The sequence below is a fragment of the Pogoniulus pusillus genome, chromosome Z (assembly GCF_015220805.1).
Source record: "Pogoniulus pusillus isolate bPogPus1 chromosome Z, bPogPus1.pri, whole genome shotgun sequence".
In the NCBI taxonomy this organism is placed as follows: Eukaryota; Metazoa; Chordata; class Aves; order Piciformes; family Lybiidae; genus Pogoniulus; species Pogoniulus pusillus.
The window spans coordinates 70,663,525-70,938,417 of NC_087309.1; the positions used below are offsets into that span (position 1 = coordinate 70,663,525).

Here is a 274,893-nt window from a genome sequence, read left to right on the forward strand (position 1 = left end):
CCTTTCCAGCGATGGAGATGAGGCTGACTGGCCTGTAGTTTCCTGAGTACTCCTTCTTGCCCCTTTTAAAACTTGGAGTGTCACTGGCTTTCATCCACTTCTCAGGCACCTTCCCTGTTCTCCATAACCATATCAAAAGTGATGGAGAGCTCCTTCTGCACTCATGGGTACAGCCCAATTAACTTTACTTAAGAAATGAATTTCACATTTTCATGAAGGCCATTCCCTGTTCAATACTCTCCACTGAGCCCAGTCTTTCTTTACCCTCATCTGGTCAAATGCAGGGAAGTAGAGCATTCTGTATTTTGGTACTGACTTTTGAAAGGCTAAAGGAAGGGAATGAGATTGTCATTTCCTTCTTAAGCACTGAGACCCTCAAACTGAAGATACTCTGAAGGCTATGGACAACTCCCAGCTGCACAGCTGATTTCTCTCTTGGTTGTGGCACTGGATAAGAGAGTCTTGCTCTTGTATTTAAATTCCTGTCACAAAACTTTTTTATGTTTAGAAAATAACCCAAGTGTATAGGCTAGCAAACAGAAACCCAGCTTTTTCAATTATGCCTTAATGGATTTAAGTGTCTCAAGAAAAATGCTCATTAAACACTGTCAATTTAGCATCAAAATTGATGCACCAGTTGAAAAGTTTGGGCTACTAAGAACAATGTGACGAGACAGAAGATCTTAAAATGCCTGCCCAGTTTTGGAATAATTTACTCTGACAGAAGATGTTGGAAAATCCTGTTTGTGGTATCCTGAAGATGAAAGTTCCTTTTAAAGAGATTTAAAAACTAATGGCATAATCACAGAATTAGCCTCATCCAGCCTGGCCTTAAACACCTCCAGAGATGGGGCCTCAACAACCTCCCTGGGCAACCCAGTCCAGGCTCTCACCATTCTCATCCTGAAGAACTTCCTCCTCATGTCCAGTCTGAACCTACCCACCTCCAGCTTTGCTCCATTTCCCCTAGTCATGTCACTCCCTGATAACCTAAAAAGTCCCTCCCCAGCTTTTTTATAGCTCCCCCTCAGATACTGGAAGGCCACTGTAATGTAACCTTGGAGCCTCCTCTTCTCCAGACTGAACAGCCCCAACTCTTTCAGTCTGTCTTCATAGTAGAGGTGTTGCAAGCCCTCTGATCATCCTCATGGCCCTTCTCTGGACATGCTCCAGCACGTCCATGTCCTTCCTGTAATGGGGGCTCCATAACTGGATGCAGTACTCCAGGTGGGGTCTCACCAGGGCGGAGCAGAGGGGGAGAATCACCTCCCTTGATCTGCTGGCCACACTTCTCCTGATGCAGCCCAGGCTCTGGTTGCTCTCTGGGCTGCAAGTGCACATTGCTCGCTCATGTTGAGCTTCTCATCCATGTGAGAAATATATGTTTGATCCGATCAATTCGTGGCAAGAGGTCACAGACAAGGAGGAAGGGGGGTTTGAATTAAACTGCATTCCTGCTTGCACCACCATCACAAAGGTATGCAATAGGCTTAAGATAAGAGTAATAAGATTGGCGAAGGAGGGAGGCATGTGGAAGAGATAGTCTTTTGCATATTTGAATGGAAATGCATTCCTCCTGATGCCACCTTTCTGTATGAGCAAACAGAAGAACAACAAGGACTTTGAAGTTCATGAGGAAGACACTTAGGCAAGACCCCTTACTTCATCAAAGATTACCAGAGGGACCACCGGATAGAAGGAGACATTCGTGGAAGAGACATCTCACATTCCTAAAAACTGATAAAGAAAACCCAATCTTTTCTTAGAACTTAGTAATGAATATGTAATAGACTAGGGTATAAAAAGAGAAAACTGAAGGCAAAGGGTATGCGTTAGGGTAGAGCAGAGTCTCCCCTCCTACCCAGGCCTGTACATTGCTTGATTCCTGCAACTCTATTAAAGCCTTATTTTGCATGAATGCCAATTTATGCCTGTTATTTATGACATCCACCAGCACTCCGAAGTCCCTGTCCTCAGGGCTGCTCTCCAGGCAGCCACTGCCCAGCCTGTAGTTGTGCTTGGGATTGCCTCGACCCAGCTGCAGGACCTTGCACTTGGTCTTGTTGAACCTCGTGAGGTTGGCTTGTGCCCACCTCTCCAGACTGTCAAGGTCCCTCTGGATGGCATCCCTGCCCTCCAGCTTGTCTGCTGCACCACACAGCTTGGAGTTGTCAACAAACTTGTGAGGGTGTACTCAATGCCTGTGTCCATGGCACCAACAAAGATGTTGAACAAGACTGGTCCCAGGACTGATCCCTGAGGGACTCTGCTTGTCACTGGCCTCCGCTTTGACATGGAGCCATTGACAGCCACTCTTTGGGTGTGGCCATCAAGCCAGTTCTTTGCCTATCTAGTGGTCCGCCCATCAAACCCATGTTTCACCAGCTTGGAGACCAGAATGTGGTGCAGGACAGTGTCAAAGGCCTTGCTCAGGTCCAGGTAAATGACATCAGTTGCTCACTCCTCATCTGTTAATGTGACCTGTTCATAGAAGGCCACCAGGTTTGTCAGGCAGGATTTGCCCTTGGTAAACCCATGCTGATTGTACTCAATAACCTCTTTACTATTCTCCTGTCTCAGTAGTGCCTCCAGGAGGATCTGCTCCATGATCCTACTAGGCACAGAGGTGAGACTGACTTGCCTGGAGTTCCCTGGCTCCTCCTTCCTACCCCTTTTGAAAATGGGAGTTGTGTTTCCCCTTTTCCAGTCAGTGGGGACTTCGCCAGACTGCCATGACTTTTGGAGTAGAATAGAGTTGGGTGACAAGTTTTCTGCAACAGGAGTGTAACACCTTCATGCCCACCGCCCTCCCCTCCCCCAAAAAAAAAAAACCCAGTGTTTTCACTTCTCTTGTGACCAATAAGCATCATCAATAAGCATTCCTGATATCTGTGCCAGGAAATATTTCAAAGTATTACCTGTCACTTTTTGCTAATTGTCTCAGTTCTAATTTAAATTTCCCAGAGACTCAAATATAGTTGATAGAACCAATAACAATTTATAGGATGCCCTTCCTCTCCCCCCATCTTTCCCAAAAGAAAAGGAATTAGATGGAGAGAGAAGTAAAGTATGCAGACCCAAATAAATTATCTCACTGCGATTTGGAAGTTAAAAGAAGAAAAGTTTAACAATAAACACAAAGTATATGAGGTAGGGAAGTTACAAAGGTATAGGGAAGGGCAAACAAGATACAAAACATGTAAATATACAGCCAGATTTGATGGCAATGGGTTTTGTCCACCTCGTGGTGGTGATGGCCACGTGATAATACAAAGAGAGCAGGAAACAGGAATGGTGATTTCTCGTGAGCAGGAAGGCAGGAGAGGAAGAGAGAGAGGGAAAAACAGGAAGCCCCCCTGCTTTTATGGATCTTAGACAGGAAGGGAGAGTGGACTAACCACCATCTGGTAGTGTTCAGACCCACCCCTGAGGAGGGGTCAAGACCACCTGGAGACAGGGTCAGGACCACTCCCCCAGGTGGGCTACACTAACCAACAATATAAAAAACCTGCACCAGAAATGTATAAATAAAATTGGCAGGAGGGAGGGGGAGGGATGGATGACAGAACTGGACAGAGGACAATTTAATCAACCCTCCCAAAATAACCAGCTATTTCAGATACTCCATTCATATTCTGCAGGATCCAGAACCATCATCCACATCTGTTACTAGGGAAACCACTCTCATTAATTTTAAAAAGCCATATATGAAAGGCACATTCTGGTAACTTTTCCCCTGCTGATAACAGGAAATATGATTAAGAATAAAAGCTTTGCAATTTTCAAAATGAAGTTAACAAACAGAAAAGTTCCAAATATGTTCTAATATGCATCATCGGAAGGTATGTAGAGAAAAAAAACCCAAACTTTAAAAAACATTATTTTTAAGTTCATAAGGGCTACTGGTATGCACATAACTAAATGTTTGCTTCTGCACTGGCACCACTTACCTGTCATGTACATAATTTTGTTCTTTGAGTATTATTTCTTCTACTAAGAAGAAATGTGGAAGTCACAATATAGCTGCAAATAAAATTCTTAGAAATCAGCATGGCTTTACCAAGGGTAAATTGTGCCTGACAAACCTGGTGGCCTTCTATGACAAGGTCACAGCATTCATAGATGAGAGCAATGGACATCATTTATATAGACCTGAGCAAAACCTTTGACACTGTCCCACACTGTATCCTCATCTCCAGGATGCTAAAATATGGGTTTGATGGGTGGACCACTCAATGGATAAAGAACTGGAATGATGGCTGCACCCAAAGAGTGGCTATCAACGGGTCCATGTCCAAGTGGAGGCCAGTGGCAAGTAGAGTCCCTCAAGGGTCAGCTCTGGGACCAGTCCTGTTTAACATCTTTGTGAGTGACATGGACAGTGGCATCGAATGCACCCTCAACAAATTCACTGACAACACCAAGCTGTGTGGTGTGGCTGACATTCTGGAGGGAAGGGATTCATCCAGAGAGACCTTGACAGGCTGGAGAGGTGGATCCATGTCAGCCTTATGAGGTTCAACAAGACCAAGTGCAGGGTCCTGTGTCCGGGTCAGGGCCATCCCAGGCACCAATAATGGCTGGGCAGTGACTGATTTGAGAGCATGATTTGGTTGGGGTAATTAATTAGCTGAGGCAGGAATTATAAAAATACAGTTATTTTTATTTCCCTGAAAGCCCACCCCCAAAGTATATACAAACTAGTTACATTTTATTTAGAGTTCTAATTCAGTTGGGGATCTTCACAAGGAGGTTTATGGGCAATTTTAGTAATTTAGGGAAGTCAGAGAATGGAAGAGGCTAAGCTACAAGATAGCTTTACCCCACTTATAAATCAGGATAAGCAGAGAGCCTAGGGAAAGTTTTATTTACTCACAAGGTAGGAGTAGGAATTTAGACATGATCCCTGCTGGATCTCTTCTGCAGCAGCCTCAGAACCAGCAAGTTATAATCCAGCTGCAGATCCACTTGGCAAAGTCCAATGCAAATAAAGCCTGCCAAAGTCAAAAGTGTCTCAGACACAGCTTCCACAAGGCAAGTCTCTGCCCTAGCTACGTGGGGAAAAAGACTTCTGGTGTGTTCCTATGAACAGCAGCAGTGTATGACAGAGGTTGAGTCGTTCCAGCAGGAAGCCAGGATACAGTGGTCCAAGGAGAAGCCAGGTTCGGGTGCTACTGGCAGCTCTCTCTCAAATGGACTTGCCAGACTCGCAGGCTTGAGGAGCGAACTGCACAGAAAAGTGCAAAAGTGGGAACTGTGTGTGCTTTCTTGTCACTCTTATTTAAAACCCTCCTAGACAATGTGTCTGGTGCCAATATATACTTCACATGCAGAGTCCAGACAATCACCAGCTCAGATTCTAGTGTGGGCTAACGAGAGTGCACAGAAAAGGATGCCTTTTGCTGTTCCACATTCAAGACCCCAGGGGTGGGGGGAAAGCAGTTTCGTGTCTTCTTCCCCCATTCAAACCTCCAGAGACGGAGTGTGGGGAGGTGAGTTTGGAGTGCCCTGACACAGTTTACCCTGCTAGCAACGGGCAGATTTGTCTAGGAATTCAGAATTTTGGAAGAGAGGGCAGTCCTCTTTATAATTCTCTCATGAGGGCTATAAAGATGTAGTGAAGCTATGCAGGGAGAAAATTAAGAGAGCCAAAACACGAGTAGAGTTTAACATAGCCACAGCTGTTAAAGATAATAAAAAATGCTTCTATAAATTCATTAATAGCAAAAGGAGGACTAGAGAAAAATCTACTTCCCCTATTGAATGCAGAGGGAAAACTAGTGTACTAAAGATGAGGAGAAGGCTGAGATGCTCAATGCCTACTTTGACTCAGTCTTCAGCATTGGATCCAGCAGTGCTCTGGGCACCCACCCTCGTGAAGTAGGAGTCAGGGAGGGGAATCAGAATGAGGACATCACAATAAACAAGGAAGTGGTCACTGACCTGCTGCACCAATTAGAATCATAGAATCAGTCAGGGTTGGAAAGGACACAAGGATAATCCAGTTCCAACCCCCCTCCTGTGGGCAGGGACACCCTAACCTAGATCAGTCTGGCCAGAGCCCTATCCAGCCTGGCCTTAAACACCTCCAGGGATGGGGACTCAACAACCTCCCTGGGCAACCAAGTCCAGGCTCTCACCACTCTCATCCTAAAGAACTTCCTCCTCATGTCCAGCCTGAACCCACCCATCTCCAGCTTCATTCCATTCCCTCTAGTCATGTCACTCCCTGGTATCCTGGAAAGTCCCTCCCCATCTTTTTTTGTAGGCCCCTTCAGATACTGGAAGGCCACAAGAAGGTCACCTCAGAGCCCCCTCTTCTCCAGACTGAACAGCCCGAACTCTTTCAGTCTGTCTTCATAGCAGAGGTGTTCCAGCCCTCTGATCATCCTCATGGCCCTTCTCTGGACATGCTCCAGCACATCCACATCCTTCTTGTAATGGGGGCTCCAGAGATAGATGCAGAACTCCAGATGGGTTCTCACCAGAGCGGAATAGAGGGGGAGAATCATCTCCCTTGACTTGCTGGCCACACTTCTGATGCAGCCCAGGATCTGGTTGGCCCTCTCAGCTGCCAGTGCACACTCCTGGCTCGTGTTGAGCTTCTTGTCCACCAGCAATAGATGTACGCAAGTCTTTGGAGCCAGATGGGCTGCACCCAAGGGTGCTGAGGGAGTTGGCAGATGTGCTCACCAAGCCACTTTCCATTATTTACCAGAAGTCCTGGCTAACCGAGGAGGTGCCAATGGGCTGGAGGGTGCCAAATGTAACACCTATCTACAAGAAGGACAGAAAGGAAGATCAGGGAAACTATAGACCTGTCAGTTTGACCTCAGTACCAGGGAAGGTCATGGCGCAGGTCATCTCAAATGCCATCAAATGTCATACAGACAACAACCAGGGGATCAGGCCAAGTCAGCATGGGTTTATGAGGGGCAGATCCTACCCGACCAACCTGATCTCCTTCTGTGACAAGATAACCTGGCTACTGGATGAAGAAAGGCTGTCAGTGTTGTATTCCTAGACTTTCAAAAAGCCTTTGATACTCTTCTCCACAAAATTCTTGTAGACAATTTGGCTATTTGTGGCTTGGATGAGCACACTGTCTCCTGGGTAAAGCACTGGCTGGACAGGAGGGCCCAGAGAGTGGTGGTTAATGGAGTTAAATCCAGTTGGTGGCTGGTCACTAGTGGTGTTCCTCAGGGGTCTGGGTTGGGACCACTTCTTTTTTAACATCTTTCTTCATGACCTTGATTCAAGCATAGAGAGTGTCATCAGTAAGTTTGCAGATGACACCAAGTTAGGAGGCAGTGTTGTTTTGAATGAGGGTAGAGAGGCTCTTCAGAAGGACTTGGATAGGCAAGATCAATGGGCCAACATTAATGGGATGAGTTTCAATAAGGTCAAATGCCAGGTCCTAAACTTAGGTCACAGCAACCTCAAGCAGACTTATCTTTCCCTTCCCTTACTCTTGATTCTAAGTTTGGTAATTCCATTATGATCCAGATTCACTGGTTTTAGATAGTTCTGAAGTTTCAAACTTACATTGCAACTAATGCGATATTTAAGTTAGGGGTTGACTTACTGGAAACAAGTTCCACAAGAGAGCCAATGGCATCCTGGCCTGCATCAGGAACAGTGTGGCCAGTAGGACAAGGGAGGTTATTCTTCCCCTGTACTCAGCACTGGTCAGGCCACACCTGGAGTCCTGTGTCCAGTTCTGGGCTCCTCAATTCAAGAGAGATGTTGAGGTGCTGGAACATGTCCAGAGAAGGGCAACAAAGCTGGTGAGGGGCCTGGAACACAAACCCTACGAGGAGAGGCTGAGGGAGCTGGGGATGTTTAGTCTGGAGAAGAGGAGGCTCAGGAGAGACCTCATTGCTGTCTACAACTACCTGAAGGGAGGTTGTAGCCACGTGGGGGTTGGTCTCTTCTGCTAGGCAACCAACAACAGAACAAGGGGACATAGTCTCAAGTTGTGCCGGGGTAGGTGTAGGCTGGATGTTAGGAGGAAGTTCTTCACAGAGAGAGCAAATTGCCATTGGAATTGCCATCCTGCCCAGGGAGGTGGTGGAGTCACTGTCCCTGGAGCTGTTCAAGAAAAGCCTGGATGAGGCACTTAGTGCCATGGTCTAGTTGACTGGCTAGGGCTGGGTGCTAGGTTGGACTGGATGATCTTGGAGGTCCCTTCCAACCTGGTTCATTCTATGATTCTATGATCTATTATTCTTCAGTCTTTCCCTGCATAAGAGGGCCCTGTTCTAGATCAGTACCTTAAAATTTCACAGGTTTAGTTCAGTACCTTTTCCAGATGAATCCATAAACAAGTGAATGTGGCAGTTAGCAAAGAGTAAAATGTTATTAGAACAGCATAGAATCACAGTTCCTGATACAGGCCGGGCTGCCAGTATCCCCAGGTCCCTTTCTTCCTGGCTGCTTTCCAGTCTGTCCCCAGCCTGTAGTGCTACTTGGGGTTGTTGTGTCCAAAGTGCAGAACCCTGCACTTGGCCTTGTTACATCTTACCATTTGCCTCTGTCCACCCATCCATCATGTCAAGATCCCTCTGACAGGCTCTCCTACCGTCCAACAGATCAACACCTGCTCCTAAGTTGTTGTCCTCTGCAAACTCATTGATGCTGGACTCAATCCCTTTGTCCAGATCATCAGTAAAGATATTGAACAGGACTGGGCCCAGCACTGATCCTTGGGGAACACGACTAGTGACTGGCTGCCAATTGGATGTGGCACCATTCACCACCACTCTCTGGGCAAGGCCCTCCAATCAGCTCTGGACCCATATCAGAGTGAATCTGTCCAAGCCATGAGCTGCCAGCTTGGCCAGGAGCTTCTTGTGGCAGACAGTGTCAAAGGCTTTGCTGAAGTCCAGGTAGACTACATCCACAGCCTTCCCCACATTCACCAGGCAGGTAACCTGATCATAAAAGGAGATCAGGTTGGTCAGGCAGGACTTGCCCTTCCTAAACCCATGCTGGCTGGGCCTGATCCCTTGGCCATCCTGTAGGTGCTTTGCGCTGGCACTCAAGATGACCTGTTCCATGACCTTGCCTGGCACTGAGGTCAGGCTGACAGCTCTGTAATTTCCTGGTTCCTCCTTCCAGCCCTTCTTGTGGGTGGGCATCATGCTGGCCAGCTTCCAGTCTCCAGGGACCTCTCCAGTGAACCAGGACTGTGAAAAATGGTGGAGAGCATCTTGGCCAGCTCATCTGCCAGCTCATCTGCCAGCTCTCTCAGCACCCTAGGATCACAGGATGTTAGGGATTGGAAGAGACCCAAGGAGATCATCAAGTCCAACCCCCCTGCTGTAGCAGGACCACACAATCTAGCACAGATCACAGAGGAGCACATCCAGACAGGCCTTGAAAGTCTCCAGAGAAGGAGACTCCACAACCTCTCTGGGGAGCCTGTTCCAGTGCTCTGTGACCCTTACAGTAAAGAAGTTCCCCCTTGTGTTAAGGTGGAACCTCTTTTCCTGCAACTTACACCTATTGCTCCTTGTCCTATCACAGGGAACAAGTGAGCAGAGCCTATCCCCCACTCCTGGCCAGCCTTCAGATCGTTATCAGCATTCATCAAATCCCCTCTAAGTCTTCTTTTCTCCAGACTAAAAATCCACCGGTTCCTTAGCCTATCCTCATAAGCCATGCCCTGCAGTCCATCCTTACAGCCCTCCACTGGACCCTCTCCAGCAGATCCCTGTCCCTTTTAAACTGGGGAGCCCAAAACTGAACATAGTATTAAAGATGAGGTCTCACCAGGGCAGAGTAGAGGGTGGATGGATTCCATCTTGTCCCCTGAACTTGTGAGGACCCAAGTGGCTCAGCAGGTCCCTTACTTCTTCCTCCTGGATTACAGGGGGCCTATACTGGTCCCTGGCTCCATCTGCCAGCTCAGTGAGGCCAGTTGTCCTGGAGACAACCTGTCCCACTATTGAAGATTGAGACAAAGAAAGTGTTAAGTACCTCTGCTTTTCCCCCATCCTTTGTATCTAATCCCTTTGCATCTAATAAGGAGTGGAGGTTGTCTTTGCCCCTTCTTTTGCCATTAACATACTTAGAGAAACATTTTTTATTCTCCTTAACAGCCGTGGCCAGCCTAAGTTCTAAATGGGTTTTGCTTCTCTAATTTTTTTCCTACAAGACCTAGCAACATCCTAGAACTCTTCCTGGGATACCTCCCCTTTTTTCCAAAGGTGATACACCCTCTTTTTTTTCTTTAATTCCTTCAGCAGCTCCTTGCCCATCCACTCTGGCTGCCTCCCTCGTTGGCTTGTCTTCTGGTACGATGGCACAGCTGCTCCTGTGCCTTCAGGAGTTCTTTCTTGAAGCAGGTCCAACCTTTCAGTACCCCTTTGTTTTTAAGGGCTGTTTCCCAAGGAACTTTTCTGAGTTAGTTCCTTAAATAAGATGGAGTCTGCCCTTCAGAAGTCCAGTGTGGAGGTTCTGTTGATGCCCCTCCTGGTTTCACCATGTATTGAAAACCCTATAACTTCATGGTCACTGGACCCCAGGCAGCCTCCAATAACCACATCTCCCACTAGCTTCTCTCTATCTGTGAACAGCAGGTCAAGCAGGGCTACATGCCTGGTAGGCTCATGTAACATCTCTGCAGTATTTAAGTCCCAGCAGATGTCTGGTGGGTTAAAGTCGCCCACCAGAATAAGGGCAGGTGATCTTGAGGCAGCCTCCAGCTGCTTAAAGACTAATAAATCAACCTCTTCTTCCTGATTGAGTGGTCTATAACAGACTCCAACTAGGGTGTCAGTCTTGTTGGCCTTCCCCTTAATTCTCACCCACAGGGGCTCAACCTGATCATCCTTAATCTCTACCTCCATGACATCCAGAGCATCTCTAATATACAGAGCCACTCCTCCACCCCTTCTCCCTTGTTTGTCTCTCCTGAAGAGTCTGTAGCCATTGATTACAGCACTCCAGTTGTGCAAGTCATCCACCATGCTTCTGTGATGGTGACATCATAGTTTTCCTCTTGTACCAAGGCTTCCAGCTCCTCTTGTTTGTTACCCATACTGCATGCATTAGTGTACATGCACTTCAGCTGGGCTGCTGCTTTTACCCCTAGCTCTGGCCTACTGTCATGGAGGCAGAGAATTAATGTGTCCAAGTCAGGAATTATGAAAACAGATTTTTTTTTTTTTTTTCCTGAAACCCTGCCCCCAAACTATATGCAGAACTAGTTTAGGTTTATTTACAGATTCTAATTAGATTGAGAATTCTTCAAAAGGATGTTATGGGCAAATTATGAGATTTAGGAAGTCAGGAAATGGAAAAGACTAAGCTATAAACACAGCTTTACCCTACTATCAATCAGACTGAGCAGAGAATTAAGTGAACAGCAGGTTTTACTCACAGAGGTGAGATAGGAAATTGGAAATGATCCCTTTCTGGATTTCTCTGCAGCTCTACTGCTTCTGATGCTGTAAGCAGTATCCAATAGTCTGGATCCGTGAGGCAGAAGCCCAAGGCGAGTGGCAGAGCTGCCAAACTCAGGAACGTCTCGAGGCATGGCTGCCACAAGACAGGGATTCATGGAAGCGATGCTGCCTCAGCAGCAGCAGGTGAAAGCCAAACTGCTAGGGTCTCCCCAGTCCAGAATGGCAGCCAGGAAGTTGGCTGTGCATGGTGCAAGAGTGGCTGGGTCTGGGTGCCACCGGCAGCTCTCTCAAAAGGACCCCAGGACTTGCCAAGCTTGCAAGTTTACACAGAATTGTGAAAAGTGGGGAGAACCATCCCAAAGCAGAGACAATGTAAAGCTGAGAGCTGTGTAACAAGGTAGGAGCCGTCCAAAAGTGGGGACGGTCCAAAACATCAGCAGGTCCTTCTGTCAGTGGGAACCTGTCCTCTTGGGAGCTCTGTCAAGGCGGAAACCATTTTGCCTTCTCCCTTCCTCTGTTTATCCTTTTCTAGACAAAGTATCCATTTGCCAGTTTATACTGAGCGTGAAAACCCAGCCAACCACTCGCCTGACCCCAGCGTGGGCTCCCACTCCTGCCAGCACACAGTGGAAAGATGCCTCCCGCTGCTCCCCCTCAAGCCTGCAGGGTGTGGTGGGGGAAAGCAGATTTCACACCTTCTTCTCCTCCCCATTCAAACCCCTGGGGTTGTGGGGGGGAGAAGGAAGGAATCTGGAGTATTCTGGAACACCTACCACTCTCAGGCTCCTCAGCAGTAACAAAAGGCTGCAACCTAGAGTGCTGTTGTAAAATAGGAAATAAGCTGTGTATATGCACACATTAGTACAAAGCCCTTCCAGCAGGAGCAGCAGGGGCCACTTCACACAACAGCCATCTGCTCCTGCCGCTGACTTTAAATGTGGGAAATCAATTAAAAATATAAATTAGCTATTAATCCAAACCCCTGGCCCCACATAACTATATGAAATTTAAGAAAACTTAACAAATTGGTGTTTGGTTGGAAAATACTTTTACAATACAGATATAAACAGCAAGAAACAGTTTAAGGAACAGCAATTGGAAAAAGATAATTCCACAGGCTGAGGCTATTCCCGTACTGACAAGAGGCAGGCAGTTCCCTGAAAACTCCAGAAAATATTTCAGTTTACTCACAAGGTGTGTTGTAATTGAGAGGATACCTCTTGTGGTCTCCTGTTTTCTGGGAAGCCTTCTGGAGCTACAGTTATAATCCACAATTCATGATACAAAAAGCCAGACAGAGCAGGAGTTGTTTGTAGCAAGGGAGCACTTCACAGTGAGAGAGAAGCACTTTGCCACTAGAGAGCAGCTTTACCTCAGGCAAAGCATGTGCCTTCAGATCACTCCTTTTTAATATCTCCAAGAGTAATTGTGTCATAATGTGACCAAAAGATGTGGGAAACTCAACCTATAGCATCCCAGGCTTACTGAAGGGCAGGGATTCTGACACGTGTAGTGGGGAAGGGTCCATGAGCACCAACCCCAGCCCTTGGTGGGAGAGGTGCCTTCTGCCCCTTTCCTGTGCTTTTCTCCTTCTCCCATCACAGCTCCGTGAGAGGGAGGGGGAAAGAAGGATGTTGAGCACACTACTAAACTTCACCCCACTGATGTTAGATAGAATTAGTCTTGGATCTTGGAGTGGTGGGTAATTTTCCTTGCAGTTCAGTGAGATTTGTTTGTGTTCCTTGTGGATTATCATTTTCCCATACAAAACAGAGTAGTAATATTTAACACTGTATCAGCAACTTTACATAACCAGACAGTGCAATAATTGCTCTGTGTTGAATCCAGTAATAGAGCATGAATTGTTCTAAGTCCTTGTCCAAGGTAATATACTCAGGACTCCTATGATAGTCTTTAATCACCACCCAATTGATGTACCTTTGTCACTGAAGAGTAAGTCCTCACTCTTGCAGGCACTGGGCACTCCACTGGAACCAAGTCTTGAACCTGGTCTATGTCCTGTAAAAAATAAACCAGGCTTGGCAGTTAGTAGCTGGGGACTATCCACTGTACACTGATGTGGTGTGTCTTCTCATTCCCACCAAAGGCTTCCTAAGCATATAAGCCTCTGGGTATGGTCAGTGTCATGGGCACAATACCATAGGATGGTAGCTTTACCAGTACAGGTTGGCCCACAGTATCTGGTTTAGAAGTAGGCTTTGGTCCATTGGCACGTGGTCAGTATCCACTACAGGTTCAGTAGGACAAAATGCCCTGATTCTGGGGCTTCCGTAACTTCCTTGTTGGTGGTTGACAGTAAAAACTGCCTGGGCCAATCACATGTCCCAGTTGTTTCAGGAGACATTCACATGTTTCTTGATAAGGACATTTGTCCTTTTCCACAGTGCCATTTGCCTGTGGGTAATATGGGGCACAGAACACCCATTTAACTCCCTCACCATGAGCCCAGTCTTGTCCTGTGGTTGCAGTGAAGTGTGATCCATTGTCATTTTGTGTTCACTCGGGCATTGGCAAGGCAAAACCATTGTTTTAGAGCTTCAGTGGTTTGAGCTTCTATGGCAGTACGGGTACCTGTGGCTGTGGTTAATCCTGAAACTACTTCTGCTTCTACTAGAATAGTAGAATACGTTTTTTCTATGTGATGTCTTCAGAGGACCAACATAATAAATTTGCCAGGCACTCTAGAGAGTCTTATCCTGTTTGAAAAGTTGGGCTGGGGCTTGGTTTGTATGTCTGGCCTTCAGCCTCATCCAACACTGTGGACAAGTTGTGATAATGGTTTCATATGTTATCGTGGGAACACCATCTGCAAGACCAACACTCATGATAGCGGTCTGTGTTTCCTGAGTGGACTCATTTAATGTGGAGCAAACCAGGAAATCTCTCCCAGTCTTTTCCCTCATTATTCACCATGTTGATTCTTGCCAGGTAATCAAGCTGCTGGTTCCATTTAGAGCAGGAATTTCCTTCTTAGAGTGTCCTTTTACTCATCCTACTTTAATGGGTGTTGACCAGCCTGTTTCTAACAGCCTTTGCTAGTCCTCAGCCCTCCAGATTTGGTGTGGCCTATTTCCTGCTGATTAGCTTCCCACTGACAAATCCATTCAGTGGCACCTTTAAAGGTGGCATAGGAATCTGTGTAGATGGCCTTGGCACCATTCTCTACAGCCAACATGAGTGCATGTATCTCTCCTACCTGTGCACTGCCTTCACATTCTTCTGTGACTATCTTGCCCATGCCAATCTCCAATGCTTTTGATTTGTAATGCTGCTGAGATCCCACACAGTTGCATCTGTGAATGACACTCCTTATGTGTTGGAGTCCATGGTCACTTCTGGTGCTACCTTAATTGAAGAAGGTCTGTAGGACTGAGCTAACAGAACTATGTCTGGATTTAAAGGCTGTTGCAATTTGGAAACCTTTGCCGGACCCTCCTTCAATGGCATTATCTGTCCAATTGCTTCTAAATTCCATGGGTGCTACATGCTCCCTTTCCATCAGCTGGCAGTAAAGAAGCAGCTGTGCACTTGTAAGCAAATCTCTGTGGGCCATGAGTGCTTCAGAGGTAATACAGGCTTCACATTCCGTTATGCTTAGCTGGGACAATGTATCTGACAGAAGAAATGCATATTTAAGGAAGAAGAATAAAAGCCACATTCATGTATTTTGTTTGAACCAAATTTCCTAGCTTCCCTGGACTTCTCAATCCTCATGATAACATGTAGCTTTTGGTATGGAAATGCGATTATTTTAATTTAAACTTTATATATTAATTTATTTTTAAATTTCCTTTTTGTACTAAATAAAAGGAAACAATTATGAGGTTTCCTAATGGAAAATCTTTTGTTACTGCAGGACGTCCTGGGTGACACCAGTAGCAGTTTATATTCTCAGTGTTGTGTGTGTAATAGGAAGTACTGTAATAAGCAGGAACAAAAACTAAAGAAAAAGCTTGTTTGAAACTGACAACATCCATCAGGCCATGTTTTCTTGTCTTGCTAGATTACACTCTGTCAGCACAAGGTTTGGGTCCAGTGCAAACCCAAGTGCCAGAACAAGCTAGTTGCGTGTCTCATCTATAATAAACGAGAAAATGCCAACAAGAGTAGTTCTTTAAGGTTCATCTCTTCTACACTCTCTAGAGAACTATCCTTGATTACTACAAAGACAACTATTTCTTAAATTCAGTAGTAGGGTAATACTTTTTCATCTCAAATGTTCATCTCACCAGTTTAATTTGAAATTGTTTGCAAATTAGTCATAACATTTCTATAATGCTGAATACTTTCAGTAACAGCAGAAAAAAAAATCCTAACAGCCAACACTGATACTATCATAGTCCCTGAAATCCACATCTGAATTCTAGAGGCAGAAGCCTTCCAACACCAGTAAAATGGCTTTGCTTAGAAAACCAGAACTCCTTCCATTCATTGTTACAATAGGCTAGTCAAAACGATGCATCAGTGCTCAAGGAGTCACTGCCATGGTATATAGGGAAATGGAGGCAGGGGATATGGCCCCCCTGCTCCTAATTCATAAGCTTTCTAAGGACAGTGAATGCATATGATATTTTACATAAAAAACCTAGGGTGTTGCAGCAGCTACTTAGAACTTCTGAATATTTTTAAAGCATTTAATCAGGCACACAAGTTATTAAAGCTGGCAAATGCAGAAATGTACCACTGTTCAAGTTGCTTAGAACATGCAATGCCCTTTTTTTTTCCCTTGAGGAGTTGCAAGCTCAACACTTTTTCCCCGCTTTCTACAAAATCAGTGACAGTCACATCTACCTTTTGCATTGTACAGAAATATGCAAAACTTTGTCACTTTACAAGGCAAACCTCCACTACAGCATCTGTGAGAGCCACACAGAATGTGAGGACCACTGTCTGGCATACCAACACAACAGCAGCTTCCTGCTGCAAGGACATTGGGAAGCTACCACAGTTGAAATGTTTTGTGCATCTCTTCCTTCTTCATGCACATCATGCAGCAGCTTTAAATATGCATTTAATCTTTCATCTCCATGCTCTTGCTTTGCATACTTCAACCATCCTCTTCAGATTCTAGGGCAAAAATATCTCCAAATCCTTCAAGTTTTCTCTGCTGTTGAGGAAAGAGAAAGCATGCAGCTACTCCAATCTATATCATCATCAAACAGCTTGAATGAGGCATCTCTTACGTGGTACTCAGCAGCAGTGCATGCTAAGAGCATCCGTCATATGAAACTCTTTATGTGGCAAACTTTCCAAAGGACATTGGAAGATTTGTAGAAGTTAAATACACTCAAGTGTCATCTGCAGTCACCAGAGATGCTAAGTAAATTATTAATAATTTGTGATGGAGTCTATCTAATAGGATTTTTAAAAACAATTTATAGTTTTTAATAGAACATTTTGTAAAATAAACTTCTTTCCACAAGAATTCAACTGACTGAAACAGAACACAGTACAGAAACTCATAAAAAATGTCTGATCTGCTGATCAACTGACACTAACTTTTTGACAATTCAATTTTCCTCCTGTCATTGAGTAACATAATATTGTATTCTGAGCTAAGAAACCCATTTGGTGCAAAAGCTTTAAATTTGCAGGTTTATATCTGATAATTCAGTTCTATTTTTCACACTCTCTGCTCCCCCAGAACTCAACATATCATAGTCTGCTATCAGTTAGAAGAAACACTGCAACTCCACTTATGTAACCAAGGGATAAATACCCCTTATCATTTTGATGTTCCAGGGTACAAACACTATTCAAAGAACTATAGCAACATCTTATATTTTAGGAAGAAGTTTAATGTGAAAATGGCAAGTGTAGCAGTGTAAGATGTTTCCTCATGATCCACAGTGTTGAATGGCAACTTCAAAGATGAAAAGGAAAACAAACCAACAAAAGTAGTCTAAATACTTAAAAATATATCTAAGATTATCCTAACTTTACGTGACATAACAGTAAAGTTCAAAAATATTAAGGCTCTTCTGCTCCTGAAGGTTGCTTAAAGAGAATGTGGCTGGAAATTATTTGCTTCATTTTGGACTAAAAACCTGTTGAATGTATTTGGTTTATTAATATCTCCCCATTGTGTGCCTCTATTTTACTGTTGATGGAAAATCTTCCAGTTGTCTAAGAGATGTTGAATACATTTCCTTTTAAATGTGAAGATCATAATTCAACAGCCATCACCTTTAAGATCTTCCACTGATGATTTCTTGGAGGCTGGCTGGTACTTCCACCTAATTAATCCAAAGAGACTTTGCCCTCTAGCTCAAGGAAGAAGAAAAAAAATCCAGATGTTCAGCGTTTGGAAAGCTGCCTTTCACAGGACATAAACTTACCCAAGCAGTCAGCTACATGAAAAGAAATTTCTGATTATACTTTGCATCAAGTTCAATAATGGATTTTTATATTAAAACAAAAGCCAACTTTTTAAGAAACTGCTGACATTTGAGAACAAAGCCCTTTAATGATTCCTTTCGTTTTTAGAAATGCACCCTGAAATAAAAAACCTCTGATGTTACCTGAACATGCAATTTCAGCCAAATTTCACTGGGCCTACTGGCAGTATATACAAGACATACTTCTAAACTTGCTTTAACTTGAGTTTCATGAGGTAAACAATTTCAAGACAAGAACAGAAGTTTGAAATCTCTTTCTCTTGTGGTAACACAAGGATAACAGGCAGCTCTACCCTGAATGAACTGCCATCCTGAGATTTACAGGGCCTTGATTTCTTCGCATGAGAAATTATGACTGATTTAATCTTATGGACAGACTGCCAGTGCTCAGGTCAGCTCATAATTCTCAGCAACATGTTTGCTTCCTTTCACCTTAGCCTTAAAAAGTGGACTTGTCAGGTCTTATTTTGTAGTAACCTGCCAATACATCCATGCTGCTTAGTGACTGCATACATGCAGATAGAAAGGATGCATGAGTGAGATGGTGGGAAATAATTTAGAAGTCTTGATGCTGCATAAGCTACTAAAGGGAAAAAAAATAACCAGTGAAGGCTTTCACTGAAATAAACTTTGTTTCACCTACTCACTTTTCACACTTCTTGTGACTTGCAAGGGAGAAAGAAAAAAGTAAAAACTGTAGTACACTATTACACAAGTTAACACCTGGCAATCCTACACCATGGATTAGCAGGAACTCCTCACAAACACAGGTTTACAAACTCCTTGTCTTGACATCTGCTATCACAGTATCACCAAGGTTGGAAGAGACCTCACAGATCATCAAGTCCAACCCTTTACCACAGAGCTCAAGGCTAGACCATGGCACCAAGTGCCACGTCCAATCTTGCCTTGAACGGCTCCAGGGACAGCAACTCCACCACATTAACTATGTTAACATTTAAGATTTTCAGCTGGGAATTTCAGCCTTACATGTCTGTTAAGTAAAGATATTAGCTTCTTCTTGAAAATCAGCTCCTGCTTGAAAGTTATATTGCACACTGTCACAGAAGGTGCCACCTCAGAAAAAACACATGTAGGCACCTGGCTTTCAGATTGTGAGTAACAATAAAACAAGTTAATCACAAAATTGTTCTGCTTGAGTAATGAATGCCAAGTTTTTATACAAAACACATTTTAATTTCATGCACAAAGCTAGGAATTGTGAAATGGATATGTTCTAAGGGCTAAAACTTATTGTTTGGCCTTTTCTACCAAAGAAAATACAGCAGGAGAACTTAAGTGCTTTGTAAAATGTATGTTATGGATAAGCACTTGGCACAACTGTTTTGGAAACAATTAGGTCAAAAAGTATTTACTTTTATGTTTAAAAAAAAAAAGGTAGTTTACTTTAAAGTAGTTTACTTTTCAGTTAGTGTTCCGTGCAATTCCTAATCAAGTGGGTAAACACAGATATTTCCAAGATGCTCTGCATAAAGTTCCAGTGTGTTTGAAAAGATGGGCACAAGTACAGGCACCACAAAAATAATCACATTTAAAATAAATTAACTGCAGGAAATCTGAGACTAGCAGTGGAATCACAAAACGTTGCATATATGCATTGTACACAGAAACCACTTCTCCTTTTAAGCACTATTTTATAAGATTTTTTTTTCTTTCACTGAATGCCTTTGGTCTGAAGACAGCAAATTAAGGTATCTTCAATAAACTGTCTCAGCTTTAGCTCAACATCAAGAGAGAAAAGGATAGAAGGGTCCAACTAACACTTTAAAATGGGATGAGATTTAACAAGGCCAAGTGCAGGGTTCTGCACTTTGGCCACAACAACCCCAAGCAGCACTACAGGCTGGAGACAGAGTGGCTGGAGAGCAGCCAGGAGGAAAGGGACCTGGGAGTACTGGTAGATAGTAGGGTGAACATAAACCAGCAGTGTGCCCAGGTGGCCAAGAGAGCCAATGGCATCCCAGCCTGCATCAGGAACAGTGTGGACAGTAGGACAAGGGAGGTTATTCTTTCCCTGTACTCAGCACTGGTCAGGCCACACCTTGAGTCCTGTGTCCAGTTCTGGGCTCCTCAATTCAAGAGAGATGTTGAGGTACTGGAACATGTCCAGAGAAGGGAGACGAAGCTGGTGAGGGGCCTGGAACACAAACCCTATGAGGAGAGGCTGAGGGAGCTGGGGTTGTTTATCCTGGAGAAGAGGAGGCTCAGGGGTGACCTCATTGCTGTCTACAACTACCTGAAGGGACATTGTAGCCAGGTGGGGGTTGGTCTCTTCTCCCAGGCAACCACCAATAGAACAAGAGGACACAGTCTCAAGTTGTGCTGGGGGAAGTACAGGCTGGATGTTAGGAGAAGTTCTTCACAGAGAGAGTGATTTGCCATTGGAATGGGCTGCCCAGGGAGGTGGTGGAGTCACTGTCCCTGGAGGTGCTCAAGGAAAGCCTGGATGAGGCACTTAGTGCCATGGTCTAGTTGATTGGATAGGGCTGGGTGCTAGGTTGGACTGGATGATCTTGGGGGTCTCTTCCAGCCTGGTTGATTCTATGATTATTATGATTATTATTAAGTCTATGATTAATAGCAGAAATGGTTATTTCAGATCATTAGGGTGAGAAACACAAAAGAACTTCAGTGATGAAATACCTCACTGGATTCCTGAACTTTAATGAAGTTTTATTAGTGCAGTTTTTATTACGAGCTGTTTTGGTTTAACAGAGTCTGCTCTAAACTAGACTCATTCCCACCATCAAGAGCAATCAAAACACACAAAAAGCTCTGTGGATTGAGCTAAGGTGCTTAATGGAAATGACAGGATGTACAATTACCTCATCTACTTCACAGAAAAAGCAAAATCCAAACCAGCACCAGCAGCTAGCCATAAAACAACCCTCAGGTCCCCCAGGCCAGTCCAGCAAAATGGACTAACAGCCCAAAACCAGAAAACAAGCCTTTCATGTTACAATCTGAACCTCAAGCCCCATGATATTTTGCTCCAGCCAGCACTTTTATTTTAATTCTAGCATGACATCAGCATGATATTCAATGCTCGTCATCAACTGGATAAACTCATGACATAAGCACACTCGATTTTCTCTTAGAAAGCTGGAATGCTGCTTTGAAAAATAGTTGTGTAAGTTAAATTCAACTTCCCAACAGAACTGCACTGAAATTCTGTAATGATGAGAGGAGGCAATGGTAAAAGCCTCTCTGCCATACTACTTCTGATATAGGCCAGCATGCTGTTGGCCGCCTTGTTCACCTGGGCGCTCTGCTGCCTTTTGTTCATGTTGATCTACTGATCAGCACCCCCGGGTCTCTCTTTGCTGGGCAGCTTTCCAGTCACTCTTCCCCAAGCCTGTCTCATTGCCTGGGATTGTTGTGAGCAAAGTGCAAATTTTAACTCTGCTTTTAGCACGCTGAAAATGGTAGTTTGCACAACATTACATACTGTCAGATAGAAGCATAAACCCCAAAGCACATTTTGAGTAAGCTCTCTCAGTGTTCAGGTTTATAAACAACTAAGACCTGTCTTCAGAACCTATCAGCATGTTGATGGCTCTCTCCAAAACTAGCCAAAATGTAACTCTTAATACCACTGAGGTATTTATTCACATAAATTTTTGAGTACTGTAATTAAAAATAATTGGTGCCTGACACAAAAAAGTTTTGATTTTTTTCCACAATTTTATCCTTAAATGCTATTGATCAAAAAAAAATTTTTTTTTTGCTTATCTTTCATGCCATAGTTTAATTCCCAGAATCAGATGAGCCTCTGATGACTTCCTGCAGCACTTAGAAGTCTGTCACTCAAAATCTACATGCTCAGGCTCACTCTCTCTCTATGTATAGGACACTTCTCTGAGAAATGTAAAAAGCATTGCTGGTCAATTCCTTTTCTGGCTCAGAAAGTATCACATGGTTCAGTATTACTGTTGCGTAAGGGGATTCCCAGTACCTATGCCTATTTGGCAGAGGGGAGAAATTAATTAATGCAAAAGAATATTTATAAAAATATATTTATAAAAATATATTTATAAAAATATATTTATTAAACTCCAATATTTTCACTCTCGCCACCCCCAACCACTGAACTTTAATATTAAATTGTTCTTTACACGATAATGAAGACATTATGGGAATATATATATATATCTACAGAAACTAGCAAACATTGAAACTATTAACAGAGAGAGATTTTTCCCCAAGGCTTAATGCCACCTGGGGTCTTACACTATTTGCCCAGCAAAGCTGAGCTGAAAGCTGCTCTCTGCTTTATGGCAGAGGTAATAGAAATTACAGAGGCATCTACTCACAATCCTTATCAATCACCCTCTGGGGCTGCGTCAGCCTGTGCCTAGTGTCCAATTCTTCAGGGTCTCTGCCTATGGCCTTTGAGGTTGGAATCCTCCGGCATCAGGGGAAATGGCAGTCTCTGGCCTTACTGCTGCTGGATCCTGCTGGCTGCTCTCTCCAGGGGTACACAGACAGGGACTCCAGGTGCAGAGGCAGGATTCCGTGCAGTCTGATCATGGGTCTAACGCTTGCTCCTCAGGCTGATTGAATGCAGACAAGTGGGTCTGCTCCTGGCAACCCACAGCAATGTGCACACCAGACACTCATACAAAGGCAGGCATAAAGCAGCAAGGAAGTGTGCAGGCAGGCAAGCAAGCATGTGGCAGAGCTGCAAGTAATGTGGGGAAGGCTGCACGTGAGCCTGTGCACCCCCATTTATCAAATGTGGGCCGAGAGTTGATGGTCTCATTGGCCACTCGAATGACCAATCAGGTTGGCAGTCAGCCAAACCTTACCATACTAGGCAAAACCCACAGGCCTGGACTCCAAATATGGGAACCACGTGGGCCCGGCACCAGGCAGGCACGAGCTGGGCATGTGGGGACTTACACAATCAGGTGTCCTGGGCAATTGAGTTTATGGCCCTGGTCTGTTGTGCCCCTTTGTGCTTGTTTATCCCTGGTGCAGGCAGAGAGACATGTCCAGGCAGAGCAGGCATAAATAGGTCTGCTTTCGGGCCTACAGGCCCTCCACAACAATTACAGAGTCATTATTTCATTCTGTTTAACTTGTTTTAGACGGGAAACTCATTAAGTGACTGCAGTGTCCCAGGTGTGATGGCACAGCTTTTAGTAATGCCTCATTCTATTTCCTGCTCTTTTTGTTTGCCAAAGCGTAGCATAAAACTAGAATGAAAGAAAGAAAGAAGTGCGCAGAAAATCCATATGTGATACAGTCAGTACAAGCTTTAACCATTGCTGGAGAAAAAAAAAGCCTGTGACAGTATGTCTATCACAAGTGCAATCTTATCTCACCGAAATTTGTAATAGTTTTGGCTGGTTGAAGATCTTCCTATTTCCAGGTCAATGTACTGCCGGTCTACCATCTTTATAGAATTTCTTTAAACTGCTGTGAATTACTGCCCCCAGATGTTTCTCTCTGCATTAACACAAGACCTAGAAGATACAGCAGCTGCTCTATCTCAACATGGCTTGTGGCAGAGAATTGTTAAACATGATACTTTCCATACACAGCCATTGTGATGATTCAGGCCGGAAGAAAACCCACTTGAGATGGCCTCAGTGGGACTTTGGGAGGAGCACCTGAGCTTGCCCACACAGTTCACAGTCTAATGTTTATGTGTGTACAGGCTAGGGAAAAGAGAGATGTCAGGTTTGTGCCATTCCTGCATCATTCCATGAAGATACAGTTTTTGATGTCAAGACATTTGTGGTGGTAGGCCAAAACAGGCCCCACACAAACCCAGCACAGGTCCTGGCTCATCCAGACACAACTCCCCTCTACCCTACCCTTCTTGTCACGATCTGGGGAGTACAGTAGGTGGACAAAGGAGCCTGGAGCCATGAAGTCTGGGTCCTAAGGATATGTCCTCCCTTTGTGGTAAGCCTAGGCAGGTGTACCAGCCATGCTTTTCCTCTGCTGGGCCCTTACACAATTAAGGCCTAGCTTAGTGCTGTTCTGTTAGCTGATTGTGCTGGTCGCTGGGATTCCCTTCTGGCCAAACTGGTTCTTGGGCAAATGATAAATACAGGACCAAAATGGTAAGGCTTGCCTTGCCTTGTACTGCCCAGAGACACAAGATCCACCACCGAGGTTGCAGCTAAAAAAGCCTCTCACAGCAAGCAAGTATGCAGCTGCCATGCCAAAGCTGCAGGGACAAGAGGTGCTCCAGACCCCTGAGCCTCTCCATGCGCACCAGCAGCCATCTGGAGCGCTGGAGAAAACCCCAAGCCGCAGGCTGCTGGCCAGCCACATCCCCTGCTTGCCTGCCACGTGCCAAGGGGACACGTCCCTTGTCAAAGCAGCCTGGCCACGAGCAAGCCTGGAGATGTCACCTGGAAAGTCTCTCATAAGGGTTCCTGCTGTCCACCTATAGCTGCTTTTTAGCAGAAAGGTTCCTCTCGAGTCCCCCTAGTGGGCAAGAGGCATAATTACTGCTGCCAGTCTCTGTCCACTTTAAACTGACGTTTGCATTTCACTTTTTTCCTTAGCTGTTTAAATGGCCTCTTCACTGTGTGAATACCCACAACCACGCATCCATACCTTGTAAACAAGTTTTCTGGTGAGATCTAATATAAATAAATAATTTTCATAATCCATCTCTCATCAACGTTGCTGGATGGATAGTAAGCAGAATAACCACCTTTTTATCTGTCGTGTAAAAGACTTAAGATCTGCTAAATTTGCCAGACAAGAAGATACGTTTTTATGTTTCACTGAGCAGAACAATGTGCTTCAAATTACATGCTCTAAAGTGTATTTGCAATCTCTGAACATGCATGGTGATGTGAAGGGGTTTTGTTTGAGTTTAGGGGTAAGATAAGAGGCCAAATTTTTGAAAGGTTTTTAAATAATTTAATATTATATACAGAGATAATTCCTCCCCCAAACTCACATACAGTTAACCCACACAAGTTTTTTTGTATGGGGTTGTGAAATTATTTTACAGAATGTCTATTTACAGTAGGATTAAGGAATTTAGTAGAGGTTTGGAAAGGTTTGGATAGAGAGGCTTGTGCATGAAAGTGCCACTGGTAAAGTCACTGAAATTTCTAAGCTGCTCAAATCGAGAATGTTCAATTACTCACTAATTGGAGTCACAGTCTCTGTGGTCCCAAATATGTGTAGAGAAAGCCACGCTGTTGATCCTTGTGGACCTGAATAGTTCAGTTTGGATATTGGGGCACATTGTCTGAGAAGGCTCCATGGGCACGATCGGGCTGGGAATAACAAGCTGGGATGGCAGCTGGCCGGGAACACCTTGGTCGATCGTTCCTCTGGACCAGTGCAAAGTACTGTGGGCTGGAAACCATGCAGCAGTAGTGGCCCCAGGCGACGAAGAGGCTAGGAGTGGTGGGGGGAGAAGGGTGGCAGGAACACTGAATTGCCCTATTTATGAGATGTGGGCTGAGATTGATGGTCCTTTGGCCACAATACTGTCCAATAAGCGTCTGGCAGCAGGCCAAAACATGCCAAATAAGGTAGAGTCCACAGGTCTGGTAGCCCCAAATATGGAGAGGGCACAGGTGGGCCACACACTAAGCGCGTGACCTTATGCAACCTGTTTACATCAACCTTGCAACCAGGACAAGCCAGACTTGAAGGCGACAGGCTTGTTGTGCCCCTTTGTTCGCTTAATTTGTTTTCCCCTGGTTTAGATAGAAAACATGTTCAGGCAAGTATAGACTCGTAAACAAGGCTATTTGGGCCTATGTGGCCCTCCACCAAACATGGCTACACAAATAAACAAGAAAATCTCTTAACTGATTCCATACACAAGTTACCCTTGCTATAGAATGACACATGCTGCTAATGTCCTAGCTAGGTCAGACAGAGTTTTAGTTTGTTTCAACAGGTGGTTTCAAAAAAGGCTTAGTATTTCCCTAGGACCCATGACCACTGCCACAAGTGACTGGTTTCAAAAGGTCTCTTATTTGAAAGCGTACTGCTCCTTTGAGAAGTCTGCGGTCTTTTTGCATGAGTGATCAATATTATTGCCCCACCTCAAGGTTTCTATAATGATTTTGCACTACAAACACAGAAAGTAATTTTAAAAGCAGCAGCTCACTGGAGTGCAATCAGCAGATGAACACATACAGTAGTCAACTTTTGCCATCAAAGTTACGGCATCACAACTGCTTTCAAGTTCAAACCTGGACTCAAACATTGTAACAAATTGGCCCTCAAACCAAAGCAATGGGTTCATTTGACTACACCATTAATAGAGACATGAGATTTCATGCTTGTTTCTCTATCAAACTGAAGTCATAAGTTGGCCAAAAGATTTCATTTGAGACATCTGTGGGAAATGTTGTCATCTAAATAAATGAAAGGATGCAGAAATTCAACTTGAGAACCAAGCTTCTAAGGATTGTTCATTCATGAGCTCTCCCCAACTGGAACAACTTTGACAAACCTGCCCACAGGAATGGAGCCAGGAATTAACCAGGAGTTACTGTGTCAGGGCACTCCAAAATCCTCCTTACCCCCCTCCTCTGTCTCTGGAGGTTTGAATAGGGGAAGAAGGTGATGCAAAACTGCTTTCCCCCTACACCACTGTGGGCTTGAAGGAAGAACAGCAAAAGGCACCCTTTCCACATGTGTACTGACTCATGAGAAAGCCCACGCTGGAATTGGCTGGATTCTTTGTGCCCAGTCTATATATGGCATTGGACACATTGTCTAGGAAGATTTTAGAGTGTGGGGAAAAGCGCGCTCAGTTCCGCTCTAGGCCTGCTCTTGTACACTTCATTCTGCCCTCCCACAGGTCTGCAAGTCTGGCAAGTCCATTCAAGAGAAGAGCTGCCAGTGGCATCCTGACCTGGCTTCTCCTCGACACTGTATCCTGGTTCTCTGCTCACTACTCTGAGCTGGAGAACGCTGCCTCTGCTGTACACTGCTGCTGTTTGTAGGAACATGCCAGCAATGTGGCTTTGGAAGCTGTGTCTGGCACACTTCGGACTGTGGTGGGTTTTATTTGCATTGGACTTAATGCTGCATGGATCCACAACTTGATTATAGCTTGCAGTTTTAGAGGATGCCACAGAGATTCAACAGGGACTATCTCTTAAATCCTGCTTCACCTCCATAAGTAAAATCTACTGTTCCCTAGGCTCTCTGCTCAAACTGATTTATAAACGGGCTAAAGCTGTCTTGTAGCTTAGCCTTTTCCATTTTCTGACTTTCCAAAATTATTGAAATTGTCCATAAGCTTCCTTCTGAAGATTCCCAACTGAATCAGAACCTGTAAATAAAACATAGCCAGTTTTATATATAGTTTGAGGGCAGGCTTTTGGGAAAATAAAAAATAACTGTATCTTATAATTCCTGCCTTGACCAATGAATTGCCCCAACCAAATCAGTTACTTCAACTCTCAGTTAAAAATTTTATCTCATCTCTGGTATGAAGGTATGAAACTACCTGAAGGGACATTGTAGCCAGGTGGGGGTTGGCCTCTTCTGCCAGGCAACCAGCAATAGAACAAGGGGACACAGTCTCAAGTTGTGCTGGGGGAGGTATAGGCTGGATGTTAGGAGGAAGTTCTTCACAGGGAGTGTGATTTGCCATTGGAATGGGCTGCCCAGGGAGGTGGTGGAGGCACCATCCATGGAGGTGTTGAAGAAAAGACTGGATGAGGCTCTTAGTGCCATGGTCTAGTTGACTGGCTAGGGCTGGGTGCTAGGTTGGACTGGATGATCTTGGAGGTCTCTTCCAATCTGGTTGATTCTATGATTCCATTTCTTGATGCAGCAGCTCCTTACAATTTGTCTGCTAGGTTCTATCTTCTCATTTAATTTCCTATATCTTTTACTAAAACTGCACTACAGATCCACTATTTTTTACTTAACAACTATGCTGACACTAGGCTCTAAGTATGATTTGTATATTCTGTTTTATGTTCAAAGACCCAACTTGTCCAACAAAATAATTCTTTATATTGTGCACAACATACATTAATCATACACTACAGCATATAGCTGGAGAAGATGGGGGTTTAAATTATGTCAACATGAAATATAGTCATAGCATGTGGGGTTTTTTTGGTATGTGGAAGTTTTTTTGTTACTCCTATGTTGTTCAAACCTCAACTGCGCTCATGGTCACCTGCTTTCCTGGTAAAAACAATAAATCAATACAGAAAAACATACTCGGTGTTTTCAGTGAACGTAAAGCAACACTACATAGTATGCAATACCCCAAAAGCAAACAGAGGATTTAGTGTGAAAACAGTGAACATTGAAACACCTAAATCACAGAAAAACAAATTGAAAAAAAAAAAAAAAAGGTTACTTTCCAAACTTTTGTGATGTCATCATCAGAGATAAAACTCTATGCTCAAGGAGCTTTTAATGCACAAGTCTTGTAAGTATCCACTGCAAAATCCAATAGATATCAGTTTAGACTGCTGCATCAGCCAACCATGGATTTCTGCATGGGTAACAGGCAAAGGCAACAGCAAATCAGACAGACAGCAGTAAGGATGAGTCAGAATTCTGGGAGATTTACTTTGAAAAAATCAGCTTCATGCTAAAATAATTCTGTAATTCAACACCGAGAGTCTCCTTGCTTGACATTAGTTTCTGATCTACAGTTTTGTTCAATCTTCCTAAACAATCTTTGAAGCCTGGTTATTTGGTGAGGTACATCATGCAAACTGTTCTATCTCTGTCTGCAGCACAGACAAAAGGCAAGTTTCTAGCAAGGGAGTGGCAGCACTAGCACATACTATGCCAGGTCTTCAGCCGAATGCGCTACAGAGAGAGACTTTTCCCCTGGCACAGCAAGGGATGCTGTTCCCACACCAGGAGCTCTGACTCCTGAGAGCTTCTACACTGAGCTGGATTGTGCACAAACAGCTGCCACCGAACTGTACCTTTCCCAGACTAAGGCTGCATCACCTTAGTTTAAGATCTGTACCAAGTTTCTTGTTTTCTTTCAGCAGTTGCTGTAGGTTTACTTTCCCCCGCCTCTGCTTGTATCAGAGCGTCAGGAACTGCATCACCGGTTTGTCAAGCAGGACTTGCCCTTCATGAACCCATGCTGACTGAGTCAGAGCACCTGGTTGCCCTGCGTGTGCTGTGTAATGGCACTTATGCTTATCTGCTCCATGACCTTCCCTGGCATCGAAGTCAAACTGACAGATCTGTAGTTCCCCAGAATTCTCTTTCCAGGCCTTCTTGTAGACAAATGTGATATTTGCCAGTCTCCAGTCAGCTGGGACCTCCCTGGTTACCTAAGGGGTTACTGTGCAGGAGCGAAGTTCTCATGTTTGTGATGACACTGTGCGTGCATGAAGAACTACTGAACTTTCTCCACCTTCCCACTTCCCCCCCCCCCCCCCCCCCCCCAGCTTTTCTCACTCTGCTAGTTTGTTCTAAAGAAACCAACATTTGTAATGATAACTGAGCTTTTGAACTTGCAGAGCTTTAAATGCATTTAACAACAAGCAAAGATCTTTTTGCTCGAAGCTTATGCAAAAATGATAGGTGAAAAGATTCAAAAAAACAGAAATACAAGCAGATGTTTATTTAAACAATCATAAGTGGTTGATTATGTTGATTTCTTCCTGAGAGGCAACTGCATGTATTTTCGTTGTGAATGCAAAATACTAGTTTAAATCAAAGCTTAGTAGTCCTAGGACCATGGAAAAAAGATTGTCTCCACTTTTACTAATTAAGTTAGTAATTATTTATGCAGCAATTTGAAAGCTTTTTTTTTTTTTTTTTTTTTTTTTTTTTTTTTTTTAGTGATAGCAACTTTTTGAATACCTCCCTGAGATTAGAAAAAAATGCAGGCAGGTTGGAAGGAGTCAGGATCCTCTGAGTTTGCTGATCCCAGAGTTCCACACAAATGTCACTGTTCTCTGAATAGTATGACTCGTTGCTAGTGTGAGTAAATGTTTGCCATGTCTAATAGTGTTTGATTATCAGTACATACAGTTTAAGATAAGTGTCAGAATCAGGGAGTTTGGGTGAACTACAGAGAGGTGTACACAGCAGTACCATTCCCACTGTGCTAACAACTTTGAAAATTCACATTGTATCTCTGTTCTCATGTTACCAGGGAGGTGGTGGAATCACCATCCCTGAAGGTGTTCAAGAAAAGCCTGGATGAGGCACTTAGTGCCATGGTCTAGTTGATTGGACAGGGCTGGGTGCTAGGTTGGACTGGATGATCTTGGAGGTCTCTTTCAACCTGGTTGATTCTATGATTAGGACTGATTGTCCAAAGGAAAAAAACAAAACAAAACAAAACAAAACCCCAAAGTCCAATTTTATTTTTACAGTGTATATCTTACTTTTATTATCACTATCAGAAAGCAAAAATAAGCATCTACAGATTTTCCAGAACTGTACTATAGTTTTCCCTCCATAACTCCTCAGAAGTACATCATCCATAAAAGTTCCTCCTTCAGTCCTGGTTTACTCACCAATGATTTTTTAACAGTGTCAAAAAACAAAGAGCATCATAATGCATCAGTCAAAAGAAAGGAAAAGGAGCTACACAGATGTGTGTCTCTGATGTGTAGTTAGGCTTCTAGGTGAGGGGGGTTGCTTAGTGACCGTTGATTTCCCTACCTATGAATTTTTCAGCGGAAGGAAGAACTCTTCACAATGTATTAAACTGTATTCTACCTATTTTGTAATCTAATAACAAGTTACTATAATATAGGGAATCATTTGGGCAATTTATTAGCGGTGTGATCTAAAAGTGCTTAGAACTCAAATAGCTGATTGTCTGACCTGCATGGTGCTGGAAAGTTGCTGAAAAAGCTGTGGTTACATTAAGTTGGGAAAAGTTTTAAATCACTCAGGTGTTTTTTAAGTGGAGTGACAGTTTTGTCTGACTTCATTCAGGACAATAGGAAGTAATTTTCGGGAATATATCCTGTAGCAAAATGATAAAACAGCTACAGGTGCTTCTCTCCATTTTTTCCTGCCTGTACACTGTTATTCTTCAAAAGTGAAGTTGTACAAAACCATGTTCTGCTGGTCAGGTTGTCACTGTTGTCATGTTTCAAACCAGGAAGGTACCAGCAAAAATGACCAAGAAACAGTTTCTGTAATGGCCTGGAAGAGAGTGGATGTTGCAGTCTGGAGTAAAAGTAACTCTTAGGTATTCTATAATCTCATGTTCTATTATGTGTTTTACGTGGAAGTGGTTGGTTGAACAAACAAGTAAGTATAGAAGCGGGGCAGATCATGCCTTAGAAAAAACTTGAGCGAAAAGAAATCTGTCAGTTAAGGTTCAATGAGGAAAGTAGCTTCAGATTTGCTATTTTTATAAGTCTGGGGTTTTTTAGATGATCACATTGGCTTCTTGGTTATTGCTGATATGCAGAGAGAACTTCAAGGCAGAAAACTTGATAGCACAAACATTTCAGTGTCACTCCTAAACTGCATATCCAGTCTTTCTTAACTCTTTCTAGCTAATCTGTTCTTATATACTGTGAGTGACAGCAGCAGTACAAGAGCACTGAAAATCCTCCTGTCATTCAATCAAGAAGTAGTGAAAAAATGAGAAGTCATTATTTTATGGGCCTGGTCATTTTAACGTGTGTAAAAAATGGTTACAGGACTTTTATTTGGTAGTGGTTCATAACTACTTTTCTTAGGAGTAAACAGCTATCTAGAGTATAGAGATTCAAAGAGAAACAACCCCCAAATGTTATGCATATTTCAAAACTGGGAGATTAAAATAAACACAATTTTGCTCTAACAGTTGTGTGCCGTTCTCTCTAGGGTGGGTGGCGCAGTTTCTATTTGGTTTGTTATTTTACATGGTGATAAAGTTTTACTCCAGCTGACTTGTTTATTTTCTTTGCCACTCTGTGTACTTTGTGCATGTCTTTACTCAATAACTCACAGTAGCTGCGTTCCTTTAAAGGAATGTATTCGGAGAAAATTTCTTACTGGCCCAAGCAAGTCTGACAAGTTCAATGACCTCAAATACTGGTGCAGTGAAAAAATATCCCAGATTCAACCATCCTCCAAGTTCATGTTATTTAATATGCTCCTTACCCCTACAACCAAAATCCCTGGTCTAAAGGATACCAATTACAGTGGTGCTTCAAAAAGTTAACAATTAATGGGATAAAAATCACAAACCAGTCTAATTCTCAAAAACTTGTCATTTCAGTACTTTGAGTACTTTGAAAACAGCTCAGTTTTCATTCTAATGGGTAACAGAGGTGTCATAGTCAAATATTGCTATTTTTGCTAGCATGGTTTCACCAAGGGCAAGTCCTACCTCTCTAGCCTAGTGGCTTTCTACATTGGAGTGACCAAATCAGTGGATAAGTGAAGCACAATGGATGCCATCTATCTGGAATTCTGCAAAGCTTTTGATAAAGTTCAGCTTTTGATAAAGCACAGCGTCCTTCTCTCTAAAGCTGGAGAGACATGGATTTAATAGGTGGACTGTCGAATGGGGACTGAGTGGCTGGAGAGCAGCCAGGAGGAAAGGGACCTGGGGGTACTGATAGATAGTAAGCTGAAGATGAGCCAGCAGTGTGCCCAGGTGGCCAAGAGAGCCAATGGCATCCTGGCCTGCATCAGGAACAGTGTGGCCAGTAGGACAAGGGAGGTTATTCTTCCCCTGTACTCAGCACTGGTCAGGCCACACCTTGAGTACTGTGTCCAGTTCTGGGCCCCTCAATTCAAGAAAGATGTTGAGGTGCTGGAACATGTGCAGAGAAGGGCAACGAAGCTGGTGAGGGGCCTGGAACACAAATCCTATGAGGAGAGGTTGAGGGAACTGGGCCTGTTTAGCCTGGAGAAGAGGAGGCTCAGGGGTGATCTTATTACTGTCTACAACTACCTGAAGGGGCATTGTAGCCAGGTGGGGGTTGGCCTCTTCTCCCAGGTAACCAGCAATAAAACAAGGGGACAGAGTCTCAAGTTGTGCCAGGGTAGGTATAGGCTGGATATTAGGAAGAAGTTCTTCACAGAGAGAGTGATTGGCATTGGAATGGGCTGCCCAGGGAGGTGGTGGAGGCACCGTCCCTGGGGGTCTTCAAGAAAAGACTGGATGAGGCACTCAGTGCCATGGTCTAGTTGACTGGCTAGGGCTGGGTGATAGGTTGGACTCGATGATCTTGGAGGTCTCTTCCAACCTGGTTGATTCTATGATTCTATGATTCTATGGATAAGAAATTGGCTAGATGATTGCATACAAAGGTCAACAGCTTGATGTCCAGGTGGAGACAACTGGCAAGTGGTGCTCATCGGGAGTCCATATGGGGACCAGTGCTGTTCCATATCTTCACCAAGGCATAGACAATGAGATTGAGTACACTTTCAGCAAGTTTGCAGATGACACTAAGTTGAGTAGCACAGCTGACAAAAAAGCATGCAAGGGTGACAGCAGAGAAGGACAGGTTCTTTGATATGATCTGTTAAAATGTGTAGATTTTAAATATTCTGTTCTTGTAACAACCTATAAATAAATAGCAAATGTGTCTAAGATTGCTAAGCTTACCCAAAAAATGCCTAACTTGATCTATTTATGAGGTGCTTCATTAACTCATACACCTTCAGCATTTTTGGTGCTTTATATGGTTAATTTTTCTGCCAGGAAGAAAACTTCCCCATATTTCTGATTAGATTTTCCATCATCCTAGTAGCGGGAAGTGGGCAGCTTTCAGTTTTGTATGGAGATGCCATTTGCTTGCAACCTACTGGTGACATTTCAAAATTACTCAAAATTAAATTCATGCCTGTGATGGTTTGAGTATTACCTGTCCCCCCACACTTAAGAAAATCACCCAGAGTAGACTCAGCCAGCCTGAAAATTAAGAAATGAAACTTTATATTTACAGTGTAGCAGAATATACAAGCAGATATTTACAACATACACAGCTGCAAACAGAAATACACAAGTTTTAAAAAGCAATACAGAGACACAACAGCCCTCCCAGAAACCAGAGTCCCCAGGAGGGGCTCCCAACCACCCTTCCAACTCCTTTCCACCCCTCTACCTTATCCCAGACTTTGCCTTACATTCAAGGTGAGTTTGGAGAATTGGCCAGGGGGGTTAGAAAGCAGAAGGATTAGTTAGGCAGCAGGTTAGGGAAAAAAGTGCAGGCAGCCAGAGCCAGAGAGCAACTCTGTTATCTGTCTTTATGTTCTTGGTTTTTATACATCTCAGCAAGCCTATGAGTGAAGAAGACATCACCATTGTTTCATTTTCACAGGCTACAATCAAATTCTCACCAAAATATTCCACCTAGCTTCAAACTAGCACAATGCCCACTGAGAATAGAGAGGAAAAAAATGTGGAAAAAGAGTACTAGAGGCCTGAAATAACCTCCATAACAGCATCTTTAATTTACTTTCAACAGGCAGTCAGTTGTTTAGCTACTTGAACTAGGAACATTCATCCACAGCAAAGCAGTCCACAGAACTCCTGCAGAAATTAGAAAACACCTTTGGAATTAGTAAATAAATTGGAATTTTGCAAATGCATTGCTAAAAAGCTTATGAAGGACCTGTTACATACAGTGATGGATGACTCATTAGCATGTATGTAGGCTACTAATCTTTTTATGATGTGTTTTGTCTCTAAACAAAATTGACTGCATTTGTGTAAAGTTATCTGCTTATGGTTCATTCTCTGAGGAACTATAGCAAATCCACAGGTATTAAAGTCCTTGGGTAATCACAATGAATTGCAAACTTCAGAACTAGGTATTTGGATTTCTGCCCCAACACAAAAAGAAGTAAATAAATGATAAATGAAAGTCATTTTGTTTAACTGTCAATCCACAGAAGATATAAATTAATCCAAGAAACAGTATAGTTTTTTTTCTTCTGAATTTGACATTCATCTGTGCTGTGACACTGTAACTAGCACTCAGGCCTGAGAAAGGTGCAAGCCCTTTGCAATGGCAATTCATGCATGAGAACTACATGGCTTTGAGAATTTGCTAAGTGCATGTTTGTTTTTAAAATGGCCACTGTGACAAGTGTTTGTTGTGCTACAACATGGATGGTGAGAAAAAGTTACATTTCTTTCATGAATAAATACATATCTATTAACATTTTTCTTTGAACACAAACTAAATTTTATAGTAACTGCTAATGAAGATGGATGAAGTTGATTATAAAATATGTTAGCTCAACTAATTCCAAATTAATTCAGTATAGTTCTAAACAACAACAAAAAAGGTTAGAAATCAACACATGTAGTATTAACACCACAAGCATCTGAAGGACATCTGAAGAACACTAAAATCCCAAATTATGAAGTTTAAAGTATGAAATATGCAAAGAGATTTGGAAAAAAAAATTCTCACTTTTTTTTCCCAGACAGGTACTTCTGGCCTCCTGACCACATAATACTCTAGCAACCATGATTTTCTCATGACTGTTGTAGCTTGCCAAAACTTACTACTCTTCAGCCTATAGAACCGTTGCTGTACTTACACATAGGATGATAAGAAAATCAGATTCTTGCATAAAAACCTTTTAAAATAAGTTTAAGGTAAAAATCCCAAATAAAGCAAAAAAAAAAAAATCAAAACAAACACATAAAATAAAGCACAACTTTCAATTTTCATTAAAATCCATGAAATTACAATGTTTTTTCAACATCTTTCTGGACATTCTTTAGGTAGTTAAGCATTTGTCGTGAAGGGGTTTTCTCTATTCCTCCTCGGTTAGGGGGAGGTAAGAAATTAATTTGAGGCTGTATTAATTTTTTATAATTTTTTAAATTAAAATTAATATTTACAAATTTGTACCACCCCCAACCAATATGAAATCAGGTTTGTATTGCAAGATTACGAAAACAGCTTGGGATATATTTACAGGGATTGATTATTAAATGGAAATATCAAATTATCAACAACTATAGACAGAGAGAAAGATTCCCTTAGGCTTAATGCCTCTTAACAACTATACTGTCTGCCCAGCAAGGGCTGAAACTGTGTCTGCTCTTCAGAGAGGTAACTTATATTACAAAGGAGTTAAAGCTTGCTTAGGGGTGTTGCTTTTGAGTATTAATCATTAATCACCCTCCCAGAAATGTGTCACAGTGTGTGCCCAGTATTTGGGGTCTTGGTAAAGCTGGAATCTGTCCCAGATTGCAGGGAATGATAAGGGTTCCCAGTCTCTGGGTAACAGAATTTCTCTAACCTTCTCTACTGGGATGAAGTAGTCTCTGCCTTGGAGCTGTTGCTTCTTCTGGATGCTGTGTCCAGGGATGATCAGCTGGCAGGATTTCCCCGGTGCAGAAGAAGGATCTGTCCATGCAGCTTCCAACACGGTCTCACAGCTAGCAGGCTGTGTTTGCAGGTTAACAGACAGTCTGAGGGTCTGCTGGGCCTGGATTTTTCCAGACTTACAGAATAACTGGCAAGCAGTATCTATGCCAGGCTAGCAGGGTCTATGCCGGGCTGCGGGGAGACTTAACTCCGTAGATAAATCAGGATAGCTCTAGGCTTAGGCAGGGGGCTCTCAGCTCCCCATATATGTATGAAGTGCAGGTGTGCATGCGCTCTGCTCCTCAAAGGGTTCGCAGACAGCTTGAGTGCACCTTGAGATCAATGCATGGGGTCTGACCCTCAGTAATGCTTGCAAGTGAGTAAGGCCTGATCCCGTGTCTAGGCCATGCAAGCAGGTCAGGGCAGCAGGGTGCTGCTGTGCGTCAGAGCTGAGTCTGAATGCTCTAAATGCTTTGACCTTCTGAACAGTCTGGATGGCCTGACCACATGGTGCTGCTATGCACACCACTTTATAAGCTCTGGGCCGAGATTCATGGCTCATTTGGACAATTGGGGTGCTATTGTCTAGGAGGGGCAGGAGAGTCCTGGCAACGGAGTTGGCAGGGCTCATTAGGCAGGCTTTAAACTAGGTCTGAAGGGGGTGGGTGAGGCAATTACTCTCTCTGAGAAGGAGAGAGTGGGAAGGAAACTAGGGACAACTGGGGAATCGAGAGCCCAGCAGAAGTGCATCTACACCAATGCATGAAGCTTGGGTAACAAGCAGGAGGAACTGGAAGTCCTGGTCCACCAGGGTGACTATGATATAGTTGCCATTTCGGAAACTTGGTGGGATGACAGGCATGACTGGAGTGCTATACTGGGGGGATATAACCTCTTCAGGAGAGATAGGCAAGGGAGAAGAGGAGGAGGGGTGGCTCTGTATATTAGGGAGTCACTCCTTGCCACTGAGCTTGAGGTGAAGGATGAAGGGCTTGAGAGCTTGTGGGTTAAAATCAGAGTGAGGACTAACAAATCTGACATCCTGGTTGGAGTCTGTTACAGACCACCCAACCAGGATGAGGAAACAGACGAGATATTTTACAAACAGTTGGAGGCTGTCTCAAGATCAGATCTTGTCCTTGTGGGCGACTTTAACCTGCCAGATATCTGCTGGGAAGTTAATTCAGCAGAGAGGAGGCAGTCCAGGAGATTTCTAGAGTGCATGGAGGACAGCTTCATGACCCAGCTGTTAAGTGAGCCTACTAGGGGTCAAGCTCAGCTTGACCTACTACTCTCCAACAGAGAAGGGCTGGTAGGAGATGTGACAGTGGGAGGCTGCCTGGGGTGTAGTGATCACGAGTTAGTGGAGTTTTCAATATGCAGGGAGGTAGGGAGGCACTTCAACAAAACCTACACCTTGGACTTTCGGAGGGCAAACTTCAATTTGTTCAAGAAACTTATTTCCAAAGTCCCCTGGGCAGCAGTCCTTGAGAACAAAGGGGTCCAGGATGGTTGGACCTACTTTAAACAGGAGCTCTTGAAGGCACAGGAGCTGGCAATTCCCATGTGCCGAAAGATGAGCCGGCAGGGAAGGCGACCAGCCTGGATGAGCAAACAGCTCCTGAAGGAATTGGGGGGAAAAAAGAGGGTGTATCACCTCTGGAAGGAGGGGAAGGCTTCTCCTGACGTGTTTAAGGAGGTATCCAGATTATGCAGGAGAAAAATTAGAGAGGCTAAGGCCCAGCTAGAACTTAGGCTGCCACCTCTGTGAAAGATAACAAAAAGCACTTTTATAAATTTATCAACGCTAAAAGGAAGGGCAAGAAGAGCCTCCACTGCTTACTGGACCAGGAGGGGAACACTATAACTGATGATGTAGAAAAGGCTGAGGTCCTGAATGCCTTCTTCGCCTCAGTTTTCAACAGTAAGGAGGGAGGAGTTCAGGGCAAGTGGCCTCTTGAACTGGGGGATGGGGTCAGGGAGCGGTGTGTTCCCCTGGAAATTCATGAAGAATTAGTTCAGGACCTGCTGAGCCACCTGGACACCCACAAGTCCATGGAACCAGATGGGATCCATCCCAGGGTGCTGAGAGAGCTGGCAGCTGAGCTGGCCAAGCTGCTCTCCATCATTTTCCAGCAGTCCTGGCTCACCGGAGAGGTCCCAGGAGACTGGAAAATGGCCAACGTGGTCCCCATCCACAAGAAGGGTCGGATGGAGGAACCTGGGAACTACAGACCCATCAGCCTGACCTCAGTGCCAGGGAAACTGATGGAGCAGGTTATCTTGGGGGTGATAAGAGCGCACCTAAGGGATGGCAAAGGGCTCAGGTCCAGCCAGCATGGGTTTAGGAAGGGCAGATGCTGCCTTTCAACCTGATCTCCTTCTATGATCAGGTGACCCACTTGGTGGATGTGGGGAGGCCTGTGGATGTGGTCTATCTGGACTTCAGCAAGGCTTTTGACGCTGTCCCCCACAGCAAACTGCTGGCTAAGCTGTCAGCCCACGGCTTGGATGGCAACACTTTGTGCTGGGTTAGGAACTGGCTGGAGGGCCGGACCCAGAGAGTGGTGGTGAATGGTGCCACATCCAGCTGGCGGCTGTCACTAGTGGTGTCCCTCAGGGATCTGTGCTGGGCCCCATCCTCTTTAACATCTTCATAGATGATCTGGATGAGGGCATGGAGTCAGTCATCAGCAAGTTTGCAGATGACACTAAGCTGGGGGCAGATGTGGCTGGGTTGGAGGGCAGAAGGGCTCTGCAGCGGGACCTTGACCGCCTGGACAGATGGGCAGAGTCCAGTGGGATGGCATTCAATAGCTCCAAGTGCAGGGTGCTGCACTTTGGCTACAACAACCCCATGCAGAGATACAGGCTGGGGTCGGAGTGGCTGGAGAGCAGCCAGACAGAGAGGGATCTGGGGGTGCTGATTGATACCCGCCTGAACATGAGCCAGCAGTGTGCCCAGGTGGCCAAGAAAGCCAATGGCATCCTGGCTTGCATCAGGAATGGTGTGGTCAGCAGGAGCAGGGAGGTCATTCTGCCCCTGTACTCTGCACTGGTTAGACCACACCTTGAGTATTGTGTTCAGTTCTGGGCCCCCCAGTTTAGAAGGGACATTGAGATGCTTGAGCGTGTCCAGAGAAGGGCAGCGAGGCTGGTGAGAGGCCTTGAGCACAAGCCCTATGAGGAGAGGCTGAGGGAGCTGGGCTTGTTTAGCCTGGAGAAGAGGAGGCTCAGGGGAGACCTTATTGCTGTCTACAACTACCTGAGGGGTGGTTGTGTCCAGGGGGAGGTTGCTCTCTTCTCTCAGGTGGCCAGCGCCAGAACAAGAGGACACAGCCTCAGGCTGCGCCAGGGGAAATTTAGGCTGGAGGTGAGGAGAAAGTTCTTCACTGAGAGAGTCATTGGACACTGGAATGGGCTGCCTGGGGAAGTGGTGGAGTCGCTGTCCCTGGAGCTGTTCAAGGCAAGATTGGACATGGCACTTGGTGCCATGGTCTAGCCTTGAGCTCTGTGGTAAAGGGTTGGACTTGATGATCTGTGAGGTCTCTTCCAACTCTGATGATTATACTGATACTGTGATACTGTGATCTAAAGTGACCAATCAGGCTGGCAGTAAGACAAACCTTACCCCAATAGGCAGTAGGTGTTTGCCTGAAGCCTCCCAATAGGGGATTACCTGGGCAGACCCCGGGGTACACAGGCTGGGCGTGTGTGGGTTACACAACCTGTTTACTGCCTCATGGGTCCTGGCAGAAAAGCATGTCCAGGCATGTAGAGGCATAGAAAAGCCTCAGTTTTGGGTCTGCTGCCCCTCCACCACAGCATTATCTATAAGACTACAGCGCTCTCAGACGTCATAAAATCATAGAATCATAGAACAGAAGCAGCCAAGTTGGAAGAGACCTCCAAGATCATCCAGTCCAACCTATCACCGAGCCCTAGCCAGTCAACAAGACCATGGCACTAAGTGCCTCATTCAGGCTTTTCTCGAACACCTCCAGGGACGGTGACTCCACCACCTCCCTGGGCAGCCCATTCCAATCCCAATCACTCTCTCTGGGAAGAACTTCCTCCTAACATCCAGACTATACTTCCACTGGCACAGCTTGAGACTGTGTCCCTTTGTTCTATTGCTGGTTGTCTGGGAGAAGAGATCAACCCCACTTGGCTACAGCCTCCCTTCAAGTAGTTGTAGACAGCAATGAGGTCCCCCCTGAGCCTCCTCTTCTCCAGGATAAACAACCCCAGCTCCCTCAACCTCTCCTCATAGGATTTGTGTTCCAGGCCCCTCACCAGCTTTGTTGCCCTTCTCTGGACATGTTCCAGCACCTCAACATCTCTCTGGAATTGAGAGGCCCAGAACTGGACACAGTACTCAAGGTGTGGCCTGACCAGTGCTGAGTACAAGGCAAGAATAACCTCCCTTGTCTTACTGGCCACACTGTTCCTGATGCAGGCCTGGACACTCTTGGCTCTCTTGGCCACCTGGGCACACTGCTGGCTCATCTTCAGCTTACTATCTACCAGTACCCCCAGGTCTCTTTCTTCCTGGCTGCTCTCCAGCCACTCAGTCCCCAGCCTGTAGTGCTGCTTGGGGTTGTTGTGGCCAAAGTGCAGAACCCTGCACTTGGCCTTGTTAAATCTCATCCTATTGGCCTCTGCCCACCCATCCAGCCTGTCAAGGCCAAATATTCTTGCTATACTAACAAAAACTCAAAAGTGTGTGCACCTGTCTGTGGTGAAAGATGTAAAATTGTATGGTTTGTAGTTGTCCTTTCTTTCTGTCATTACTTACACATGCTTTAGGGACTGAACTCCGCTGTATGCTTCAGACCCTAGATGAAGGAGAGGAAGCCTGGAAAAGGGAATGCTCCCCTCTGGCCAGTGCAGACTGAGTTAGGGATCAGTTGTACAAATTGAACACTCACAAGTCCATGGGCCCTGATGAGATGCACCCAAGGGTGCTGAGAGAACTGGCTGATGTTATCGCTCTGCCACTCTCCATCTTTGCCAAATTGTGTCAGACAGGAGAGATGCCTGAGGACAGGAGAAGAGCCAATGTCACTCCAGTCTTCAAAAAGGGCAAGAAAGAGGTTCCAGGGAGCCTCACCTCAGGAAGTGTGGGATGGAAGAGCAGACAGTGAGGTGGATCAGGAACTGGTTACAAGATAGAATTGAAAGAGTGGTGATCAATGGTGCCAGATCCAGCTGGAGAGCTGTGACCAGTGGAGTCCCCTAGGGATCAGTGCTGGGGCCAGTCCTGTTCAACATCTTCATCAATGACAGTGATGAGGGCACAGAGTATCTGCTCAGTAAGTTTGCTGATGACACCAAGCTGGGAGGCTTGGCTGAGACAGCTGAAGGCTGTGAGACCATCCAGAGAGACCTGGACAGACTGGAGACCTGGGCACAGAGGAACCAAATGAAGTTCAACAAGGACAAGTGCAGAGTCCTGCACCTGGGGAGGAATAATAAACTGCACCAGTACAGGCTGGGAGGTGATCTGCTGGAAAGCAGCCCTGTGGAGAGGGACCCGGGGGTCCTGGTGGATAACAAGTTACCCATGGCACAGCAATGTGCCCTTGTGGCCAAGAAGGCCAATGGGATCCTGGGGTATGTTAGGAAGAGTGTGTCAAGCAGATCAAGGGAGATTATCTTCCTCCTCTATTCTGCCCTGGTGAGACCTCATCTTGAATACTGTGTTCAGTTTTGGGCTCCCCAGTTTAAGAGGGACAGGGACCTGCTGGAGAGGGTCCAACAGAGGGCTACGAGGATGATTGGGGGACAGGAGGGCATGGCTTATGAGAGGCTGAGGGACCTGGGACTTTTTAGTCTGGAGAAGACTGAGAAGGGATTTAGTGTTTATAAACATCTGAGGGCTGGTCAGGGGTGGGGGGACAGGCTCTTCTCACTTTCTCCCTGTGATAGGACAAGGAGCAATAGGTGTAAATTGTAGCACAGGAGGTTCCACCTCAACACAAGAGGGAACTTTACTGTAAGAGTCACAGAGCACTGGAACAGGCTCCCCAGAGAGGTTGTGGAGTCTCCTTCTCTGGAGACTTTCAAGGACTGTCTGGATGTGCTCCTCTGTGATCTGTGCTAGATTGTGTGGTCCTGCTATGGCAGGGGGGTTGGACTTGATGATCTCCTTGGGTCCCTTCCAACCCCTAATACCCTGTGATCCTGTGATCCTAAGTGTTGTAGCTCCTGCATTTATAGCTAGGTAGGACATGGTTGTAGTTACATTCTGAGCTTGGGCTTTCTTTGGCAGCCTCAAGATCTTGTCAATACAAGTGGGATTTTAACCTTTTTATGTTTTCAAAAGAGTTTTAGTGGTGTGATGATTCCTGTGTTGCTATTTTCAGTATACTTTTGCACTAATCATAAGCAATTATTCAGTTAGTTTTCCACAAAAGAGAGTTGCCTCCTCCTGCATCAGTGTGTAAATACTTCATAGTCAGTTGTCCTCCTTGTTTTCACTGGTGTCTTTGTACACTGTTAATGGTCATCTATTGTCAAGTACTTTTCTGACCACTTGAGGAATTCTAAATTTGAAAACAGCTTTTACAGTATCACTGAGGACTTCTTCCTAAATAGCAAGAGGTATCCACATGCTGAATGCCACCAGATGTTAGAGGCTTGATGCCATAATTACAGGCTCAAAATTAATAGCCAGTGATCATATTCATAAACCTATTGGTCTCTTCTGGCCTTAAGACCATTGAAAACTGCTCTCTGGAATGTGACTGTAGGATGTCATTAACCTTCCTGGTTCCTTTGGTAGTTTTATTGGTACTGGTGGTGGTTGGGTTTTGGTTGGGTTGTTGTTGGTTTTTGGGTTTTTGTTTGTTTGTTTGTTTGTTTTTTTGTTTTGCAAAAATGAGAGAAGGAAAGAGGGTAAGGTACTTACACAGTAGAGGAATTCTGTTCCACTAAAGCAGAACTGCTCTTGCAGAAACATCAGACACAGACTTTCCACTGAAATTGCCACTCCTCAGGATCTTGCACTTACAGGCAACACAGTGGGTCACAGTGACAGCAGTGTACCAAGTGGGAATTTTCGTGTTATTATGAGCATTTTAAATAATGCCACATTGGCCTGAGTCATTCTGCTTAAGTGAAACTACTGCCAGTGGTGGGAAATGCATGCATTAAAGAAAGCATTAGTGCCTTTACACTACTGCTTCTGCATCTATTACTTACCAAGTAAAGTAGGTAATGCTGGGAAATTTCAGATGGTCAACTCAGTCAGAAGCCTCCTCTAAGACGCATCAGTTTTTCGTAGATCTCAGTGAAATTTTTACTCAAATACCTCCAGGCAGACAAGCACATTCATTTCCCTTCTACTAATATGTATGGAGCACAGAAATACTGAAAGCAAACACTGTAGTATTACAAATAGATTGCAGAAAATAAAGTCTGCAGCAGCTAAATTTGTCTGCCACTTCATTAACTTCTGTCTTTTTGTTTGCTGTGCAATAGAAGACTAAATAAAGGTTGTATTCGTGGCTCTTGAAGACTGCAAACAGTACATTTTGTGCTGGAGGGCTGGGGAAAGGAATTGACTTTGTTTTGCAGTCTGTAAGACAACCGTTCTTTCCTATTTCCATTAGAAGGACTGAAGAAGCAAGAATTAAAAAGCTCATCAGCTGGCTACTGGAGTCTCAGTAACATCTTCTAATGCTGGAACATAAATAATTGAATGATATGTATTTTGCAAGTCAACTAGCAAAAAGAGTTTCCCTTGACAGATGCATAAACAATCTCCTAGCAATACACTAACATAGGAGCTCTTACTTATTTATGAACCTCGAAGAGGTGAACATTCTACCTTCTGTTTACTTCAGCTTTTCTCTGCTTATGAAATTGTGCTTATTTACACTCCTAACACAATCATCAAGAGTAAGTCCTTACAGTCACCTTCTAGAGCCATGTAACGTTTTGCTCTTCTGCTTTTAGATCAAGAATTACCTTTTACTGTCTTCACTGGAGTTGCTTTTATTTCGTATTAGCAGAAATTCAGTCAGTATGTATGAATGTGAATAGATATAAAAGGAGAATTGTTAAATCCATAACTACAGAAATCTTCCACTTCTGCCACCGTTTTCATATTTTCCTACCAGAGATGCGAACAGTTTCTACACCGTATTAAACACTGCTAAAAACCAGCTAATCTGTTTTATATTCGTCCTAACATCATTTGAACACTGCTGACATCTGGTAAAGAATCTGAATAATATGAGTACATAAATGAGGAAATCTGATTCTTTCTTACTCTCATCATAGCACCCTGCAATTCAAGAGGAACAGCTCCATCAGCTAAATTATAAGTGATATTACTGATTTGTTAGACGTATTATTATGCAAGGGATATATCCAATCTGATCACATTTTTATCTGGTCTTTTGCCTTTTACTTGCACTTAGGCTGCTTAATGTAGATAAAAGCAGTGCAGTTCTAAAGCACTTGAAAAAGGGAATAATGGATTTTACATGGAAATAAATTTTTAAGTGAAGTCAGCTCTTATCTGCAACTCTGTTGGTTCTTCTAAGCCACGATGAGAAAAGTACCAATTAAGATAATGACACAAAACATTGTCCTGCTTTTCTGAAATCAGCATTTAAAGCAAACCAAGTATTTGACAGTGTGTAGTAACAATTTGATTAATCTCTAGCATACAGTAATCACACTTTTGTGCAGTTAATTGTTAAGAGACTCCAGATACTTCATCTTCAGATACATGGAATTTTATTTGTAGGGTGTGAGTCCTCTTTATAATAAATGTATAAAAGTGCAATATCCAAGATATTTGCTGCATGCAAGTTGTCTTTTTCTGTTAGTATCTTATAAAGTAATCTTATGCAATAACTTGTCTCAGCGAGAATACAAGGTAATTTATTGTTAAACTAATGCATATCGTGTCAGTTTTGTTTGTTGCATTAATCACCTTATACAAGACTGCATGGGGGGGGGGAAGCATATATTCAGGAGTATCTTGGCAAACAGTTCTCTATTAATGCAAATGACATATTAGAATGGGTATTTTGGCTCAGTTTGGCTCACACTAGCCTGCTATACTCTTCAGTTGAGACTGTATTACAACTAAGTGTGTTACAGTTTTTGATTATACTGGCATATCCAATTAGTTGAGACTAACTGGATATGCCAATATAATTAATTCTGTCATGGTTACCAGAACCAAATCTGATATGTCAAGCAGTCTTCTTCTTATGGAATCACAGAATCAACCAGGTTAGAAGAGACTTCCAAGATCATCCAGTTCAACCTATCACCCAGGCCTATCCAGTCAACTAGATCATGGCACTAAGTGCCTCATCCAGTCTTTTCTTGAATACCTGCAGGGACAGTGACTCCTTCACCTCCTTGGGCAGCCCATTCTAATGGCAAATCACTCTCTCTGTGAAGAAATTCCACCTAGTATCCAGCCTATACCTCCCCCCAGCACAACTTAAGACTGTGCCCCCTTGCTCTGTTGCTGGTTGCCTGGGAGAAGAGACCAACTCTCTCCTGGTTACAGCCTCCCTTCAGGGAAACAGGATAAAGATAAAAAAAACAAACCAAAACAAAAAATCCAACCAAAACAACAACTGAACCACCACCAAGTAAAAACCCAAACAAAAAGTCCCAACAAACAACAAAAAACCCAGAACAGATAAACCCAAAACCCAAAGCCAACATAACAAGATGTCAGGAACACAAAAGGGGTAGTCTTCAGCTGTATTATACTTCATCAATTGTTCAGTTTTAGTAGACCAATTTACATTTAATTCACAAGGATCAGAAAGTATTCCAGTGTGTACACACAGAAAGCAGTACCATAAAAATACTTTCTTTAGATGTCAGGAAGCAATTAATTGGTGTGATAGATAAGTATGAATGGAGAAGGGAAAAGTGCTTTGGAAAAAGACAGAGTAAACCTTCAATGGCATTTAAAACATTTTAAGAAAGAAAACTTCTTTATTTTTTTTTCCTCCCATGGGAGAGAAGTCTTCTATTTTGCCATCCCCACCACCAAATTGTCAGCTTTAGTCTATGTTTTGGGTTAATCCATATTTACACGAAGTCGTCATTCTTAAAGAGGAGCAGAAAAGAGTTTCACATGTCCTATCATTTTTTTTTTCCAGGACAAAGCAATGAAGACCTTTCAAAGACAGAAGAGCAATGCTTCCAAGTCAGAATAGCAAATAGTCCATGAAGTGCATAAAATGAAAATTTTAGATACTACAAGCTGCTCAGGATTAGTTTTTGACAGCAAGGAGAGTAATTCCCTTTCCCCCTAACCTCTGTGCCTTTGGCAACACTATTTTACCTCTTTCCACTTAGTCATCTTAGCACTTGTCTGAACAGCAGATTTGCTAAATCAGCTGGAACCCTTGAAAATTAGACTACTAAACCAGTCAAAGGTGACTGGGTTTATTCACCTAATTTATTGGCTGGCAAAGTGGTAGGGCTGATGTGAAGAGGGAGAACTCCACGCAGCTGAGAACTAGGGACTGAGGAGGTCTTGGAGGGTAGTTCCTTTCGTTAGCAATGAGCTATGTGAGGAGGACAGCTGCTTTGATACCAGCTGCTGATGCCAGATGTGCTCCTGAGGAGCTGGCCACCGTGTGTTTTGTGCAATCTACAAATACTCTGGAGCTCCTAGATGTTTTGGATAGTATTTTATAAAGCAGTTGGCAACTAGGTGATGTGATTGTAGTATGTAAGGTTTTGTCACAACTATGCACAATTTATCACACAGATACAGTTTCTACATCTATTTCACGCACCTAAATATCACCACTTACATGGTATTTTTGTGGACATTATCTTCACTGAGACATAAAGACAAAATAAATCCTTCCCCACTGACCCTTCTCTTCCTTACAGTCTGTAAGAAAGAAAAATCAGTTAACTATTCACTCAAGCTGTTGCTTAGGTGAACTTTTTTGACTCCAAGAATCTTAGGTAAACTGCTGTGATCATACAGTAGAAAACACACTCATTTCTGCAACTGGCCTAAAATTCTATTTCTTCACTAATAAGGATCTGACATCCACTGACTGTTGGTCAGGTATGAGCCAAACTCCTGGAAAGCAACACATGGGCATCCTTCCATTATTCCTATCATCACAAAGGTGAACAAGACAAATCAAAGACATATCCTGCTCTTGCAATACTACTGCAGTCAGACAGAATAGATGCTGAAGAAATTCACCTGTCTACAAATTCTGAACATTTTCTATTGTTGAGATATAGACTGTGGTTTCTTCTCCCCATGCTTCTGAGTTCCCACTGTAGCACAAGCCAAGAAAGCCCTTTAGTAATACTGTCAGGTGACTGTCTCTTTGTAACAAACCTTTTATGTTTTGAACATTCTGGCTGTAAATGTTAGTATTTAGACAATAATGACAGAGCACATATAATTTAAAAGTAATAATGGAATAACAGATCTATCTGTCACTTATCACAGAAAGAAGCATTCTGTGAAAACAGTAAGCCCAAAAGGATTTTTCAGAAAGGCTACATTTCAAGGAATGAAGATACTGTAGTACCGGGTTATAGTCAAAATTGTATTTTTAACCAGCAACGTTTTAGAGGGGCAGCAACTGTACAACATTAAAAAAAAAAAAGAAGCTGTCCCTCAAACACCACACAATACATGCATTTGACACTCTAAGAACAGCAAATAAGATTTTTATTTTTGAACACTGTGAGTTTAAAAGTGTGTCAGACACACCCTCTCAAAAGAAAATTCAAATATTGGTCAAATAAGAATTTCCTGCAGCATGGTAAATAAGGAATCCAACAACAGACTTAAACTGTACTTTGATATAAAAAAATCAAACCAATAGAATTACAGCAAGATTCATTTGGTTGACTTATTTTTTACACTATCTTAAAAATCCCCTTCTATTATTTTTTTTTCCCTGCAGTATGGCTACTGTGAAAAAGCTTGAGTGGAACTGTAGAGTAAAATCCATTAAACTAGCTAAATAGTGACCCTCAATGTAGTCTTCACTACCTAGAAATGTTTCTGATTGATAAAACTCTTAAATGTTATAGGTAATCAAAAGCAAAAAAAAGAGGAAGTGTCAGTAGCTCCTCTTCTCAAAACTAACCACGTTTTTGCAAAACCTCTACTAAGCTAACAAACTGGACAGGGACAGATGGGTTTAGTTGTTTGATGCGTATTAGACTTTAGAATTTATGGTCTATGTCAAACGAGGGACTGTATTTACAAAAGTGTGTACTTCTAAAATACTGTGTTAATTACCTACACCAGAGAATTTTATTTCCTAACTTACAATGGTCTCTCCAAAACATATTCACTTTACTGGTCTCTTAGCTAGAGGTAGGTAATTTGTAGGTTTTGTTAATATGCAGTGCACACTTCATCACTTCACTAATGCAATGGTCTGCAGGATAACCATGCACAGAGCTCCAAGAACAGCAGCACATATAATAAATTAATTGGCTAAATTTATTCTTCTTCATGTGGGGTAACATGTCTTTGTTTTCTCCTAGTATTTCACTCTTTTGTGAAGCACGTGTAATAAGGAAAGGATCATGAGGTTGAGTGATCTGAAAGTCTTCTGCACCTCACAACCAAAAGCTGGGGGGTCTAGCAATGATTTTATATGCAGCCCTTTTTCCCTCCATTTAGAGTTTTTGCAAATGTAGTCAATTCTGACTGATAACCAGCATAGAAGTCTCTTTTCCACTCTCAAACTTAAAAAAAAGTGATTCACAATCATGTGGCAGTATGATTAAAAATTACAGTCCATACACCTTGACAATCAAGAGAGTCTGAATTACAAAAAGTAAACTGCCCTTATAGCTGCATCATCCTGCATATGTTAAGGACAGCGCCAGTTAGATTTGTGAAAAAGGCAAGTTTAAGGTTTCTGTAAAACATGTATTACAGCTTTCTTGTGCTAGTGAATATTTAGAATACATGGATTCCCAAGACATTTTCCCTCCCTCCTCCCCCACGTATGACATTCAAAGAAATCACATTGTTTTGGCAAAGTTAAAAAGGATTCTGTCTTGATGTTTTTGCCTTCGGCTTCATATTAGAGGCACAAGCTTCTGGACTTAAGCACTGTAAGGCATAGTAGAAACCACCAGTTAAAACAACAGCACCACCACCACAATGGAGTATACTGCAGGCAGGAACAGCTGTGTCACATGAAAAGGAAATGTTTTTGTAAACTGTCACACCGCAATGCTGTGTCAGGTGATTCATGTAAAGCTTGCCTTGGCATGCTGATTATTTTTTCCCCAGAACATGCTCAAATTACCTAAAATACCAGAAGTAGCCCAGTGATACGTACTCTTGAAAACTTTTGCTATCACTATATATCTGTAAAGCATGAATAAACTGGTTTTGTTTTTACACAAAACTCAGAACCACATTTCCTTCTCTCTCATCTCAAACCCCATAAGAAAACAAACCAAACCAAAAACACCCAACCCAAACCTTTGTTAGGCAGCACTGTCTGGGTTTTCTTCCTTTTTTTTTTTTTCCTCTTTTTTGTTACAGTTCCTTTTATTACAATGAATCCAGCACAGAAAATGTATTCCCAGGGTAAAGGAAGGGATATTTGTCAACACTGGAACTGAGAAAACAGCAGCTCTGATGCATTTACACCAAGTTTAGGACCAATTTTGTTATGCTGTGTGCAAGAGCTACTGCTCTGATCCCCTATTCAGAAAGTCAGTGTTGCTTTTTATAACCTAGATCTACCTGCTTTAGTTTTATTAAATAGAAAACCTTAATTCCTTAAAATCATTAACAATAGTGACTTTTTGCTTGTTGTTGCTATATACTTAAGATTTCTGCAGCTTCTGAGAGACTGTTTCATCAATTTGATGTTCTGTTATTTTTCCATGATATTTTCAGGGCAATAGTATATGCTGATTAGTAAATATGTACAGTGGTTTGAAATATCTCTAAATTTACTTTTATAATAAAGCCTATCAGAAAAGTAACCTAAAGTGAATCTGTCAAAAATAAATTAAATTTACATTTAAAAGCTTGTGTTCCAATCTAGACACAATGGCATAAGTGTTTCCAGTAAGACCTGCTTAAAGCCCTGACAAGATTTAAGCATTAATTTGAACGTGCATGGCCTCTACCTGGGTGTCTCTAATTTACTTCTACTCAGGAATGTGCAAATGATTTTATACAGCACGATGCTAGTACCGCTCTGTACTATAGTAATTTTTTTTCTTTTGTAAATAAAAAAACAACAACAGATCCCTAGTCAGAAATAAACTGACAAATTTTACATTCTTCTCTCTTAAAAAAGTAAATAACATTATTTAAAATGTGAATTAGCTATAAGACATACAATTACATAGATACATATCAATACAGCACATTCAATTTGCCAAAAATTAATGATTACAAAGCCAGTATGGATGCTGCCATATATATATATGTGTGTGTATATATATATATAGATAGATATGTATGTATGTACAATGATTATAGCACTCATAATTGCACTATACCTACAACCAGTTTTAAATTACAAGGTGTTTCAAGAGGGAGTGAAAAATAGCAACTGTTATTATTGTTGTTTTGGAGTTGGGAGGGTTAAGGATGAAAAACGTCTCATTAGTATTTATTGTTAACTTTGGTAATCAACTAACAAGCCATTCTTTTTTCCATCTCCCATCTGCTGTTTATAAGGCAGTAATTTCTGTGTGACATACTCTATATTGCTATTTGATATTGCAGATAATCGATCCAATCATGTCTCAACTCTTGAGTTTTCTAGAGCTTGCTATCCATCATGGACCCAATCAAAAATGACCTTTCAACTTAAGCTGCAGAATAAAGGCCCATCAATGTGCGCTGCATTTCTGTTGTTAAAAAAATTGCACATTTAAATTTCAAGCAAAATTTTCCTCACTGTTTCACCTTGCTGAAGTGTTCCGAGAGAGGCTGTTCTGAATGAAAGCCTAACAGATGTCTGAGAATCAGTTAGCTAACAAGCAACCTTGTAAAGAAAGGCTCCTAAAGGTCATCCTCCATAAACAATTTTCTTGCTTTACAACTAAAAGTGCCTTGGTATTACAGAAAACAATCTCATGCCATATCTGACATAAGGAGAGATTTAAGCTGTCTTTACATCAGTAGACCACAGGCATGTGCATGGTGCACCTCACAGCTTACTCACTCACACTGTTGGTTATGACATTAGAAAATAGAACACTTTCTTAAAAAGGGAACACATAGGCTGAAACTCTGTTTTTTTATCATTTGGCAGTTGACTCAGTCAGTCAGTTCCCAACCAATCAGTTTGGCATTTCAATCAGTATCTTCTGTTTCAAGAGCACTGTTTTTACAAAAAAGCCAGATTTGGCAACAATAATTTTATACAATAAAAATAATTCTTCTACTGTGGAAAAAGAACACTTAAAAAAGCTCTAACTTAAGGAAAAAAGCACACACAACTGAAAAAAACACCCCCACTGTTTCAGGCTGTAGCCACTGGGGAAAATGTAGTGTCTATGACATTTCTATTTGGCATTCGTGAATAAAAGAGAGAAAAACATGGCACATGGCAATTAAAAACAGATTCTAACATATTACACATACATCCCACATTGTGTCTTAACTATTTCATTTCTGTCTTCTGTGCTCCTTCCCCAAACTGTGAAAATATGGTTAATATCCTTAGACATCTGTAACTCTACTTTCAATTCCAATATTCTAGTCTCAAAAGTGGAGACAGAATGAAGATACCCATAGCAAGAATTTAAAAATCACAGTATCAACACTTTTGATCATTCAGAGAAAGTACATACTGTAAAATTACAATGACTGATGACTTAAACTGTGATGATAGCATTTCCCTGACCAAAACACTCAACAGAATATATTTCACCCAGGAATGCAACTGGGGAATTAAAAAAAAAAAAAAAAAAAAAAAAGAGAGAGAAAAGGAAAAAAAGCAAAAAAAAGCAAGCCACTGTACCTTGTAAAAGGTATGACGGGAAGAAGGGAGAGAGAAAAGGGTCAGGGAGAGGAAACCAGCTTGGTTTTGCTTCAACAGCGAAAACCTGCTATCCTGTGTAAATGCAAGACTGAGAATTTAAAACACATTGAGTCACAAGGTTTTGCCTAAAAAAATGAGGAAATGTGCTGTGAACGTACTTCAGCATCTTTTGTTTTTCCTCAGTATATTTTAAATAAAATCATAATATTAACTACAAACTCTGTGGACATTCACAGAGTCCAGGCCAGCAATAAATTAGTATTATGCAAATTGTTTTCACAGATAATACAGTCCCTCTTGTGTATCTTCAATCCCGTGAAGTTGGTTTTGGAGGGCCTCTTAGGCACAGTCAGACCAGGTTGTACTCTTTCAGGTTTAACTGTAGGATCGTGTCCTTGACAGCAGCAAAGACGAAGCGGATGTTCTCTGTGTCTGTAGCGCATGTGAAGTGGGAGTAGATAATTTTGTCACTGTCAGGATTTAGGTCCACGAACATCTTCAGGATAAATTCTCGTGCCGCCTGTGCATCTCGTTGTGGTCCTGATAATTAAGAAGAGAATGATACTTTTCTAAAGGTAGATTCAGTATTTGAACTTCTTTAAGAGAAACTACAAAAGGCTCAGTTGGGGAATTTTTTACTAACCAATAGTATCCTATATTTGCTGCTTTCTTCCTAGTAGGAACAACGGAAAATAAAGATGGAAGGTAATTTTAGCAGGACAAGAGGTCAAAGATATCATGGCAAAGCTGCTCTTTCCTTGCTGACTATTCTCTTTCTTTGGTACGATAATGTTTAAAGCAGGTATTTATAACTGCATGGAATGAAAGAGCATCTAATACATCTTTGACAATGTTAATAGAATTCATGAATGCTCATTCTACATCTACTATATTTAAATTATACTTAGGTTAATTTATCATTGCAATATTTACTTGTTCTATGAGGATTTTACCAGAGAGTCAATTATGTTATATCATGAACTGGTCTGACACTGTCATCAACAGAACTCCACTTATGTAGTGACAGTAAAATACCTGTGCAGCTGTTTGATTGCAGAATGCTTGTGTTCTAACACATCTCTTGTTATCTAATGCAAGATAATGGCTCTACCAGATCTAAATTAAGGTTGTAATCCTCAGGAAAGAGAGTAACCAAACCACACGTTCAGCTTTACAGAAAACCAAAGGTAATGAATTCCAGCCTGATATAGTGAGGATTCATTTATGTTCACAGATGAAAGAATGATGCAGAATCAAGAACACTAACTACAAGGTGTTGAATGCTTTTCCATTACTCCAGTGCTGTTTCCAAAGAACATTATTCCTTTGCTTTCCTATTTATAGAACACATTTCTACAGAAAATGCATGTTTTCTGTGTTGCCTCCTCCTCCCTTCATTAGTTGTGTCATTGCATGACAACATAATTGAGTGTTCAACTGTTACATGTAGCTCTGTGCTTCAGTAGTTAAGAAATCTGCCCTTCAGGAGTTAGCACATGCTCACATATTTTTCAACAACTGCAGAATAAGCCTTATTTTTAATACTTCAAGTTTACAACTGCTAACATTTCAAATCTGGATAACTCTGTACAATTTAGGCAAAGAATGCATAGAAGAGAGATCACGTAACAGTCTGGTGTGCAGTAAACTCTTGTGGAGGAGGAGCGAGACTCTGCAATGTATGGGTGTCTGCACGTGAGCACGGATGTGCACAGACATATTTGGGTGACACACTGCCTGAGACAGAGCGTAAACTCCATGGAGCAGGACAGAAGATTGCTCAGCACTTCTACAGCTTCTAAAACACAAGAGGCTCTGGCCTTTGGCTTGGTCACCCAGACTCTATGGAAATGGCAACCACGGTAAATCTCACACTACCACAAATAAATGTGCAGTGTTTGTGAGGAAAATTGTTGAGATTTTAAAATACCATGATTTCTTCACAGTAAACTGCTTATTGTTTAAACTACTTAGATTGTCAGGGAGTTTCATGTAGCTAAACACAGTGCTCCTTCAAAATCTGCTGCACTGTTCACAGCCATACCCAGGCTTACCTAATGACACCTTTCCTGACAATCACTTTTGTATTTTTAACTGCAGGTCAAGTATGGAAAACTGAAGTCAGAAAGCTCTTTGTTCCAGTCTGCAAGTCAGTCCTCTAGCGCTAGCCATGCAAGGATGGCTCCAAGACTTCCAGGTCTTGACTCCAGTAGCCCTATCAGTCCATTTTTTCAGCCTCATCAATGGCAAAAGGACAGAAGAAACAGAGTTTCTCTGAAATGAACGGTTGAGGTTTTTTCTGTTCTTTTTGGATAAGCATTTAAAACAGTCTTTATTGTTAACTAATTGGTGACAACAGAGCTGGCTCTCTTATCTTCTCAAGATGTCACCAAGGGAACTGTCAAACAAACTTGAAAGAATGAGTGTATTTCTGCTCAACTGCCAGTCCTCTTCTGCACAGCATTATGAAACTAAACTTACACTGACTCATAAATAATACGGTCTAATACTGCACCCTGTTCACTTTCTTCCTTCCTCTTAAACAGGTAACAAAATGCACATTTTTCCTATTATTACTTCCTGTACTTGAACATGAGAGATCTGATCTTTTATTCACCTTTCAAATATGCTATTCACTCCCTGGTGGAACAAGTTTGGGCTTTTTTTTGAAGTAGGAGCATTTAGTTTTTTAGAATTCTTATTATATGGTTTTGATTTTCCTCTGTTACCAAGACCTCCACATATTTACCTCAAAATAATTAGTTTTTTACCTCCAGAAAACCTGCTGAAAGTACAGTTTTAGTAGAAACAGCTGTACAATCTTCAAATTGTTTTTTAATGGATAAGAACATTAAGCTTAATATAAATAATGTAAAATTAAAGGGGGAAAAAAGGTACACTAAAATAATAGGAGTGATACTGTTTTGTATGAGCGCCATAGAGAACTTAGGACACTTCCTCTCAAATGAATCATAGAATCATAGAATCAACCAGGTTGGAAGAGACCTCCAAGATCATCCAGTCCAACCTATCACCCAGACCTATCCAGTCAACTAGACCATGACACTATGATGAGTCTCACAGAAGACCAAACCTCAAAAACTCGGGATGGCAATGTGTAAATGTGATAAACATATTTTTATTTATTCTTAGCTTTTATATTTACACTTAAATCCTTGCCCCAACTTATGAAAAAGGACATAATAAGTCTAATTTGAAAATATTCATCTACAAATCAACAGTTTCCTGCGACAGGTTCTGCCATCCAACTCATGGTTACTTCAGCATAAAAAAGAGCAAAATGTATCAGAGGAACTATCTGCCTACCATTTGGACATGGGTATTACAATTTGGCATGACTGCAATGTAAACAGATCATAAGCTCTGAAGTTACGCTACTTACCATCATACTCTGGAAAATAATCAACTAGATGGGAGTACATAATTTTCTCCTCTAAGAGATCTTTCTTATTTAAGAACAGAATGACTGAAGAGTTCTGAAACCATGGATATGTGATAATTGTCCTAAACAGTGCTTTGCTTTCTTCCATTCGATTCTGAAACAAAAAAGAGGGCAAAATTTTGATGGTTGTGAAAATAATAGATAATTAAAAACAAGAATTCATGCAAATCACTTTATTTGCTAAATGCATCATCTGTTTCACGTTTTGCCTTCCTACCACCTTTCTACTAATACGCAAGGTTTAAGTAACTAAATTATAATCAGGGAGTTAACTAAATGTGCAGGCATTTTCCTTTTGTAAATTTAGCTGCTCAGTCATAAGCATAGAAAAAGTCCACCACTGGGCAACTGACCTGTCAGATGCAATGTGAAGGAAGTCTTAACAAAGCGAAGAATCCAGCCTAGTTATAATGATAAGCAACTGCAGTCAGCTTATGCTGCAGTAGCTGACAAATACCCAACACAAGTTCTAAAGATAACATTAAGATAATTAATTTCTCATGCTATTAACGCATGAAGAACCCAATACTTCAGCAAAATTCTAGCTAAAATACACATGTACTTCTCAATGCTTCTCTTCTGCTTATCATTAGGTTTAAGACCAGATCCAGATGCTCTGCTAGAAAAGGAGGAGGAAAGTATTATCACACACTCTTCCACTTCTAAGTAGCTTTTCCAAAGACCCACTCTCTACATTTTCATCACTAAGGCGTTGAGACCCTGATATTCAGAGGAATTTTGCCTTTATGTCACCATAAAATACTCTATCAAATTTCTGACAGTAATTTATAGTGTAGATCAGTCTTTGTACTGCTCCTACCCAATACACATTCAAGGTCTGGCTATCTGAATGGCTTCTGAGTAAGGGCTAGGTCTACCAGTGGTAAAACCACTGCAACTGGATAACTGCAGCTGCTATTACAACCTAAGAGGACACAGAGAGCATGACTATGTACACACACATCAGCAGGGATGCTGCTGCACTGCGGATACCATTAAGGACCAGCATAAACGAGTAACAAAATGACTCTTGATTTAAATGCAAGCAGCTATTAAGTGTCAACAGTGGCTGTCACACATTTTTCACTGATAGACAATTTGGGGGATGGGAACCCCGCCAAGCTGGGCACAAGAGACAGTGCCACTCTTGATTTAGAGGAGTCTGTTGTGCCTATGCCTGTGCTGTGAAAAGCTAACAAATCATGCAAAAAGTCCAGGTCCAAACCAGAGAGGGACTCCCCTGTAGCGAGTGGAGAAGAGAATTCGGGTGAGGGGGACACTATGGGACAAAAAAAGCATGCTGCCAGTGACTAAACTCCACATTTCAGACACCAAGGGTGGCAAGCGCGGCGCTGTCACCACTATTAATAAGCTTTATCAAGTCACTCAGCCGAGTGACTTGCAAATCAAATACGCACGGGAGCGAGGTGACTCGGTGACAGAATGCATCTGTAGAGTCTCCTGAGCTGGCAGAGATAAAGTCTTCTTAGACTCCAAAGAAGCAGCGGGGGACTGGGGGGACAATGTGTTCCTGACTCACGAACCCGAGGGTTCCTGTGGCCTGACTGCGCGGATAGCTTACTGGGGGAGCAGCTTCTGTCTGGCTTACAGAGGGGAGCTGACGGAGTTAGAAGTCACCAGCTCTTCTGAGTTAGTTACAGCACTCAATAAACTTGACTGTGTGCAAGCAATCTATGATAAGGGAAAATATGATGGTCCCTTAAGGGTCCTAGTTGACCCAGAGAGACTTCAGCCTCTCATGAGGGGTTGTCAGCAAGTTTGCAGGTCTGAGCATCAGCAAACATAGAAACAATTGAAAGGGTGACTGCGGGATCAAAACATGCACAGCAGCACGTCACAACACAGGCTGAACTCTTAATGGACTTAAACGCTCACAGGCTCCAGTTTGGGTTTGGCTCTCACAGACACTCTGGGGTGAGACATTCTAGTGGGTCCTGCACAGACAAAGCTGCAGCATGCACGAATGTCCGACAGGTAAAAGATTGTCCTGGTGGCACAGGTTCACCAAATCCCCAAATTTCCCCTCCCTGAAGACGTAGGGGGAGAGACCAAAACAAACGAGGTGACAGGACACGTCAATCCAGACAGCTGCAATCCCCGAGAAGCGGGTGGTACAGGCAGGTGCTATCTCTAGGAATATCCAGAATCACCTTAAAGCAGCTGGCAAAATGGCAGCTAAAAGACTTGGTGCTGTGCGTCTACACCGATCCAGGAATCTGCCTGATAAAGCCAAGCAGCCTCGGTCACAAAGTCATGGCACGCCCAGAACCAGCAGCTGCCCAAGGTGGATTCTGCCGCTCCCCCAGCCTTGTTAAATATTGTTGGGGCTACTGCTAAGTGTTGTTTAACATTGTTAGTAATTGGTATTACATATGGGAAGGCTAACCTATATACATAGAACACACAGCTTACTGAATTGCAGGGGGTTATTACCCATCACTGAATTTCTAGACAAAACTGCCCATTACCACCAGGGTGGAATGTTCCAGAGTACTCCAAATTCCTTTCTTCCTCCCCCCCTCAACCCCAAGTGTTTGAATGGGGAGGAGATGGCCTGAAACCTGTTTCCCCCGCCACGCCCTGCAGGCTTGAAGGAGAACAGCAGGAGGCACCTTTCTGCATGTGTGCTGACCCGCGTGGGAGCCCGTGCTACAGTTGGGCTGGTGGCTGGCTGGGTTTTCACACCCTGTATAAACAGGCAGATGGACACTTTGTCTAGAAAAGAATAAACAGAGCAAGGGAGAAGGCAAGGGGGTTCCTACCTTGAAGAGTTCCTGACAAGTCAGTTTCCTGCTATGACATAACTCCTGTTTTGGACTGTTCCCACTTTTGGATGGCTCCTACCTTGTTACATGGTTCTTGGTTTTACACCATCTCTGCTTTTGGGCAATTCTCTCCACTTTAGCACTATTCTGTGCAAACTTGCAAGCTTGGCAAGTCCTGGGGTCCTTTTGAGAGAGCTGCCATTCTGGACTGGGGAGACCCTAGCAGTTCGGCTTTCACCTGCTGCTGCTGAGGCAGCATCGCTTCCATGAATCCCTGTCTTGTGGCAGCCATGCCTCGAGACGTTCCTGAGTTTGGCAGCTCTGCCACTCACCTTGGGCTTCTGCCTCACTGATCCAGACTATTGGATATTGCTTACAGCATCAGAATCAGTCAAGCCTCAGTGAAATCCAGCAAGGGATCACTGCCAAATACTTATCTCACCTCTGTGAGTAAAAGCTCCTGTTCACTTAATTCTCCCTTAATTCTCTGCTCAGCCTGATTGATAGTGGGGTAAAGCTGTGTTTAGGGCTTAGCCTTTTACATTTCCTGACTTTCTAATCTCTAAATTTATCCATAACATCCTTCTGAAGAATTCTTGATCAAATTGGAATCTGTAAATAAACCTAAACTAGTTTTGTATATAGTTTGGAGGCAGGGTTTTCAGGAAAATAAAATAATTCCATTTTTATAGTTCCTGACTTGGCCACATTAATGCCCTGACTTCACAACAGAGGGATTTGTATTAAGGATGATGTACTGATATTTTGTTATGTTTTCTTTCAGAGGTGTACTCTGTAGATAGCTTGCAGGAATAGAAATACGGCCTAGAGATTTTGAAGTAGCTTTTATAAGCTTCAGCAGATAAAGCAATGTAAGTTCTGAGTTTACCATCTTCAGAATTATATATTCTGCCCTCACTATTTCACTTTAAAATTATTTAAGGATTAAATAAAAAATAGAAAACTTTTTTCTGACTAATCAATCTCTGCTTAATCTTCTGCACTCTTTCATCTCCGATTATCTGATTTCTAAGAACAAATCACCTTTTATGGATGTCATGGCAGATATTTTTGCTCCAGAATTAATGTATCCAACTGCTTACTATTCTCAATAATTTATCATAAAGAGGTTTTCTATTCCTCATGTTAGCTCATACCATGGCATGGTCACCAATTTCCTTTACTGAACATACATGCATCAATATTGCCATGATATTTTTAGTCAGTATAACTACATTGTACTAGTTCGAAGTTAGCTAGAATGTTTTGGTGAGAAGAACTAGATTACAGTCTGTGAAAGGGAAACAATGGTGATGTCTACTTCACTCATAGGCTTGTTGAGAGGTATAAGAGCAAGAATCCAAACATAGATAAGGGAGCTGCTCTCTGTCCAGGCTTTGAGATGGATTTCTCTCTTTAGCCTAACCTGATTAATCCACTTGCTTCCTAACCCCCCTGGCTGACCCTTCATTCTTCCTTAGGCACAAGGAAACATCTGGGGTAAGGTAGAGAGGTAGGAGAAGGTGGAAGGGCAGTTAGGAGTCTTGGGGACTCAGGTTTCTGGGAAGGGTGTTGTGTTTCTGTATTACCTTTTACCTTGCATATTTCTGTATATAACTGTGTATATTGAGGTCTCTTCCAACCTTGGTGATACTGTGATACTGTGACACTGTGATATTGTAAATACCTGCTTGTATATTGTGCTATGCTGTAAATAAAAGTTTCATTCAATTTCCAGAGCTGGCTGAATCTAGTCTGGGTGATTTACAAAGTGTGCGCGTGTGTGGGCGGGTAACACCCAAACCACCACACTACATGCTTGGTAAGACAAAATTGTTGGGTTATGCACTGTTCTGAAAATACTTCAACAGGATGCACTTTTCCTTATGTAATGGACTGTTCCCTATTACAGTATTTTTGATGGAAATAAGGATAGGATTACAAGTATAGGAAAGGGCCACCATTGTGGCCTTCTATCAGATGCAATGTGAAGAAAGTTTGCCAAATCAAGCAAGACTGTGGCTCTTTGAAAAGAGTACAGGAACAGTGGGGAGCTGGCAGTATTATACAGTTTACTCAAGCACTTGATCTGATTTTCTAAGCTACCTCTAGCTCACTAAGTTGCTTCCAGAAAAGCTTTATTTCAGCTTCGATGGAAATAAACTTGTGAATAACTAATGAGCAAGCTGGAGCTTGCTCATGGTTTTCTTAGATGACAGCCATTCTCAGCAGTGATGCCAACCTTGACAGCCAACAGCAGCAACAGACTGTAGTGGCCTCCCTGGCTTTGCAGACATTTGGCACAAAAAAAAAATAAGCAGCAGGATCACTGTTTTTACCCTTCCCCAAGATCTGATGGCTTGGGCAACTTCCCTGCTCTACTTATGCCTGCATTCACTTGCAGACTGCAGAGACATACTGATATTGCCAGCCATCACTCCATTTTTCTCATGGTAATATATAAATGCCAACACAAAATTCTCCTTTCTTCCAACAACCTCACACAGTCACCAGTACAACATAAAAATATGGTTATGAATAGAATACTATCATGAAGTAACAAAATACAGCAGACAAATCCCATAAAGGAATAGAATTCTTGTAGCTATAAACAGATCACGTATACAGTCTAGGACAACATTATTCCAATTTCTTATTAAACACTGTACTGATTTACAAACTATAGAACTGTCCTGTTTTATGACTAGAAACCCAGGAGTTAATGTTTCAGAAGTTGAGTATCACATAAATGGACTATATAATCTTACCTGACAAAGACTTTGTGCATGTGAATGCTTTTTTCTGCAGAAGTGTATATTAATTAAGAATGTACTCAGCTCTCTAAATAGGACTCCTATAAATTAAAAGCGTTGTCTGGCTGCACAGAAAACTCTACCTTGTATTCCTTAGCTAGAAATTTACTAAGAGCTGCCACATTAAAGGTGGCAAAATACAGAAGAAACCTGGAAGTGTAAGGCAATTCCTCCACTATATAAAAAAGTAAATACAGAATCAAAAGTGGATATGCTTCACATTCTGGCCACTAGTATGAAGTATGATCTTGCACCTATACTACTGTAACTAGCCATCTAAGAAAAAAAATGAAACAGTTGTACAAATATTCTGATGAGTAATTCAAATGCAGCAAGTGACAACTCCAAATACAGCTGAGGAATTCCTCTGTTTTCTACACTGATCTTGACTCTTTCTGCAAACTAGTCTGACAAATAAAGCTGCTGATACATGACTGGGAAGATAGCTCTGTAGGTGAAAATTGTGTTTTTAAATCACCTGGGAGATGAACTTCTACCTCTCCAACAATTTAAATTTGCAACATGGCATTCACAAATATACAGCAATATTTAGGGTACCCAGCAGAGGGACAGATGAGAAAACACGGTTTGTATGTTTGTTGCTATATTCAATGTCTAATAATGTTTAACCATCATATAGAAACCTAACAGCATGACACCTGAAATCCATCACTGACACGTTCAAACACACAAAAGTAGAAAAACACTGTCTTAAAAAGCGGCTGTTAAAAGTAATTCTGATGGAATAACATGAATGTCAGAATAACCATTTTCCCATTAATACCTACATTATTTTTGAGGGAAATGGAGGAAAACATTTTTAAGTCATTGGAAAAAGCCCTTTCCTGGACAGTTTTGACACTGGCTATTGAAAAGGATAAGTAGTAGTTGTTTTTGATAGCAGTTGCTGCCAACAGCAACATTTACCAGCATCAATTCTGGTAGCCTTTGTAAATGGGGGTCACAATCTCCTACTTCCATTACGAATCATCCAATTCAACAAAAGAGAGAGGTTTTGCCTCTTACACAATACCTCCCAGTTCTAATACTTCACATTCAAAAGGTTCTTGATGCACAAGTAGAAAATACGTATGTGCATGTGTGAACAGATACAAAAAGGTACAGTACATACATCAACAAGGTTTGACACATGTAGTTGATGTATTATTTTCTCTAGTTTCCAAACAAGAGGTTCTAGAGTTTGTACTTCTACGGAAATAGCACTGCTAAATGGTTATGAAGACCATTTAAGAGTTTTTTAATTCTATCTGGGAGTTCTTATTATCCCTCTGCCCTGTCGTCAGTTGTTCTGGATTGCTAATTGCTGAAGCTGATTTAGTAAGATAACTTAAGTATTATGTTTATTCACAATATAAAGAAAGAAAGCACTCTGATCTCAGCTTCATTCTTTCAGCCTTCATGCTAAACTATGTAGGACTAGTCTGTGAGTAAGGAACAGAAAGTGCTGGAAGAGATGTGGCAGCATGCCCAGATCTGAACAGCAAGATAGTTCTGATGAAAAAACGAAGTATGTGCTTAAGATAATTGTCTCCATAAAGAAAGTATTATGAACTCTGTGGCCTCATACTATTTCTTATTTTTGTCCCACTTTAAAACAAAGTTCATCTGGAACACTGTACTGATCTGTCAGCTATTAACAGACTGCACTGAGGAGCACGAGAGTTTCCACCTGGGTCTTGGATACTCATCTGTTTTGCAGATGTGTTTGTCCATATTAATAACATGAACACATACACCTGCACATACATGCCTTTATACACACACAAATGAGTTCACAGTAAAAATATCTATTCTGGGCTCCATATAATCATTTTCATGTAATTTTAATACATTAGACTTAAACTGCAGTATTTTTTAACAAACAAAGCAATGCTGATCCTTTTTGTGTGGGACAACCTAAGAACAGTAAAATTTTCCATCAAAGAACTGCTACCCTTTGTAGAGTGCTTTTATTCTGTACTTGAGGCACAGAAAGCCACCATGTGAAGTTCCTTCAACTTGCAGCTGTGGGTAAGGCACTGAAGCCTTAGTTTTCTAAATATTGTGTTTTGCCTTCATACAAATGTTACTTCTGGTAAAATTACATGACAGATATTCAGTGTAAATTAAGTACTGAAAAGGTAACTACATCAATTCAGATACCTACCATCAAATAAAGGAGGAGTCTTCAGAGTTTTAAAGAGGCTATGGTAAAACCTTACATCATGACCACATAGAGGCTACTCAAAAAACAAACATGAAAGTCTCTTTTAGCTGATCAAACTATGATACTTCCACTCATAATCACAAACAAATTTATGCTGGAATGAACTTGTGGAAGTCACTTGGTCCAACTCCTTGCTTCCAGCAGGGCTACCTTTGTTATCAGAGAAGCTGCTCATGGCCATGTGCAGACAAGCTTTGAACATCTCCAGAATGAAGATCCTACCCCTTTAAGCAACAATTTCTACTTCACTCACTCTTATGTAGCTATCATTCTTCAGCCCTAATTATTTAAGAACATCAAGCCATAAAAGCTTTACTGAGAACCAGGATATCTGCACATCATTCAGTCACCAGACAATGATCCTCTAGTAGTCATGTTTTGGACAAAGCATTTTGTAGCAACAAATTTCTTCCCAGTTTATTTAACTCCCCTGTGCACCCGTTACTAGTTCCATGTCCCTTCTTTTCTTCTACTTCATCTGCTCCACTTGTCTGAGTACCCATTGAATTCCTCAAGGTTTATGCAACAGAATCATAGAATCATCCAGGCTGGAAAAGACTACTGGGATCATCAAGTCCAACCATTAAGTTCTACAAAGTTCACCCCTAAACCATATCCCCAGACACCATCTTTAAACGACCTTTAAACACATCTAGGGATGGTGACTTTTGGAAACGCTAATTGAGTTACTTCCCAGATTTGCTGGTTCTGTTCACATCTTAAAGATTTTGTGCTTTCCGACTACTAGCATAATGCAAATGTCTGCTACTGGCAAATGAACCTGCTATTCCACACTTACAAAGCTTAGAGACTTGACAAAAGGTTACAGCTACGCTTGGTTCCCGTAACAGCCACTGTTTTGCAAGTTTAAAAACTCAGAACAAATCTGTAAGACAGTAAGATGCTAAGCACAGTATGAGAGAGCACCAAGCTGCAGCAGCAGAATTCTCAACAGCCTTCATGTAAGCCTGGCTGCTACACCACTATACACCACCCAGCAGCAATGGAGCAAGTTCAAGCACATTTCTAGGGAACTCCTGTTCAAAGTGCAAAGAATGGGAACAGATGCAAAAATATTTGTTGGAATGTTTTAAAAATGGCCACTCAAACAGTCACAAAGATGAAATCTCATTATCGTATCAGGATAGATTATTCAAGTCCTTAAATCAGGTGAGCCATTTATTTCCACTTGGTAAGGAAGTCTGAAAGTCTGAAAGTCAGTGGACAGATGAACACAAGGCAAAAGCAAGAAACCAGGAAAATTATTACATCACTTTTGTAGATGGCCTCTTGAGCAATATGGCATTTGCCAAGATGGCAGAAAATACAGATGCTAGACTACAGTTTAACATGTTTTCTTCCATTAACTAAGAAGCAGGGTCATAAGTAAAATTTCAGCCCTGGACTGTAAGAATAACTCTGCCCTCTTCAAAACTCTATTTACAAGTATACAATGTGCTAGGTCTCCAGAAGAAAGGGTGGCCCAAGAGAGATGGTTAATATTCAAACATTACCTACTCCAAGATCAAGAAAAATGTGTTCCCATGGAAAAAAAAACAAAACAAAAAAAAACCCCAAACCAAACAAGCAAGGGAGGCAGAAGACCTGCACGGATAAGCAAGGAACTCTTGGAAAAAGATAAAAAAGAGAAAAAGGAAGTTCACAATACGTGGAGAAAATGTCTGGTCAATTGGAAGGATTATAGAATTATTGCCAGAGAACACAGAGATGCAACAAGAAGGGCTAAGGCCCTCTTGGAACTGAGTCTTACCGGGGTGGGGGAGGAAAACAAGAAGAGTTTTTTCAAATACATCAATGCCAAAAGGAAGAGCAGAGAAAAGGTGGGCCCACTACCGAACGATGTGAGACATATGGCAACAGAGGATGCAGAGATAGCAGAGCTGCTGAATGCCTTCTTTGCCTCAGTCTTTACTCCTAAGACCAGCCCTCAGGAACCCCAGTCTCTGGAACCAAGGGAACACAACTGGAGGAAAGAGGACACTCCACTGGTCAGTCAGAATCGGGTTAGAGATCTCTTGTACCAACTGAAGACACACAAATCCATGGGCTCTGATGGGGTGCACCCATGAGTTGTGAGAGAGCTGGCTGATGCTGTTGCTGAGTCTCTCTCCATCATCTTTGAGTAATCATAGAGAACAGGAGAGATGTCTGATGACTGGAAGAAAGCAAATGTCACTCCAGTCTTCAAGAAAGGCAAGAAGGAAGACCCAGGCAACTACAGACCAGTCAGCCTCACCTCCATCCCTGGAAGGATGATGGATCTGCTGATTATGGAGGTCATCTCTAACCACATGGAAGAAAAGAGGTTCATCGGGAGTAGCAACATAGATTTACCAATGGGAGATCTTGCTTGACTTATCTGGTAAGCTTCTGTGAAACCATGACCAAACAGATAGACAGAAGAAGAGCAGAGGATGCCATGTTCCCCAGGGATCAGTTTTGTTCAGCATCTTTATTAATGACCCGTATGAAGGCATCGAGTGGCAAGTCTGTTGATGATAGAAAAATGGGGCGGGGGGGGGGGGGTGGGGTAACACTTGTCAGGCTGTCCTGCCATCCAACATGATCTGGATAGGCTGGAGAGCTGGGTGAAGGCAGAGTCTAACAGAGAATCACAAGGAAAACTGGGGGACTTGAGCATCTCCACTATGGAGAGAGACAGAGATATCTGGGGCTGTTTAGTCTGGAGAAGAGAAGACTGAGAGGAGATCTCATAAATATCTTGTAAGTATCTGAGCGGTGGGTGTCAAGTAGATGAGGCCAATCTCTTTTTGGTGGTGCACAGTAATAAGACAAGGAACAATGGATACAAACTTGAACAAAGAAGGTTTCTCCTCAACATGAGGAGAAACTTTACAGTGGGGATGATGAAGCCTTGGAACAGGCTGCCCAAGAAAGGCAGTGGAGTCTCCTTCTATGGACACTTTCAAAATCCAGCTGGAGGCATTCTGTGTAGACCACCCTGGCTGATCCTGCTTTGGCAGGACTCAATCTCTGGAGGTCCCTTCTAACCTCTAACTTTCTGTGATTGTGTGTGTGAATGGAGGGCGTGAAGGAAGTAATGGCAATATAAGAAACATCTTGAAACCATGTGCCTAGGATTTCTTAAGACAAGGAATCAATTCTATTACTATTCTAAAAACTTAGAATCCAGAAGCCATTTCAGTCTGCTTTCTACAATGTTTCTACCAAGAACTGCATTATGGAATCACAAATACACGAATTATAGGGAGGTGGTAATCCCTACAAAACTTCAATGCAGGTTGGGTGACAACTCTGACGATTAAAGGGAAGGAAATACAAGTTTAAGAGAAAGTCAGTTACACATTATGTTAAAACTAACAATTTTGGCTGCAGCTAACAAAATAATTTTAAGCTAAGAAAAAGGCTTAAAGAAATCCAAACAAAACAAAGGCTTTTTAAAAAAAGGCCATAACTCTACTTGACAAGAACTTCCCCCTTTTCAGATTAAGAAGAACCAATAGCGGTTCTTAAAAAAAAAATCTCTCATAGGGATTGCACAGGATATACAGGATACATAAATTAGTTAGACCTGAAAAGTAAAAACAGTTCTATTTGCTTTGTTATTCAAGATCATAAAAAGCCCAGCAATCAAACCACCTATGACATGAAAGTTTCTGAAGTTATAGTAATGTTACTATTTTAACGAAGGAAGAGACACTTCAAGAAACTGCTTAATAACTGAAATTAAAACAAATATTGTTTTTCTAAGGCACAGAAGTGCTTATGTAAGACATCTGTATGCATACAGGACAGATAATGTGTATTTATAATGCTGCCCATCACTGTAATTCCTCACTTGAAAGTCAAATCTGTAAATATTAGCAACATTTATCTCTCATTCTGTGAAAACTTGACATTTCTCTGATATTCTTTAAACAAACAAACAAATTACATCAGGGCTGATCAAAATTACTTAAACTGGCAATGGATATTCAAAAATACCAAGTTAGGAGTTAGTTCCAAAAATCATCTATTCCCAATGAATACTTCATGCTGCCCAATGCCTCTACATCTCTGCTGCCTCTGATGATACCTCAGGAAAATTAGCCTTTCCTTTTTTTATCCTCTTGAAAATGTCCAACTTTTACTTGGGCTGTTAATCCATTAATTTAGCTGAACTAAGGAAACTGGAGCAGGTATTTTCTGTTTTGCCTCTGCAAACACTGAGAAAGACAGACTTCTGTCTATAAAAATCACCCATTTTTGTAACTGCCACAGGTCTATAAAAGCTATTATGAAATCACAGATAACCTAAGCCTCTTACCATGCTATTTTGGAAGGAAAATATATATTAGCATTTATTCTCCCATTTCCAAGTACTTTAAAAGCACTGCAAAGATAATGAAATTTAATTACAAAAACATATTTTACAGATGTAATATGATGTCTCTAGTCCTTACCTAACTGTAACTGGTTATTTGTACTCATAAATCTGGTCTCATTTTTTTATTAATTTCATTGAGACCACTAAATACTTTTATTTTTGGAAGAGTTACCTGTGGCACGTTTAAATGTGACATATCCTGGATTATAGAATCATAGAATCAACCAGGTTGGAAGAGACCTCCAAGATCATCCAGTTCAACCTAGCACCCAGCCCTAGCCAGTCAACAGGGCCATGGCACTAAGTGCCTCATCCAGTCTTTTCTTCAACACCTCCAGGGACGGTGCCTCCACCACCTCCCTGGGCAGGCCATTCCAATGGGAAATCACTCTCTCTGGGAGGAAGTTCCTCCTAACATCCAGCCTACACTTCTCCCAGCACAACTTGAGATGAGACTGTGTCCCCTTGTTCTGTTGCTGGTTGCCTGGGAGAAGAGACCAACCCCCACCTGGCTACATCCTCCCTTCAGGTAGTTGTAGACAGCAGTGAGGTCTCCAGGCTGAACAACCCCAGCTCCCTCAGCCTCTCCTCATAGGGTTTGTGTTCCAAGCCTCTCACCAGCTTTGTTGCCCTTCTCTGGACACGTTCCAGTATCTCAACATCTGTCTTGAACTGAGTAGCCCAGAACTGGACACAGACTTCCAGCCAGTTTTTGACCCATATCAGAGTGAATCTGTCCAAGCCATGAGCTGCCAGCATTGCCAGCCACTTGGCAGACAAAGTGTCAAAGGCTTTGCTGAAGTCCAGGTAGACTACATCCACAGCCTGCCCCACATTCACCAGGTGGGTAATCTGATCATAAAAGGAGATCAGGTTGGTCAGGCAGGACCTGCCCTTCCTAAACTCATGCTGGCTGGGCCTGATCCCTTGGCCATCCTGTAGGTGCTTTGTGATGGCACTCAAGATGACCTGTTCCATCACCTTGCCTGGCACTGAGGTCAGGCTGACAGGTCTGTAGTTTTCTGGCTCCTCCTTCCAGCCCTTCTTGTGGATGGGTATCACATTGGCCAGCTTCCAGTCTTCAGGAACCTCTCCAGTGACAGAGCCAGGGCTGTGACAAATGATGGAGAGTGGCTTGGCCAGCTCATCTGCCAGCTCTCTCAGCACCCTAGGATGGATCCCATCTGGTCCCACGGACTTGTGAGGATCCAAGTGGCTCAGCAGGTCCCTTACTTCTTCCTCCTGGATTACGGGGGGACTATACTGGACCCTGACTCCATCCACCACTTCAGGAGTCCAGTTGTCCTGGAGACAACCTGTCCCACTACTGAAGATTGAAGCAAAGAAGGTGTTAAGCACCTCTACCTTTTCCTCATCCTTTGTCACTATATTCCCCTCTCTATCTAATAAGGACTGGAGGTTGTCCTTGGCCCTTCTCTTCCCATTAATGTATTTATAGAAACATTTTTTCTTTTCCTTAACAGCGGTGGCCAGCCTAAGTTCTAAATGGGCTTTTGTCTCTCTGAATTATTATATTTTAACTAGGAGAAAAAAAGAAAAGTTGATTTAAAAAATGTCTAAGTTCTAAATTGTGCTTTTAAAGTATTTTTTTTAAATCAAATTGCCAATTTCTCCTGATTTGCTGGTGTAATACAGAGCAAAAGCAGGATCTAAAAGACATAAAACATCACAAATTAGCAGAGAGATGATACCTCCTTTTTTTAATCTCAATTTTAATTCTGTCAGACTTTTCTGAAAAAGTCAAGCATCTGATAATTTAACTTACAACAGTTTCTGTCACATTTTATCAGGCAGAGGAATGACTTACTTAATTTACAGTACTATAAAAGTAATTAGACTATTATGTCCTCCGGATGAAATTCTGTCCTCATTTCCACCAATCAATCCAGGTAGACTTACTCTTTTATTAAGGGTAGAATTTGGAACAGTTTGCTATCTCTCCTTTTACATGTATTTAAAGAAGAGAAAGACATTTCAGAACCGGACATATATAAGCCTATCTCAGAATTTTCAGATTAGACTGCCTGTGCCAGTTTTTCTCACACAAAAATCACATGCTTAGTTATGTACCACCTAGACACATAACCAAGAGAGGAGACATGACTTTGTTTCTGAGTAATGCCTGTTAGAGTGCTTTTCTTCAGCACTGAAGTCTCCTGTCTTCTAGCTGCAGATCTTTGTCACGTGAGTGCAATTTCAGAGCTGTATCATCGAAGGGATGTCCTGTATGGGACTTTGAACGGGCAGTTTGAACACTTGTTTTCTGTGTATAATGCCCCTGCTTACAGAGTAGTTAAAATATATTCCTCAGAACTTCTAATACTTAACTCCTCAGAGGGCATGAAGACAGCTGTTCCCAGCTCAATCCCACAAATAACTAGTAAGAAAAAGCCCAAGAGAATCACTAGCAAAGACTATCAACTCAGTATAGCCTCTTTTGATTTATAATCCCAATCTTGAATAAGCTAAACAAGGCAAGAAATGGATTTACAAATGAGTCTAACAGGCATCAAATTTTGAAATGTTGGAGCTTAAACCAGTTTTGTAACGATGAATCATAGAATGGTTGGAACCTCAAAGATCATCCAGTTCCAACCCCTCACCTTAAGTAGGGACACCTCCCACTAGAATGGGTTACTCAAAGCCTCATCGAACCTGGCCTTGAACACCTCCAGGGAGGGAGCATCTACAACCTCCCTAGGCAATCTGTTCCAGTGTGTCACCATCCTCACTATAAAGAACCCTTTTCTAACATGTAGTTTGAACCTTCCCTCTTCCAGTTCAAACCAACTACTCCACGTCCTGTCATTATAAGACCTTGTAAATAATCCCTCCTCAGCCTTCCTGTAGGCCCCCTTCAGATACTGGAAAGCCACTATAAGGTGGCCTCTCCTCGAAGCCTTCTCTTCTCCAGGCTGAAGAGGAGAGGTGCTGCAGCCCTCTGATCATCTTCATGGCCCTCCTCTGGACTCACTCCGACAGCTTGATGTCCTTCTTGTGTTGGGGGCTCCAGATTGCACACAGTACTCCAGTTGGGGTCAAATAATCACACATGCAGTGGATGGCAAGTAATAATTCTTACAGATTTATGTTTTGTCATGAAAATGAGATTAATGAAAAAATATATTTAATTAAAAGAATACCACAGATGAACAAAAAGCAGTTTTTACTGTATAATGTACTGTGAGGAAGAACAACTTCAGGCAATAACATGCAGTGTACTAATTAGAAGAAGAAAGTAGGCCATCTTACAGAAATCCTAGTGTTAAATCAGGCCATGAAAGCAATGCAAAGGGAGTAGCAGAACACTTCAAGTTGTTGAATCAGATCTAATTTCACAAAGAGGCACACGGGTCAAGTAAAGATTAGATTCTATCATTGTATTAAATCAGTAACATACATATGAAGAAAGTAGGGCATTTACACACACTGTGCCTTTGCTGCTGAATTTTTAATACTGTTGCATGATTTGAAGATAAGTGTGACAAGTACCACATCCTCCAAGTTAAATTTCTGTCTTCCCTGCTGAGCCTGCTACAACCCAGTGAAGAATAAAAATATTTTGGGGGGTAAATTTCTTAATTCAAGATGTCAACTAAAACATGTAAAAAAGCTTTTTGTATTTCTGCCACATCCCCCACATTTGAACAAAATGTTGTTTGTTTTATGTGGAATAAATGAATCCATTCTTCTCTCACATGTTCTGGAACTGCAATCTTTAGAGACACAGGGGAGTGAAAAGGTAGGGAAGCACACAGTACTCTGGTATAACAATAAAACCTAGATAGACAGGCTACAGCTTGTTGAAAGCTAAAATTCAGCTATACAGATAGGTGTTTCACTGGATCTATCTAGCCCATAGCTAGAGTAATACATGTGTAAGGATGCAAAGTGCTACTAGTGTATGTATTTATGACTTGAAATCAAAACCTGGTCTGAGTTAAACTTAGGAACATATTTTTAACTGCAAGACAAGAAGGTTCAGATGTGTACCAGAGACATGGAAGAACCATGTGCAAGACAATGAGATTTACAGCTTTTGTCTCAAGAAGTGTTCCAAAAGGAGAAAGCTGAAAAATCAGAACAGCTTCATGAGTAAAAGTCATCTTTTTCATAGTAGCTGAAAAGTTATAGTAGTTTTAGAAGAAGTATCACATTGGAGAGCCCAAAACCTAAAAGAGATCTTCACTCAGGTGTTCTATTTACTTCACAATACATGAACCCTTTCAGTTTGTGAGAACATGGAGCAAGGCTGCATAATCCAAATTCTTCAGTCTAGGAAGATACTGCTCCATCTTCTACAGCAGGGATAACTTAAGTTATCTGGCAAACCAGAAGAAAGGTCTGCACAGGCCACCTAACTAGAACAGGATTCACTTAACAGGTAACTAGAGTCTGGTAAACTTCTCCCTGGTGAGACAGCTCCTACAAGAACTTCTCCTTGTGAAAAAGACAGTATGAAAATACAGTGGTATATACTTTGGAAGTTTATTTAGTATTGTTGAAATGGCATTTTAAACTTACTCTAGCCAGTTTTCTGTTATGTGCGTGCTGGTTTGAGGCTAATTGGAATATTTTAATGAGATAAATTAGATTATTGGCTGTGAAAATAGCAGTGATGTCTGTATTACCCATTGGATTGCTGAGAGATATATAAAGCCAAATCAATAACAAAGTATCTCATTCTGTGGCCTGCTGCTCACTGGTTAACTGTCTCTGCCTGAACCCATGTAATCAACTGTCAGCTTTGGCATCTCATTGCTTTATCAACAAAGGTTGACCACATAAGCTTTCTGAGATAAGGGAGGGGTGAGGAGGAGTTAGCTGGGAGCCCTCCTGGGCGATCTTGCTGACCGTGAGGGGTTTCAGATTTCTGGTTTCCTTCTCACCGAACCACCACAATATGATTTCCAACACAACTTATGACTTGTATAATTAAAGTGCTTAATACTTAAGCGTTGACTTTGTGGCTACAGAAGAGTTAACACATACAGACAAAAGATACCATCAGGTATTTCTGGCTTGGCTCCAAACAAGCCCAGTCTGAGCTCTCTTTTTATCTAGACATTTCCAGCTTTCAAAGCTACAAGAGCACATGTAGTTGGTGAGATTATATCATCACCTTTCTAAGTTCAGTTTTGAATGACATAGTTGGTTATGTAACTAATGCAAGAATATTTGTTTTATAAATGTAGAAGCTGACAGAGCACCCAGACTGCATTAAAAAAATCTGAGGAAATTTCATCAATGTCCAGAGATGTGTTTTAACTTTGCTATGCCAGGCTTTCTCTAGAACAGTTGAGTCAACATGGGTGCAGCCATGAGGAACTTTCAAATGTTTTCTTTTTTTCAACTAACTTTTCCACTAAGGACGTGCTAAAAGACTTGTAAACTGCAGTGTCAGTGGGTAATTCTCTAGTCCCAGCAGTAACTAGTGGGTAAGCCTGTTCTAGCAAAGAATCTATAAATTTTGTCTTCATTTCCATTGCCTGTATTAACGGCTCTGGTATCTAACACTAGATGCTCAAATAACTACATGGAGAACATTTCTCTGCATACATCTGTATTCCTCTTCAACATGAAAAAGATGTTTTTCTGAAACACAGCAGCTTTGCCATATTTGAATACAGATCCCTTCCTCCTCTCTTAATCCCTGTAATGCTTCTCATTCCATTGGGTGCAGCTCTGGATGACGACTGGTAGATGATTCTGGAAGACCTAGTGTGGACAGGCGCTGTTTGTTAATGGTTGCTTACCTCATTATCTGATTCCACAAGCACTTGATCATATTCACTAAGTGCTACTAGGAACATGATAGATGTGACGTTCTCAAAGCAATGTATCCATTTTCTTCTCTCCGATCGTTGGCCTCCTACATCCACCATTCTGCAAAATTAACATCCACATCACCTCCATGAATGCCTTAACAGACAAGCATACACACAATGACAAAATTAAATTATTTATCTGAAAGAGTTTGTTTTTTTCGTGCTTCTTTCTTTTCCACTGAGATTTAATGGAAACTGTTCTGAGTACGCAGCTAACAATGTCTGCTCTCAAGTCTGATTTGTTTTCCGTATTTAAATCATCGTGGGTCTCAAAAGCTCCAGATTTCTGAGATACAAAGGTTTGATGATCCATGAGTTAGCAATGCATGCCCTGTGTATTCAGGAGAAACGGATGTGACTATAATGGACTTGATGGTCTGCCTTTTCCTTCAAATTACTGGGGTTAGTAAAGCCTGCTTATTTTAACAGGACAAATAGAACACAATATGTACGCACTAAAAAAATTTAGTAGCCAGGATTAAAACTTAAATTTGCTTGCAGTATTCCCACATCATTCTGCATCTCTGTGTAACTAACTTGCAACTGAAATTGTACAGTTATTTATTAAACAACTGTACTTGCACATCTGTAGGTGATTTCTCTCTAGAGTATTTCTCTCTAAAAATCAATCACAAAGTATTAGCTTTGTATTCCATAATTTACATGAAATACAAGAACACCTGGTTTTATTTTCAGATTATTATTCATAGTGAAACTTTGATACATATCACTGAAAAGATTAATTGCAGGGTATGCATCAGTAGTAATTAATTAAAAAAAAACACAATCAAAATCTTAATTTGTATTTAATCCCTTTGACATTGTTAACATCAGCTTAACACACATGGATAATTGCATGAAAGTACAATAATCCAGCTCAAGTTTTAAAAATGGAGAATGATTGCTTTTCATGCACTTTTAGCCAATATCCTATACATGGTATTATTAGTATAACAGGAAACAAAAGAAACCAAGCAAATGAGTGTTTTTTTTTTCACTTCTACCTGAAAATGACGCTCTGTAAGTCAAATGGATATTCGATGATCCCTGTTGTTGGGACTCGAACTCTGAGAACATCCTGCTGAGTTGGCAGATAGGTGGAATCTGCTATGCGGTCCAAGTCATTAAGATAGCTACAGACAGGGAGAAACAACAGGAATGCAAGATATTGATACCATCATCCCATTGAGGAAGACAAAGAAAGGTTTGAGAATGAAAATGGGCTACAGGGTAGGAAGAAGTACAACAGACATTATCAGCAACATGCATTATTGGCAGAGTAGAGTGGACAGGTATAAAACACACTGCATCCTCCCTTCCTGTGTGCTTCCATAGCTTCAAGTAAATTCTTGAAGAAGGGTAGTACAATTATTCTGTTGTTGTTTGTTTTTGGTTTTGGTTTTTTTTTTTAATCCAAGTTTGCTTGTTTTCTTCACCAGAGATCCTAAGCTATCAGTTACGTAATTCCAGGTAATTTGGAAACAAATAACATTGTGAGAACTGTGGGAAATAAATGTCACAGTTTTATCTGATTATTTAACATATGAACATTCCAAGGAACTTCTATAGAATAGGTCATTACCCAAAAATAAACACCAAATGTGACAAAGTTATACGATCAGAAAGGCATGCTGAACCATCTCTGGTAATTCCACTCTGAAACACTGTTTAGTTTCTTTCAGTAAGAAAAAAAAGACATTAACATCTGATTACTTAATCTGCTCTCAGGTGTTTCACACACAACGCAGAATGGACGTGCACATGGCCAGTTTGTTCGTGGGGGAAAAAAAAGAGTAAGTGAACGAAATACATAACCATCATAATAAGAAACAGAGGGAGATACTGAACTCACTTCAAAAAACATCTCACCCCCTAAAAATGGTTTGACTTTGTTTTGTGACTGCATTTTGGAAGGGTATAAAGAATTATTGTTCGTTATTATATGCTACAGTGGTATTGACAAAAGCAGAAGAATTTAAATGAATAAATTGGTATCTGGCCTAATTGTACTGGGATACTCCTTTAGCATGCTTCAGCTGTAGTCTCCAGCATAAGTCCTGTTACTGCACCTCTGTACCTTCACCACAGTGGACATGTTACTATGACACAGTCATGTCCATTGGGCTGATTTCAGAAAGGCGGTAAGGCACATTCATGCTACTAAATAGTTCAATTTCATCTCTGTTACTGGAAATCATTAAATGGACAGATGATTTTTTTTCTCACCCTCACACACATCACTGATGTCATTAGGTTCCAGATGCATTAATTTATCTTTAAGAAATAGTCACCTTTTTCCTACTTCTCATGCAGTTCTGCTGATTCAAATATTATACAGCAACTTTCTCACTCTTTTCACCCCAAACACCTTAGAGAGCCCTACACAGTCCATGGAAAAGTCTTTCTGCATCATCAAGTTCTATTTCTTTACCAAAATTTCTTCATTTGACAGTTAAAAGTGCTGGGGTCTCTAAGCATCTAAAATCATACACCCAAACCCAGACTCAAGGAAGCCATATCAAACCCAGTATGAGTATCTCACAGAAAAAAGTAAAATCACATAGGAGTCACAAAATCCTTTAGAAAGTAGTTACTTGTGATATACAGACAATCATAATTAGATTCTACAGTTCAGCAAAGGCAATTTAAAATGCATACTGCATTTTTTGGTTTTGGATAATGATATTTAGCCCCTACCATGTTCTCTTCTAACATAAAACTTAATAAATGTATAACTGTATGCATTTAAGTAAAAACACCTTGGCTCTCCACTGCACAACTTCAATTTAAGATCTTCCACTATTACTATTTTCATGCTGTGAGCACACAGCAAATAGTCAATGAAATAATTTTAAGAAGAAAAAAAATACTTTGTTGGGGTTTTTTTTTGGTTGGTTTTTTTTTTTTTTTTTTTTTTTTTTTAACTAATAGAGACATTTCTGCTTAAGAATCACTGGGGCTGGAATTCAGCTCTTACTGAATCCTGAGTACTGTTGCTCTGAAGCACAGGAGTAGATTATATTCTGGAGATGAGTCTCTAGAGAAGACTCCACAACCTTTCTGGGCAGCCTGTTCCAGTGTTCTATCACCCTCACTGTAAAGAAGTGTTGAGATGGTGCCCCAGAAGGCCAGCCAGATCCTGGCCTGCACCAAAAGAAGCGTGGCAAGCGGATCAAGAGAGATGATGGTCTGCTCTGGTGAGACCTCACCTGAAAAACTATGTCTAGCTCTGGGGCCCTCAACACATGAACAAACATGGACCTGACAGGGAAGGTCCAGATGAGCACCACAAGAATTACTGGAGGGACAGTGCACCTCTCCTACAAGAAGAGGATGAAAGAGTTGAAGTTGTTCACCTGGAGAAAACAAGGTTTCAGGGAAACCTTATAAGGTCCTTCCAGTAGCTGAAGGGAGACTATGAGAAAGCTGTGGAAGGACTGTTTACAAAGGCAGGTAGCAATAGGGTAAGGGGCAATGCTTTTAAACTGGAGAAGGAAGGGCACGTTTAGATTGGGCATTACAAAGAAGATCTTTACTATGAGGGTGGTAGATCACTGGAAGGGGTTGCCTAGGGTGATGGTGTCCTCAAATCTGGAGACATTCAAAGTCAGGCCTGATGGGGCTTCGAGCAACTTGATCTAGTTGGGGATGTCCCTGTTTACTGCAGGGCAGTTGGACTAGATAATCTCCAGAGACGCCTTTCAATCCAGTACACTCTACAATTCTACAATTCTTTAACATCCACTGCCTTTCCTTCACCCATTAAGTGGGTCACCGTGTAGGAGGACATCAGGCTAGCCTGGCAGAACTTGCCTTTCATAAGCCCATGCTGACTGGACCTGATCACCTGGTGGTCCTGTAAGTGCCATATGATGGCACTCAGGGTGATCTGCTTCATAACCTACCCCAGCACCAAAGCCAGATTGACAGGCCTGTAGTTCCCTGGATCCTCCTTGCAGCCCTTCTTGTAGATGGGTGTCACATTTGCTAACATCCGCAGTTAGCCATGACTGGTGGCAAACGATGTGAAGTGGCTTGGAACATTACACATGAGGATATGTAACCTCGTGTCAGTGTCAAGGGAACTAAGTTTCTGAAAATCAGACCGAAAGCTTTCCTTGCAGCAACAACAAAAGCTTCCGTCAAGACACTTCAAAATCATTTAGAAGTCCATTATATGCACTGCTTTTTATCGCAAATGAAGACTTTTGACAGATTGTGGAACTGAACCTTCTCTCTTCAGTCAGGTGCAATGTTCCTACACCACCAGTGAGAGCAAATCAACACACACTCAATTCACTATCATGGCTTTTGTATTTAGCAGCCTAACACTGTGCTTCTATGCCCACAGTAATACAAAGACAAAATTCAAAACATTTTTTCACTGCATTAGGAGGGGCAGGGTGACAACTTCATTTTTCTGAGTAACTGATTTTCTGGGTTGATTAATTATTTTAAAATTCTGAGACAGAACATGTGAATTGTATAGGGTTAACACTCCTGGGGGAGTGACCCTGAACCTGACCCTAGGGGTCTTGGCCCCTCCTCAGGGGTGGGCCACACTCCAGGTGATGGTTAGCCCACTCCCCCCCCACTTCCTGTGGTATAAAAGAGACAGGAGTTTCCTGTCTCTTCCCTTTTTCTCCTTTACCTGCGTTCACTCATGACCACACAGTGATACTGCATACCAGCACAACACGTGGCAGCCATGAGGCAGAGACACCATCACACTACTCGGGTTGTATCCATCCCTGTTTGTATTTTGCTGTGTTTTCCCTTCCTTATCCTTTGTAAACTCCCCTACCTCCAATCCCTTTTTCTAAGTTATTGTTAAACTTTTCCTTTTTAACTTCCAAATCGAGTGAGATTGATTTATTTGGGTGTCCCTACCTTTATCTCTCTCCCTGTCTTTTGGGGAAAAGGAGGGGGAAGAGGGGAGGGCACTCTATAAATTCTATAAATTGTCATTGGGTCTACTAAATTTATAAGAATCTCTGGGAACTTGCATTGGAACCCAAGACATGAATGAATACAGATAACTACTTACACAAAAAGACATCTGGAATATCATTAATATTAAAAGACATGCTACCAGCACGTGCTATTTTTAGTTATTATTATTATAGCCATTCCTGCAACATGGAAAATTTCACATTTCACTTATCACAGTTTAATACACTGGCCCAATAAAGATTTATATTCTCAAATTATACCAAAAGGACTTGAAATTCTATTTCCCCCCCACATGAAAGCTGGGGTTTAAAGAAGTTCTCTAATCAGCAGGAGAATGCAGCACTGCTTGCAGAGTCTTTAAGCACCCTAGAGCTTATTACACTAACAATTTATTTATTTTAAATTGATTTATCAAGTGACAACCATAAAAATAAGAGCATCAAAACATGCTAGCTAAAGACAGTTAACTGAGCTGGCTCAAGCACCAGTTTAGCTGCACCTCTGCCCATCTTCAGCTGACAGGTCTTTCACTCGTGTAATGGCTTGATAATAAATTTCTGTCCACGTAACAGTGAACAAACAGTATTGAAATTGTTCAAATTAAGAGAAGAAAATTAAGATCTGGATTCACTTTTTTTGTGTTATCTCCTGCTTATTCAAAAAACAGTTCAGCATGAGTTTAAATCACTCACCAAATGCAACCCTGAGCAAAGTACTGAGAAATATATTGCTGATTTGGGCAAACCAATCCTGTGCACACTCTGAAGACTGAAGCAGGTAAAAGATATGCAGGTAAAGGTTTTGTAGGATTAACCTGAAATGAACACACAAGTACTGCAACCAGCCTCTGGAATGCAGCTAACTCTTCAGCATGGACCAGAAACGGCTACACGTGGATGGCTGCAAACAACCCACAAGACCTGTCATTAACATGAACTTCTACTAAAAGTGCTGTCAACAATTGTCTAAACCAGATGTTTCCTCAGTTTATTAATGTCAAAATTAAAAATCATTCTAACAATATGGACAGTGGAAATACCCTGGCAGCTGTCCTGAAGGCTAGTCCAAAAGTGGGCAACCGCAGGCAATTGAGTTGTACTGGAACAAGCAACTGTAGAAGTTATTTAAGTCTCAACTGTTTGGCACTCTTGAGTTTACTTTACCACCTGTTAAGAAGTACCTTACTTTAACAAGACACACCACAGCTATATGGCCTCTCACCCAAACCCCAAACAGTGCAGGCATTACACAAAGAGAAAAAAAAAAAAAAAAAAAGAAAAAAAAAGAAAATGCCATAAAATTATTTTAGGAAAAAAATACCAGAAAGAAAGAAGAAGAAAAAAAAATCTGAACTACATCAGTCTGAGTAACTGTATAGTACAGACCAAGTGTATAAAGTTAATTATATCTGTAATTGGTTTAGTAAAAATGAATTTTAGTGGCTGCTGAGGTAATTTTCCAGGGGGTTGCTGCAGTGACAGGCAGCAGGTACATTGCTGAGGCAACATGCAGTGGCTCTTCCTTGACGTCAGCAGAAGCTGCCACCGTCTCGCAGCATGCTTGCCTTCTGCATGCTGACCAGGAGCAGCGGAAGCCTTTTGTTTCCCAGACAGTGCTGAGAGCGAAGCACTTTTTTTAAATGCATTTCGCATCACTCAAGGCAAAGTCCAAGCCTGCAGCCATGCTCATGGAAGCTGCCAGGCCATGGAAATGCTAATGATGGCCATGAAAAACAGCACATTTAGAAGGTACTGTTTGCCCACATTTCAAAACAAACTGCAGGAGTGGGATCATGGGAACAGACTGACTGGCTCTGTACTTTCCTACATCCATTTCCCATGCAGAAATCAGGCAAAGAACTGAGACTTGTAACTGTAAGAAAGTGACCAGAGTTGGTTTAACCAACAACCTTCAACAAGTTAAATATAACCCCCATGACCATGAATACGTAGCTCAACATTCAGCCTTAACTAATTTATCAGAGCAAGATCAGCCAACGAAGATAGACTATCAAAACTTATTTGAATTTACTTTCAGCAAATGAGGTCTTGAAGTACTTCCAACATGAAGAAATGTGGACTGGGCACTTCAAACACCCTTCTCCAGCATCTCTGTTAGCAGAATTTTATTGTATGTAATCAGATAAAGCCACATTTTCTCAGGAATAATTCCATAAGATGAGTTTCTGTAACTTAGTTTACAGTCTAATTAATCAAGAGAAGGCATTAAAACATAGGCAAAGGCAGAGAGGATATAACATTCATTTATCTGTAATGCTCATTGCACTGATGGAAAGGACAGACAGTCTAAAAGCAGTACTGATTACCTGTTACCAGCCAGCCAGCAAACAATGCAGCTGTTAGTGTGTATGAGGATAATGAGTGCAGGGAAAGAGGGAAAGGACAATCTTCAAGAAAGTCCACAAAGTTTCTTAATTTGTTACTGTAACCACAGCTCAAACCATAGAGCATTACCCTCTGGATGCGACCATCCAGCCAATTCCTTACCCACTGAACAGTCCACTCATCAAATCCATATCTCCCCAACTTGGCAAGTAAGATGTTGTGGAAGACTGTGTCAAAAGCCTTGTAGAAGTCTAGACAGATCACATCTGTAGGTCATCCCTTATCTACTGACATAGTCACTTTAGCATGAAAAGCCACTAGGTCGGTCAGGCAGGATTTCTAAAGCTATGCTGGCTGTCTTGAAGCACCTCCCTGTCCTCCACGTGCCTTAGCATGGCCTCTAGGAGGATCTGTTTCATGTTTCCAGGCATGAGGATGAGGCTGACAGGTTGGTAGTTCCCAGAGTCCTCCTTTCTACCTTCTTCCAGTCCCCAGGGCTTTCACCTGCCAGGAATTGTCAAATATCAGGGAGTGTGGACTGGCAACTACATTCCCTCAGGACTCGGGGATGCATTTTGTTAGGTCCCATGGACTTGTCTACCTGCAGGTTCCTGAGATGATCAGGGCTGCCTTTTTCCAATTACACTAATAACCACAAACATTTAAATTTTTTAACCCTAAACCTCTCAAGTTTAACTCAGAAGAAGTAATTTCCTCCTTGTTAGGGCAGTTCATAGATACATCTTTCTACAAAATACTGCATCTCATACACATATAATGGGGGTGCAAGTGAAAATAAACCCCTAAACAAAGGCTATGGCTAAGGATAATTAGGCAAACTATTCAATAAGACTTAATACAAAAGCCACAAAAACTATCAAAGGCGTGAACATCTCTCCTCTGGGAGCTAAGAAGGTCCAAATGTTCAGCCTGGACAAGGAGTGTAAAAAAGACAGGGATTATCTTTTCAGCAGAGTCTGTAGTGATAGGACAAGGAGTAATGGTTTCAAATTAAAAGAGAGGAAGTTTGTATTAGCTGAAAGGAAGAAATATTTTATAATTACAGTGATGAAACACTGCAACAGGTCATCCAGCGAGGTGGTAGATGCTCCACCCCTGGAAAATTAAAGGCTAGACTGAACAGGGCTCTGAGCAACCTGATCTAGTTACAGACATTCTGCAGGCAAGTTAGACTAGGTGGCCTTTAAAAGTCCCTTCACGTCAAAACATTCTATGATATATCTCTGTCCTTCAAGACCCTGGCTATTCGGATACTGGATGGTGCTACTCTCCACACAGTTGTCAGGGCTTGGTGTGGTTTTGGGAGAGTGGAGTTTTTTCATTGTGCTAGTTTGAACCTAGCTAGAATGTTTTGGTGAGAAGAACAAGATTAAAGGGTGAGAAAGGGAAACAATGGTGACGTCTACTTCATTCATAGGTTTGCTGAGAGGTATAAGAACAAGAACATAAATATAGATAACAGATTCGCTGTCTCTTTGGGGCTAAATTTCTCTCTCTAACCTAACTTGCTGTCTGTGCAACTAATCTATCTGCTTCCTAACTCCCCTGGCTGACCCACCAATCTTCCTTGGGTGTAAGGCAACATCTTCGGTAAGGCTGAGGGCTGGGAGGAAGGTGGAAGGGTAGTTGAGAGCCCCTCCTGGGGACTCAGGTTTCTGGGAGGGGAGTTATGTTTCTGTATTACCTTTTACCTTGTATATTTCTGTCTATAACTGTATATACTGTAAATATCTGCTTGTATATTGTGCTAGCTGTAAATATAAGCTTCATTCAATTTCCAGAGCCCACTGAGTCGAGTCTGGGTGATTTCCAAAGTTGGGGGCGGGCAGGTAACACCCAAACCATCACATTCATTTGTTTCTCTCACATAACTCTGAACTGGTTGATAAGACAACCTCAAATTACCACTAATTTTCACCAGGTGCCAGAAGATAAACTTTGAAAGAGAAAAGCCTTTCCCTGCATTTCTGAAAATGCATCCAACTTGCTTGTCTTTCAGCTCCACGTATGCAAAACATTGAAGTTGTTGCAGCAAGATTTTACCCACCTCACAGACCAGCCAGAATATGGCACAAATGTCCTCTTTGCTGATTCAGTTCACTATATAGCTGCATGTCAATTTTCAGTGCACAAATAGAAGCCATGAAAAAAAGTGAAGCGTAAACAAGTATTGGCCGTGTTTTCAGAATTTCACTATAGGTTTGGATTTCTGAGCCTCTACAATACTGATGAAAAGCTGAGGCAAATTTACCAGTTTCCAGAACTATATAAACTTAAGATCTTCGTAGTGAGGTAGAAACAAGTTTACACTGTGTTCTTTTTAACCTTATCTCACCCAGATCCTACCTAGCTGTCTCCCTCAATTTCCTACATGGCTAAAAGTCAATCTTAGCAAAGGCTGACAAAAAGCAAGTAATCAACTACAAAAAGCCTTGTGCATAGTTTTCTTAATAGGAAATGCCATTTAAAAACATATACAGGTATTAAAATCATGTTCAGCACTGCATGAAAAAAGGATCCATAGATCCTTAAACAAATACTCTACACTGTTTCATAGACTCCCACCTCCCTTTCTGAATTTCTGTAGTTCTGTTGATATTTTTTGTTTTTTCTATAGGATGTATAGTATGTATCAGATTGGTATGAAGCAGATACCATGTCCCATCCTCATCAGACTTTCCTTTTATGTATCTAAGGTGTAAGTTAGGGTTAGCATGGTTCTGCTGCCAGTACTGGGGTCTCAATCTTCAGACTTATATTTTAATTGCTGGCTTTATCATACTACAAACTTACACATGTAAAGCTGTGTAACCCAAACACATGAATCTAGAATCTATCGTTCTGCAAGATAAATTGCCTCAAACTATAACCTTACAACCTTCAAGTATATTTTTACAAATGAAGTGAAGAAATATGCACTAAACATTATTAAAATACTTATTTCATTAAATAACAATATGCTTATGTATCTTATAAATTATGAGCACATGATTTTCTCACCCCCAGCAAATGACTGTTATATAGATATCACACAGATAGATGTTCTTAATTTGTTGCACCAGTGTCAGCCACACAGCACATGTCATTTTCAGACATTAGTCCATCTGAAAGGCTCACACAGAGCCATGATGCCCCAAAAATTCCCCACAGTTTTAGGAAATGGTTTGATTGCTAGAGGAGTGAAAATGGAGCAGAGTCAAAACTCCTGTATTCATACACTGACCCATCCTGCTGTGTGCCTCTAGGCATATCCTACTTAGAACACAGTAATTCCATTGAAATATACCTGTTTTAGAAGTGGAACATGGAAGAAAAACTGGTATTTTTAACAGACAGATACGAAAGAGAGAATTAAGAGTTTACCTTAAATTACAAAAAAACACTGGCAGTCAGTGTATCCTGAACATGTCCTTTGAGTCACATCCTGGAGCTCATTTTACATGGCAAAATATCAGAATCGGCATTTCTGCATTAACAGTCCTGCTAACTAACCTCACATGACCACAGCTATATGCATGGTTGTCCAGCTGTAGGAACCAAGTTGTTAAAAATGTCAGCATATGAAGAAATAAAAGCTTGAAGGACTCTCACATATGTATGAAAATGCCATGGCATGTGTAACTAATAAAGTACTGCATTAAATAACAGCCACTGGCTCAGCCAACATAGAGGAGTAGGAATTCAGGGGAAATTATGTTTAATTACCTAAGTGTCAGGGAAAAAAAAAACAACAGTCATACAGAAGAAACCAAAGAAAAATCCTCGGTGCTTGCATAGCAACTAAAAAGTCATTGGTTGGAGGTAAAAAATGATATAGTATTTTCATTTCATGAGGCCAGAGAAAGGTGAAGCTCTCCAGAAGGTTCTAGGACACTTTCAAATTCTAAAATACTTCCTACTTTCCTCTCCAGTAAGGGAAACCCCTTAGCATCTTATTAGGGAAAAATCAGCAATGAAACTCCAATGAAATTCTAATTGCAACCCAAATTCAGCAAGTTGTCACAAAGTGTGAAATGTAACTGCTGACAGCTGTCTCTCTTACTGTAACATTGTTTCTCCTGTCTACAGGATGTGATATAACCAGATGGTTGACTGGTAACCTGTTTGCCTTTGGGTTAAGGTTTGTTATCCTGTACAGACATACTAAATTATCACAGCTCACATAGTTATTACTTAAGGCAATTCACAGCGTATGGTTAGTTTACAACTGTCTCACAGTGGGAACAGTATCTTACAAGGAAGTGGTTTAGTGGTAGTGGTGAAGTTACCCTGTAATGTACATGGGAAGGGAATAATTTCTGTTTATCTCATACATTCTTGAAACACAGAGAAGTCTAGAAATTGCTTTCAAAAAGAACACTAACACCTAACCTTTGGAGCATCCAATAGCAAGGACAAAAGAATTGAATGTATTTGCCAAGTCTCTACAGAAGTTCAAATCAACTCCTACAATGCTGGAAATATTAAATTTTAGACAGTAGTCTTTCTTCTTCTGGTAAACAAACTTCTGATGTAGTCTATCAAGGAATTATCTATGGGTATGAAACCACCAAAAGTCTAGCTAACACTGGCAAAAGCAGCTCTAAAGATGAAAGCAGAAGTACAGAAGCATACAGGATATATTACAAACAAGAAACAAAAAGTAAAAACAGGAAAAGAAACAGAAAATTCAGAAGACATTTAGGAAGACAACCTGCAGTAACACTGATGAATGAAATAAAAGAAAATACAGGGAACAGAATGAAAATACTACTACTGCCACAAAAATGCAGGGGAAAGCTAGTGAGAAGATCAGAGGCTCATGTAAAGGATGAATGAAGAACACATGTGACATGCACAATCACATACAGAAGGTTGGGGCTGGAAAGGACCTCAAAAAATTATCTAGTCCAATCCCCCCTGCTACAGCAGGATCACCTATACCGATCAATATCTCCAAAGAGTGAGAATCCATAACCTCCCTGGACAACCTGTTCCAGTACTCCATCACCCTCACACTGAAAAAAATTTCCTCGTGTTTCTACGGAACTTCCTATGCCTCATCTTCCATGCATTGTCCTTTGTCCTGTCATTGGGCATCACAAGAAGAGCCTGGCTCCATCCTCTTGGCACTCACCCTTTACACATTTATAAACACTGAAGAAGAGGAGACTGCAGGATGATCTCCTTAAACTAGAGACCCAGCTCCCTCAGTATTTCCTTGTAAGGAGATACTGACACATAAGGACATACATGTAAGGAGATATTGATACACATACTTGCAAAATATTGACACATATGCTTAAAGGAGACCTGGTGGACAACAAAGCATTTTGGTTCATACCTCCTCTCAAAAGAAATTACTAAGACTCTCCAAGCCAATGGGCACTAGGTACTAACATCAGTTAGTATACGCACTTTTTGAAGGCAATGTACTCACAATTTACTTCTATTGCTACTTAATGAATTATTCCCTACTATTTTTAACACCACTCCAAAGATCCACTATGATCATAATTGCATTAGAACGAGGCCAAAACTACAGCGTTCCAGACAATCTCATCAGAAGTAGTGTCAGAAGATTATTTCTTACTTTGTAGAGTAATTATAGATTTATCCTGCAAGGCAAACATACAAAATGTATTTATTTCAACTTCAAAAACAGTAGCACATCTATTGTGGAAACAAAGTTATGATCTACAAATATAAGAAATTCAAAGTATAAAACAAGCTCTTCTTCACCTTTGGTTCACTAAAACCAAAGCACAGTATGCTATCTTTGGTGACAATACAAGAGAGATGCCACTGTCCTTTGCAGCAGTCTGCACCAACATATGCATGCACAAACGATAAAAGCCTTAAGCTGTGAAGGTGATCGGCTCCACAGGACAGCAAACTGCATAAAGCAATGCAAACTGTATGCACAGGGCAAATAAAGCAGTAGAAAGTGGTATGGTGAGATCATTAAAGCAAATCTGAGGAGACCTACCTCCTGTGTCTGTAACTCTTCAGCTGCCTAAATTGCATAAGCAAGATACTAATAAGCTTGTCTTGACTAAGTAACATATGAAGTGTGCTAGGTAAGAATCCTCAGACTATCGTCTGTCTGTCATCCCAGACATCTACAGCCCTGTTCCAGTAAGTTTCCTTCCATTCATGTAGACCTGACAAATGGGGACTGAACTGATGCTATCAGAAAAATTTTCATAAATACTACAAACATTCTGTGAAGATCATGGAGGGGTTTGCCACAGCTTTAATAATTAACTCTACTTAATTTTTAAATGCAGTTTCGGTCAATGTCCCTTACCACAATGTTTCTTCAACACCAGATTGAGAACTTTCATCAGAACTACATACTGCATTTACTCATTAGTAATTAAACTGTATGGAGCAGATCCTCATGTAGTTCCAATGTTAAATTTCACAGTGCTAGTTTATAACATTTCTGCCCCAAGAAACGTAAGGCATAAAACTAAAGTTTAGTAACACATAATTTTTTATTATTGTTGAGTGCAACAAATGTAGTTTAACTTAAACTGCTTTTCCTGTTGTCTTCCTGGCAGCCAAGTTCTTTAAAACTTAGACTTTGTTTCCTTAAAAGGAAGCCAGTTCAACAAAACACAAGAACTCTTGTTTAGTCTTATTCACCTCACTACTAAGACTGTTAATCTGTAATGGAAAAAGGTAAAATTGAAGTTCTAGAGTCTTACAACTTTTATGAGTTAGTCTACTTTGATTGCTCTTCCCAGTAATCACCACTGCCATACTACATGAAAGTATTACTGTATAACTTGCATTTGTGAGTGTTTGTCAGAGGAGGGCAAAGGCTTTTAACACATATAGCAAAAACCACAAAACATTACTGATTAACATTCCCTAGTTACACCCTTATTGGAAGTCCTCAAATGATCACCAACTCTCATTACCTGAAACAGAGGATACAATCCTAAACTAGATCTACTTCACACCTTAAAGTATCCTCTGAATTCAATTTAGTAACTATATATTCAGATATGTATATTTTGCTGCATATACATATAAACGTGTACACAGACACGTGGCACAAGAAACTAAAAAGTGAAAACTGCTTTATTAGAAACAGAAAATTACATGTAATTATTTGTAGCCACCATGTACTTACTATTTAGTTGAGTCTGATAACTGATACTCCCGTCGTCTATCATAACACTCCTGAATTCCAGGGTCATTCCATAAGCTTCTTATTGCATCTACGTATGGGTTCTCAAAAGTTGACACCTTCTCTACATCGACTTCTCGAACTAACTGTGCATGAGCCTAATTCAAAACAAACAAAACAGTAAAAAGTACTTAATTTTGTATGTTTGCAGACAGGTTATATTCAGTGACCATGAATAACAGGAATAGTTTTCCATATTGACCATGTCACCAACATGTACGTGCAGTTTGAAAAGCAGGTGCTGAATGATGATAATGGTGTGTTCAAGAAAAAAAAAAAAGAGTACTAGATATATCATTACAATATAAAGTGAAATAATACATTTATACATTGAGGCTTTCTTCAGATTATGCATATGCCAGTATTGCTTAGATGAAATTGATGAAGAATAAATTAAAACTTGTGTTTAATTAAGCTAATTGTAAGGAAAGCTTTAATTCCAGTTTTTCAAGTATAATCAGGTCTGCACCTAAAATCAGAGAAACATTCCAATGACTAGTTAACCAATTTAACAGACTTGGACTCTGATGACAGCTGAGAGAATGGAAACAAAGGAAGGAATTTGTCTTTCATAGTGTTGATGAAGTTCTTAGAAGGCCCTAATGTTATCATAACAGAAGTTCCTACTGAAAAAGAACAGTAAGGTTATTATGAACTGCCTCTAACTTACATTTGTACTATAAATTACAGAGATTCTTAAAAGGCAATTCGTAAAACTGGAAGTTGTTAACAGGAAATAATTACTAACAAATCTATTTTTCTCCTAAACACTTAAAATTTAGTTAAAGCTTATGAAGTCAGCACTACCAAATACAGCAGAACAATTTCCAGTTTGTCCTGGAAGTATTCTGTACACATTCAGTAACAAATCCAGGAATATGCCTACCTGTGCAGAGATACATACACATGCAAACACACTCACACGCACAGAGAACACAACAGATAAAAATTTGGACAAACATAAAAGCTGAGTGGTTAAACTGTCATATTTAGTCCCACATTTCAGCGGTAACACAAACTTCTCTCCATTTTAAATTAGGTGAAAATATACTTAAGGGAGGGTTCCTGTTATTTTTTAAGAAATTCACCCTTTGTTTGCACACAAACAGTCCCAACCCCTCTTTTTAAACAGTCCTAGAGAATGACATAACTGCTCATTGCTTGACAAAGTATTATACCTACAATTGTTTTTGGGTTTTTTAACTCAAGAGGAAATAAATGCCTCCAAGTTCAGTGTGAAAATTGCATGTCAGTGTCTTGGTTCTAGTTTACATTTCCCAGAGACTCACAATATATCTAACAGAACCAATACTATTACAGGATGCCTTCCCCTCTACCTCCCTTTTTTTGGAAAAAAAAGGAATTAGATGTAGAGAGGAAAAGGTAAACTACACCCAAATAAATAGGTTTACTTCAATTTGGAAGTTAAATAAAGAAAACTTCAACAATACATAAAAGGTATTTGAGGTAGAGGAGTTACAAAGAGGTGTAAGGAAGGAAAAACAAGATAGAATGTATATAGATATATATACAAACAGATTGATGGCAATGGGTTTGTCCAGCTCGTGGAAGGACGGCCACATGGTAAAAAAAGAGCAGAAGAAACAAAAGGGCAGTGCTGGCAGGCAAGGAGACAGGGCAAGGGAGAGAGAGAAAGAGGAAGTTCCTCTGTTTTTATAGGGGGCTAGACAGTAAGTGGGAGTGAGGTAACCACTACACCTGGAGTAAGGCTCAGACCCACCCCCGGGGAGGAGTGAGGAGGACCTGGGGTCAGGGTCAAGACCACTTCCCCAAGTGGATTAACCCTGTACACACAGAGAGAAGGAAAACATGTGTTCTTAATCTTATGAACCCAAATATCAATCCAAGTATATACAGAGGAGGTTTCCTGCTTTGCTGTATCAAAGAACTGAATCTACACTAAAGATGTGTGCTATGAATTGCTGAAACAAGGCTTGGTGAAACGTTAATCATCTTTCATTTGCTGGCAAAGGCTGAGAAAGTATCAAACTACCTAAACCAGGATCTGTAACCTTTCTTTTTTCCTTTTTTTTACATTCTAACCTCTGGAAAGAAAACAACACATGAAAGAAGTTTCTTCTGTTACTGGTGACTGTTTGTACAAAGCATAGGATAACAGACAATAAGCCACGGCTTATGGGCAATACAATGAAATTAAGTCCAACCTATTACCCAACACTTTCTAATTACGTAAACCATGCCACCAAGTGTCACATCCAGTCTCTTCTTAAACACCTGCAGGGACAGCGACTCCATCACCTCCCTGGGCAGCCTGTTCCAATGGTCAGTCACTCCTTCTGTGAAGAATTTTTTCCTAACATCCAGCCTAAACCTCCTGTGGCGCAGTCAGAGATTCTCCCCTCTTGTTCTGTCACTGGTTGCCTGGGAGAACAGACCAACCCCCAAATGGCTACAACCTCCTTTCAGGTAGCTGTACAGAGCAATACAGTTTCCCCATAGCAATACAGTTTCCCCTGTTTCTTCAGGCTAAACAACCCCAGCTACTTCAGGCGCTTTGCATAGGGCTTGTTTCCACAGCAACAAAGTAAGATATTTTTTCTGACATCAGGCGGAAGAGAAAACTAATTCACCCAGAGGGAATAGTTGTGAAAAATTTAGCTGATTTAGAAAATTAAGTCTATAAAAATAGTTTCTTTTGTGAAACATAAATGCTCTTTCCTGCAAAATGGACAAACACTTTTTTTTTTTTTTTTAGGCAAAGGAAACTTCTGGGATGGTGCAATTACAGCAGTAATGTAGATACTGTTTAAAAGTAAATAGATCTAAAGATCACACAGCTAAGACAGATGTGTTCTAACACGGGAAATCACAGTAAGGAGGAACAACAAGGTACAATTGGCTTTGCTTACTATTCAACTTTCCTGCTTTCTAAATAAAAACTTTAGGTTCTCTGGCTATCACTCTTAAGCTGTTGCCTAACAAGTAAAAGCAACACAAATACACACTTTACTACTATTTCAATAGAGTATCTGCTTTCATGTAATGTCCTGAATTACCACTTTTATCAGCAAACACACCTTCCCTCTCCAAATCCCATACCTGTTGTAATATTGCTATCAACTGATGCAATGTCTTCAGCAAGTACTTATGAAAATCAACCTCTACAGAACAAAACAGGTTTTCGAAACAAAAGAGAAAACAGAAATGTATGTTGAAAACAAGAAATGAAGCATTCATAAGCTGTTCCCTCACTGCCAAAAGGATGAAGAGGCAGAATACGTAAAATGAATCTATCTTGCATTGTTCTTAGGTGACTACAATTGTTGAAGTCTTTGTTGTCTCGTTTGAAGAAAGCAACAGTTTGGACATGCACCGTAATTTTGTTTGTAGTAACTGTAAGTAATTTACAAGAAAACTCAGGTAAGGGAATCAATAATTTCAGATTTAATGCAATGAAAATACTCCTGAATTCATATTTCAAAACAGAGATACTGACTTTTAGACCTTTGTATTATACAATACAGCACTTTAATCTGAAGATCTCAAAACACCTCACAAAGGTCTTAAGCACTGCTAAGTGCAACTATGTAAAATCGTCACAAGACACAGGTCAATCATTTCCATTGGTGAAAGTGCAACCGTATAACTGCTCAGTTAAGAGCAATTACTGATAGGTTATTAATACATTTGAGAGTAAGATTCAGTTCCGCAGGAAAAAGCAATTGTTACCTTCAAATGGTAACAGTTCTTCTGTAAGGAGGTTACTATCAGACTACAAAACACCATAAATCACAGGAGTGCTTAAGGGCATCTCATACCATGATGCCCATACACAAATATGTATGCGTGTCTTTACGTATCCTCAAGAACAAAACTATACTTCATCTAAACTATTACATCAATCTAGTGAAATGCTTCTGTGATTACCTGAAGAAAATTTTACTTCAAGCAACAGGTTTCAGAGATGTAGCGTAGCTTTATACAGTCAAATAACCCATGCCCAGTTTCCTAGCATACAAACTGTCCTTAAAACAGTGTGAAGGAAAAACAAAAATGTATTTTGTTGCCAGATCAAGGAGGCCTACCAGGCACTACTTTTGTACAACAGCACAGTTGGATTTACGGAAGAGAACGTTATGTCAACATGGACATGTTAAAATTTTCATTCATGACTGGCTGTACTAGACTATCCTGCAAGAATCCATTCCCTCAGTCAACCACTTCAATACAACAGTAAGTTCATGAATAAAAAAAGAGAATGTTTCAGTATGTGAATTCTCTCTTACGAATTATACAGATGTACAGAAATCCTGCTGAGCCTCACTCCTGTACAAAGCCTGAATCAGCCTTGCACTACAGACATTTTTAAGCATCAAGTGAATAACAGCTTTACTTGGCTTGACAAGTTCAAATAGCTAGAACTGAAAAGACTGTATGTCTCTTCAGAGCACAAGTTATGGTGAGTCCAGGAATTCAGCTTCTCCGTTCAGCTGCCTACAAAAAGAAACAGCAGAAGTTTCACTGTGTTTACAGCCTACAGAACAATCTGTGGTTCCTCAGAAATCTAGGATTCCCTACCTCACATGGAAAGAAGCAGCAGCTTAAGGGACTCACATCATCATACCTCTATTTCAGTTAAGAATAGAAAGTATTGCACAAAAAAGAATCCTTTACATAATTCTGTTGTATAAAACTTGTAACTAATACACAATGCATACAATTATAATTAATAAGTTAAAGGGGGGGAAAAAAGAGAGTAATTACAAAGAAAAGCATTTCACCTCTGCATTTTCAAGATGTATTTTCTCTTATTTTTAAAGGAGGAGAGTGCCCTCTGCTGACTGACACATAACATCAAAGGGGCTTCCTTCAAAGTGGTACTTCCTGATACATCAGAGGACTGGGAGGGTGCCTTTCAAAATAATGAGTAAGTCCAGCAGGGATTTTCCTCTGCAAAAATTGCAACTAACTTAAATGTTTGCATTTGTGTGTTGCCCAACTAAGGAGGCTGTCTTTGCAAACAATTACCTCATTTATTCTGAATACAAGTTTCACTCACCCTAGGCATCAAAAGGTGCATGATATCCTATCACCTTCTTTTGGGTACTTGTGTTAATCTCGTTATGTCTAGAGTAATTAATTGGCGGGACTGAATTAAAGGGACAATATGTAATCTCAGATGAATAGCTGTTGTACAGAACAGTCACACAAGTGTGAATCCAGCCCAGAGATGCTGAAGATAGCAACTGAGCATTATTTCTTCTAGAGAAAACACAGACATATTATACCACAGTGATGAGTAACTATGTGAAATATGCCTTGAGGGAGATTGAAAGAAAGTTTTATTACATGCACGACCTAAAAAAGATACAACTTCTTGAAAAATCAGGTACACTCTTCTAATTCCTAGTAGTTCATACAAGCCATGCTTCGTTAAGAGTTAAATATGTGAAAGACAGTAAAACCGAGGGCTTCTAACAATTAGTTTTGATTAAATTTTGTCTGGAAGAAGCTTTTGGGACTAAATAGGACTGCCAGAAAAGTGACAACAAAGTCTGTTGAGAAATATTGTGCATCCTCATTATTAGTACAACCATATTTCCATACTCAGTCACCTAATCCTGTTGTGAGTATACTCTGGAGGTTTTCCGGGACACAGCAAGGACACAAAAATCTAAGCACAAAGTCAACAGCCACATATTAACATTACCAGATTAGGTCTCTTCAACATGTTCCACTAAGCCACTGATCTCCAACTTTACCCCATTAAGTTTTTGGGGTTTATTCTGTTTTAAGCAATGCCCAAGAAATGGCATTTTCCCAGAAAATCTTCAAGACAAATGTATGAATATAAGCAAGCTGTTGCTGTAGAAAAGACACAGTGCCTGTGCTACATTCTGCTCTCCAGAAAAAATGCTTATCAATAGGCCTTATCTACCCTGTAGATAAGCATGTAGCTGCCACACACACAAACATTTCTAATTTGAATTACAGTAATAATGTTGAACTAGGCAGTTAACAAAAATAGTCTGTAGTTAGTCTTTAAAATAGAATATACTATTAATTCACCTCAAGATACAAGAAAAGGATTTTGCTGAAAAGCCAGCAAAGCACTAACTATTGCCCTCACTGTGTACCAAGTGACATTATTATCAATATTTCTTCAGTGGGCTTTAAATTCCCTCTCAATATGAAATGATCTTAACTCCTTTTTGGACACATTAGATTAGCATTTAAGTTCAGATTTGTGGCCAAAAATGAATGACAAATTGGATTAAACATGAATAATACTTAGTTTCCCTGGATAATTACAGTACTTCGACTTCATGCAATCACTGCAGCTATAGAACGCACCTCGGGCCAGCAACACTCTTCCATGTTTGTAAGTAATCTAGGACTTTATTAATCAAATCAAAGAAAGCACTCCTGTAGGGGAGGAACTGGAAGAAGCTTTATGCTGGGTTTAGAGTCACTTGACACTTTCTTTGGAAGTACTGATCACAAAATCTTCAGCAAATCTAATGCAACCCCACAATCCCTCTCATAATGTGCCACAACGACTACAGTGGCCCGACAGACCATGCCACAGTAAGCACCTGGAAGTGTGCATACCAATAAGTATGCCACCATTCCTGTCCTTAAAAAACCTCTGCAGTCTAAAATACAAAGCAGAAGGAGGCTTGTGAAGGATAAGACACAGCTCCTTTATCAACATGATCACAAATCCTACTTGGAAACGTTACCAGAAGAGGGCAAAATTTTAAAAGGAAGTTCACAGTGTCACAGTATCACAGTATCACCAAAGTTGGAAGAGACCTCACAGATCATCAAGTCCAACCCTTTACCACAGAGCTCAAGGCTAGACCATGGCACCAAGTGCCACGTCCAATCTTGCCTTGAACAGCTCCAGGGATGGCGACTCCACCACCTCCCCGGGCAGCCCATTCCAGTGTCCAATGACTCTCTCAGTGAAGAACTTTCTCCTCACCTCAAGCCTAAATCTCCCCTGGCGTAGCTTGAGGCTGTGTCCTCTCATTCTGGTGCTGGCCACCTGAGAGAAGAGAGCAGCCTCCTCCTGGCCACAACCACCCTTCAGGTAGTTGTAGACAGCAATAAGGTCACCCCTGAGCCTCCTCTTCTCCAGGCTAAACAATCCCAGCTCCCTCAGCCTCTCCTCGTAGGGCTGTGCTCAAGGCCTCTCACCAGCCTCGTCGCCCTTCTCTGGACACGCTCAAGCATCTCAATGTCCCTCCTAAACTGGGGGGCCCAGAACTGAACACAGTACTCCAGGTGTGGTCTAACCAGTGCAGAGTACAGGGGCAGAATGACCTCCCTGCTCCTGCTGACCACGCCATTCCTGTTGAAGAGTATGTGGTAAGGGCATGGCTCTGCCGTCTCCTTTTTACAGTGATGGATCTTTTTTCACACTATTATTCTGATGCTATAACTAATACTGTCCTGAGTTTAAGGCAACCTGCTCTCACAAGCAGTCCTTCCTCCTGCTGCCCCTAATACTGGGAGAGAAAGTAACACAAAAAGCCACGGGTTGAGCTAAGGAGCTTAACAGAAAGGAGGTGATGTACAGTTACTGTAGCCTACTTCACAGAAAAGCAAAGGCAGATGCAGCAGCAGAATCCAGTTATAAAAAATACCACTCAACCCCCTAGGCCCACAGGCAGCCCTGTGGAAAAGACCAACACCCAAAAAGCCAGAAACCAAAAGTAGCAACTGGAAACAGGAAGCTTCCCATGTTACAATCTGAACTACAAGCCTCATGATGCTTTGCTCCAGAGCCAAAACTTTGTTTCAAAGCTGACATCAGCGTGGTATTAAGTACTCATCAGCAGATTCAGCATGACACAAGACAAATATCTAGATTCAAGTGACCAATTTAAATGACAAACATAGTTAAAAAGGTCAACAGTGAGCCAACAGAGGGAACTCTTAACAATACATGTTAACCAAGTAGTGATGAACTGTAGCACAGAATGCCCTTTCTAATAAAATCTTAATTATCAAACACAACGGTTCAGACATCGGCACGATCATGTTGTAGCACTTTGCATTCTACAGAAGTACTCTCAGTTGCAATCGCTGACTTGCCATTAAAATTCACTGGCCGTGTATTATAACAGATTTACTGTGGCCAAGTGTCACACACTGCACTGATGTCACACTGGTGGATTATTTTCAGCTGTATAATAGAATAATAAAAATCACTTAATGGAAAGCCAGGAATTTCACAGTACAGTTCAAAGAAAACACTAAACTTTTTCTTATTTGTGGCACGGGACAAATGAACCCCATAACACCTGATTTGAAGATTTCAGTACTGTTTCTTCTGCATCTTCTTCCTTTCAGTAATTCCTTGTACAGCACAGTATTTTTCTGTAAATTTTAAACTGCTGCATATTGAACTTCTAAATTGTAGAATATAGCTTAAAAAATCCCCAAACAACCAAATTCTGCTATTAGATTTTTCCCATGCAGTAACCAGTCCTTATCTTTTCTAATCACAAATAGCCTTCCTTACTATTTTTCAAAATTCACCTTTTCACAATACAGGAAAACTATTCATAGTTAGGGACTCTATGATAGAGAAAGTTGCCAGTATATCCTGAGGTCCCAGTAATTCAGCACAAGAAGTATTTACCTAAAGGCAAATTTGGATCAGCACTCACATTTATGTCGTACAACCCTCGATTGATAGAGCAATAAAATCATTCCATTTTATAAAGGATAAAAGTAAGACACCAGTTTGAGGTCTGCAAGTCTTTTACTCTTTGTAGGTCACCCTCTTTCAATTTAAGCAGCAAAAATCCAGAAGTGCTTTTGTCATGTTTCCTCCTGAGACTCCACACATGACTCAACCGTAATGGAGGGGGGGGGGGGGGGGGGGGGAAAAAAACACCAAAAAAAGTACATGAATAACAAAATGGTTTGGAGAAGAACAGGAGGTTTTGCCTGTGTACATTTCTGTGCCTGCTGCCCTGCAGATGGTATTTCAGTCTCCTGCACCACGGTGTCACACAGGTACTGCTTCAGCCCTGACAAGCGGCCTGTGTGCACATCATTTGGAAAACATACTAGTAAGGAAAAGAAATTAACTACATTTGTTAAAAACCTGACTCCTCAGGAGTAAACTGAAGTTTAATTAGAAATCCTACTCTGATCTCACAAAGACCAAAGCTTTGACAAGCAGCAGCATCGAAGTACAAGTACACATTTGTGGTGAGACTGGCTTTCACAGATGTCACTGTTTGTTCTCCTCCAATATAATGCTCTACTTTAATGGGTATCCACAAATGCTGTCTTAATCTACGTAATTCTAACTGCTCACCATGTGAGGTATAATATAGGTAACAAAGTAATTTCTACTCTCTGTCTGAACTCCAGCACTGTGGATTGTTCTTCAAATTTACAGAAAGCTGATCTTTCTGTTTGTGAACCAATCTTAATTTTTCATTTTTGAAAATCAAACAACATGGAAGTCACTTGCTCTGGACACCATTTATGTGAGTGAGGCTTGTCACGTGTTTTTGCTATACACTGTATCATCAGTAAAATCAGCACTGGACCAGTTCACCCTGGAAAACAAGGCTTTGAGAGGTGCTGTACACAGAGAGAGAACAGACAGAAGCCAAAGCAGCAGCACAATACTTTAAGAATAAATGCTGAATTCCATGCATATACTTCATTACTTTTAAACAGTTTAGGAGGAAATACTTCAAAGCTGTAAATGCAAATGAAAATACAGATCCATATTAGAAAAGAGGAAATGGAGGAAATGGAGTGGAAGAGGACCTAAGACACTTCCGAAGGACATCCTGTATCAATATATGCAGCTCAAGTGACTCAAAGCAGGACCTTAAAGTGAACTCTGCCGACTGATTTACCGGAAATATGCACATTCATAACCTAAAGAAGATGATTAGAAAAAATGATTAAAGGGGAGAAGAAAATGATGCAAAAGCTCTTGAAACCGAAATTGCCTTCCTTGATACTATTTAAAATGGGTCAAGAGACATTCTCTGTCTTTTATCTAGAACCTATGATTTCACTATTCTGACCAATGTAGAAGATCATGCCTCTAACTAAAATTTGGCATCAGTTATCACACAATCAGAACAGATCGCCTTGCCAGTCTCACAGTTATGCTGGAAATCAGTGTTTAAGCTATTATTAATACTGCTCAGCTACCAGAAAGAAGACTAAGCCATGAAAAATTCATTAAAAAAAAAAAAAGTAATTGTGTCAATGCAGTGGTAGGCTGCTGGAGCCAGACAGAAATCTTCTGAAATCAGAACTACTAAACAGACGAACCACTAAATTGTAAGTTAGAGAGAAAATAAAACATTAACTCATTCGTGTACCTTTCTCAACTGAATCCTTGCCAGTATTGCTGAGAATTTTTCAACCATAGCATTCTCCTGTTGTTTTCACCTCAGGGCAGACTTCTACCAGACATTACTTTTATTAATTTTATTGCACATTAAGCACTTAAAACTTACTGAGATACATAAAAATAATTGTATATGGAAACTTCTGAATAACACTCTGTAATTTAACTGGTTTTTTTTGTTTGGTTGGTTTTTGGTTTTTTTTTTTGTGTGTTTTTTTTTGCTGAAGGTTTTGTGAATAGATCAATTTGACCCCTTCCAGGGAAAGAAAAAAAAATATTAAAAGTTCACTTATTACTGCACTGCAGAATTAACACTCATTTTCTGTAGGAATAGTTTAAAAGCCAGATATGTAGGCCTTTATTTCCTTTCAAGGGAATACTAAAATCTTCTGGGCTCTTTCAGAAAGCTTGGAAGCCATGTAACTTCTATGGTTCTGACCACAGGTTCATCATATTCAAAAGAAAAGAAAAAAAAATAGAGACTTATATGGGAATAGACACTTTATTTTCTGGGCATAATAAGAGTAGATTTAAACTGAGCTCATTCTCTGGCAGTATGAGAGTTTTTACTGACTCACAGGCTTTGCTGGGTTCAAAAGCCACACACATTTATCATGGAGTTCCTGAGGGGTTGAAGTAACCTGAGTTTCTCTCTGACCATTACACAGAACGTATTATATCACAGCTACAGCTCCAGTTAAGTGCTATGCTTGTTGCAATTACACTTAGTACTTTTCACATCACGAGGATGAGGTCAAACTCTTTGCAGTGGTGCTCAGTGATACAAAAAGGGGCACTGAAAACAGATCAGAACACAGAAGCTCCATAAGGAAAAAAAAGTCTACTTCAAGGGCGACAGAGCACTGGAATAGAGAGGTTGTGGAGAGTCCTTCTCAGGATTCTTCCAAAACCCACCTGGATGCAATTCTGTGCAACCTGATTTAGGTAAACCTGTGTTAGCAAGGGAGTTGATGACTAGAGGATTTCCAGAGGTGTGCTTAGACCTCACTCTGTGATTCTGTGGTATGAATTTATGGAACATATTCTGTTCTTCTGTATTTTATTAATTTCAATACAGTACTGGTCTGAAATTTTTACTGAATCAATTTTAAGATTGAATTAGTTGTTTGCAGTATTTTTCTTCCAGTTTAAAAGATGTCTTTCAGTACTACAGCACACTTAAGGTACCACCTGCTACCAAACCAAATACCTTCTCTATGCATAAGCACATTAACACTTGAGAAAATGAAGTGGAATTCACACAAGTGTAGACATACTCATTCCACAAACGGTCCTTCATTCAGATCAGCCTAGTTCACTCTGGAAACTAGGTCTGCTCTCAAAACCTATTAACAAACAAACGAACCACACACACACAAAAACAAACAACCCCCAAAAAACCAAACCGAACAAAAAAACCCCACCCCAAAACCAAGCAACCAATAGAACAACAACAAAAAATCCCAACAAACACCAAAAGAAAAAAAGCTGGAGGAAAAAAAAAGGCTGCACTAGAAAGGAGATAAGGCTTGCACCCAGACCTTCCATCCCCAAGTGTGAAATTTGCCCTAGTTTGGACTTTGACTGCGGAGCATTTGAAATGTTCGCAGGTGATATATGTTAATGGAGACTGCCAGTTATCATTTTCTCCATTACTTGGCCCTAGAATGAGAGACAGGAAAAGCCTTCTGGGTGATTTTTGACCTATTGAGAACAAGGTGGTCTACTGCAATTTTTAAGGTGCTATTTTTATTTCTCCAGAGAAGCATGTTACAATAAATGCTCATGAATTTGTAAGCTGAATTAGGTCACTGAGATTTATTACTCAGGGGATTATGTATATTCCCGAGTTAAGACTCTTCGCAGATAGCCACACCTAGATGGTTTGTGAGGGCAACAGCTCAAGGGAGTCAAAACTGTTTCACAGCAAAAAATCAGAGGAGGGGCTAAGCAGGAACGTTTTGTCTGCTGCCAAGTCCCTGAGGCTACCTCCACTGCGGCAATCTCTGTCCACCCAATAACAACTGAGACAGAAAGATGCAAAAAACGACTGTGTGGAATAGTAGTGAGCCAAATACTAAGAAACTTCAGTGGTGTTGTGTTCTTCATTCGGTTTTGTACATGAGCTATCTGCTAGGAAAACTGTCTTCAAACGGCAACAGAAAAACCCCATAAATGTTTACTAGAAATGTAACAGGCCTGCTTATGTTGTGAAGTATTTCACAGTGTTTCAGTACAGACTGAAATGTATTCAAAATGCACAATCCTTAACCAAACTTCACAAGCGTCCTGATTTCCAACACCTAAATTACAGAAATATCGGAATGAGTTACCTCACATTCTATTTTGTACACATAATATAAACTCTTTCTAAAGCTGATCAAGGCTAAAGACCTGCTGTGTAAATCAAACTCAGTTACCCTGACTGCAGTTTTTAATGTGAGATCTGTTGTTATGACAATATTGCTTCCTGCTTCCCTAAACAAAGAACAGCAGCTATGTATTTATTCCACTTTGAAAATCTTGACGTTGAAAATCTGAACTTTTGAAAATCTGAAATCTTTAACTGGAGATTTATTGTGTTTCTTGGATAAGAAGAGAGTAAGTTACAGTGGAATGGAAAGCTTTTAGTCAAAAGAAAATACACTCTTTTAGGACAAACTTCTTCCTTGTTATAACTGGTGTGAGTCTTAACAATTCTAAATCAGTCCTGCAGGCATTATTTATTAAAGGAAATTAACTGTTCATAGTAGTTACAGCTTCAAAATGTTGACACTTGGATGACTTGAGGAATCTCCTCAACCTAGTCTCATTTTTCTGACACTACTGTTTCCTTATCAGTTAACCTATTTTGTGAGTTCCAGATATATTAAAAAGTATTTCCAAGACAGGACATAATAATGCTGCAAAACAGAAGCAAAACTGACTCCGGAACTATGTTCCTAGAAGTCAAGCCTTTGCTGATGCCATGAGTTGAATCTGCTGCTGCTATTCATACCATGCTGCAGTCATGCCAGCTTCAAAAGAGGGAAGTGCTAACTGGAGCAAGTACTATTTGGCTTGAAGTTCAGACTGAAACATGAGAAGCTTCCTGATCCAGTTGTTGCTTCTGGGCTCCAGGTCCTGGGTGTTGGTAGCTCATGTTTTAGTTTTCTGTTTTATACTGGTTTGTTTCCACTGCACATAGGCTAAGCTAAGCACGTTATTAAATTAATTAAATTATTAGCTAAGGTAATTCTGCATTGTGATTATTGTATCTTATGTTAAACTCTTATCTCTTTATCTCAGTGCTGAGTTTTGTGTATTATTCCCCCCCAATTTTGTGTTGAGGGCATTGGTAGGTTAGCCCCTGTGTTAACCCCATTACAGGTGACAAATACCATTTCTTTCATCACATTACCAATTACGTGAGAAACCTAAGCCACCATGGCCTGGTCTGAGTGGAAAAAACAGCACCACACTGTTCATATGCTTTACAACATCTACTGGAAACACTGTCACAGCAAACACATATTCTTATGTAAAATGCAAGTAAAGTAAAAAATGAAGATAGTAAATGGTAAGTAGAAAATTAAATTGTTTCTTTGTATGAAGGAGTTGCAATTTTATTTAAATTTCTTTGGGCAATTAAAGGAAAATATTCACATTTTCATCAAAGCACAGTATTTTAGAAAATAAAAAACCTTATACCAGCTAATAAGCAGCATCTTTTAAGGAATATTACTCTAGGCCAGTAAACATCAAACAAATGAATGGCACAAATTCAGAATATCTTCTGCTAAGTGGGTTTTAAGTGTCCACAGCTACTCTGGGAAGTATCTATTGTGTATTCAATTACATAACTACTGTGTACTGGAAAGTAAAACTTAAAGAGGAGTCATTATACACCAAATGCCTCCTTCCATTAAAGGAGATATACTTTTCTACTAATCTGTCCAAATTCTGCTGAAATTTCTGTATGAAATACATGCTGGTTATAAAGCTGATAAGACAACATAGTTAATGTGTATGTCTGATTGCACATTATGTCATCAAAAGGTATACACTGCAATACACAAAGAGGTATTCCAAATGATTTTATGAAATAATTAAAATCAGTGTGAGATGTAAAGTTAGAGTGGAAACCAAACTTTTAGCCTCACAATGCATGGAATACTAAGAAGAATATACATTATGAAAATATAAAAAGAGTGTACTCTTTCCACATGATTTCAGCAGAGTATTGCATCACAGACACAAAAACATTTTAAAAATATAAAAATGACGTTTTCCCTAGGAAAAACATCAAATGTGTACAAAAAGGTAAAATACATGGAACTGATTCCTTCTTAAAACTCTCATATTAACTCTTTAAGAAACATTTTAAGTACAATTTAAATAGTAAACAAAAAAAAACCATATCAAGTTAATGATAAAATTTATTTTTACAGATAGAAGAGAATAAGCATTTTCTACTCTGGGTTTTGCTTCTCAGCATATTATCTAAAGCAAGAAAAAAACTACTGACAACAGAAATCATCACAACTGTTGGAACCATAAGGACAACAGCAAATTAACAAGAGATCAAATGTTAAATGCAAATAAGGAGAAAATTGCACAGCTAGGATAAAGATCTGGGAAATGAACATGCAATGTCCATATATGTTGACTGCAAGGCACTCCGTACAGTTATGACAACCAGATGTGAATTTACAGTTACTGTAACTGTAAATGATGAACTCTGTTTCAAATGTAAAATAATTCAAATTACTTATCAATAACACATAGCAGGTCTCTAATACAACAGCAAAAGAGTAATGCCACTAAAAGAAAATGATGGCCTAACGGGTAGCATCATCTTAAGAAAATACTGTGTTCACAGCTTTACACATATTGCAAGGTCTTCCATACTGACTTTTTTAAAACATATTATATTGTGCTAAGATGTGAATATAAAGCTCCATTCCTTAAATTCCAGCCAGTTCAGTCTAGACTGGGTGAATTTATTGCTGGGGGGAAAGAAAGTAACTCCCAAACCATCACATCATGATTTCCACAGACTTCTGGGTGGGGTAGGTGATATACACTGATGCTATACTGCCTGAACAACCCCACAGAGGAACTCTGAATTCCATCCAGGCCCATCAGAGAATGATACAATGGCATCACTGCTCTAAGCAAAGGCAGGAAACACAAAGCTATCTTAATCCCATCAAGACTCTGAAACTAAACAAATGATCTCAGTAAAATTAAGTTTGCTAAGTTTGCTAATATTCTACAACAAATCAAACAGACCATCCAATCCGGAAAAAGAAGGACATCTAAGGTTTTCACCAAGCAGTTACCAGAAAAGCCAATAGGCCCCTTTCTCCAGATTTATGAAGCTGCAGAAGTATTGTTCAGACACTGCAAATATTCAAAGCCAGAAGTAGCTAGAAATAATAATAAGAATGTACACAGCACAATTATAAAAATATGTGCCGTGCAGTGCTTCCATCTGAGAAGCACTCCTACAGGGGCTGCTACAGAATTAGTTTACTTGCAGGAAATACAGTGCAAATTTTAAACTGTGCTATTCACGTTAGTTCTCTAAATGGAAAGGAAGAAAGATCCATCACGTAACATCCTGGCCAATCATTCTGTTCTACGAGAAAATAATAACAAAAGCAGCAAGCAGTAGCTCTTCCTTTAGCACTTAAAATGTAAATAAAGTTCAGCAAAAAGGGTATGTGTGCATAGGTACAGAAGTCACATAAATGGGACAGGACTCACTGGCACAAGTACTGCTGCTTTTGATTTCCTGCACTACATATTTGGATGAATATGCTCTGTTGTTGAAACTTTAAGTGCTTTTTCTTCACTATTGAGTGTAGATTCCCCACAAGAGTTTAAAGTTTTCTATCGTATGCAAGCACTGGCCACTTTAAAGCAATACTTTATTTCAAACCATCTCTGTAACATTCAATTTAAATAATTCTCCATTTTCACATTCATGATGAAAACCGCAGGGTTCTCCATGTGGAAATAGACAGTCAATAAATTAAATTAAATTTACTGCATTGTAAAGTAGGTGAAAAAAGAGAGGATGCATAACAAAATATCACTCCTTTACCATTTGCTTCTTTGTATCACAATTGTACAAAACAGGGCTAAAAAAAATCTATGCAACTTAGTGCTTATCATAGTTGCTAAATGCTAGTAACAAGTAACAGCAGTCTTTCTGTAGAGTAAGCACTCAGGTAAATCACCAGCCTGGGCAAATAAACTACGAAGCCTTTTTTTACAGTTCCATTTTTTGGTAACTTGTTAATCGTACTGACCACAGACATTAAACCTGCACAGTTAACCATAGTAGCAGAAGATACTGTCCATGACCCAAGTAATTTCTGAACACAACATTAAGAAAGTGCAACAGCTTTACAATCATAAATTAAATTGTCTGAACTGTTGTGGGCCTTTTCCCTAAGATTTAATTTTCTTAAATATCAGTGGAAAAGTAAGACCTCATTAGAATGAAATCCCTCCTGGAAGGGCAAAAGGCTTGACTGAATCCATGGTTTTGACAGAGAGAAAGGAAAAAACACTACAAAAAATATCTCAACAAAAAACCCCAAACAACAACAAAAAAGAAAATCCAGAACAACAACAACAAAATCAACCAACAAAACAAACAAACAAACAAGCAAAATACCTCCTCCACCCCCAGCAAAAAAAGCCTCAAAACAAACGAACAAACAAAAAAATCCCAAACATCAAACAACCCTAAAGCAATTACCAGCTGATTTCTGATAGTTCAGCAGGTGAAATGAGATACAGGCACCTGTTATAACAACCAACTTTGGAAGCAAGTCTAAAGGCAAGTGCAAAACAATTTTCTTAACAGAATCCCTCCTTACTGCAGAAGTGTATCTTGTGGCAGTAAGAGAAACAGCTTGATTCCTATGCTACCTACAGCCTGCCTGTTCTTCCCTTAGTCTCTGGCGACTTAGGAAGAAGTCTCATGTAAACAAAAAAGAGCAAACAACAGTAACACCTTGACAGGTGGAGAGTGGATCACTAAAGGTCTTTCAGAAGAACTCAAAGACCCTGAATGCTAAAACAAAACAAACAACCCCCCCAAAATCTAAAGCAAAGCTGAGTACTGTATTATACATTGCTGGAACGTGTCCAGAGAAGGGCGACAAAGCTGGTGAGGGGGCTGGAACACAAACCCTATGAGGAGAGGCTGAGGGAGCTGGGGTTGTTTAGCCTGGAGAAGAGGAGGCTTGGGGGTGATCTCATTGCTGTCTACAACTACCTGAAGGGACATTGTAGCCAGGTGGGGGGTGGCTTCTTCTCCCAGGCAACCAGCAATAGAACAAGGGGACACAGTCTCAAGTTGTGCCAGGGTAGGTATAGGCTGGATGTTAGGAGGAAGTTCTTCACAGAGAGAGTGATTTGCCATTGGAATGGGCTGCCCAGGGAGGTGGTGGAGTCACCGTCCCTGGAGGTGTTCAAGAAAAGCCTGGATGAGGCACTTAGTGCCATGGTCTAGTTGACTGGCTAGGGCTGGGTGCTAGGTTGGACTGGATGATCTTGGAGGTCTCTTCCAACCTGGTTGATTCTATGATTACATCTGATAATATCTTCTTTATTTTATATTGTCCTTTTGAGACAGGCATTAGGAGCACAGTGGCTACTGAATTCTGCAACTGACATAGATCAACTCTATATAAATACCAATGAAGTTAACAGTGATTACCTTTCTACACTTTTAATACAAAAGCCTTTTTAATAAAGTCTGTGAAGAGAAACACTTAAGGAGCAGTATATATTGGATTACATGCTGCTGCAACACAAATCGAAATTATCACTTTTCTGCAACCTCGCCTCTCCTTTGTCCCCTCTATTAGTCCTCTCCTCTGTTCCTCACATTTTCCATTGTTCCATGTATTTCCTCCTCATTCTCATCCTCTCATCCCGTAGCCTTTCAAGTTCTTGCAAGGTGCTGCCCAAACTTGAACAGTTTGTGTTAGTCCCAACACTACCTATAAATACTCTAGATTCCAATGGTGTATGCATCTCATGAACAGGTTAAACAGAAAATAGTAAATGCATTATGAGCCTGCTGTGATACACTACTACAACAGAAAATCTTTTCTGTGTCTGAACCTTATAAAAGAGGGACTTCCAGCACTTCCCTCACAGATTATAATCTCTTAAAATCAACCTAATCAACCAAAAAAATCCTACACTAAGTTTCCAAGTCACAAAAGAAAATCAAATCACTATGATCTTTGCATATATTCTAACATACCTATAGTCAAATTTTACCTCAAATTCAAGCATACTATTTACCAGAACAATGTTTTGGGTTTTTTTTAGGAGATTTAAAATTGTTTATATCGTCAGTAAGAATCTGTTTAGGCAGGCTGACTGTAGAAACAGGAGTGTGCTACTGAACTGTGTAGAAATTAACAAACTCTGACACTTTCTCATTAATTTTATGCTTTCATTTGTACGAACTACTGACTTTTGCTTCCTTGAACACTAGGCATTACTATAAATCAAGCACAGTCTAATACATAAACATTTTGGTATGCAATTTTCCTGTGTACCACTCCACAGAGTATTTCACATGAATTGGAATTTGTTGCTAACTTCATTTTGCATGCAGTACACATATAATTCAGGACTGGTATAGTTTTATCCACTATGTTTCAAGATTACTTTAACTGCAAATATTTAAACCAATGTGGGAAAAAAAAAACCCACCCATGTTCTTACAAAACACATTTACCAGAAGATACACAATCATTGATTATGTGCATTCAAATTAGCTTCTCACTCTTTTCTTAAAAAGCTGCAAACACTGCAGTATCACATCCTCCTTTAGAAATACTCATGACTGTCAATACTAACAAAGCCAAACTTTGTAAGACCACTATCAAGCATTGTTAGCAAAACAGAATAAACAAGGAACAGTATAGTCCTCCAGAACCAGTAAGACAGACCATTATAATTCATCTCAAGTCATGAAACAAGCTGTGTTACTGCAACCTAATGACTGCTTGGACACCTGTATGGACAATTTTCTAACTTCTGACTAACTGCTCATAACGATTTACTACATTGTTGTTGTCAATCTAAGAAGTAAAATATTCCAGACTGCTGCAGTGAATCACTTCAGCACTGTGTCACAACAAATGCTATCACAATTCACTGCCTTCTCCACATTACTGCCTTTACCATCAGCATTAAAAAAAAACACAAAACATCCAAGCCCTGACTCAAAATACCCTGATTTCCATAACGCTTCTCACTGAAACTAGGAAACTGGTATCTAAAAGCTTGCTTGAATCTGAAACACAGAGTAAGCAGTGCTTACAGAAAGTGACCTATGGAGGTAATTAATAAAACATCTTTCTTGATGAAACATTTTCCACCTACTGCACTAACACTGAGTGGAAAGTGGTCGAGAAGCAGTTACAATGACACTAGCAGTATATGAGGCAGAGACAGTTGCACTGACCTGTTCTGTTGTAAACACGGTTAAAACAGAACACTTTATAAGCACCACCACCCCCACTAAATCCCTACAGGATAGTATCTCGTGATTTACCTGTGTCCATGGCCCCAGTGAAATCTGTTTGGTTTATAACACATATTGGCCACTTCCCTAACTCCCTGCAGCTGCTTGCTTTGCTTCAGTTTTCAAGGCTGTTTCATTAATAACTATTAATAACTTCAGCTGTAAGTGCAGCACTATTACACTGCTTGCCTCCTCCTTCTGTGTTTACAGATATAATAAGCATGACTCACATGCACATTAAAATAGTGATGCCTCCCCGAGTTAATGGCCAGAAAACTGAGTTGCTTGTGCTGCTTTTAATAGCTCTTTCAAATACCAACAGAAAGATTTAACAAGTTTACTATCAGTCTCATTTTTTTTTCAGCAGCAATCATACAATTATACTACCATACTAATTATTATAGTCTGCTACTAATGCTTAAGAGATGTCTTGGAAAGCAGACTGGTTGTTCTTCTAGGGTTGCCAGGGAGGAGGAAAACTTAAAATACCTTTAGACAGGAAGTCTGGAAGAGACTCAGACACAGAGGCTTTATTCTCTTCCTACGCTGGGGAAGACTGAAAAGGCCACCACCTTATAATCAGAGCCTAATACAGACAGAGTCCCAGAAATTCCAGTCCAGCATCTTTAGTATATATAACAAATCATTATGAGAACGCTGCGTTTCCTTCTCCAGCAGCTCTTCACTTGGTTTTACCAAGACTTTAAAAAGAGAAGTATAGCCCATTGTAGATGAGTATTTTATCTTGTAATTACTACTTTATTTACTGCTGCCTCATTAGGTTTACTTTCTCTGCTTAGTGGAATAGATGTGAAGAGCCTCCAAAGACAAAAGCCAAAATGAACTGGCAGGTGAATGAATGGTTATGAAAGTTAGATACATCAACCACTAGGAAGTGCATGACTTCACCAGGCAACCAGTAAATGCTTCCCACTTAGTTCAGCTATGGGGTGCACACATTCACTGTTTATTCTGATCAAGAACAGAAACAACAACAACAGATATAAACATAAGGAAAATATACAATTTACTCATCATTGTAAGACTTAATTCAGTAAAATTCTACAGTAAGTTTTCATTTCAGTTGGGAGACAGAAAAGTAATGAATGAAACATTTAAAGAGAGCATAACTAGATGGTGATTCATCAGCACTATGCATTAGTAAACATTAGTTATTCCTCGTTTGCTTGCCACCAAGTATCCAAACCTATAGACTATAGAAACAAACTCACAAGTTTCTTGGAACAGAAATTTCACTGCTGACAGCACTCCGTATGTAGTGGACTGGAACTCAACCATAACTATACACACAGAAAACATGCATTGGTTCTCTTGGGGGGGGTGTCTTTTAGAAGTCCTGTACTTTGAGAGAGGAAGACAATCAGCTACAGCTACATACCCATCTTTTAAGCATTTCAAATACACTGACCCAAATTATACAACCTTTGTTCATGCTCGTGAATTCTTACAGGAATAATCTGGTATTAGTCTGAACAAGTGCTCATCAGCATGATTAAGAGGGCAACACTGGTCTCATTTGCCCCTGCAGAAGAAACTGAAAAATTATGAGCTAGATTTAGTTCGATTTATACTACGAAGTTCAAAGATTTCCTCAAAATTTTGTTTAATGTGTTGTTTACATGAGGACTTCACTAGACTTGTGAAACATGCTTAGAAGGATGCCTGATGCCAAGGATACACCTCTAGAGTGGAATAAATGGAAAGAGCAAATATATTTTTGCTTACAATTTCAACTACATCTTTCATCTTCATTGTTTTCCTGAGGAAAAGGAGCAGGAAAGCTTTTCATGATCTCTGTCTAATCTGAAAGGTACTAAAGCTCCTGGATCGGTGGTAAAATAGTATTTAACACCTGCAGCAGATAATCTTTATGAAGTCTGAGGCAAAGGCATTTCCACAAGAGAAAGGGCTTCAGGGGAATCTACCTATTCCTGCCAATTGCAAGCAAGTCACATGGCAGCTGAACCACAGGCTGCTGGTCCTGAGCAGCAGTCATGTGTCGGCTAAAAAGACCCATAAAAAACAAGCAGGTAACTGTAGATTAAACACATAAAACCAGAGTGTTTCCTGAGTCAAGTTTTTTTCCTACCAGAAGCAGCTTAGTTGGCTTGGCTTGCCTTGCAAACCCTGCTCCAGCACCAACGTAGCTGAGCTATGGATGACAGATTACATTTCTGCAAGTCCCGTGCCTTACCAATACAGGCTGCATATCAACACAGACAAGATACAGGGAGTGGAAGAAAATGTTTATTAGCTGAGTCAGTCAGAGCCTTCCTGGAGCAAGGTTGGTGGTGCAATTAAAAAGAAGTATCCTCTCAGAAGTCTCACTGTACTTTCACTGTCCATCCACTAGCTACAAATCCACTTATGCTAACAGCATTCAAATGGAAGAGCTAGAAGAGGAGGCAATAAGCTTTGCCTTCCCAATTGTATATCTGACTTCTAGTCAGCTGCAAAAAATTATCCTTCCATTTTCATATAACTGAAGTAGTCACAGCAAAAGGTTAAAAAGAATTAAGTACGTTAAAAAAAGGAGACAAGAAGGGAACATAGGGAAAAATACAGTAAGAGTGGAAAGCATTTGCATGCATTTATTTACTACAAACTGATTGTGTACAATCTTGCAACTTCCAAAATTCTTACTAACTTGCAACAGCTTATCATAGAAGACAGATTTCTTAAGCAGAAAAAGGTGGTCGGGCAGGGAAAGTGTCACTGAAAGTAAAATTAGCAGCTTAGTTATGTGCCTTGTTGAATCCACATATAGGAATAAAAACACTGACATCAAAAGCCCCTCCCTGTGTCTAGAAATTGCTATTACAATTAATAGCCTATTAAAAAAAAAGCTTTAAAATACTGTCAGACGTATTTTCACAAAGAGTAGAGATTTTCTTTCTAAATATTTAACAGAACTCATGCCAGAAGAGGCAGCATTAATTTAATTAGCTTAAAGGAAATTTACTGCAGTTTGTTTTCTGATTCTTCAGAGATAAACTGCATTTGTTGAAGCTAATATCTTTTTTCCTGCCTTTTATACAGACAATATTTAAACAAAAGCTCTTTATAAACTGTCTTACTTACAGGTGAAATTGCAGATTACTCACTACTGTTTCATATCTAGACGACAGAATTTCACTTCTTGAAAATAACTTTTCCATTAAAAAATGAATAAACAAACCCCCAAAAAAACACAACCCAAAGCCAAAACAATCAAAACAAAAACAACAAACAACACCCTCAAATAAACAAAAAATTGCGAGGACAATGTATGCAAGCTCTATTTAGAGATAAGTGATCAGAGAACATTATTTCTGGACACAGAATAGTTCATACCTTCATTCTCAAAGCAGAGATGAAAATACACATTATTTTTTACTTGAGGAAGGGGAAAAAAAACCTGTCCTGGTTTTGGTAATAAATTTAAATGAAAATAAGTGTTCAACACATATCAAGTCTGAAGGAAATGAGACTTAGTAGCAACATTCAGCTGCTTACTTAGCTTTTCCCGTAGACCACTTTCTCATTAAAATTAGGGAAATAGTTTGTTCCTTGTTTTAACCAGTGAAAGGTATATTTAACTACCTGAAACATCTGCAAAGTCAGCAAATATATGTATATTAAAAGTTATCCTCTAAAAAGCATCTGGTATTGACTTACTGACATTTATTAGAAAGATTTATTGTTGCCTGTGAGGTCTGAAGCCAAATCCAGAAAGCTAGCAAAGTCACATATGCTCAAAACACTTAATAAACCTGGAATCGGGACAGAAAAGCCAATGAAACAAAGGGAGCTGAGCATAAAATAGTAAAATACCCTCTTCGTCCTGACTGATGAGTGTTTTAGCTCCAGGCACTAATATAGGTTAAACTAAAACATCCCCTGGGCTCACCTAACTTTGACCAGCTGCTAATGGATCTGGCACATACTGCCCTTCTTCCCATACTTCATCAAATCCCATAGTGGCCTAATCGCATCTCTGTACACACGAATGCTGCATATTGACTGCGGCTAACTGTGGAGATTCCAAGGCTGGAAGTAGGTAGCATATGTCAAAAAATTCCATGGGTGATTATCTGAACCAGCTCCTCTGTAAGCAGAGTACGTATGTATGTCTGTACGCTTGCATGTGACTCCAGTACTCACTTCTGCAACCATACAAGGTTTTGAAGCAACTCCAAACTAGTATGATTAATATTTTACTACAGTGATACTATGAAGGGAGGAAATAGTTTGGTTTCATATAAAGGTAACAAAATTAAAAGGAATATCCATCTATCTATCTCTCTATATGTAAGTAAGATTGCCATTGCCAAATCCACTTGCTCAAAGCTTTTTATCTTTAAAGTAAACAACATTAAGTACTGTGCAATCCTATACAAGATCCACATTTAGGTTCTTAGATATACTGCTCCAATTTACTACAAGTAGCTATGCTAGTTATTCAGTACATTAACCAAGTAAAACAAACTGAGGCAGTACTGCAGCATGTTTAGGTAAAATGGTTTAGAATCAGTATATTCAAGCATATTCAACACTTCCAATAAAGCTGACTTTCTCATGGCTGCATGAGCTAATGCAAATGAGAACGATCAAAGACCTGATCCCTACAGCAGCTCACTCACACAGGCAAGGGAACCGAGCTCGAAGAAACTAATGGTGATTCACAGCAGCATGTGCAGGGCATGCTGCTGCTGCTCTCCATTCCTGACTGTGCTGAGAACTGGACGAAAGCTCACACTGGCACAGCTCATGATAAAATGCTGCTGCACATGGTGTATGGGGTGCAGAAGCTGGGGCACTGGATGGAGCCACAGTCCAGCACACTGGAGACAGAAAAAGCTCTACTTTTGCACGGTAGTCTTAAACAGCTTTCAGCAATTTTCAGCACTGGGCCATTTCAAGGCCTTATTATTAGTATTTCAGACCTACCCACTGGTCTCTAACATCACAGGTCTCTGCACAGGGAAAGAAGTTGTAAGAAGAAAGAGATGAGAGACTAATGCTCAAAATGTGAAGATCCCCTTGAACCAACATAAGAAACATATTAAAGAGTACATTCCAGAATTGGTTGTGCCACAGAAAAACCATTCTCGGAGAGCAGACAGTGAAGTGGATTAGGAACTGGTTGCTTTCCAACTGCTAGGTCCAGCTGGAAAGCTGTAACCAGTGGAGTCCCCCAGGGATCAGTGCTGAGTCCAGTCCTGTTCAACATCTTCGTCGATGACATTGACGAGGGGACAGAGTGTCTGCTCAGCAAGTTTGCTGACGACACCAAACTGGCAGGCTTGGCTGATACAGCTGAAGGCTGTGTGGCCATCCAGTGAGACCTGGACAGACTGGAGAGCTGGGCACAAAGAATCATAGAGTCACAGAATCAGCCAGGTTGGAAGAGACCTCCAAGATCATCCAGGCCAACCTAGCACCTAGCCCTAGACCATGGCACTAAGTGCCCCATCCAGCTTTTTCTTGAACACCTCCAGGGATGGTGCCTCCACCACCTCCCTGGGCAGCCCATTCCAATGGCCAATCTCTCAGACAAGAACTTCTTCCTAACATCCAACCTATACCTCCCCTGGCACAACTTGAGACTGTGTCCCCTTGTTCTGTTGTTGGTTGCCTGGCAGAAGAGACCAACCCCCACCTGGCTACAGCCTCCATTCAGGTAGTTGTAGACAGCAATGAGGTCACCCCTGAGCGTCCTCTTCTCCAGACTAAACAACCCCAGCTCCCTCAGCCTCTCCTCATAGAGTCTGTGTTCCAGGCCCCTCACCAGCTTTGTCACCCTTCTCTGGACACCTTCCAGCACCTCAACATCTCTCTTGAATTGAGGAGCCCAGAACTGGACACAGTACTCAAGGTGTGGCCTGATCAGTGCCGAGTACAGGGGAAGAATAACCTCCCTTGTCCTACTGGCCACACTGTTCCTGATGCAGGCCAGGATGCAATTGGCTCTCTTGACCATCTGGGCACACTGCTGGCTCATCTTCAGCCTACTACCTACCACAATCCTCAGATCCCTTTCTTCATGGCTGCTCTCCAGCCACTCAGTCCCCAGCCTGTAGCGCTGCTTGGGGTTGTTGTGGCCAAAGTGCAGAAACCCTGCACTTGGCCTTGTTAAATCTCATCCCATTGGTCTCTGCCCACCCATCCAGCCTGTCCGGGTCCCTCTGCAGGGCTCTCCTACCTTCCAACAGATCAACACCTGCTCCTAGGTTGGTGTCATCTGCAAACTTACTGATGTAGGACTCAATCCCCTAGTCCAGATCATCAGTAAAGATATTGAACAGGACTGGGCCCAGCACTGATCCTTGGAGAACACCACTAGTGACAGCTTCCAATTGGATGTGGCACCATTCACCACCACTCTCTGGGAAGGCCCTCCAATAAGCTCTGGACCCATCGCAGAGTGAATCTCTCCAAGCCATGAGCTGCCAGCTTTGCCAGGAGCTTGTTGTGGCAGACAGTGTCAAAGGCTTTGCTGAAGTCCAGGTAGACTACATCCACAGCCTGCCCCACATTCAGCAGGTGGGTAGCCTGATCATAAAAGGAGCTCAGGTTGGTCAGGCAGAACCTCCCCTTCCTAAACCCATGCTGGCTGGGCCTGATCCCTTGGCCATCCTGTAGTTGCTTTGTGATGGCACTCAGGACAACCTGTTCCATGCCCTTGCCTAGCAACGAAGTCAGGCTGACAGCTCTGTAGTAGATTAGAGGGGGACTATACTGGTCCCTGACTCCGCCTGCCAGTTCAGGAGTCCTATTGTCCTGGAGACAATTTGTCCCACTATTGACGATTCAGGCAAAGGTGTTAAGTACCTCTGCCTTTTCCTCATCCTTTGTCACTATATTCCCCTCTCTATCTAATAAGGACTGGAGGTTGTCCTTGCTCCTTCTCTTGCCATTAATATATTTATCGAAACATTTTTTATTCTCCTTAACAGCCGTGGCCAGCCTAAGTTCTAAACGAGCTTTTGCCTCTCTTATTTTTTTCCTACGAGACTTAGCAACATCCCTGAACTCTTCCTGGGATACTTCCCCTTTTTTTCCAAAGGCAATACACTTTCTTTTTTATCTTCAATTCCTTCAGAAGCCTGAATCTTTAATTCCTTCAGAAGAAAGAAATGAGGTTCAACAAGGACAAGTGCAGAGTCCTGCATCTGGGGAGGAATAATAAACTGCACCAGTACAGGCTGGGAGGTGATCTGCTGGAGAGATCAGCCCTGTGGAGAGGGACCTGGGGGTCCTGGTGGATAACAAGTTACCCATGGCACAGCAATGTGCCCTTGTGGCCAAGAAGGCCAATGGGATCCTGGGGTGTATTAGGCAGAGTGTGTCCAGCAGATCAAGGGAAGTTCTCCTCCCCCTCTACTCTGCCCTGCTGAGACCTCATCTTGAATATTGTATTCAGTTTTGGGCTCCCCAGTTTAAGAGGGACAGAAATCTGCAGGAAAGGGTCCAGTGGAGGGCTACAAGGATAATTAGGGGACAGGAGTGCATGGCTTATGAGGAGAGGCTGAGTGACCTGGGGACTATTAGTCTGGAGAGGAGAAAACTGAGAGGGATTTAATAAATGTTTATAAATATCTGAGGGCTGGGTGCCAGGAGTGGGGGAACAGGCCTGCTCTAGGGTAGGGTGTCCCTGACCATCGCAGGTGGGTTGGAACTAGACAATCCTTGTGGTCCCTTCCAACCCTGACTGATTCCATGATCCTAACTTGCACCCTGTGATAGGACAAGGAGCAATGGATGTGAGCTGCAGCACAGGAGGTTCCACCTCAACACAAGAGGGAACTTCTTTACTCTAAGTGTCATAGAGCACTGGAACAGGCTTCCCAGAGAGGTTGTGGAGTCTTCTTCTCTGGAGACTTTCAAGGTCTGTCTGAGGACAGTGACCTGAGATAGACTATGGTCCTGCTTTGGCAGAGGGATTGGACTCAATGATCTCTTTGGGTCCCTTCCAACCCCTGACACCCTGTGATCTTGAAGTGAAGAATAAAATGCTTTGCTCAGTTACTGGTTTTATTCATAAACTTCAACAGTGCCAGCACCTGTAATATACTGAAAGAGTGAAGATCTATGATTGCTGCTTCTACTACATTAATTTGCTGATGCAGTGAGCCATAATTACAAGATTGAGATGAATACAGATCTCTGAATTGTGGGCGTGGTAAGGTTCCAGCTAAGCACATTTTTCTTTAGCCTTTTGAACTATCTGTGAACTCCAGTTTCAAAGACAAAATTGATTCACAGTAAAAGCATGCATGACAATTTTGCTATCTGTAAGGGATAGGTACACAGAGATAGCAGTTACGTGTCAAAACCAGAGAAGAAATACAGTCCCGTTTGTGATGCTCAAATCAGTGAAGCCAAATGGTGTGTCCACACATCTTAGATCACTCTCTAGAAATCCTGCCTCCTTCATGGCAGAAGTTGAACAAGGCAAGGGAAGCCAGGCTGCTAAGAAGTCAGACCTCAATCTTTTAAGGTAAGAATTGTCATCGTCATAGAATTATCATCATAAAATCAACCAGGTTGGAAGAGACCTCCAAGATCATCCAGTCCAACCTATCCCCCAGCCCTATCCAATCAACTAGACCAAGGCAGTAGGTGCCTCATCCAGTCTTTTCTTGAACACCTCCAGGTACTGTCCTTTCTTTTCATACAGCTTATAGACATGAAGTTTTGTATATTATGCAGTGCCACCAAGTGCAGACCCTAAATCATGGTATAGTTTACCATGTGGTTTCTCAGCCATTTGGAAAATACTTGGTTTTAACAAATACTGTAGTGAAACTCCCTGGAACTCTGAAGCTGGTATAACACTGTCTCTGCAAAGTGGGTGACAGAAATGCAACTCAATCAGGAAGAGTGTACTACACAGACATGTTAAAAAACTTAAGTTCATCCATACAAAGCTATGTCAAGTAACAACTACTTCTACAATTAATTCTGCGATCCATACTGCTGGAGACAACTAAGAGCAAATTTGGTAAATTTCAAAAAGTCTGGAAGTTCAAAAAAAAAATATGGGAACCAAGTAAAAAATATGCCAGCACTGTAATGGTTCTTGTTTATTATCCTCCTCTTACGCTCATCAGCAGAATATAACTGCACAACATCTGACAGGGAAAACACGCAAGGTGAAAGAATTAAAAAAAAACACACCAAAAAACCCAACCCCCCCAAAAAAAAACCCACAAATCTTAACATGATGAAAAATATGTAACTACCAAATCTAGAATGGAGAGGAACAAAAAAAAATGTTTAGGGAAGAAGCTTGTTTGGTACCCTATTGAGAAATAAGTATGTAATGACTGAGACCATTACAAAATAAAAGTATGTTCTGAGATTAACTCTTTAAAAGCAGGTTCCTGACAACTCAGCCTACATATCACTACTCCCTACATCCACACTTCTGCAAAATCCCAAGTTATATTTATTTAAATTTCCTCTCACTGCAGAAGCTTCATATGAGAAATTTAATTTTCATTACTTTCCCAAGAGGAAAGAAATTGTAAAATCTAATACTGATGTAGCTTGCACCAGTAATACAGGACACGGTGAAAAATTGTATTAAAATATTGACTAGACAGAATTTGATTGTATTTTATGTTGGCAAGGTTTCTGCAGATGGTGTCTGTTTCAGCACATCTAGACAGTTAAAAAAGCTGCTTGATATGTATTCATAAAAGGTTGTTTTCCACTGCATGTCCTAGTCAGCAGATAATAAGTCAAAAAAGACCTACTGGATCAGAGAAATGCATTCTATTGCTATTTAAGAAAATTACTCTCTGAATAGTACTGACCTCAGCGAAGAAAACTTTGCTGTTAAAATGTTCTTATTTGTCAGATGGACAAGACACACTCACATTGCTGATTCATATGGTACCAGACAGCAGCGCACAGGAAGCTCTACCGGAAGACCACAAAAGATGACAAGTGTCCAAAAAGGGACAGATAGGCAGCAACATACCAGCAAGAGCATGCACACACATGGAATCAGGAAACAACAGAATTTGTCAGTGAGTGAGCTGCAGTTTCTCTCAGCCATTTGTATTAGATCCTCAAAAGTTTACTTCTTCAAAATATATCTTTCTATTCTGAAAGAGATATGATGAAAAGTTACATAATTTTTCACAAGACAAATGCAGTGAATGAGTAACTCTGCCATGTGCAAGTCATTATCACCTAAGAATGACACGAGCTACCAGGCTTTACTGCCATGCCCACCTCTGATTAGCATGGATTTATAAATATTGCCTTGCAGAAGAACTTGTTGTTTGAATGACACCTTTCATAACGAGTCTAATAATGAGGTCATACAATTTGTGTTCCAGAACTACAGGTGAAATAAAAAAAACCTTTAAAACTCAGCTTGGACAAATCCTGATGAATCCAAATGGATTCCTCTCTAGAGTGGGAAGATTTGGATTACAAGTAGTAAATGAACTATACACAACACAGTATCATTACACAAATTCTATTAGAACTCATCAGTCTATACAAATAGACACACCCCCTGTAAATCACAGAAGGATCCTTAAAAACCTGCCAATCATATTTTAGAACCCAGTTGCAGAGTCTATATTCTCCTTTGAAGAAATATCTCACCTAATTGGTGTGCAGGTGCCTTTGCAACCTCTGAGGAGCTCTTTCCATTCATGTATTCCTCAGTTTCCTCATACATGTCTTTAAACACTTTTTGTTATGTGCAAGAGTAAATCAGACAAGTAATGCTAACTTTCCTGAATAAAAATCCACTTTTACTGCACACCACAACACATATAGGCATTAGTCAAAAATTCAACACATCTTTGAGTGATGTCTTAGTCTCATGGTTCCTATATTATAATCAATAGAGAGCCACTAAACTTATTTTATTGCTTACGTTTTCAAAAGCTGCTTAAGAAGTGGTAAGCGGTTGAAGAAAACACAGCTTTTTCAAAAAAGAGAATAAATATTAAAGTTAATTTCTTCCCCAAATTGTTATTGCACATCTAAATTAAAAAAAAACAACATAAAATGCATCACATATCATTCTGTCCCATGCCCTTCTTTTAATTTGAGACTGTTAGCTGCAAGAAAATCTAGAATATGTAGTATGCTTTTGCACTGTTGTGAGTGGATTTTCAGTTCTTTATTTTTACTTATACAGCTCCAGGTTTATGAAAGTAATTAAACCTTTATCATAGAAGTTTTAATGTTTCATTAAGTCCTTTTCAAATGCAGAGTTTGAATAAAATCAGCTTTTAAAAATGCAAAGAGTCAAAGGAATGTACATTAATTTTTTTCTTCAAAATATTCCATCCCAGAATCAGCTTATTACATGGCTTTATGATTAAGGGGGGAGGGAAAAAAAGAAAGATTCTTCCCATCATCATGAGTGTCTTTAAGAAATGAGTTTAACCTTCAGAGGCTCACACAATGAATCAGTCTGGTCTATATTTTATCTTCAAACTGTATTTGTTACAGCTTAAGACACTGAAATGTATTCTTGCACGGACAATTATTGTAATTAAAACCAAAAGCGATAAAAAGATTCCTTTTCCAATCCAAACTATATATTCCTTTTGGTTACTGAAAAAGCGGACTGGAAACTCGTACTACCTTTCCATCTATAAAGAGTTCAGAAGCAGTGCAGAAAAGTGCTATTACATCAGAATAATTCTTAATCTTCTTATACAGAGCACAAATTCTGCTTCTGCACAACTAAAACTTGTCATTGTATTCTGGAAGAATACTTAGTGAATCCTGTGGGTGTAAAAACTACTGTATGTCTGGTTCCTACTCAGCAGATTTCTGCTTTAAATGATCCTTGAAGGAGCCTTGAATAATGAGCGCTACCACGTTTTTCCAGTTCTGAGTACTGAGTAGCACAGAACTAGCCATAAAGAAACTACTGGGCTACTCCAAAAATAATAACTGACTAAAAATACTAACACAAGAACATACATAAAAATCTAATACCTACTTTGTTCTAAAGCGCTTCACAAATGCAAAATGACATAGGGTGGTATTTTAAGGGGAATGAAGCAAAGCTGGAAGTGTGAGGGTTCAGACTGGATGTTGGGAGGAAGTTCTTCACCCTGAGAGTGGTGAGAGCCTGGAATGTGTTGCCCAGGGAGGTGCTTGAGGCCCCATTCCTAGAGGTGTTTAAAGCCAGGCTGGATGAGGCTCTGGCTAGCCTGATCTAGGCTACGGTGTCCCTGCCCATGGCAGGGGGGTTGGAACTAGATGATCCCTGTGGTCCCTTCCAACCCTGACTGATTCTATGATTCTGTGATTCTACACATGTAGCTAGAAAAACAAAGTCTGCAGTCAGATGTCTCAAATTTAAGGTGATGCTTTTCCTTTGTAACACAGAGAGTAAAATCTCTGTAGACAGATACAGACCAGATCATGACTCAACATTAAATCCTACCCCTGTGTTTTTTCTACTATTTGTATAAACGGAAACAACCATCAAAATGGCCATAAAGTGGTGTAACTACCCCTGAATGTCACAACAGGTCTATGAGGCCTACATAATGGCTATGACAATCGCTGTTCATACATGGTACATGCTTGCTGTTTCTTCAATCAGCACAGGGCTGTGCGTCTGTTCAGAAGGCAGACGGATATGCCCAAGGCTTCTTTAGCTGCAGTGATAAGCAGTAACCTTTTCATCCATTCTGCACAACTGGCAGCCTTTTGTTTATGGAGAAAGAGATAGATAAACACTAGAGATGGGATGCAAAGAACATTTTCAGAGAGAAACAGCACTCATCTACCTGCTAGCACAGCCAACAATATGTACAAAGAGCTTAAGTTCTCAAACAAGAAGACACAGTTTACCAAACCATACTTAGCCAGCATTTCCAAACACAAATTACTCTGGATACAATTTACAGTTTTGAAACTTACAATTTGGACATGTAGTGTATTATATACTGAAGGCTTAGAATGCTAACAAATAAACAGTAAGTCAAATTTTAAACATGGCCAACAGGTCACATGAAGAAAAATGAAAAGCCATCATCATGAAACTGCCTTAATTAAGAAGAAAAAATCTTAATCTTACAGCTCTTCCACGATATCAGTTGCCTTAACTCAAGTGCCCATGAACTCTTATATCGATGACTAAGGAAATGAAGAGACAAATGAGGGCTAAGTGTTAGCAAGGATCAAAAGTAGTTTCTACTCCTCCAACCCAGTCATAAGTTCTCTTTTGTCATGCTTGAGACTGTTCACGTAAATGACTTGCTCATAATAAGTAATTTTCCTACCTAGCCAGTGAAGACAAGCATGTTTTCCTGTCAAAGGTGACACACTCAAATACAGTCTTCTGATGTTATAAATATTATTAGGAAAAAAAGGTAGAACATAATATGACTGAAGTCATGCTTACACTCTCATTTTCCAATCTCCTCTTCCAGAAGCAAAACACTGGATTCTTGCCTCACCTCTACATAATCACCAAAATGAATCCAAAGTCTAAGAGTGAAGCTAGATAAGCCCATAGTCTGAGAACAGACAGATGTATGATTGAACTGATGAAATATGAATACATAATCAACTCTTCATCAGAAGACTTTATTCATATTTTAACCAAGGAGGAAAAAGAGCAAGATAATCTCTGGAAAAAAAAGTAGAGAATCAAAGAGATTATGTACCTCTATGAGGCAATACATCCTGCAATATGAAACAAAATATATTTGAGAAGAGAAAAAAAAAAGAAGTCTGTGTTGTGTTTTGCTTTGGATTTATAAAACAAGACTTTTTTCTAAGCCAAAGATGAATTTGACTGGAAGATAAAGCTTTCTAGCATCTCAGATATTCTAACTTTTGCCATGCATGAAGAGTAAACTGAACTAGAGTATGACAACATTTGCAGAAAAATATGGTCCACTTTAGCTCATAATTTCTTCAGACACTGCAGTAAACCTTATTTAAAGCAATTTCTGTGTGTTATTAGAAATGAGCAATGAAGACATGAGGTCTCAAGAATTTTCAGTTGTTCTGCATAGCATAACTGAAACGTAACTGGATCTAAGTTCCCCACAAAAGCCTAATGCAGGGAGAAAATGCTTTCATAAACTGTAAGAGAGTATTACTTTAATCTGAAACCACTTCAGAAATAAATACTGGATAACCTTATTACGTCTTCTGCAGAAATGAATGAAATTATTAAGAAACTTTCCTCTATGTAATACTTACATATTATGTTTATTTTCTACATAAAAATATGTTATATAAATACCTACATTTACATAACTTTTTATTAATTACGGAAGTCAGAACAATTCAAGAGTATGAAACTTTGTTAATTTGTAATAAACGCCAAACTCCCATTGCATACAAAAGACACCCTGAGCTGCTTTCACATATTCATTGTCAAGAGAGAATGCTCACATTAGTATTTCCTTTCAGAAACACTATGTGCTCTGCAGGAAAAACAGCTAAGCAATGAGCGTATCTGACGTAAAACAGTCAGAAAGGAAACATAATGCCTGTTTTCCTATAATTACGGTCTTTATGCAGTGTACAAGTGATCACAGAATCTGTGAAAATTTGCCAGCATTATTACCACCCGTTTGTTCCTCATACTAGCAGAAAGAGCAGAAGGGTGGAGACAGAAAGACAAAGCACGGACATCACGTTCCACACGAGTGTTTCTGTATGCGACTTATCACTTCCTGTTAGCAAACACGCGTTAATCATTTAAAAAGTTGTATTGAAAAAAAATAAAGAGCTTCACTAAAAACGAAATATAAAAGGGAGGAAGGAAGAAATCTCATTGCTGTGCAATAAGCTGAAGTTTAGTTTCCACTTTTATGTTGAACTGCAGGCTAAGATAGTCTCTTTATTTGATATCAGTGGAATTATCTAGTGTTTACTGGGGAAGGGTGTTCATTTATCTGTATGTTTATTTTAAACACACATATTCTCAACTCTTCATGGGAACATGCAACACTGTTTATCTAGCTTTCTCCTGATACACAATCATTTTTTCACCACACATGGAAAAATAACTGAACTTCATGTTTCTGTTGGGGTAAAATATGAAACAAGCAGAACGCAACAGAGGAAACAAACAAATTACAATCCCATGGGAGCAGTATAGGCAAACAGAAGAGACTTTGTTCAGAACAAAGGAAGTAAGTGAACTGGTAAAGAAAGGAGGATCTAATAACACATGTACTGAGGTTTTGGGAGCTTCTAAAAAGTTTATTCAAATACAAAGGAGGAGAAAGAAAAGAGCAGAGAATAGGATGAAATGGCATGGGCAGAGGTAAGCAGATACAAACCTGCTGAAGTCAAGTGTACGTAAGACTGGAGGTGCCAGACAGGAAGGCAAGCCACAACAGAACTGAATGACTGACGAGAGACTGACAAGAAATACATCTGAGGATAGGCTGGGATTTTGTTAGGATTGTCAAAGTCGTCATGAAGGACGTTCTACAAAGCATTCAGAAAGAAACTGCTAATGGCTTTACTGTAGCCCCTAAAGCTTACTGATCAATGTTTTTGTGGAGGAAACACAGCTATCGGGGAGATGGGTTTTACCTCACACTGTAATATCACAGAATCATAGAATCATTTACTGGAAAAGGCCTTTAAGGTCATCGAGTCCAACCCTTAATCTAGCAAGTCTGCTGATAAGCTCCATGCCTACACGTCTTTTGAATACCTTCAAGAATGATGACTCAGCTGCTTCTCTGGGCAGCCTGTTTCAGCGCTTGACAACCCTTCTGGTAAAGAATTTTCTTCCTAATATCCAACCTAAGCCTTTGTTGGTGTAGTTTGAGGCCACTTCCTCTCATCCTGTCACTTGCTGCTTGAGAGAAGACCACATTTCAATGTTTTTTCAATTACTTGTAGGAAATGGTTAAGGTCTCCACTCAGTCTCCTTCTCTCCCCATTAAACAGGCCCTATTCCCCCACACGTTCCTCATTGTTCTCCAGAGAAGACAGCTTTGTTGCCTTTCTCTGGACCCACTCAATGTTTTTGTTGTAGTGAGGGGAGCAAAAGGGAACACACTAGAGGTCTGTAATAGGTGCCTTCAGATCCATGTAATTAAGAGACAGTGATATTTTAACTATACTCTCTTCACATTGGCTGGCTCTGCATCAATGTATTGCTTGCAAAAATTATGTATAAGAAGCATTTAACTCTTCTGCAAGGGTAACTCTGGTTTTGAGTCCCTGGAAAAGAACATCTGTGAGTACTATGACATTAAATATTAACTAACATTATTAATACCTTTTTTTCTCCTTGTAGACTACTTTAAGGCCTCTGATCCAGGTTTGAGGCGCTGCAGAATACTGTTTGTGCAAATGGCACCATTTAGATTTCTCCTACTTGAAGAGTCATTTTATTATCCCTGTTCCAAACCAATAAACATTTCATTTCACCATCCCCAAAACATCATCTTTGCTTTTTTAAAAGAAGAAATCAAAAGGCCAGAAAACCCACACAGTCTGCATCATCAGGCAGTCAATAACCCTCCCAGTGATTGCACACTCCTGCTTTGGATTCAGTCCTACATATTCCTTCTGTATTGAGTGAGGTGTCTGAAGGAGGCCCTTTCCTCCAGCCTAGGTTTGTTCAACATCGATTTGCACCACAGAGATCCATAACATTTAAAACACCTCCAACTCTTTATTCAAGATAAAAATCCATGCAGCCTGCTTCTATCTGTACTTGTTTGCTCTGGTGGACTTGTCTGACTTACAAGAAAAAAAAATAACAAGGTAAATATGGACTTAAAGATAATACAAGTAAGGTTTTCCCATGTCATCCTATTTTTACTCCAAAACATTGCTGAAAGGAAATTGGTATAAACACAGAATTAATTTCAGCAGAAAACAGCAAAGGTCCAGGTCTACAACAAAACTTGCTTTTATGTTTTCAGCCTCATTAAAAACATTCTTGTAGTCTGTTCTGTCACCATTACTCACATTAGATACCTTCTTAAGAATATTTAAGGAGTCACACAGGCAATTATAGATATGGAATTCAAGTAAGATTTCTTGCCTGTTAGTAATGACAGGGTGACATCTTCCTGATACTGTCTGCCTAGCGCTGAGGGGCAACTTGTCTTAGAAGTTTCATTCAAAGGGAATAGTATGGGTTAATAGTGGCACTGAGTGTTTAGTATAGCAATAGATTTGTTTGGTACCATAACAGATTTGTTAGAACTTCTTAATGACAAGAGAGAAAATAAAAGCCACCCATGCATATGCTTCAGTTTCAGAAGTACTAGACATGTTTAAAAAAAAAAAAAAAAAAAAAAAAAAAAAAAAAAAAAAAAAAAAAAAAAAAAAAAAAAAAAAGGGAGAGGGAGCACAGAAAAGGCAAAACAGACACTGCATTATCCAAAGGAAAGGCTTTCAAGGCATTATGAAGAACACAGGGAATGGTAAAACTCAGAAATTAAAATGAATGGTCATCTTTCAGTATTTGAAAAGAATGACATCTTTTAGTATTTGAAAAGAAAGCAGAGATACAGAGATCAGCTTTCTAGAAATAACAAATTGTAAAAATACAAGCCTGTACTTTACTTGAGTATCCCTAGGTGCACCTGAGTTAGTACTGTATAAAAAGTTTTGAAAAGACAGGCAATTTTGAGTATTGCCTATCAATAGGCTATCCTGTATATCATAAAAATACTTCCTATTCTAAACTTCAAGAGCCACGTGAAAGCTCCAAAACCTCTAGTTAAGACGTAATTAACAGAAGCACATTTACTCAAAACAAAACTGAAAAATATTTCCTATGACAAATTCCAGATCGCTCTCACTCATCATGTTAAAACTTCAGTAGACTTCATTTTCTGAAGTTTAACATGAAAAATAAATGCTTTTCATGTTATAATGCTCTAACACCAGTTCTGAGATACTACATTCTAAATATTAATAATTACATTTCTCAGCTTTCACTACTTTCGTAAAAAAGCCAAGACTACCATAATGTAGCACAACAGATTTTGGTCTCTGCCTCCTTAGTTATATTGGTGACTACGAAAGTTACACGACTTCAAAAGAACTTGCTAAAGTTAACATTTGCCTCTTGCAAGTAATTCAGTCTAGGTGTGTTGAGTCCTTAAATGTTATGATCCTGTACACCAAGATCATACTATTGCCTACTTCACTGACTTCTTGGTGTAAGGGAACTAAAAATTTCAGCAGCTAACTTTTTCAAGTCAGTATATGTGGTACGTTTTGTGCACAGCAAAAACATGGAGCCAAGAGGCTGAAATACATGGACAAATGTAATTTTCTCTTACACATTTGATTTTGATTTCTGAGGGATGAGGGGAAACTAGTCACCTCCAGCATGTAGACTATGAAGTTCAAGTCTTTTTTACTAATTAGGACAAATGTTTCAATATTCTTCATTCACACAAACATCTCCATTAACCATTAAACAAAGTTAACAATACAGATTTTGACAGGATGCTGCCCCAAATCTGGATTCTTTATGTGGCATTCAGTAACTACACAGTAAAAAGTACTAGCTACACCTAAGGTCAACACCTGCCAACTGGTCATTGGTTAGTTTCTTTGTTGCTTCATCATAAAGAAACAGCTCCTGCTAAATTCACTTTGCATGCTCAGAGAGCAATGGGTTTGTTTGGGTAGAGGGGTTGTGTAGCTAGGAGGTGTGGTCTTTCACATTGTAATGATATTATAATGAGATAGATTGAACAGCAGGGCACTAGTTAGCAGGACTTTGCTGAATTTGTCAAACAGTGTTAACCCAAAAGGATGCAGGTTCAATGTTCTGGAAATCTCTGACCTTTCAACCTTCATAAGGTTCCCCTGCAACCTTCTCATTTCGGTACAGTCTTAAGGTACACAACATTAGAGTAACTTCATCAATTCCTCTTTCTGAGACCATCTCGTTCTATGATAAGCAACATCAGCCTAACTTTAAACAATCAAGCTCCAAAGATTCTCCTGTCTTCACACTGCATAAACTCAGGTTTCAGCAAGACTAGTTATTGCAACATTACATCACCAATGACATGACTACCACCTGCAGTGACTCTGGCAAAGTCAAGTGGAGAATCAAAGCTTCTTTATCCTGCTAAGAGACTTTATTTTTCTTACTTGTAAATTAGATGTCTTAAAACAGATTCAGCAGTTCAGCTTAATAATTAAGCTACATATAGGTAGACAAAAGACTTTAATCTTATTGCATATTTATTGAACAGTCTCCTCCTCAGTTAACAGAAACATGCTTCTTTATCATAAATGTCCTTTCAATAGTCTCAGATACTAAAAAAATACTAAATAACTTTTGACTCACCAGAGAAGGTATTACTTTATTAAATGTTCTTTCACAAGACTGAAAGAAAGGTGAGCCCTATACTTTTGACAATTCTTAAACTCTCCACCCGACAGTAGTTGTTTGATAATAGCTCAATAGAGAAAAACAAAACAAGTTCCCAGGAACTCTTACCAAACATAATTGTACCACTCCTGTGGCAAGAACTGGGAGATACAGTCATGCAATTTCGTGCCTTAACAAGTATTCAAAATAAGTATAAAGCATTTCACTTGAAATTTCATGGAACACTTGAATTATTTTACTCATCTATTTTTAAAAGCATAAATACAAAAAGTAACATTGGAAAGGAGTCAGGCTGGTCACAGATGAACCTTCCAAACATTTCAGATCATACAAACACAAATAACCATAAAACCACTTAGGCTGGAAAAAGGCTTATAAGATCGAGACCAGTCATTAACCTAACACTACCAAGTCCACTAATAAACCATGTCCCTGAACTTCGTGTCTTCATATCTTTCGAGTATCTTCTTGGATGATGACTCAACTACTTCTCTGGGCAGCCTGTTCCGCTGCTTGACAAGTGAAGAATTTTTCCTACGTTCAACCTAAACCTCCTCTAGTGCAACTTGAGGCCACTTGCTCCCATCTTGCTACTTGGGAAGAGAGACTGACGCCCACTGTTCTTCCACCTTCTTTCTGTTAGTTGTAGAGAGTGATAAAGTCTCCCCTCAGACTCTTTCCATAGACTAAAAAAACCCAGTTTCTTCAGATACTCTTTGCAAGATTTGTTCTCTATACCTTTCACCAGCTTTGTTGCTCTTCTTTGGACCTGCTCCAGCTCCTTAATGTCCCAGCTATAGTGAGGGGCACAAAACTCAGCACAGTATTCAAGATGTGGCCTCACCAGCACCAAATATAGGGGCATGATCACTTCTGTACTCCTGCAGACAGGACGCTGTTGGCCTTCTTGGCTATTTGAGCACACTGCTGGCTCACGTTCAGCCAGCTGTCAAACACCACTCCCAGGTGCTTTTCTGCCAGGCAGCTTTCCAGCTACTAAATCCCAAGCCTGTAGCACTGTCTGGAGTTGTGACTCAAGAGCAGGACCTGCACTTGGTCTTATTAAATCTTACATAATTTACCCTGGCCAATCAAGCCAGCCTCTCCATATCCCTCTGCACAGCCCTCCTACACTCAAGCAGAACAGCACTCCCACTCAGCTTGGTTATGTCTGCAAACATTGTACTCAATACCCTGAAACAGATCAATGAAAATGGTACTAAAGAGAACCTGTACAAGTAAATGTATTTTCTCTTTTAAAATTTCAGTAACTGCATCAGTATCAAAAGAATCTCTTATAAGGTTGTGTTAAAATTTTATGTCACAGTATGTTCACACACAAACAGGTATCTCCAGCTATTTTTCTAATAATCTGATTTCTTTCTACATGTAATGTTAATGGCAAACCTTAACCACTGACTTCTGCTACAGAACAGCAGAACAGCCTAACTGTGATCTGGCCAATGCATGGCATGCAAGGAAAAGTCAAGGGGCAACTGAAGTCACAATCAAGCAGTAGCCTGCCATTAAATCTCTGCCCTGTGACAAACCCTTAAGGCACCTTATTAAGAGCAGCTCTCATTTTAAAAGCAGAACCTTTGTGTTGTCAAAGTAACAAAAAAGGGCAGAGAACTAAAGGCAGGACTGGAACATGCTGTTTTCTTCTGAGGTCTGAGAAAGATTTGTGTTACATGTAACTGAAAACCTCAATCCGTTCCCTAAATTAAGAGGAAAAACTTCAGATACAAAAAAATATCTCACCTTGTTATGTTCATACTTGTATGGGATTTTGAGAGTATCCATGGCTCTGATCATGGCCTGCATTGCTGTGAATATATTCTGGTACACCAGTTTTGTAAAGCCCTTTTTGTCTTCATCAGAGTAGCCTGATCCATGAATGATTCTCATCTGCTTGATAAACGTGCTTTTGCCACTCTCTCCTGTGCCTGCAAGACAAGTAAGAAAGATATGCTTTAGCCACGGGACACACACACTACTTGTTCTGAGCAAGGCTGAAAGCTTTTTTAATGCGAGGCTAAACAGTGTCAAGTAGTCCTTACGAGGTAACTACAAGGTTCAGTGTCAAACAGCAGTATCAGCAGCAACCACAGTTATCACTGAATTAAAACTTTTGTTTTAACTTAGCGACTAAACTAATAAGTAAAACAAAATCCCCGAATATATACATAACATTATTACTATGTATTTAAATATCTTCCATTCTGGAGGGTGCAAAGTTGTCCAAAGCAGATAACATCAGTTAATTACTTTTGTTAAAAAACTAACAAAACAAAGCACACGCACACACACACAAATCTCCAACAAAATAACAACAACAAACAAAACAAACCCAAACCCTACACACCAACAAGCACAAGTTTTGTAACTATTGCAGCCCTTTGAACTTCAACTTCTGAAATATGTGATATCACTGTTAATTAAAATTTGGCTCATTCATCAACAGGCAGATATTAATTCCTTTAAATTTCTCTGTACCTTCTACTAGAAGCAGTTTGTTAATGAATATTTCTATCTGTGGGTCAATTTTAAGTTAAAATCTTCTTGTTGGGAATTTCACACTGGGTACATCACATATTTTTCCTTTGCTTCAATGCAGTGAGCTCATCCTCTGCGACTGGAAGAGCTTATCTACTTTATTCCTGCATTTGCTCAAGAGGACAAGCTGAAATTTAGAACAAGCAGTTGAACAGTCACATAAACCCTGCATTCAAACAGCTACTCAGTCACTGCAAGAAACAAAATGCATGCACCATGGTGCATTGTTCAGCACTGTGATGTTTGGCCTTTCCAGCCTGGGTTTTATTTTAATAATTTCTGTACAACTTTCATATTAAACTACCCATATATATATGAACATGGTGTCTCTTTGAATGCCGTCTCAAAAATTTCCTCAAGCCTGTTCCTCCCAGGCCAGTGCTTAAAACTACTTTCTTGTCCCTGTTCATAGATAACTTTGTAGTTAAGCCAGCAGCAATGAGAACATTTCAGGTCCTCCTTAGCTGCATGGAGTGTCACATACACATGGGCAAAGTGTGAAAAGTAAACTGTTGAAAAAGAAAACCATGGCAAATCTCCAGCACAGAATGCAAGAAAACAGAAAAAAAGAATATGAATGACAGATAATACTAAAACATACAGGATTGTCCAAAACTTTCTAAGAAGCGGAACTATAGGAACTCACAAAAACTTTGCATTGATGGCTCCTCTTAGATTGCTGTGATGCTTCAAATAGCAACAAATTCCCACTTAAGCATGGCATAAAAAATTATCAAAACTTTTAAGTAAGAGATTCTCATCTTATAACCTGTCACATCTCTGAACATCTCCCCAATGTTTTTTTCTTCAAGTAGTAACAGCAACAAATACTAGTGCATCATCAAGAATTTTACAGATAGCTGAAATTCTCCCCCTTATCAGTATGACCTCCAAAAGAACCAGGAAGAAAGCTGAGATGCTTAAATGCAGCAGTAATCTCTTAAGTATATGCTTACACACACAAACGTACATACATAATTTATTGTGTAATTATTACTTCTTGTATGCAACCTGTGAAAAAAATGAACTACAGAATGCTGAACACAACACTGCCCTATGAAACTTACATAAAAACTTAAAACATGGTTAATTTTCAATAGGAGGCAATGCATCTACTGGTAGACTAGATTCAAAACTCATGTGGTGGCTTAAAAGCAAGTTAATGGAGATTAATCATAAAACAATACACACTAGAAGTCTAGGGTGAGTGTGCAACGCATACTTGTACTTGTTTTTGCACTTCTCATCATGGTAACTTAAACAGATCTAATATCTTCAGTAATCAAATACAAGACTGTTTTTTAAACTAAAACAACAAAGATGACATGCTCTAAGGAAAATCCATGCTGGCATCTCTTAATAAAAGAATCACAGAAATATCCAGGTTGGAAAGGGCCCTCAGGATCACCAAGTCCAAGCCATAACCCTGCTCTGCAAGTTTCACCTTAAACCATGTCCCTAGGCACCACATCCAAATGACCCTTAAACACATCCCAGGTTGGTGACTAAATGACCTCCCTGGGCAGTTCTGTCCAGTGCCTGACCACTTTCTCTGTGAAAAACATTTTCCTAATGTCCAATCTAAACCTACATATTCTCGACTTGAGGCCATTTCCCCTTGTTCTGTCTCCAATTACCTATGAGAAGAAACCAGCACCAGCCTCTCCACAATGTCCCTTCAGGCAGTTGTAGGTCTCACCTGAGCCTCCTCTTTTTCAAACTAAACAGCTCCAGCTCCGTCAGTCACTTCTTGTAAGATATATTCTCTAGGCCCTTCACCAGCTTTGTTGCCCTCTTCTGGACCTGCTCCAGCACCTCCACATCTCTCTTATGTTGCAGTGCCCAAAACTGAACACAATACTCAAGGTGTGGCCTCACAAAAGCCAAGTACAAGGGGACAATCACCTCCCTACTCATGCCACACAATTTTTGATACGAGTCAGGATACCATTGTCCTTGTTGGCTGACTGGGCACACTGCTGGCTCGTATTCAGCTGCCTATTACAACCCCTGGATCCTTTTCTGCCACGCAGCCCTCCAGCCATGCTGCCCCAAGCCTGTAGTGTTGCTTGGGGTTGCTGTGGCCCAAGTGTAGGATGTGGCATTTGGCCTTGCTGAAACTCATCCCATTAATGTTGGCCCATTGATTTTGCCTATCTAAGACCCTCTGAAAAGACTCTCTATGCACATTCAGATCAACACTGCCACCTAACTTGGTGTCATCTGCAAACTTACTGATGACACTCTCTATGCCTGAAGCAAAACTGTCAACAAAGATGTTAAAAAGAAGTGGTCCCAACCCAGATCCCTGAGGAACACCATTAGTGACCAGTCACCAACTGGATTTAACTCCATTGACCATCACTCTCTGGGCCCTCCTGAAAAAAGGAAATGCTGATGAGTTATGCTTGACTCTCTGTATTTATTTCTAACTTTGACCTACAAAAAGGCAAGAAAAAAATAAAGGCTAAATCTTATTATTTGAAATTTTACATTTAAATTAGATAGGAAAAGACATTCTTAATATGTAAAATAGAAAAGGCCATCTAACACTATCCTGTTAGTCACGCATCCACACAGATTTACTACCAATTGCTAAATCAATAGCATGTATGTTTGCAGAAGGCTAGCTTTTAGGTCATGACTCAGTGGCAGAAAAATCCAGAAGTATCTGCAAAGTGAGGATTCATGGGTCAGCATGGAATCAGCACCCTGTGTAGACTGCACACAGCCTGACACTTCTACCTGTTGACCATTTTTCTACTTCCACTACAAATATGCCTGCACTGTTTCCTCAAACATCTACTCAGAAAACGTAGTGTTTCACCACTGTCTCACAGATTTAAACAAAAGTGCAGAAATCAGTTTCACCAGGTATTAAGTAGCAGAGTAACTCCTATGAGAAGAGCTAACACAGTAATAAAACAGGTGACACACAAGAAGAAAAACGTTTAACTATAGTTGTATTTGACTTGAAAGAGTGCTTTATGTCCTCTCTGCTACTACTAATTATGCTATAGGGAAAAACATGGTTATTTTTCATTGCCATCCCAGCACTGGAATGCAGTAGGATCATGTTTCTGCTGAAACTAAGTATGGCTGCCTATGAAAACATAAAAACTGCACAGAATTCAGGCCTTGGACTGACTTGGCTTTGTAGGTGCCAAAACATCCAAAATGTATCACAGAACACATGAGATCAGCCTGGGAGTTTAGGCAAAGGAGCCACTGTGTCATACCACTTGGAACAGCAGCTTTCAGGCTCACCACTGAAGGCCACTGTAGGGAGGGGCACAGAGCTGGTAGAGTCTCCTTCCTGTTACTACCAAATTCCTTAATTAACATTAATAGATCATCCTTCACAAGAGTTGCTTGATGTCAGGAAACATTTTTGATAGTGTTTCAGTTAGATTAATGGAAAAGACTACGGAACAGGAAAGTATGTTAAGTTTCAAGCAAAACAAATCAAGAGAGGGAGCTAAGGTCTCCAGACACCTGTTTCTGCACCAATAGCATACCATCTCTCTTTTTTTTTTTAATTTATGTTTAAAATTGAATGGAGTATCTACTAAGTTAGTAGTGAGAGATCTACCACGAGAGATCGAACAAAGCACAGGTTTAAATTAAGAGCCATTAATAAAAAAATCTGGGAGAGGTGTACATACCCCTTGCCAATATCACTGCCAAGTGTTTGGCCCACTGACAGAATCACTAATTTAAAATCATTACATAATCATCTTCTTAATTATTTTGCTCCACATCTGCATATAAAAAATTTGCCATCCATTATATTACCTTGTATCATTTAGGTAGCTCATAAGCATTAAGATGACTATCAATATTCTATGAAATAAACCAAAATATCATTTCGTGTATGACTCATGTGAACAACAACAAAAAAAGCCTCACAGATAAGTAAAGGTTCCTTCCAAAGAAACATAGGTAGAATTTTACAAATACAGCTCAGGAAGTGCAGAATTATGTTGAATAAGTAATGTGAAACATCTGTATTGATCTAGAATTAATTGTTCCAAGAACAACCTCAACTGTCTTCAATGTTTATGAGAAACTAAACAAATGTTACCAACTACAGAATATTTCTAAAGCTGTTGCATTATTTTTGTCCCCTAGACTACAAGAACCCTATTAACCATCTTTAAGAATGACTTCTTTTTTCTCTCATTGATGATTACACGCTGTACCAATGAAATTCACCACAGTACAGGAACTGATGTCTCTCCCTTAAAATATGAACCTCTCGTTATGTAGACAACTAGTCTGAATGTTTTCTAAAGCTAAGAAATACTCTTAAAGGTGCTTAAACAAGTAATAAACTTTGCTTGTCACTCTTGTGCAGTCACTGAACTCAAAGAAACAAAACTAGCACTCATCTTTATTGTACTACTACACAACTAAATACAGTCAAGTGACTGCTACAACAGTCAAAGTAAGTAACTGAATTGCTGACAGTTGGGAACACAGAATTAAAAATCAAATTTCACTCAAGTTCTGCAGCTTTTTAAATGAATATTAATTCAAGCTTTTTGTGAAACAGCACCTCACAAACTGTTTTTCAAGAAATACAGTTAAACAAATACAGCTTTGTGCCAGATAGTCAAAACCACACTGTACTACTTGCTGCTAGCACAACCCATTACTGGAAGTCAGCATCTTCCTCTCTCCATCTTCAGTTCTGAAAAAAAGTAACAACCCAGAAACTGAAACAAAAACATCCCCTCAACTCTACCCCATCCAATCGAGCACAAGACCCTCCTCCTTTTGAGCTACAATCAGGTAATTTTCACAATTCCAGAGACAGATTCTTACAGGTTGGGTATAATTTTAGAGGCAAGAAAGAAACAGAAGAGATATGCTGGCTGCTTTTACAGAGGAAAAGGAATTCCTCAAGATACCATTAATCATTCAGAGGAGGACAGGAGGCCCACCCCATAGAACCTTCTCCCTGCTCTTGAATCGATCCCTCTGAAAAACTAGGGACTCCCTGAAGAGAAACAGTGCTTTACAGACTGTGCTTAGAGCTTCATTTTACATGGCATGAAGAACCTTCAAAAAATCCTTCACCATCACTGCCACAAATGAAGTTTCAACTTCAAAAATGTTTTATGTTATCCATGACTCCACCTGTCAGCAGGCTGTTGAAAATCTGTATGCTACATGCTGCTCATACGAAGAAACCCAGAAATGAACACCAGTATTACTGAAAGACAGCACTAAGCAAATTCTTACCCTCCTTGCACAAAGGCCAAGCCTGTCTCTAGAAATCAGTATGTAATTAATTTCTATACCTCATCTAAAGGCAGAATATGGCATTGGAAAGCAGACTTACTTAAGGCACCGACATGTGAATTGATCTTGTTCCCAAAGGTGCTTGGTTTTCACCCAAGTGATGAACCGAATATAAAAATCCAGGTAGATAAACCAATATCCTCATCCCGTAACTTTCATTTTCTGTTATTACTTCAACATGCATCTTCTTTTAGGGAGACTGAGGTTAAACCTCTTAACTTCTTCTGTATGCCACCTATGGCACTTCACTTGTGCCCATAAATTGGACTGAAAACACTAAGGTCCCACAACAGACCACATTACTCTACATGTCCTACAGGTCTCCCAGGAACTGAATTTCTCTATGAAACCTTAGTTTTCCACATGGCAGGCTAAAGGCAGAGTTAGGTCTGAACTTTATTCAGGAAGATATGTATACAATGCATAAAGAAAAAAAATAACTACTCTTTCCACTAAGTAAATCTATGTAATAAAAGGTTTTAAACTAAATTTGGAGGAAAAATGTAACACTGTTTGAAAAAAATTATGTTACAAGTTGGTTAAAACTCAGTATCTCAAATAAGATTTTTCTTTAGCAAGGGCAGTGTGTGGAGAAAGACATCACCATGTAATTCACATAAGGCTTATCACAAAATAATGTTATCAAAGTATCTAGATGGTTTGATGCTATTTAGATATTATCAATACAACAATTTATTGTATTTTCTACTGTCACATATATTTGTTAAAGGAAGTAACAGCATCTACTCTTCAAACTGATGTTTCAGAAAGCATTAAGTACTCATTTTTCACTAATCAAAGGAATCATGACCAGGCAGACATAATTTGCATTCTTTGCCACTCTGAAAGACGCCACTTCAGGGACAGTACAAGCCACTTTCCTTTGACTAACCAAAAGCAAGCACAAATATTGTTAGCATTTGAAATAGTTTTGGAGGAGAGAGTTTTGTATTTTGTTTCTTCTTTATTTTTACTGCGGGAGTGGGTTATTAAAAAACAACATTATCTTTAGAAAAAGATGTCTAAGATACAGCAAAAGAGATTTCCACCCCAAGCCTCTGTAGTTTAACATCCTTCTACCCAACTGAAAATTCCATCATTACAACTGGAAAAGCAGAGTCCAATCTCTTAACTTTTCCTACTATCAAGCATAATCATGTACAGCAACATATCTACAAAACAATAGCTGCATTTACCATGCATACAAAGGCTTAAAACTTTGCATACTCTGCTTTCATGAGATGCAGTTAAAATTTTCACGCCTTTTGATTTACATTTTGAAGAAACACTGTAACACCTGAAGAATATACCTGATGCACAACTGTGTCTATGAGGAAGTATGATAAAAAAACAGTATGCTATGGGATTTGCTTTTGACAATATCTTAACAACGATTAAGTGGAAAGCCTAAAATCAAACTCTTGACCTGCCACTCATACAAAAGAGACCCATCAAGGATCTGAAAGGATTTAACAAAGTCTTATGCTGGTTTAACACAGTCTGCTCTAACAGACAAGCTCTGCCCTGCCCTCCTCTTACTGCCCTCCAAAATATCAGGAGGAAAAAACCACGCAAAACAGACCAGGTTGCAATAAAGAGTTTAATAAGATGATCTACAACTACCTCAGCCTATTTAGCAGGAAAGCACAGCAAACGTACAGGCAGCAGATGCCAGCCATAAAACGGCACCTCAACCTTCCAAGTTGTTAGCCACACCAGCAGAAGAGACCAACACCCAAGAAACAGAGGCACTGACTGGAAGCAGGAATCCTCTCATGTTACAAACCCAGCTTTGAGCCCTAGGATACTTTGCTCCAGTCAGCACTTTCATTCCAAAGCTGGCATGATGTCAGCATGATATTGAACACTCAGTAGCAGACTCCATCAACTAAATCCCTAACAAGCATTTTTTTGTCTCTTAGAATGTGAAAATACTTCTAAAGTAATTATTTTGCTCTACCAAAACTAGTATAACTGCATTATCATTAAAAACAGAAGTTGTCGAATAGTAGCACTTCCATTATAATATTTATGTCAAGCAGCATTCCTAGTATTACTAAGTAACACTATCTTGCATTGAAGTCTACGAACAGCAAGTGCTTCTTAGTGGTTTCATACCTTTTTCCCCTCTCAAGAATGGTTACTTTTCCCTCAAAACTGGTTGAAATACCTTCCCTTTACATGTTTATAAACATTAATGAGGTCATTCCTCAGTCTCCTCCAAGCCATAGAGACCTAGGTCTTTCAGTATTTTCTCATAAAGATGTTCCACTCCCTTAATCACTTTCGTGGCTCTGCAATGGACTCTTTCAAGGTTGTTCCACAATGTTTTTTAACTGAGGGGCCCAGAACTGGACACAGTATTCCAGATGCAGCTTCACCACAGCAGAGTAGATGGGGAGAAGAACTTCTCTTAACCTGAAAGCCACAACCCTTCCAACACTCCAGGATGCCACTAGCCTAGGCCACAAGAGCATATTGCGGGCTCATGGTCATCCTGCTGTCCACCAGGACTTCCAAGTCCTTTTTACCTATGCTACTTTCAAACAGATTAGCCCCCCAACCTATACTGGTCCATGAGGTTATTATTTCCCAGATACACAACTCTACACTTGTCCTTGTTGTATTTCATTCAATTTCTTCCTGTCCAAATCTCCAGCATACTCATACAGATTTAGATGTATAAAAAAATAACAAAGCAGTTTTTTAGAAGTACCAGGACAGATAAAGAGTTTGGAATGTTTTTTTCCACAAGGCTATTTAAAGTCTCATTTTAGGTTATGCACTTCTGAGAAGAAACTCAAGATGTCCCCTTGGTCTCTTCTACTTGTGCTTTTTCAACTGTTTGTGCTTCAGGGTGCTCTATGTTTTCTGTACTAGTAAGTTTCTGAACTCACCATTAGACAAGAATCAGCACATAGTGCCTTTATATTTCTAATGGTACAATCAAACTTGTAGCATTAGAAATATAAAGGCACTATGTATCTAATGTTGGTGTGCAGATGTCTGCTGGACAGTTTCCCTACGGCCTATTCATTCAGCAAGCACTGGAAGAGAACCTCAAGCATAGCTCTAGTAATAAGATGATGAAGCAATTTTTGCTTCAGTCCAACTATAAACAAACAAGCATGAATAAAGTGCAGGGTCTTGCAAGCAGAGCTCTGTGCTGACTACACCGAGAAATCTGCCAGGGTAATACATAATTTTTTAAATAACTTAACTTACAGCATGCATCACACATTGTCTGCCTTCCCTACCTTCCAAGAAAAATGTATCTAAAGAGCACCATAAATGCCACAATGCCTTAATGATGTCAGCTACATGTGAAGTCTTACAATAAGTATTTTTGTCTCATATTTAATCCTTTTTCCTCATGCCAATGTGAAGGGGATGCCTCCGCAGTCCTCCAGTCCCAGGGAGACTGAAGAGGTGGTGGTGACCCAAACCCACACCCACCCTAGTTCAGGTCACTCATACCAACTCCTTGAATGAGCATCCATGTCGTTTGCACTCACCAACACCCAGGCTATTCAGTCTGGGGCTGGCCTCAGTGTTTTTTACAGCTGATCATAGTGTTACATTTGATGGGGGATAGAGCTCATCTAGGCATTTAATAATGAATAAAACAGAAACATCATACCAGAAAACAGAATAGGACAGGGTTGTCCAGCAGACATAACCACTGCTAGGGGAGCAAAAATGAGGTGTGCTGGGAAGTGGGAAGGCAAGGCAAATAGAGATACCACTTTCTAATCACAAGCTATGTGATGGCCTGGGAAGTGCTTTCCCTTCCCCTACAAGGGCAGGACTCTTTCTTATGCTGCCTTTGTCCCAAGGTCTTCACCCCACAGCTGCAGGGTTGCAGATGCAGGGCTATACACAGCCCATGACTGCTACTTCTCACAGCCACCTTCAACGTGAAAGGTTCTCAAAGGATATTGAGCAACACTGAGAGAGGCTCAGACCGTGAAAGAACTGTACCTTACACTGAACAGGACATGCAAAGAGCCCATGGAAACTGACAGCACATGATAAAGAACTCTGGCATGGGAGCAGCAATAGACTAAAAACACATTACTCCATTTTTATTTAATAAAATAAACTGAGAGGTTCAAGTGTTGGATTTGTGTTCCCTTTGTTTCTGGACACACAATGTCAACCACTTTTTTTTTGCATTTCTCAGCACACATAGGCAAGCTTGTGTGAATGCAGAGACCTGCACACACACAGAGCTAAACACAGGCTGACTCCAAAGCTGAGAGGGCTATACATCCACCTAGAAGGAAGCACAGTTCCAGATATTATGGCACAGTTCCTTCAGCTTATGGAAGATCATCCTTGAGAGTGCTTTTAACTGCTACCTTCCCTGAACAGTCACTAGCTAATTATTTTGCTGCCTTCTTGCAACTTGCATCTTCTCAGACGCTGCCAAGGAGCCATACACTCACTAATGAAGCAGCTCCCCTAAAATGAAGCCAACTCCTCGGCAAACCTTTCCCCTCCCAAAGAGAGGTGATCTCAGCCATCTCATTAGCTGATGGGAGGGGCACAACTGCTGTATCATTGTCTCAGGAAATATTAATTTCAATTATTTCAAATCTAGAAAGATTTTAAATCTATCAGTGGAAGAAAGACTTTTGAAAGCACTTATATGGCCTATTTTAATGTAAATATACCTATCTGCATATTTTTGTGTGCATGCATAAACAGACAGAATGACAAAGGCTGTAGACACAAATATACTACTGCCACTTTCTGAGTTAAAGAAATCAGGTCAAGGGTAACATTATCAAAGAAGAATTTTATAATTAATGAAAGTATAATTAGATTCACCACCAAAAAAAAAAAAAAAAAAAAAAAAAGGAAGAAAAAAAAAAACCTGGTTTTTATTAAGAAAAAAAAAAACAGAAAGTGGATTGATTAGCTAAGTTCTAAGAAGACATCCTTGTTAGCCTCATATACCACACCATATAGGTATTTTCATACTAAGCACACGATTGCAGAAATGTAACATTGTTTTCAGATGCAGCATTTGCTCATGAAAATAACTGAAAATCGGAAAAAATGCTAAGTCTGGGGGAAGCGAAAGATAAAAGCTACTGAGTCATTAAGAACACAACGTGAGAAGGTATCAGGGACAAGAGGGCAGATTCTACTGGTCAAGGCACCCAGGCACAGCATTTTATATTTGCATTTCTAACAGCATAGTGTACTACCATGCCATGTCACTTAAAGGTTTGCTTTCCTGTTGCTGAAGAGAGTAACATTTTCATGCTCTGCTTCTCCAGCGGAGAAGAAACTGGGAGGTAGCAGCAGCGTGGAACACTGGTGCATGGATATCATGCACTGTTCATGCTCCTTCAAACCATCAGCTTGAGCCCAGCCTCAATGCCACTGATTTGCTCAGCTAAGTTTTCAGACACATCACAGACAAGCTGAAACGTAGACTCCAGAATTAAAAGACATTTATGATTCTCTTTATAATTACCTTATTACAGGCTACCTTATAAGTGTTACAAAAACAAAACAAAACAAAACCCCCCAAAACTTAAGACACTATCAGTCATAACACAACGGACACTGCAGACAAGCAATGTGCTTTGCTGCCGTTCAGAAAAAGCATACATTTGCTGGATACATGTACAGTTGTAGAAAAAAATCTTAAGAAATGCATGAACTAGATGTATTTGGAATTACAGCTACTGTTTTTACTCAAACATCATCAACTCCAGCCAACAACATCTACCACCCAGATGCAGCTATTTGCATCAGAAAAAAAATCACTTCCTTTCTCTCCCAGTGTCTCTTCTTAGCTCTGACCTCTCTTGACAAGCATTTGGTTTCCTGCTTAATGGAAGTCAACATGTTATTCATTGGCACCGAAGTTCTTGGCATTATAAATCCTGGTTCACATCTGCATATGAGATACATATTCACTTCTGTCCCTGTGTAGTTAAGTTTCTTATGATGCTGGGTTTTGAGTTTACAGGCATTCAAGTAATACTACTTTTTGTTAGTTATACCTGTGTTTCACAGAGGCGACACTGAATATATTTCTACTAATTTCCAGTGCTAATGGAGCAAGATACTCAAGAACATGTTCATGTTATTCCTATTTAATTTTTGTAAATCATATATATATATATATAAATAAATAAATTAACTGTCAGAGCAAGTAATTGCTGCCTACACAGAGGCAAAGTGGTGCTGGGAAGATCTTATAATTTCTCTTAGTGGGTTTTTTTTTAATTATTATTTCTAGAGGAAACTTTTACTTCCAGGAAGTAAACATTTATTTTATGTGTCGTTCCTTTGCACAATAGTCAAATGAAAAGTGTTCCAGTCCACAATTTTAGTTTACATTTTAGGCTATTAAAATGTTATCCACACAAGTCAACAGTCTTTATAAATGTTTCACATTATAATTTCAGTTCATTTATAACACACCAACTAAACAACCAAGCACACATTCTAGCTATCAGCACAAACCATGTAGTTAACTATCCAAAACTAAACAAGGATTTACTTTCAGTAACCACACCGGCATGATGCTTGAAGTTGATTATATCTGGCACCTCTATATTTACTTCTACTTTTATATTATTCTTTCTATACCCTTGTGACAAAAACACAGTAACAAACAAAACAAATCAAACTACTGCTAGGTTATTTAGAGTAACATCAGACCTTCAACTGCATGGGGCAGGGGCAGCATAAGGCGAAGAGTGGCAATATAATACCTTACAGTGATTAAAAAATAACGTGGACCTTTAAAATGTATCAAAAACAAACAGCATAACACAACTATTGCCCTAAGGGCCGTCCATCTTGTATATTAGAAGTCCATTTCATGAAGAGCACAAATGCTGAAAATACTCATGTTTTTCCAAACAAGAAGAACTGAGACTAACACTTTACATTAACTTCACATGCTCTGTCCAAAAAAACCCTCCATACAGCTTTTCAGTACCATTTTGCAGAATAGTAAAGGCTATAAGGAAGAAGCCATTCTTCCTCTCACAAAGCAGATACAGACAACTCTTTACAAAGTGCACAGTATGGAATTTATTTATGAAGTGGATTAAGCCTTCTACTAAGCTTCCAAGCTTAAGCAATGAAGAGCTGTTTGACTGCCAACACACTGGTGAGAGGTGACTAGAAAAGGGCTTAGGATGCCTCTCATCATTAGCAGCAGCCAAACCTATCCTGTTTCACAAGATTTTTGGTTTCAAGAGGGATGAGAAGCAGAAGACAAAGTGATAACCACACAGTTCTAAAGTATCCTCCTTTTCCCTCTGGTCAATTGCCAATTTTGAGAAATATTTGCTCAAAGCAGCTGTCTCATCTGTCATAAAAGCAACAGAGGAAAAAGCCCAGCTGTTCCAACACTACTGCCTTACAGATCCAACCACCACTAGAATCCTTCGCACATTAATTAAAATTTTAACCACTGCACCCTCCCAGGTAAATACACAGAAGCTGATGGATCACACATTTGCAACATTTAATCAACACTTCATGCTAATTACCAGTCCCCAGTTCAGAAATGTTTGCTGTAAAGAAGCTGCAGTTGATTTTTCTAACATGATCTTTAAAACCTGTAAGAATTCTGGCATTTACAGACAGAGGATACAGTTTGGTATTCTAATACCTGGTGCCTGGAAACAGCCCCATAAAAGACAACTGAAGTGTTTTGGGTAGTCTTCAATTTGTAGCTGTCGAGTAAAAAGGTTATCTAGTAAACAATGGTAGGTTTGTCAACACTGCCAAACTCAGTCAGCTGTACAAACTATGCAGTTAAAGACTACTTTCTCGCTGTGGTAGACAAACAATAAAACTGTAGAAACCAGACGGTTCTTGAATATCTCCACACAGGGAGACTTCACAACCTCACTGGAACCAGCTGCCCAGAGAGGCTGTGGAGTCTCCCTCTCTGGAGATATTCAAGAACCATCTGGATGCATTCCAGTATGATCTGCTCTAGGTGATCCTGCTCTGGCAGGGGGGCTGGACCAGTTGATCTTTTGAGGTCACTTCCAGCCCCTGACATTCTATGTTTCTATATGTTTTGGTAAGAAGACAACAAACAAGCAAATCTCAGATACACTGATGTAAAATTTTAAGAGAATGTTTCTCTTCAGAGAAATATCAACTCTTTTTGACTATAATGTGATGACCAAGTTTTCTTGCACCATCTTCACACCTTTCGGTACATCAGAGTTTTATCTGTTTCTGACACATGAAGAAAACCTACATTTTAACAGCTTCTGTGCAATTTTTCAGATGTTAGCGCTTTTATTGGGTACTGTACAACTTTACTTCAACTTGCCAGTTGCCTTTTCTTCCAAATAAATAACTTGGCAAGTCAGAAAATAAAGTTTGCTTGACTTCTATTAATAAAGTTTCAGAATGTAAAAATCCTGAAAAGACAAATTTATGAGTCTCAAGTGCAAACTTATTTCTTCAATCTGAGTTCACAAGAGAAAAAGAGGAAAGAAACTCACAGCATTCATGAATATAAACATGGATTTTTTTATTCTATGCAGCAGTGAGTCAAAATACTGAAGCCACCGTATCAGAACTACAATAAATTGTAAACCTTGCTGCAGCTAGGTGAAAGTAAGTTCAGGTCATTTTCAGGAGTAACAACGACAATCAAACAAAAAACTGCAAACAAACCAACCATACCCACAACTTTATAATTATCTCCACCTATGCTGATTCCACTGATTTAAGCAGTGAAAAAAAGACACAGTCACATGTCAAATTAAGTTATAGGAAAAAGAAATTTAAGAAAGTGACAATTACCTCAAGAAAGGTTAATCATAAACCCCTCTTTATGTGATCCTTATTAAGGGTTTTATTTTGCCATTATTATTCTTCAGCTAGCCCCAAAAGATTACTGCAAACTATGACCTTATTAATATGCATAAAGGTAAAAAAAATTGAGAGCAGACTTAAAGAGAGTACACTACAAAGTGTATTTTAATAATTTTAGAGCCATTCTTGCAGAATACTGAATAAGAGACATCAGATGCTGTCAGAAACTCTGCCCATCCATTAGTAATCCAAGTGCCTAAATAGTTTTCGGCATCAGAGGGAGGAGTCCAATTATAATGGTGTGAGCACTTATCAGACATCAGCTGCTTCAAGGTGTTTTTTGTACTGTCACTTCAGCTATGTCATAAGCTAAGCTTTATCAAACTAGTTTGTTAGACCTCTTTTACTGCACTAAATCCTGCTAGACTCAGAAGTCAGTAACAAGACTAAAGATATTAAAGTACTATTCTAAAAAAAAGCAGTTTAACTTGTGCAGTAGCACAGCAACAAATGAAGATGAATTCATTTAGAGTTCATTCTGTAATTTTCTAGCAATCACGATATTTTTAACTAAGCTACCAAATGAAAGCAGCAGAACATTTCATTTTCTACTAATTCTACATATTTACTCCTGTGCAGCTAAACTCTTAGCAGTTTATTATTAACTTGTCCTAATGCTTTCTAGCTTCCATTTGAAAAACAATTCTTTGCAAGGTATTTCATTACATCACAAAACTAGGTGATGATCCCATTCCTTCTCAGTGAACTGGTGAAATGTATATTAAGTACATATAAGTATATTAATACATACTCATATATAAACACTTTACATACTCCAGGATGTATATATAATTTATATATATATATAAAAAGGTGATCCTGTGAACCTATACAAGAATATATATGAGCCTGTTATGGTTACACCTGTTGAATGAGATCTGTCAGTTCTCAAAACAGTTCTTCACCAATGTGTTTGTGTTATTGTTGTTAATTTTCATCACAGGCAGCTGTTTACTCATGTCTAGACAATCAGAAAGAACATGAGTCAAGGACATTTTCCCACATTAACTTTAAAGGCTACTGGTACTGATAAGCACCAACTACAATCAATTTCAAGGCTGTTTTTCTTGGAGTTTGGTTGGTTGGTACCTTGGGAGATGTTTTGTTTTGGTGTTGGGTTTTTTTTGTTGTTTTTTCTTTCCTGCAAGTCTCAGCTACATACTAAATTTTACTAGTTTAAAAAAGAATTACAACCTTTTTCTGTTTGAGGTTATCCATCTCAAATCACAGTAAATAAGACGGCTATTTTTTTTTTAAACAGATGTCAGTATCAACAACAATCTGTAAGTAGACAAGCTACTCTAAACTGCATCTCCACACAGTGCCATTTCAATTTATTTAGAAGTCTGCTTACTGACACTCTGTGACCATACAAATTCCTTTTTGATTATTTACCCTTCAGTAGAAAGTACATTAGCTGTCTTCAGTAAAAACTGTGGTAACAACCAGGGACAAAGTACGCACAGATGCAGTGATTTGTACTCTGTACAATATACCAGCTTCCAATTATAGAAGCATTTCATCTTCCACACAATAGATGGCTGCAGACAACCTGGCATTTGAGTAACTTTGAAAGATATGTGAAATCTGACAAAGTTCTAGATTTTTACAGCCCTAGATACTGTGGTCTAAAGCCTAAGATAAGTGTCTTCGATTTTTCTCTTCCCTTGCATAGGTATTTCCTGAATGAGAAGACTGCATCCTTATTTCCGTAGGTGAACAGAAGACAAACTTTACACTGGAAGACCACCTACTATCTGGCCACACGGGGCCACTGGCCTTGAAATTTCACCTCATGGGGAAGGACCTATAGTTTATCAGCAGAAAAAGCAGAACTTTCCAGAGGCTGTCACTTACCAGGTCTGTATCTAGCCTACATGCCTGACTTTAATAAAATCATGGGGCTTTCTCCACAGCCACAAGGGAATAACACTGTTGGCACGCATACAGCAAGTCTGGCACTCCCAGAAAGCACTAGCTTTTCTAGGCATGTGCACAGTGACTACCTTATGTGCATACACTACTTTTACTCAGAGCATGAGTGGGCATGGCAATTAACTGTCACACTGATTATTCCTGTACTGCCTCTGCAAGAGTACAGGTTAATGTGCCCTCACATGTTGAAGTATCTAGGCTTTGAAATGGACAAAATTATATTCAGCACACATTGAACTGTCCTGTTTTCTTGAGCTTTTCCAGGTAGAATCATTACAAATTACCATTGAGAAAACAGGAGGTCTCTTTGTAGCACTAGCATTCACTTGAGAGCCTTTTACAGACGTAATCCTGAGTTGACTCAAACCACTGCTGATAAGCACTTGTATTCTGAATAAGCGTAATAGACAAGTACAAACATCAACCACTTTTAAGTTCTACAGGTTGAAGAAAGCAGACAGGGCAGTGGCACCTAAGTTTTGCTAGTGGACTACTAAAAAGTAATTCACTTCTGATGCTGGGAAATATCATCTGGATCAAGTGCACAGGGAAAAAGACGCCCTGAAGCTTTACTGTAGCCAGTGATAGTGGGACTTGAAGCTAGGATAAAGCACCATACCTGCAATTAACCAGCCATGAATTATTGCATTTGATTTATGAACCATGAAAGTCTGCTGGAAAAGGAACAGGACTGGGAATCAAGTAATATATTCTACTTCTGACAGCTTTTTTGAGTTGGTTAAGTAGGTTTTGGCAAATATATTTTTTATTGCAGTATTTCACATGAAAAACTTTGTGGAAAGCATTTTAAAATCTACAGATGCAACCCTCTGCAGATGGGCAAACACCTTAATCATCCCAGCTGCAATCTCATTATTACTTAAGTATCAGTTAACCTAAGTGCATTACATAGCTACATTGTAATAAGCTTAACTTCCTATCATATCACAGAGATCCTAAGCACCTACCAGTAGCACTGCAACAGCAGTTCAGTACACGCCTCCAAGGTGCACAAGATAGCCAGAGTGGATGGGCAAGGAGCTGCTAAAGGAACTAAGAAAAAAAAGAGGGAGTATTGCCTTCAGAAGAAAATGGGAGGTATCCCAGGAAGAGTTCAAGGATGTTGCAAGGTCTTGTAGGAAAAAAAATAGAGAGGCAAAAGCCCATTTAGGACTTCACAGTATCACAGTATCACAGTATTATTAGGATTGGAAGAGACCTCACAGATCATCAAGTCCAACCCTTTACCACAGAGCTCAAGGCTAGACCATGGCACCAAGTGCCACGTCCAACCTTGCCTTGAACAGCCCCAGGGACGGCGACTCCACCACCTCCCCAGGCAGCCCATTCCAGTGTCCAGTGACTCTCTCAGTGAAGAACTTTCTCCTCACCTCCAGCCTAAATTTCCCCTGGGGCAGCCTGAGGCTGTGTCCTCTCGTTCTGGTGCTGGCCACCTGAGAGAAGAGAGCAACCTCCTCCTGGGCACAACCACCCCTCAGGTAGTTGTAGACAGCAATAAGGCCTCCCCTGAGCCTCCTCTTCTCCAGGCTAAACAATCCCAGCTCCACCATCAAACTGCTCATTCTAACACTGTCATGAACCACACATAGTAAGCCAAAGTTAGTTAGAAGACACATACTTGGTAAAGCAAAGAGGAGGAAAGGGATTTACTCCTTTCTGACAAAAAACACATCCTGAGAGGCTCTGCATTTTTCTCAGGTAAATTCCTTGCTTTTAATATCAGAAACATTACCATTATCTTCTGACTTTAATTTGGATGTTAACAAAGACGAATAATACCCCAAAATTTTGACAATATCTAATCAAACAACAAACTGTAATTAACTATGTTGCAATATAAGTTTTGTGCAAGGAAAGCAAAATGAAGGGCAAGTGAAACATCGCACATTATTCAAAAAATTTAAGATAGAAGTTAAAATAGAGGGCAACATATTCAAAGTCTTTTCACATAATGGACAAGTGACTTTAAATTACCATTGACACTGATACACAGAAAAAGAGCACCAGGAGCTCATGTCTGTGCTAGTTTGAAGCAAGCTGGAATGTTTTGGTAAAAGAACTAGATAACGGGCAGTGAAATGAAAACAATTGATGTCAACTTCTCTCACAGTCACGCTGAGAACTCTGGGAAGAAGAAAGACTTTTTCTCCATTTTGTTTTCTTACTCTTGCTTTTGCCTTAGACCTAGTCACATCTCATTAACCCTGCTCCCACTAACCTTGCTCCCTAACCTCTTGGCTGCACCTCTCTTCTTCCTGGGAACTGGGGTAAGGTTGAGAGGGCCGGGGGGAGGTGTTGGGGTGGTTTGAGAGCCCCTCCTGGGGACTCAGGTTTCTGGGAGGGGAGCTGTGCTTTTGTATTGTTTATCCTTTGTATATTTCTGTATATAATTGTATATAACTGTATATATTGTAAATAGCTGCTTGTAAATTCTGCTAGCTGTAAATAAATTGCTTCATCTATATTCCCAGGGTCTGTCTGAGTTAGCTGGGGAAATTCAAAAGTGTGGGGGGGCGGGGTAACCCCCAAACCATCACAATGTCCTTAGTAAAACCTAATTAAAAGATGTTTCTAAACCTAAACCAACCTATTTCAAAGGATAAATACTTCATTATCTCTCAGCATTAGCAGGGAAGAAAAATTCCTTAGGTAAAATGACAGTTCCATCACTTCTCTGAAAAGTAGTAGCCAGGGCCAGTTTCTTGATCTATGTATATAAAATGTTATTCGGAGATGCCGGCAAACATAAGTGGTTTTCCAATTTAGCTGTGCCTAGCAGCTCTGAAAATCATGGAATCAAAGAACCATTTACACTGAAAAGACCTTTAAGATTATTAAATTCAAGTGTTAACCTGGTATTGGTAAACACACCACTAAACCTCATCTCTAAAGACCACACCTACAGGTCTTTTAAACACCTTCATGGATGGTCATTCAATCACTTCCCTGGGCAGCCTGTTCCAAAGCTTCACAACCCTTTCAGTGAAGAAATTTTCTCAAGATTCAATGTAAATCCACCCTGGCCAAAAAAAAAAAAAAAAAAAAAAAAAAAAGGTCATTCCCTTTTGTTCTATTGCTTGAACCTGGAAAAAAAGACTGATGCCCACCTCACTACAACCACCTTTCAGGTCATTACAGATAGTAATTCGGCCTCCCCTCAACCTCCTTTTCCCCAAGATAAGCAACAACCCTGCAGGAATGCCAAAACTGTCACCTGAAACCACTTGCCAGAGTATCCCTCCGGGTACACATACAAGAGTTTTTTAAGCTAGGTTCAAGAGAAGACTTATAAAACAAACCTTCTCATCTCCCTTTCTCACTATGCTCTCTTTCATCATCATCAAAATGTCTCCAAGTGAGAAGCTGGATTCCTTTAGAATGAAATCAGTAAAAATGGAAGTTAAGGACCACACCTAATGCATTCTAGACACAAGCATGCATTTAACCTCTGGGCTTAGACCAGATCTGATTTCAAGTTTAAAAAAAGCCTTGGAACACAGACATCAAGTTTTCAGCACCTCCTGTTCTGTCCTACAAACCCACTCTCCCATTCACAGTATTTGCTAACTTAGATACAGCCTTTGTCTCCACTCCCGCACCTACAATCACAGGGATAATCATAAGTAACTACTTCCTTCCTTGCCGAGGTGACAGAGTGACTGATTAGCCAGTGGGTGTGCAGCGTTCTATAAATGTGCACTAATATGTGATTTCCTCTTACTACTAATACTCCTCTGCTATTATCAATCAAAAAGAGAACAGTGTGAAAAACGATATTCAATCCAGCACATCCTTCATTCCTTTGCACTAAAACTTTGCTTCATACGATTAAACCACTCTGATCATAGCACAACTATTAATAATCTGACATGCTCATGCATTGATTTTAGTTAGGATGCTTCTCTGCTAAGTTACAGACTGCCCTGTTACATAGTGAAAGCTTTCATAGGCCTTAAAAAGGTATTCTGCATTTATCAATCAGGATTAAAAAAAAAACAAACAAATTTAAATGCATATTCAATGTTGTTGCTACTACTTTCAAGCTACATGTACCTGCCGCTAGCTTTGTACATTTCCTACCTACTTATTCTTGCTTAAATTATCTCTGGTTCTTTTCAGGAACTTATGGAGCTTCAGATTATTATCTTTAATGTATCTTTGTAGTACTGTATTTAAGCTTCCAGAGTTCCTTACTTGTCAGGCTTGGCAGCACAGGAATAGTCTTGTAAAGTCCAACTTCTAGAGTTTTGAATCTGAGGCAGAAATTGACAGGGCAAGGCATACGTTATAACAAAAGCTCATCCGTCAGGTATATGAGAAAGTACTTCCCACTTGAAAACTAGAGAGGGCTCTGAACTATGGCTTTGACTCAGGCAACTGACTGCACTGCTCTTTGATGGAAGTTCAGTGAATGCCTTCAGCAGGGCTTTTGTGCATGGTTTTGAGACACATTTCCCTCACTTCAACAAAAGAAAGACTTCGAATGTAAGCCCAGCTCCACATCTACTAATATTTAACATCTGTACTCTGCTATTTTGTACTTCTACTGAGCAAACTCTGTACTTTCTCAGTTTTTGACATTCAAGTTCCCCAGATGTTTAGGATTTAATTTCTGACTACAGCACCCTGCTGCTAGCAAAACCAAGGAGTGTTTGCCACAGTTTCTATGTGCCAATTTAGTCTGTAAACTAATTATCTTACCTCCCAGAGGGACTCATCTGATGATTTAGTCTACCAGACCAAGCCTGGCATAAAGTGTGTGTACATTTTCTTTTACTGCAAAACTCTGCTCAGTATCCTACTGTTTAGTAAAGTCTTGCAAGACATGGAAAAACTTCTTTCTCTCATTTGGTCAATACAGCTCAAATCCTCAACTTCCAGCTCTCAAGAAAGGTAACTTGCTGTCAGCCTACACTGTTCTGTATCTTCCATCCACGTGCTGGATGCAGGAAGCATTAGCAGATAAAGGGAACAAAACCGACCCACTTTCATTCTCAATCGAAAGATTGTCCCAGCTTCTGCTCCCACCAATGCTGCCTATATACACACACACTTAACTCATTCGATCTATTCTGCCTAGGCTTCTAAATCAATTCAATGAGTAAGCTGGGCACTGAAGTGGTTGTTGGTAGAGGACCTGGTGCTTTCCATGAATCCTGCAATCTCTCTAAACCAGATTCTTCTCCTAGACAACATGGCATGATGAGGATGAACGTATGCAGTCTGGTGTGAAAGCCTGCTGAGATCTGCAGTGTGAGAAGGCATTAACTAAAGAAGTAAGATAGATGCACTGTAAATACCCGCCTGGTCAATGTGGGCAAGGCTGTGGATGTAGTCTACCTGGACTTCAGCAAAGCCTTTGACACCGTCTGCCACAAGAAGCTCCTAGCAAAGCTGGCAGCTCATGGCTTGGACAGATTCACTCTGCGATGGATCAAGAACTGTCTGGATGGTAGAGTCCAGAGAGTGGTGGTGAATGGTGGCACATCCAGTTGGCAGCCAGTCACTAGTGGTGTTCCCCAAGGATCAGTGCTGGGCCCAGTCCTGTTCAATATCTTTATTGATGATCTGGAGGAGATAATTGAGTCCAGCATCACTAAGTTTGCAGATGACACCAAGCTAGGAGCAGCTGTGGATCTGTTGGAAGATAGGAGAGCCCAGCAGAGGGACCTGGACAGGCTGGATGAGTGGGCAGAGACCAATGGGATGAGATTTAACAAGACCAAGAGCAGGGCTCTTTGGACACAACAACCCCAAGCAGCACTACAGGCTGGGGACAGAGTGGCTGGAGAGCAGCCAGGAAGAAAGGGATCTGAGGATAGTGGTAGGTAGTAGGCTGAAGATGAGCCAGCAGTGTGCTCAGGTGGCCAAGAGAGCCAATGGCGTCCAGGCCTGCATCAGGAACAGTGTGGCCAGTAAGACAAGGGAGGTTATTCTTCCCCTGTACTCAGCACTGGTCAGGCCACACCTTGAGTACTGTGTCCAGTTCTGGGCTCCTCAATTCAAGAGAGATGTTGAGGTGCTGGAAGGTGTCCAGAGAAGGGCGACAAAGCTGGTGAGGGGCCTGGAACACAAACCCTATGAGGAGAGGCTGAGGGAGCTGGGGTTGTTTAGCCTGGAGGAGGCTCAGGGCTGACCTCATTGCTGTCTACAACTACCTGAAGGGAGGTTGTAGCCAGTTGGAAGTTGGTCTCTTCTGCCAGGCAACCAACAACAGAACAAGGGGACACAGTCTCAAGTTGTGCCAGGGGAGGTATAGGTTGGATGTTAGGAAGAAGTTCTTGTCTGAGAGATTGGCCATTGGAACGGGCTGCCCAGGGAGGTGGTGGAGGCACCATCCCTGGAGGTGTTCAAGAAAAAGCTGGATGGGGCACTTAGTGCCATGGTCTAGGGCTAGGTGCTAGGTTGGACTGGATGATCTTGGAGGTCTCTTCCAACCTGGCTGATTCTGTGACTCTATGATTCTTTGTGCCCAGCTCTCCAGTCTGTCCAGGTCTCACTGGATGGCCACACAGCCTTCAGCTGTATCAGCCAAGCCTGTCAGTTTGGTGTCGTCAGCAAACTTGCTGAGCAGACACTCTGTCCCCTCGTCAATGTCATCGACGAAGATGTTGAACAGGACTGGACTCAGCACTGATCCCTGGGGGACTCCACTAGTTACAGCTTTCCAGCTGGAACTAGCAGTTGGAAAACAACCAGTTCCTAATCCACTTCACTGTCTGCTCTCCGAGAATGGTTTTTCTGTGGCACAACCAATTCTGGAATGTACTCTTTAATATGTTTATGTTGGTTCAAGGGGATCTTCACATTTTGAGCATTAGTCTCTCATCTCTTTCTTCTTACAACTTCTTTCCCTGTGCAGAGACCTGTGATGTTAGAGACCAGTGGGTAGGTCTGAAATACTAATAATAAGGCCTTGAAATGGCCCAGTGCTGAAAATTGCTGAAAGCTGTTTAAGACTACTGTGCAAAAGTAGAGCTTTTTCTGTCTCCAGCGTGCTGGACGGTGGCTCCATCCAGTGCCCCAGCTTCTGCACCCCATACACCATGTGCAGCAGCATTTTATCATGAGCTGTGCCAGTGTGAGCTTTCGTCCAGTTCTCAGCACAGTCAGGAATGGAGAGCAGCAGCAGCATGCCCTGCACATGCTGCTGTGAATCACCATTAGTTTCTTCGAGCTCGGTTCCCTTGCCTGTGTGAGTGAGCTGCTGCATGCAGCCATGATTTGCCATTGGAATGGGCTGCCCAGGGAGGTGGTGGAGGCACCGTCCCTGGAGGTGTTCAAGAAAAGACTGGATGAGGCACTTAGTGCCATGGTCTAGTTGAATGGATAGGGCTGGGGGATAGGTTGGACTAGATGACCTTGGAGGTCTCTTCCAATCTGGTTGATTCTATTCTATTCTATTCTATTCTATTTTAATAAATTACCAAATTTCAGTGCCTCTAAACAGACATTCAGAGGAAGGAGTAACAGCACCATTCACATACACATTCAAAACTGTTAGTCAAAATTAATTCCAAGTACTTGGATGACCACATAGATCAAACACAACAGCACCTCACAATAAGTTTTTTTCAGAATAAATGAACTACCAGTGACACTGAAAATGTCACTACTTGAATGTATGCAACACAGGAGAACAAAAAATAATTTCTTTAAATAGTTACTTTTTATGACGCTGTAACAAGATATTTCCAAGATATTTAAATGTGAAGCTTGAAGTATTCAGAGTATTGGAGAAGGCTTACTACTTCTAGGCAAGCATTTCCAGTCCAACGTAAACTAAGCCTTGCCTCTTGGGAAGCCTCGGTAGCTCAGCCTCTTTTTCATCTCGGCCTATAAAGTGACATACTAGAGGGGGAATACCATCATCTAGGAGAGTAACATCTCCTGCCTCTCTCCCCCTCTACCTGAAATTTTTACTCAGTATGTCACTCTTCCAAACAGAAAGCCTATTGTGTGAGTATAATCCTCAGCTGACAGCAGACTCCTTATCATTTAGAAAGAGAATCATACAGCAGGATCCAAACTTTAATGATTACTTTAAATCAACCTGAATGATCATATCTGTTTGAGAAGAGATGGCAACTGCGGATTCATTAGATGATCCAGGAATAAAGCCTGGTATAATTTCCATCATTCTTTTGAAATGTAACTTGTATAACTATACTTACCATGAGACTACTTGGAAGTGAAGCAGTTTCATGATACCTAATGTCACAGAGGCACCATCACCTTTATAGAAAAAGGAGATACTCCTAAGTGGTATTTTGGTGACAATACAGAATTGCAATAATCTGCACTATCACAAAACCAGTCTACATAGCTTGATGATGAGCTTAAAGGTCTGTCTGAATTACAGAAGATTACTGTGAAAGCAATGAACTTTGAAATTTGCATTGTGAATTGGTCATGGACTTCTGCTACAGAACGACTTCAGGAGGAGATCTTTTTACCCCTCTGTGAAAAGGCATTGATTAGCAAGGAAACTGAGTAGGAAGACAGAAGGGCAGGAAGGCAAAACCTTCATTTACAACTACAAACCTAAAAATGCATTTCTAGGCTTGCTTATTACAGTCTCCTCAATGCAGGAAACTTGAGATATTTCAAACTACTTCATCATAGAGGAAGGTAGACTGGAAAGCTAACAAGCTAAGTGTACTGGTCTACAGGATGAGTGCACACCAACCTAAGCTTTAAGGTTTTCTGGACTTCTATTCCACAATATGGAATGGGTCTTGTTTTTTTGTTTCCTAGGGTTTGGTGGTTTGGTTTTTTTATATTTTTTTTTAAAAATACCTTATTCTGCAGGGGGAGAGGTAAGATTAAAAGATGACTCCTCGAAGGAATCAACAGCCTTAGTACATTTAAAGGAAGCTACTAAGAGAGTATAGATAATCCAGCACTCAAATTTCTTTCTTTGTGAAAACCAAGAGGTGAAATTAAGGGAAAAGGTAAGAAAGCAGCACAGCCCTGAAAAGCTGACTCAAATAATAGCCATTTCTGGAATCACTGAAGGAGAGCCTAGGAAACAATTTTTCATCATTTCCTTTTTCGGTTCAAGACACAAAGAAATTCTCCAGGTAGAGGGCTAAGAAAAGTACTTTTAAAACACAACTCAAACTTCACAAAGCCAACGAAACCAAAACAAACAAGCAAAAAAACCCCAAACCGATAAACACCCAAACAAAAAAAAACCCAAACTCACAAAAGCACAAAACCCCACACGTCTGGTTTTAGAAAATAACAGCAAAAAGCGAAGTATGACTACCCAATGGCTCTCACTTGCTGAAGTCCAGCCTTTCCCAAGGGTTTTACTGCCTAGATGCCATAGAAGCACTAAGCAGCAGTTTCACATTGAGAGAGATGTACTGATATGTCAAGGTTCCCATTGAAGTGCAGCCTGACTAATGACCTATCTCTCACAAATTGAACTGTGTGAGATGTCTTACTGTAAGACTATGCTAGTATCTTCATTCCTCCCTACAGCACAGGACATGATGCACCACACCAGTCATTTATAGAGTATAAGCTTGTCCTGCTTTGACAATACTTTATGCTTCTATTAGTATCAAGGACTGATACACAGATCCAAGCCACTGCTAAACCCTGTGTGCTGTGTTTGGGGTGCAAAGTGAAAAACTGCATCTGCAGGGAGAAATGAACAGCACAGCTGACCCTGAACTGACCAACAAGGTATTCCATTGCATACACATCATACTGAGTATAAACATGAGGGACTATGAGGGTCAAGTCTCTTCTTCAATAGCTGGCATCCAAAGAGGCATCTATCCATAGTATCTGATCCCAGTCCCCAAGTTCTTGAATCCGTTTCCTGCCTGACACTAAATCCACTCTGGTATTTCCCCAGTGCCAGCACACCTTGAGTGGTGATGGTGACATGACTGCCAGCTCCCAGCTCAAGTTGGGCCATCTACAGCAAGCTGTCCAGGATTACGTCTAGATGCTTTTTTACTATCTCTCAGCCTTTCTGGGCAACCTGTGCCAGTGCTCAATCAGCTTCACAAGAGAGATGTTTTGTGATGTTCGAAGGGAACTTCCTGTGCTTCAGCCCATGCCTACTGTCTCTTGCCACTGTTGAGTACTGAAAAGAGCCCAACTCTATCCATTTAGTACCCCTACATCAGGTTATTTGTATCAATTGGTAAGATCCCCCCTTGAGTCCTCTATTCTGCAAGCTCAACAGTCACAGCTGTCTCGGTATTTTCTCGCCCAGAGAGAGATTACAGTTCCTTCATTGCCTTAGGCATCTTTTGCTGGACTTTCTCCAGAAGATCCACACCTCCTTCTCTTGTTGTGGGAAGTCTAACCTCAAATTCACTGCTCAGCAGGCAGAATAAGGAGGTCTAACTGCTCTAGCAGACAAAGAAACTTTTTTCCAGGATGTAGAGGAGCTCAAACTGCATCTGGATTGGTGTAAAGTCAAGTCCTAATCATTCTTTGTTGCATTAGTACACATCTGAAAATAATGCAAAACTGCAAGACAACAGAGTCTCACAAGCAACTAGTAGTCCCATGGGCCTCAAATCCTCATTCTGATAAGTATGGCCATGAAGGTATCCTGGAAGAAGGTATCATGTAAGCATCCCAGACTCTAACTAGACTTAAGTCCTCCCCAAAAAGAAGTAATACTTGTCTCCTAAAGATGGACCTGGTTTCTCTGCAGAAGCTGCGAATTACTCACAGCAGGCTTCTAAAGCCCATGCTTCCCAAGCTGTAACCTGAAGCTGTTTTCTTGCTCCACAGAAATACTAAGCAGCTACTGTCAGCATGGGGAACACTGCTCATCAGATGGATGGGCCATAACCACTATGCATGCAGTACACTGGAGAAGCCTGTAGTGCCCTGAGGCACAGGCACAGATAAGTGGGATAGCTAGTTCATTAAGGTGCACCCTACCTGGATGCAAGCACACCCATGAGAACAGATCAATGGGCTTGCTCAGCTACACTCAACAGAAATAAAGACAGGAAAATGGCACATGTACCTGAATTACCCTCCATGATACAAACAACTTTAAATCCTGTGAATTATAAATACATAAATGCCCCACACATTATCCTGACATGCACTCTGAACAGTTTTATTCCATACCAGGAAAAACAGAACTACAGGTGAACTTCTAGACAAGAATATATGACACAGTTTTTCATATGGGGAACTAGTCACTGGATTTGTGGAACATGGACTTGCGAAGTTTGTATGTTTTCCATTGATAGAAAAGAAAGAAGAACATTCAGAAAGGTCAGTTGGCCAGGAAGCTCAGAGTATTGTTGCACTGTTGAAAGTGGCAGGACGTGTGTGTGTGTGTGTATGTGCCTGCACACATGTGCATTTATTTATCAGGAACATTAAAGTAAGAATAAAATTAAATGAAAAATCAAATGGAGAAATTAAACTGTACAAATGTTCTAGATGTCTACATTACAAACCCAAAGAAAAGGTACTATATGGATGTTGATTTGATCAGAGAGATATCACTGAAGCAAAGATTTACGCAAAGATTTATTTTTTTTTACATATATATATATACACTTCAAAACTGGCGTGAAGCCTTGGATCTTTATTACTTTTGTTTCAAATTCTAATAGAGAAAAGAATACTCAAAAGCTGATGCAGATGACTAAATCACTGCTAATTTTATATTAAATCAACTGGGGATTTTTAACCATTTTTATTAAAAGGGAAGGAGAACCATGTAACTGATGCTAAAGGTTCTCCAATAAACTACCTTTGTATTTCTGCATGTTTACAGATGGTAATTTCTATGACAGAAAAGCATCACAGAAAAACATTTCCTAAGAAAAAAAATGTGGCAAAACTAAAGTCTAAAGTAATGGCAGAAGCATGTGATTACAAGTCTATACCATCTGCCATGTGTAAACAAAGGAAGTCCAACACCAGTACTAGAGGTATGTTACAGATATGCTGTATTTCATGAATGCTACTCGGCAAAAGCTGACAGGATTAAGAGTGTAAATACCTCAATTTACACCCAGAACAGGAACAACTGAGAGTCATTTCAAAACATTTTATTAAACATCCTAGAAAACTTCAATTCTATAAAACAAAGAAAAAGGAAAAATAGTAAGAGCAGCCTGGATAGAAGAGAAGGTAAAGGAAAAACACTGAATAGGTAAACAAAAACTTGGGGAGATCTCACTATTTGTTAATAGGAAGTCAGATGAAGAATACTAGGGCTCCACATGAGACCTCACTTGGCTGGGTTTTTTAATCGTCAAACCCTTTAAACACTGTAGGTCCCTCCTTAAGCTGCTACTGTAGAACACTCACAGACATACATAACTTGCAAAGATTTCTGTTGTGTTTTCAGGAAAACACAAATGACATTTGTAATGACAACAGCAGCATCCACTGAGGATTCACTGAAGTTAGAACGTCATCACTCATCAGGTACAGACACCTCTTATTAAGGAGTTTTAGAAGACTAACTAGGAAGTAATCCTGCCTTGTACCCTTGAAATAGCAATAAAAAACAAACCAAAACCCAAAAGAAACCGAACAAAAAAGTCACACAAAAACAAACCAAAAACACAAGATGGGAAACGGGCAAGGGAGTGAATGCATACCTAGAGCTGTGCAGTACATTTGAGATCATTTACAATACAAAGACAATGGATTTGAGGACCTAGGTTATCTGCTAAGCAACTAATCACACAGCAAATCAACACAGAATCCACTAAGTAACAGTTGTTTAAACAGTAAGTATTAAATTACATAGGTGAAAGTCCTCAACAGAGAGTCACCTTCCAAATAGGATCCCAGTGATATTAAAACCAGGATAAAAAAATATCTTCAACCACAAGACAGAAAGAAAATTACGTATCTTCACAAGTGGTCCACTCCTTGAATACACCTCAACAGCAGTAACCCAAGAAGAGAAATTTTACTCCTATACTTGTAATAAATGTTCACACATCAGTGTTCGAGTCTCATCATCTGTAGTCCGGTAATAATTTTGAAGAGTTGAAAAGGAGTCAGAAGGCAGCTACAAGAATGATTAAAGGATTAGAAAATCCACACTACAGTTACAGAGTGTTACAGCTAGAACTAAGAACCATTCAGACTGAGACACAAACATGGAATATCGCAGTGTTTGCTCTTTTGTCCTCAAATCCCCTTGCAATCCTTGGTATCAATACAGGCCAGAGGATGATGAGATTGAGAGCAGCCTTGCAGAAAAGAACTTGGGTGTACTGTGGATGATAAGATGGATATAAATCAACAATGTACACTTGAAGCCCAAAAGGCCAATCACATCCTGAGCTGCATCAAAGTAAGTGTGGTCAGCAGGTCTAGAAAGGTGACTCTGCCACTGTACTCTGCTCTGTTCAGACCTCACCTGGATTACTGCGGCCAGCTCTGGCATTCCCAACATAAGAACATGAACCTGATGGAGTGGTTCCAGGAGAGGGTTACAAAGGTGATCAGAGGGAGGGAGAACCCTAATAATGCTATGATTCTAGAAGAAAGCCTAAGTATAGTGATACATTAATGGCACAGTGGCAATTAATGTCAATATATCCAAACTACAGTCTAGACTGGCAGTTTGAGAATTGTTTTAAAGAAAACATACATCTAATCAACAAGTAAGTATTTCTCTTGCTTATGGCTCTGTTCTGAACACTTGCCAGAGTTTTGGCTCTCTGTGTACATATATTTTGCAAAGAAATGAGAGAGTATTCCAGAATTATATGTCACTATGTGGAAGTAAGCTTGTTATCATGAAACAAGACAAATAAAACATGCAGTCATACACGATGTTGACCTCTTTCTCCAGGATATAGATTATTCCAGAAAAATACCATCGATCTCTAGAAATGTCAACAACTAAAACACGGCGCAAAGGAACTACGCAGTGCTGTCATGGTGAGGGTTTTTTCCTTTCTTTGAGATATTCTGATGTAAATATGTGCTCTAATGACTTGACAAATCATATATACAGTACCTCTGAATAGCTATCAGTTAAAAAAAAAACCACCTTATTTTGCCTTTTTAAACATCAAACCCCATATATCTCCTCCTGCTTTACTGTGTTTGTATTATTTAATGGAAAAACTCCAGACAAAAAAAAATTATATATTGTATTTCTCACAATAGGACATGAAATTGTACATCAGAGATTAGCCAAATTTCCTGAGAATAATTAATTTAAATTGCATTAGAAAAAAGAACATGGTTGTAGACTTTTTATTTAACATAAGCAGAATAATATTATTGTGATGGGGTAGAGCAGATCTCTCCCTCAGTATAGCAAATTCACTACATCCATAACAAAATTCCCAACTTTTGTTAAGACGGTTTTACCCAGTTCCACACAACCTTAGAGAAAAAGGAGGATGCATGATACTGCACCAAGGCAGTAAAGCACTGCTGAACCAGTAAGCTCAAAATCAAAGCAATAATGGGCCACAATATACCAAACAAATTCATTTTTTCTCGACTTCCTTATCCTGATTATCAATAAATTAAAAAAAAAAAAAAAAAGACCAACCAAAAACAAACCAATCATGCCCCACATTTGGAAAAGCGCCAAAAATTAAATGTGATGGGTTAGAGTGGATCCTTCCCTCAAGAGAGTAAATTCACTACAACTCAGAATTTTAGAAAGTTGAAAAAGAAAATAAAATTGTATAACAGTATAAAGAGAATAAACTACTACAGAATATAATACAACCTTAAAGAAGATGCAGGCGGGGATGAGGTCACACAGCAGCAAGCCAAAACAGCAGCAGAAGACAGCAGCAGACCAGTAGAAGAGCAAGGGGGAGATACAAGTTGTGCTTCCAGACATAAGCTTTTGATGCTCTAATGAAATTATATTAACTTATCCATTGTTGCTATTTTATGGCCTATCCGTGGAATGTTCACCTCTCTACTCAGAGACTCCAATACTAATACTCTTCCACTTCTAACTCTTTTAACTCAGGACTCTTCTCTATTCCAATTTTTTTTTTATGTTTGAGCTAGAAATCAAGGTCATGGAACACCTGGGCCAAAAAATTCACCAAGGGAAAAAACCTAAAAAGCATACTTAATAATTTTACTGCTCAACATTATATGTTTACAGTTGTCATTGATAGCAGGGGCACAATTACAGTATTGGCAAATTATGTTCACATTATCTGTTTTTTTTATTAAAAGGCTAAAATCTTTAGAGATTATCACAGGCCTAGTTCTTAACACTAAATTTAATAACAATACTAGTGTATTACTCTGCTGTACAACCAAGCACACATCAAAATCACAGTGATTCAGAATTCATTGTAATTATGTCTTGCATATAAGACACAGGAATGCATGGAACTAAGTAAATAAACCCCAAAAGAACAAAAATTACTTTGGAAAAGAACGTTGCTAGATTCCAGATATTTCTAGATCACAGATGGTATTAAAAGCCAATGCATGCTAACATCTTTAAAATATTACTGATACTAACATCAGAATTAGATCAATCACACTATTAGTCCATTTGTTCAAATTCAGTAATCCCTATGAATCTCATAGTTTAATTTATGGAAAATACTCAATTTCACATATTGACATAAGCAAATCCACTTTTAAAGTGTCCATTCTGACAATCTCTGAAACCAGCTGCTAAACCAGAAACAGCAGTCACCTAAGTGAAATACATCTTTCCATGGATCACAGTAAATGTTTACCGTCTCCTTTAGCCTATTTATCATTTCAATACTGAGAAAAACAGAGATTATGAGGAAACTCAATACACCACCAAAAAAAAAATTCAGACTATTTCATCTCAACATTCTCATTACGCAAAAATAAAGTATACTTAAGTGTGTTTTCAGAGGAAAAGCAAACAAATAAGTAACTTTTCCATCCAGCAGACAGGTTGGGAAGATGCATTACATCTTTAATCCCAGGAAGTTACTGACTACCAAAGCACTCTAATGTTAGGATAGTTTGGGTTGGAAGGGACATTCAAAGACCATTAGTCCAATCTCTGCTGCCATGGGCAGGGACATCTTTCACTAGACTAAGTTGTAACCTGTCTCAATGTTTTCACTACTCTCATTGAAAGAAATTTTTTCCTTGTATCTAAAGTCTCTCTTTTTTAAGAGCCACTGCTCCTTGTCTTATCACTACAGAAGTTCATCAGAAATTTCTGTCAATTTTTCTTAAATGTTCTCTTTCTACATATAGAAAAGCCGAAGAAGCTCTACCTGGAGACTTCTCCTGTCCTTTTTCATGGGGCTGCTCTCAATCTGTTAATTCCCCAGCTTGTATTTATGTTAGAGATAGCCTCAATCCAGAGGCAGCACACCCAAGACTTTGTACTTAGCATTGCTGGACTTCATGGGGGGTCACATGGGTCCACTCCTGAAGCTTCTGGATGCCACTCTTGCCCTCAAGCATATTAACTCATCACTCATCTTGGTGTCATTTGGAAATGTGCTAGAGATGTAAGTCACTATCACTGTCTATGCAACTCATTATCACTGTCTATGACAACAAAAATATTAAACACTATATGATTCCCTAGTGGGCCACCGCTCATTACTCTTTCCACCTGGACAGCAAGACATTGGCTGTAACTCTTTGGATGAAGCCACTGAGCCAATACCTTATTCTTCTGGATGTCCATCCATCAAACTCCTATCTCTCCAAGAGGTCTCCTTGGGGACCATACCAAAGTCCTTACAGAAGCCTTGACAGATGATACCCATAACTCTTCCTTTGTTCACTGACGCAATTACTCCATTGCAGAAAGCCACTTAGATTAGTTAGGCACAACCTGCCCCTTTGTGAAGCCATTCTGGATGTTTATTATCATCTCTTTGTCTTCCATGTTTCTACAGATCTCCCAAGACACACGTTTCTATGATCTTAAGACTAAGGCGAAGGTACAGCTAGAGTTTTGGGTTGAATTTTAGCATTGCCAAAGACTTCTCCCGAACTGTACTCATCAGAAACTTTTCTCATGGGGAGATTAACACTAAATACTACATGCAACATTTGTAACTTCCCAGAGTAATACTTCACAGATATTCACTTAAAAGACTTTATGATATGGGGAATGGTAGTGAGATAAAGGGACTTTGATGTCTATAGGAATAGTGTCTCAAATGTAAAACACCTTGTGATAGCAGTGATTACATTAAGAACTGAGAAGTGCCACAGGAAAGATAAGCACATTCTGGATGGCTCCCCTGATAAAACAGCAGCTGCCCAGGGAGTGTAGCAGTGGACAGCCTGATGTGTTAGCTTTGCCCATGTAGATAGCACCCTGGCAGTCACATATGGATTGTAAAGTGGCTAGGGTGTGGTCCAGGTATAGCTACGATAAACAGTATAAAACCCCAGCTTACTTTGGGGTGAACATCACCAGGGACATCTCAGGCTCAAAGCAGCAGCAACCCTGGAACATCTTGAATGTCTCTCTGCACAACCACCACCAAAGGACCATAGGGTAGTACCTATCTCTCTTGCTCTCTTTCTCCATTTTCCCTCTCCCTCCCTTTTCCGCCTTTCTCCATTCAGTTTTCTCTATTCTCTCTAATAAACACTCTCATCTTGATACATATGGCCTCCTCTATGCCTTAATTTTAATTACAGGAATGTTTAAAAAAAAACTGCACCTCCTTCCCAACCTTTGGATTGAGACAATTTCTAAATCTCTTTTTGAATAATGGGCCAGATGATAAGTGGTCAAAAATCAGTTAGACAAATATTTAGTGGCCTGTACTCAAAGAAAGCTACCAGTTTTGTCACTGTTAATGATGAGCAGGTACATACATCATAACCACCCCTAATAAAAATGGGTAGCCTCAATACAGGAGGAATTTAATTGGCATGAAAATGACCACATTATTGGAAAATACTTCTAAATGTCAGGTTCCATCACCACACAATCATGAAACAAAAAGAAGCAAAACAAAATTTATCCAAAACTATTCAAATAATGTCTAAGACCACACATGCTTGGGGGCTTTTTGTCCCGAGCACAACCATGCAGTGTCTCAGTTTTCAACATTTTTCCAAACTTATGACAAAAAAAAAAAAAAAAAAAAAAAAGTAGAAGCAAGAACCATTGTAAGACCTATTTTTTTTTATTTTCTCTCCTAAAACATCAACTGATTTAAAGCGTTTTCTGCTTGTTCCATAATGGATATTTGGAGGTTTCTTGTTCTTCTTTTTAAAAATACTGTTCCTTTCTGCAAACTACCTTTAAAAAGTTTTCACTACCAACAGCAATGTTGATTTCAACACCATATAGACAACACATGGCAAAAAAAGGAAAAATCAAATAATCCAAGTAGGTATGTAAGAATCTACTGAAGATAGATGGATGATGCCTTGAGTTCTCAGCACTTAATTCCCATTGCTTTTACTGCTGCCTGTTAGATGAAGCGGCAAATAATAACACTTAGCAAAAACAGTATCAGAGTAAAACAAACGTTCCATAGCTGATCCTCAGTTTCTGAAGCCTGATCAGTTCCTGAAAGCACACAGAACAATGGCATCGTTCCAGATTTCTGTGTTTGAGTTTTCCTTGCACTTCCAAGTTAGCAGTTGCTGCTGCAGAAATCTGTTTGACTTTGTGGCTGACTCTTATTCATCCAGAGACATGGGCTGGGATAGCTTTTGGCATTCTTTTCCAATGTTTTCTAATACAAGTGAAGTAGTTAACATTAGCCTTTGAATATGAGTTAAAAACTCTACTGTTACGGGTTTATAACACAGAAAACCAAGCCAACTTTCCTTAACAAAAATGTTCTCACTCAGTACAACAATTCTTGCCAAAGATAATCATGTTTCTTTTGGATTTGAAGCTTGCAGAGCAATGAACTAGCTAACGACTAAGAAGTACACTAGTAACCAGGAACTATATAGCTCAGGTACTGTAACATAGTAGCAAGAATAAGCAGTAATGTGTTACATTCTGTGCCATAAGAGCAAGTACTGTAAAATCTAAACCACTTTTTTCCTATATGGAGAATTTCAAAATTATGTTCTTTATACAGTACCTCCGTTTATAAAACTATGACCAATAAGGGGATTTCTACTGACTGATTTCATGGATATACCATAACTAAACCAGCAATTTCTAAAGTCTCAATTCCTGTTTACTGGAAGAATCTCTAACAGTCGGGGTTGCCATCAAATCCTATTATGCCAAATTCCTAAAGAATAGTAAACCCTGGATTGAACTTAAAGGTGGCTAACCCCACGCGGAAAACAGTATTTCTGATCCAAATTTGGTTATACTCACCATGATTAGAGCTGTATTTTCAGTTAACTTTGAAAGACTTAAGGACCTAACCACCTTGATCTCTTCAGAGAAGATTTCAAGGGGAGAACAGGGAATATAACATATTTCAAATGTTTTTTTGTCTTTTCCACAATTCTCCTTAGTGAAAAACAAACCAAAGACCATCATGGCATTGTCCTAGATAAAAACCAAAAAGCACAGATAATCAGTGAGGATAAGACCTCAAGTAGATATTTAATCCATTTATTCGCTCTGAGACAAAAACAGACCCACACCCAGACACCAGACAAAAACTGTTTAGTCCCATTCCTAAGAGATGCTTCTTCCACGCATGATTCTGTCTGAATGGATCAACAAAGAATGTATCTTCTTTGATAGGGTTTACTTTTGTTTCTGGAATACCCACATAGAGAGCAAAATCAACAATGGCACTTTTCTGTTGGCAACTGCACCTACAGTGGAGTTCTGGGCAAAAAAATAACCACACACACACGCACAACTCTACAATACAGTTGAACACTAAGCATAGTGTGCATATTAAGTAGTTTGATTATTCCATGACATTCGAAGGGTCCTTCAAAAAACTCACAAAGGACAAAAATCTGTAGACAACTACCCTTCAGTTCAGCCTCTGTATCAACATTACTTATTGGTGGAACAATGTGCTTTCAGAACATTTAAGATTTAATCTTTAATTTAGCTTGAAAAAACATTTGTACTGTTCCTGGAATTCGCCCAGTAACTTTCAAAACTCCTAACTTCTAAATCTGTGGCATCTCTTACATTCGTGTAAATACATTCAAATTCCTTAGAGTTAACAATATTTAAAGCCTGCTGTATGATTCCTTTTTCCACGCTACAAACACTGAATATATGCTTTCTCAGTATTTCCTTTCTAATTCACCCTTGGCTTTGTACTGCACTCCTGCTCTTCATTCTTGACAGTTCAAGATTTTATAACCAGGGTAAATAAAATGTAAATGCTGAAAATCTTCCATAAATTTATTAACTCTTTATACACAGCAACATTTCACTGCAAGTACAGGATTTTTCCTGAGTCTAAGACCAAGCAGCACGGCAAGAAAAAACATCTGGGTGTTCATAGAACTCTATTACTACAACAAACCTTACAATGTTGGATCACACCTTGCTGGGATTAACTTTTCAGAGATTGACATATTATTTCAAAACAAATGCTGTCCCATATAAAGTTGCCATTATACATCAACAAACGTGAAGCTGCTAAAAAAAGCAGAGTTGCAGAGTTATTTTTTTCTTAGCTTTGCAGCATATACTCCAATATCTGTTGTCAAGAGATTCTTCTGCTCAGCATGTAATTTTCCTCCTGCAATAATTCAGTATTTTCCGTCAATGTAAGATACAAATTTGTGTTTACTTGGCTATTTGACATATGAATAAAGTTAAATTAGTCAAAATCCTGTGACTATTTAGACACTTTGGGTATAGATCATTTATAAAGAAGTAAAACTAGAACATTAACGAAGTCCTTGTATTGGCTGCAAATAAAACATTTATTCACAACGCAATAAATGTATTCTTAAATATGCTCTAAATATATGTATCTGATATGTTATCATACTGATACCGAAGTGGCATTTTTACATATAGAGGTACATGTCTATATATTAATATATCAAGATGTTTTGCATTCAGAGCATAATTATATTTCCTTAGAAACAACTTATGCTTAATAAGGGATATTAATCAATCTAGTTACAACATATATCAAGCTGCATGTTAACTGTTTGTTTATTTTACACTTGTAAATAGGTACTGCGGTAAATACCTAAAATTATTTGACAGTGTTCAGTGTAAGATGGACAAATACAAATTAAAACTGATAGGAAAAATAAGGAAGTTTGTGGTTTCCCTAGCTGAAGAAAAAGTTACATAAAACCAGTGGATCTCATTGCTGGCTAATAGACCTATTTTCCCTTCAACTTATTTACAGAATTTTTAGTCTTTGCTAACTCACCAAGTTCTGCACCTATACCTTTAATTTGGCTGACACTGAAAAATTAAAGATGCAGACACAGAATATGCAAGAAAAACACATGTGCATATATGTATGCTACATGCTTGCTGGATATTCACCTTATGTTCAAGAGTGTCTCCACACAGGACTTGGTTGCCATTCATGCTAATTCAAATGGCTTATCACCTGCTTCCTTTGTGAATGAATAAAGAATAAAAGGACACTCATATCAGGCAACTCTCTTCATTGACATATCTGCTATATCAAAAGTAAGAAACAATTACTCCTTAAAAAAAATGTTTTGCATATGACAACGCCGGCAAATATGGCACACACCAGAAAACATGATACACACCTCCCATACTTAATTTGGCCTAGGTTTCTAAATAGGTAGGAACAGCCAGCCAGCTGGAGTGATAGTGCCAGATTATTTTCAGATACTCAAGACACATCTTTCATTGAGAAAACAGTATGCACTATAAATATATAGAGCATACAGGCAAAGGATGTGCAGGATTTAAGGTTTATGGCTACAATCTATGATGGAAACCCAGATGCTGCTTTATGAGACCATGCAAAATTTCCACTGATGACAGGCAAAAAGATATAAAAAGAACCACTGAACATGGCTGTTACTACTTAACAATAAATATGTACACACATGCTTAAAATACAAGCACGCAGAACACTGTACATTTTATTTGACACATACAAATATAAACCACTAAAACATCTCCTTTTTTTCCAATTACAAAAGCTAACAGCAAACAACGGATGGATATTAACAAATGTAAGTTCTGGAGCACAATCATAAGGTTTTACAAAGGCTTCAGCAATTATGAAATCCAGAATTTAGTAAATATGTGTGATTAAAACCAAATTTAGTGGAAGACTGAATTTGTTCTGAAGTGCCTTGAAACATTACAGAGAAGCGGTGCTAGCCAAACCATTACTCTGTAGTATGGTTCAGTGCATATTTCTGAATTCTGGCTTTTCAAAATTGTAACAGTAAAAAAAAAAACTTTGTTCTGTTCTAATCTGTTCCAAAAATTAAGCAGTGAAGTCCAATAAAGTCCTTAGAATTCATATTTTAATATTACATCACATAGAAGGCTTTAAACTAATACTTCAAATCATCTTAGTAGGCAGCAGTTTTCCATAAACAAGTTGGCATCTTCAACTCTTTGATCCCAAAAAAAGCAAAAGGTTGTGATCACTAATACACACAAAAGGGTGTAAAGCACAGTGTGTGTGACAGAGTTAACAAGAGGAAACTAGTGCACTGTATCTTCCAGGAGTTAAGGGGATTTTTTTTAATTTGCTATACCTGTATTTGTGCATATGTATATCTAACATACATACTGGAAAGCAATCTGGCATAGAGATGCTTCTTTGTGCCTTTAAATGTAGTATTTTGAGTAGCAATACTTTCACTTTGCACTTGCAGCAAGTCTGAAGATGATGCACAACTAACTTGGCTCTGCTTAAATTGCACTAGGAATCTCCATATGAGCCAAAGGATATGCTTCAGTCCCATATTCAAAACCCACTTAGGCTTCTAAATCCCACTAACTTTACAATACTGGGACTGAGTCATTGGCACTTCTGGAAAAAAAAAAAAAAAGAAAGAAAAAAACTAACCCAAAACAAATCACAGAAGACCAAAAAGAGACATGTTTGCTCATACCTACATAAAATAAAACTAAACACCACTAGTAATTTCTGTTTTGAGAGGGAAAGACATCTAAGAGGACAATACAGGTCTAGTCATTCTTTTAAAAAGATTAAATAATTTCAAGAGATTTTGTGCTACCAGTCTCACTATTTTTAGTAACTACTTTTCAATTCTACAATGGTTTAACCTATCTCATAACCACATAAATGACCCACACAAACCACACAAACTTAATAACCAAACAACCACCCAAATTGGGGATGCAACAGCAATTAAAAAAATTAAAACCAACAGAAACATGGTGTCAAACACCTAGAATAAATCCACCAATGAAAACAAATTTTCCCTCAAAATTTGTTTAGAAATTGACACTTGAGTCTCTACTCAATCCCATAACTCCAACAGCAGTTCACTACTACACTGCATTTTACAAGATGAAAGATCATTAAGTGTTAAACCAAAGAGCTACATGTGCACACACTTTCAGTCCAACATAGGATAGAGACTCACAAAGCAAAAGTCTAAAATTATGTGCACAGTAACAATTTCTGTACTATTTCATTACCTGAGCATAAAGATAAACCAGCAAGTATGAGCAGCTAAATGTGCATCTCGCTTGGTCTCTAGTACATCATGCTCTTGCTTTCAAAAGCATGTCAGGAGTCTTGGTTTGTACTGGTAATGAAGAATGCACAAACTTTTCATACACACACTCAGGACAGTTTTCCTCAATGCTTCTCTCTTGTTCCCCCCTAAGTCACTTTGTATCATTTCGTCCAAAGTGATGCCACACGTGGTCCAATCTACCACCACCACACTTTACATTACTGGTGGGAAGATTTTACAAAGCAGTACAATTTCCACATTACTGACTGCATAAGTGGATCTCTGAATTTCTTCTCTAAGTAACACATAACGGATTCATTTAGTAAATTCCATACGTTATTGAAAACCTGGGAGAAGTCTCTAACATTACTGCATGAAAAAAACACAAAAATATGCCAACTGCCTCTCCTGAAGTGAGACTATATCATTAAGTAATTATACTCGAATTACCATAAAATTAAGCAAAGGAAAGCTACCCATCCCTTATTTTGTCTTTTTTATGAATCTCAAAATAGTCACAACTTGCACTTCCATAAACTAAAATCGGGCTAAAATGAGACAAAACATTACTGGTAGTGCTGCATCTGTGTCAACCACTCCCTTCCCACACCTGTTAAGGATCCGAACATCTTTCCCAGTATCCAGAAGAGAAGCTGCAGGAAACAGGATATTCACACAGAAGCACTAAAACACATTCTGTCTTTTCAATTCTCCTTACCTCACTGAAAAAGCAGTTTACTCCCCCACAGTGACTACTTTCATATAGATGAATTGCAACAAAATATCTCCAGCATAAACATCCCGCATCCACTTGGAACATCCTCACTCATCCAGACACCAGACACTGGTGCAGACATATTTCAAGGCCTGCAAGTCCCAGGCAGAAACCATATTATCAGGGGAGCTACATAATATAGAAAAGCACACTGAATATGGACAAACACATTTTAATTCAAACACGTTATTTCAAAATAAACCGAATTTCTGTTAGATAAACACTGACTCTGCACACCTGCAGCTCTAAAATATCCACTTCTATTTTAATAAAAATTAAATTATACTGTAGATTTTATTTCCTACCAGTGAGTGATCCTCCTGCATACCTCAGCTTATTTCGCAGCTTCGCGTGTGCATCTCGGCCTTTAGGGTTAACCCCTTTCTTTCTCAAAACTGCTCTACTGAGCATAAACCCCTGACCCCAATTTACTTCATTAAATAATAGCCACAATAAAAAATGCAACCGGTGAGCCAACAACCTCCCCAAGGTTCACAGAACAATGCAGATACGAAACCAGCCACCACTGAACCACACAACTGCCTCTGAGAGTCCTTTCCTTAATCCGCTTCCTGGCCATCACTCTCCCACACACTCTGCCATCGACACTGACCCTAAGGCCGCCCCGGCCCAGCACCCCCTCACTTACCCGCCACTCTTCCCCTCCGCATTTCAGAAAGCCGCTCCCCCTCCACACCAACTACACCTGCGGAAGCCGCAGCAGTTCGGCCCGCTGCTGGCAATGCCCACGGGCGGGTATACACGCCCCACCGCGGTAGGGGTACGGCCTGCGGCTCCCCGCGGCGGAGACGGCGAGCGCCCGGAGGCAGCCCAGCCGGCTCTGCCGCCTCCCCGGCCCCGCCACCGGCTGCCTCGTCCCCACTGTATAACGCGGCGGCCCGTGCAGTAGCCCCGACGGCACGAAAGACACGCGTGCAGCGGGCGGCCCGATGCGAGGCGGCTGCGCCGAGCCGGACAGAGGCAGCCGGCACTCACCCAGCAGCAGTAGCTTCAGCTCCCGGCGAGCGTCCCGCTTGTCCCGGCGCAGCTGCCGCTCGATCTCGTCGTTGATCCGCCGGGCTTCCTTGGCTTCCTCGCTCAGGCAGCACGCCATGATGGACTCCAGAGTCATTCTTCCTAACTGGTTCAGACACAACCTCCACTCCTCCTAAAATCACACGCACACTCTCACACACGCACCCCGCCGCCGCGGCCTCAGTAGCACAGTCGCTCTCCGCCGAGGAGCCTCTGCCGGGCACCGCAGGGCAAGAGCACGCAGCTGCCTCGATGCCACACAGGCGACGAAAAAGAGACAGGGCCGCTGGCTGCGCGGATCCCCGCTCCCTGCCGCCGACACCCGCCGCTACCAACTCCTCCTCTCCTCTAAATCATGCACCAAACAACATGGAAACGTTCACCGTGGCGGCAGCAGCGATACCTAGCCGAGCCGCTCGCCACTGCCGCCCTCCGCCCTGCTGCCTCACTTCCCTCACCGCCGCCCGCAGCCAACGAGGCCCCCGAGTGTCCCTGGCGGACGATACCCCCACCGCCCTCCAGCGCGACCACCCCACCCGCTGTGGAACCGCTAAAGCCTGCTAATCCTTCCCCCGCTTCGCACACACATTTCCCTGTTGCGCCCCCTGCCCTGGAGCGGGAGCCCTGCTCCTGGGGGTGGACGAGCTCGTCGCTGCCCGCCGACCAAGGCGTGCGCCTGGCTGGAAGCTTCCTGACGGACGGCCTTGCTTCCCGGCGGGGCAGCCGTTCGTCCGTCTGGCGGGGGCAGCAACTGCCACGGCTCGCCCCTGTCCTGCCAGGAAGGACGAGACGGGGAGAGGGCGGCAAGGAGCCACCAGGGAGAAAAAGGACGCTAGAAGACAGGCAGGGACCGGGATCGCGCGGCTTTTCAATGGCTGAGCTCCGCGGGCGTGGTGAGGGAGAAATATGGCGGATCGTCTCTCCTGCCGCCTCTCCCGCTCTCCCCCCGCGCCGTTGCAGGCTGGGGGCGAGCGGCCGGGGGAGCCGGGCCCCCTCGAGATGCCGCCCCAGCCAGGCCCGGCGCCCTAAGGCCACCCCCGCCCGCCCTGCTGCGGTGGTGGTGGAGGGCAGGAGAGGGGAGGTCGAGGGAGAGACCGGGCAGTTTTTCACACCAAATGGCCGCGAGGAACGCAGCCTGTTCCGTTTCGACCTGTAGGGCAGCGCTTTCCTAGCGTCAGGCGTTGTTTTTGGCTCTCGCTTCCTTTGTTTTCAGTCGGACACGTTATTATTCCATGCTTGTCCGAGAAGAAATCACTTGTGTTGGTAAGGGCAGGGAAAAAATACTACGAGAAGAGAGAAGGGACATGGAAAATTGCCTTCCCCACCTTCAACCGGAATGGAAACGCAAAGTGGGACACACATATATTGCCAGGCACTAATACGTTTTTATGCCCAGAGTTCTTATCCCGACCCGATACATACAAGACAACGCCTGCTGCAAAAGCAGTGGGAAACTTGGCCACCTCACTGAAAGGCACCAATACACAGTGGTTTCTACTCTGCTGTTAGAACTTCTATTCAGACTAAGCGGTTAACTGTCACTGCTTCCCGCAGGCCCCACTTGCCTTCAATGCCAGTCCCAGAAAATCTGTACTCACATAGCCTCCGGTAGCCCTCAGCGTGATGGCACAGAATTCGACGGTATGTATTGACACGGTGTCTAGGTTCTAAGGATTTACAGACTCCTTCCAAAATTCCAACACCTGCCCTTCATGTACGTACCTCCATATTAAACTATTTGTATCTCAAAATCTGCTGGGGAACTCATACTGGCCTATGCAGTATGTAGTAAGACTCATGACTCTTCATCTAGCTTCAGGTGCAGTGCCCTTTCCAGTACCTGTTGACATGCGTTTTGAAATTCATATGCTCCTTCCTAAAACTCCTAATATATATTAACAGTATGCATCAAGTATGGTCCTCCAAAAAGCATAAGACTGGAAAAGGATTTAAAAATATAAAATAATTAGGGAAATAATATATTTGATCTATTTTTAGAACACAAAAAAAATGAAGTTACTCTTCAAACACATTATTCCCACATAATTCTATATTGTATTAGTATGCATAAAAGCAGCTGATAAAACTTGGACTTTAAAAAAAAAGGTTTATTCTAATAATAAGAGTTTCAGTCCAAATTGTGTAATTCTAGTTATTAATAGTAAATTATATTTCATTCAAAGCATTTTCTCTATTTAAAACCTTTATATGTAAGTATATCTATATATTTATCTGTCTTATGATCCCAAATATTATGAAGTCAATAAGGATTCCTAAATAGTGAATTACAGATTCAGCTTATGTAAAATGTGAATAGTAACCAAAGAAAAGGGGAGAAGGGGGGAGAGTGGATTTCTTCATTGAATTAATTCTCAACACACCAGAGCTTTCTTTTCAAAACCAGGGCCCAAAAGGGAAAGATGGGTTTGTAATACAGGTCACAAGAGATTGTTGATGGATGTTTTGTGCCTGGAACTCTGGTACAAGGAGTTCAAGACCGCAGCAGTCATCTTCTGGCATCACATCCAAAGAAAGGATATGAATGGGCCAATGAGTTTGCAGTCTTTGTGTAAACTGTATCAAAATCCACCCCCAAACTGAGGGCACAGTAATTCTATTGAAAACCACACACCTCAGACAATATTATAACATTCCTCAGTAGATGAAGTCTGACTCAGCTTTCTTAACCAGCTCATTTATACTCTTATACACATAAGTGTAGAAGAAGTTACGGACATGGTATGTACCTCAAATGCAGAACTGTCACTTAATTTTGCATTTGAAATGAGAAAAGACACTCCAGGGACAATAAATTTAATGTGTATGTACAACTCCCATCGACATCATTAGGTTTTAAATCTCCACGGAATAAATATCTTCAGACTTTTAATGGATGAGCCATCTACCCCTGAATCTGGCATTAGCTGATAGCCATTACAGTTTCACCCATTTGTTTTGTGACTTAATGAAAGTCAGAAGAACCCCATTATACACAATTACATGATAATAAGCCTACAAGGAAATTTCTCTCCTTTCCTCAACTGCATAATGGTTGGCTTTTGGTTTCAAAACCAAAACATCCTTTATAAATATTTTATCCTGATACGAACTGTCGGTAAATGACAGGCACCATTATCATCCATACAGATAATTATTACCCATAGATATTAGCCACACTTTTACCTAATTTTGGACAGATACTTTCTCATAAGCCTCCCCTGTAGCATTAATAGAATTATATTCCTCTATCCAAGTAGTTTCCAGTGCATGGCTCATAGCAACCTGTTGCCTGTGAGACATTTTAGTGTTGCTTACTGCCACAGGAAATTAGAAGTGAGATTGACAGAGAGAGCAAAGTATTAAGCACCCTGCATCTTCATTATTCTAGCTCAGAAGCCAGTGAAAATTAGGAAACCACCACTCTCCATATAATTTTTTGCACTGTTCTCAGTTTTTAATTCCTTCTTGCTACATGTCTTTTTTGTCTGCGGTACGTCGTCTGTGATGTTTTGACAGATTCCACACAGTATCTGAACTGAGTACTCACATGACAGTAAAACAGTGGATCATATATAGGAGCATTACAGGATCTTCATAGTTGGGTCAGTTAAGCCATGGAGTATCTTGTAAGTGCTTTCTGATTGCCATGTTTTCATAATGCCATGCACAAGTACATCTTGGTCTTGTGCATACGTACAGTTAATTTAGAAGCCATCAGTACCTCTGATTAGAGAAAAACTGTCCTTCCAGTATGCCTTCCTAATCAGTTTTTTGTTTGGGTTTTATTGTTTGTTTGGGTTTTTTTTAGGGCAACAAAGTGTACGCTTCCCCCCAGAAGGCAAAAGCCTGCCTCATCTCTCACATCGGCTGTGAGCGAGCTGGGGTCCGGTTTCAAGTTCGAGGGGTCAGTGATGATGGTCACGTGTCTAACTTTGTTGAGACAGAGCAGACAATTTACTTGGATGATGATGTCTCCTCCTTTGTGCAGATCAGAGGTTCTGTTCCACTGTTTTGGGAGCAGTCGAGGCTTCAGGAACCAGCTGTTGCATGTGCCCTTCTATGATTCTCTGAAAGTTACGTCTGCTATATGATTATAATGTGTAACATCCAGTATTTACTATTTCCTTTACCTGGTATAATCAGTTTGTTCCACCCAGTATGCACTTTGACAAATCACCTTCTGAGTTTCCCAGTGCTATTTGTTTCAAAGTAAAAGCTGATTGTCCATGTGTTATGGCACAGGCTGATGTCTCGGGAAGGGTTAAAAACATTTTTGTTAATTTCATTTATGTGCAATTTAAAAACTTTATTTCTTTTAACATAATTGCATGTCAAGGTTCTTACCAAATTTTGTCTAAAAAAGCATGAGGTTTGATACTGTCCTCTTCAAATGCTCTCTTGATCCTCGTAATTTTTTATTTTAACACACTTCGATGGATGGATGGATGGATGGATGGATGTGTCACCACTGCCATACAAGCCATACACGTTATAGCCTAACATAGCATGCTATGGAGAGCCTCAGCAGTTTCGTGTTTTCCTTGGCAATCTTATGTAAACAGATAGACCTTTCTCTTTATGAGTTGCCCTTATTAACACTTAGTTTCAGGTGTTTGCCGCAGTCAGCGGCGGTGCAACGTCCGACTCAGTCCCGGCTATGCGATGCGGGAAGGTGATTGAAATGACAAGGCAGAGTCACGCTCTGGAGTGCAGGAGCTGGGCTCCGTGGTCCCTCCGCACTCACCCCTGTGGGTACAAAGCACGCCCAAGAAGCAGCTGATGCACGCAGGGATGTGCGCACCTGAATGTTTAAACCTAAGAGTTCGCTTCTGGAGAAACGTTTATCCTCCAGCAGCCTCGCCACACGGTTACAGCCGCCGCGCCGACGAAACCTACCATGCGGTGGCACCGCGCTCCACCAAGGGCCGCAACCTGACCTGGGCGTCCCTCGCAGGGGCTGGGAGCTCCTACCCGCCCTCTGCGTCCCGGCGGCGCCCCGTGCCGGCTGAAAGCGTGCTAATCGGCTGCCGGCATGCCGCGCGTTCGCGGGCGGGGGCCGCGGCGGGCGGTGCTGTCTGTTTGCTGCTCCTTCGTGCTCCAGGGCGGAAATGGTGACTTTTCTCTCTGTCTAGTAGTCGGGATCCCGGTGAGGTCAGCATCGCTGCATGTTGTCTCTCTTCCCTGGCACGGCGAGAGCCGCAGCTCTCTGCCGCTGCGCGGGGTGCGGCACGTCTTGGACTGTCCAGTGCCCACCGCAGGGCTGGGTCTGCCTCGCCGCAAAGCAGCCGCTGACAGAAACCGCCCTGCGGGAATGGGGGCAAATTCCGCGTAAAGTAGCGCCTCGTGGCCTGCTATTTCTCTCCGGAGATGTCTGTGCTCTCGAGTGGTGCGTCGAGCTCGGGGATGAGTGAAGTCTTGACTAGAGTTTTCTCTTTCTGGATAGGGCAGCCAGAGGCTGAAAGGTGAAGGAAGGCGTCCCTGCTGAGCGCAGGGACAAGAGTGCCACCTAGGCTCCCTGTAGACGCCTTGCGTGAGATGGTTCATTTCGTCGGTGAGACGGCCTCGTGGGCAGCAGGCCCTAGTGCTCATAGTGCAGGCAAGTGGGCAGAAGAGGCAGAGGGAGACTTCTGTCCTCTGTCATCTTACAGGTTACTCTCCTACACTGCACCATCTCATTCTCAGCCCTCTCCTCTGGCAGCCATGGCACTCGCTGGTTGATAGAACTCCTTAATTTTTCATGGACCTGTGCTTGGCTATGCTTGGGTTGATTTGTTTGTTTTCTTCAGAATTAGTGTGCTCTTAGCCTCAGGAATTACATTGACTTCCCAAAGGCTGAGATGATGGTTCAAACCTGCTCAAGGGGAACAACCCATAGGCACAAGGTATTTCACCCTTCCTTTAGCAATAATCACAGAATCACAAAATGTTAGGGGCTGGAAGGGACCTTGAAAGATCTTCCATTCTAGCCACCCTTGCCAGAGCAGGATCACCTACACCAGATCACATGGGAATGCATCCAGGCAGGTTTTGGATATCTTCTGAGGGGGAGACTCCACAACAGCTCTGGACAGCCTGTTCCAGTGTTCCACCACCCTCACAGTGAAAATATTTCCTCCCCATGTTTCCATGGAACTTCCTATGCCTCAGCTTCCACCCTTTGCCCCTTGTCCTGTCATTGGGCATCACCAAGAAGATCCTGGCTCCATCCTTTTGGCACTCACCCTTTAAATATTTATGAACATTAATTAGATCATCCCTCAGTCTCCTCCTTTCCAGACTAGACCCCCAGCTCTGTCAGTCTCTCCTTGTAAGGAAACTATTCTACTCTGTTATAAATGATCTTAGGCACAAACCAATCAGTACCACAGACAATAGAAAATTTATTTGTTAAAACAGAAGCAAGCAGCACTGGGCACAAGAGGAGTCTGCTCTCTACCATCTTTGTACAATGGGCACACGACATCCTGTCTCATTTATACACTCAGTTCATGCATATATATCAAGTATGCAAACAAGTCCCTGAAATTCTTGCTATGCCAGAGATCTTTCATGTGGCTGTGTCGTCTGGTCACCTCTGGTGCTCTTCTCTGTGTGTTCTTCTGACTCTGACCCCACCCAGTGCAAGCACAGTAAGAAAACGCCCTCCAGTTCCCATGCTAATTCTCCATCCCAGGGAGACACGTCACTCCCCACTTTTGTTTCCTCCTAACACGAATCATGCTCCTAATTATCACAATCCTACCCTCTTCTTTTTCCATTTATTGATTTGCGTTTCTCTCTCAAATTTATTCAGCATCAACCCAGCCCTCTATTTATTGGATCCTTGAACTGTGAAACTTCATTTAATGATAGTGGTGAAGAGAGGTAGTAAACTTGGTATGAACAAGAAGAACAACACAATTATCACAAGTTTATGAAATAGTGGGAATTTCATGTATCACTCTGGTGGCCATTTCTTGATACACAATCCCAACCTATAGCCCCACAATAATTTTAATCTTACGGTAAACCACTGTTCACATTATCGTGCTGCCTTGGCAAATGGTCTGAATGCAGGCTGTACAATTATTTGCATTTTATCTTAGAGTAACCCCAAACATCAGCATAAGCAGCAGAGGTCCAGTATAGGTCCCACTCCCCATGCGCTGTCATCATGGGATTGCTGCTCGTGGTGGGTGGGTCTTACGGGAGTGAGTGTGCCAATCTGGCCTTGCCCTCTGCCTCTCCTGGATTTATTTGCCAGGGTCACTCTTCCTGTTCTGTACTTCATTCTTCTTCAAACACTGTTCATTAGATAACAGCCATTCTCAACCACATAAAGGAACCTCTATCTCTATTTTTCTCCACCTTCCTATGCCTGTCTTTAGTGAGGTATTTACAATATCTAAGGCAGTAGGCCACCAGAGTTAAGATCTGTGCTTCCCCCTGGCAGAACTTCAGACTGCGTCCCCTCGTTCTATTGCTGGTTGCCTGGCAGAAGAGACCAACCCCTACTTGGCTACAGCCTCCCTTCAGGTAGTTGTAGACAGGAATGAGGTCACTCCTGAGCCTCCTCTTCTCCAGTCTAAAAAACCCCAGCTCTCTCAGCCTTTCCTCACAGGGCTTGTGTTCCAGGCCTCTCACCAGCTTCATCAGCCTTCTCTGGACATGTCCTCCTCCCAACCTGATCTTCATCCTGCTGTTTAGTCTTAATTTTTAATACCTTTATAACATCCTCAAACCAAACATGCCCATTCCAGCAGGCAGCATAATCACTCTCCTCTTAAGTAAATGGTTTTCTTCTGGCCATTCTATCATACAATATACTAAAGTAAAAATGATACAATATTGCATGATAGAATGGCCAGAGGAAAAGATAGGACCTGATGATCTTTATTGGCCTCCATATGGGTCTTTTGAAGGATGGATTTGTCATGCTCTGAATATATATACTTTAGTATATTTTACATCTCTCCAACTAGAAATCATTATCCCCAGTGAACTATCAGGAGGTATATTCAGGCATGCCTTCTTGCTCCCCTGTCCTTCGAGGCCCATAGTCTTTCCAGCACCTTGCCCCATCCTAAGGTTCCTGAGGTCCCATCTGAGTACCTCCCACTACCAATCCCCCCTTAATTCTGGAGAGGTCCAATCTGTCTACTATTCACCAACCCCCTACTCCTCCTGCCCAGCCAGCAGTGTTATTTGCCATCCGGCGACTTTCTGGAGAGGTCCAATCTGTCCATGTCCACTGACCTGTATTCCTGAGGTCCCTGTGTGAGAGCCTCCCACCACCAATCCTCCCCTAACACTTTACCATCTATTGACTTCTTGCCTGTGTCTTCGTGGATTTAGAATTGTGGGTACTTCGCAGCCGTTCCTTGGGGAGCTGCCTTTTTTTTTTTTTTTTTCTTCCTTTTTTTTTCCTTTTTTCCTTGCTTCTGCCTTAACTATGTGTGTTCCACAGCCCTGGGTTTCCTGAAAGCACTGACAGCCCATCTAAGGAGGTGAGGGCCCCCTTGTGCCAGTCCCAGTCACTCATGGGTGACGAAGATCACATTAGGGTCACCAAGAATTTGCTATAAATTATCTCAGGCACAAGCCAATCAGTAACAAAGACAATATAAAATGGAAGCAAGCAGCACAAGAGGAGTCTGCTCTCAACCAACTTTGTGCTATGGGCACACAACATCCTGTCCCATTTACACACTCAGTTCATGCATATTGTATCAAGTATGCAAACAAGTCCCTGAAATTCTTGCTACGACAGGGATCTTTTGTGTGCCTGTGTTGTCTGGTCACCTCTGGAGGTCTTCTCCGTGTGTCCTCACAACCCTGATCCCCCCAGCACAATCGCAGTAAGAAAATCCCCACTAGTTCCTGTGCTAATTCTCCATCCCAGGGAGGCACATCACCCCCGCTTTTGTTTCCTCCTGACACGAATCATGCTCCTATTTAGCACAACTCCCTTAAACGTTTTTGTAGCTCTGTACTGGACTCTTTCAAGCAGTTCCCTGTCCTTCTTGAACTTGGGGACCCAGAACTGGACACACTATTCTAGAGGCAGCCTCACCAGGGCTGGAGGTGGGAGGAGAGTGGGAGGAGAACCTCTCTGGACCTACTAACCGCAGCCCTTCTAATACACCCCAGAATGACATTGGCTTTCTTGGCTACAAGAGCACCTTGCTGACTCCTGGTCAGCCTTCCTTCCATCCACTAGCACCCCCGGATCCTTTTCCCCTTCACTGCTCTCCAACAGGTCAGTCCCCAACCTGTATTGATCCATGGGGTTGTTTTTTCCCAGCTGCAAGACTCTACACTTGCCCTTGTTGAATTTCATTCAGTTTCTCCCTATCTAACTCTCCAGCCTGTCTAAGTCTCACTGAATGGCAGCACAACCTGCACGTGTGCCAGCCACTCCAGTTTTGTGTCGTCAGTAAAGTTGTTGACAGTGCACTCTGTTCCCTCATCCAGGACGCTGATGAATATATTGAGTAGTACTGGTCCCACTACTGACTCCTGAGGGACTCCACTAGATAGAGGCCTCTAACTAGACTCCACGCCAGTGACCACAAATCTCTGACTTTGTTCCTTCAACCAGTTCCCTTCCACCTCACTACTTGATCATCCAGACCACACTTCCTCAGTTTAGCTGCAAGGATGCAGTTGGATTAGCTGCATCAGACAGCTATTCCCATATGGTCTGCATAGGTCTGTTGGAATAGGATCAAAAGTCCCAACCTTAAATAAAAAGCCAAAACACTTGACATAGAGATATAACACAAGTTTCATTATCTCATTGGTATAGTATGAGTTGATACCACATTGTTGCATCAGCTTGGTAACAAGTCATAGCTGAGTGTTCAATATAAGCACCTGCTGTCTCTGTGATGACAGTTTCCTATTACTTATTTACTGCTTTTTCTTTAAATGGATGCCAGTTATGTATCCAGATGATCTGTTTGTATTTTTGTTGTTTGTTATCTACCTATCTTAAAAATTGTTCCCAAAAGTTTCAGCAAAGTCTGTAATAAACTGTTCCAAAAATCTAATCTGGTATACTAGTCTCCACCTCTGTGATCTAAATTATAAATCTGTATTTTGGTGGTATAGGAATACTACTGTTTCTGTTAGGATACCTTTTATGCTTATTTATTATGTTCTTCACATTTAAGCATATTTTCTTGAGCCCTCTTGAATTAACATTTTCATCAAGGCAATTTTTATTCTTTATGGGGTTCCTATTTTTGTGCAACTCTGAAATAAATTGGTCGTAGCTACTGGTGTCATGCATACTCAGTAATCTACAGAGACTTCATATAATGTCTAGTTCATTTGCAGTTAATTGGACATCACATGTTTTGCTGGATTAAAAATGTTCATGACATTAGAGGTTTGGATTATTTATCTAAGACCTGAATCATTCTTTTCATATTCTTTTTTTTTTCTTCTCCTGTGTCTGCTCTTGGATATATGCTACCTAATTCTGATTTCATTCAAGTTTCATAGTATAGTAACTCCATGTGCTAGTTTGAAGCTAGCTAGAGTGTTTGGTGAGAAGAATTAGATTATAGGCTGTGAAAAGGAAACAGTGGTGATGTCTTCCTCACTCATAGGCTTGCTGAGATGTATAAGAACAAGAACATAAATGTAGATATAGGAGTCTCTCTCTGGGCTCTGTCTCGGGCTGCAGGCACTTCTCTCTCTAACTGCCTGACTAATCCATATGCTTCCTAACCCCCCTGGCTGACCCTCCAAACTACCTTGAGTGTAAGGCAAAGTCTAGGGTAAGGTAGAGGGGTGGGGAGAAGGTGGAAGGGTGGTTGAGAGCCCCTCCTGGGGACTCTGGTTTCTGGGAGGGGAGTTGTGCTTCTGTATTACCTTTTAAACTTGTATATTTCTGTACATATATTATGCTAAGCTGTAAATATAGAGCTTCATTCAATTTCCAGAGCTGCTGAGTCTAGTCTGGGTGATTTTCCAAAGAATGTGTGGAGGGGGGAGGTAACATCCAAACCATCACATTCCATCATTTTCAATGGAATTACATTGGTTTTCATTATCATACAGAGTTGCACTCCCTTCAAAATGTTCGGCATGCACGCTAATGGTGTGAATTCTCCAGTTTCTTCAGCAAGTGTTTCATTGTATGTCCTCAGAAATAGTCTAACCACTAGAATAACCTGATGGGCAATCATTCCTGTCTTAGTTCTTTTCATGTGGCAAGACAGGAAGACACAGTATCTAGACAGGAGTAGTTCTTTTCATATGTTGGAAAGTATTATTCATAATTCCTTCCATCATCCAATGAATGTATCAGCTGCGGTGATTCTTTTTTCTATTTGAAGTATATCACTATGAGAATTGTGGGTAACTATACTACTGGCCATAATTTTATAATAGAAGACAAACTAAAAATTAAGACACACCAAAGTACTTGTCACAACCATAGATCAGAGTTTAGTATGTAAAGTGAAAAATTACCATCTTGCATTATATAATTTCCTCAGTTAAAATACCTAAGCAATGTTGACCCAGACAACAGGTATGCAGCAAGATTTGGGGTTTTCAGAGCTACTTTTCTGTTTCAGCATGTGCAGTGTTCGAGCTGGGATCAGGTACTTGCAGCACAGAATGCCTTTTATGTAACTAAATATAAAGTGGTCACCACCGCTACAGCAACACAGGAAGTAAAAATATTTCTGCATTGTCCTGCCTGGATAATTCCACAAAACATTAAATAATTATTGAATACTCCTGAAGAGCAGCTCCGATAGACACCACATGCCATCATTGCAGATTTAGGTATCATTCAACACCATAAATCAAAGAGTCTGCCATTAGCTAAAGATTTAAAGTGGCAATGCATTTTAATTCTCTCACTTTTATGTATATATATTCACCTGGTGGTCTTAAGAGGTGCCAAACATAGAAACAAACAAATGCATACAGAGAAAATTCAGTGCAAAAATTAAATTATATGTGACTGCAAACTGAAAGTTCATACCTAGGAAACTTCAAATACCTCTTTCCACACAATTTCCAGATCTAGTTCTAGAGTATGTGAAATCGTAAGTTACTGTAGTGTTTCTCCAATGCATACGGTCAGAACATAAATACTTTGTTTTGTGTGTACTTTATAAATTTCCTTTTCAATATGCAACCTAAATGCGTATTTACTGTAAGAATTTCACAGCTTTAGTGGTGAATGCTCTACTGTGTGTATGTTTAATGTCTCATATTAATAGGACCATGAATATCTTTTGCACATTACTGACAAATCTCATTCTAAAAAATAATGGAAATGTCTGAATGATAAGTGATGTAAGGATAAAAAAATTAGGACCTGGTCAATTGCATTTTTGGATGGTCAATAAATTTTTTTTACATATATATATATATATATGATTTTATAATTATAGAAGTCCATCAGGAGAACATTTACAGTCTTAACTTTTTTAAAGTGAGTGCAAAGAAGGATCTTAAGACAACAGCTAATCAAAGTCTTGTGGAACAGTGGAAGTCAGTAACAATAGAGGTATCTTTCTAGCTTTATGTGAGGATCCATTAGAAATTCTTAGAGTACTAAGGAAAAATGGTCCTCTTTAAGTGTGTTGAAAAGTCATCACAAATACTGGAGGAAAGGATTCCTGCAAATGTATTTAAAATAGTGAAGAAAATGAAGAAGATAGCAAGTAATTTGCTTCCTTTTGATATTTCTGTAGGAATGCAGGCACTTAGTTGCATTCTAAGGTAAAAAAAAAAAAAAAAAAAAAAAGAAAAAAAAAGTGGGCTGTATTGTAAGTCTCAGTTTATACCACAGTTACAGCTTTAGTTGTATAACATTGGTTACAACTATAACGACAGTTTGAAAGACAGTCGGAGAGCACGTTGCCAAGGCTAGTACGGGATGATTTGTGAACCTGAACTTAGCCAGAAATGGAGGAATTATTGTCCCTGAGACGTGCAGCTAATAGTAGTAGTGCAGTGATTTGCTGTATATTCCCTGGCACATGCCACTGAATTAGATTATGAACTGTTCTCATTAAGGAAGTGTCGTGGTACTGAGTTTAAGGAAGTTCAGGGAGTAACATGCGAGGCTGATTTATAAAGGTTTAAAGTGATTTATTACTAAAAATCCTAAAATCCCCTTCCCAAACTTATTTATAGCTATCCCTCGTGAGTTCTTTGTGGTTGAGAATAAAAACACAGAACGGCTAAAATAAAGAAAGTCTATGATTCTAAGAAAGTTCTGAATCTTGAGAAATGATTCAGTCTTTAAATAAAGAGTTTATCACTTACTCACTGTCCAAATGCAGTCTTTTGAAGAGTTCAAAGCATTTACGAATTGCAGTGTGATGTTTGAGGTTTCGCAGGTCAGATCAAGTCGGGCGCCGGCTTGTGAGGCTGATGGGGTCAGACGCTGTCCCACTTCATGTCGCGCCGGCTTGTAGCTTCGATGTTTTGCAGGATTAGGAGTGAGAAGAAGGCGAGAGGATGTAGAGGTGTAGAGAGGTGTAGAGAGGTGTTCAATTAAAGCAAGTACAGTATTTTATAATGTTCAGAAGGGGTGTGCTCAACCAACTCAGGCGATTTTTACGTTAATTTTACAGATTGGTATAAAATTATAATCAACTTACACAATTGGATAATTTTACCATAAACAACTTACAGGACCACCCAGGGGACAGCCCCCAACGAATGTGCTTAATGTACCCACAATGTCTGAAAACCCCAAGGCCTTTATTTCAAAACATAACCATGTTTATGTCTTTGCTCTTCTGAGGGGGAGATTCCTCCCAGGGCCTGTATGTCTGCTGGTACTGCAGCTACGTCAGTGCAAGCAGATAGAAAATATTGGTTTGACTTTTTCGATAGAAGATCTCTGAGCCACAATTTTCTGTACAAATGAAGACTCTACAAAAAAGGCTCCACTTTCTTCCATGACAGGAAGATTGCTGAACTAGTAATAATATTTAAAGGAATTAAGCAAACTCATCCATAGAGAAAAGGACAACGTTGCTGGTGTCTGAAAAGTCAAAGAAAAGAGACTTTTCAGTGCTTACTGAATGCTGATTTGGAAATATGTAAACAGTTGTATGGAGTGCTAAGATGGTTTAAATACATATTTGGGTAAAAAAAAAAAAAACCACATTAACATGATGCAGTTAGAATACTGAATCAGGCTGTTGGGGTGTTGTGTTTCTATTATCCCACTTCCTAATATGGTTATATGTTGAATCGTGGCTTTGCACTACCTTACATAAAATCTAAATAAAAATAATTGCAGATTTAAAGAGATTACAAGAAGTTAAGTCTTGACTCAAAAAGTATAAAACTGTTAATGGATCTACAGCTCTGAATAGACTGGGAAATTGTCAGAAGAATCATGATAGGTTTTAGGTTGGATACTGAGAACAGTTCTAGCTATGTTTTAAATTAACATTGGATATTCAAAGTGCTGTATTTATGGACGGAAACTTGCCATTAATACCTGCTTGTGCTAAGAGCCCGTGACAGGTGCCAGGGAAGGAGTGTCGAGCTCCCCCTACTGTTTCACGGCATACAAATAACTGGAAAACCTGGGGTTTGCTCCTGTGGGCAAAATGTCAATCGGGTGGAAGAAAATTTTAACAATGAAGAACTGCCAATTTTCAGTTCCTGGTAACCTTTTACTAACAGTGTAGAGAACGAGAGTATTTCATTTGGTTGGGTTTTTTTTGTGTTTTTGTTTTGTTTTGTTTTGTTTTGTTTTTAATTTCCCAAGTACTTAATATTCTCAAATTGTTTAGCATTTAAAACATAATGTGCATGAGCATGTATGGTTTGACATTTAACAGTTTTCCAAGTTCCCTTTGGAAAGACAGAATTTAATGTTTGTGCATGCATACAGTTAATCTTGTTCCATTTGCATGTACACAAAGAGACTCCTAGATGTTAAAGAAAAAAGGTAATGTCTTCTTAACTTTGGTTTCTTTTTGCTGTAAGGAGTTATTCTAAGAGTTAATGACATGTTGATAGTCGTAAATTCTGAAGCCTATGATAACCTTCAGTATGTGATAAAAATCTGACAATGTCTGTGTGCCTATGGATGCTTGAATGACACTAATTACTTTACAAGCCAGTAATGCTGTTCTCCCTACAGATACTTTGAACAGAAACGAAATCAATTAAACTGAGCCACTGGGCTTGATTCAGAATGAACTGGAATTTATTCCTCCAAAAAGAATGCTTAGCAATGCCACAAAAACAGTCAATAAGAAATAAACATGAATATATTTTTGGTATTGCAAGGTGAAAGAGAAGGAAAAAAGAAATTTAAATAATAAAATACTATGGCAGATACTTCCCTGGCCTTTATGTAGGACAATATTTCACTCTGTGTGTGCAGCACTGATACATTGTACTGATACTGTACAAATACAAGGAAGAGCTAAAAAGGCATACAGAAAAGAAATTAAATGGTGCTGCTAAACTGTGTGCATCAGAATGTGCGTATTGCACCAGACACTGTCAACCAGGCACTCTTTCTCCTCTCTTCATACCTCTGTATATTTTTATTTAGATGCACACTCACACGAAATCAGAGAAACTCAGAAGCTGTGACACACTAGTCAAGGCTGGGATACCAGGATACAGGAATACTGTGGAACTCCTCTGAAGAAACTCTTAATAATGTGAGTTGTATTCTCCTGTAACTGCTTATCAACACAAATATTTTCTAAGTACCTTGTGCTTTGACATTAACAGATGTTAGCAGAAATACGTTTCTTTTAATATGAATCCTAATTAACAGCTAATCTCAGAGTTTAAGTATTACATTTTTCAAGGACTTTTTAATTTTCTGTCATTATTTACATTTTCATTTTATTAGCAATATTTCTTACATTGGGCAAAGGCTTTTGATTCTCCCTCTCTCATCCCCCATCAAACCCACCTCTCCCCATATTGGGCTTTTGTTTTGTCAGTGTATTTCATCCCCCGAAGTAAGGGATGAAAACTCAGTCTTAGTTGTCAAAGGAGACTTTTTGGGTAATGGCAGAAGTCTGATGTGTTTCAGAATACTTGAAAACTCAGGCTTGAAGTTAAATATAATGTTGAAATAAAGAAAAGTTCTCCAGTGACTTGCTGCTGGAAAGTCAAATGCATTTTATTTTGTTGCAATGAAATTACACTAGAATGTTGCCGTGCCACTGTTCATATGACAGGCCATTTGAATTCAGGACCTATAGATAAAAATCACAACAAATGCATGCACACAGATATCAGAAGGAAGCTGATGCCTTCATGTCAGTGATATTGTTGTTTCTATATGTATAGTAGAGGAAAAGACAAACAGAATGAACTTTTATGTTCCATTCAGGATAAGATACCATTTATTCTTGCAGAAGCTCTAGAAGAGAACTGAAGCAGATGTGTTTTAACATCTGATTGCTTAGCAAATGCACAAAATGTGACATGAATGCATCTACATTTTTTCTACATATTTCCTTCCTCTTCTTGGCTGTTTGATGACCACTAAACTTTGCCAGTATTTATGAAGGGCTCATTTTTAACCTCACATACAAATAATCAGCTACAACTGTTGAAATAGAAGCCCCATGGATATACTGAAAACCAGAATTAGTCTCCTCCTGTAGCTTCTTGCACAATGTACTGAGAAGCAGTGTTTTTCATAGGAAAAATATCCTACAAGAGCCTGGAAATCTATGTGCATCAGATGGTTGACCTTTAAAGTTCCCCTTTTAAGGCTTAGTTCAAAATGTATTGCACACCATTTGCATTGTACTTTTGCAGTTTGCTTAGAAAAAACTTATGACCTTAATTCAGCACCTATAGAAGACATCATACTTAATTTTTTTTTCCCACAAAAATGTCACTCTTATCCTTTTCCAGGTAATTATAAATGGTCGTTCTCCCACTTTACTTCCTGATGTTCTTGAGTCATATATGTATTCTATTTTCAGTGACTTCAGATGAGCTGGAACATGGGAAAGGGACCTTAGCATGAGTCAAAATTCTCCTAAAAGTGTTCTGGTGTGCATGCCAATGATAACAATACCAATCAATATTTTCATAGTAATAACCTGACACAGTGATAATGTGTCACAACTAGGTTTTGGAATGTTGACTTTCTGTTGGAAATAGTCAAACAATGGATGGACAAGCATGGAAATAGAAACATAAAATCTCACCAAAGTAACATGTAAGTTGAATTTACATTTAGAATTTTTAGAGGAGAAGAAAACCTGATATCACACCTTGTAGTCTGTATAGGGTTAACACTCCAGGGGGAGTAACCCTGAACCTGACCCTAGGGGTCTTGACCCCTCCCCAGGGGTGGGTCACACCACCAGATGATGGTTAGCCCACTCCCCCCACTTCCTGTCCTGTAAATTGAGGGGGACTTCCCATTTCTCTCGCCTTACACCTCACTCTCTCTGCATCTCCCTGCATCGATCATACCACCATTACCAGCTGTTTTACCATGTGGCAGACACGAAGCAGGCAAAGCCACCATCACACCACTCGGGTTGTATTTATACATTTTATATTTTGCTATTTTCCCTTCCCTATCCTTTGTAAACTTCCCTACCTCAGATACCCTTCTAAGTTATTGTTAAACTTTTCCTTTTAATTTCCAAATCCAGTGAGATTGATTTATTCGGGAGTGTTTACCTCTCTCTCTCCCTATATCTAATCCCTTCCTTTAGGAAAGGAGAGGGAAGAGGGGAGGTGTGATGGTTTGGGTGTTCCCCACCCCCCCCACTTTTCAAATTACCCAGACTAGTCTCAGTCGGCTCTGGGAGTATAAATGAAGCTTATATTTATAGCTAGCACAATGTACAAGCAGATATTTACAGTATATACAGTTATACACAGAAATATACAAGGTAAAAGATAATACAGAAACACAACTCCCCTCCTGGAAACTTGAGTCCCCAGGAGGGGCTCTCAACCACCCCTGCACCTCCCCCCCTCCCTGCCCCTCTCAACCTTACCCCAGTCCTAAGGAAGAATAGAGGTTCGGCCAAGAGGTTAAGAAGCAAAGGTGAGTGGAAGGTGGGGTTAGGGAGATGCAGCTCAGTCGGAAGCCCATCCAGAAAGTGAGACAAAATGGTGAGAGTGTTATCTAATGTTTTCGTTTTCTTTTTCAGCAAGACTCTGAGGGGAGCAGACATCACCACTGCTTTCCTTTCACAGCCTATGATCTATTTTTTCTCACCAAAACATTCTAGCTAGCTTCAAACTAGCACAGGAGGGCACTTTACAAATTGTTATTGGTTCTATCAAATTTGTTGGAGTCTCTGGAAATTTTAATTAGAACCCAGGACATAGTATTTTTCCCTTAAGAAACTGACTTCTTAAATTTTTTATTTGTTTTACTAGTTTCTTTACAGTTTATATTTGCATTAATTGAACACTTCAGTATTTAAATTAGGTGTAGAGACAAGGAGGTAGTGCAGGCAGCAGTGAAGCTGCCATGTCAGCTTTTTTTTTTTTTTTGTCTTTAAGCTGCTGTGAAGAAGGTCATGGTATATATGTGCTTTTTATTGAGCCAACTACCCACAACTTTGTTTTACGTATGTTAAGCACTGAATTACATTGTCGTTAAAAAAACTGTAAAACCTGAAGGATGCTGTGCTAGTTTGAAGCTAGCTAGAAGTTTTGCTGAGAAGGATTAGATCACAGGCAGTGAAAGAGAAACAATGGTAATGTCTACCTCACTCATAGGCTTGCTGAGATGTATAAGAACAAGAATCCAAACATAGATAGGGGAGTCACTCTTTGCCTGAGCTCTGGGCTGCATTTTTCTCTCTAACCTCACCCTCTGTCTCTCTGATTAATGCACTTGCTTCCTAACCCCCCTGGCTGACCCTCCATTCTTCCTTAGGGCACAAGGCAGTGTCTGGGGTAAGGTGGAGGGGTGGGAGAAGGTGGAAGGGCAGTTGGAGCCCCTCCTGGGGACTCAGGTTTCTGGGAGGGGAGTTGTGTTTCTGGATTCCCTTTTACCTTATATATTTCTGTATATCACTGTATATACTGTAAATATCTGCTTGTATATTGTGCTAAACTGTAAATATAAGCTTCATTCAAATTTCCAGAACTGTCTCAGTCTAGTCTGGGTGATATCCAAAGTGTATTGGGGGGGAGGGCGTGTAACACCCAAACTACCACAGATGCTCATACTTAAGTTCAAAATGTTCCTTTTATCAACTGCTTGTGTCAGATGTTCTAATGAAATATATTGCCTCTTACTACAGACTGCCTCTCCACTTATGCAGAGAATATAACATGTATGTTGTGTTGGTGTTCCTTTTCTTCTAGCAACACTGGATTCTGAGAAAACCATCAGTTCTAAGGTACAGTGAAATAACAAGGCTACATGCAGGTTTTTTAATTTGAAACCTTTCACTGCCATTAGAAGTTATTTATGAAATATTAAAGCAGATGAAATAAAAACAAATATTTTATAATCTTATAAGTGGCATTTAGTTTTTCTTTTCCACATGATGAATATGAAGTGTCGTCCAATGTGTTAAGCAAGCAGTGTGCAAGTTTTAATACATCAACAGCATTCAGAAAAAAGTATTAATTTCAGCATATGTTTCAAAGATAAAATCCTGAAGCCTAAACTTTCATTATTCTTCTTCTCCTTAATACCAGGCACTTAGTTAGAACTAAATGGATCTTTTTGTAGAATGTCACACTTTGTTTTCCTTACCTAAATAAACCTGTAATTAAATACATCATTTGATTGTTAAAGCCTAAATATAATTAAATCCAAACAAAACAAATAAGGTTTCAAAGAGTTGGATGATTTGCACTCTCTGCATACATTGGATAAAAAGAGCTGTAGACACAAATGGGGAAGATTACTGTCTACTAGTTGTAAGGGTGGAGAGGTCTACTCACTTGTCTTTGCATCTAACCCATAAATGTAGAAACCATACTGTAGAATGAAGTGGAGTCAGAGGTAGGAAACATTTTAATCAATTAGAGATGTTTTTTAAAGGTTCCAAGATTTACATTTCAAATGTTACTGTGTCAGTTGTGAGTGGGGTTTGTAGCACTTGGTTGAATCATTTTTCAGCACAAGTGGGAACAAATTTTCATCATTCCCTACAATCAGTTCTTTGAAAAGAATTTGAATGTTTGTCTAAAATTTGTGGTTCATAAAAATCAGTAAATACTGCTGCATTCATGCAAACGGTGAGTTTAATTTCCTTTTCCAGATTGCTTTCCAAAAATGCTTTTTTTTTTTTTCAGACAAGTGACTGGGTAACTCCCATATACAGCAATTTCTAAATAATTGACTATTTGCAATCTACTTTCTGAGGTCCTTTATGTTATTGTCATGGCAAGTAACAGTAATCTAAGAATTGGAAGTCTGATCCATGCACTCATTCAAATTACAAATACATTTTCTAGATTGGATATCAGAGTGACTGTCCTGGAAGGCTAGAAGGTCTATTAGATGTCCTGGCTTGCCTCACCCTTCTGCTGATGGGGGAAGCAAGGGCTGGAGGAAAACAGAGGCTTGGGCCATTATGTCCCCTCCCAAAGTGATAAACAGGTACCCACAGGTGATTACATACTTGGTGGTGTATTGCCTGAATAAGGGTGAGCAAGCCCTGCTTTCACCTAATATGGTTAGTTTTGCAAATGCCATTTTGATTGGTGAAGCTCTGAGGCCAAAGGAGCCATTACACTCAGGCAAGTAATATAAACTGAGCTAAGTTGCAAGTAGTGGAGCTGCTTCTGCCTGGCTGCCTCTGCCTCACAGAGTTGCCTCTGTCTCACTGCTGTTGGTCAATATGTTCTGCTCTGCCTCATGCTTCAGACCAGCATAGCCCTGATGTTTTCAGCTTGAACTACCTGGGTGTATTTAAGTGCCTCAAGTTTCCCAGGAGAAGGCATTTAAGTGCCTCACAACATGGCAAGAAGTGCCACTGACATCGTGCTCTCTGCACATCTGCAAGAGATCCTGTCTGCACCTCTGCAAACCTCCGTGCCAAGAGGAACCAGGATCAAGTCAGAGATCGTCTGCCTCTTTCCCAGCATCCTGGGAAGATCTAGAAGCCTCTCAATAACTGAGCAGTTCCAAGATTGTGACAAAGGAGCCAGGGAGTATCTTGAAATTTCTACTCCACCTCAGTGAGTAGAACAGACTTTCCCTTGGGATCCGGGCTGCCTTTCATTTATAAGCGGAGCAAAACCATTTTGTGGCTAAAATTTTCTAATTCTTCTGATTCTCCTAAATGAATGAATTGCCCATAAGCATCCTTGTGAAGATTTTCCTGACTGAATTAGAATCCAAATTTAACTAATTTGTATATAGTTGTGGGTGGGGCTTTCTGGAAATAATAAAAAAAACCCTATATATTTTATGATTCCTGCCTCATTTAATTGCCCCAACTACATCAGTGACTTCTATGCTGAAAGAGTTATCAGATACTGGAGCAGGGTCCCCAAGGAGGTGATTGGGTCACAATCCCTGAGGGTGTTCAGGGGACACATGGACACAGTGCTGAGGAACATGGTTTAACACCAGTCTTGGTAGTCTTAGATAATGGTTAGATTGAATGATCATAGGATCAAAGGATGTTAGGGGTTGTAAGGGACCCAAAGAGATCATCTAGTTCAACCCCCTTACTGGAGCAGGACAATACTATCTAACACAGATCACAGAGGAACACATTCAGACAGGCATTGAAAGTCTCCAGAGAAGGAGACTCCACAACCTCTCTGGGAAACCTGTTCCGGTGCTTTGTAACCGTTACAGTAAAGAAGTTCCCCCTTGTGTTGAGGCAGAACCTCCTGTGCTGCAACTTACACCTGTTGCTCCTTGTCCTATCACAGGGAGAAAGTGAGCAGAGCCTGTCCCACCACTCCTGACCAGCCTTCAGATACTTACAAACATTTATCAAATCCCCTCTAAGTCCTCTTTTCTCCAGACTAAAAGTCCCCAGGTCCCTCAGCCTCTCCTCATAAGCCATGCACTCCTGTCCCCTAATTATCCTTGTAGCCCTCCACTGGACCCTCTCCAGCAGATCTCTGTCCCTCTTAAACTGGGGAGCCCAAAACTGAACACAATATTCAAGATGAGGTCTCACCAGGGCAGAGTAGAGGGGGAGGAGAACCTCCCTTGATCTGCTGGACACACTCTTCCTAATACACCGCAGGATCCCATTGGCCTTCTTGGCCACAAGGGCACATTGCTGTGCCATGGTTAACTTGTTAGCCACCAGCACTCCCAGGTCCCTCTGCACAGGGCTGATCTCTCCAGCAGATCACCTCCCAGCCTGTACTGGTGCAGTTTATTATTCCTCCTCAGATGCAGGACTCTGCACTTGTCCTTGTTGAACTTCATTTGGTTCCTCTGTGCCCAGCTCTCCAGCCTGCCCAGGTCTCTCTGAATGGTTGCATAGCCTGTACCTGTCTCAGCCAAGCCTCCCAGCTTGGTATCATCAGCAAACTTGCTGAGCAGACACTCTGTGCCCTCATCAATGTCATTGATGAAGATGTTGAACAGGAATGACTCCAGCACTGACCCCTGGGGGACACCACTGGTCACAGGTCTGCAGCTGGACCTGGCACCATTGATCACCACCCTCTGAACTGTATCTTGCAACCAGTTCCCAACCCACCTCACTGTCTGCTCTTCAATCTCACACTTCCTCAGCTTGCTCACTAAAATGTCATGGGAGATGGTGTCAAAGGCCTTGCTAAAGTCAAGGTAGACTACATTCACTGGTTTCGCTGAATCTACCCATTCAGTTCTGGCATCATAGAATGCTATCAGGTTAGTTAAGCATGACTTCCCCTTGGTAAATCCATGCTGACTACTCCTGATAATCTTCTCTTCCAAGTGCCCTGTGATGCCCTCCAGACAGAGCCAATCCATCATTTTTCCAGGGATGAAGGTGAGGCTGACTGGTCTGTAGTTTCCTGGAACCTCTTTCTTGCCCTTTTATGAAAACTGGAGTGACATTGGCTCTCCTCCTGTCCGCAGGCACCTCTCTTGTCTGCCATGATTTGGCAAAGATGATGGAGAGTGGTAGAGCAATAATATCAGCCAGTTCTCTCATCACCCTTGGGTGCATCTCATCAGGGCCCATGGACTTGTTAATGTTCAATCTGTACAACTGATCCCTAACCCAGTCTGCACAGACCAGTGGAGAGCATTCCCTCCTCCAGGCTTCTCCTCCTTCATCCAGGGTCAGGAGTACATAGGAGAGTTCAGCCTTAGGTGTAAAGACTGAAGCAAAGAAGGCATTCAGCAACTCTGCCTTCTCTGCATCCTCAGTTATCAAGGCTGCCTCCTTGTTTAGTAGTGCCCCCAAACCTTCCTTGTTCTTTTCCTACTGATATATTTGAAGAAGCCTTTCGTGTTCTCTTTTACTTCCTTTGCCAGCTTCAGTTCCAAGAGGGCTTTGGCCTTCATTGTTGCTTTCCTACAAGCCCTGACAACTTCTCTGTAGTTCTCCCAAGTGACAGATCCCTTCTTCCATGAATTATAAGATTCCTTCTTCCCTGAGATTTCCTTCAGGAGCTCCTTGCTCAGCCTTGCAGGTCTCCTAGCATGTCTGCCTGATTGTTTACTCAGGGGAACACACCTGGCTTGGGCTTGGAGGAAATGGTCTTTAAAAACTGGCCAACTTTGTTGGGCTCCTTTACCCTCCAGAGCCTTAGCCCATGGGATTTCTCCAAGCATGTCTCTGAAGAACACAAAGTAGCTCTGCAGAAGTGCAGGGTTGCAATTCCACTTGTTGCTCTGATTCTACCCTTTAGAATACTAAACTCCTCCATGTCGTTATTGCTGTCCCCAAGGCTGTTCCTGAACTTTATGTCCCCAACCAGTCCCTCTTTGTTAGTTAATACAAGGTCCAGCAGATCTTGGAGGTCTTTTCCAACTAAAATGAATCACTGAGTCTATGAACCTACCTTTTTAATCTCATAATGGCCAGATTTATTTTTAATGGAATTTCTGAATTCAAGATCAAGAGCAGCACCCATGATCAAAGCACTTTCGCCTCTTTATTAGCATAAGATAACCTTAAGATGGTGGTATGTGCGCACACACACACACACACACTATAGTTAACATTCTCTGGTATATGTATTGGTACTAATGTTTGGGTTTCTCTGTGGAGTTAAAAATTCTTCATTTGAAATCACTTTTTTTTTTTTTTAACCATTTTTTACCATTTCAAAAAACAGTGCAAGAAATGCTGATATTTTTCAGCCTCAAAAAAAACAAACACCAAACACTGGAGTGCACAGTTACAGGAGAGCAAGCAGGTGCAGTGATATTCCTAGATCTCAGTGAAGAAAGGCACAAAAATAACTGACTTAATAAGACAAAAGCTTAAAAAAAAACAACCAAACAAAAAACCCAAACAAACACCATAACACCAAAAAAACAAAACAAAACAAACCCCCTAAGAATATATATACTGTGTTCAGTTCTGGGCCCCCCAGTTTAGGAGGGACATTGAGATGCTTGAGCGTGTCCAGAGAAGGGCGACGAGGCTGGTGAGAGGCCTTGAGCACAGCCCTATGAGGAGAGGCTGAGGGAGCTGGGATTGTTTAGCCTGGAGAAGAGGAGGCTCAGGGGTGACCTTATTGCTGTCTACAACTACCTGAGGGGTGGTTGTGGCCAGGAGGAGGTTGCTCTCTTCTCTCAGGTGGCCAGCACCAGAACGAGAGGACACAGCCTCAGGCTGCGCCAGGGGAGATTTAGGCTCGAGGTGAGGAGAAAATTCTTCACTGAGAGAGTCATTGGACACTGGAATGGGCTGCCCGGGGAGGTGGTGGAGTTGCTGTCCCTGGAGCTGTTCAAGGCAAGGTTGGATGTGGCACTTGGTGCCATGGTCTAGCCTTGAGCTCTGTGGTAAAGGGTTGGACTTGATGATCTGTGAGGTCTCTTCCAACCCTGATGATACTGTGATACTGTGATATAGTCCTAGTCCTTCACAGGACTAGGACTGAATTTAAAGAAACCTTAAACCAGGGGCCCTCAAACTACGGCCCAGGGTCTTCGAGCTGGCTCGCCGGTATTTACAGAACACCACCACCACCACCACCACCCCCGCGGGGGTTGGGGGGGAAACCAAGCAGCCACTTCCTGCCACTGAATCTGCTGTCTGGCCTCTGCAGCCCCGCCGGGACTGGGCTAGAACCAAACTATGGTCCGGCCCCTGACAAATTATAGTCTGGCCCCCGACAGTGACTGTGGGACAGTGAACCAGCCCCCTGATTAAAAAGTTTGAGGACTCCTGCCTTAAGCCATCACGCGAATAATCACAGAGTAAATTGCTCAGCAGTGACATGTATCACTGTTAAAGTCACCATGACTTAGCAGCTCCCTCATTACTAAGCAAATGTGACTTGTTTGATTCCTCAGCATTTAGGACCTGTTTAATTTCTAGCTGGCCATTTAGCACCTACTACTTGCAACCTCTTAACCATCTTTGAAGAAGTACACTGAGTCAGTTACACACTCTCTCTGATGGTCGCCACAATGGCTGGTTTAAAAAACCCCAACATCTAGAGACTTAATTTGAGTTTGTTTTTTAAGACTCAGGGAATCACAGAATGTTAGGGGCTGAAAGGGACCTTGAAAGGTCATCCAGTCCAACCACCCTGCCAGAGCAGGATCACCTACACCATATCACACGGGAATGCATCCAGGCAGGTTTTGAATATCTCCTGGGGGGAGGACTCCACAACAGCCTTGGTCAGCCTGTTCCAGTGTTCCACCACCCTCACACACACAGAGTGAAAATTTTTTTCCTCATGTTTCCATAGAACTTCCTGTGCCTCAACTTCCACCCATTGCTGCTTGTCCTGTCATTGGGCATCACTGAGAAGAGCCTGGCTCCATCCTCTTGGCACTCACCCTTTAAATATTTATAAAGATTGATTAGGTCATCCCTCAGTCTCCTCCTCTCCTAGCTAAAGACCTCCAGCTCCCCCAGTCTGTCCTTGTAAGGAAGACATTCTAATCCCGTAATCATTTTTGTGGCTCTGTACTGGACTCTTTCAAGTAATTCCCTGTCCTTCTTGAACTTGGGGACCCAGAACTGGACACAATATTCCAGGGGCAGCTTCACCAGGGCAGAGTGGAGGGGGAGGAGAACCTCTCTTGGCCTATTAATCACAGCCCTTCTAATACACCTCAGAATGTTATTGGCTTTCTTGGCTACAAGAGCACATTGCTGGCTCTTGGTCAACCTTGCATCCGCTAGAACTCTCAGGTCCTTTTCCCCTTCACTGCTCTCCAACAGGTCGCTCCCCACCCTATACCGATCTATGGCATTGCTCTTTCCTAGGTTCAAGACTACACTTGGTCTTGTTGAATGCCATTCAGTTTCTCCCTGTCAAACCCTTCAGCCTGTGTTTAGTCTCACTGAATGCCATCACAACCTCCATGTGTGCTGGCCACTCCACCCAGCTTTGTGTCATCAGGAAACTTCTTGATGGTCCACTCTGTTCCCTCTTCAAGGCCTTTGATGAATATATTTAATTGTACCGGTCCCGGTACTGACCCCTGAGGGACTCCACTAGGTACAGACCTCTAACTGGACTCCATCCCACAGACCACAACTCTCTGACTTTGCTCCTTCAACCAGTTCCCATCCACCTCACTATCAGATCATTCAGACCACACTTTCTCAGTTTAGCTGCAAGGATGCTGAGGGAGATGGTATCAAATGCTTTACTGAAATTGCAGTAAAGATTACAGAGATGTTTTCTTTTACACACAGAGATTTTATGGCTGGATGCCACCAGATGAATTTTTACGAACTTTGACAAGTCACTGTGATAATCAGATGTAAAATTCAGCAAAATTACAAAGGCATTCACTCATGCTAAATTATGTTTTGATTATGGCCTCACAAAGACTTGTACAGCTTTTGTTACATGAGATGTTTAAAATTAAGTTTTACTTTTGCAATAAAGCCATTATTTATATCCTGCTTATCTGTATAAGTATGAACAGCTTTATGTTTCAAGGTTAATAAAGGTTAAATATGTTCTCTACCCAAAAAAGCCTGATTAGAGCTTCAACTGGTAAACTACAGCCTTTAATTGCTGAATTACATTAATGTAGACCCTAAAGTGAATGTTTATTCTCTCACTAAGAGCAAAGTCTAATCAATATTTGTTTAGAAATCCTAACTATCTACTCCTTAAGTAGCAATAAATAATAAGTAGCTGCACAAACATGTTTTTAAATAGTAACATCTAGATATGTGTGAGGAGTTTGACATTTAAAAATTCTATTTTGTTGCATATGCCTGTCAAGGTCCAGAGAACAGAGATGAACAGTATCTCTGTCCAGAGGTGCAAGATCTGTTCTTATGGATTTCCGTGCTGTGAAACTAAGGTGCAAAGGAGACCAGATAGCACCATGAAACTATTTATTAAAGGGTAAGGTTGGGCAAAACAGAGGGAGAGAGGGGGAAGGGGGAGAGAAATAAAGAGAATGACGGAGAAGAGAAGAAGCAGGGAAGGAAAAGAGCTGTGGTGGTATTTGCCTCAGTCGCAGACTGGGGCGAGAGAGAGAGACGGGTGCATGGCCCAGGGATGATCTTCTGTGGAGTTCGTCGAGGTTCTTTGGGTGCAGCTCTGGTGGTCTGGTGGCGGTCTGCCCTTGGTGGTCTGGTGGGAGTGCCACCCTTTGGCAGGCATTCCTCCTGCCTTTTTATACAGTTTTCTGCTCAGTGTCCGGCTGCAGCTCCCCAGGAAATCTTCCTGTGCACTCTCATGCATTCGCAGGGGTCCGGCGCCACCGGGGAGAGGGCCTCCACTCCCTCGCTGGCTGTACCTGTCCATACCCTGAATACACATAAACCTTTCCCCTTGGGGGTAGCTGAGATAAGATGTAGGCCTCCTGGGCATTCCAGCCAGGCCGAGGTCCAGGAGTTTCGAAGGTGTTGTCTGTTGATTTGCATCCCTGAGCTTTGGGCCAAGCCCCGAGTCTGAGTCCCGGAAGGTAACAAAGCCAATCTGTATCTTTGTTGGTGAACAAGAGAGAGGATTTAGACTCTCACAATGATACAGCAACAAGTTACTATTTTTAAGATCACCTACTCATTTTTTTCTGTCTTCCTCATAAAGGTATCAGATATAATGTGAAAATTGCAAAGCACTTAGCTGTATACCTGGCTCAAACAGATTTACATACATGAGTGACAGTTAAATGACTTTAAAAGTGTTTGGCTAAATAAGTACAGGGTGCAAAACTAAAAGCCAAAGAAAGAGGCTCTGTCTGGTCTTCCCAACAGTTTATCTCATGTTGAGATGCTGAGTAATTGTAGTATTTGACTGCTGGTCTCAGAGCTAGCTGTACTCTGGTGTGATGGTTTGGGCTCTTACCCGCCCCCCCACACTTTGTATTTGCCCCAGCTAACTCAGACGGACCCTGGGAATATAGATGAAGCAATTTATTTACAGCTAGCAGAATTTACAAGCAGCTATTTACAATATATACAGTTATATACAATTATATACAGAAATATACAAAGCATAAAACAATACAGAAGCACAACTCCCCTCCCAGAAACCTGAGTCCCCAGGAGGGGCTCTCAAACCACCCCAACACCTCCCCCGGCCCTCTCAACCTTACCCCAGTTCTCAGGAAGAAGAGAGGTGCAGCCAAGAGGTTAGGGAGCAAGGTTAGTAGGAGCAAGGTTAATGAGATGTGACCAGGTCTGAAGGCAAAAAGGCAGAAGAAGAGACAAAATGGAGAAAGTTTACTTCTTCTTCCCAGAGCTCTCAGCGAGACTGTGAGAGAAGTTGACATCAATTGTTTCCATTTCACTGCCTGTTATCTAGTTCTTTTACCAAAACATTCCAGCTTGCTTCAAACTAGCACATCTGGGAAGGTTAAAAAGAAAAAGAGAGAGACAATCATAGAATAACAGAATCATAGAATCAACCAGGTTGGAAGAGACCTCCAAGATCATCCAGTCCAACCTAGCACCCAGCCCTATCCAGTCAACTAGACCATGGCACTAAGTGCCTTATCCAGGCTTTTCTTGAACACCTCCAAGGACGGTGCCTCCACCACCTCCCTGGGCAGCCCATTCCAATGCCAATCACTCTCTCTGTGAAGAACTTCCTCCTAACATGCAGCCTATACCTCCCCTGGCACAACTTGAGACTGTGTCCCCTTGTTCTATTGCTGGTTGCCTGGGAGAAGAGGCTAACCCCCACCTGGCTACGATGTCCCTTCAGGTAGTTGTGACGTTCCAGGTGGGTAGTTTAGAAAGCAGAGAGGCAAAATTAATCTGAAAATGTGTTTCTTTCCTTAGCATAATTCTGAATATAATGAAACAGAGATAGCAATATGTTATAGGAAGGAGTCAGAGATCATTCAGAGAGATCTAATCTAGTAGTTACTTAACTATTTGTTCTGATCCATAAATTTAGATATGTGTAATATATTTAATAACTACAGATTAATTGTCAGTCAGTACTCTACTACATTTAAAGTTAGTAGGAGATAGAAAGATTATTGCATAAATTTACTATTTAGATCTTAAATGGTGCATGCAAAAAATGTCACATACCAGCCCATCCATGTGTTGGGTAAGGGATCACTCAGCCTTCAGGGTAAGCTTGAGAAGTGCCTCTATTCCAGAGGAGGTCATTGCTATGCAGAAAGCTGCTCTGAAGTGAGACCTCAACAGGCCCTGCGTTGTGGTAGGCCTGAAAGACCCAAAATAGGCTTATACATGTCCTGCCTTGCCTAGGCATGTTTTTCTGCTTCACCAGAGAGGCAAGCGTGGGAAACAGACACAAAATAACCTGTATCCACTGAGTCTGGCCTGCCCAGGGTCCTGTGGTAAGGTACACACACTTAGCTTGTGCCTGCCTAGTGCAAGGCCTGTTATTTTCCTAAATTTGGGTAAAAGTGAGCCTGTGGCTTTGCCTAATATGGTAAGGTTTGGCTAACTGCCATCCTGATTGGCTATTCTAGTGTCCAAAAGGCAATTAATCTCAGCCCACACTGATAAAAGGAGATACACAGGTAAACAATATGCTTTGCTCCCCTGCTTCTCTGCCGTGCTCAGCTGTGCTCTGCCATTGCCTGCTGCAACTGCCTACTGCCTTACTGTTTGCCTGGTAAACTCCACTGCTGCGAGCTGCCAGGAGCAGACCTTGGATGTCTGTGTGCAATTGGCATGACATTGCGCTGAAACTACGTTGCATGACATCCTGCCTCTACACCTAAAGTCCTGCTTAGAATTCCTGGACATATATACAGATTGTCCAGAAGAAGCCAGGAGACAAGGTCAGAGATTGTCTGCCTCTTTCCCCAGAAGCTGGGAAGATTAAGTGTGAATGCTTAACAGGACAGAGTGACCAGAAAGCATTTGAACACTGTCTGGACTGTGGCTAAGCCCCACAAGTTTGGTAATAATAATTTGCGAGTGAATGCTTAAATGCCTCTAATTCTTCATTGGCTTCTGCCATAAGCAGAAAGAGCTATTTGAGCCCATCTACTGGACAAATGGCATATTGATGGCAAGTGGCATTTGACCACAGGAATCTTCTCTTCCAGTTCCGTTATTGTTCATATAGTTTGCTGGTTATAACTAGATATGAGTATTATCCATAGAAAGTTTCCATGACCATGTAAGAACTGAAATACTATTAAAATTAGTGGTTAGGGATGGTAAGAGATCTGAATACCAAAATCAATAAACAATATTAATTTTAGAAAAGTATCTTCTTGCATTAATTAACTTCCCCTCTGCAACACCCTGATGGCTGCAGATATTTAGAGTGCAATGTGGTTGATTTGTAGTCAGACTTTCTACTGTGTTAATGCAGTTTTGGTTGCTTATCAGTCCAGTCTCCAGTCAAATGCGTTTTCTTGGGTTTGATACTGTGCTCTCACTGATAGCCTCACATGATGACATTAACTTTATTTAGGCTTGTGTGCTGGGCATCTGCCTGGGCTGAAGTTCAATTGCCATAAAGAGGAGAACTGCATTCATCACCCAACATATACTTGGGTTAGTTCGCAGGACCATGACTCAGTGGGTCACACTGAAGTCTCCTCTTGCTGTTGAGAACTCAATGTAACCCCTTTCAGAAATTCAGGGAACTCAAATTCTTACGAAATAACTCTTACCTCCACAGCTGGAAGCAGATTGCAGCATCTGGCCACTTTAATGGTTGGGGGCTTCCTTTGAGGTTCTGGTCTAAATGTGTTTGTTCATGGGCTGCTTCATTCACCATATAAGAGATACAGGGGTTCTTCAAGACTGTCTACTCCAAGTCCCTGTCCAGAACCTTCTTCCTGATCCATTTCTAAGGCACTTGCACATAACTTTAAATTTGTATTTGTTTTTTTTCCTGACATTTTCTCCATCGAAAGACAGTTATTGGGATCAGTATTGGACAAATACTGGCCATATCCCCAACTCTGCAGCTTTCTGCTGTTCAGGAAAATGTGTGACTTTGGTGAACAGAGTAACTTCAATAGCACTTACATTCCTTTTTTTGGTAATACAGGAAGGCATTCCTTCTTTATAGAAAACCATAGTAGCGGCATAAAAATAAATAAAACCTTTGATCAATTTGAGTCAAAAAAGGAACATTTCCCATTACCTGACTTTAGGGAAAGAAATCCACAAAAACATTAAAGTTACTATCACCTGCCTGATAAATAAATATCATCTTGCATGTCTAAGTTACTGCTTTTCCACAAAATTAAATCATTTATCTGGATTAGTAAAATCTCATGTTAGAAAGAAAAATCTAACAACAAAGAAAGATTGAAATATGATGGAACATTATTATTGTACTGAGCAAATACACCTCCTAATAGGCATGCCTTTTCTAAAGTTTCCTCAGCAATTTTTGAGACATGCCAGGTTAGAGCATAACTTGTGAGCATCAGAAATACTCTTCACAAGAAAGTCTGGCTGCCACAGTGAACAGGGCATGTTAGTTACATGTTCAGGACAAGAGCCAACTCAACTATTTTTCTGAGTGCCCTGATTCGGGAAGAGAGGGAGGACTAATAAATCTGACATCCTGGTTGGAGTCTGTTACAGACCACCCAACCAGGATGAGGAAACAGATGAGATATTTTACAAACAGTTGGAGGCTGTCTCAAGATCATCAGATCTTGTCCTTGTGGGTGACTTTAACCTGCCAGATATCTGCTGGGAACTTAATTCGGCAGAGAGGAGGCAGTCCAGGCGATTTCTAGAGTGCATGGAGGACAGCTTCATGACCCAGCTGTTAAGTGAGCCTACTAGGGGTCAAGCTCAGCTTGACCTACTGCTCTCCAACAGAGAAGGGCTGATAGGAGATGTGACAGTGGGAGGCTGCCTGGGGTGTAGTGATCACGAGATAGTGGAGTTTTCAATATGCAGGGAGGTAGGGAGGCACTACAACAAAACCCACACCTTGGACTTTCAGAGGACAAACTTCAATTTGCTTAAGAAACTTATTTCCAAAGTCCCCTGGGCAGCAGTCCTTGAGAACAAAGGGGTCCAGGATGGTTGGACCTACTTTAAACAGGAGCTCTTGAAGGCACAGGAGCTGGCAGTTCCCATGTGCCAAAAGATGAGCCGGCAGGGAAGGCGACCAGCCTGGATGAGCAAACAGCTCCTGAAGGAGTTAGGGGAAAAAAAGTGGGTGTATCACCTTTGGAAGGAGGGGAAGGCTTCTCCTGATGTGTTTAAGGAGGTAGCCAGATTATGCAAGAGAAAAATTGGAGAGGCTAAGGCCCAGCTAGAACTTAGGCTGCCACCTCTGTGAAGGATAATAAAAAGAACTTTTATAAATTTATCAATGCTAAAAAGAAGGGCAAGAAGAGCCTCCACTCCTTACTGGACCAGGAGGGGAACACTATAACTGATGACGAGGAAAAGGCTGAGGTCCTGAATGCCTTCTTCGCCTCAGTTTTCAACACTAAGGAGGGAGGAGTTCAGGGCAAGTGGCCTCTTGAACTGGGGGATGGGGTTGGGGAGCAGTGTGTTCCCCTGGAAATTCCTGAAGAATTAGTTCAGGACCTGCTGAGCCACCTGGACACCTACAAGTCCATGGGACCAGATGGGATCCATCCCAGGGTGCTGAGAGAGCTGGCAGCTGAGCTGGCCAAGCCACTCTCCATCATTTTCCAGCAGTCCTGGCTCACCGGAGAGGTCCCAGGAGACTGGAAAATGGCCAACGTGGTCCCCATCCACAAGAAGGGTCGGATGGAGGAACCTGGGAACTACAGACCTGTCAGCCTGACCTCAGTGCCAGGGAAACTGATGGAGCAGGTTATCTTGGGGGCAATAACTGCGCACCTGAGGGATGGCAAAGGGCTCAGGTTCAGCCAACATGGAAGGGCAGATCCTGCCTCTCCAACCTGATCTCCTTCTATGATCAGGTGACCCGCTTGGTGGATGTGGGGAGGCCTGTGGATGTGGTCTATCTGGACTTCAGCAAGGCCTCTGACACTGTCCCCCACAGCAAACTGCTGGCTAAGCTGTCAGCCCACGGCTTGGATGGCAACACTCTGTGCTGGTTTAGGAACTGGCTGGAGGGCCGAGCCCAGAGAGTGGTGGTGAATGGTGCCACATCCAGCTGGTGGCCAGTCACTAGTGGTGTCCCTCAGGGATCAGTGCTGGGCCCCATCCTCTTTAACTTCTTCATAGATGATCTGGATGAGGGCATGGAGTCAGTCATCAGCAGGTTTGCAGATGACACCAAGCTGGGGGCAGATGTGGCTGGGTTGGAGGGCAGAAGGGCTCTGCAGCGGGACCTTGATCGCCTGCACAGATGGGCAGAGTCCAATGGGATGGCATTCAATAGCTCCAAGTGCAGGGTGCTGCACTTTGTCCACAACAACCCCATGCAGAGATACAGGCTGGGGTCGGAGTGGCTGGAGAGCAGCCAAACAGAGAGGGATCTGGGGGTGCTGATTGATACCCGCCTGAACATGAGCCAGCAGTGTGCCCAGGTGGCCAAGAGAGCCAATGGCATCCTGGCCTGCATCAGGAATGGTGTGGTCAGCAGGAGCAAGGGAGGTCATTCTGCCCCTGTACTCTGCACTGGTTAGACCACACCTTGAGTACTGTGTTCAGTTCTGTGCCCCCCTGTTTAGAAGGGACATTGAGATGCTTGAACGTGTCCAGAGAAGGGCAACGAGGCTGGTGAGAGGCCTTGAGCACAAGCCCTACGAGGAGAGGCTGAGGGAGCTGGGATTGTTTAGCCTGGAGAAGAGGAGGCTCAGGGGTGACCTTATTGCTGTCTACAACTACCTGAGGGGTGGTTGTGGCCAGGAGGAGGTTGCTCTCTTCTCTCAGGTGGCCAGCACCAGAATGAGAGGACACAGCCTCAGGCTGTGCCAGGGGAGACTTAGGCTCGAGGTGAGGAGAAAGTTCTTCGCTGAGTCATTGGACACTGGAATGGGCTGCCTGGGGAGGTGGTGGAGTCACCGTCCCTGGAGCTGTTCAAGGCAAGATTGGACATGGCACTTTGTGCCATGGTCTAGCCTTGAGCTCTGTGGTAAAGGGTTGGACTTGATGATCTATGAGGTCTCTTCCAACCCTGATGATACTGTGATACTGTGACAAGGTTAGCTCCGCTGGAACACATTTTTCTTGAAGTTTTTTTCCTTTATGTTGGGCATCTCCTTACCGGAGAAACCCAGAAGTGGGCAGGGAAGTGGCAGGATATATGGGCTACGTGCGTACTTGAGAGTGAGCCGGCAGGGGCGCTGTGGGGCACGTGGGTGATTTAAACGAGGAGCAGCAGCGGCGCCAGACTGATCTGGGAGGAGAGCATCTCTTTGCTGAGCCCTGTCCGCAGCGCACTGGAGAAAAAAGAGGGAAAAAAGAAATCAAACAGAAACAAACAAACAAAACTCAACACAAGCCCCCCCCCCCAACATGCTCCTGTCTGTTCCTCAAAGGACGTGAGACATGGTGAAAACTCGGTCAAAGGCTGTTTCTAAAACTGTGGACACCCAAACAGAGCCCACCTGTAGGTGTGCAGGTGCCCAGGAAACTGGCTGCAATGAGTACTGGAGCCTGACACACTCGAAGTTGAGGGTGGCAGAGACAATGCCTGCTTTAGGTGTGAGCAGATCAGTGATCTGCTTAATCTAGTGGCTGAACTGAAGGAAGAAGTGGAAAGGCTAAGGGCTATAAGGGAACGTGAAAGGGAGTTGGATTTATGGCACTATGTTCTGTGGACCCCCTCAGCAGAGGGAAGTGACTCAAGAAACAAGGGAGAATGGACACAGGGGCCTGTCTGAAGGGGCAAGGGAAAACCCTTCCAGCCTCCTTCAGCTCCTCAGTTGCCCTTGCACAACAGATACAGGGTGCTAGAGGTTGAGGGTGAGGTGGTTTTGGAGGCAGAAGCAACACCATCTGGAGAATTGACTGAAGTAAATCAGTTGCCTCCTCACATCAGAACTTTTACCCAAAAGAAAAGGAGGGTAATTGTTATTGGTGATCCCCTCTGAAGGGAAGAGAGGGCCCCATATGCTGGCCAGACCCCTCCCACAGGGAAGTCTGCTGCCTCCCTGGGGTCCGGGTCAGGGATGTTACCAGAAGGCTGCCTACTGTAGTGCAGCCCTCTGATTATCCCTTGTTGGTTATACAGGTGGGAAATGATGAGGTTGACACCAGAGGTCTAAAAGCCATATAAAGGGACTTCAAGGCACTGGGAAAAGTAGTTGAGGGATTGGGGGCACAGGTAATCTTTTCATCTATACCCTTAGTGCAGGTCGCAGATTGGAATGCTGAGAGGAAAAGGAAATCGTACTTGATTAACAGGTGGCTCAGAGGCTGATGTCACCAACAAAAGTTTGGATTCTTTGATCTTGGGGAACTTTATATGGCCCCAGGTCTGCTAGAAACAGATTGTATACAACTGACTCAGGGGAGGGAGAAAGATCCTGGCACATGAGCTGGCTGGGCTTGTTGAAAGGGCTTTAAACTAGGCCAGAAGGGGGAGAGGGTCAAACACAACAGTACTAGAGACAAACCAAAGGAAGCTAAGGGTGATAGGCCAGAGACAGGGGTAAAAGCAGCAGCCCAGCTGAAGTGCATGTACACTAATGCAAGCAGTATGGGTAACAAAGAGGAGCTGGAAGCCTTGGTACAAGAGGAAAACTATGATGTTGTTGCCATCACAGAAACGTGGTGGGATGACTCACACAATTGCAGTGCTGTAATCAATGGCTACAGACACTCCAGAGAGACAGTCAAGGGAGAAGGGATGGAGGAGCGGTCCTATATATTAGGGATGCTCTGGATGACATGGAAGTAGGGATTAAGGATGATCAGGTTGAGTCTCTATGAGTGAGAATTAAGGGGAAGGCAAACAAGGCTGACATCCTGGTTGGAGTCTGTTATAGACTACCCAACCCGGAAGAAGATGTTGATTTATTATTCTTTAAGCAGCTGGAGGCTGCCTCAAGATCACCTGCCCTTGTTCTTGTGGGCAACTTTAACATGCCAGACATCTGCAGGAACTTTAACACTGCAGAGAAGAGGCAGTCTAGAAGGTTCATAGAGTGTACGGAGGACAAGTTCTTATCTCAGCTATTACATGAGCCTACCAAGGGTGCAGCCCTGCTTGACCTGCTGCTCACAAATAGAGAGAGGCTGGTGGGAGATGTGGTAGTTGGAGGCCGTCTGGGTCCAGTGACCATGAAATTATAGAGTTTTCAATGCACAGAGAAATCAGGAGAGGCATTAACAGAAGCTCCACACTGGTATGCTAGTTTGAAGCTAGCTAGAATGTTTTGATGAGAAGAACTAGATTACAAGCTGTGGAAGGGCAACAGTGGTGATGTCTACTTCACTCATAGGCTTGCTGAGAGGTACAAGAGCAAGAATCCAAACATAGATAGGGGAGTCACTCTTTGCCTGAGCTCTGGGCTGCATTTCTCTCTAACCTCACCTTCCCACTCTCTGATTAATCCTCTTGATTCCTAACCCCTTGGCCGACCCTCCATTCTTCCTTGGGGCACAAGGCAACATCTGGGGTAAGGTTGAGGGGTGGAAGAAGGTGGAAGGGTGGTTGGGAGCCCCTCTTGGGGATTCAGGTTTCTGGGAGGAGTGTTGTGGTTTTGTATTACCTTTTACCTTGTATATTTCTGTATATAACTGTATATACTGTAAATATCTGCTTGTATATTGTGCTAAGCTGTAAATATAAAACTTCCTTCAAATTTCCAGAGCCATCTGAGTCTAGTCTGGGTGATTTCCAAAGTGTGGGGGAGCAGGTAACAACCAAACCATCACAACTGGACTGGGGAGGTATCTCAGGAAGAGTTCAAGGATGTTGCTAGGTCTTGTAGGAAAAAAATAGAGAGGCAAAAGCCCATTTAGGACTTAGGCTGCCCACTGCTGTTAAGGAGAATAAAAAATGTTTCTATACACATATTAATCGCAAAATAGGGGGAAGGACAACCTCCAGTCCTTAATAGATGCAGAGGGGAATATAGTAACAAAAGATGAGGAAAAGTCAGAGGTACTTAACACCTTCTTTGCCTCAATCTTAATCCTCAATAGTGGGACAGGTTGTGTCCAGGACAACTGGCCTCCTGTGCTGGTAGATGGAGTCCTGTAATCCAGGAGGAAGAAGGAAGGAACCTGCTGAGACATTTGGATCCTCACAAGTCCATGAGACCAGATGAGATCCATCCTAGGGTGCTGAAAGAGCTGGCAGCTGAGCTGGCCAAGACACTCTCCATCATTTGTCAACAGTCTTGGCTCACTGGAGAGGTCTCTGAAGACTGGAAGCTGGCCAATGTGATACTCATCAACAAGAAAGACCAGAAGGAGGAACCAACAAATTACAGACCTGTCAGCCTGAACCTCAGTACCAGGCAAGGTGATGGAACAGGTCATCTTGAGTGCCATCACAAAGCACTTACAGGATGGCCAAGGGATCTGGCCCAGCCAGCATGGGTTTAGGAAGGGAAGGTCCTGTCTGACCAACCTGATCTCCTTTTATGATCAGGTTACTTACGTGGGAAGGCTGTGGATGTAGTCTACCTGGACTTCAGACAAGCCTTTGACACTGTCTGCCACAACAAGCTCCTGGCACATCTGGCAGCTCATGGCTTGGACAGATTCACTCTGAAATGGATCAAGAACTGGCTGGAGGGCCTTCACCAGAGAGTGGTGGTGAATGGTGCCACATCCACTAGTGGTGTTCCCCAAGGATCAGTGCTGCGCCCGGTCCTGTTCAGTATCTTTATTGAGGATCTAGAGGAGGCAATTGAGTCCAGCATCAGTGAGTTTGCAGATGACACCAAGCTAGGAGCAGGTGTTAATCTGTTGGAGGGTAGGAGAGCCCTGCAGAGGGACTGGATGGGTGGGCAGAGGATAATAGGATGAGATTTAACAGGGCCAAGTGCAGGGTTCTACTTTGGCCACAACAACCCCAAGCAGTGCTACAGGCTGGGCACAGAGTGTCTGAAGTGCAGCCAGGCAGAGAGGGACCCGGGAGTACTGGTAGATAGTATGCTGAACATGAGCCAGCAGTGTGCCCAGGTGGCCAAGAAAGTCAATGGCATCCTAGCCTACACTGGGAACAGTGTGGCCAGCAGGACGAGTGAGGTTATTCTTACCCTGTATCCAGCACTGGTCAGGCCACACCTTGAGTACTGTGTCCAGTTCTGGGCCCCTCAATTCAAGAGAGATGTTGAGGTGCTGGAACATGTCCAGAGAAGGGCAACAAAGCTGGTGAGGGGCCTGGAACACAAACCCTACGAGGAGAGGCTGAGGGAGCTGGGGTTGTTTAGACTGGAGAAGAGGAGGCTCAGGGGTGACCTCATTGCTGTCTACAACTACCTGAAGAGAGGATGTAGCCAAGTAGGTGTTGGTCTCTTCTCCCAGGCAGTCAGCAACAGAACAAGGAGACACAGTCTCAAGTTATGCCAGGGTAGGTATAGGCTGGATGTTAGGAAGAAGTTCTTCACAGAGAGAGTGATTTGCCATTGGAATGGGCTGCCCAGGGAGGTGGTGGAGTCCCCGTCCTGGAGGCATTCAAGAAATGACTAGATGAGGCACTTTGTGCCATGGTCTAGTTGACTGGATAGGGCTGGGTGATAGGTTGGCCTGGATGATCTTGGAGGTTTCTTCCAACCTGGTTGATTGTATAATTCTATGATTCCTACCTTACTTTTCAGGATCACATGCTATCTCTAGATGTGGCTTCCCAGCTTTGGTTTTTCTCTCTTTTATTCCCCCCTTAATTAATTATCCCTTGAGAAACACCTAGCTTCTATTTAGTACTTGGTGAAGAATATTCTCTTTGTGTACTCCTCAGGGTTTGCACTGAGTCATTAGCAGTACAATCTCTTGTAACTGTGATGGCAACTGTACGTACCTTGCTGTCAGGAACATTCTATATAAAAAACCCAAGCTGTTACTGACATTTGCCTTGTATATTGTTCATTCATTGTATTTCTAAGTTTGCTTTGTTCTTCTGACCTGGCTAGAAATCCAGTGAGCAGGAGGAACTGTTTTCTCAATTAGCCTGTTCCTTGCAGGGAGAATAACATTTTCATTACTGGCTGCTGCATGTTGTCTGTGAGAACACTGTTTCAGCTTTAAAAACATACGGGCAGTATTTATTTATTGTTTGATTTGTGCATATTTCTCAGAAACCTGTCAAGATTGAGAAGCATGTGTGCTTTACATTATACTGACAATCATGCAAAAAAGATTTTCTTTCTGTGTGCCACTTCATTTCCTGAGGCTGGGACTGTGCTGTAGTGTATGGGGCATGACACGGGGAGAAGGGGGCTGCCCTGTGCCAGACACCCAGCTCCAGCCAACCTTCTGCAGAGCATGGCTGCGCACAGCACCTGAGAGGGTAGCAGTTACAGTATCACAGTATCACAGTATCACCAAGGTTGGAAGAGACCTCATAGACCATCAAGTCCAACCCTTTACCACAGAGCTCAAGGCCAGACCATGGCACAAAGTGCCACGTCCAATCTTGCCTTGAACAGCTCCAGGGACGATGACTCCACCACCTCCCCGGGCAGCCCATTCCAGTGTCCAGTGACTCTCTCAGTGAAGAACTTTCTCCTCACCTACAGCCTAAATTTCTCCTGGCATAGCTTGAGGCTGTGTCCTCTCATTCTGGTGCTGGCCACCTGAGAGAAGAGAGCAACCTCCTCCTGGCCACAACCACCCCTCAGGTAGTTGTAGACAGCAATAAGGTCTCCCCTGAGCCTCCTCTTCTCCAGGCTAAACAATCCCAGCTCCCTCAGCCTCTCCTCATAGGGCTTGTGCTCAAGGCCTCTCACCAGCCTCATCGCCCTTCTCTGGACACGCTCAAGCATCTCAATGTCCCTTCTAAACTGGGGGGCACAGAACTGAACACAGTACTCAAGGTGTGGTCTAACCAGTGCAGAGTACAGGGGCAGAATGACCTCCCTGCTCCTGCTGACCACACCATTCCTGATGCAGGCCAGGATGCCATTGGCTCTCTTGGCCACCTGGGCACACTGCTGGCTCATGTTCAGGCGGGTATCAATCAGCACCCCCAGATCCCTCTCTGTTTGGCTGCTCTCCAGCCACTCCGACCCCAGCCTGTATCTCTGCATGGGGTTGTTGTGGACAAAGTGCAGCACCCTGCACTTGGAGCTATTGAATGCCATCCCATTGGACTCTGCCCATCTGTGCAGGCGATCAAGGTCCCGCTGCAGAGCCCTTCTGCCCTCCAACCCAGCCACATCTGCCCCCAGCTTGGTGTCATCTGCAAACCTGCTGATGACTGACTCCATGCCCTCATCCAGATCATCTATGAAGAAGTTAAAGAGGATGGGGCCCAGCACTGATCCCTGAGGGACACCACTAGTGACTGGCCACCAGCTGGATGTGGCACCATTCACCACCACTCTCTGGGCTCGGCCCTCCAGCCAGTTCCTAAACCAGCACAGAGTGTTGCCATCCAAGCCGTGGGCTGACAGCTTAGCCAGCAGTTTGCTGTGGGGGACAGTGTCAGAGGCCTTGCTGAAGTCCAGATAGACCACATCCACAGGCCTCCCCACATCCACCAAGCGGGTCACCTGATCATAGAAGGAGATCAGGTTGGAGAGGCAGGATCTGCCCTTCCATGTTGGCTGAACCTGAGCCCTTTGCCATCCCTCAGGTGCGCAGTTATTGCCCCCAAGATAACCTGCTCCATCAGTTTCCCTGGCACTGAGGTCAGGCTGACTGGTCTGTAGTTCCCGGGTTCCTCCATCCGACCCTTCTTGTGGCTGGGGACCACGTTGGCCAGTTAGGAAAGGGTAAAAAACACTGCACAGCAGCTGTGAGAGACATGTGAGAAACACGGAGAGAATCAGACAGTAAGGTGAGTGGGGAGGAAGAGGAAGGAGCTGCTCTAAATGCTGGAGCGTAGACTTCCATGTAGCCCACGGAGAAAACCATGTCCTGTAGCCTATAGTTGACCAGGATGACCACAGTGGAGCAGATATCCATCTGCAGCCCATGGAGGCCACAATGCTGGAGCAGGTGTAGACGCCCTAAAGGAAGCTGCAGCTTGTAGACACACAGAAGTAGGCTTCTGGCAGGAGTTGTGACCTGTGAGCAGTCTGTTTCCAAAAGACTGAATGCTGTGGGAAGGACTCACCCTGGAGCAGTTGGTGAAGGACTCTATCCTGTAGGAGGAACCTCATGTGATAATAGAGAAACAGCATGAGGAGGAAGCACTGGCAGAAAGGAGCAGTCATGGACTAAAGCAAACCTCTATTCCTTCTCTCCCCTGTGCTTCTCAGTGGGGCAGTGTTCAATGACTTGGAAATGAGAGAATGAAGTTGAGCCTCTGAATAAAGAGGAGTAAGTGTCTCTCACAGTATCAGTCTCTCCTTGCCACTGTAAGAAACACTTTTTTAAATTTTGCTGAGGGACAAAGTCTGTGAAGTAAAGAAGTATATTTACGGCACTGGGGTACATGCCTTCCCTCATGCCCACCTTCCCTGCCCCCACTGGGGGCTTTTATAACCTGCCCTTGCTACAGGGCCCCTTCCCATGTAATGACCTAATTGGGTCCAAGAGCAAAGAACTCCCCAAACCCATGACAATGAATTCCTGCCACTGCAGTCTTAGTTCTCTTCTGCACATGTCCCGTGGTGGTCTTTTTGGTGGTTGGTGGATCCTCAGAAGTGAACTTTTGACCTCAAGTGATGCTACGTAGTCATCCTGTACCGCACCTCAAAATGCCCTTGGCTTCCACCCTGGGGGTGGAGCGTCACATTCTTCCATCTCACCTATACTCTAATTAGCTAAAGCAAAATTACCTCACTTATATTACTGCCCTACTTTATTTTTAAATATTGGCAAATAATATTCCCCAAGTTTAGTCTGTTTTGCCCATGATGGTAACTGGTATGCAATCACCCTGTCTTTATCTCAATCTGTGAGCTTTTCCATCTTATTTTCCTACAGAATACCACTCCTGTTCCATTCTTTTCTCTGATACTATAATGATTTATTTATGACTTTTCTAGAGAAGGCCAAAGTAGGATATTTGAGCTGTAAGCAGGAGGAAGGGCATGAAATGATGTTTAGGAGCACAGTGGAAAAATATGTGAGAAAAGAACAATCTACTTCCAGATTGAGAAGTTGGCAATGAAATCCAGTGAAATAAACTACTTGCTGATGAAAAATATTTCTACAGGCAATTCTTAGGTACCATTCAAAGAAGTGTCATCTCGCAACTGGGACATCATACACTCCTGTACTTCTAGACTCACATTTCTCTACACCCACTTCTTCATTCCACTCCCCTCCTACCTCCACATTCACTGACTAGTATGGTGGATTTTGTCCTTTAACATTGTATACAATGAGCCTAAAATGGTCTGGCTGCCAGACTACTTTTTTCTGAGCCAGACAAATGGTACTGTGTTTTTACAGGTCACTATTGTGCAGATGTGTTTGTTGTTGACTACAATTCTGAAAAACATTGTGGTTTTGGGAAAATGGGATGTTTCTTTTTGTTTTTATTTTTTAAGTGCCATCAACCATATACAGTGCAGTTAAATGATCAACTTCCATTCTTCCAATTTATTACGTGACTATCATCTGGAGAAATCTCAAGCAGTATTGCAAAATCTTTAGCGAGTCATGCAAGTTTTCCTAATATAGTAGATAAAACCTCCTCATCTATTTTATATTCCATTTTAAAATTTAGACTGTACAGAATACACACAAAGCACTAACAATACCACCTCTTGTTTCTGAAAAACTTCAGTCCTTTAGGGCTCTTGAACAATAATAATACTAAAATTCTTTATTTTCTATATCCCAACTGCTTCATCTAGACAAGTGAATCAAAACCTGTTGTTTCAGGCTTTCTTAAATAATTACACATATTAGATATATGTCCCAAGTAATGCTGCTTGACCTCTGAAGCAGCATCTAGCATAATGTCATGGTAAAGAAAAAGAAGGTAAATCTCCCCTGGTGCAGAGGCAGTAACAGAAAAATTAATATTTATATGAAGAAAACCTATTCTTTATTGTTGTATTAAAAATATTTACAGCAGCAAATATACAAGCAGCTATTTACAATATATACAGTTATATACAGAAATATACAAAGAATAAACAATACTGAAGCACAACTCCCCTCCCAGAAGCCTGAGTCCCCAGGAGGGGCTCTCAAACCACCTCAACACCTTCCCCGGCCCCTCTCAACCTTACCCTAGTTCCCAGGAAGAATAGAGGTGCAGCCAAGAGGTTAAGAAGGAAGGTTAGTGGCAGTGGGGTTAAGGAGATGTGGCTAGGTCTGAAGCTCAAAGCAGAGTGAGAGACAAAATGGAGAATGTTATCAAATGTTTTCCTTCTTCTTCCCAGAACTCTCAGTGAGGCTGATGAGGGAAGGAGACACAAACATTGTTTACCTTTTCACTGCCCATTATCTAGTTCTTTTCACCAAAACATTCCAGCTTGCTTCAAACTAGCACAATCCACCTCTGTCTACTTCGCTCAGAGTATCGCTGAGAATATTTACAATAAAACAATATATACAAGTTCAGTTCACACTTCAATCAGATGTAGGTGATTCAAAAGCTCAGAACAGGGACTCCCAGGTGACGTTGGATTTGTGCTTACATACTGTAGATTCTTTCGTAGATTCTTCCAGTGTTGGACGCCGATGTTATCTAGAACAGAAAACTCCTAACAGCTTATATTAGACACTCTGAATTTAAACTCTCTCAGCTAAGGTTAGATTTCTCTGTGGAATACACTGGATTTCACCATTCTCCTGCATTACCTAGTAGGTATGACCAGGACCTTCAGCAGATACCAGGACCTTCAGCAGATACCACCCCTCGGACAGGTTTCCCTTCGCCCGAAGGAGAAAACACCCAAACAGTTTTTCCTAACAGATTCTTTTCACGTACAACAGGAACTTTATCACCGTCTACTGTTTGGACCAAATCTGATCGTGCAGGTCCTGCTCTGTTTACTGAACCTCTATTATTTACCAACCAGGTAGCTTGTGCTAAATGTTTGTCCCAGTTTTTCAGAGTTCCACCCCCCATGGCTTTGAGGGTGGTTTTCAGCAAACTGTTGTAGCGCTCAATCTTCCCTGAAGCTGGTGCATAGTAGGGTATATGATAAATCCATTCAATACTATGTTCTTTGGTCCAGTTTTTCACCAGATTGTTCTTGAAATGAGTGCCATTGTCTGACTCAATTCTCTCTGGAGTTCCATGTCTCCACAATATCTGTCTCTCCAAGCCAAGAATGGTGTTACATGCAGTACCATGTGGAACTGGATAGGTTTCCAACCACCCAGTGCTGGCTTCCACCATCGTCAGCACATACTGCTTGCCAGAACGAGATCGAGGTAAAGTGATGTAGTCAATCTGCCAGGCTTCACCATACTTGTACTTTGACCATCTCTCACCATACCATAAGGGCTTGATTCGCTTAGCCTGCTTAATAGCAGCACAAATGTCACAGTCATAGATGACTTGGGTGACAGCGTCCATGGACAAGTCAATTGACCTATCGCGAGCCCATCGGTATGTTCCATCTCTGCCTTGATGTCCAGATGAGTCATGGGCCCACCGAGCTAAGAACAGTTCACCTCGGTGTTTCCAATCAAGGTTGATGTCAAGGTCAGAGTTGGTGTCAACTTGAGAAATCTTAGCAGCTTGGTCTGCCTTCTGGTTATGTTGATGTTCCTCAGTAGCTCTGCTCTTAGGCATGTGTGCGTCTACGTGCCCCACCTTCACTGGAGTTCTCTCCAGCCGTGCATCAATGTCCTGACATAGATCAGCACACCAAATAGGCTTTCCTTTCCTCTGCCAACCATTCTTCTTCCAGTCCTTTAGCAAACCCCATAGAGCATTGGCTACCATCCATGAGTCAGTGTAGAGGTAAAGGATAGGCCAATTCTCACATTCAGCCACATCAAGAGCAAGTTGGACAGCTTTTACCTCAGCAAACTGACTGGATTCTCCTTCTCCATCTCTCGCTTCGGTAACTCTCCTGGTTGGACTCCAGACTGCTGACTTCCACCTTCGCTTGTTCCCAACAAGACGACAGGAACCATCTGTGAACAAAGCATAGTTCTTTTCCTGATCAGAGAGATCACCATAGGGAGGAGCTTCCTCAGCACGAGTTATTTTCTCCTCTGGAGGTTTGGAACAGTCTGCGCCTTCCGGCCAGTTTGTGATCACCTCCACCAGATCAGGTCAATTGAGGTTACCCATTTGTGCTCGTTGGGTTATCAAAGCCATCCATTTAGACCAGGTTGAATCTGTGGCATGATGCGGTGATGAACCTTTGCCTTTGAACATCCAGTCTAGGAGCTAAAAGCTACTGTGATTCAGTTCCAATCACTTCAGAAGCTGCTTTCACTCCTTCATAGGCTGCTAGTATCTCTTTCTCTGTTGCAGTGTAATTTGTCTCTGAACCTCTATAGCAACGTCCCCAGAAACCAAGTGGACGACCACGTGTCTCAATTGGAGCTCTCTGCCAAAGACTCCAAGTTGGACCATTGTCACTGGCAGCCGTGTACAGAATGTTCTTAATGTCTGGACCAGATCTCACAGGTCCCAAGCCCACTGCATGGACTATTTCTTGTTTGATCTGATCAAAGGCTGCTTGTTGTTCAAGTCCCCACTCAAAAGTGTTTCTCTTACGAGTCACATCATGCAGAGGTTTGACAATCTGACTGAAACCAGGAATATGTAGTCTCCAAAATCCCACCACACCAAGAAAAGTAAGGGTGTCCTTCTTACTGGTGGGAACTGCCATAGTAGAGACTTTGTTGATCACATCCTGAGGAATGTAACGGCAACCATCCTGCCACCGCACTCCCAGAAACTGAATTTCTTTGGCAGGTCCTTTGACCTTGTCTCTTAATGGCAAAACCTGCTTGCAACAGAATGTCAATGATTTTGTTACCTTTCTCGAAGACTTCCTCAGCAGTTTGGCCCCACACAATGACGTCATCGATGTACTGGATGTGCTCTGGAGCTTTACCTTTCTCCAGTGCATTGTGGATGACTGAGTGACAGATGGTTGAGCTGTGTTTCCACCCCTGAGGCAAACGATTGAACTGGTACTGGATTCCTCTCCGGGTGAATGCAAACTGAGGCCTGCACTCCTTTGCTATGGGAATAGAGAAGAAAGCATTAGCAATGTCTATGGTTGCATACCATTTAGCCTCCTTCGATTCCAGCTCGTACTGGAGTTCCAGCATGTCCGACACAGCTGCGCTCATGGGTGGCGTCACCTCATTGAGGGCACGAAAGTCAACTGTCAGTCTCCAGTCACCGTTAGCTTTACGCACAGGCCAGATGGGACTGTTGAAAGGTGAATGAGCTTTCTCAATGACAGCCTGACTCTCCAGTTGATGAATCAGCTGATGAATGGGCAACAAAGAGTCACGGTTAGTTCTGTACTGTCTGTGATGAGCAGTTTGAGTTGCAATTGGCACTTCCAGATCCTCTATGTCATGATGTCCCACAACTGCAGATTCATCTGAAAGTTCAGGTCTAATAGACAATTTCAATTTACCATCCTCAATCTCTACAGAGGCTATTCCAAAAGCCCATTTGTGACCCTTAGGATCTTTGAAACAACCTTGTCTCAAAAAGTCAATTCCCAAAATGCAAGGCGCATCAGGACCAGTTACAACAGTATGTGTCTTCCACTCTTTACCAGTTAAACTGTTCTCAGCCTGTATCTTAGTTAACTCTTGAGAACCACCAGTGATTCCAAAAATAGATATGGACTCTGTCCCTTTGCAATTGGATGGCAATAAAGTACACTGAGCACCTGTGTCAACTAAAGCCCTGTATTTCCAAACTTTTGAACTGCCAGGCCACCTAATGAACACATTCCAATAGATTCGGTTCTCTCCACTATCCCTTTACTCCTCCTGGCTGGAGGCAGGGCACCCCTAATGATGAACATGGCATGTAGGGTGTACACAGTGATTGGTGTTGTTGTGAGAGGAACTGCAACTGTTGGAAGAATTGCAGTTGCACTCGGGAGCTGAAGAAGTGACAGCTAATTCTCTGGCATTGTTGCCTCTGTTTCTGCCACTCTGCAGATCCCTGACTCTCTTTGAAAGAGCTGAAGTAGGTTTACCACCCCACTTGTTCATGTTCTCACCGTATGTGTCACGCAGAATTATCCACAGTGACGCACGTGATTGCTGCTGTCTGGGTGGAATTTGTCTCCTCCGGGGCTGGAATTGCCTTGCAGGAGGTGGGTGTCTGTTCCTGACTGCAGAAACATGCGCCCATTCAGATGATGCAGGAATGGTATCCTTTACCAGATTGGTAATGTTTTTAAGATCCTCCTTCAGTTCTTTCATGCCATTTCTAATGCCATTCTCAATGCTATCTTTCACAGTATCACAGTATCACAGTATCACCAAGGTTGGAAGAGACCTCACAGATCATCAAGTCCAACCCTTTACCACAGTGCCCAAGGCTAGACCATGGCACCAAGTGCCACATCCAACCTTGCCTTGAACTGCCCCAGGGATGACGACTCCACCACCTCCCCAGGCAGCCCATTCCAGTGCCCAATGACTCTCTCAGTGAAGAATTTTCTCCTCACCTCGAGCCGAAATTTCCCCTGGTGCAGCCTGAGGCTGTGTCCTCTTGTTCTGGAGCTGGCCACCTGAGAGAAGAGAGCAACCTCCTCCTGGCCACAACCACCCCTCAGGTAGTTGTAGACAGTAATAAGGTCACCCCTGAGCCTCCTCTTCTCCAGGCTAAACAACCCCGGAGAAGGGGTTCATCTCTGTAGTCATAGTCTTTATGGCACAGATTATACCAGAAATGACAAGGTGTCCTGTATCTGCCTGAGGTGGTCAGTGAACTCACCAACAGTGAAAGACCTTCCATTGTCACTCTTTGCTAGAAACTTGCTGGCCAAGATGTTAGCATAGGATGAAGGAGCAAGCTTAATAAGCTTCTTCATGAGACCTGTCCCCAAAGGAATATCATCAGGCTCATGAGTGCCATGATCTCCATAAAGCACTTCCTTCACAGCAAACTCCTTCAGAAGCTTAATTCCCTGCTCAATGGTGTTCCACTTCTTGGCAGCCCATGGCAAATCATCTCAGGAAGGATATCTCATAGCCACAGCCAACAGAAGGCGTGTCCACAAGCTAACCCTACCAAGAGGACTTGCCAGGTATTTGTCCACTCCACTCTCCTTGGTGAGTGGTCCCAGCTGCTTGGCAGACTTGTCTCTTACCTGCAGGGCATTAGCACCAATGCCACGGCATCTCACTAGCCAGCTTAGGATTGGTTCACCTGATTCCCTTGCATATTCCTTTCTAACTTCCCTAACCTCTCTGAGTGGATCGTTGGAGTCCTGGATGTCATCGTCCTCCTCTTCCTTCTCTTGACCTGGTGGTCCCAGGCCTAACAGAACCTTCCTCATAGCACTCCTAAACTCATTGGAACCATCCTCTCTCTTGGCAGCCAACCTCACAACACTCCTCTCATTTGAGTATTGATGTCTCAGCACATTTGCGAGGTCTCACAGACTAACTGCCTCCTCTTCCTCCTCTTGCTGATCACCAGAGGTCCCCTCTCTTACATCCTCCTGTGAACCACACTTTGTCTTAGCTTTTGCCTTAGCAGGTGCCAGAAAGGCCTTGTGTAGCAACAGACTTGGACGTGTCTGGTGGAGGGTTTGAATTATTAGGGGTCTGACCTGGAGCTTGTGAGTTCAAATCTGCCTGACTTTTAGCAGGGCTCTGATTCTGGTCTGCTGGCTGGGGATTCGAACTGGCTGAGCTGGTGTCACCAGTGTTGTCGTTGTTATTAGGAACATTCTGATTTTGAGTACCTGCCTGTGCTCCTGGGACTCCTGCCAAACTCTGCCCGTTGTTACTGTTTACAACCCCAGTGAGAACATTGGCCGCCTTCCCAGAATCTGGAGAAGGAGGGGCAGAGGCTGGCAGGGGGGAAGCAGATAATTGTGTTCCCTTGTTTTGCTGGGAAAGAGACTGCATTTGAGAAACTGTACCATTTGCTTTCGACACAGAATTTTTCCTAGTTCTTACAGAAGCTGGTTTTGAATTTTTCACACATAATGCCAAAATTAATATGAAGATTAATCCCATGAGACATATATTAAAAATGGAGAGGATTACAACAGTTTTACACGAGCAGTTTCCTAAACAAACGTCTGGAATTCCAGTTTTAGGTTGAATCACTCTCATCAAAGTCGTGGATAAAGCAGTGTTTCCATTGATTGTCACATTATTGATAAGTGCTCCTGTAATGTTACTGGTAAGGTTTTCAGTGACATTAAAACCAGCATAACCAAGAATCAAATCACCCCAGCTCCAGAACATATCTGAGACTTTGGCTTTAGCCTTCTTATAAGCTAAATCAATAAAATAAGCAACAATTTGAGCCTTTATCCAACTAAATGCCAAAAACACGAAGCCAGATCAGAGTAACGCACCAACCACATACAATAGCTGCTTTATTAGCTTCATTTTAATTCCCAGAGTTAATTACCAGTCACTCAAATAAATTCAGCCCAACGTTGGGAAAGCCAATTAAAAATGTGATGGTTTGGGCTCTTACCCGACCCCCACACTTTTGGAATTGCCCCAGCTAACTCAGAAGGCCTCCAGGAATATAAATGAAGCTATTTATTTTACAGCAGCAAATATACAAGCAGCTATTTACAATATATACAGTTATATACAGAAATATACAAAGAATAAATACAGAAGCACAACTCCCCTCCCAGAAACCTGAGTCCCCAGGAGGGGCTCTCAAACCACCCCAACACCTTCCCCGGCCCCTCTCAACCTTACCCCAGTTCCCAGGAAGAATAGAGGTGCAGCCAAGAGATTAAGAAGGTTAGTGGCAGTGAGGTTAAGTAGATGTGGCTAGGTCTGAAGCTCAAAGCAGAGTGAGAGACAAAATGGAGAATGTTATCAAATGTTTTCCTTCTTCTTCCCAGAACTCTCAGCGAGGCTGATGAGGGAGAGGGACTGTACATATAGGTGTCTAGTAATAGGGCAAGGGGGAGTGGTTGTAAGCTGAGGGAGAGTAGGTTTAGGCTGGATCTTAGGAAGAATTTTTTCAGTACAAGGGTGGTTTGGCTCTGGAATAGGTTTCCCAGTGAGGCTGTGGATGCCTCCTCCCTGGGGATGCCCAGGCTGGATGAGGTGTTAAGAAGCCAAGTCTAGCTGAGAGGCTCCCTGCCCATGGTGGGAGGCTGGAGCAGTTGATCTCCAAAGTCCCTTCCAACATAAGCCATTCTATAATTCCATGTTTTAATTCCACATCAGTCATTCTGCTGGAATCCATATGCTTTATCAGCAGATAGAAAGCATATCTGAAAACTGTCCTAATGAAAAACCTAATGAAAAAATGGTTTTCATCCTCCTTCATCACTGATGATCAAAATCCCTATGTTTTCCAAGATTAGCTTATAGTCATTACTGCTCTTACTATAACTTACTCTGGCAGCTCAGGATGTCAGAAGAGATAGAAGGTAGAAGAGGTGGTGGAGTGGCCCTCTATGTTAGAGAAAAATATGAAACCACACAAATTAATGAAAATGATGATAGAGTTGAGTCATTATGGGTGAGAATCAGGAGCAAGGCCAGCAAGGGCGATACTGAGATGGGAATATGCTATAGATCACCCAATCGGGATGAAGAGGTAGATAATTTTCTTTTATGAGTAGTTGAGAGAGGTCTCACAATTGCTAGCCTTTGTTCTTGTGGGAGACTTCAACTTCCCAGGTGTCTGCTGGAAATACAATACAGCAGTGAGAGAATAGCCCTGGAGATTCCTGGAGTGTGTGCAGGATATCATCCTGTCACAATTGGTGAGGCAGCCAACCAGGGAAGGTGCCCTCCTGGATCTGTTTCTTGTGAACAGAGAAGAACTAGTTGGGGAAGTAAAGGCTGGAGAATGTCTGGGGCTCAGCATTCATGAGATGACTGAGTTCTCTATTCTAGGGAAAACAAGGAGAGGGATTAGTAAAACTGCCAGCTTGGACTTCCAGAAGGCAAACTTTGGCCCTTGGTAAGCTATCCTGAAGAATTTAGGAGTCCAGGAGGGTTGGACTCACTTCAAGAGGGAAGTCTTAAAGGCACAGGAGCAGGCTGCACCTGTGTGCTGAAAGACAAGTCGACGGGGAAGGCATCCAGTTTGGCTAAGTAGGGACCTTTGGCTGGACAACAATAACAAAAGGAGAGTCTGTGGACTTCAGAAGAGGGGGCATGTCTCTTGTGAGACTATAAAGACGTAGTAAAGCTATGCAGGGAGAAAAGTAGGAGAGCCAAAGCACAAGTAGAGCTTAACCTAGCTACAGCTGTTAAAGATAACAAAGAATGCTTCTATAAATTCATTCACAGCAAAAGGAGGAGTAGCAAAAATCTACTTCCCCCATTGAATTCAGAGAGTAACCTAGTAACTAAGGATGAGGAGAAGGTTGAGGTGCTCAATGCCTACTTTGCCTCAGCCTTTAGCATTGGATCCAGCAGTGCTCTGGGCACCCACCCTCGTAAAGTAGGAGTCAGGGAGGAGAATCAGAATGAGGACATCACAATAAACAAGAAAGTGGTCACTGACCTGCTGCGCCACTTAGACATACACAAGTCTGTGGGGCTGGATGGGCTGCATCTAAAGGTGCTGAGGGAGTTGGCAGATGTGCTCACCAAGCCACTTTCCATTATTTACCAGAAGTCCTGGCTAACTGGGGAGGTGCCAATGGGCTGGAGGGTAGCAACACCTATCTACAAGAAGGGCAGAAAGGACGATCTGGGATACTATAGATCTGCCAGTCTGACCTCAGTACCAGGGAAGGTCATGGAGCAGGTCATCTCAAATGCCATCATATGTCATACAGACAACAACCAGGGGATCAGGCCAAGTCAGCATGGGTTTATGAGGGGCAGGTCCTACCCGACCAACCTGATCTCCTTCTGTGACAAGATAACCTGGCTACTGGATGAAGAAAGGCTGTCAGTGTTGTATTCCTAGACTTTCAAAAAGCCTTTGATACTCTTCCCCACAAAATTCTTGTAGACAATTTGGCTATTTGTGTCTTGGATGAGCACACTGTCTCCTGGGTAAAGCACTGGCTGGACAGGAGGGCCCAGAGAGTGGTGGTCAATGGAGTTAAATCCAGTTGGTGGCTGGTCACTAGTGGTGTTCCTCAGGGATCTGGGTTGGGATCACTTCTTTTTTAACATCATTATTGATGACCTTGATTCAGGCATAGAGAGTGTCATCAGTAAGTTTGCAGATGACATCAAGTTAGGTGCCAGTGTTGAGTTGAATGAGGGTAGAGAGGCTCTTCAGAAGGACTTGGATAGGCAAGATCAATAGGCCAACATTAATGGGATGAGTTTCAACAAGGCCAAATGCCACATCCTACACTTGTCTGTGGAATCCTCCTCTTCATCACTATCAACAGGCAGTGGAAGATATTTAACAGTATCTGACCTGACTGCCTGATTTTCAAATGGATTGGAGCCTTGCCTATCATAATTCAGTTTCTCTGATCTACCTTTTTTCCCATGCTTTTTCATTTGTTCATCAGGAGTTTGATAAAATCCTTGGGAGTATTCCAGGATACCGGACGTTTCATCTGATCATGAGGGCTAACATATTTTTGTGCAGTGATCACATTAGTGTCCTTATCTTTCTGAGTCACTTCATGCCCTTTTATTCTGTTAGCAGCTCTCCAGTCAGGGGGGAGCAGAGGGGGAAAGAAGCACACCTCCCAAGTCCATATCCTTTAATTCAAATCTTACTTCTTCCTCTTTTTCATCCTGTTCCTTTTTTGTCTCTACAAGGTCCCTATCCCCTTTTGATATAGCAGTCCACAACTGAGTTCCCTGTCTCTGCAATGCAGTCACACTAAAGGCAGTACTGTAGATGGATTCAAATCCTTGTTGTTTACCCTAAATAATCAATCACCATAAATCACAGTACCATAGTTTCATCCCCTAGCACTTCCAGAGCACCTTCCAAGTGCCAAGAACTAGAGCTTCTCCCGTAGTTAATTCTTGTCCCATGATCCCAGTGGCTCACCTCTTTCATGGTGTCAACTGTCAGGTCCAGACCAGGCAGACTTCCACTGCTCTCAAGCTTCGCTGGGCTCCATCATGCAGCATTCACGAGCAGATCTTATCTTGTGCAGTTCATCACATCACGGATCACCATATGTTGCTGTGTATATTAATTAGTGATGGACAAAATAACAGTGACACAGAATAAGTAAACACAACAGACAAAGTTGAAGCCAAAAGCCAAAGGCCCCAAAGCCATTTATTGCTATATCCACAGTCTTTTATATGACATGTCACAAGTTGCGGTGGTTCTACAAGTTATAGTATGCAGTGATTGCATAAAATACTGTTCCAAACATTCTTATTGGATAACAGTGAGGTAATAGTGAGATGTTAGCTATCTTGACACAGACTCTTTCAGTTCTTTGTTCTAAGTTATGTCACTTCCATGCAAATGTTACACAAGGTGAGAATACCAATTTACTGTGTTTCTAACCTCAGTCTTACTGTGTCAAGAGTACCCAGGGATGCGCTCCAGAGATACATCATTTATCGCATTTAGCTGACTCTCTTTTTTGATTTCCACACTAGTATATGTTAAACAACCAAGCAAAATACAAGGAGCATGTGGCCCAGAAATACACAGGAAGAAAACAGTGAGAGCAATTAGTTTAACAAATTCAGCAAAATTATGACTGGTGAAGAAGATATAATTTGCAAAAGTGACAGAAGTAGGTCTGTTTTGGGAGTCTTCTCTAAAGGAGTGACATCTGGTATCTCACCCAGTCATTTAATATTTTGAAGCTCTAAAACAGCAATAGGAAGTGTCTCTGAAAAAGCAAGTAATGGTTGTAGTCACAATTACAAAATATAGGACATTTTATATAAACATGAGAAATCTAGCCAAAGAGAAAACAAAATGCTACAGTAGAAATTTCAAGTCTCCTTTTTTCCTTTTTTTTTTTTTTTCTCCTGTTTTAATGATAGACAAATAACTGTTGTCAGAATATTGTCAGAACTGCTATCTAAGTGTTGTGGTAGGCCTGATAGGCCAAAAATGGACTTAACCATGCTCTGGATTGGCCAGGCATGTTTCCCTGCTCCCACTCCTTCTGTGCTGGGGGAAGCAACTGCAGGAAAGGAAAACAAAAGCGCTGGCTTCACCTAATATGGTTAAGATGGCAAAGTGCCATTCTGATTGGCTAATCTATGTCCAAAGATCCATTAGTCTTGGGTGGGTATTGATGAAAGGGATGAGCAAGTAGCATAGTGGGCTGCTGATGCCTCATTGCATCCTGAATTTGCCTGGAATCTCCATGCCCTGGAGAGCTTACTAGCTTGCACATGATCGGTCTGCATAGCCAGTGTGACATGATGCCAAGATTACTGCCTCACTGCATCCTGCCTGTCCCCTCTGCAAGGTTTCTGCTGAATAGGGAATCAAGAGGAACCAGGTCAGAGACTATGCTATAGACTTCCAGCTTCCTGATAAATGAGCCTGAGAAGCTCTGACAGCAACCCGTGCATGTGCTTTAGGTATTGTCTGATAATATTTTGTGACTAAATACTTAAAAGCCTCTTCTAATTCGTGAATTGCGTACTGCCATAAGCAGAAAGGAGCTTCCTGTGTCCTCTAGTGGATATGTGGTATAGTCAACCACAAGAATCTTCTCTTCCAGTACAATGTTTCCATTTGCCAATTTAAGAAATAAGTGTTCTAGTTTTGCCTGTTCCCTGCATGTATAAATTTCCAAAACACTGTGTTTCTGAACCTTGTGACTAAGTTTTCTGGTGAGTTTTAATGTTAATAAACAGGTTTCGTAGTTATTGTCAATCTTCACCTGGATATCAAAATTAAGGCAGATTATTAATTTTGCATAATCCATCACAGCAGGCAATGCTTGAATAAAAAAAAAAAGCGCAATACAGCAAAATGGCTTAGTCTGAGAACTAAGTACCATAAAATACCTATTTTCACAAACGTGTTTTATTTCTTATATGCTTAAGGTGTTTAAATACTACTTTAACTGTATGTGTAAGATAATTAAGGAACTGGAACATCTGTTTTATGAGGAAAGGCTAAGAGACCTGGGGCTGTTTAGTCTGGAAAAAAGAAGATTGAGACAGATGTTATGAATGTTTACAAATACCTGAAGGGTTGGTGTCAAGGATGAGATACAAGTCTCTTTTCAGTGTCCTGTGTTAGAACAAGGGACAATGGATACAAGCTAAAACACAGGAAGTTTCACATCAACATGAGGAAAAGCTTCTTTACTGCAAGGGTGACAGAGCACTGGAAAAGGCTGTCTAGGCAGGTAGTTGAGTCTCCTTATCTAGAGACTTTCAAGACTTTCATCTGGATGCATTTCTGTGACCTGCTCTAGGTGACCCTGCTTTGGATTTGACAATCTTCAGAGGTCCAGTACCACCCCTGTCATTCTGATTCTAAGATAGTTACAAAGGGAGGAAAAAAAGGGCTCATTATTGCTGAGTAAGTTGAGCTTCTATATACAGCAACTAATAAATGCAAGAAATTAAGAAAAGCTATTAAAATTACACCGTATGAGTACCTTGTTAAAAATTGATGGTGTAGATTGGCCTCTTTTCTAGTGTCCTGAATAAGTATTACTAGGTGTCAACTCTGGCAAACTTTGGTGTTCTAATATATTTCTTTTCTGTCTTCTGTTCTTTCTACATGGAATGTATGAAGCTACTGTAACTGTCTGAAAAGTCAGTGACCACAAGATTATGAAATAGTCTTGAATGACAGGAAGATCATAAGTTGGGGTTTTCATAATTTATAAAACAAGAGAGTGTCATATCTACCCCATTCACATAATTCTGTGGTTCGGACTAAATTGGTCATAGCTTGCTCATGTGCTGTAAATTTAGGACAATTCTTGACAGACAATATCTTACTAAATTTTGCAGCAACTGATCAATGATCCAAACCTTTGTGCTATTTTCAAACACAGAGTCACCATGGAAGATGATTACTTAAATCTGTAGTCTGTGAAAATGCTAAATAAAGACTGGGGAAGAAGAATATCAGCTGCAAATTCATAATTACATATATTACACCTGTCCACTGCATAATGCCTGCATTTAGAGTCAACACAATGACTAATATACACAGAAGACTTTTGACACTTTCTCAGTACACAGCCCTTAAGGCAGCTCTGTGTGACGTGTACCAAAATTTGACTAAAATTTTTCAAAAATCTTTTCATCTTACAGAAGTAAACAGAATGGAAAGTATAATCAACAGATTAAATTCTGAGGAAAGGGGCACTCAGAATTGTTTTTAAAATAAAATCCAAGTTTGTTAGTGTCCTGGAAGGCTAATAGGCCTATTAGATGTCCTGGCTTGCCTCACCCTTCTGCTGATGGGGGAAGCAAGGCCTGGAGGAAAACAGAGGCTTGGGCCATTATGTCCCCTCCCAAAGTGATAAACAGGTACCCACAGGTGATTACATACTTGGTGGTGTATTGCCTGAATAAGGGTGAGCAAGCCCTGCTTTCACCTAATATGGTTAGTTTTGCAAATGCCATTTTGATTAGTGAAGCTCTGAGGCCAAAGGAGTCATTACGCTCAGGCAAATACTATAAAATGAGCTAAGTTGCAAGTAGTGGAGCTGCTTCTGCCTGGCTGCCTCTGCCTCACAGAGTTGCCTCTGTCTCACTGCTGTTGGTCAATGTGTTCTGCTCTGCCTCATGCTTTAGACCAGCATAGCCCTGATGTTTTCAGCTTGAACTACCTGGGTGTATTTAAGTGCCTTAAGTTTCCCAGGAGAAGGCATTTAAGTGTCTCACAACATAGCAAGATGTGCCACTGACGTCGTGCTCTCTGCACATCTGCAAGAGATCCTGTCTGCACCTCTGCAAACCTCCGTGCCAAGAGGAACCAGGATCAAGTCAGAGATCGTCTGCCTCTTTCCCAGCATCCTGGGAAGATCTAGAAGCCTCTCAATGGCTGAGCAGTTCCAAGACAGACACGAAGGAGCCAGGGACTATCTTGAAATTTCTACTCCACCTCAGTGAGTAGAACAGACTTTCCCTAGGGCTCCGGGCTGCCTTTTATTTGCAAATGATGCAAAGCCATTTTTGTCACCAAATCTTTTCCCAATTTTCTCATTCTCCTAAATGAATGAATTGCCCATAAGCATCCTTGTGAAGACTTTCCCAACTGAATTAGAACCCAAAATTTAACTGATTTGTACATAGTTGTGGGCAGGGCTTTTTTGAAATAAAATAACTACGTATTTTATAATTACTGCCTTGATAATTTACAACTAAATCAGTTAGGAAGCAACTTGGAGCAGGTTCTCTGCAATAATAGGAATTTTAGCTTTGAAGATGTTTTTTTGACTGACCAGAAGAATTACCTTTTAACTATAAATAAATTATGACCTATGCAGCCTGCAGTTTTGTAAGTCTGTTGAAGAGGGTCCAGAAGAGGGCCACAAAGATAATCAGAGGCCTGGAGAACCTCTCCTATGAGGACTGCCTTGAGAAGAGAGTGGTCAAGGAAGACCTTACAGCAGCCTTCCAGTACTTGAAAGGGACCTACAAGCAAGATGGAAAGGAATTTTTTATCAGGGCATATGGTGAAAGGACAAAGGACTGTGATGTTAAACTAAAGCAGGGTAGATTTAGATTAGTCATTAGGAAGAGGTTCTTTACTGGAGCAGGTTGCCCAGAGAAGTTGTGAATGCCTCACCCCTGTGTTTAAGACCAGGCTGTATGAGGCTTTGAGCAACCCAGTCTGGTGTGAAGTGTCCCTACCCATGGCAGTGGGGCTGGAACTAGATGATCTTAAAGGTCCACTTGAACTCAGGCCTTTCTAAATCTAGTGGGATTGTTTCAAGGCTACAGCCAGTGAAGCATACAAATAATAGTTCTGACATGCCTCAAAACAAGGCTATATACACAGTCTAATCACCTTTTATGTTGCTTTTGTTTTAGGCTTATTCTCAGTGCAAAGCACATAGCTAATAAACTGCATACAGATAAACTTCTTGCTTCATTTCCATGGCAGTGTCAGTGGTGTCATGAATCAAAATTAATCCTGAAATCCTAGTTTCTACAGCTGACATCATTACTGACATTGAAACTGCCAACAAAGTGAAGGCTGGAGAGTCTCCAGTAAGAAGTATCTGCACACCAGGTGTGTCCCTGCTGGAATCTTGTCAGGTGTTTTCTGTGCTTTTTAACTTAAAAAGCATAGAATTCCAGGTTACTACTTCTGAAAATATGATACCAAGAACATTAATTTTCCAAACAAAATAGAGACATGCCTAAATATTCCACCTCAAGTGATTCTGATTTGTAGGTAAGTGTTGGAGAATTCTTGTTAGCAAAGGACACAGAAATGATAAACATGAGCAACTGTGCTGAGAAACGGCCTTGGACACTAGCCCAGGAAATCAAACTGTAAACAAGTGAGCACCCCACACACAGCTGCAGTGGGCAGAGTTAGATAGCCAAGGGGACTGGAGTAGGTGGTCTGGAGGGCTGACCCTCAGATTGTTATGGTATGCTGACCTATCTATGCCTTATAAGTAACCCTGTACCCTCTGATTGTAACCAATCTTGGTGGAGCACGCCTCTTGCTAGAATGCATATAAGTCACTGTATCACAGAAATAAAGTGGATTATGACCATCTAACCATATTGGTGAACAAAGAGTCATTGTACCCATAGCGCTCCACCGACAGGTAAGTACATACATTTGTAGGTACAAGAGTTAACTCCTGAGTGAAATGATTGTCCAGAGAAAGATCAGTAAAGATTTTATTAGTACAAGTGTGATGACATGCTGATCAGAAATTTCAAATGCATGTGGACTAGCAGTGAAGTAGTGAATTGATATGTTAGCACAAACGGCAACGCTTTAAAGATTCTTTGAGCACATTTAAATTTCATTTTCCTTCAGTCTGAGGCATGGGGAGATATGACAAGCACTGCCAATATTTGGTCATAATCATGGGATGAAAAACTGATGTTGCCATTTGGCTGATCATGGTCTTTGTCCCTTATGCTCAGTTCACAAGCTGCCATGGTAAAACAGCCTGCATGAAAGGTGACCTCAGACTTTAGTTATTCTGGCACACTTGATTACAGCACTCTGGCTACTTTAGTTGCTCTGATGTCAGTCAGTGCTTCATATTTTATCTGTGTGAAAGTACAGTGTGCTCACAGTGTCATATGAGCCTTAGCCTGCTCTGGCGTTTGCTGAGCTTTAAATTCTGCTGCCTAGAAGCAGACTAGAAATATAAGTCTCAACAAATCGCTCTTAGTCACCCATTCACACTAATCATTAAGTAGTTGGTGTCCCCATCCATGAATGAACTACTAATTCTAGGATCAGTGCACAGACTGACTGCACTGAGTCATTTTGACTTTGATCATGCACCTTCTGAGGCCCTGCACTGAGTGTTAACATCTCTGAAATCATGTCTCTAGCAAAGTGATGAGAAATGTAGTTGTGAAAGAGTAATTTTGCTTACTCCCAAGACAGGTCAGAGCAGCTGACTGCCTTTCCTACTGCAAATCGTTTCAGTATCAACACAGCTCGCTAGGCAGATACGTTGCCAACAGTACAGCTAAGCAGCGTGCACGAAGACATCATGACAGCCCAATAGCTTTCTTCCACCACCGAATTTAAAGCTGTTTTTTGGTCTTTTTTTCTTTCCATGGAAATGAAACGGTACTTTCTATTTAGATGTAAAACTTCTGCCTAAACCCTCTGCCGCTGTTTTTAGCGGTCTAAAACTGATCCTTTCTACAGCAGTTAACGCCACACGACACAAAACGCTCGCGTAGGTACGAGGAGGAAAGGAGCGCGTTGAATACTCCCTCCCTCGGCAAGAGCATCGGTGCGGCAACACCGGGAAGCCTGCAGCGTCATGCCGGTCCCGCAGGGGGAAGGAGCGATGTACCTTGTCGGGATCGGAAAGACCGGGGCGGCAGAGCTTAAGTCCAAGAACCCTTCCCACCGCCCGCCGCGTACGGCCACAGCCGCACCACTGCCGCCGCGTTCCACTCGGCACGCTCCCCGACGCACAGGCCCCGCCCCTTGCGCCCACAGCGGCCGTTACGGCGGGGAGGGACTCCGCGGCCCCAGAGTGCGACTGAGCCGGCCCGGCCCGCCCCCGGGTGCGGCCATTTTCAATCGGCGAGGGCAGGGAGCCACGCAACGGTGGCCAATCGGCGTGTCAGCCTCGTCCGCCACGTGGCGGCGGGCGGAGCAGCGGCGCTTGGGATCCCCGGGAAACGGCTGCCTGCGGAGGTGGGCGGATCGCGTAACGGGTGGCGGTTGTCGGCGGGCTCCAGAGCAGGGGCGAGGTTACTGCTGAGGTTCGTCGGTGCTGCAGGAGTAGCTCCTGCGCAGCTGTGTCTGTACCGTGATGGAGAAGTGGGCAGGGGGCTGGTGCTCCATCTGGGAGTGCGCAGGGGCTGGTTGATGTTGCTTTCGGGGTAAAGAGACCGTCCGGACAGAGGGAAAGTGGGGGCTGGTGCCCGCGGGGCGACGGCCATCGAAGTTGGGTGCTCTTGCCCCTAGGACGCTGCTCTTGTATCACCATGGTGTACGGCTTAATCCCTGGTTCATGCTGAATTGATGAATGATGTACTTTGTGGGGGAAGCGGAGCACTGAAGTAGTTCACTGCGCTGCTGCCATTATTTAGTGGGTGAAACATACCTTAGTTATAACAAGGGGTTCATTTGCATGTGTTAATGTGGATTATATACTTAAGTACAGCGGTTCCGCGGGTTAAACGAAACGCGTCCGGTCCTAGCAGACCATCAGGCCACGCGTAATAAAGTTTATAAGCGAAGAGTAGCCGTGTAAGGCAGGGTTATTGTATCGGCGGTCAGTTGTCTTACATAGGATTGTTTTGTCTATTGTCCCACCTAGGATTTACTGAAAACTCTTAGCATGAAACTGGATTTCATAATTTTATTACGTGCCTTTTTTTTCTTTTCACTTTGTCACCACCTAGTATCATCTGATGCCTTTTTGCAACGGTATTGAAATTTTGCCCTCTGTGTACATTGTTGGAGTAAGTGAGGGTATTCAGGGGTTGAGTCAGGAGTACTGCCTTCCACGCAGAGGACCTCAGGGTTATATAGTTGTTTCTCAATTGGGAGATACCATGGGTCTGGTTAGTTTGGCCCTCTTCTTTCTGCCTGCTGGTGAATTAATTTTTTATGCTAGGGCTCCTTTCTTTAATTAAAGGTGTGGTGTTCCAGTGTTGCAACGAAAGCCACTATGAAAGAATATTGCTTAAGCTCTGGAAACGAAAGGTCAACATGTTGTGTGTTGATCCATCACCTAAGGCAGTGATGCTTTACAGTTGAGGGTCAGTTTATGAAGATGAAATGTTGCATTACAATTTAGTTGTTTCCATAGCCAAAATGTGGTCATTATCCAATGTTAGTAAATCAGAGTTGAAATTAAAAGGTGTAGAAGGACGATTAGTAGAAATTCTATTTGTATTATTATTACAGTTTCAATCATCCAAATACTAGTAATGTGTTGGGTTTTTTTCTTAATTATATTCTTATAAATTATTTTCCTCACATGGCTTTACATATCCAGTAATACTTGTTCCATATTGACTTAAGGGGAGTTTTACAAGAATTGCTGAAGTTTTCTAGTCTTCAGTAATGTGAAAAAATCTTTAGAATATGAAAGATGGTTTGAGATACTTAATGCTGTCCTGAGTAAAAAGTAAATAAATAGACATGTCTTCTATTCTGAGTAGCATTCCTGTTGAGACTGTGGAATTAGACTTAAAAGCTGTGCCATAGCAGTGTTCAAAGATTTTACTTGGGATTTAGTACTGTTTTGCTGCATGGGTACTAATGGATAACAAGAACTTACACTTGAGAAGTGGATTCCTAAATTTACTTTGATAAGCATATAAAGTATTCAATATCAAAAATATTGAAGAGAACACACATTTTATACAAGAACTTAAACTTTTGTTGTTGAAGTAGCAGAGAAGTTCACATCTATGCCTAAAAAAAAGGTGCAGGTTTGTGGGTGGTTTTTGTTTTCACCACCATGTTCAGGAGTAGTTACACAAGTAGTGAGCTTCACGAGACGTCAGTGTTTTAGCTCTTTCAGCTGCCACATCAAAGACACATAAATGCTATATAATAGAGAGTAACTAATCCATGCTTTGGGAATTGAGACTGTATTGTGAAATCAATGATACACTGGAAAAAGCTTTTTCTTCTTTTCCCCCTTATTTTAGAAAGACTTCACATGAAAAAATGATTGAGTCTGTCAAACTAAGAAGGCAGTGCATGCTGGATTTCTACTCGCATTATGAACATCTTTGTGCTCTTCAAAGCTCTGTCCCACTGAAAGCTGTGAAGGCTAACCTGACACAGGGCGCACTTGACCTAATTGTAGATCGCATCAAAGCTGCTGATTGGGCACCGCTCCTGAATGCTATCAGGCATAATAAGACTCTGACTTCCATTGGAATAAGAAGTTTTCTTCAACAAGGTCTTGGAGAATCAGGTTTGTAATAATGCTTATAAACCACAACTGTGTTAATGTGTACATGTTAGAAATTTGTTGCATAAAACTGGGGAGAGGCATTATAATGCAGAAGGAATTATTTCTATTTAACTAAAGAAAGAAAGGCAAGATGTGATCACAATTGCCTTTAAGTCAATAGGGATTGGATTTTACTGATGTGTGATTTTTGTTGTTTACTAGGTGTTGAAAGATACAAAACTTATTTTAGAAGGAGATTTCCAGCAATTCGATCAAAAGACTTGACTGGCCAACTATGCAAAGCTGTCAAAGGCTGTCTCAGTATATCAGATGTACTGAAAAATTTAGAACTGCAGGGTTTGCTTCTGAGGGAAAGAGATCTAATAATTCTAACAAAGGTGAGAGTGTATTAGTACACAAATAAGTGAAAAATATTCTTAAAATGTAGAGAAGTAGCAAATTTATAAATATTTGTCATAGATGAGGATGTTCTCTTTATAAGATAACTTTTGTGTTATGCGTCATGTGAGTAATTCTTCTGAGACATTTAGTGTAACAGTCTCGCTGCACCTGTCAAAATCACTTAACACACCATTAACCTACCCTTGCCCCAGTTCATCAATGCATATTAGATCTTGGCAGTATCTCTCTCATGTATTTGGAACTTGTACTTCTAACTTAAGCTACTTGTTTTGTCCTTCCTCTGAAGCTAGAGTTTCTTGTAGGGAGTACAGAGAATTCTGAGTAGTTTGGGTGCTTTGGAAGATTTGTTTTTTTCTTCTGTTTGTATTTTTGCTTTTCAAGCAATTAAGAAACTGTTTTTATTACGAAGGGCTTGGCCACAGCATCATCTCTGGAGAGTGTCTCATTAGCCCATTGTCCAATTGGAGATACAGGACTGGAAAGTAAGTTCAGAATCAAAATTGTATAAGTATTCTTCTCTCTTGTTTCTTTAGTTCTTCAAAGAATAGGTAACTGGGTTTTAAAATATTTCCATTCCATTTAAAATATTTCCATTAAATTTGTCTATAATGATTGAAGTAATATACTCTTTACTCTACACGATTTAACATTTAAAGAATTTAATTTCTTCACTTGATGCTAGTAAGTAGCCATCTTCCTTCATAATAACATTTATATTTTTATTTAAAATAACGTTCATAATATTAATTTGGTGTTAACTCTAGATAATGTTTATGTAAGTAAGCTGAAATAGAATAGAATCATGGAATCAACGATATTGGAAGACACCTCCAAGCTCATCCAGTCCAACCTATCTCCCAGCCCTGTCCAATCAACTAGACCATGGCACTAAGTTCTTCATCCAATCTTTTCTTGAACACTTCCAGGGATGGCGACTCCACCACCTCCCTGGGCAGCCCATTCCAGTTGCAATTCACTCTCTCTGTGAAGAACTTCCTCCTAACATCCAGCCTATACCTCCCCTGGCACAACTTGAGACTGTGTCCCCTTGTTCTGTTATTGGTTGCCTGGGAGAAGAGACCAACCTCCACCTGGCTACAGCCTCCCTTCAGGTAGTCATAGATAGCAGTGAGGTCACCCCTGAGCCTCCTCTTCTCTAGGCTAAACAACACCAACTCCCTCAGCCTCTCCTCACAGTGTTTGTGTTCCAAGCCCCTCACCAGCTTTGTTGGCCTTCTCTGGCCACGTTCCAGTATCTCAACCGTCTCTTGAATTGAGGGGCCCAGAACTGGACGTAGTACTCAAGGTGTGGCCTGACCAGTGCTGAGAACGGGGGAAGAACCTCTCTTGTCCTACTGGCCACACTGTTCCTGATCCAGGCCAGGATGCCATTGGCTCTCTTGGGTTCTAGCTTATGCATACAGTTTTTACTGAACACTTGTGCTAGAAAGATACAATATTAGAACACCTTAAAATGCATTCTGTATTTCAGTGCTAGATCTTTGTTGGAGATTTTCAGCATCTTAATGAAACAGTTTAAAATTATGTTCTGATAATCTGGCTGTGCCATGTGCAGATAATGTGCATGTTTTTATTTTCTTCAGCAATCTGCCAGAGTGTAAAGAATTCTGCTACTATCAGATATGTAAACTTCACTGGATGTAGCCTCACATGGCAAGGGGCAGAACATGTAGCAAATGTATTAAAGGTAATTTAATCATCTTTCTTAGAATCAAATGTTCACAAGAACTGTAATACTTTTCCCCAAGCTCTTTCATGCTCTGAATTAAAGCATTTTATGAGCATCATATGCGAATATTGAAGTTAAGTGTGTTAACAGTCCTGAAATTTGTTACCCTGTATGCACAAAGTAGCTCAGTCTACTGATGAGGAATTTAAATACAGTATTTCTTAGGAAACATCAGCTAAATAATAGTTCAGGGTTACATATTTTCTTGAGTAAGGATTAGGGCTGTAAATGTCTGGCAATGGTGTTGGGGAGCACTTCTGTCAAAATTTTTGACAATAAAAGGTCTCTTAAGTATTCTTAGGTATTGGGAAAGAATTGAGTTTATAGTTGAGAAGCTACTAATTAACTGATTAGTAAACTTGTGCCTAGTACAATAGTCTAATGTTAGCATTGTTTGGCGTGAAAGGGCATAACTTCTAAGTGTGTATTTTCTGCTCAAGATGTGTTGAAAATGTCTGTCTGCCAAAACAAGATGTTTTGTAGTCATACTTAACAATTTACGTTGCAAATTGCATCGTCAGAAGAAAAAATTCCATGTATTTCTTGAACTCAGAAATAGAATATATTTCTTGTAACAGCGTTTGAGGCGCTAAACATCAGTTGCAAACAAAGGTGACTTGTGATCTTATCATTGGTAATGGCTTTGGGTTTGCGCTTTGGTAACAGCTTCTTTATTTTCAAAGCATCAGGCAATGAAAAGACATGGTGAGGCCTGGGCTGAAAGCCTGCGTTACAGGAGACCTGACCTTGACTATATGACTGGCTTGAGGCGTATTACTTTCAACTGCAACGTGCTTGTTGGAGATAGAGGGGCAAGTGCCTTTGCAGACTGTCTAGGAGAGGACCTGTGGCTCAAAGGTATTATGAAATACTGACTCCTAACATATGCTGGTGGCAGCACACAGAGAACTTAAAACTGTCAGTTTTCTATGCAACATGACTAGTAACATACTGTTTAAAAAAAACCTCTGTTCATCTTTTAAATTGTCCAAGTGTCTGAATACTGTTGTTTATATATTCACAGAATGGTTTAAGTTGGAAGGGACATTTAATGTCCTCTAGTACTGTGGCGAAGTTTGAACCAGGTGTGCAGATAACATGTGTACTGATGGAAGAGCATCAGGTTAGAGAATACTTAAGCTAACTGGGCTTACGGAAGTCTATAGGCACTGATGGGATGCATCCACAAGTGCTGAGAGAGATGACTGATGTAATTTTGAGGCCATTGTCAGTAATCTTTGAAGGATCATGGTATTTGGCAAGAGCGCCTGATAGCAAATGTCACTTCTATCTTCAAGAAGGCTGGGAAGAAGTACCCAGGGATCTATAGGCAAGTCAGCAGCTGCATTTCTGGGAAGGTGGGGATGTGATGCCAGCCAGAGTGACCTCAGCTGGCCTGAGAAATGGGCTGATGAGAACGTCATGAAGTTTAACAAATAGAAGTGCAAAGTCTTGCATCTCAGCAGAAAGAATTTGATGCATCAGAAGGTGCTAGGGGCTGTATACTTGGAAACTAGCTTCACAGAAAGGGTCATGAAGGTCTTGGACTACAGGCTCACCATGTGTCAGGAAACCACTTCTGTGTCAAAAGGAATCCAGTAGTATCCTGGGCTGCATTAAGGAGAGAGTTGCAAGCAGGTTGAAGGAGGTGATTCTTCATCTCTAGCGAGCACTCGGAGAGCTGACCTGGTCTTCCCTGTACATGAGAGTGCTGAAGCTACCAAACAGAGCCCAGTGAAGGGCCACTAAGATGATAGAAGGACTATAGCAAGTATTATTTCAGGAATGGGTGAGGGAGTTGAACTGTGGTGTTGAGAAGGCTGAAGGCAGGTCTCATCAAAGCATACAAATATCTGAACAGTGTCTGTAAAGAAGACAGACCTAGGCTCTGCCCAGTGGTGCTCAGTGATAAGAGGGAGTGGGCACAGACTGAAACACTGAGGTGCCTCCTTGAATGCTTTCTGACTGTGAGAGTGATAAAACACTGGCACAGATTTCCTACAGTGGCTGTAGAGTGTTCATCCTTGGAAGTCTGTTGCTGTCTGGACACAGTATGGGGCAGCTGGTTTTAAGTAAGCCTGCTTGAGTAAGATTTGGCAAGATGACCTCCAGAGATCCCTTCCAACATCAAACATTCTATTATACTGTGCACGCACAGCATGAAATAAATGCCAAAGCCATGGTAGTACTATTTCATGGCTGCTTGTCATGGGTTGAGTTAAATATGGTGCTATTATTCATACCATAGTGCAGTCATGCCAGCTTCCAAAAATGGAAGTGCTAACTGGAGCAAAGTATTATGCAGACTGCAGCATGGGAGGCTTGCTGTTCCAGCTGCTGGTTCTGGGTTCTTGGGTGGTGACTCTTTTCTGCAGGCATGGCAGCAGACCTGGTGGTGGTCAGGTAGCTGCTGGTTTTCTGTTTTCTGCCGATTTTTAACCCCTGTATTTCACTGCACTTCTGCAAATAGCCTAAGCTAAGGTAATCATGTGTTGTATGATTAGATTAATTATCTTATTATCATAATTATGCATTGTGGTATCGTATGTTACACTCTTATCTGAAGCCTGAGTTTTACGTTACTTTTCCCCTCGCTTCCGGGTTGAGGGAGCAGGCCAGTTAATCCTCACATTAAACCATTACACTACCACATAACTTAATGATGCATCCAAACAGTGAACTTTTAGGATCATTGACTCAAACTTTTTAGATGTAAGTTGCATGTGTATGCAAATGATGTTGCCTTGGGCGTTTGAATTAGTTTGTGCTTTGGAATATTGTGTCTGTTAGGAATTTTCAAGAATGACAATTTGGCTGTGAATTTTATATTCCTTCCTTTGCAGTTGTTTGCAGTTATTTCTTAATATTGATTTATAATAAGAGTTTACATTTCTAGTTTTCCTCTGAAAGTAGCATTCTTGGTTGTACATGTGTCTGTTACCGCCGTGCCTTCTTTTATAATGTTTCATGTTCTGTGACATGGAGATTTTAAGTGTGGATTAGTTGTGTTACATGGTGACTGCAGTTATGGCACTGAATAGTTGTGTTTTTGTTTTTTTTTTTTTTACCACCTTAAATATTTTAGCACTTGATTTGCAGCAGTGTGGAATATCCAATGAAGGAGCAAGGTCATTATTAAATGCTCTTCAAACCAATACAACATTAGTGGTACTTGACATCAGAAAAAATCCTTTAATTGGTATGTATCTGTATCTACATTTTGTCTTCTTTGTGGTTTTGGCTTTTTTTTTTTTTTTGGTAAATCTAGAGGGAAAAGAAACCACTTGTAAGAGAAAAAATGTACAGCAATATTTTGATAAACATTTTTTTAAATAAGAGAAGGGAGTAGGGTAGGTAATGTATACTGAATATTGAATGATTTGTTTGCATGAAAACTTGAGCCATATGAGAGATTCTTAGTAAGATATTTCAATTTATTCTAGATCACGTTATGATGAAAAATGTTATTGAAAGAGTTCTTATGAATGGAAATGGTGCTAATTCAGAGGTAAGTGTAAAGCATTTAGGTTTTCTTTGTAGCTGCCACTGTTCTTGTAAATGACAGCTTTGCTCAGACTTAATCTATAGCAACTATATTCAAGCTGTTAACAGAAATCTGACTCTCAAACTATTTAAAACAAAAAAACACTATGAAAGGAAATGCTTAAAACAATACTAGTGGCTTGAAAATTTTTATTATTTTCTATGTAGTTTAAGATGGGACATATAATTAAGCCAGTGAATAGGACAGAAACACATGATTCTACTTGGGCATTACCATAGGATGTTAAGGAAATGCTGGTGCTGGACTGCTGGAAGGTTTTTCTAGTATATGTTTCTTGCTACATGGTAATAATAACTTTTCATTTAATAGTAAAGGAACTAAATCTAAAACTTATTTTAAAACTATTTTTCAATAATTTATATAGTTAAGATGTGCATAAGATTGTTTTACAGTCGCAAAACATCCCTTCCCTGTGCTATCTATCCAAGATACCAGAGTTTAGTTCAAGTATCTGTGCCTCTTGACATCTTTAGTAGTCCTTTGACAGTAATGTATGTAAACTGAATATTTGGGCTGTTTATGATTAGATATACTGTTTAAATAGTAAGTCTTTTGTTTATGACACAGAAATTGGATTCAGTTTCGAAAGGAGTAATCAAATAAATGAATATCCTCTTATTCTTGATTTCACATAACTGCAACAATCTCAGTTACCATTGATTCTATGATTCTATGATTTTGGAACTTAGTGCTCTTTTAGTTTTAAAAAGACTTAAAATGCAGAGCTGTGGATCTATAGAGTGTTCAACAGAGATATTGAGACACTGGAATGTGTCCAGAGAAGGGCAGCAGAGCTGGTGAGAGGCCCGGAACACAAGCTGTATGGGGAGAGGCTGAAGGAGTTGGGGTTGTTTAGCCTGGAGAAGAGGAGGCTCAGGGGTAACCTCACTGCTGTCTGCAACTACCTGAAGGGAGACTCTAGCCAAGTAGGTGTTTGTATCACAGTATCATCAGGGTTGGAAGAGACCTCATAGATCATCAAGTCCAACCCTTTACCACAGAGCTCAAGGCTAGACCATGGCACAAAGTGCCACGTCCAACCTTGCCTTGAACAGCCCCAGGGACGGCGACTCCACCACCTCCCCGGGCAGCCCATTCCAGTGTCCAATGACTCTCTCAGTGAAGAACTTTTCTCCTCACCTACAGCCTAAATTTCCCCTGGTGTAGCTTGAGGCTGTGTCCTCTTGTTTTGGTGCTGGCCACCTGAGAGAAGAGAGCAACCTCCTCCTGGCCACAACCACCCCTCAGGTAGTTGTAGACAGCAATAAGGTCACCCCTGAGCCTCCTCTTCTCCAGGCTAAACAATCCCAGCTCCCTCAGCCTCTCCTCATAGGGCTTGTGCTCAAGGCCTCTCACCAGCCTTGTCACCCTTCTCTGGACACGCTCAAGCATTTCGATGTCCCTCCTAAACTGCGGGGCCCAGAACTGAACACAGTACTCAAGGTGTGGTCTAACCAGTGCAGAGTACAGGGGCAGAATGACGTCCCTGCTCCTGCTGACCACACCATTCCTAATGCAGGCCAGGTTGCCACTGGCTCTCTTGGCCACCTGGGTACACTGCGGGCTCATGTTCAGGCGGGTATCAATCAGCACCCCCAGATCCCTCTCTGTCTGGCTGCTTTCCAGCCACTCCAACCCCAGCCTGTATCTCTGCATGGGGTTGTTGTGGCCAAAGTGCAGCACCCTGCACTTGGAGCTATTGAATGCCATCCCATTGGACTCTGCCCATCTGTCCAGGCGGTCAAGGTCCCACTGCAGAGCCCTTCTGCCCTCCAACCCAGCCACATCTGCCCCCAGCTTGGTGTCATCTGCAAACCTGCTGATGACTGACTCCATGCCCTCATCCAGATCATCTATGAAGATGTTAAAAAGGATGGGGCCCAGCACAGATCCCTGAGGGACACCACTAGTGACAGCTGCCAGCTGGATGTGGCACCATTCACCACCACTCTCTGGGTCCGGCCCTCCAGCCAGTTCCTAACCCAGCACAGAGTGTTGCCATCCAAGCCATGGGCTGACAGCTTAGCCAGCAGTTTGCTGTGGGGGACAATCATAGAATCATAGAATCAACCAGGTTGGAAGAGACCTCCAAGATCATCGAGTCCAACCTAGCACCCAGCCCTAGCCAGTCAACTAGACCATGGCACTAAGTGCCTCATCCAGGCTTTTCTTGAAGACCCCCAGGGACGGTGCCTCCACCACCTCCCTGGGCAGCCCATTCCAATGGGAAATCACTCTCTCTGTGAAGAACTTCTTCCTAACATCCAGCCTATACCTACCCTGGCACAACTTGAGACTGTGTCCCCTTGTTCTATTGCTGGTTACCTGGGAGAAGAGGCCAACCCCCACCTGGCTACAATGCCCCTTCAGGTAGTTGTAGACAGTAATAAGATCACCCCTGAGCCTCCTCTTCTCCAGGCTAAACAACCTCAGCTCCCTCAACCTCTCCTCATAGGATTTGTGTTCCAGGCCCCTCACCAGCTTTGTTGCCCTTCTCTGGACATGTTCCAGCACCTCAACATCTTTCTTGAATTGAGGGGCCCAGAACTGGACACAGTACTCAAGGTGTGGCCTGACCAGTGCTGAGTACAGGGGAAGAATAACCTCCCTTGTCCTACTGGCCACACTGTTCCTGATGCAGGCCAGGATGCCATTGGCTCTCTTGGCCACCTGGGCACACTGCTGGCTCATCTTCAGCTTACTATCTATCAGTACCCCCAGGTCCCTTTCCTCCTGGCTGCTCTCCAGCCACTCAGTCCCCAGCCTGTAGCATTGCTTGGGGTTATTGTGGCCGAAGTGCAGAACCCTGCACTTGGCCTTGTTAAATCTCATCCCATTGGCCTCTGCCCACCCATCCAGCCTGTCCAGGTCCCTCTGCAGGGCTCTCCTACCTTCCAACAGATCAACACCTGCTCCTAGCTTGGTGTCATCTGCAAACTTACTGATGCTGGACTCAGTGCCCTCGTCCAGATCATCAATAAAGATATTGAACAGGACTGGGCCCAGCACTGATCCTTGGGGAACACCACTTGTGACTGGCTGCCAACTGGATGTGGCACCATTCACCACCACTCTCTGAGCTCTGCCATGCAGCCTGTTCTTGATCCAGCACAGAGTGAATCTGTCCAAACCATGAGCTGCCAGCTTGGCTAGGAGCTTCTTGTGGCAGACAGTGTCAAAGGCTTTGCTGAAGTCCAAGTAGACTACATCCACAGCCTTCCCCACATTCACCAGGCGGGTAACCTGATCATAAAAGGAGATCAGGTTGGTGAGGCAGGACCTGCCCTTCCTAAACCCATGCTGGCTGGGCCTGATCCCTTGGCTATCCTGTAGGTGCTTTGTGATGGCACCCAAGATGACCTGTTCCATGACCTTGCCTGGCACTGAGGTCAGGCTCACAGGTCTGTAGTTTTCTGGCTCCTCCTTACGACCCTTCTTGTGTATGGGAATCACATTGGCCAGCTTCCAGTCTTCAGGGACCTCTCCAGTGAGCCAGGACTGCTGATAAATGATGGAGAGTGGCTTGGCCAGCTCAGCTGCCAGCTCTCTCAGCACCCTAGGGTGGATCCCATCCGGTCCCATGGACTTGTGAGGATCCAAGTGACTTAGCAGATCCCTTACTGCTTCCTCATGGATTAGAGGGGGACTGTACTGGTCCCTGACTCCATCCACCACTTCAGGAGTCCAGCTGTCCTGGAGACAACCTGTCCCACTATTGACGATTGAGGCAAAGAAGGTGTTAAGCACCTCTGCCTTTTCCTCATCCTTTGTCACTATGTTCCCATCTCTATCTAGTAAGGACTGGAGGTTGTCCTTGGCCCTTCTCTTGCCATTCATATATTTAAAGAAACACTTTTTATTTTCCTTGGCAGCCGTGGCCAGCCTGAGCTCCAAGTGGGCTTTTGCCTCTCTAATTTTTCCTCTACAAGACCTAGCAACCTCCTTGAACTTCTCCTGGGACACCTCCCCTCTTTTCCAAAGGTGATACACTCTCTTTTTAATCTTTAATTCCTCCAGCAGCTCTCTGCCCATCCAGCCTGGCTGCCTCCCTCGTCGGCTCATCTTCCGGCTCAGTGGCACTGCCTGCTCCTGTGCCTTCAAGAGTTCTTTCTTGAAGCAGGTCCAACCTTCCTGGACCCCTTTGTTTCTAAGGGCTATTTCCCAAGGAACTTTCTGAATTAGTTCCTTAAATAGGCTGAAGTCTGCCCTTCGGAAGTCCAGTGTGGAGGTTCTGTTGATGCCCCTCCTGGTTTCTCCATGTATTGAAAAACTCTATAATTTCATGGTCACTGGACCCCAGGCAGCCTCCAACCACCACATCCCCTACCAGCCCCTCTCTATTTGTGAGCAGCAGGTCAAGCAGGGCTGCCCCCCTGGTAGGCTCACGTAACAGCTGGGATAGGAAGTTGTGTTCCACACATTGCAGAAACCTTCTAGACTGCTTCTTCTCTGCAGTGTTTAAGTCCCAGCAGATGTCTGGTAGGTTAAAGTCGCCCACCAGAACAAGGGCAGGTGATCTTGAGGCAGCCTCCAGTTGCTTAAAGAGTAATAAATCAACCTCTTCTTCCTGGTTGGGTGGTCTGTAACAGACTCCAGCCAGGATATCAGCCTTGTTGGCCTTCGCCTTAAGTCTCACCCATAATGACTCAACTTGATCATCTTTGATTTCTACCTCCACGACATCCAGAGCATCCCTAATATACAGAGCCACTCCCCCGCCCTTTCTCCCTTGCCTGTCTCTCCTCAAGAGTCTGTAGCCATTGATTACAGCACACCAATCATGTGAGCCATCCCACCATGTTTCAGTGATGGCGACAATATCATAGTTTTCCTCCAGCACCAGAGCTTCCAGCTCCTCTTGTTTGTTACCCATACTGCGTGCATTAGTGTACATGCACTTCAGCTGGGCTGCTGCTTTTACTCCTAGCTCTAGCCTACCATCCTCAATTCCCTTTGATTTATCTCTGGTGCTGTCATGTTTAACCCCCTCCCCCTTCCATTCTAGTTTAAAGCCCTCTCAACAAGCCCAGCCAGCTTATGTGCCAGGGTCCTTCTCCCCTTCTGTGATAGTTGTGTCCCATCTGCTGATTGCAGACCTGTGGCAAGATGAAGTTCCCCAATATCAAAGAATCCAAAGTTATGTTGGATGCACCAACCTCTGAGCCACTTGTTCATCAAATATGCTTTCCTATTCTTCTCTGTATTCCAGCCTGTGACTAAGGGTATAGATGAAAAGATTACCTGTGCCCCTGCTCCCTCAACTGCTTTCCCCAGTGTCTTAAAGTCCCTTTTGATAGCTTTTAGCCCTCTGTTATTAATCTCATCATTCCCTGCCTGTATAACTAATAAGGGATAGTAATCAGAGGGCTGCACTACAGTAGGCAGCCTCCTGGTAACATCCCTGACCCGGGCTCCAGGGAGGCAGCAGAGCTCCCTGTGGAAGGGGTCTGGCCGGCATATGGGGCCCTCTGTTCCCTGCAGAAGGGAATCACCAATAACAATTACCCTCCTCTTTTTCTTCTGGGTACTTGTTCTGATGCGAGGGGGCAACTGATTTGTCTCAGTTGCCCTCCCAGCCGGTGATGCTTCTGCCTGCTCCAGGATCACCTCATCCTCAACCTCTAGTGCCCTATATCTGTTATGTAAGGGCAGCTGGGGATGTGAAGATGGCTGGAAGGGTTTTCCCTTGCCCCTTCTGGCAGGCACCTGCATCCATTCTTCTTGGTTGCTCTGTTTGTCTCCCTCTGGCAAGGGGGACTGCAGAGCATGTTGCTCTTTTGTACCTTCCCTTTCAGCCTTCAGTTGTTCCACCTCTCCCTTGAGTTCAGCCACCAGGTTAAGCAGACAATCAATCTGCTCACACCTAATGCAGCCATTGCCTGTGTCGAGTGCCAGGCTCCAGCACTCCTCACATCCAGACGTCTGGACACCTGCACTCAGGTGGGCTCTGTTTGGGTGCCCACAGTTTTACAAGTATTATACAGCTTGGACCTAGTTCGAACCATGTCTGCTATCCTGAAGGTCCGCTGCGAGTTGTTAGGTATGGTGTTTTTTTTTTTTTTTTGTTGTTGTTGGTGTTTTTTTTTTTTTGTTTGTTTGTTTGTTTGTTTTTTTGTTTTGTTTTTTTCCCAGCGGCGCGCGCTGCGCTGCGCTCAGCAGAGACAGCAGTGAGCTCCTCGTTTAAATGTGCCGCTCGCCAGGCACCGCCCTCTGACTCACCTTCCTGCGAGCACTTAGCGCCTGCTTGCCGCTCCCTGCCTCCCTCTGGGCTCCTCAGATCGAGAGAGCCTCAAGAAAAGAGGAGAAAAAAGGCTGCGAGAAAGCGCGTTTCAGCTGAGCTAGCCTGGGTCCTGCTCTCTTGCCGAACCAGGCCACAATGTCAAAGGCCTTGCTGAAGTCCAGATAGACCACATCCACAGGCCTCCTCCCCACATCCACCAAGCAGATCACCTGATCATAGAAGGAGATCAGGTTGGAGAGGCAGGATCTGCCCTTCCTAAACCCCTGCTGGCTGGACCTGAGCCCTTTGCCATCCCTCAGGTGTGCTCTTATCACCCCCAAGATAACCTGCTCCATCAGTTTCCCTGGCACTGAGGTCAGGCTGACAGGTCTGTAGTTCCCAGGTTCCTCCATCCGACCCTTCTTGTGGATGGGGACCACGTTGGCCATTTTCCAGTCTCCTGGGACCTCTCTGGTGAGCCAGGACTGCTGGAAAATGATGGAGAGCGGCTTGGCCAGCTCAGCTGCCAGCTCTCTCAGCACCCTGGGATGGATCCCATCTGGTCCCATGGACTTGTGGGTGTCCAGGTGGCTCAGCAGGTCCTGAACTAATTCTTCAGGAATTTCCAGGGGAACACACCGCTCCCCGACCCCATCCCCCAGTTCAAGAGGCCACTTGCCTCCTCCTCCCTCCTTACTGTTGAAAACTGAGGTGAAGAAGGCATTCAGGACCTCAGCCTTTTCTACATCATCAGTTATAGTATTCCCCTCCTGGTCCAGTAAGGAGTGGAGGCTCTTCTTGCCCTTCCTTTTAGTGTTGATAAATTTATAAAAGTGCTTTTTATTATCTCTTTTATTGTCTCTTCCCCCAGGCAACCAGCAACAGAACAGGAGGACATAGTCTCAAGTTGTGCTGGGGGAGGTATAGGCTGGATGTTAGGAGGAAGTTCTTCCCAGAGAGAGTGATTTGTCATTGGAATGGGCTGCCCAGGGAGGTGGTGGAGTAGCCGTCCCTGGAGGTGTTCAAGAAAAGACTGGATGAGGCACTTAGTGCCATGGTCTAGTTGACTGGACAGGGCTGGAGGATAGGTTGGACTGGATGATCTTGGAGGTCTCTTCTAACCTGGTTGTTTTCCATGATTCTGGGTTTTTTTGTGTGTAGAATTCTGTGGGGATTGATATAGGTCCCTATTTCAATCAGTTTAAAGACTTTTTTTAGAGAAGTCAAAGCTGTTTGTGAAGGACTGCTTTTTTCTCCTTGGCAGATGCAATCAATATTCTCAAAATGTTGCAGGGATCACATGAAAATAGCATTCACCTGGAGATGTTCAAGATGATTGGAGAGTTCAACCATGGAAAGAGTCAGTTCTTAGGGGAATTTCCTGTGTACTAAGGGATCACTCAAGATATTTGTGTTATATTCGTCTTGATAATGCGGTGTCTTAAGTCTTTTTGGCAATGATAGTAATTCTTCATACCTCATTAAGATGAGTGAAAAGAACTAACAGCTTGCTGAGTGACTTTGCATCTTCCACAGAGAAAAACAGCCTTGGTTCTTTATTTTGTAAGCTTTGTAAGTAGGCTGTTGTAGATAACATTTGCAGTCTGGGAACAGTGCAGACACTCAAGAAGTTATAATCTAACAGTTTAGCAAGATAAACATAAATCTTTGATGTTGAGGCTGGTAAATTAATTTGCTACCCTAAACTAGGGTTTGCAGTTAGTTTTGAGCTGTATCCAGAAGCTTGGCTATTACAATGATAAAACCAGTTACCTTTCTTTGAGGTAGTTCTGTATTGAAATGATGTGCTCTGTATTGAAAGTGAGCAGCATGAGGGTTTGTTTTGTTGCATGTGTGTGTTGGTGGTGTGCTGTTCAGTGGGGCTGTTTTGTTGTGTTTTTTGTAAGGATTAAAATCTCAGGGACTAAACTAGTAAATTGGATATTGTAATGAAGAAAAACTGTTGGTTTATCAGCAGTCTTGCAGAAAGAAATGCAAAGACTGTCAACAGCCATTCCAACAGTAGTCAAAATTCCACAACATACAAGTGAAAACAAATTACAAATTGTATTTTTGAGAACCCCGGTGATATATTCTAAATCTTGGATGTTACTAACACTCTGATTCTTTCTGTTTTTAAAATGTTTTAACACAGTACAAAAATCTGAGTTATTTTTAAGATTTTACATGTTTTTTTAAAAATGACAGATCCATTATAGGCCAAGTTTACAAATTTAAAGAAACAATGATTGTTTCTTGTAATTTGTGCTATGAGGAGAGACTGAGGGATCTGGGGCTCTTCAGTGTGGAGAGGAGGAGACTGAGGCATGACTTCATTAATGTTTATGAATATGTGAAGGGTGAGTGCCTGGAGGATGGAGCCAGGCTCTTCTTGGTGATGCCCAATGATAGGAAAAAGAGACAGTGGGTGGAAGTTGAGGCATAGGAAGTTCCATGTAAATGTGACGAAAAAATTCCTCATTGTGAGGATGACAGAACACTGAGACAGGCTGCCTAAAGAGGTTGTAAAGTCTCCCTCTGTAGAAATATTCAAGACCCATCTGGATGCAATCCATCATGATATGATATAGGTGTTCTTGCTCTAGCAGAGGAATTGGACTAGATGATTTTTTGAGGTCCCTTCCAGCCCCTAACATTCTGTGAGTGTGTGATTCTGTGCTTGTCAAACAATATAGTTAGCATCTACACTGCTTTTTTTTGTTATCTGTGAACTTCCTCCAAGCCTGTGAAGTTTTAACATGATGACCTGATCTGTTTTTTATGGTGAAGATGACATGGGTATCTGTCTTATAAATTGCTTAATGTAGTAGGGATGTTTTTGGTTTATTTTACCTGTTATAGTTGCCTACAGATACGGATTTTGTTTTGATAGAAAACGAAGAATCAGGTGGACTAATTTTAGCCTGTGTGTAGAGACTTCCTGAACTTAAGGTGTAAGACATTTTTTTTTAAGTGAAACTAATGTTTTCTGTGTGAAACTTGGTCTTGCAGCAAGTGGCCTAACTCACACCATATCTCACCCAGAAGATAACTAGTGTGTTGCATGGATCATCATGCCCAGTACTGTCTCCAGTTTCATCTATGTCTAGTTTCAGAGTTTTATCCTTTCATTGGCTAGCTGTCATAATTCTCTTGAAAGAAACTCAGTAGTGTTGAGTTTGTTTATATCTGACAAGTAGCAGAGCTGCATTTGTGTACTATCTCATCAGGGCATCTGTTGTGTCAATGCCATGGTTTTGCTTATGCAGAAAATAAGGTGCTGCTGTGTTGCTTTATAAAGAGAAGTTTATTCAGCTGTTGAATGGCCTTAAAGTAATAGGTTGTCATAACTACAAAATGTTTTGGCTGCCACATATAACCTGCAGTGTATTGCCACCACTTGTTTACTGACACCAGTCACGGTAGCCTTTACATCCTGTGCAGCACAAAACCTGATTGTTTCTCTTTACTTTTCAAGAGCATGTAGATGCTTGCCATTTAGGTTGTGTTTCTGTGTCTGCATGAAGAGGACCTACTGCTAATTGATCCTGTCAAATTTAAGAGCATCTGAACCAGAAAAGTTGTTTATTCTAGCAGCTCTGTTTAGGTAATGTAGTGGATTGTAAATCATAGATATGATGAGGTGTAATAGGTGGAGCAAGTTTGTGTAGTTTTACAATAGTGTAAAGGAAAAATCTACTGAAGGAGTCTATAAAACAAATTACTCACAAGAACTTAGCTATTTTTCAACGCTCTTAGTAGGTTTGCTGTCATTACACTGAGATGTGGCACAACAGCAGCAGGCGACATTACAAGAGACAGGCCTCCAGGCTAGGCGAGCTTGAGATTTAACTTAGAGCAGTTATTTTATGTGTGTAGTAAAAATAAAAGTAAGATACTGTTCCTTGTAGAAATTTACAACTTAATTTTACTCTTCCAGTCTATTGATTATTTTAAAACAATTCAGTTGTCTCAGTAGCTAGACTTAGCTGTAGACACTCCAAAACTTATACAAGGATATTCAAGTTCAAAGTTAAAAACAACCCAACATTTTTTCTTGTCAGTGATAAACTTGGACTAAATTTGGTTTGTTAGAACACACTAATGGTGTTTTAATCTTCCCTGCGCATTAGAGGAAAGCAGCTGGCATGCTGTTTCTGGTACTCTAGTGTGGGGTTTAGGGCTGTCTGAGATAAGCTTTGTATTAGTATCAACTATATTTCTGTCGTGGCTTTAGGCTTAAATGGCAGCCAAGCCCCCCACTCCACACTCTATTCACACAGCTGCCTAACCCTAACTCTGACCACACCCCAACCACAGATTGCCTTCTCAATAGGATAGGAAGAAGAAATCAGGAGCAAAATGAGAAAATGCAGGATGTGAGATAAATAGAGTTTAACAGAGTGTAGAGCAAACAAACAACAGGGCTTAAGAATAATCATGAAGAAGTAATATGTAAAGCAAGTAATAAAAAAAGAGATGCATTCACCTATCTATCTGCACTTTCCAGTGCTATAGAATACCCCATTGGCTGTCTCAGCTGGCTATCCTGGGTGTGGCCTCTCTCTATCTTTTCTTAAGAAAGTTAACCTCATCCTGGGTGAACCAAGACAATTTAGTCAATGATTGCTTCAGCACTAGACTTTGTACTAACTATATTTTGATATGTGCTGAAAAATAACTGGAAATTTAACTTAATATCTGCATGGAGTAATAAAATTCTTACTGGGGAAGGAGAACCAATCAAAAAAAAAAATTGAAGTACAGCAATTGCCTTTGTTTATCACTATATTTTAGTTTTTTGTGTGGAGGCTTTTTTCACCCTGGTTATTTTTATCCTGACATCTGTTGGAAGGACAACACAGCAGAAGTGTGCTCTGTTGGACCTAGTTCTCAAAAGAAAAGGTGCTATGCTGGACCTAGTCCTCACTAACAAGGAGGGGCTGGTGAGTGAAGCTGAAGGGTAGCCTTGGCCGTAGTGAACAAGAAATGGTAGAGTTTAATATCCTTAAGGCACCAAGGAGGTTGCGTAGCAAACTCACTGCTCTGGACTTCAGAAGAGCAGATTTCAACTTCTTCAGGGACCTCGTTGGCAGGGTGTCATGGGAAAAAACTCTGGAAGGAAGAAGGGCCCGGGAAAGCTGGTCAGTATTCAAGGATCACCTCCTCCAGACCCAGGAGCAGTGCATTCGAAAAAAGAGAAAGACAGGTAGGAACGTCAGGAGGCCTGCATGGATGAATAGAGAGTTCCTGGATCCATGTAGATGGAGGAAGAAAACCAGCAGAGAGTGGAAGCAAGGACAGCTAATCTGGAATGAATACAAAGAAATTGTTTGTGCAACTAGAGCTCAGGTTAGAAAAGTTAAAAGGCATCTAGAATTAAATCCAGCTAGGGACATTAAGGGGAACAAGAAGAACTTCTTCAGGTGTATTAGTGAGAAAAGGAGGACTAGGGAGAATGTGGGACCCTTCCAGAAGGGAAATGAAGAGCTGGTGACAAAAAATATGGATAAGGCTGAGGTGCTCAATGACTGCTTTGCTTCAGTCTTCAATAGCAGGGTCTCCAGTCACAATGTCCACATCCTAGACAGCAGAAGTAAGGACTGGGAGAAGGAAGATCTGCCCACTATAATTGAAGATCATGTTTGCGAGCATCTAAGGAATCTGAACTTGCACAGGACCCTGGGGCCTGACAAGACTGACCCACGGGTCCTGAGGGAGCTGGCAGATGAAGTTGCTAAATCACTGTCCATCATATTTGAAAGGTCATGGCAGACTGGTGAAGTTCTTGCTGACTAGAAAAAGGCAAACGTAACACCCATCTTCAGGAAGGGAAAAAAGGATGACCCTGGGAACTACAGACCAGTCAGTATCACATCTGTGCCTGGAAAGATCATGGAGCAGATCGTCCTGAAGGCTCTGCTGAAGCAAATGGAAAACTAAGCAAAGGTGATTGGTGGCAACCAGCAATGGCTTCACCAAGGGCAAATCATGCCTGGCAAATTTACTGGCTTCTTATGATGAAGTCACAGCAACAGTGGACAAGGGCAGGGCAATTGACATCATTTGCCTGGACCTGAGTAAGGCATTTGAGTCTGTCCCACATGACATCCTGGTCACCAAACTGGAAAAACACAGACTTGATGGGTGGAGCACTGCTGGATAAGGAATTGTCTGGATGATTGCACACAGAGAGTGGTGATCAGCGGCACAATGTCCACCTGGAGACCAGTGACAAGTGGTGTCCCTCAGAGGTCAGTGCTGGGACCAGTGCTGTTTAACATCTTTGTCAGTCCTGGAGAGCAGCACTGAGGAAGAGGATGTGGAGACCTGAGACGATGGAAGAAGCTCAACATGAGCTGGCAGTGCGCACATGCAGCCCAGACAGCAACTGTGTGCTGGGCTGCATCAAGAGAAGCATGGCCAGCAGGGCAAGGGAGGTGATTCTCCCCCTTTACTCTGCTCTCCTCAGACCCCACCTGGAGTATCGTGTGCAGTTCTGGTGTCCCCAGACAAGAAGGATGTTGAACTGTTGGAATGAGTCCAGAGGAGGGCCATGAAGATGATCACAAGGCTGCAGCACCTCTGCTATGAGGACAGGCTACAAGAGCTGGGGCTCTTCAGCCTGGAGAAGAGAAGGCTTTGAGGAGACCTTATGGTAGCCTTCCAGTATCTGAAGGGGGCCTATGGGAAGGCTGGGGAGGTAGTGTTTACAAGGTCTTCTAATGACGGGCCAAGGGGTTTAAACTGGAAGAGAGGAGTTTCAGACTAGATATTAGGAAAGGGTTCTTTACCGGTAGCGTGGCGAGACACTGGAACAGGTTACCCAGGGAGGTTGTGGATGCTTCCTCCCTGGAGGTGCTCAAGGCCAGGTTGGATGAGGCCTTGAGCGACCTGTTCTAGTGAGAGGTGGTTAGAACTGGATGATCTTTGAGGTCCCTTCCAACAAACCATACTACGATTCTATGATTGTGGAAAGGTGATTTTTCATTACAGGCGGTGGAATCCATTGTGTTTTTGAAAATACCAACTTCTTTGTGATTTTGTATAGTAATAAAGGAGCTTTTATTACTCTGGAGAAGTTTGGCCTGACCCAGTCATTCCTAGCAAGCCCGCTTTCTGAGAACAAAATGCAAAATCCAGAGTTTCCTGTTTATAGGATCAGTGCTGTTTATTATGGTATAAAAGGAGAATTGTTTTGCACATGAAATATTGGAGCAGATAACTGTAGTGATGTTGTAAGAAAACTTTTTGATAACATAGCACTCAGACTCCCATTGAATCTGTTTTAATTGGGGGTTTGTGGGATATGTTTTCCTTTGCAGTTTTAATTTTTTTGTAACTAGCAGTGACAAAATCCTTCTAATCTTAAATAAGCACCTCTTTAAATATCACTTACTGAAACACTTTGTCTTTCTTTTAAAAAACCCCAAACATTCCAGTATCAGTGGCAGACATCTCCATCTTCCAAGGATGCTTTGAAAACTAGACCAAAGAAGAGAACTATTGTCCTAGGAAGTGGCCGAAAAGGAAAAGCTACCATTCGCATTGGTAATACTGTGTTTTAATCTGGCTATAATACATTTTGTCCACAAAAATTAAAAGCTAAGGATTTTATGAAGCATATGTCTAGCTGTGAATGTTTTGCAGAATACTGGCCTTCAGTGTTTTTTTCTGTATATTCTTTATTCAATAATGTGTCTTCTACCATCACTGGTTTCATTAGGAAATTTGATTTTATTTTTAGTACTCCTAGATATGTGTATGAGAAAATGGTAGGATATGATGACTTAAATATGTGGAAGCACTACAAATATTTATTGAGTACAACCTTTCACTGCTAGGAAGCTTGGTGGTAGTAAGTTCTGGTGTTTTAAATCTTTCTGTAGTAGACTTTCCTCTGCCAGAGCACATTTTATGGATGTACACAATGTTTTATGTTTTCTTTTTTTAACTTAATGTAAACCTACTATAAATAGGGTGCTTAACATAAGTACCTTGAATATTCATAATTAACTACTTATAGTTGTGATACACTAAATGTTTTTCTATAAATTACTAAAAATGTCACTGTTATACATTTGTCTGTCTTTCATCTTTGCTTTAGTTATCTGGAAACAGAGAGGTAAGCATAAATCAAATTGAAGTCTTTCTACAAATAAGCTGGTAATGAAAGGTTTGGAAGAAAAAATGTTTGACTTAAATATAGTTGGGGGATTATTTTGGTCTTGTGTAGGTTTCATTGTTTTTTTCTGTTTGTTTTGGATTTTTGTTTGTTTGTTTCAAAGAGAGGGAGTGAGTAATGAGGTGAAAACTCTTCTACTTACTTGTTGAAAACAAACTCAAATTTGGAATCGTTTTACTACAGTTATGCATTTTCTACCCTTGCAAAACTAGTTGGTTTATGAGTGGTTGCTAGTTTAACTCTGTGAAATACTGTGCAAACAGTTTCAGGGCTTGTTAGTTTCTGATTTATACAGAACCTGGAGCAGAGTGATCATGCATGGTCAATGTTTATTATATAGCTACTTTGAGTGATAGAATATGACTTAACAACAGGAGACTGGACCAGTGAACATGACTTCTCGTTATTATTCGTCTTAAGTGAAGATATTGCTGGTAGTATGTAGAAGCAACAAACATGAGTACCAGCTTTTTAGCATTAGGTATTTCACTAGTAACAAAACCAGTTTCTCACATTAAAGCCATTAGAGGGCAATTTGAAGCACATAGATAATATTGTTGTCTTCAGAGTTGAGTATCTAAAATTTGTAATGTGATTAAAGCTCTTCATCTACAAAACTTCACTTCCTTTTTGAATGACAATGTGTCTTATATCAGCCTAACATGGAAGTTAAATATATCACCGTATAATTGCAAGTATATAAGCTGACTTGTCCTCTTTTTGAAAAACAGAACACTTAGGCAAAGTTAGACTAAAAGATAGATTTCCAACAGTCCTTTTTATTTATTGCATCAGGAGATTTCACTTATGAGTATTAAGATGACAAATTATATGTAAATAACTAGTTATAGTTAATTCTCTTCTCTGTATTCTTGCTGTTCAATATAGGATTACCATGTAAAAAGTCTGTAAGTCCTGGGAAAAAGAATATGCCTGTGAAAGATAGTTACTCACCAAAGCCACTACCACCAGGCACAAAAGGCTTCATTCCTTGGCGTACTGCAGAACGTGCAAAAAGATGCAGGTGAGGTTTTCATAGTACACAGGGAAATATAAAAGCATGAAAACTACATGGTAAATGTAGTAGAGAGCAGTGTTAATTTGTTTTTAATATGTATTTGAAAGTTACTTCCAGAATTTTATATTACATCCATAATCTCTTTATATAATTTTTGAGGAAGTAAAATGTATTCTATTGCAGGAGTTTTTTAAAATACATAAAAAGATATGATTTCTTGGGCATAGGAATATTCAGGTGTAGCCACAAAAACCCCACACAACCGAACCCACTTTGCTTGCTTGTTCTGTTACAATAGTTAAAGATTCAATTTAGTCTTCTAAACTTGTAGTATAGCTGATTTTGGCATCCAGTTTGAGGTTTTTAGATATTTTTTCCACATTTTCTTTGTGCTCCATCTCCTCTAATGCCAACATAATTATTCAGATCACCTAATCCCTGTAAAGCAAGATTGAAAAATATATTGTTGTGTATTATGGCTTCCATACTGTTAACCATATTCTTTTTGAAACAGTTTTTGTTTAGAGTCTATATTTCTTACACCTTGGACTCCAAAAATGAAGCCTGTATAAGTACTTAAAAAAATTATTTGGAGCTACTGTAACTTGTTTTTCAAAATGTGGAACACTGAATTCTCCTGTTGGTTTTAGTCCACAATAATTAAGCAAGATGCCTATTGAAGATACTAATGTGGCATCCAGCAATATTGGTCCAATTCATTGTAGGAGCACTATCAGAACAAAATGAGGATATAAAGAATGCTGAAGGAGTATGGTGCTGTGTGCAATGTCTTTACTCTTAGTGCTTCCCCTATCCTAGAACCTGTATTTAGAAGTGGAAGGAGCAATGGTGACATTATAAACTTACTTTTCTCAAAAGTGGTTTTTTGTGTTTTTTTTTGTCCCTAAATCTAGAGGGGGGACATTGGATAGTGCTGAAGAATTACCAGTGAAGATTGAGGTAATCTCTCTCTTCTATATGACAGTTTATTTAGTAGATGAATGCCTGAAAAAAAAAAGATGAAAAGTGTGCTCAGTAGAATCTCTCCAAATTAAAAGTTTAAGTCAGCATTTGGTTGAAACTTCTTTGATACTTAGTTCACTCCTATTTCTGTGTCATTATCTTTTGGTTTCTTAGTCTTCTGAGCAAACAGAGTTGGAGTATGGGCATGATCCCACCAAATAAGGAAAATTAACAGTATTTTTCTCTGAAATACTGTGCACATCCCTCTCTCTCTCTACTCCCTTTTCCTATGGACCACTGCAGTAAACATACCAAGTTTAAGTCAGCATTTGGTTGAAACTTCTTTGATACTTAGTTCACTCCTATTTCTGTGTCATTATCTTTTGGTTTCTTAGTCTTCTGAGCAAACAGAGTTGGAGTATGGGCATGATCCCACCAAATAAGGAAAATTAACAGTATTTTTCTCTGAAATACTGTGCACATCCCTCTCTCTCTCTACTCCCTTTTCCTATGGACCACTGCAGTAAACATACCAAATGCAAGTCTCCTCTTTGCATCTAAATTCCATCTTCTCACTCATCACAGAAAAGCTGGAGAAGTGGTTTCATCTGTAGTGTGTGATGGTTTGGGTGTTCCCCACCCCCCACACTTTAGAAATCACCCAGACTAGACTCAGCCGGGCTCTGGGAATATAAATGAAGCTATTTATTTACAGCTAGCACAATATACAAGCAGATATTTACAGTATATATAGTTATAGACAGAAATGTACAAGGTAAAAGGTAATACAGAAAGACAACTCCCCTCCCAGTAACCTGAGTACCCAGGAGGGGCTCTCAACCACCCCTGCACCTTCCCCCTGCCCCTCTCAACCTTACCCCAGTCCTAAGGAAGAATAGAGGTTCAGCCAAGAGGTTAAGAAGCAAAGGTGAGTGGAGGGTGTGTTAGAGAGATGCAGCTCAGTCAGCAGCCCAGTCAGAGTGAGAGAAAATGGTGAGAGTGTTACTTAATGTTTTCATTTGTTCTACCCAAACTCCTAAGCAAGACTTCTGAGGGAAGTAGACATCACCATTGTTTCCTTTCACAGCCTATGATCTACTTCTTCTCACCAAAACATTCTAGCTTGCTTCAAACCAGCACACTAAGGAATTAATCTGGCTCACAGAAGGATGCGATTGTTGCTGAGGGCAGCACATTTATCCTCTGCTTTGGTGTAGGGTTCCCAGAGGCTACAGTCCCTTGGGAAAACCTGCTATGGCACAGGCTATCCATAGGGTGCAGCACTTTGAATCCATCCTTCTGGCACGAGGTCTTCCCTGGGCTGGAGCATGGGTATCAGTTCCACTATGAAGCACCTACTTCTCTGAACAGGGTGTTCCCTCTGCTGTTTCTTACTTTTTTGTTTTCTCCTTGTCTATCTCTCAGGCACTTTTTGTTATTTTCTGAATACACTTTCTCTGAGGCACTGCATTTCAGCTCCTGAGCCCAGCTGTGCTCTGCAGTGGTTTGGTTGGAGCTGGCTGGAACTGGTACGCAGCATGGAGTGGCTCTGGCTTCTCCTCACAGGGTCTGGCCTTGCGACTGAGTCTTTGCTGCTTACACCCAGCATACATATGCATGTGATTTTTAAAAAATAGTGGTTTGTGCAAATTTGTTTCAAAATTGCGTAGCTGGACAATGTATTTGCATTGTAAAGAACTCTGGGAAGTTCTCCAGGAAGCATTTAAATTAAGCTTTTTTACACTATGTAATCTTCGATTTTTATGGCACACGCTAATGCTGCGAGTGGGTGTGGTTTTCTTTTCTTGTGTAATTAGACAGGTATTCCAGTCAAAGTGACAGTAGAAAGTGCTTCTACCTCTGAAACTGAAGACACAGAGTATTCAGATGATGTTATCCATGATCCTAATTTGGCAAAATCATTAGAAAAAAATGATGTAACAGCATATAAAAAATTACAGGTAAGAAGCATGCTCTTGTGCTTTAATCTCCTTAACAGCAAGTTACCAGTTAAACTGTTTCTTACTCAGAAAATTGTGATTATGCTAGTAGCTAGTCATGGAGCAGGATTTCTGAATAACTTTTAGTTATCCGGCATAATGTCACACAGGCTTGTTTCAAAAGATGTGTGTCAAATAGTCACTGAATTTCCAGTCTCTGAGTATTTCTAATGAAGTTGTGTACATTTTAAGCATATTATCAAATCAATGTCATAATAAGGAAGAACTTTATACACGCAGTTTGAATTTCTCTCTTCAAGTTTTGAGTGATGGTACACAAATATTTAACCAGTACTATTACTGTAGTATTTCTTTCCAAGGCCTTCCTTTACAATTTCATGTTATTTCTAAGAGACAAAATAGTGATAATATTATTTTTAAAACCTCTAAAAGTGTGTTAGAGCTCCATTTTATAACTGATCTTGATAACAAACTTTTTTCCATTTGTTCTTCACTCCCTCTACTTCCTTGATACTTTTGAAAAAAATAGCAGTAGAGAGGTTGTTGGTGCAAATGCCTTGACAGAGAATGTTCTTATAAATGCAAGGGAAAACAAAAGGTGTTTTCAGTGACTCTCTAGTCTAGCAGTATTATAAAGCAATACCCTTAGGCAGCATAACTGGATTGTTTCTGAACTAGTGAAATACTAATTTTGTTTGGAGAATCTGCACTACCTCTACTGCTAATAATAACACTTATATTCAGTCTAGTTTTTGTGGTTGGTGGTTGTTATATACCATCATGCTGGCTGAATCAGCTGTTGGAGTGTATAAATATTAAAACTATACAGATATTTTTATGTAAGTGAAGGGAACTTGAAACTTGTTGCAGATCTATATGTAGCAGAATAGTTAGATGGCATAAATCTACTACTGAAAGCAAAAAGACTGTACAAATACTGCATAAATAACTATGTGCCTTTTCCTTTTCAGCTGATACATACTTCTTTAGGCCTACCGTTTTTCTCTCTAGAATTTGTCTTTAGGAAGGTTTTCAATGTTTTCACATGTTGCTGGGACTCAGTTATATAGTGGTTTTCTCCTCTGTAGGTGATTTTGTGTTGTTGATATGCGATATGTAGACATTGTGCTATGCAGTAGCTTCAAGAACATTGTGCCTGGAATTGTGGAATTACGTATCACTTACTGCACCAAAAATTTCATGTAGCAAGTACAGTGCTTTCAGGAAGCCCCTGATGTGCTAATTCTTGGCATTTGGAGAGGGGGGAATATTACTTTAAGGACATGCTGCTGGAGTAGACAGTGTTTTGTGCTTTGGGAGAGGGTCGTTACATCAACCCTGTGTTGTCAGTGTCACCTGTATTGTATAAAGAGCAATAGTAGGTAAGGCATAGTTTGTTATTACTTTGGGCTTCCTGGGATGTGAAACTCTAAATTCTAGGAAACTTCTGCAAAACAGGCTCTAAATTTCCTGTCCTTGTAAAATCTCACATTTTCCTATTTTTTTGAATTTAAAATCCAAAATACTTTTTTAGGCCATGATTGCATATATTGATAGCACTGTTTAAGCTGCCGCAGCCCTTTGTGACTGCACCCCCGCAGGGGTTCCGTCACTGCTATGTTTACTTTCCTCCATTCTATTCGGTACGAATGGGAACCAGATTGTTTCCTGCCTCCATGCTTCAGGGTCAGTGGGGTACGGGCCATGTCCAACCATTTTTCCTCCTCTCAAAGGCTCCGAGCAGGATGTTTCACTGCTCTGCGAGCAGTCCGTCTGCCCGGTGCCGTGGCCCTCCCTCCCCCCCCCAGCTTCGGTCGCAGACTGTTTAACCCTTAGCTCCCTGCTATTGCCTCTGGAGAAGGTAAAAACCTCACTTACAGCCTGTTTGTTCCTGCATCTCTCTCGTCTCCACACTACAACCAGACCTACAACAGCAGCCAAAAACATCAAGTTCACACATATTAGGCATGCTACTGGGTAGCTCATCTCTTCCAAATAACTCCTAGTCTCTGACACCAATGTCACATACGGCACACCCTCAACGACATTCCTAAACCCTAAAATATTCCTAACAACGTCTTCAACCTTCGTTAGCACAGCTTTTACCGAGTCCCAGACCATCTTAGCAAAGAATGAACACACCTGGTAGTGCACCATAGCTGTAAAACACTGCTGAACTGACAGAGTCAGAATTGAGGCAATAATAGGCCAGAATATATCAAACAACTTCATTTTTCCTTGATGTTCTTATTCTGATTGTCAATCAACAGGGGGAAAGGAAAAAAAGCAACAAGCCAAGATCGCGCCCCACGTTTGGAAAAGTGCCAAAATCAATGTCCCCGGTTCGGGCTGATCCCTCCCCCGGGGAGAAATAAATTCACCACAACACAGACCCCTTTTTTGAAAGTCAGGGAAAGATGAAATTGTATTTCTAATAGTATAAGTATAACAATGCAAAGAGATAGAATAACTAGAGAAGGAAGAAAAAAACCCCAATACAATAACCTTGAGGGAGATGGGGGAGGGGTCAAGCGGCAGCGAAGCAGCAGAAGCAGCAGAAGCAGCAGTAGCCAAAACAGCAGCCGGGGAAGATAGGTGAAGCTGCAGCAGCAGAAGCCAGCGGGAGAAGGAGAGAACAAGCTGTGCTTCTAGACATTAAGTTCTTGATGCTCCAATGAAATTATATTAATTTATCTATTGTTGACATTATGTGGCCTATCCCTGGAATGTTCATCTTTCCTCTATGTCTGAGCTAGAGGATCAGCTCAAACGGCCACACTGTGTCTTTAAAGAGATTAAAGAAACATCTAGACGTGGTCCTGGGCAGATTGTTTAGGTGGCTCTGTTTGAGTAAGAGGTTGGACCAGGTGACCTCTAGAGGTCTCTTCCCACCTCAATCATACTGTGATTGTGTGGTTTCCAGGTTTAGTTTTCAGTCAGTTAATGACTCGTATTGACATCTGTAATTGGGTGTGTTCTGGAGCTAGAGGGCAGTAAGTGGTGGAAGTTGATTGCTGATAATGTGAGAGGGAAAGCGAAGGACCCTTTTTATCTATGTTAGTTGATCTTATGTCATTAAAACTTCCATACATTGGGGCTGATTGATGTGGGAGATGACTGCAGGAGCTAAAAAAAGTAATCCAGTGTATTTGGGTATAGCAGGACTTGACACAGCCTTTCAGTCAGGTAGGACAACCAGTTGTAGAACAATGATGGGATTGTTGTGGGAATAAGCAGTAAGAGATGTTGACTCCTTAAACTACCACTATGCCAAGAAAGCTTTCCAGACGTCCTTTGATGTGACAGAATGAGCAGACTTTCAGTTTAGTAATGAGAACTTCCCTGCATCCTTCTGCTCAGAGAGGGGCTTTAAGCATACTACTTACTGAAGTAACATTAGTTGTGTTTTCCTTTTTCAAGTCCCTTGGCCAAAAAAGGCACTTATTTTTCACTTAAATTCTGCCCTTGTAACATGAGGAATCTGAAATGTCAGAATGCCCTCTGATGAAGAATGTAGTTGAGGAAAAAAACTCAGATTTTGAAATTTGAACTAATGCTATAGATGGTGAACTTCAGCTTAAGTGTAGTAGTAGGGTAACCCCTCTACACATGAATACTATGTCACTTACAGAATCACAGAATCTTAGGGATTGCAAGGGACCTTGAAGGATTGTCCAGTACTGCCGTGACAGAGCAGGGTCACCTGGAGCAGATCACACAGGAATGAATCCAGGGGGGAGGCTGAATATCTCCAGAGAAGGAGACTCCACATCTCCCCAGGGCAGCCTGTTCCAGGGTTCTGTCACCCTCACAGTGAAATTTTTTTTTCCTCCAGCCATTGCCCCTTGTTCTGTCATTCTGTAGCAGCAGAGATTGCACTGTAAGGATTTTTGAAAAATAAGGGAAGTAGTGTAACCAAGTAGAGAACAATGGCTGATAACTTCTGCATTTTGTCTTTTTAGTTTCCTGATTTCAGTTTCATATCTCTGTCTAGTGTTAAGTAGCCATGTTGCTTAGGGTACTTCTGAGGGCAACAGATAACTTTACTATTCATCTTGAAGGCTGTCAGTGCTGTGTTTCTTGACCATGCTGCTTTAAGTCATGCACCTTGTATGTATATCTATCTCTGTGGTTGATTTTTTTTTTCTGCACAAAGGTTGTGTAAGCTAGTGATGTTCTTAAAAGCATTTTAAAGAATAAAATCTATGTATACTTGTAATTTAATGGTAACAGAAATGTTTGCACAGGTGCAAAGCATCTTGCTTCTAAATGTAGGCTTTTCATACTGCTTATGAGGAGGTGCAGCTGCAGTGTGTTTGTAAAGTCATCCCATAAACATCGAATACTATGGATATCTGCAGTGTGGTAAACCAAGTTTGTAAATAAAACCTCGAAATTTTTATTTATATATGTATAAAAACAATCTTGATAACTATTTTCTAAGACTCTGGCCTTTGGAAATACAAACTGACAGTTCGAGATTACCTTTAGAATTGTCTAAAATCTGTCCATGTCAAAAATACTACAGAAACAAAGTTTCTGAAGTACATTTTCTTGCCAAAACCACTAATCCCTAGAAACTTTAAAATACATGTACATACATTAACATGCTCAAATACTATAAATGGAACTGTAGGAATTCTTCAAGTCTGTGGTACTCATGACTGATATTTAAAGCTATCTTACAGAATTCTAGTTTACATGTCAAGTTGAAGACATAGAATATTATGACCATAGACTATCATTGCCACTACTTTCCATGCTGTGCTTCTGTGTCTGTAAGGGGATTTCTAGGTCCTGCTGTTTTCACACATTCTGTGTTAATTTTCTGCATCCTGGAGTGATGTACTGGCCTGTAATTTTTTTTTTTTTTTGTGGAAGATAAGTTACTGCTTGTAATGCCATTTGGTAGTTGTAAGTTGGACACATTCAATTTTTTGCATGTTACTGCATGTTGATCTGACATTTAGTTTATCTGTGTTATGACAGTTGGAACTGGAAGGCTGCATGGAAAAATTAAAAGAAGAGCAAAGGGCCAGAGTAATGGCTGAGGAACGGATAATGAAGGTAATGACAGGTTAAACTCAGATATATAAAACCAGATACTTAACTGTTAATCTTATTGTTACTTCTAAAGGAGGCACCAATCTAACTATCCACTTGCTTCATTAGGAGTAATTATCAATAATCTCTAATATGGTAGCTTACAGAGTTTGAGCTCAAAGTCACAGGGATCATTTACTAGCCTAAGGGTGGTGATGAAATCTGTGTTTAGTAATGTACATTTGTTCTCCTGATCCTATTCCAGAGCCTTGAACTCTGGATCAGGCTGCTCTTTCAATGTGTTTCATTCATATAGTGTATTGCTAATGATTTGGGGCATCCTGATGTTTGTTTTTCTTGAGAAAGTGATTAAATCTGTTTGCAGTATGCAGCAGAAGGAGAGTTCTTTAAGGTCTTCCACCTTTTGTCATGATATGCACTGAAAAGCTGTTTACTGCAAGTGTTGTTTAATGTGGCTTAATCTGTTCCTTTGATTCCTTTTAGTTATAATAAAAACATTGGGTGATTTTCTGTGTAGTTTCTGATCATGGCTGTCAGTTGTTGTGAAGCACAGTTTCATGTTATGGCAGAACTAAACTAACAACTTGTCACAGTTAAATTGTGAGGTCTGTTTTCACTTGTCCGCTGTTGCTGAGCTGGAAAGATCCTTTTTTCATACAGAAGCAGAGTTTCTTGTAATTGACTTGAGTATAAGATAGTATAATCAAATGAATTGATTCTTAGATGTGATCTGGAGTGGAATGGAACTGGTGGTATTCTTTGTGGCTTGAGCAACAGGTAGGAAGCCACAGTACAGTGTGCAGATAAAAAATAAAGGACTCTGCACTCTAGAAAGTTCTTTGTGGTCCTCCAACACATCCAGGTCCATCCTCCTGTCATGTGCAGTCCACTCATGGCTTGTGCTGCATATCTGTTGGTTGAACACTTAAATTTGTTTTTTTAGGTTAAATACACACTGCAAGAAATCTTTCTCTGTCATCCTAGACTGGCCCTTGTCTCAGGAGAAGGAGTAAACTAAGCAGCAGTAATCTCTAAAATGTTTCATCTTGATGCTAGCCTAATAGCTACAGAGCTAGAATTCTTTGTCCTTTCAGAAAAAATGAAAGGAGGAAAGCCTCTAGTAGCAGTGATTGCATAGCTGTAATCTTAAATGGGGGTCTGAGTTGGTGTTTCCCTCAAACACAAAACTCTGCATATCCAACAGGAATCATTCAACTTACCCTTAGTCATTGACTTCATTCATGTTCAATATGGAGAAAAATCAGATCATACTGTACTTTGAATTTTGGGATACACGGCTCAGGAAAGAAATACATATTTTCACTGATGCAAAGGGGTGAATATAAGGAGAGCATTGGCCTTTGTTAGGATTATTTACTAGTAAAATAAAATTTTGAGTATAATGTGTCATACAATAACTGCAGAATAACATAAAATCATAGAATCAGCCAGATTGGAAGAGACCTCCTAGATCATCCAGTCCAAACTAGCACCTAGCCCTATCCAATCAAATAGACAATGACACTAAGTGCCTCATCCAGTCTCTTCTTGAACACCTCCAGGGATGGCAGCCCATTCCAATGGCAAATCACTCTCTCTGTGAAGAACTTCCTCCTAACATCCAGCCTATACCTCCCCTGGCACAAATTGAGACTGTGTCCCCTTGTTCTGCTGCTGGGTGCCTGGGAGAAGAAACCAACCCTCACCTGGCTACAGCCTCCCTTCAGGTAGTTGTAGACAGCAATGAGGTCCCCCCTGAGCCTCCTCTTCTCCAGGCTAAACAACCCCAGCTCCCTCAGCCTCTCCACATAGGTTTTGTGTTCCAGGCCTCTCACCAGCTTTGTTGCCCTTCTCTGGACATGTTCCAGCACCTCAACATGTCTCTTGAATTGAGGAGCCCAGAACTGGACACAGTAGTCAAGGTGTGGCCTGACCAGTGGTGACTTCAGGGGCAGAATAATCTCCCTTGTCCTACTGGCCACACTGTTCCTGATGCAGGCCAGGATGCCATTGGCTCTCCTGGCCCCCTGGACACATTGCTGGCTCATCTTCAGCCTACTGTCTACTAGTACACCCATGTCCGTTTCCAACTGGCTGTTCTCCAGCCAGTCTATGCCCAGCCTGTAGTGCTGCTTGGAGTTGTTGTGGCCAAAGTGTAGCACCCTGCACTTGGCCTTGTTAAATCTCATCCCATTGGCCTCTGCCCACCAATCCAGCCTGTCCAGGTCCCTCTGCAGGGCTCTCCTACCTTCCAACAGATTAACACCTGCTCCTAGCTTGGTGTCATCTGCAAACTTACTAATACTGGACTCAATCTCGTCCAGATCCTTAGTGAAGGTATTGAACAGGGTTGAGCCCAGCACTGATCCATGGGAAACACCACTAGTGACTGGCTGCCAACTGGATGTGGCACCATTCACCACCACTCTCTGGGCAAAGCCCTCCAGCCACTTCTTGACCCATTTCAGAGTGAATCTGTCCAAACCATGAGCTGCCAGCTTTGCCAGGAGCTTGTTGTGGCAGACAGTGTCAAAGGCTTTGCTGAAATCCAGGTAGACTACATCCACAGCCTTCCCCACATTCACGTGATTATGAAAGATAGTTCTGTGTCTGTACTTGCTCTGCAACAGACTGAAGACAATGCTGAGGCAGCAGTTTCAAGTGCTTGTGGCAGTTCCACTATGGCAGCACAGAGCTGCCTCTACAGATACATAAGCCTACACAGAGCTCAATGCACCCTAACAGTGCCCTGAATATTTTAAGTATTAGGGGAACCTCTGTGCAAGTTATAGGAGTTACTTTGAATATTTCTCGTTGTTGCAAAGATGAGGTTGGGTTTGGGTTTCAGGTTGGTTTGTTTTTTTTTTAACTGATAATTATATAAATTACCTTTTTTCCCCCCTTACCTTTTTTTTCCCATAGCTGGAAAATGAAAATGCAGGATTAAGAAATCTGAATATCTCTCTGTCTGAGGCTCTTCATGCACAGTCAATGACCAGCATGATTCTGGAAGATGAAAGTGTTCTAGGCAGCATTGAGAACTCTTTCCAAAAGTTTCATGCTTTTCTAGACCTACTTAAGGATGCTGGGTAGGTTTTCATTTTACTGAAGTCTTAGTCTTTCTACTGAGCTCTGTTTCTGAAATTCTTTCCAGTGAACTATGCTGCTTTCTCCCTACCCAGTCTGTAGGACTGTGCTTGCAAAGAGCAAAGAAAGAAAAATTAACCATGTACATGCTGTGTTGTCTTTTCAAAGAGGCAAGAACAAAAGAGAAGAGAGCTTCCTTTCATTGGATTACCTGTGGCTCTTAACATTCTCATGATACGAGATGTAGTTGAACTGTCTTCAGAAGGTGTCCTATTGCCTTGGGCTTCCTTTTACTAGCTGAAGTGGAGACATCTAAGTGGGTGAATCCTGTCCTGGGCTGCATCAAGAGAAGTGTGGTCAGCAGGTTGAGGGAGGTGATTCTCCCCCTCTACTCCACTCTGGGGAGACCCCACTTTGAGTATTGCATCCAGTTCTGGAGCCCTTAATACAGGAAATTATGGACATGCTGGAGCATGTCCAGAGAAGGGCCATAAGGATGATCAAGAGGGCTGGAGCACCTCAGCTATGGAGACATAATGAGAGAGTTGTGGTTGTTCAGTCTGGAGAAGAGATGACTCCGAAGAGACCTTATTGTGGCCTTCAGGGGCTTACAAGAAAGCTGGTGAGGGATTTTTAGGATGTCAGGTAGTGATAAGGCTAGGGGGAATGAAGAAAAATTAGAAGTGGGTAGATTCAGATTGGATGTTAGGAGAAAGCTCTTCACCATGAGGTGAGACACTGGAACAGGTTGCCCAGGGAGGTTGTGAAATCCTCATCCCTGGAAGTTTTTAAGGCCAGGCTGGATATGGCTCTGCGCAACATGATGTAGTGTATGGTGTCTCTGCCCATGGCAGGGGAGTTGGAACTAGATGATTCTTGAGGTCCCTTTCAACCTTGACAATTCTGTGAACTCTCCACTAAATTTCTGGATTAATTAGTATTTGAAATATTTTAGAGTATATTGATTAAACTTTGCTACAAGGCTCTACTTGCAGCTTCCCAGAGGATGATTCCTCCTTCCCACTGTCAAAGAATTTGATTTTTAGTTCTGAAACCTGTTTTGCAGAGCTTTTGTAGACAGGCACAGCTCATCCAGGAGAACAAAGGAATGATAGGAAGATAATATTTAGTCAGCTCTGCATGTTCAGAGAAAAATACAAAACATTTTATATACCCTTCCTTCCTCCTGCTATCACATTGATGGGTTCTTATTGAGACTTAAAATGCCCAAGTGGCAGGTTTGCTAACTTGTAAGCTGGCAGGTGAAACAAAATGACTCTTATTTGTGAAGCATGTAGTTAGATTTGGCCTTTAGAGATTATGCTACTTTGTGAGATGTAACTCAATTTCCTGCTTGAATGATAAGAGTCTTAATCTTTGTTCTACTTAATGGAATCTGTTTGCCAGCATCCTACCCTGAGAGCAGTGCTAACTAGGCAAACTTCATTCTTAACCACAGAATAACAGAATTAATCAGGTTGGAAAAGACCCTCAAGATCATTTGAGTCTAGCCCATCACCTAACACCTTCTAATTAACTCTTCCATGGCACTAAGTGCCTCATCCAGCCTCTTTTTAAACACCTCCAGGGATGGCAACTTGACCACCTCCCTGGGCAGCCCATTCCAATAGCCTGTCACTCCCTCTGTGAAGAACTTCTTCCTAACATCCAGCCTAAACCTGGCCTGGCACAACTTGAGGCTGTGTCCTCCTGTTCTGCCACTGGTTGCCTGGCAGAAGAGACCGACCCCCACCTGGCCACAACCTCCTTTCAGGTAGTTGTAGAGAGCAAGCATCCTCCAGGCTGAACAACCCCAGGTCCCTCAGCCTCTCCTCACAGGGCTTGTGCTCCAGCCCCCTCACCAGTCTTGTTGCCCTTCTCTGGACACATTCAAGCACCTCAACATCTTTCTTAAATTTCATGAACCTTGTAAGACTGGGTGAAGACCTGACTGTTTTGAGCACACAAGCTAATTTGTGCAAAGATGGGAAAATGCCTTTATATAGTTGTTTTCATCTTTACTAAGCTCTAGTAAGATTCTCATAAAATAATGAAAAAACTAAAGTTTCAGACAGATTATTTTTCTTCTTCTGTTTCTGAATGTTTTGTGTAGGATTTTTTTGTGTCATTTCCTATTGAACTTTTATTTTACAGACTTGGACAGCTTGCTGTGTTAGCTGGGATAGACCAGTCAGATTTTGGTCTTTTGGGGCATCCACAAGTCAATTCCACTCTCAGTAAGCCTACTAATATACTGAAGGAGAAGTCTTTTGAAGAAGAAAGACAAGAACATACCCAGAATAGCAAAGTAAGTCTGTAGTTTATACTGAAATGCTAGTGGCAAGTACTTGATACTATTTAATGTACTTCTTAGTATCCCCATCTGGTTGAAAGCCAAATGATCTGTGAAGTTACTGCAGTCTTTTGCTGTAGCTGTATCTGTACGGATAATAACTCAATGATCAATATCTACAACCACCTGAGATTGAAGCAAGGATGTTGCTGGTCAATTCTCCTAAGTAGCAAGTGGCAGGATAGGTTTTGCCAAAGGAGGTTTACGTTGGACGGTAAGAACAATTCCATCCCCCAAAGAGTCGTCAAACCCTGGAACAGGCTGCTAGGGTGGTGGTGGAGTCACTGTCCATGAAGGTATTTGAAAGCCACTTTGATGTGGTGCTGAGACATGGTGTAGCAGCTGACTTTGTAGTGTTGGGTTAATGGCTCAGTTCAATAATTTTAAAGGTCTTTTCCAGCCTAAATGATCCTGTAGAAAAAAGACCATAGTATTTTGTGAGTTACTGAAAGTGTTGGTGGTTATGCTGTTAGCTATTCTGAAATACAGCATTCCAGTAGTGATACATATCCATTATTAATGGAAAATACCATAACTGGGATTTTCAGAAACATTTAATAATGGTGCATAGTGGTTTGTAGAAACTTTGTGTGACGGTATGACTATTGAAAAGAGTGGGGTTTCTTTTAAATAACTGCAGTGTATATGTCCAGTTCTGTTAGATTTCCACATAGGCCATGCCATGAATTTCACACAACTATACTTTTGCAGTATGAGCAACATAAGATTTTAGTTTTTGGTCTGAAATCAATAAATAGAGTACCTTCTGGATTTTTCAAGAGACATAATAAAGTTGCTTTAAAAAGCTCCACACAACGGAAGCAAAAAACAGGCTCACATTTTTCAAGTCAATTAAAAATCAGTATACTGGCAGTCTACAGTCTTTTCCCAGTGGATGAAACTGTAATGCTAGGAATCATTCTGCAGTCTTTTACCCAGCGTCTGCCCCGTTAAAGTGTTCCAGTTGTCTCAAGAATACCATCAGCTTCTAAAACATGATGGCAGAGTGCTGGGCTTTGTAAATGGTGTGGAAAGCAATTTCTAGGTTTGCAGTTTGAGTCTGCTAAAATTATTTGAAGCAACAGATGAATTCTCAAATTAGGCTCTTTTGACATCTATCTTTTGAGGGAAGTCTGAGAATTAGGTATGTTTAGCCTGGTGGATCTCATTAATACTTAAGGGCAAGTGTCAGAATGATGGGGCTAGACTCCTTGGTGTGGGGTCCAGCAATGATACAAAGGACAGTGGACACAAGCTGGAACATGGGAGATTTCACTTACACACAAGTAAAAAATCCTTTGAGGATAGCAGAGCACTAGAACAGGCTGTCCAGAGGGGTTGTGAACTCTCCATATCTGGAGGCACTGAAAATCCTCCTGGATGCGTTCTTATGTGATTTACTGTAGGTGATCTAGCTCTAGCAAGGGGATTGGGCTAGGTGATCTTTAGGGGTCTCTTCCAACTCCTAACATTCTGCAATTCTGTGACATTTGTTATTCTTCCTACAGTGTTTTCAGCTGATGGTCGTTACTGTACTGTGACATTAATTTGTTCATGCAGTTTGTTTAGAATCATTGTTTTTCTAATTCAGCTACATTTAGAAGCCTGAGACTAACGGTTTGTTTGAAGAATACATGGTAAATGGATTACAAAAACCTTCAGCTATCACACTGCTCTCACACTTTTCCCGTACTGTTGGTTAGTTTGGATTGTTGATGCAGATAGATATTGTAGGCTAGAATATTGAGACAACACCATTGTGCAGTATGAGCAAATGTGTAGTGACTTGCTCACGTTTCAGAGTATCAGACATGATGGAGCTTTGTCTGCATCAGTGTAAGTGGCATGTTTCTGTAGTATAAAGTTCAAGACAGATGTGAAACTAATATGCCTTCTCTGTGTTATCACCTAGTAATCTTCTGTTAATTACTTTGAAAGATAATAGTAATAAAGCTTCTGACATTTTCTATTATCTCTAAATCTTTATTATGTAAAGAATTTATTTTACTACACAGATTTTAGTATGTAGCAGTTGCAATACTTGATTTTTTTCCTTAGTTGCCTTATTTCTTGTTTAAGGACAGAGCTGGGGACTTCCAAGTTTCTCTTCCTGGCACATGTCCATCCCAGATGGTTATGAATAATGCCTTCTCTGCTTCTAGAGAACTACAACAGCTTCAGTCTGCTGAGCAGAAACACCAGCCAGCCTCATGGAAAGAAAGTGAAGTTCAAACAATTAACCAAAGTAAAGAGGATAAGCCTCAAAATAGTACTCCAACATTCTCTGAGAGAAGAGTCAAACAAAATGAACATGCAAAAGGACATCACTCAGCAAAGCAATTGATTACTGGTCTGCATTCACTTTCTGATTGCAGTGTACATAGTAAAAGTAATGGTAGCAGAATATCCAGTGGTGCTTCTGGTGAAAAAAGTAAAAATGTTTCTGAAAGAAATACATCCCTAGAGCAAAAAAAACAGCAGTTCCAAATGATGGAGCAAGAAGAGACCAAAGCAGACTCTAGATAGTAAATCACTCTATAACTGCTTTTGTAGGATCTGAAATACTAGTAAGTATCAGAAGTGTTACTAGCATACAAAATAGTTGTAAAATGTTTGGACTGTTCTTTAGATTTGCAGAATTAAATGTGGATATGTCGGTGCAGTTTGTGAAATTTTTGTAAAGTAGTGTAGGCTTTGTAACCTTCTAAAGCGTTGTGTGATGTTTAGTAATCCTGTTTCACATTTGCCTTATTTGTCACGCTTCGATTTGTACTACGTTGAAAGGATTTCTACATATGGATTTTATTGTGTATCAGATCTCATTATTGAGTGTAAACCAGTTTGAGATAATAAAATTGAGTATAGATTTCCCCGCCCCGTGTTTATTTTCAGTGTATTACAATTGAAGTTGAGAAAAAAAATGTGTTTAGCGCAAACATCAGTTCATGTCTGTGTGTAGGTACACCATTCTCAAAGGCAGTGGAAATTCTGAGTTTTGAAAATTAGCCCAGAAGCATCTCTTCAATAAATACTTCAATACAACCATTCTTCCTTATTGCTGTTACTGCAGAACAAGTGCTGCATGTTGGAAGGGCCTTCTAGAAGATTTCTAGTCCAACTCAATTAGTTTGCTCTCAGGGCCTGGAGAAACAAAGGAACTTAAAACTAAAAAAGAAAAATCACTGTATTGAAACTCCTTGGGTTTGCTCCTTGGCCTCTTCTTCCTTTCCTTTTGCACAGGTGTTTGGAGTGAAGCTTCTGTCTTCTATGACACAGAGTAGCATCAATTTTGGGTTGCCTCTTGTGACACAGAAAATTGTTTTGGTTTGCACCAGGAGTAATAAGAAGATGCAGTTCGGCATGATGCCAAAAACTAAAAGCAGTATCTTTCTTTATATTTGTACACTTGCCAGAGTCTTGTGAGAAGGAAATCAGTCAACAGCCTAATATAATGATAGAATCATTAAGGCTGGAAAAAACTCTTAAGATCATTGAGTCCAACTGTAACTCAACTACCATGACCACTAAACCATGTCCTGAAGTGCCACATCTGCACCCTTCTTGAGCCCTTCATGGTGACTCCGCCACCTCCCTGGGAAGCCTGTTGCAATGCCTCACTGCTCCTTCAGTAAAGATTTTTTTCCTAATATCCAGTCTAAAACTCCCCTGACACAACTTAAACCCACTTCTTCTCATTCTGTCACTAGTTACATGGGAGAAAACACACCTTTCAGGTAGCTGTAGAGAGCAGTAAGACCTTGCAGCCTTCTCCAGAGTAAACAGCAGTTCCCTCTGCCATGTTCTTCGTAGGATATGCCCTTCAAACCTTTCACCCAGCCCTGTTGATCTGGACACCCTCCAAGACCTCAGTGTCTTTTTTATACTGTGGTGCCTAGAACAGAACACAGTACTCGACCTGTGGCTTCCCCAGGGCTGAGTACAGGAGCATAAACACTTCCCTACTCCTGCTGAACACACTGGTTTTGATACAAGCCAGGATGCCATTGGCCTTCATGGCCACCTGGACATACTGCTGGCTCATGTTCAGTTGTCTGGCCATCAGCACCCTCAGATCCTTTTCTACTGAGCTGCTTTCCAGCCACTCTTCCCCAAACCTTTGTTGTTGCTTGGTGGTGGTGTGACCTGGCACTTGTCTTGTTAAGCCTCATCCCATTGGCCTCGGCCTACTGTATCTCTTTGCAGTGCCTTCCTACTCTCAAACAGATGAACACTCCCACTCAAGTTAGTGTCATCTGCGAACTTGCTGAGGGTGCACTCAATCAGAATCATAAAGTGGTCTGGGGTGGAAGGAACCTCCAAAGGTCATCTAGTCCAACCCTACAGACATCAGGGACATCTTCAACTGTATCAGGTTGCCCAGAACCCTGTTGAGCCTCACCTTGAATATCTTCAGGTATGAGGTCCCAGACTGGACATCCTGTTCCAGTGTTTCACCACTCATAGTAAGGAACCTGTTCATACCATCCAAATTTGCTCTTCTCTAGTTTGAAGCCATTGCCACCCATTCTATCACTATGGGCCTTCCTAAGCAGTCTGTCCATTCCTGTAAGCCCCATTCAGGTACTGGAAGGTGTCCTGGAAGGCTAATAGGCCTATTGGATGTCCTGGCTTGACTCATCCTTCTGATGATGAGGGAAGCAAGGGCTGGAGGAAAACAAAGACTTGGGCCATTATGTCACCTCCCAAAATGATAAACAGGTACCCACAAGTGTTTAGGTACTTGTTGGTGTATTGCCTGAATAAGGGTGAGCAAACCCTGCTTTCACCTAATATGGTCAGTTTTGCAAATGCCATTTTGATTGGTGAAGCTCTGAGGCCAAAGGAGCCATTACACTCAAGCAAATAATATAAACTGTGCTAAGTTGCAAGCAGTTGAGCTGCTTCTGCCTGGCTGCCTCTGTCTCACTGCTGGTGGTCAGTGTGTTCTGCTCTGCCTCATGCTTCAGACCAGCATAGCCCTGATGTTTTCAGCTTGAACTACCTGGGTGTATTTAAGTGCCTCAAGTTTCCCAGGAGAAGGCATTTAAGTGCCTCACAACATGGCAAGAAGTGCCACTGACATCGTGCTCTCTGCACATCTGCAAGAGATCCTGTCTGCACCTCTGCAAACCTCCGTGCCAAGAGGAACCAGGATCAAGTCAGAGATCATCTGCCTCTTTCCCAGCATCCTGGGAAGATCTAGAAGCCTCTCAATGGCCGAGCAGTTCCAAGACAGACACGAAGGAGCCAGGGACTATCTTGAAATTTCTACTCCACTGCAATGAGTAGAACAGACTTTCCCTAGGGCTCCAAGCTACCTATTTATAAGTGGGCAAAGCCATTTTGTGGCTAAACTTTTCCAGTTCTTCTGATTCTCCTAAATGAATGAATTGCCCATAAGCATCTTTGTGAAGATTTCCCCAACTGAATTAGAATCCAAATTTAACTAATTTGTATATAGTTGTGGGTGGGGCTTTTTTGAAATAAAAATTAACTACATATTTTATAATTCTTGCCTCGATAATTGCCCAAACTAAATCAGAAGGCTGCTATTAGGTCTCCCTGGAGCCTCCTCTTCTCTAGCCTGAACAACCCCAGCTCCCTCAGCCTTTCTTTGTAGCAAAAGACTTCCAACACTCTGATCATTTTTGTGACCTTTCTCTGGACCTGCTCTATCAGGTCCATGTTCTTCCTATACTGTAGGCTCCAGAACAGTACTCCAGGTGAGGTCTCAGAGCAAAGTGGCAGAATCACCTCACTGAATCTGCTGGCAATGCATCCCTTGATGCAACCCAG

The 274,893-nt window shown here is 41.6% G+C and overlaps 2 protein-coding genes and 1 long non-coding RNA gene across 7 annotated transcripts; 1 reads left to right on the forward strand and 2 right to left on the reverse strand.

Moving 5' to 3' along the window:
• Positions 1–44,818: 44,818 nt before the first annotated feature.
• LOC135173636 (guanine nucleotide-binding protein G(q) subunit alpha) lies at positions 44,819–171,562 on the reverse strand. 4 transcript variants are annotated; one of them, XM_064140685.1, is made up of 8 exons: positions 170,759–170,792; positions 170,374–170,522; positions 129,165–129,349; positions 88,056–88,210; positions 74,618–74,746; positions 73,542–73,671; positions 55,510–55,663; positions 44,819–52,646 (listed from the first exon to the last, which is right to left on the reverse strand). In XM_064140685.1, exons 3-8 carry the CDS (start codon positions 129,309–129,311, stop codon positions 52,456–52,458), a joined length of 906 nt encoding a protein of 301 aa, XP_063996755.1. In that variant the 5' UTR covers positions 129,312–129,349; positions 170,374–170,522; positions 170,759–170,792; the 3' UTR covers positions 44,819–52,455. The 4 variants fall into 4 exon arrangements, with proteins under 4 accessions (XP_063996755.1, XP_063996752.1, XP_063996754.1 ...); XM_064140682.1 differs by lacking the exons at positions 170,374–170,522; positions 170,759–170,792 and adding an exon at positions 171,427–171,562; XM_064140684.1 differs by lacking the exons at positions 170,374–170,522; positions 170,759–170,792 and adding an exon at positions 171,080–171,369.
• On the reverse strand, positions 165,584–167,610 carry LOC135173495 (uncharacterized). Its single transcript, XR_010301354.1, has 2 exons — positions 167,494–167,610; positions 165,584–166,723 (listed from the first exon to the last, which is right to left on the reverse strand). It is a non-coding gene; the product is annotated as an uncharacterized LOC135173495 (long non-coding RNA).
• Positions 171,563–232,275: 60,713 nt separating the features above from the next.
• CEP78 (centrosomal protein 78) lies at positions 232,276–271,968 on the forward strand. 2 transcript variants are annotated; one of them, XM_064139944.1, is made up of 17 exons: positions 232,276–232,352; positions 234,258–234,529; positions 234,731–234,906; positions 235,341–235,413; positions 236,536–236,639; positions 237,365–237,539; positions 239,767–239,880; positions 240,125–240,189; positions 253,909–254,017; positions 254,574–254,591; positions 255,540–255,675; positions 256,584–256,629; positions 258,450–258,593; positions 263,583–263,660; positions 266,580–266,746; positions 268,899–269,052; positions 271,156–271,968. In XM_064139944.1, exons 2-17 carry the CDS (start codon positions 234,277–234,279, stop codon positions 271,621–271,623), a joined length of 2,280 nt encoding a protein of 759 aa, XP_063996014.1. In that variant the 5' UTR covers positions 232,276–232,352; positions 234,258–234,276; the 3' UTR covers positions 271,624–271,968. The 2 variants fall into 2 exon arrangements, with proteins under 2 accessions (XP_063996014.1, XP_063996015.1); XM_064139945.1 differs by having other exon boundaries at positions 271,260–271,380.
• The last annotated feature ends 2,925 nt before the right edge of the window (positions 271,969–274,893 follow it).

Coding starts and splice junctions, on each gene's coding strand:
- LOC135173636 (XM_064140682.1), bottom strand. CDS start 171,562: ATGACTCTGGAGTCCATCATGGCGTGCTGCCTGAGCGAGGAAGCCAAG. Junction 88,211..129,164: donor ACAAGTATGAACATAACAAG/GTGAGATATTTT, acceptor GTTTTGAATTAG/GCTCATGCACAGTTAGTTCG. Junction 55,664..73,541: donor TTGTGGAATCAGATAATGAG/GTAAGCAACCAT, acceptor TTTTTGTTTCAG/AATCGAATGGAAGAAAGCAA.
- CEP78 (XM_064139944.1), top strand. CDS start 234,277: ATGATTGAGTCTGTCAAACTAAGAAGGCAGTGCATGCTGGATTTCTAC. Junction 258,594..263,582: donor CAGCATATAAAAAATTACAG/GTAAGAAGCATG, acceptor GTGTTATGACAG/TTGGAACTGGAAGGCTGCAT. Junction 263,661..266,579: donor CTGAGGAACGGATAATGAAG/GTAATGACAGGT, acceptor TTTTTCCCATAG/CTGGAAAATGAAAATGCAGG.